This window comes from Saccopteryx bilineata, chromosome 12, assembly GCF_036850765.1.
Source record: "Saccopteryx bilineata isolate mSacBil1 chromosome 12, mSacBil1_pri_phased_curated, whole genome shotgun sequence".
NCBI classification, from domain to species: Eukaryota; Metazoa; Chordata; class Mammalia; order Chiroptera; family Emballonuridae; genus Saccopteryx; species Saccopteryx bilineata.
Window position 1 is genome coordinate 23,711,575 of NC_089501.1, and position 288,358 is coordinate 23,999,932.

Sequence of the window (288,358 nt, forward strand, 5' to 3'; positions counted from 1 at the left end):
GAAACTAGCTTCCAGCCTCCTCCGGAGAACATGGGTGAGAGAAATGAGAATCAGGTGTAGCTTTTTGTTAACTAGGCAAATAAGGTAGGGTTTGGGCCCAGCACCTCTGTCCAGATTGCAAAAATACCCTGTTTATTTATTTAGTCCCCAACAGTGTGTCAATTATATTTCACAAAAAGAAATCAATTGGCTTTGTTGGATTTATTCTGAAATCAATGGGTCTATTTCTGGAACCCTACTTTATTCTGTTTGTCTACCATTCACCAGCATCACACTGTCTGACTAACTATAATTTTGTGCTAAGTCTTAAATTATATAATGTAATTCATTAAAATATTTACATATTCTTCTTTTTAAAAATTGTTTAGTTATTCTACTTCCTTTGATATCCATTTGATTTTTATATAAATGTGAAGATCTCTTTGTCATTGTATATAAAAATCATGCTGTGATTTCAATTAGTATTATGTTAAAAAAATGTCTAGCTAAATTGCTATGAATATACATGTTTGCCTTAGTGAGTCTTCCAATCCATAAGAACAGTGTGTCCCTATATTTCCCTCATCCTTTGCTTTTTTTGTCAGTGTTTTTAATTTTCAGTATAAACATTCTACATATCCATGAGAATTGTATCTAAATATTTCAGCTGAGGTAAGCTATTTTCAATAATTTTTTTTCTAATTTTGTTTTCCAATTGTACATTGTTAATATATAGAAGTATGATTGATTTTGAGGTGCTGACTTTTATCCTGCAAAATGCTGGTTTAATTTTTGAATTTGTAGATTTTTTGAGCTTTTTTCAGGTAAACAATCATGTCACTCGTGAAAAGGAACTGATTTCTTTTCTGTGATCTGCATGCCCTTTCTTTCTTGTATTTATTTATTTATTTATTTATTTATTTATTTTTTAGTGAGCGAGAGACAGACAGACAGGAAGGGAGAGAGAACTGAGAAGCATCAATTCTTTATTGCGGCACCTTAGTTGTTCAATGATTGCTTTCTCATATGTGCCTTGACTGGGGTGCTCCAGCTGAGCCAGTGACTTCTTGCTCAAGCCAATGACTTTGGGCTCAAGTCAGCACCCTTGAGCTTCAAGCCAGTGACCTCTAGGCTCAAGTCAGCGACCATGGGGTTATGTCTATGAACCCACTCTCAAACCATCGACCCCACGCTCAAGCCTGATGAGCCTGCGCTCAAGCCGGCAACCTTGGGGTTTCGAACCAGGGTCCTCAGTGTCCCAAGCAGACCTTCTATCCACTGCGCCACCTCCTGGTCAGCATTCTTTCTTTTTTAAAAAAATTTATTTATTTATTTATTTTAGAGAGGAGAGAGAGAGAAAGAGAGGAGGAGCAGGGAGCATCAACTCCCATATGTGCCTTGACCAGACAAGTGTAGGGTTTTGAACCAGTGGCCTCAGCATTCCAGGTTGAGGCTTTACCCATTGTGCCACCACAGGTCAGGCAGCATCCTTTCTTTCTCTTTCTTGCTTACTGCACTAAAAATTCCACTAAAATTTTGAATGGAAGTGGTGAAAGTAATAAATATACTTTTCTTGTTCCCAATTACGGGAGAAAATCACTCTTTCACTATTAAGTATGATGTTAACTGTAGGGTTTTAGTAGTGCCTTTTAATCGGGTTGAGGAAGTTCATAATTATTCCTAGTTAGCTGAGAGTTTATGGGTAGTGTTTATATTTGCCAGTGCTTACTTTGCATTATTTGAAATGCTCTTACTAATTTTGTTTGTTTTTTTTGTTAATGATGTAGATTACAGCAACTGATTTTTAGATATTAAACTAGCTTTATATATTTAAGATAAACCCCATTTGTAGTAGTGCAGTATTTTATATGTTGCTGAATTTCATTTGGCAATATTTTATTGAATATTTTTGTATCATAATTCATGAGAAATATTGGTCTGTACATTTATTTGCTTTACTCTATCTGGTTTTAGTATCAGGGTAATGATGAACACAGAAAATACATTAGGAAGAGATTGCCTGTCTTCTATATTCTGGAAGAGATGTATAGAATTTTAGATATATTATTATTTTTTTTTTTTGTATTTTTCTGAAGCTGGAAATGGGGAGAGACAGTCAGACAGACTCCCACATGCGCCCGACCGGGATCCACCCGGCACGATTCTCTGCCCACCAGGGGGCGATGCTCTGCCCCTCTGGGGCGTCGCTCTGCCTCGACCAGAGCCACTCTAGCGCCTGGGGCAGAGGCCAAGGAGCCATCCCCAGCGCCCGGGTCATCTTTGCTCCAATGGAGCCTTGGCTGCGGGAGGGGAAGAGAGAGACAGAGAGGAAGGAGGGTGGGCGTGGAGAAAATGGGTGCTTCTCCTATGTGCCCTGGCAGGGAATTGAACCCAGGTCCCCCGCACGCCAGGCCGACGCTCTACCGCTGAGCCAACCGGCCAGGGCTTCTCTATTGTTTTTATGGATAATTTCTATTGCTCTATTTTTCCTCATCAATTCTATTCTGCTATTAAATTAGTCTATTGTTTTATTTTTATTATATATTTCCATTCTAAAATTTCTACTTATACATGTTTTTATATTTTTACTAATATTCTTTAAATTTTTCTTTGTTTTAAAAATGTTTACAATTGTATGTTTTAGCACTTATATAACAGCTGCTATAAAGTCTCTGTCAGAAAATTCCAGCATCTCTATTATTTCATTGTAAACATCTGTTGTTTGTATTTTCCCATGAAAGTTGGCATTTTCATCTCTCTTCATATGCTCAATAGTTTTGGATTGTATCCTGGTCATCTTGACTATTATGAGTCTCTGGACTTTATATAATGCCATGAAGAATAATTATTGATATTTTTGGTGTAGCAGGATATGTAACTGGTAAAGCTCAGTCTGTGATGTACTATTCACCTTCTGTAGGCTGTGCTTGATTGTCAGTTCGGTTTTTAAAGCCTCTGCAGGGTCTCAGTGCTGTTGGATTTGTCCCACATCTGTCCTACTTGGTACTCAGTCTGTGACCTGGGAAAGATCTACTTAAGTTCAGGTCTCAAAATCTTTGATATGCTAATATGAGCCAGATACAGGTTATACAGGGAGAAGTATGCACAGAAGTTCTTAAATCTGTGGGTGGCCTTTCTGAGCTCTGCCTTCCCCATGAATGTAGTGATAGAGCTGTGCCTATCAATTAACAGTTGAGGGACTCTCAAGTTCCTTTTAATAATTAAAGACTAAATTAAAACCTTCTTACAATGTATTCAACTGAGAATACAATATTTTTACAATAAAAAAACACAATTTTTCTAAAAACCAACTGCCATGCAGTTTATTTCTATGTGATAGCACCACCCTGTGGTCTTTAAACTTAAACTATATTCCTAGATTTAACAAACCCACGAATCAAGTTTTCTTTAGGATATTTCCGGTTTTCCTTAAAAGAAGTGGTCTGTGAAACTGCATAGTATAAAGGGTCCCTGCAGGGCGACCCTACCAGGAAGGTGCTGTGAATCACAAGCCATGTACCTCTGGGAGAAGGTGGTGCAGACTGAAGGGACGATTGTTAGCCCACACCTAGAATCTAGACTCTGTTTTCAAATTAGTTTGGTTTTTATGAACTATTTCAGACCTTTAATTCCTGTCTTTAATCATGAAAATATACTCATAAATACTAAAGTAAGCCATGTGTATCTTGTAGTAAAAAAATATTTTGACAATCAATAAGAGCATAATTTCCAATTAACCCCCAAATAATGAATGTTTTTCAGTGGATTTTTTTAAAGTTAAATTTTTCTGAATATTAAGCTCAATTACTCATAGATCTATGGACAATAATTGGTACGGAAATTATTTTAAGACATAAAACATAAAGAAAATGTTCTACGATGTTGACAGATTAAATTTAAACAAAACACCAATCGCTTATATTTTAAGTCAATGAATATTTTATAAAGTTTTAGAGACCTATCAGAGTTTATGGAATTGGCATGCAATTTCAGTTAGTTGACAATTTAATTCCTTTTACTTTAATGCTTCCCAGGGTTGAATTGTTATCTAATCTATTAAAATTGATCACACTTATTTAAAGTTATAAATACTTATTTAGTTTTGCTTCATGATGGATGGTTACTAATGTAAATATGGCAAAATTATGTAAATGATTTTTGAGAGAGTTTCTGAAAGATTTTCTATTGGTAAACATTATTTTGGCATAAGTTTTATTGTAAATATCAGGATGTTAGTTTTTTCTAAATGGTTTATTTATTACTTTAAAAATCATCATTTTTACATAGAAAAGTTTAAATATTAACAGTAGGTGTCACTCTTCTTACAATCATGAATTCTTACCAATTGCCAATGACCCTTTCTTGATGCTGTTGATCCTGATATAATGAGATACTTTTAAACCAACTGACAATTTTTGTCAAAGGATTAGATAAATTTTAGTATGTATAAAAAAGAAAATTTTATATATATATATAAGAATTTTATATATATAACAAAAATTAGCTGTCATTCATTCTTCCCCAAAGCAATAAAAAGTCAAAATGCATTTAAACTGTTTTTCAGTTGGAAAAACAATTGTTTGTATTTTGAAATAGATAAGGTATTTCATATATTGTTCTTCAAATTTTCCTAAGAATTAATATTCCAATAATAAAAATGCAAATTATTGTTGCAATAATATTACTACAGTGTGATATATCATAATTAATTCTCTTTAACAAAGTATTGACCATATTCATTCATTTCTTCACAAACTAAGTTAATTATGTAGAAAATATAGCCAGAACATTTTTTTTCCTAATGAGAGAGACGAAGGGAGAGAGATGAAAAACATCAACTTATTTGTTGCACTTTAGTTGTTCATTGATTGATTCTCTATGTGTCTTGACTGTGGAGCTCCAGCATAGTTAGTGATCCCTTGCTCAAGCCAGTGACTTTGGACTCAAACCAGTGACCATGGGGTCATATCTATGATCTCACACCCATACTGGTGAGCCCGTGCTCAAGCTTGAGGAGCCCACGCTCAAGCCAGCAACCTCTAGGTTTCAAACCTGGTACCTCAGCATCCCAGGTCAATGCTCTATCAACTGCACCACCCCTGGTCACTACCAGACTATCTTAAATGAAGGAGAAAGAGATTTTGTTTAATTGACATTTTAACTCTATCAAGGTTAATTCTTTGCACAGATATGATTTTGGAATTGGTTTTTGCAGTTGATCAGAAACAATTTTGTGGAATTTAAAACTAAGCATTTGTTGGCTAAAAGACTTTTGAATTATACAAAGTAGATACCATCTAAGTAGGATTATATAAAACATAGGTTTATTACACTTTTTTTTATCTTGTTGTTCAATTATGTTGCATACCCATCACCCAAAGTCAGATTGTCCTCTGTCACTTTCTATCTAGTTTTCTTTGTGCCCCTCCCCCTCCCCCCGTCCCTCTCCCTCTCCCCTCTCCCCCCGTAACGACCACACTCTTTTCAATGTCTCTTAGTCTCCCTTTTATGTCCCACCTACGTATGGAATAATGCAGTTCCTGGTTTTTTCTGATTTACTTATTTCACTTTGTATAATGTTATCAAGATCCCACCATTTTGCTGTAAATGATCCGATGTCATCATTTCTTATGGTTGAGTAGTATTCCATAGTGTATATGTGTATATGTGTATATGTGCCATATCTTCTGTGACGGGCTTTTTGGTAGTTTCCATGTCCTGGCCACTGTGAACAATGCTGTAATGAACAGGGGGCTGCATGTGTCTTTACATATCAATGTTTCTGAGTTTTTGGAGTATATACCCAGTAGAGGGATTGCTGGGTCATAAGGTAGTTCTATTTTCAGTTTTTTGAGGAACCACCATATTTTCTTCCATCATGGTTGTACTACTTTACATTCCCACCAACAGTGTATGAGGGTTCCTTTCTCTCCATAGCCTCTCCAACATTTGCTATTACCTGTCTTGTTAATAATAGTTAATCTAACAGGTGTGAGGTGGTATCTCATTGCAGTTTTGATTTGCAGTTCTCAAATAACTAAGAAAGCTGAGCATCTTTTCATATATCTGTTGGCCATTTGTATTTCTTCCTGGGAGAAGTGTCTGTTCATGTCCTCTTCCCATTTTTTTATTGGATTATTTGTTTGTTTGTTTGTTTGTTGTTGAGTTTTATGAGTTCTTTGTATATTTTGGATATTAGGCCCTTATCTGAGCTGTTGTTTGAAAATATCATTTCCCATTTAGTTGGCTGTCTGTTTATTTTGTTATCAGTTTCTCTTGCTGAGCAAAAACTTCTTAGTCTGATGTAGTCCTATTCATTAATTTTTGCCTTCACTTCTCTTGCCTTTGGAGTCAAATTCATAAAATGCTCTTTAAAACCCAGGTCCATGAGTTGAGTACCTATGTCTTCTTCTATGTACTTTATTGTTTCAGGTCTTATGTTTAGATCTTTGATCCATTTTGAGTTAATTTTAGTACAGGGGGAAAATCTGTAGTCCAGTTTCATTCTTTTGCATGTGGCTTTCCAGTTTTCCCAGCACCATTTATTGAAGAGGCTTTCTTTTCTCCATTGTGTGTTGTTGGCCCCTTTATCAAAAATTATTTGACTATATATATGTGGTTTTATTTCTGGGTTTTCTATTCTGTTCCATTGGTCTGAGTGTCTATTTTTCTGCCAATACCATGCTGTTTTGATTGTCGTGGCCCTATAATAGAGTTTGAAGTCAGGTATTGTAATGCCCCCAGCTTCATTCTTTTTCTTTAGGATTGCTTTGGCTATTCGGGGTTTTTTATAGTTCCATATAAATCTGATGATTGCTCTGGCTAGAACCTCTAGCACCACATTAAATAAGAGTGGAGAGAGTGGACAACCTGTCTTATACCTGATTTAAGGGGGAAAGCCTTCAGTTTTGTGCCATTTAATATGATGTTAGCTGATGGTTTATCATATATGGCCTTTATCATGTTGAGATATTTTCCTTCTATACCCATTTTGTTGACAGTCTTAAACATAAAATTGTGTTGTATTTTATCAAATGCCTTTTCTGCATCTATTGATAAGATCATGTGGTTTTTGTTTTTTTTTTTTTTTTTTTTTTTTGATATGGTGTATTACGTTAACCCTTTTACGTATGTTAAACCATCCTTGAGATACTGGGATGAATCTCACTTGATCATGATGTATTATTTTTTTAATATGTTGTTGTATTCGATTTGCTAATATTTTGTTTAGTATTTTAGCATCGGTATTCATTAGAAATATTGGTCTGTAGTTTTCTTTTTTTGTGCTATCCTTGCCTGGTTTTGGTATGAGGGTTATGTTGGCCTCATAAAGTGTGTTTGGAAGTATTGCTTCTTCTTCAATTTTTTTGGAAGACTTTAAGTAGAATAGGAACCAAGTCTTCTTTGAATGTTTGATAAAATTCACTGGTATAGCCGTCTGGTCCTGGACTTTTATTTTTGGGGAGGTTTTTAATGATTTTTTTCTATTTCTTCTCTACTAATAGGTCTGTTTAGGCTTTCTGCTTCTTCATGACTCAGTCTAGGAAGGTTATATTGTTCTAGGAATTTATCCATTTCTTCTAGATTGTTGAATTTAGTGGCATAAAGTTTTTCATAGTATTCTACAATAATTCTTTGTATATCTACGGTGTCCGTGGTGATTTCTCCTCTTTCATTTTGGATATTGTTTATATGAGTTCTTTCTCTCTTTTTTCCTTGGTAAGTCTTGCCAATGGTTTGTCAATTTTGTTGATCTTTTCAAAAAACCAACTCCTTGTTCTATTAATTTTTTGTATAGTTTTTCTGTTTTCTGTTTCATTTATTTCTGCTCTGATTTTTATTATCTCCTTTCTTCGGCTGGTTTTGGGTTGTCTTTGTTCTTCTTTTTCTAGTTCCTTAAGGTGGGAAGTTAAGTGGTTCACTTGTGCTCTCTCTTGTTTGTTCATATATGCCTGAAGTGATATGAACTTTCCTCTTATCACTGCTTTTCCTGCATCCCATAGATTCTGCTATGTCGTATTGTAATTTGCATTTGTCTGTATATATCTTTTGATCACTGCACTTATTTCTTCTTTGACCCATTCATTTTTTAAAAGTATGTTGTTTAGTTTCCACATTTTTGTGGGATTTTTTCCCTCTTTTTTGCAGTTGAATTCTAGTTTCAAGGCTTTATGATCAGAAAATATGCTTGGTACAACTTCGATTTTTCTGAATTTGCTATGTTGTTTTTGTGGCCCAACATATGGTCAATTCTTGAGAATGTTCCATGTACACTGGAGAAAAATGTATACTCAGTGACTTTGGGATGAAATGTCCTGTAGATGTCTATCATATCCAGGTGCTCTAGTGTTTTGTTTAAGGCCACTATATCTTTGTTGATTATCTGTTTGGATGACCGTTCTAGAGCCATCAGCGATGTATGGAGGTCTCCAAGTATGATTGTATTTTTATCAGTTTTTGTTTTAAGGTGAATAAGTAGCTGTCTTATATATTTTGGTGCTCCTTGGTTTGGTGCATATATATTAAAAATTGTCGCCTGACCTGTGGTGGCACAGTCGGATAAAGCGTCGACCTGAAACACTGAGGTCGCCGGTTTGAAACCTTGGGCTTGCCTGGTCAAGGCACATATGGGACTTGATGATCCCTGCTCCTCCCCTTTTTTTCTCTCTCTGTCTCTCTCTCTCACTCCTCTCTCTCTAAAAAATCAATAAATAAAATATTAAAAAAAAAAAAAAAAGAATTGTTGGCCCTGGCCGGCTGGCTCAGCGGTAGATCGTCGGCCTAGCGTGCGGAGGACCCGGGTTTGATTCCCGGCCAGGGCACATAGGAGAAGCGCCCATTTGCTTCTCCACCACCCCCCTCCTTCTTTCTCTGTCTCTCTCTTCCCCTCCCGCAGCCAAGGCTCCATTGGAGCAAAGATGACCCGGGCGCTGGGGATGGCTCCTTGGCCTCTGCTCCAGGCACTAGAGTGGCTCTGGTTGCAGCAGAATGATGCCCCGGAGGGGCAGAGCATTGCCCCCTGGTGGGCTGAGTTTCACCCCTGGTGGGTGTGCCGGGTGGATCCCAGTCGGGCGCATGCGGGAGTCTGTCTGACTGTCTCTCCCCATTTCCAGCTTAAAAAATAAAAAAGAAAAGCATTGTTATGTCTTCTTGATTCGGTGTCCCCTTAGCCATTACGAAATGGCCATTTTTGTCTCTGAGTACTTTTGCTGTCTTGTAGTCAGCATTATCAGATATGATTATTGCTACGCCTGCTTTTTTTGGATGTTATTTGTTTGGAGTATTGTTTTCCAACCTTTCACTTTGAATTTGTTTTTATCCTTGTTACTTAGATGAGTTTGTAGGCAGCATACAGTTGGATTTTCTTTTTTAATCCATTTTGCTACTCTGTGCCTTTTTATTGGTGAGTATAATCCGTTTTCATTTAGTGTAATTATTGACACTTGTGAGTTCCCTATTGCCATTTTATAGATTGCTTTCTGTTAGTTTTGTGTCTTGTTTGATTCTTCTCTTTCATTTTTCTATCTTCTGTTTTTGTTATTGGTTGCATTCCATACATCTTTCCTCTGTTGCTATCTTTTTTAAATCATGTGCTTCTGTGGTGGTTTTTTCAATGGTGGTTACCTTTAAGTAATGAAAAGGGTTCCTACCCTGTTCATTGTAGTGCACTATTTTGTGAGTACTTTTGTACTCCATCGTCCTTTGCTACTGTTAATCTCCATCCTCTCCCCCCCTTTCTTTTTGTTGTTGTCACAGTTTAAATTTGGTTTTATTGTGTTCTTCTTGGAGCTTTTACTTGTGGCTTTGTTTTTTTTTGTTGTTGTTGTTCTTTGTATCAGATTGGAGAACCCCCTTTAGTAATTCCTGGAGTGGGGGTTTTCTGATGATAAATTCCCTCATCTTTTCTGTATCTGTGAATGTTTTTATTTCTTCTTCATATTTGAAGGATAGCTTTGATGGGTATAGTATTCATGGCTGAAAGTTTCTCTCTTTCAGGACTTTAAATATTGGGGTCCACTCTCTTCTAGCTTGTAGAGTTTCTGTTGAGAAATTGGATGAAAATCTAATGGGCCTTCCTTTATATGTTGTATTCTTCTTTTCCCTGGCTGCCTTGAGAATTTTTTCTTTCCATTTGTTTGTGCCAATTTCATTATGATGTACCTTGGAGTAGGTTTGTTGGGGTTTAGAAAACTTGGAGTTCTGTTTGCTTCTTGAATTTGAGGCTTTAGTTCTTTCCACAGGCTTGGGAAGTTCTCATCTATTATTTGTTTGAGTATGTTCTCCATTCCATTTTCTCTCTCTTCTCCCTCTGATAAACCTATTATTCCTATGTTATTCTTTTTGATGGAGTCAGATAATTCCTGTAGGGCTATATCATTTTTTTAAATTTTTGAGTCTCTTTCTTCTTCTCTCTGTTGTGCCTCAAGTTGCTTGTCTTCTATTTCACTAATCCTACCTTCTATATGGCCTCTTCTATTAGCTAAGCTTGTTACTTTGTTTTTCAGCTTGTGAATTGAGTTTTTCATCTCTGTTTGATTTGTTTTTATAGTTTCAATTTCCTTGGAAATATATTCTTTGTGTTCATTGAGTTGTTTTCTGAGCTCCCTAAATTGCCTTTCTCTGTTTTCTTGTATATCTCTGAGTATTTTTAGGATTTATATTTTAAATTCTCTGTCATTTAACTCCAAGGTTTCCAATATATTAATTTTTTCTCCATAGATTTTTCCTCATCTATCTGTGTTACCTCTCTTTCATTTGTATCCATGATATTCTATTTTCTCTTCCTTGATGGCATCTGAGGGTGGTTTTGTTGATAGTATTAATGAGATTTAATAAAGAATAAAAAGTTAAAAAAATAAAAATAAAAAATCAAAAAGAGTTAGTTTTTTTTTAAAAAAATTAATAATTAAATAAAGAAAAATACAATAAAATAAAAATTAAAAAAAAGAAATTATTCTCTCCCTCCTTTTTTCCTCTCCTCTCTTCTCCCCTCTTTCTTGAGAAAATCTTGTGGTGAACTGTGAATTATATTGTAATAAATAGAACAAACAATGCCTGTAATAGAGGGCCTGATTTGGGGAGAAGTAATAAAGGGGCAAAAAAAAAAAAGGAAAAAAAAGGGGGCATGGATCCACAAAAAGCAAATAAGGAAAAAATTTGGGTCAAGAATAAAATGATTTGCTTTTAGGTGTTGGTTGACTAAGAGTTATGATGAAAGGAATAAGAGGGAAACAGGAAAATGGGGGGACAAATTATAAAATTACTATTGTATTTAGTGGAACAAGAACTAGATAAAAAGGAGAGTCAGGGATGGGAGCACTGCTAGTGACTTAAAAAGGTGAAGTAAAACCCCCCCAAAATGCTACAAACATAAGTTTGAGTCCCAGATAAGATAATTTGTTCGTTATTGAGGTTTGAATGAGAGGAGACGTAAAGGAGAAAGGAAGAAACTAATATAGAGGGAGAACAGAAAGAGAGAGAGAGAAAATAAAAGAGGGAACCACTAAAAGAAGAAAAAAGAAGAGAGAGAGAGTTAAGGGTTTTGGAGTGCAACCCTCATAGAGAGAAAGGAAGAGGAAAGAAAAGATAATGGGAGATGTAACACTTATGGGTTGTGTAGTTCAAGGAAAGGAGAGAGTAAGACTGGCAGAGAGTTAAATGACCAAATTGGAGGAGGAAAAAAAAATCAAGAATGAAGATAAGAGAAACAAACGAACAAATATAATAAAATGGGATAGGTTATAAACTGCGGATTATTCTTGATTTTGAGAGGTTATCTTCTTGCTTTTTCTTTTCTCTCCCTCTTCCTGGTCGGTGACTCTGTACCCTGGGTTCTGCCCCGTTGACACGCTCAGGTAGAGATTTGCAGTTGATAAGTCTCTATGTCGATGTCGTGTATTGTGCTTCAGTCTCATTGGCAGTCGAGGCTCATTAGCATTTATAGGCTCTGACAGTGAAAGAGTCCGTGTTCCTGGAGCCTCTCTCCTAGTCTTTCCTTCCTCAAAATTAGTAGCCTGATAATCCAGCTATAGGGTTGCTGCTGCCTCTACCTGGATAGTAAGAGGCTCAAAGAGCTGGCAACACCCCACTCTATTCCCACTCAGCACAGAGCTCTGGGTAAGGCTCAGTCAGTCAGAGTTGCTAGCATAATCAGGTGGGGCTTCCGCCCACTCAAACACCTCTGGCTTTGCCACTCTGTTCGGTAACATGGGCAGGCGCCTACTCCCGGGGCGCTTGGAGGAAACTCTCGCTCACTATCTGTGCACATACCAGGATATCAGGCCCGCCGCCTCACACTCTGAGTGAAACCCCCACCCGCACGGAAAAGTTCCAGCATCAGAATTAGTTCTCACTCCCTCCCCGTGCGCGGCTTTCCCAGGGCGCTGGGGCGGCCCGAGATCCCGCTTTTTGCCCACACAAAGGCCTCTGACTCTGCCCCTCTGTGGGATAACACGGGCTCCCACTCCTGAGGTGCTTGGAGGAATCTCTTGCCCACTCTCCATGTGTGCCAACCAGGATATCAGGCCAGCCGTCTCTAACACTCTGAGTGAAACCCCCGCCCGCACAGAAAAGTTTCAGCATTGGAATTGGCTCTCGCTCCCTCCCTGTGCGTGGCTTTTTCAGGGTTCTGGGGCAGCCTGGAGATTCCGCTTTCGGCCCACACAAAAGCCTCTGACTCTGCCTCTCTGTGGGATAACACAGGCGCCCACTCCCGGGGTTTTCGAAGGAATCTCTCACCCACTATCTGCGCGCACCGACCAGGAGATCAGGGAAAATGGCTGCCCCACTTGTCTTTCTTTGTCTGGGTTTGGCACGAGTCTTAGCTTGTATTGCCTGGGTTGCCACAGGCACAGTTTTTCCTCCTCGGCTTGGATCTCCGTGCCACAGCCTGGTTCAGCCGTTTGTGCTGCGGCCTGGATCTATTCACCCCCTTTGCCCGCCTCAGTTTCTATATTCTCAGTTCCCAGTGAAAGCAGCCCTATTTAGGTTATTGAGGAAGGCGGAGCATTTCTTACTCCCTATTTCCTTCAGGGTTTGATTATATATTTAGCCAATTTTTTGCTCGACCATACCTTCGGATGTATTGTGAAACATCTGGAGGCTCCAAGGATAGGTTTTCATGTTTCTGGTTGAAGATCTTGTTGAATTTTGGGGGAGATTTATCGGTATTGCTTCCTACCGTGCCATTACTGTGACGTCATCTCCTATTACACTTTTATATAACCATTTCATTTTGGGATGTTATTTTATTTAATGCTGCAATTCTTTCAATTTGCATAAATGTTGTCATTGTAGTAGGAAGAAAACCCCAAAAACCTCTGAGGATGACTAGCTGTGAGAACTGGCTGTGACTTCAGTGGCCAAGCTGTGTTGTGCTGGAGTGACGCCACTGAGCAGGATTGGCTTTAACAGGACTCAGATGCTTGTTGAGTCCACCCTCTGAGTGTACTGTTCAGGGTGCTGAGTGGTGCTGTAGTGTGGTCTGCAGCAGCCCTCTGTAGAATGCTCTTTGTTTGACCTGGAAGTAATATGAAGCCTTGCTGTTCCCTTCCTGGGACTCAGTACTTTTGCTTCCTCCATTGCTCTTGAACAGAAAAAGAAAAAGTTAAGTACAAAAACCTGACTGGCTAATGAAAACAAAATTTAAAACTGATTTATCAGAGTTCTGTCTCTCTTGTTCTATAGATTTCAAACATAACCAAAATTTACCCCAAATCCTAGTGCTCTTCTACAGCCCTTCCCTAACTCTTAGGATACACAGCAAAGGATAAAACAGAACAATCTATAATGAAAAGTTTGAAAGTCACTCATTTAGCTTAGTTTTAGATAATTATTGTGCCTTGTTAAAACAAATTGTAACATAATTGACTTATTTGTGGTCCTTAAAAAAATATACAAATGAGTATGACAAGAGGCAAGCCATACATTAAGACATTCTATTAAAAATAACCTTTAGCCATCATAACTTTATTCCAGATTTGAATGTTATAAACTCTCTCTTACTTTTAGAATGTAAAGAAAAGAGATTGAGTGGAGAGTTAGAAGCATTTTAAACAACTGAGTGTTGATAATTTCACCTTTTTATAAGTTCAATTTTGCTAAAAGTTAGCATTAGATTAAATATGATGCTTGATCTAATCTAAAACATGGAGAAAAAAATGACAAAAAGCAAGTTTTGGAGAAATACAGCTGCTTAGATTTACAAACTAGATGACTAGCAACATCTAGTGGTCATTTCTATAACCAACCCCTCTCTTTATTTCCATTGTTGCTTAGAATTCAGTCACATGTCAAAAGTGCAGGCAGGTATTTTGAATTAGGAAAAAATAAAATAAAACCAGAAAACAATATAAATTGAAATATAAGCATTGGTTTTAATGCACATATAGTATAAACATACAAAACATAGATTGTTATTTACAACTCCTTCTTTGGTTTATGAGCTTCAGAATTTAGTATATATATTGAGTAGTAAAGAGTAATCAGCTATTTTACTTGCTGTAAGAAGGGTTGCAACTTTGTTATACAAAGAGAGGATACAAGACTTAATTTTACCAACTCTAAAACTAAAAGTTAAATTGAGATTTTAGGACCTCCTGCCATAGATAATACTCCATTATTTTAACTTATATAATTGAGAAGGATTTTGAACAATTACTTATTTCACTCAGCTTTTTGAAGCCAAGCAATAAAAACAGCAGGTTTCAATCCTTGAATGCGTATAATCTGGCAGAAAGGGCTCATAGACAAGTTAAGAAATAATAATAGTTAGTAATTACTTGGAAGCAAGAAAAGTTTGCCTGGAGTTTTATAATTTTATAGCCAATCTATAAATAACCCAAGAGTTGAATACAGATTAAAAACTCTCAGGAAAAGAATGATTCCTACAAATATTATTTAAATGCATGAAAGGTTTTTTAAATATTGATAATATAGCCTGACCAGGCGGTGGCGCAGTGGATAGAGCGTCGGACTGGGATGCAGAGACCCAGGTTCGAGACTTTGAGGTCGCCAGCTTGAGCGTCGGCTCATCTGGTTTGAGTAAGGCTCACCAGCTAGAGCCCAAGGTTACTGGCTCGAGCAAGGGGTCACTCATTCTGCTGTAGCCCCCCGGTCAAGGCACATAAGAGAAATCAATCAATGAACAACTAAGAAGCTGCAACGAAGAATTGATGTTTCTCATCTCTCTCCCTTCCTATCTGTTTGTCCCTCTCTCTGACTCTGTCTCTGCCACACATACACACGCACACACACACACAATATATATGTAGATATAGATATAGATATAGATATAGATATAGATATAGATATAGATATAGATATAGATATAGATATAGATAGAAAGATAATATAATAGTGACTTGGTGCTGAAAATAACACCATTGCAATCTAAAAACAGAGGGCAACGGAGGATAGACACTGATGTTTACAATGCACATTTCGCGTGCCAGACACGGGGTGGTGTTTCATCTGCATGTGTTATCATATTTCATCTCATGGCAATCCTGGAAACAGATATCATTTGCCACACACAACCCCGCTACCTCATTTTATAGATGAAATAGAGTCTCACTCCTGTGATCACAGAACTAGTAAGTGACAAAGGTGAGTCTGAATTCAGTTCAATCTGACTCCAAAATTAATAATCTCAGTACTTGTCAATATTTTATACATATGTTAACTTTATACTCTGGGAAAAAAAGTTTAAAACATAATAAAAATTTTATTTATTTATTATTTACTTTAGTTTTCTTGTTTTGCAAGCCCTTTGGCTCAATGGTCACCCACTATCTTGAAAGATGCTCTACAGTTCAACTCTGACTTTGATCAATATCAGTGAGCTGTCTTTCATTTTACATATTCACTTAATTATTATGTTAGGCACTCATGCAACTAGAGAAAGCTTAAGATACAAATGTAAGTTAAAGAGAGCATATTACATTAAATTTATATAACATTAGAGATTTACTCATTTAAAAATCATGTTTTGTGTACATACAATATGTCACTGCTGATACCAGAAACTCAGTAAGAGGAAAATATATGCAAATAAGTATTCACAACACTGAAGATACATTGTTATAGTACATGTACTATAATGATAAAGGAGAGGTGGAGGGGATGGTGCCTGCTTAAATGAATCTTGCAGAATTCACAGAGATGTTTGAACTCTGCAGCTCACTAATCCGATTGAGATGGGATGAAAGATTATGTCAACTCTAAAGAGGAGTCCATGGGAAGGCAAGAAAGAGATGAAGAGGGATTTGAGGCTTATTTATTTATTTTTATTAATTGAATTTACTGGAGTGACATTGGTTAACATAATTATACAGGTTTTAGGTACCCAGTTCTATAACACATCCCTGTACACCATATTGTGTGTTCAACCCCTCCCCCATTACATTCAGGGTAAAGACCTCTCATGGTCTTTGAATAATGAGAAATACACATCATTTCTAGAATGCAGAAGAAAATCTGGTGTGATGAGAGAAAAACTGTTGACTCTTGTAAATTAACTGGTCTGCTAATGAGACATGATCAATATCTACACAGTAGTGACTGAATATAATGTTGAGGAAAAGGAATGTGTCAGATTAAATTAGTTAATGTGCAATGTTTGCACTGTGAATTTCATTAACATAGTGTAAAACTGAAACTTGAACTACTTGAACTGTATTGTTGGGGGCTGGGGTTATTTAACGGCAAATTTTGAATATTTGAAACTTGCAAGGCAAAGATGGCCTGTACACACACACACACACACACACACACACACACACCTACCACACCAAAGGTGTAGAACTGGAAATTTCAACACTGCTGATTGAAATAAAAAATTGGACAATTTGTGTAAACATTTTGATAGAGAGGGAGGGAGAGAGAGAAAGAGCGGGGAGAAATGGGAAGCATCAACTCATAGTAGTTGCTTCCTGTATGTTCCTTGACCGGGCAAGCTCAGGATTTCAAACCGGCGACCTTAATGCTGCTAGTCGATGCTTTATCCACTGCACCACCACATGTCAGGCTTGGTAGTTTCTTAACAGGTTAAACATATATCTACTTCACGACATAAACAATCCACTTTCAAAGAGAAAAAAAAGCATATATCCATAATAGTACTTGTATACAATTGTTCATAGTTTTCTTTGTGATAGCACAAAATTGGGAATAATTCAAATGTCCATCAGTAGGCAAATAGATAAATAATAAAACATCCCTCAGCAAAATTAAGAAAAAAAGAATGATATATGCAATAATATGTATAACTATAAAAATAATTACACTAAGTAAGCAAAGGCAGCTAAAAAAGTATAGACTCCATGATTCCATTTGAAAGAACTATGGAAAAATGCAAACTAATTTACAGTGATAGAAAGATGGAAAGTATTGGCAAGGCACAGGGAGGAGGGACAAAAAAAGTAAGAGAGGCAAGTAGAAAGAGAGAGAAGAAAATTTTTTGCATCATCGGTATGTTCATTATGTTGCTTAAGGTGATGGTTTTATGAGTATAAATATATAGTCAAATTTATCAAATTTTTCACTGTAATATATACAATTTATTATATGTCAACTATTACTCAGTAAAGCTGTTATAAATATAAATATAAAAATGTTTTTATTACAGTTTTCTTTGTGATTTTTTTACTGTCATTAACTTTGCATGTATTTAAAAATGATATCCCTGTATACTTGTTCATTATTAATATAAATTAATTAAAACAAAATTTGGTTACACTTAAAAAATTATTCTGAGAATTTTGATTAATAATTGACCCACTATGTTTAAAGTTATATGCCATTCTTATTGTCTGATACATTTTTAAAGATTGTTAGACTTTTTACCTTAATTATGTGGCTAATATATTAGTGTAATTTTATTGTTAAAAGTTACTAACATAGCTGCCAGCTGAGTCGCAGAAATATTTGGAAAAAAAACTGAGCTTTTTTTCCTGGTGAGTAATATTTTTAATTAACTAAGAAATAAGAATAATTCAACATATTGATTACAGTTCTAGGACTACTAATTAATACAGAATTATATATTTTTTAATTTTACTGAAATTCCTGTTAAGGATTGATTTTAATGTACTCTGCATAAATAATAATAAACAGTTGGTATCTTAAAAAGAATTGATTGAATAAAACATTTTTTTAATTTAATTTTATTTTTTTTAATTTTTTTTCTATTTTTTTAATTTATTCATTTTAGAGAGGAGAGGGAGAGACGAGAGAGAGAGAGAGAGAGAGAGAGAGAGGAGAGACAGAGAGAGAGAGAGAGAGAGAGAGAAGGGGGCAGGAGCTGGAAGCATCAACTCCCATATGTGCCTTGACCAGGCAAGCCCAGGGTTTCGAACTGGCGACCTCAGCATTTCCAGGTCGACACTTTATCCACTGCGCCACCACAGGTCAGGCAAGAACAGTGAATAAAACATTTGAAACAATATTAAAAAACAATTATTAGTAAGTTTTATATCTGAAGAAATTAGGGGAAACCATGCACTCTGCCTCCATCTTATGTTTAAACTTATATTTTGACATAATTGAGTCCAACTTTAATGTGGTCACATGTATAATTCCGAACAGAAGCATGTAGGAAAGAAGTGGTCAAAATATAGTTATTTATTCTTTCTTGTTACTGTTGCCATGTTGTAATTTGGGAGTTTATGGTCCTGGCTGCTGTTAAGGGTGAGGTATTCTTGCAAATAAAATTTTAAAAAGCAAGTTTACTTTATACAAATTGATGAGTGGTGTTCCAAAAACTATCAATTTTCAGAAGCGAATAGCCCTCAGTTTGGCAATTTCGACCCATCATTCTGTGGAGTTCTGTTAACCTTGCTCAGAAGTTGGAATGTTACAGTACCCTAGTAATGCTGTTTGGCATTTACACTGTTTAAAATTTTTCTATTCTCTTGTTCTTCTTAACGACTTTAACAGAAGAAATGCAAAGAGAAGTTAGAAATGTTGAATACTATGACATGAAATAAGAAAATGATCTAAAATCTAATATAGCCTTAGTAATACCAATTTCAACAGCAAAATCAAAATCAAGACAAGTAGATAAAATATATTCATTGTTAAAAGTGGAAATGCATTCATATGAAACAACAGGTACCAATCTTAATAATACAACATTTTCTATGTCTGAAATATTTGTCTCAAAACAAAAATCAAGCCTGACTAGGCAGTGGAGCAATGGATAGATCATCAAACTGGGATGCAGAGGACCCAGGTTTGAAACCCCGAGGTCGCCAGCTTGAGCGCAGGCTCATCTGGTTTGAGCAAGGCTCACCAGCTTGAGCCCAAGGTCACTGGCTTGAGCAAGGGGTCACTCGGTCTGCTATAGCCCCCCCCCCCCATCAAGGCACATATGAGAAAGCAATCAATGCACAACTAAGGAATCTCACCAAAGAACTGATGCTTCTCATCTCTCTCCCTTCCTGTCTGTCTGTCCCTGTCTGTCCCTTTCTGTCTCTGTCTCTGTCTCTGTCACAACAACAAAGATAACCCCAAGATTATGGATTAGGACAGTTACTTCTTCTTGTGCTGTGAAGTTTCATTTTTAAGAATAATACCTTTAGGCCCCAGCTGGTGGCTCAGCATCATCCCCACAGTGCGAGGTTGTGGGTCTCCCCTCAATCAGGGCACTTACAGGAGTCAACCAAAGACAGCATGAAGAAGTGAAACAGCAAACTGATGTCTCTCTTTCTCTCTTTCTGTCTCTCCCTTCCTCTCTCTTTAAAAATCAATAAGAAAAGGAATAATAAGTTCTAAATGATAAATAATTGTGTTATTATTTCATTTTTAATGATATTTATTTGATATTTATTTTGTTCATATTCCCTTCTTTAAGTATTTTCTAATATCAAATTACTTCAGATCAACATCTTTTTTATATTTTATCACAATATATTATCTCTTAAGAATAAATCATGCATTTATTTTTTTTAATTTTTTTAAATGTTTGTACTTATTTTTTTAAGTGAGAAGTGGGGAAACAGAGACAGACTAGCACATGTGTCCCGACTGAGATTCACCTGGTAACCCCTGTCTGAAGCTGGTACTGGACCCAACTGAGCCACTGGCTGTGGGAGGGGGAAGAGGGAAAAAAGGGAGGGGGAGAGAGAGAGAGAGAGAGAGAGAGAGAAGCAGATGGTCACAGATGGTTGCTTCTCTTGTGTGCCCTTACTGGGAACTGAACCCAGGATGTCCATACAGTGGGCCTACACTCTATCCTTTAAACCAGCTAGCCAGGTCCACACCATGCATTTAATATCATATATTTATATTTTTCAGCTGAAAACCTCTTAAACTAAAACTGGCACACAAAACCACTCACTTTTTATTATTATGGGCACTTTATCTTAAAACAGATAAATTATTATTTTAAAATATAGGAAAATCTATAATTTAAAGATTTCCCAGATTTTCAGGAATTATAATATTCCAAAATATCCAGTATTAATAATCAGTAGAGAATTTAAGAAACAATGTGCTAACAGTTTGCTTTATTCCCCATTTTAACAGTTTCTAATATACTGAGTTTAAAAAGAGTCTACCTTTACCTCTAACTTCCATGGCTAGGGGCATCAAACACAGTTTGGGATTGGGCCCGTCCATCACATTGTTCCAGGAATTTGTAAAGCCACACCAAAAATTTCACCTTCCCATGCCTGGACAACACTACATACAAAAAGGGCTGTAAGGTGTTTTGAGTATCTCTCTATATGCATGCCAAAATGAAATTATTAACTTGCTCAAATGCAAACCACAATGACAAAAATTACCAAACATATTAAAAGACAAAATATATGGTCTAATTTCTACTTTCACAAGGGAATTCTATATGTAACAAATTCTGATAAAATGAATTTATATTTCAGAGTTTCAGAATCTCAATGAGATATATATATATATGAATAGCTTTTACCATTTAATAGTTTTAATACATAAACCAGTAATCCAGATGAAGTTATCAAGCAATTATTTATATGTAATAAGAGGAGAGAGATGATATAGCCCCTTTCCTCCAACAGTATACTACTAGCGTATTTAAGGTAATGAGCATGTAATATTTTGCTATATTTCAGTACTTACCTCTAACTGAAGAAATGAGAACTCTTCAGCTACTTTCCAAGCATTGAAAGTATTCAGCACAAGTTTGAGGTTTCCTCACAAAGCACAAAAGGAAAATATGACATGGTTATGTCTAAAAGAATATAAATATCAGATGTATTAAGTACTTTGATAATACTGACCAGTGTTTAGCTTTTATTTTTGAATACTGCAAAGGATAATAATTTTCATATAATGTAGAAAGCACTTAAATCAACAAAAGAATTTGGGGCATTTAAAGGAACATGCTGGAGAAAATATATCTCTTATTTTTTATTAGTATGTGAGACAACTATAAGAAAATATTTATGAGATTATACCAATGGAAAAATGCATTCTACCAAGATAGTCGAGTTAATAAAGCAAATGCTTAATAATAGTTCATGTGATAAATTAAAGCACATCCAGGGAATTTTCATGAGTTATTTTGAGGGAGGCACACTGAATACCTACCCCTTTTTTTGGCCAAATAAAATAGTAGCTCTTCCCTTAAATCATTTTACCTTTTATTTATTGTGAATGATCTATTTCTATGTACAAAAACAGATATACCACATGTATATATGATATAAAGAATAAGAACATCTACATACTTACCTATAAGCATAAGAAAAATAAACATTATTAGGCCCTGGCCGGTTTGCTCAGTGGTAGAGCGTTGGTCTGGCGTGCAGGAGTCCCAGGCTCGATTCCCAGCCAGGGCACACAGGAGAAGCGCCCATCTGCTTCTTCACCCCTCCCCCTCTCCTTCCTATTTGTCTCTCTGTTCCCCTCCCGCAGCCAAGGCTCCATTGGAGCAAAGTTGGCCCAGGTACTGGGGATGGCTCTGTGGCCTCTGCCTCAGGTGCTAAAATGGCTCTGATTGCAACAGAGCGACGCCCCATATGGGCAGAGCATCGCCCCCTGGTAGGCGTGCCGGGTGGACCCCTGTCGGGCGCATGTGGAAATCTGTCTGACTGCCTCCCCCGTTTCCAACTTCAGAAAAATGTAAGGGGAAAAAAAAAGAAAAAAGAAAAATAAACATTATTAATACAGTTAAAGACGCTTATGCTCTCATTGCAGTCTCTCCTCAAACTTGACTCCAGGGGTCAGTACTGTTCTGAAATTTGTGCTTATCAGTTTCATGCTTTATCATATATATAAAATGAAACGCACAAGTCTCAAATGTAAAGCTAGTGATTTGATATCTACATGTATCTTCATATAAGCAAAACACAGATTAAGATACAGAGCATTCCAACTCAAATGCAGAGAGTATATTTTCTTCTATGAACATAAAACAATGTTTTGTGTTCTTACAATTAATATAAATAAAATTATACAGCATATATTATTTTTGTGTGTCTGACTCTTCCTATTCAAAATTATGGTTTTGAGATATACTCATGTTGCTTCATGTATCATCATTGCCCTCATGTTGCCATATCACTTTCTACAATTTATCTGTCTATTCTATAGCTCAGGAGCATGGATTGTTTTCAGTTTTGAGCTATCATGTGTACAGCTACTGCAGACATCTTTGTATACATCTATGTTATTGGTAGGTAAACGCACTCAATTTTGTTGGATTTACACCTAAGAGTGGAGATTGTGGATCAGAGCATAGGTACACGTTTAGCTTTAGTAGATACTGCTGTTTTGAAAGTTAATGTATTTATTTAAAATCCCACCAGCAATATTGAGTGAGTTCCGATTGCTCCACACTTTCTTCAAAACGTGTTCTTGTCATTGAAAAAACATTATTATCCATCTGGTGGATTTGTAATAGTGAACATCATTGTAGCTTCAATTGCCTTTCCTTGAAGACTGCTGTGATTTGGGGCACATTTATATATGCTCATTATCCATTTGACTATTTTTGTTTATAAAATGCTTGCTTATGTCTTTTACCTTTTCATAAAATTAGGTTTTCTGCATATTACTTAATGCTTTGTAGGAGTTATTTATAGATTCTAGATACAGTTCTTTTGCTGGATGTGTATATGGCAGATATCTTCATTCATTCTGTGAATTCTCTCTTAACATTTCTTTTTGATTCTCAGATCTTTATTTATGGACTTACTTTTTTTTTCACAAAATACAACCTTTCTATATTCTTGTACTGAGAATTCAACTGATAGTATATCCTCTCTGTTTCTGTCAATCTTAAAATTCTTTTTTTTTTTTAGTTATTCAGTTTTGTTCATGGTTCTTAAGAGGTTTCCCCCTTGCTCTTGGCTTTCATCTTCTGGCTTTTTCTTGGCAGTCTACTGTTTTCCTATTTACCACCTCATCCTTATCTTTGTATCCACCTTTTCAAATTTCACTATACTATGAGTGCTGGAAAGTTATTTTCTAAATCAATCTTTCTTCAGGTATTTTCTAAATCTGAGAATTAGTATCATTTATCAATGCTAGCCAGTTCTTAAGTAATATCTTTGAGCATTGCTTCACCTCAGCCAATGCATCATTCTCAATTTCTCCTGCTCTAATTCTAATAGATGAATATTATGCCTTCTTAAACTCATCTCAATGTCTTTTAGCATCTCTTTTATATTTTCCATTGCCTTGTCTTTCTTTGCTGCATTCTAGTAATAATTTAAAATTATCTATTGTGCTTAACTGTTTTTAATTATTATATATCTTTTTGTCTCAAAAAATGTTTTTTTTGGTACTTGTAAAGCCAGTAGCCACAGCGACCATCACACTCTTGCAGGCTCACATTTGATTCGAACAGACAGTAATGAAACAACAGAGCCAAGAACTGGTGGGCCATTAACTTTAGTCCTAGCTTGCACCCGGTGGACAAGAAATACACATAGTGGGAAAACATTTTCCTTTTTATTCAGGGCTCCCAAAACCACTGACTTATCTGAGTATTCCTAGAATCAAAGGTTTATACCTCACCAACCTTACTCACCTCTGTTCCCCATCTCCTCTCTGCCCAAACTCTGCACAAACTGGCTTCTCCTTTAGCACTCTGCCATCATGACTGCTTCTCCTCTCCTCCATGTGGCCTTTCTCTGCTTTCCTTTCTAATGTTAATCTCAGGAACTGAGAGAAAGCAAGCTTCCGGTCTGCCCCATTTTATAGTATAGAAATCAAAACCTTTAATCCAATATACAAACAAGGAAGCCTCTGATACAAAGTCATTTAGGGTGGGAAAGGCTTAGTCTGCCTGCTTACAGCCTGTCCCCCACACCCAATGCAAACTATAAGTGAGCAAACCTATATATCATATTTACAAACTTATTTGACCAACAGTACTCTTGCAAGAATAAGACAACTAGAGTGAGATTCAGTTTCAGACTATCAGTCAAATATACAATAGGCTTACCCAGCACCAAGATAACACACCTTTAATAAGAAGTAGAAACCAGACAGCAAGCATCATACAGACCATGAAAATACTGGATTCTCAGACACCCATGGTGTCTTATGTACTTAGTCACTACACTGTTCTTGTGCAATGACAAGATGTTTAAAGTGTGAGTCACATCAGCAAAGTGAAACCACAGAGGTTAGGGCTTCTCTGCTTAAGTACCTTGCTTGTCACCTAAAGTGATGTGTATTTGGGTCTCTCTTTTTTTTTTTTTTTTTTTTTTTTTTAGTTAGAGAGATAGACAGAAAGATAGGGACAGACAGACAGGTCGGGAGAGAGAAATAGGCATCAACTCATATTTGCAGCACCTTATCTGTTCCTTGATTGCTTTCTCATTTATGCCTCAACCTGGGGGCTCCAGCCAAGCCAGTGACCCCTTGCTCAAGCCACAACCTTAGGCTCAAGCCAGTGATCTTGGGCTTCAAACCAGCAACCTGTGGGCTCACACTAGCGACCATGGGGTCATGTCTCTGATTTCATGCTCAAGCTGGCAACCCCACACTCAAGCTGGTGAGCCTGTGCACAAGCCAGATGAGCCCATGCTCAAGCCGGCGACCTTGGGGTTTTGAACTTGAGTCTCTTGCATCCCAGGCTAGTGTTCTATCCACTGCACCACCACCTGGTCAGGCTGGCTCTCATTCTTTAGCACAGCTTCAGTACATTAATGATAAAATATATAATAAACAATTGTGACAGTGATACACAAAGTGTTTAGATTCACCCTTTGATAAATTATGCAACTCTTCTTAGAATAGGTCAATTTTAACTGGAGTCTTCTGGGCCAAGTCCATATCCCATTGAGTTCACTAGTTCCACAGACCCTACCAGTGGTCACGTACTCATTTCTCAAGTTCTAATGAAAATAAACATACACAGCATCTCTTAGAATCACAGAAATGATTCCTTAGTCTGTAGAGAAAGACTTATTAAGTAGAAATGGCTGAGTTGAAACTACCTTTACTTACTTCTGGCCCATGTAGAAAATATAAAACAATATCATATTCCAGGTATATTGGTAGAAATTAGTGCCACACTCAAAGATTTAAAGGAAATATATGTTAGATATAATCAATTATTAGGGAGAAGAATAAAATGAAGGGAAGGAGTAAGGAAGAACCTGGTAGTGCTGTGGTTAGGGTTTGAGGTAGTGTAGTCAGGGCAGGCATTTATATAAAATCAGAGGGAGGAGAGGGAGTAACCCGATGGGTGTATGAGCAAACATTTCTGGGTTGGGAGAAAGCAAATGTCCTGGAATGTTTGATGAACAGCAGGAAGGCCAGCATGATGTGCATGGTGAGTGAGAGGGGAAGAGGCCAGAGATGACAGAAGTAAATTATGTGGGGTCTGTAGATAATTTTAGGAATGTTGGCTTTTACTCTAACAGAAGTAGGAAGCAACTGTGGCATTTAATAATACAGTAGGTTTTAATGAGATTATTCTGGCTACTGCAATAAGAATAGATTGATTGGTAGCAAGAACAAGAATGGGGAGAATGGTTACAGGGTGACTACAACAACTCAAGAAGAGATGATTGAAGCTCAGCCCACAGTGGGAGAGGTGGAAGCAGTGAGACATGGTGAAATGGTAGAAGTACTTTGATAGTGAAATAAAAAGAACACTTTAATTCGACTAGATTCCATTTTTGTATGCAACCTATTGAGATATGCCTGGATCCTAATGTCGACTCTTCCTTGCCAAAAGTTTGACATAGTTTGCTCCTTTTAGAAGTAATTTGAGTTTTGGGGTTTTTTTGTTTGTTTTTTTTTTTTTTGTATTTTTCTGAAGTGAGAAGCAGGGAGGCAGAGAGACTCCCACATGTGTCCGACTGGAATCTACCTGGCAAGCCCACTAGGGGGCAATGTTCTGCCCATCTGGGCTGTTGTTCCATTGCAACCAGAGCCATTCTAGTGCCTGTAGTGGAGGCCATGGAGCCATCCTCAGCACCCAGGCCAACTTTGCTCCAATGGAGCCCTAGTTGTGGGAGGGGAAGAGAGAGGTATAGAGAAAGGAGAGGGGGAGGGGTGGAGAAGCAGATGGGTGCTTCTCCTGTGTGCCTTGGCCGAGAATTGAACCCAGGACATCCACATGCCGGACTGACACTCTACTGCTGAGCCAACCGGCCAGGGCATAGAAGTAATTCGTATTTGAATCCTTTAGATAAACATATAGAAATCTCAGTAATTTTGACTTTGATGTTAAAACAGATACTGTTTATATTAAAGTACTGGTTATAAGAACAACACATTTCATTTTACTTTTCCTATTTCCATCCTCTTCTCTTGACTACTTGACTAATACATGTTTAATAACTGGTGGTCTTGGCTGCTGTCTATACAGCCTGAGCATGCTGTGAAATTTGGTAATTGTGCTGAACACTTAGGTCAATGGTTTGTGGGTAGGTGAGGAGTGGACAGGATCTCTCTCCTCCTGGATTTTTTTTCACACAGGCTGCCTCTTCCTTAGCAGTGAAGAATAAATTTCACTTTTAGTTAAATAATGTTCCAATTATAAATATTTAACTAGTTGTTTTTTAATTAGTTAATTATTTAATTAGTTGTTATAGGAAGATAGTTATTCCACTGCTAAACAAGACAAGAGAACACACACACACCACTGAAATTTTTAAGATTTATTTTCAACCTCCCCAAATCTTCCATAGATGAGCACAACGTTTATTACACTTTTCAATAACAAGAGAGCAGAAAGCACAGTTTGCAGAACGGTTTATATTAAATTAGCAATGTTACATATGAACAGTCCTTGATGATTTCCAACCAAACTAATAGGTCCATTCTATGATTTTTCTACTCAAAGAATTGTACTTACTTAATGTGCAAATTTAATTGTTCTCTTATACCAAAACAATTCCAACTATACATCCATTATTATTTGAAAAAATAACTTGAGTTTGCCAAGTTTGTTGGGTTGAGAGAAGATCCTCTGTGTACTTCACTAATCAAATGTGGGGCACCAACTGAAAAGTTTTTGCTCTTAGAGGCCTAAACAAGCAAAATAATAATAATAATAATAATAATAAACCAGTGAAACCACCCCAGAAATTTTCAAAAATTGTAATTAACTAATGATAAAACCACATCAAATTGCTAAATAATCTCTAGGATATTGTAAGTCAGGGTTCATTTTCACTTATAAAAAAAAATAAAGGAAAGTAAGCTGAATCAGAACAGTCATGTGTGACTTAACAATAGGGAAATATCTGAGAAATATATAGTTAGGCTATTTCATCACTGTGTGAACATCACTGAGTGCCATCACACACACCTTGATGGTATAACATACCACACACCTGGGCTAGAAACCTGTACAGCATGTTCCTGTACCAAATACTGTAGGCAATTACAACACAATGGTATTTGTGTATTTAAACATATCTTAAACATAGAAAAATTACAGCAAAAATGCAACATAAAAGATTTTTAAAAATAGACACCTATACAGGACATTTAGCAGGAATGGAGCTTGCAGGCCTGGAGTAGCTCTGGGCGAGTCAGGGAGTGAGTGTGCGTGAATGCGAAGGCCTCGGACGTCACTGTAAACTATTGTAGACTTCATAAACATTGTCTACTTAGTCTACACTAAATTTATAAAAAATATTTTTCTTTCTTCCATAATAAATTAGCCTTAGATTACTGTAAATATTTATATTTTATATACTTTTAATATTTTTATATCTTTAATTCTTTTATAACAACAGCTTAAAAGACATGTTGTACCATGTTCAAAAATATTTTCTTTTTATTCTCATTCTACAAGCTTTTTTCTAATTTAAAAAATTTTATTTTATTTACTTTTTAAACTTCTTTGATAAAAACTAAGGCACAAACACACATGAGCTGAGGCCTATGCAGGGTCAGGATAACAGATATCACTTTCTTTCTTTCTCACATCGTGTCCTGTTGCAAAGTCTGCAGGGACAACATCACACATGGAGCTGTCATCTCTGTAACAATAATGCCCTCTTCTGGATAGCTCCTGAAGGACGGAACTCCTGCGGAACTCCTCAGGGTCTTTCTTCCTCATCCACACTCAGGTTAAGGTTGTCTGCCATCTCGTCCACAGCCTGGTTGATTTTTGCAACCTTCGTGCTACAATGCTATGATGGTTACAATGTCACTAGGCAACAGGAATTTTTCAGCTCCATTATAATCTTACGGAACCACCATTGTGTATGTGGTCCATCATTGTCCAAAACAGGTAAGAGGTGCATGACTGGGTAAACCTTGTGTAAAATATTTCTAACTGTAATTTTCTTTTTCTGTTTAAAAGTTATCTCATGATTTGTTGTTATCAGAAACTCTATGGAACTAAACTGATGAATAATTTCAATACATAAAATAATTATGAGAGAGGAGATTAACTAATAGCTTTTGTAAAGAGGATTATCTATGAACAAAGTCAAAGCTTGCCATTAAACTCCTATACAACTTTAATGAGAAAACTTCTCTCTTCATTTGTTAGATGCAAAATAAGACTGTCTCTGTATACTTACTACATAATAATGCATAAATAAAATTATTTTCCTACAATCCTAATAAACAGTTATCTAAAGGATTATCTAATGTATAATACATAAAATAATAGGGCATATTAAAAGATCTTTGGTGATATTGCAGTCATAAATTCTGGTTGTTTAGGAAACGCGGGAGAGACATGACAAAATCCCTGTGACTCACAAAGGCTTGGGGTGTTAAACCTCAAACACACTTATTTACAGGGTACTTCCAAAACAAACTAAAAATGTGAAGTAACATTTATTTTCACAACTCCACAAGAATCAGATAAGATACCTAGGCATTTTAAATCACTCCTAGATATAGTTTTTAAAGTAATTTTTAACAGGAATTATGATAACACCAGAAAAACGGCAAAAACCAATTGTGACAAAAAGTTAGTATTTGGTGAGTTATCATCTTTTTTTTTGGTACTGTTTTTACTTAGACACTGAAAGATGAAATTACTTTTTCATTGCTTAGTAGTTGTTGGTACAAATAAGAGCCACAAAAATGTGTACATTAAATAAATATGTCCTAGTAACAAAGAAACGATAAAGATTTTGACACAAGAGAATTGACTACGTCAAGACTATACATAGGTTGGTTTCCCTTATCTGTTAAAACTTTTCAAGTTGTTTTCTTCTTTGCATGGTCCAGTCAAGTTTCTTGTGAGGGCCGTCGGGAAACTTTTGTTTTTCAGCTAGAAAGCTTGGCTTAGTTTTCCATTGCACCATTTATGTTCACTACCCAATTGGCTTCAGTCACATCTTGTTATTTTTGATGTTTTTCATTTTTGAAGATTTCTATAAGTAAAGAAAAAAAATAAGAGGGGTCCATCAGAAATATGTATTGAAAATATCCAGGAAAAAACTACTTGCTTTCAAGTACTGTTTATAGGACACTCTCATGCATATATGCTGTTTGAGAAATAATTGGGCTAAAGGTAAGAAGAGTCAAAAAAAAAAAAAGTAAGCAACGTAAGCTCTTTAGTACAAGGTATTTCTATGAGATAGGAGATAAGACCTTAATTTGTAAAGTGTTTTTCAGCTTACAATGTGCTTTTATTTGCATTTTTTGTTTATCCACATAGAAATCTATTAGACAGGTAATGTCAGGTAAAAAACTGAATTCACAGTGAAGGTAAGAGAATTGCTCAGCAACCACACAGCTTGACAAACAGACTGAAGCTGATTGTGCTGCAAAATAAATAACTGCTGGCAGACCCACCACTCTGGCTGCGGCGTAATGTCTGCAGAATAGAGCCCGAACCTGCTGGCGTGCTGAAGACTACACAGGAGAAAAAGGTTACCTATAAATGTTAAACTGAAGAAAGGGCAGCAGGTCTCAAGCACAAGCTGTATGAGGTAAAGCTTCTGATTAGCATATACACACTTGACCTTAACACAACATCGCATGGATACATTGCAAATAGGAATTCTGTTTATGTTCAAGCAAGACACTTCATTCTTTTCCAGAATGGCTTTGTGGAGCCTGGTGGGGGCAAGGTGGGTTGTTAAAAACCCTAATAGCATGCGACAGCACTGTAATAGTCAAGAGGTAAAAATGAACAAGCAAACAAAAACCAGTCATCTCCTTAGTTCTTCCATACCCATCGTTAGTGATCTGCCGAGTGCTAGCCACATGGACACCTAGAGGAATACTTTGAAGCTTCTGCCTAAGTGCTCCTTAACCTATACCTTCCTCCTCCCTTCCTTCTTCCTCTCTCTCTTCTTATCTTCCTTCCCTTCTCTCCTCCTTCCTCTCTCCTTGCCTCCCTCTTCTTCTTTTGTTTCTTTCTTCTTTCTTTCTCTTCATACCTTCTTTTTTTCTCCATCCTTTTTTTTCCTCTTCTTCTCTCATATCTCCTTCCTTCCTTCCTTCCTTCCTTCTTTCCTTCCTTCCTTCCTTCCTTCCTTCCTTCCTTCCTTCCTTCCTTCCTTCCTTCCTTCCTTCTTTCCATCTTCCTTCCTTTCGTCCTTCCCTCTTTTTCTGCTAAATACTAGCTCGTATAACCTTAAGGAAGTTATCTAACCCTTATGTGCCTCATTTTCTTATCTTTAAAGAAAGAGAGGAGGCGTAAATAGTGCCTATTTTATATGATGCCTATGTGCCTATTATGACAAAGATTAGATGAGTTAATAAATGTAAAGAGTTTTATATTTTATAGTGAAAAATTATTTTATCTCACCAACTCTTAGTTATTTTTATATGTGTGAAATAGAAAGACAAAATATACAGTTTTGTGACCTCTGAGGAGCTCATCACAGACTATTTGAGAAAGCTCGAAGAAAGGAGATGTCAAAGCAGAAAGAAGCAGCATCTCTTCACACATCACGTTAATTCCCTTAACAGCCTGAACTTATTTTCTTCTGTCAATATCTCCTCCCAGAGTTAATATGGGCTAGGAGCTGAGGGCTAGAAAGAAAGTGGGGTGTCAGTAGCCTGTTGAAAGAAGGTCACCTGAATGATTCCTGCTCTCCTTGATTTTCTTCCCTCTCCTTGCCACCCACTGTCATCAGATGCCACCTTTAGAGACTTTGGTCTCCTTTCCATCACAACAGCAGTAAAACTACAGACTATAGTATAGACATTACAGATGAAATCATACAGGGATTTGGGGCAGTACACTCAGATTTTACTCCCACTTTCATCACCTACTATCTCTGCGACTTTATTTGTAAAAGAGAATAACAACAGTATTCTCCCCTCCCCCCAGTGTTGCTTTTCTTGGGGGAAGAGGAGATTGAGGGCAAATGAAATAGATATAATATAGTATAGAAAACAGAATCTGAAGCCCTAGGTATGAGTCCTTATTCTAAGATTCACTGGCTATGTGTGTCTTGAGGAACCTCTGAATTCCATTTCCTTATCAGAGAAGAAATTTTGATAGTAATAACTGAATCATAGAGTTGAAGAAATAGCAAATGAAATAATGGACCTGCAAGTGCTTTGTAAAATTTAAAGTGCTACAGAAATATTACTTGCTATTACCATCTCATATTCACATAAAACTATTACAAGCCCATAGTGTGAAAGTTCAATCTGTCATCTTGACAGTTATTAGTCTCACTCTCCCTTGTCAATAAATTGATTTAAGATAGTACATAGTTAAGCAGAAAAATGGGAAATGAAGGAGTTAGAAAAATTAGATTATCTCAGAATAAAATAATAAGATTTAAACAATCTTAGTTTTGGAGGATCTTATAAAGTGCCTCTCTCTGCCTGAACCAGACCAGTCTCCCACCCAGTGTATATAATAAGAATGCTCGAAATAACATCTGTGCTCTAGTAGCTAGTTCAAGTTGACAGAGCAGATATCACATTGAATTTAAACTGTCATTACTGCATTAACTTTCAAAAAATCACAAATGTGCAGAACTTGATTTTTCTGATTATTTAATTTTTAAAATTCAAATTGATTGAAAACAGTCCTTTGGCATTCATCAACCATTCCTTTTGAAAATGTCACAACCTTAATATAGAGATGATGTTTTTTACATTGAATTAAATGTTTACTGATTACTTTTGAATATTCACAATTACAGAAATAATAAGATTAACCAAAAGATGTGCAATCATGTGTTCTTGGTTCCTTGGAGATCTAGCTAAACACTTCGTTCATTGAGAAATAGATATAAAATGTGGTTTGGTTTTGTTTTTCTCTTTAAACGGTCTCCTTCAATATTCAAAGGTGTCCTGCGACAGTCAAAATCCACATCCATGTAAGAATAACCAGCTGTTCAACCAACAAACTCACTCTGTGTATACATAAAATGACTAATTTCCTTGATTGAGAGGATTAAAGAAAATTTCCATTTTCTTTTATTTTAAAGGAATCAAGTTTAAGTATATATAAATTTCCTAATGATCTCATAAAGCTGATGTTTCCTAAAGATTTAATTTGGACTAAGGTGAATCACACCCTGCTGGTTTCCTTATTGCTCAACAGTAACACCTGAAGTGAGCACTTTTAGGAGGTGGATCTTCTTGTATACTCATGGAAACTGTTTATTATACAGAAATTGTTTGATAGGTCTTATATGTCAATCACAGAATAGGAATCTGGGGTGCATTTTTCTACTCAAGAAATATTTATTGAGAGCCTACAGTGAACCACTCACTTTTAAATCTAAAGCTATGGCAGACTAATAAAAAAGTCTCTGCCATCATGATGCCCTTACATGGGGAAGGTGACTCATAATCAAAATAAAGAAGCAAAGCATTGGATGACATCAGGGAGGTAGGTTCAGTTAGGAAAATTACAAAATCAACTTGGAACACCGAGGTCACTGGTTCAAACCCCTAGGCTTGCCTGGCAAGGCACATACAGGAAGCAACAACTAAGAGTTGATGCTTCCTGCTCCTCCTGTATCCTTTCTCTCTCCTGTCTAGTATTTAGCAGAAAAAGAGGGAAGGAAAAAGGACTCATGACAAATAAAAATAATATACACTCAGGAAAATTACAAATTCAAATAAGATGGTTAAAAAAGGCTTCATAAAAGAAGGTAATGGTTATGGAAAGTCCTAAAAGAAGCAAAGCTGACAGCCATATTGATTTCTGGAGGGAAGATTATGACAATGAGAGAAAACAGCCTGTGTAAGCATTGAAGTTTAGTATTCCAGCTTGCTGGAAACTACCAGTGTTGTGTGGAAAAAACCTACTCAAGATACAAACTGATGTCAAGAGGAAGAGAGGGAGGCTTGCCAAAGGAGGCAAAGAAGACTTCCTGAATTTCCTTCTCACTTAGCTTTTATTAATCAGAAGCAGAACAGAGGTAACAGGATTACAAGGAAGGGTGGCCAGGTGATAAAGTGGAAGAATGACTAATGGCTATTTTGCTGACATGGGGAAAGGGCTAATTTGGTCAGTACATTTTTTTCTTTTGTTAATTAACAAGCACAGAGGAAGGGGCAATCTAGAACCTCTAGGCTAATTTTCTAAACCCTGGTTCAATGCATTCCTTTGTGTCTGCACAAAGGTCACTCACTCACACAGTTACTTGATGTTTGCATCCAACAGACATTTACTTAGGGCTTCTAACTAAAGTTATCCAATCCAAGGCATAGAAGATTCAAGGTTAGATGAGTGATCCTCAACATTGAAGATGGAGCATCTCTAGAGTTTCTGAGAAACATGTAGGAAGTCAATGTGGCTATCAGGAGAGAGAGACCATTGAAGGATTTTGAGGAAAGGGGTTAAATAACCTGAATTAGTTTATCACAGTTTTTCTGGATGTTATGTTGAAAATAAGACAGTATGAAGCAGGAGCAGAAGCTGACAGTCTAGTTAGGAAGCCAGTACAAGAGTCCAGATGAAAAATGATGATGGCTTGTACTAGGTTGATAACAGTGACCATGGTAAAATATGATCTCATTCTAGATAAGGTCAAATAAGTTTGTAAATATGATATATATGTTTGCTCGCTTACAATTTGCATGGGGTGTGGGAGACAGGCTGTAAGCTGGCAAAGTCATTATAGACTAAGGCTTAGTTTTAAGACTAAGCCTTTCCCACTCTTTTAATACTAAGATCTTTTCAACATCCTTCTAATACTAAGATCTTCTCAAAACTAAGCTTTTCCCCACACCCTTGACTGTTGCATGATGTAGGGTGGTGCACTTTTTTTTTTTAATATTTTTTACAGGGACAGAGAGAAAGTCAGATAGAGGGATAGATAAGAACAGACAGACAGGAATGGAGATGAAAAGCATCAATCATCAGTTTTTTGTTGCGACACTGTACTTGTTCATTGATTGCTTTCTCATATGTGCCATGACCGTGGGCCTTCAGCAGACTGAGTAACCCCTTGCTCGAGCCAGTGACCTTGGGTCCATGCTAGTGAGCTTTTTTGCTCAAGCCTGATGAGCCCGCACTCAAGCTGGCAACCCCGGGGTCTCGAACCTGGGTCCTTCCACATCCCAGTCCGATGCTCTATCCACTGCGCCACCGCCTGGTCAGGCGAGTGGTGCACTCTTATGAGGAATCTCATTTATGCCTCAGATAACTGGCTTTGTATCAGAGACTTCCTTATTTGTATACTGGCTTAAAGGCTTTAATTTCTGCACTATAAAATAAGGGAGACCAGGAGCTCTCTCTCTCAGATCCTGCAATCAGTATTGGAGAAGAGAAGCAGCCAAGATGGCAGAGTGCTAAAGGAGAAGCCAGTTTGTGCAGAGTTTGTGCAGAGAGAAGGAGATGAGGAACAGAGGTGATTAAAGCTGGTGAGGTATAAACCTTTGATTCTAGGAATACTGAGATGAGTCAGTGGCTTTGGGAGCCCTGAATGGAAAGGGAAGTGTTTTCTGACTGTGTGTATTCCTTGCCCACCAGGTGCAAGCTAGGATTAAAGGTAATGGACCACCAGTTCTTGGCTCCATTGTTTCATTACCATCTGTCTGAATCAAATGTGAACCTGAACGGGCCAGGCGGCTATGATGGTGGCCGTGGCTACTGGCTTTACATAGATACTGTTTGAAGATAAAGCCAATAGGACTTGTTGATGTAGTAGGTGTTATGTGTGAGAAGAAAAGAAAGATTATTCACAAGTCTTCTGCATTATTTTTAAAAGTGTAGTTTGGAGACCTCCTGTACCATAATCAACCAAAAGACATATTATAATAGATACCAGTTCCTACCTGACAACTTCTGAATCAGGCCCTCTAGAGCAGAAGTCAGCAAACTTTTATTCTAAAGGACCAAATCATAAACATTTTAAGCTTTTACATCTGGTCTCTGTCAAAACTACTCAGCTCTGAGAAAACATGAAAGCAGCCACAAACATCATTAAATGAATGAGTGCATCTGTATTCTAAAAACTTTATATAGACACTGAAATTTTAATTACATGTAATTTTCACATGTCAAAAATATTTAATTTTTTCAACCATTTAAAAAAAAACAAACATTCTTATCTCATGGGTTGTACAAAAGCAGATAATAGGACAGATTTGACCAACTTCCAGAGTTTGCAAACCCTGCTCTAGAGAGTAGATCCTAATATTTTAACATGCCTGCCTGACCTGCAGTGACACAGTAGGTAAAGCATCCACCTGGAATGCTGAAATAAAATATAAAATAAATAAATACATTTTAAAAAAGATTATTTTAACATGCATCAAGTGACTATATTTTTGTGTTCAAGGACTTAGAAAAATACTGAGATAAAATTTGGAAGTTACTGTCATCTGTTCCTTCTTGCTTTGCTTAGTTTATGGTTCAGAATAAAAATGGGCTTCTTGAATAAAACAAAAACCAGAATTGGTTTAGAAAAATGAATAAAAAAAAGATTTTTACTTGCCAATGGAAAAAAAAATGGCGAGAACAAAGAGGAAGGGAAATTAAAAATAATAATGAGATAAAAATTATTCACGAGGAAAATGAAGGAGTCAGAGGGAAGCTTAAAAGCTTATTGTTTAGTAGTAACTTTCATACTCTAAAAAATGCATTTATCACTAAAAAGGATCAGTGAGTGATTTGTACTTGACTCAAAAAATCTCAGTGACAGACTATATATGTAGTCCCTTGTTCTACCTAGTTAAGATACTGTCAGTAATCTTAAGGAAAATATTATTTGTCGTATGAAAGAACACTACCTATCGTAAGTTGTATATCATATACACAGCTCATCTCCACTTGTAGCTTCCTTTATTAGGTCTGACTTGTTGTGAGTTTATACCATGACATCTCTTCTTTTATTATTTTATCATCTAATGATTCAGTTATTCTTTCTTTTTATTGTAACCCTTCAATAATATAATAACATGAGGGGAATAAGTACAAAGTTAATTAACTTAAACCAGGGGTCGGGAAATTATGGCTCGTGAGCCAGATGTGGCTGGCTCTTTTGATGGCTGCATCTGGCTCGCAGACAAATCTTTAATAAAAATAATAATAATAACGTTAAAAATATAAAACATTCTCATGTATTACAATCCATTCATTTCCTAATGCTCATGTTTATGGCTGCGGGTGGCTGGAACCAATCACAGCTGTCCTCCGGGACAATACCAAATTTTTATTGGATAATGCGTAATGTACACGGGTCATTGTATGGCTCTCATGGAATTACATTTTAAAATATGTGGCGCTCATAGCTCTCTCAGTCAAAAAGGTTCCTGACCCCTGACTTAAAACAACTTATTAATCACAATTATGTTACTAAATCAGTGATCTTCTTGGCTTTACAATAATTGTGTTTCCTAATCTAAGTCTTTTTGACCTATTTCTACTTTGCTATCATGCTATTGCATTCTTTGTCTCAAGTTTAATTCACCAAAGTTTTATTTCTAGGAATAATTCAATTAGAAATAGATAATTTTTATTTTAGTGAAAATAATTAAAAAATTAAACTCAAAGGCAGTTTCAAGTTCTAATTGATCTATAATTATTAGCAAAGAGTTTTGGGATGTTTAATTTTATTATTTTTTATTTTTATTTATTTAGATGAGAGGAGGGGAGATAGTGAGGCAGACTCCCACATGCACCCCAACTGGGATCCAACCAGCCACCCTGCTGTTTGGGGCAAATACTCAAATCAACCAAGCTATTCACAGTGCCTGAGGCCCATGCTCAGACTAACTGAGCTATCTTCAGTGCCCAGGGTCATGCTTGGCCCAGTCGAGTCACTGGCTGTGGGAGGGGAAGAGGGAGAGAAGGTGGAGGGGGAGAGCATATGTTATGCAGACCCTCTAACAACTGAGCTACTGGCCAGGGCATTAGATTTTTTTAAAGAATTCATTGATGGCCCTTGCCAGTTGGCTCAGTGGTAGAGCATCAGCTCACCATGTGGAAGTCTTGGATTTGATTCCTGGTCAGGGCACACAGAAGAAGCGCCCATCTGCTTCTCCATCCCTCCCCCTCTTGCTTCTCTCTCTCTCTTTCTCTTCCCCTCCCCTCCTACAGCCATGGCTCGATTACAGCAAGTTGGCTCCAGGTGCTGAGGATGGCTCCATGGCCTTTGCTTCAGAAGCTAAAAAATGGCTCTGGTTACAATGGAGCAAGAGCCCCAGATGAGCAGAGAATCGGCCGTTAGTGGGCTTGCCGGGTGGATTCTGGTTGGAGCACATGTGGGAGTCTGTCTCTGCCTTCTTCCTCTCACTAAAAAAAATAAATAAAAATAAAATAATTTATTGGTGAAAAAATTGGAATGTCTTTAGTAAGCTTATGAAAGCTAAAATTGATGATAAGAAGAGTAAAAAAATGGAGATTAAGGCAAAGTTTCAAACAAGCTATCTCAGTAATCTGTCTTAATAGAACACTCCTAACTCATAAGATATATTTCTTTAAATCTCTAATAGGTTTCTTCATATAACAACATGAGACATGGTCAATATTATGCCACAGCAGTTAATCTGAAGTAAATGCTAACTAAAGGTTGTTGATTGAGCTCTGTAATAGTGTTAATTATAGTGTCTACTCTGTGCTAGTCTCGTTACACACTCTTTTGTGAGGCAAATATTGCTAGCCCCATTTTACAGACCAGCAAACGAAATCAACAGAGAAACATGACCATTCAGTTTGGGATTGGTCTGGTTGCAAAGCCTGTACATTTTCCTCTGCTCCCCACCCTCTCACAGACTGTTTCCTCAATGATTAGCCACAGATAGAGGAGAGAATGTAGTTAAAAGAGTGGATGAAAATGGACAAAAGAAGACAAAGCTTTGCCCAGAGAACTGTTTTTCCCTTTCAATATGGTACATACATGGTTTTGCTTTTATAATTAACATTCTGCTGATGAGAACTCCCGCTGGTGAAGGCTGAGGAGTCAGATTTTCCATGAAGAGCAGGAACTGCAAGAAATAAATTAATCTCTGGGGAGGATGAGGGGCAAGGCTGTCAGTACTCACACAACTGCCTAATGGGAAATGATATTTCAGAATTGTTCAAAGAATGAAGTGCCTATGGGTTTTCCTTCCAGCATATTCTTAAACATTTAAACCTTCTGAGAAGAGGGAGATAGGCTGCTATAAAATGAAGAGCAATCTTATAACATTTTACTCCAAGCTGTCAGTAGTACCAAACTGAGATAGTAGTCCCTGGAAATGTAAGAGAAATTCTACTAGTGTCTTTATTTTGTTTATATTATGAAAATGCGGTATCAATGTTGAATAGAAGAATTAAAATATACTAGGGTTTTTTTATCACTAGTTTGATATTATTCAATATTTTAAATACTTAAACAAATTTTTAAATAAACCATATTTTTAGATCTTTGGAGTATGAGTAACTATTGTGTTTAAATTCACACACTATTCAGAAAAATATCAATTGCTGAAGTGTTTCTTTATTAAAATAGAGGGACAAGAATATATTTTGTGATATCTGAAGTAACTACCACTTTGCAGCACGTATTTAGTCATTCAAAGTCTTTAATGTAGAGCCCTCACTTTGTCTAATTCTCAAAATCATCCTGATATGGACCCACCCTATGTTTTGTTTGCCATCATAGAAGTAAAATCTGGTTTAATATTAAGATTAACTTAAAATTCCATATAAAGATTTCCTTCATTTTCTGGACATCCATTCTTTATAGCTAGCTTCCACCCTGACCTCAGTAAGGCGTTTTTTTTCATGGAGCTCCTTCCTCTCATCTGTTAATTTATCACAGCCAGTGTGTTTCTAGATGTGGGAGCATTTCCATATGTCTTACTTAGAGATGGGCAACAGTTGCATCACTCGATGACATCAGAGTAAGCCATAGAATCAACACTTTTAGAATTGACAGGGCATAAAAATTACCTAGCACAACTGTTATTTTGGTGAGGAAGGTATAATTCCAAAGAGTGAGGTATCTTGTGGAAGTCTGCATGTCTAGTTTGTGCAGAGCTGGGACTAGAACTTAGGGTACCTGTGTTTCATTTTCTCACATCGGGTTTTCATGTGTCAGGTAGTCACATGAGACTACCTGACAAGTCTCAATGATGGAGGATGAACCATCGGTTTAGCTTATGTAGAAGAGCAGCTGAAGCTTCAAAAGAAAAGAGGTCCCATCAGAGACTGTTGATTAGGAGAGTGTGGAATCTGTTCAGTAGAGAACATTTATGTAGGGAAAAACCAAATGGGCATATTTTAAAAGAATAGTCTTTCTGGCAAAGATCACAGTTTATAGAGAGACACATAAGAGGGGGGAAAACAGACTCCTGTTCAGACAGGAAATCACCAGAAGCAATGAGCTACATTATAAACATATCTTCCCCACAACTAAATGACAATCCACCAATACCAAATGACCTCCCTTGGCTGAGGGAAGCCACCTGGCCCACAGTCACGCCCCTTTCTCAGAGCATCTGCATCTGATGACTGATTGATTTGGGGGCTGTAAGTGCCTGGCCCTCCCCCCAATGCAGAACCATTCTGAAGAGCCATGCCAGCTCCAGAGTGCTCACTAGGGCCAGCCAAGGTCTTTATTGTGATTTCACTATTATTTCATTTTTCCTTTTGCCCAGATCTGCTTTTGTAAGATTCTGCATTGTGTGTTGTTCATGAGAGTGCTTTTCAATAAACCTTTCACATGCAAGTTTACCCTGGGAACTGGTCATGTGACAAATTGCACAAAACAAACATTTATGCTTAGCACGTGTCACCTACCAAGAATAAATAGCACTCAAACTTTTTAAAAAGTAAAGCCCTGTGCTCTTCCTGCTGCAGAGGAAAGATGGGAAAGGAGTCCTTTAGGCCAGTGGTCCCCAACCTTTTTTGGGCCATGGACCAGTTTAATGTCAGAAAATATTTTCACAGACCGGCCTTTAGGGTGGGACGGATAAATGTATCATGTGACCGAGACAAGCGTCAAGAGTCTTAGACGGCCTGACCAGGCGGTGGCGCAGTGGATAGAGCGTCCGACTGGGATGCAGAGGACCCAGGTTCGAGACCCCGAGGTCACCAACTTGAGCGCCGGCTCATCTGGTTTGAGCAAAAAAAAAGCCCACCAGCTTGAACCCAAGGTCGCTGGCTCCAGCAAAAGGGTTACTCGGTCTGCTGAAGGCCCGCGGTCAAGGCACATATGAGAAAGCAATCAATGAACAACTAAGGTGTCGCAAAGTTCAATGAAAAACTAATGATTGATGCTTCTTATCTCTCCGTTCCTGTCTGTCTGTCCCTGTCTATCCCTCTCTCTGACTCTCTCTCTGTCTCTGTAAAAAAAAAATAAATAAATAAAATTAAAAAAAAAAAAGAGTCTTAGACGGATGTAGCAGAGGGAATCTGGTCATTTTTAAAAAATAAAACATTGTTCAGACTTGAATATAAATAAAACACAAATAATGTAAGTTATTTATTCTTTCTCTGCGGACCAGTACCAAATGGCCCACGGACCAGTACCGGTCCGCGGCCCGGGGGTTGGGGACCACTGCTTTAGGCAATTTCAGGGCTTCCTTGTCACAGACTCACGAAAGTGTTTCTTGGACTCAGAGGGATAGGTGGCTCCTCTCCAAAAGAAGATTTTTAGTCACCTCCCATGTCCATAGGATTCACAGAGGCCTTGAAAGTCCCAAGAGGATACAGATCTCAAAGTAAAAATGAAAAACTACAGACAGAAACTGAAAGACTGCCAAGAGCCTTATGAGGTGGCCAAGACCAGTGCTTGGCAGAACATACTCTTAGGAAGCCAAGTTTCCTTTGCAATCAACTCCTAAAGATGCTGAAGTTAATTATGACAGCTATGAGTCAATTAGAGTTTATCATCATGTACTATACAAACTTTAACCTATTTTATCTTTTGTAGTTTTTAAAAGAGCCTATGGTGTAGCGCTATTATTGACTGAAGTTTACAACTAAAGAGATAGAGACATTAACAAATTGCTCATGGTACCCACGTGGCGAGTGGGACAGAGAATTTCATACCAGCAGATGGAGTTCAGAAACCAAAAGTTAACCACTTAATCATCCTACTTTCAGAGAACTGTTCTTTCATTAATTTAGGAACAAAACACATGCAGACTTAGTAACAATGTTTGTAAAATAAAATATCGGCATCGCCAAGCAACCAGCAAAAATGAAGGGACCACAGTAGAAGGTAACCCACTAGGTCTGGTGAATCAGTGTCCTAGTAAAGGGGACCTGGGGCTGAGCCCGAGCTATAGTTTACTGTACTCCTGGCGGAAGCAGCATAAACTGTCATTACACAAATGTACATTCATAGTGAAACTTCTGGGTGTTTGCATTCAATTCCAAAATGAACAATTTCCTTTAGTGAATTATAACCTACACATTTGAAGTGGTTCCTTCCACTCTTCTAACTGAAAGAATAAGATCTGGGTGTCCAGAGGGAAAAAAAAAACTAGAGAAGCAGCAACTCTACTTTATTAAGGATTTTTTTTTTCCTGTAACATGTTACAATGACTCTAAACTTCTACATTCATCAGAGAGCATTTAGAAAACGACTGACATGTCTAAGTCTTAAAAAGAGGGGATTTGGCCATCTGAATTCTAAGGTGGTGACTAAATATTCAGAGATGAGTTATTCATTCCAAGTCTGACAGATATTCAGTAGAGAGCCAATGAGTCTTTTTTTTTTCCAAAAAAAGAAACATATACTATATTACATAAGATTAAAAAGTGAAGGCCCTGGCTGGTTGGCTCAATGGTAGAGCATTGGCCTGGTGTGCAGGAGTCCTGGGTTCGATTCCCGGCCAGGGCACACAAGAGAAGCACCCATCTGCTTCTCCACCCCTCCCCCTCTCATTCCTCTCTGTCTCTCTCTTCCTCTCCTGCAGCCAAGGCTTCATTGGACCAAAGTTGGCCTGGGTGCTGAGGATGGTTCTGTGGCCTCTGCCTCAGGCGCTAGAATGGCTCTGGTTGCAACAGAGCGACGCCCCAGATGGGCAGAGCATCGCCCCCTGGTGGGCATGCCAGGAGGATCCCAGTCAGGTGCATGCAGGAGTCTATCTGGCTACCTCCCCGTTTCCAACTTCAGGAAAAAAAAAATTAAAAAGTGAAGAATTACATTTCCGCTCTACTTAACTTTTGTGTTTTCACATATGGAATTGTCATACAACTCTAATTCATGATAGAGACAGATTCCCTAATTTATTGTAATTACAAATGAGAAAGCAAATGAAAATATTGCTCAGTTGAGCATCCTAAGTAATTTCTGAAAAAATGCAGGTTGAAATTACCTAAGTAAGATTTCTTTTTACTCTCTTGAATAAAGATAGGAAGTCACACTTGCCTAGAACCTCTCCTTCAATTCAAGGAGCTCTTTTTTCCTTAAACCATCACTTCCAGGCTGTGTTCCAAGCAGCCGCTGCCCTGGTCTCTAACCTACTCGGCAGCATTCATTCCGGGTGCAGAGCTGTGCTGTCAGGGGCCAGCCCAGGCAGATACACACACAGTGATAGGTCAGGCAACATGTCTTCTTGTGATTTCAACAAAGGCTTTGATCTCTGGAATTATGTTATCTAGTACTTTTTAGGAGTCATAATCTTAGGAAAAAATAGTTTCCAATAAATTAATAATGGCTTGAGACTCGACACACTGCAGTAGTTTTCACTGCAGTAGCTGTTTCTTTTATAGTCACACTTGGTTAGTATTTGAATTTTGGAGGAATTGCAATACGCATGGTTTTCAAAGCCCTTTCCCGAATTTCATTTTTATCACTCAAAGAGTCAATGAAAAGGTAATAAGAAAAACTCTATGGGATATTTTTATAGGAGTGTCAGAAGCCAGTAAGCTAACTACATGAAAGAACACCGACGGTACAGACAGAGTTTTAGCAGCAAGACTTCAGAGACGTAACATCTCTTATTTTGACTTTTACATGTCCTTGGAGGAAAAAAGAGTGCTAGCTGCAAAACCAGGTGCAGAGGGGGAAGAAACAAACCATATTCTCAAGAATAATTACAGTTGTATGTATCCGACAAACTGAGATGTAGAGTTTCAAAGATCAAGTATAATAGATACTGAGCTGCTTTGGTATGTCTAAAATATTCCCCTGGTTTACTCGTTCCAGATTTCCACAATGTAGAAGTTAGTCTTGGGTGGCTTACTTGAATGCTATCAACTTCTCCACAAGTCCAACAGCTCCTCTTTTGCTCTCAGCAGAGATGAAAAATAGCATATCACCTTCTCTGTAAACTGAGCTATCATAATTCAAGTTGCTTCTTTAATCTGAAACATCTCAAGTATATGGCCCTCTTCTCAAGCCATTAATCCTTCTTGTTAATTCTAGCAAGATTGCTTATTTATCTTTTTTTTATCTTTAGTATAAGCAATCTTAAAATAAAGTCCTTCTTTGGCCATGAAAAACTTAAGTGAGAAAAAAATCTAATAAAAAACAATGGACAGATCTATCACTAGTGTGAGCATTTAATATTATGCTGCACTTAAAACTATATTCCCATGGTATTTGCAGCCGGTCTCTGACTGAGTTAGAGAGGCCAAACAAAACAGCAGTAAGAATCTGTGCATTGTGCACTTGTCACATCGGCCGTGAGAGCAGTATCGAATGGCTTCCCCCACCTGGGGCTGCACCGGCGCCTGCAGCTGCAGGTGCCTCGCTCTTGCTTCTCTCTTTCTCCAGATCGGCCGAATCATTTGGACAACCAGCTGGTACTTTTGACTCCATGTCAGCTTGATTGGAGTGTGGTTTCTTGGATATAGCTACATGGAGACTCTGAAATGAGACAGGCCAGAGTGATTGATTTCAAAAGAAAATTATCAGCCCCAAATAAATGCTTCCCAGAGACATGACAAGGATAAAATTTATCATATGGCAAGTTATTTCTTATATCTGAAACAGAACATTCCATATGTCAAAGGGGGTTACAAATTATATTTTCATCAATATAGTTTGGTAAAATAGGTTTGGAATTTTTGTGGCAAACTAAGTGACTAGAATAAGAAGGCATCTCAGACGGAGAAAAGAATTTCCAAAGGCCATTTGTATATATTACTTTCTCCTTGTGAATCTTATAAAATATTCTTCATTTAAAACATTTTTACTCAGTTTTTATTCCTACAGTAAATAATCCTGCATTTCATTATTATATACTGCATAATTACAAACTATATAATGAAGAGATTTTATTTCTGTATTATTGTCATTTTTTACATAAAACAAATCATAACATCTGTTTAAAAATAAATCACACTTGTACCAGTATCATGCAAACTTGACAAAGCTCCTTCAGTCAATTTAATTCATCATAACAATGAATTATTAAGGCATAACATCAATCGGCCCTAAAACTCATCTCACATGTGAGAGATGTCATACAGTGTTTGATGTTGTACTGGCATATTGTATGCTTCAAAAGAATCATCAGGAACAAAAGTTAAAGACCTATGTAAGAAACTGAAGTTTCAGCATTATACTTCACACCCAAATTCAGACTGGAAGTCTTTCAGTTTCACTGTGATTATGAAATACTCAAAGATTCATGAAGTCAAAATTAGCCATTTTTGGCTATCAGCATAGCCAATTTGAATCACCAAAAGATAGCATGATGAACAACTTTAAGTTCCTCCTACAGATTGTGTATAGCATTCAATTCATTAAAAGTTTCATTAAAAGCCTTAATCAGAGACTTTAAAGCTTGGAAACAACCAACACGAAATCAGGGTCCAGCATAATTAAATGATTCACCCAAATTAACAAAATAAACAGTGCTGAATTTTGGGACTCTGCCTCCCAACTCTAATCCAGTGCACCTTATACTGTTCAATGATCCATTTGTCATATATTCATTCATCATGGTGGGTTGGCTTCCCTCTGGCCTCACATTTTTACTCTTCTCTGTATCCATGTCCTGCCTATGTAATTTTGCAGTGCCCTCCTACTCTGACTTTTGACTTAGCCATGTGACTTCTTCTGGAGCAACAGAATATTGGCACATGTACATAAACAGAGACTTGAAAACTTGCATACTTGATTTTGCTCATTCTTATCCTTCCACTATGTCAGAGAACATGCCTAGACCAGCCTGCTCGATGTTTACCAGGACAGAGAGTAGATTCAGGTTATCCCAGTCATAGAGTTGAGACAACCAAGAGCCAGAGGAACCCCAGATATTTGGGCAAACCCAGCCTAGATCAGCTGGAGGTATCTCAGGTCATCTGAACCCCCACAGCCTCATGAACCGCATAAATGTAATTGGATGTATGCCATTAACTTTTTCCTGGTGAATTGGCAGCATTGTGCGACAATAGATAATGGGTACATCAATAACTACTTATCTGTGTTATCTGAGATACTGGCTGCAGTGTGAGAATACAAATAACTGTGGTACCTTGAGATACGAACAGACCAATGTACAAATTTTTTAAAGATACGAGCTGTGACTCTGTCCATATTTTTGTTTGAGATACGAGCAAAATTTCGAGACACGAGTTGTGATTCTGGAAGCTGCCGCTAGTTGGTATGTTGGCGTACGGGTCCAGTATTGGCAGTTTGATATACGAGTTGACTGATTTATGAGATCAGTTACAGAACGAATTAAATTTATATCTCAAGGTACCACTGTATAAATATTACATAGTCTCAGGCTCTAAATTGTTCAAATAGAATTTCTTAAATTGTTTAAGCAGAGAGTTTTTTACAAGTACATCACTTGTAAATAATTCTCAAATTCCTTTTCTAATGACAAAGGATAGGATCCTGGTGGCACTTTCAGTGACCACTCAGATCAGAGTTTAATTGCTGCTATTAACTAGAACTTAAACCACTATACTTGTTTACATTTGTCATCTACATAAACATTTGTCACCCATAGCTCACAAAAACATAATCCCATCACTCACTATAATCTTTACATTTATTGTCAGCCCTGTATTACTGCAGATCTTCGGAAAGAAGCAGATTTAACCAGCTTCTAAGTACTTTCCTGATTTTGAATTAGATACCTTTGGAAAATATATTATTTCAAGTAATTAGATTAAGACTAAATTATAGTTTCTCATTACTGAGCAATGCACTAGACTAAAAAAATGATTTAGCTTCTTGCTTTTCCATACCAAATTCAATTGATAATATTAAGACATTGAGGAGAAAATGTAAGAAGTTCATGTAAATTATGTGGTATTTATAACATACCTCATACTTCAAAGGGAAAATGTTGAATTGAATAAAATCTTTAAACCTGAAACATAAAGGCTTACGGATGAAGGCTGAGGGAAGAAAATGACAGCTTGTTCTGAATGAGTCAAGTATTACAAAGGCCTGGTGCTTCTTGATGCAACCCTCTGGCAGATTGTATATTTTATAGACACGGTCCCCACATTGTGGTCTCCTCTAGTCAAGCCCTGTCCAGTTTTGCAATATTTTGTCTTCTTTACCATCACAGCTAGGCTCCTGTTTCTTGGTGTTAATGTAGAGTAGTAGATGTGTCTTAAGTTACTGAACCTGCTAGGGTCTCTCAACCTTGTTTATTTAGTCAGCCTTCCCTCCAGGTCCTTGAATCTCCAAACCAGTCCAAGATACTAATTTTCTGTTACATTAAAGCTCCCACAGCCTGACCAGGCGGTGGCGCAGTGGATAGAGAGTCAGAATGGGATGCAGAGGACCCAGGTTCAAGACCCTGAGGTCGCCAACTTGAGTGCAGGCTCATCTGGTTTGAGCAAAAGCTCACCAGCTTGGACCCAAGGTCACTGGCTCGAGCAAGGGGTTACTTGTTCTGCTGAAGGCCTGCGGTCAAGGCACGTATGAGAAAGCAATCAATGAACAACTAAGGTGTTGCAATGCGCAATGAAAAACTAATGATTGATGCTTCTCATCTCTCTCCGTTCCTGTCTGTCTGTCCCTGTCTATCCCTCTCTCTGACTCACTCTCTGTCTCTGTAAAAAAAAAAAAAAAAAAAAAAGCTCCCACAATGCTCCAGTCTTCACTGTCCAATTGGACTCCTTTAAACCCCCATTTTTCTCTCTCTCTCTCCCCCTTTTCTACCTCTTAAATTCTTCCACTGCTTTCAGATCTTTGCCTTATGGTTTGCAAATTGCACTATGTACTCAATTTTATTTCGGAATATTGTCGCTGCCTCCATAAAATTTCCTTCTTTATTAAGGACAGCACTTCTGCAAATGAAGATGGTGCTTCCTCCTCAACAACCTAGATACCCTCAGGTTGCTTATACTCCTGCCTGTAGTGCTATCCTTGCATTGTTCACTCTGTGCAAAAAATAATAATAATAAATCCCTGCTCCTTTGACATTTTTGCCATCTAGTTATGTACTATCTCCCCTCTTATTGGTATCATCTATCCACTAATCTCTAGTAACAACCCATCCTTCATAAAAATACTGGGTTATTGTTTTCCCTTTTGGCCCCATGATGTTGGATAATGTTCACATCTGCACAAACATTCCACTTAATATCCTGACTAGATCTCCTTATTGTAAATAAACTTTTCATTTCTTCACTTTAGCCTTACTCTCCCAGATTCACACCTGAAACCTGTCATAACCAGAGTCTTTTTCATTTCCCAAATCACTAAATATCTATCCCTCTCACTATATCTCCTGTCCTCAAGTTTCTTGTTTCTACTCCAGTCAAAGCTTTTATCTTCAAGAGCACTATTCTTGGACCTCACTAGGAATGGAGATCCACTGGTCCCTCCACTTTCCCTACATCCACCAGTCCTCCAGGCTCTTTCCCCTTCCTCTCTACACAGCGTCCACCCTAGTTCTAAAACGAGATGTCAGACTTTAGCTTTATGACCTCTTTATAACATTTGATGTGCCTTGTCACTCCCTTTACTGGCTCCTGGTGTCCCTCCTACCACTCTGACCACTCATTCTTAGTCTCCTCTGCTGGTTTAATCTTCACTTAAACATTGACTGGTAAGTGTTTCTCAAGGTTTTGTTATTGACTTAGTTTTAATTTTTTAACCATCCCTAGACAATTCCAACAATTATATGGCTTAATTTACCTTCTATCTGTTTATGACTCAGAAGAGGGGCCAGATTTTATGAATTAGATGAAACAGAAGCTTTTAAACATGATAAACACTCTGGACTCCAACCAACGTTAATGGCCTTAATTCTACAATCCCACTATTTCTCCTTCCTGACTTAAGTTTTGACTGTTTGCATTTACCTAAAACATTATGGCAAACTCTTCTTCCTTAATTTTACTAAGTCTTGAGTTCCTTCAAGTTTTCTCTCACTGTGTAGACTTTAGACAGCACATTTTTTTTCTAGTCTTTGAGCACCTTTTACTTGTACTGCAAAGCAGTTTTCACAAATACAATGACATAATACCTGGTTTAATGTTTAATGTCTAACTTTCTGCTTAAAAATATAAATCAACTAGAATAAGGACTATGTTTGTCCTATTTACTGTTTTCAGTCCTCATTTCAGTGTTTTAAATATAGTAGGTATCAAGTAACTACATATTAAATAAATGGAGAAATGCATAAATAAAATGTATACTTAACATTTTCTTTGGCTAGCTTATGAATGGCTACTACATATTCATATCTACATATGGTAAGAGTGATATCTAGGCACTCCTAATAGTAATTCTTATTATATAGTTGAAAAACACACATATTTTAACTTATTTTATCCATAAAAAGTACCTATTGTAAATCTTGTGTTTTAAAGCAAATTCATTATTGTAATTATTGCAAATACTGTATTTATATAATATTTCATACATTTCTTTGGTTTAAGTTAGAACAGTCCCTATATATGAGAGTTATAAATTATAGTTATGTAAGAAAAAGCAAGATCCGGAGAACTGTGTGTGTATATATAGTGGTCCCATATTCCAGAGCCACAAGATCACGGCCCAACAATAATGAAAGAAATAAAACTCTCCGTCAGGCATTGCTTCAATGATGTCAACCCTTCAACTTGAAGATCAGGTCCAGAGGAAAATGAGAGAAATAAAATGTGTGCAAGGAATAAAGAGGAACACAGATAAATGGGAGCTGGCATGCATCAAGCCTCTGTGACCACTCTATAGTTGTACTTCAAAAATAAATCCTGTTTATTTAGTGTAATTTCCACTTAACTTGTCATTAGAAGTGAGTCATTAGAATCCTGTCTCTTCGTATAAAACAACTATTAAATAATTGCTCATGTTATTCTTGGCTTGTAGTTTAATACTGCTTTTAGAGTCCCTGCTGAAAGCAATGATTCAGTTACAAGGCACTGAATATTTTTTCTCATGAACAAAGAAAGGAACAAATAAACATTACTAAAAAATAAGATGTCCATAAAATAAATTAAAAGATTTTTTCAAGTCCATCTTTCATGTCATACCTAAAGCCATGTTATTGGGTAAACATCATCATTTTCCAAACTGTTCATTGAGATTCTTATTTCATGATTATATTCACTTGTGTACCTTCTCCCCCAGGGCACATAAAGCTTGTTTTTCTTTAAAAAGCCACATAGAGCTAGCCTTGGCCAGGGGACTAAATATCACTCACATTTAAAACATGAAGTATCCCAGATAATGCACTTCACTTTATGCTTTGTAAGAAATCACTCACCCTCGGCCCTGGCCGGTTGGCTCAGCGGTAGAGCGTCGGCCTAGCGTGCGGAGGACCCGGGTTCGATTCCCGGCCAGGGCACACAGGAGAAGCGCCCATTTGCTTCTCCACCCCTCCGCCGCGCTTTCCTCTCTGTCTCTCTCTTCCCCTCCCGCAGCCAAGGCTCCATTGGAGCAAAGATGGCCCGGGCGCTGGGGATGGCTCTGTGGCCTCTACCTCAGGCGCTAGAGTGGCTCTGGTCGCAACATGGCGACGCCCAGGATGGGCAGCGCGTCGCCCCTGGTGGGCGTGCCGGGTGGATCCCGGTCGGGCGCATGCGGGAGTCTGTCTGACTGTCTCTCCCCGTTTCCAGCTTCAGAAAAAAGAAAAAAAAAAAAAAAGAAATCACTCACCCTCTTAACAGACTAAAAAAATCTACCTCCTTCTCTGCTTATATAAACAACTGCTCTTTTCTACTGCGCCTACTTTATTTTTTTTTTCATCAGAAAAGGAAATTCAAGTGATACTTTAGAAGAAATTTCAAGTGCTATTTGGGAAGACATTTTTCATTAAATTCTACTTAAATTAAGAACAACAGAAACAATAATTCAGACACTATATATTAAAATAAATAAGATGAAAATTCAACCATAATAAACATAGGTTTGCAATGCACATCAATGATCATTCCAGGAAAACATGTAGTCCTCTATGTAATCTGTCTTCTAATATGTGTGTGTGTGTTTGTGTATGTGTGTGTTTGTGTGAGTGTGTGTTTGTGGGAATGTGCAGGTATATTCTTTTTCATTTCTTACATGGTTGAATCACTATAAATATTCATAAAATTATCAAGTGGCTAAAAAAAGTTCATAACATTCTCATTGTGCATTATAAATGAAGGCGAATGTTTGTTTGGTTTTTCTTAAGAAAATATTTAAACAAGCAAGAATATAAAATATCAACGAAAGATGAGCATCCATGTAAACAGTTCTCTCTTTCAGACAGTTTTCCGATGTTTTAGGCCATTATTCATTTGTACTCAAAAACTGTCTATTCTGCACAGTATGTGTTCTTTTGTTTGTTTGTTTTTAGTGAGAGACACAGAAAGAGGGATAGACAGACAGGAAGGGGGAGAGATGAGAAATCAACTCATAGTTGCAGCACCTTCATTGTTCATTGATTGCTTCTCATATGTGACTTGACTGTGGGGCTATAGCAGACCAAGTGACCCCTTGCTCAAGCCAGCGACCTTGGTCTCAAGCTGGTGAGCCTTGCTCAAACCAGATGAGCCCATGCTCAAGCCAGCAACCTCAGGGTTTCAAACCTGGGTCCCCCCGTGTCCCAATCCTATGCTCTGTGCACTGTGCCACTGCTTGGTCAGGCAGAATGTGTTCTTTATACCAATTGAAATAACATGCTTTTAAGTTTGTTCTACCCAGTCCCAAAGACATGCTGTAGTTGACATTTATCTTGTCCTTTGCAGCTGTAAGCATTTGCAGAAAGGTAGGCCTGTGAATGGCAGGCGCTATATTATGGGCTCATGAGAGCCCATTTCCATCTCTCTCTTCTCCCAGAACTTCAGCCTGTGAACTTCCCAGTTTAGACTCCTTCCTGGCGTCACTTCCTCTCCTCAGCCAGTGCTCTTTCCCTCTTGTTTATACACACCTTCTTCTTTAAATGAGACCATGCTGGCTGGGCTCTGAGCTGTCAGTTGAGAGCTCAGCAGCACTCACAGGTGCATGCACGTGGCTTGACATTTAGACACTCTCAGGCCCAGCTGTGATTGACAGATGGGAAAATCCCTCTTTCTCCTGTCTGCTCCAAGCACAATAAGACTTCAGACATTTAAAAGAGTTAGGATTTTCTATCTGCCCTGCCCATCCCCTTCAGTTGGAGAAGAGGCAATTAATTGACCCATAGGAATAAAAGATGCCAGTGTCTGCTTCCTAAGTTGTCCTGATAAGAGATGACAACTTCCTAACCCAATTTATAAAAATACTCTACCTGCTGGACTTCCTGGGTCCCTACCCAAGAAAAAACAACTTTGTTGGAACTATGATTAGAGATCTTAACAAGCATTTTATATCAAAGCTCTTACCATGTCCTTTGGGAGAGAAATCTTTCATTTACTAATGAGAAGATCTTTTTCTTTTTTTTTCTTTTGTGACAGAGACAGAGAGCAGAAGAGATAGGGACAGACAGGAAGGGAGAGAGATGAGAAGCATCAGTTCTTTGTTGCGGCACCTTAGTTGTTCATTGATTGCTTTCTCATATGTGCCTTGACTGGGGGGCTACAGCAGACTGAGTGACCCCTTGCTCAAGCCAGCAACCTTGGGTCCAAGCTGGTGAGCCTTGCTCAAACCAGATGAGCCCGCACTCAAGCTGGCGACCTCGGGGTTTCAAACCTGGGTCTTCTGCATCCCAGTTGGGCTCTATCCACTGCGGCACTGCCTGGTCAGGCAGAGATCTTTTTTAAATTTATTTATTGATTTTAGAGAGAGAGAAACAAAGAAACAGAAACATCAACCTGTTTCTGCATGTGCCCTGACCAGGGATCAAACCAGCAAACTTTGTGCATTGGGACAATACTCTAACCAACTGAGCTATCCAACCAGGGTTATAGAGAGGACTTTTTATGTTCAAACACAAGTTTCATAAACATATTATGTATTAGATTAACAGTACTCATACATTTCAGTTGCACCTTCCTCTGTTTTTCCTATTATAACTGGGACCTAGATAATTTAACATTTAGATACCCTACCATTCTGATCTGATGTTGATTTGACTACCCTCTTGGGAAAAATTAAATTTTAGCTCCTAGATACAGGAAACATTCAATATAATCACACACTTTGTTTAATCAAAACAAGTTTAAGAATTTCGTTCCAGAGTACTCATGGTAGCGAAGCTCTTCACAGTCCTTTGTGAAGCTCTATTCAATCTGCTTTGTGCTACTCTAATCCTCAATGAATTTTGCTAAAGATGAAATGGATCCTTGAGGCAATGCTTAACCAATATATTTTTGTTTTTAAATGCAGTCAGAATAGACAATTCATCTGTACAGTTGTTATTCTTAAGAAGAAAAATGAATATTGTGGCTACCTTCAAAGATGTTAGTGCTGTCACTCCAGATAACGAACAGTATGTGAAGGTTTTGTTATTTTAAAGGTGTTGTAACAAGTTTGTCCCCTTCAAAATACCCAGACTGGTTTACTTACAGAGTTGATGTGTGAACAACGGAATAGCTCTTTGTGTAGAAATAAATCTTCTTTTACTTTATTTTGCTCTCCTGCAAATTTTAAAATTATTAATTCACATGGTTTTTGTTATAACTTCCATAGCTCCTTAGTTTAATTGGAAATTTGTAACTCTTTGACGGTGTGAGGTAATCTGTGACCAAAGGGCAGGAAAATTAATCTTTGTTTAAATTATAAAAATAGAAATTACAGTAGTGTAAGCTATATGACACATTTTCTGTTCACATTAGCTTTTGGCGAAATTAGTTTTGAATCAGTGGACATATGAATAGCATTTGAAAAATGTCCGACAGAGCAAGTCTCGCTGCAGATGGCAGATGGGAACTGCAGTGTACCATATAATAGCTCTGTACCTAGGAAAAATATTATAAATTTGTTCCTTAAAAATTACATTTAAAATAATTTTACTTTTCTGGGTATTAAAACAGCCTTTCACAGAAGTAAGTCTTTGAAAGATATCCATTCTCACAACCTGATATAAAATATTGCTGTATTATTATTTGAGCTAGAAACAATTTTAATGAGTATGATTCATCTCACTATTTCTTCAAGCATTTGTATCATGTGAAATGTTAAATGGCATTCTTGCTTCAATGTGTTGTTAAAAGTAAAAAGCTCATGCTATTATGAACAAGTAACCAACATAGGATATAGTCCTTGAAGGCTGCTTCCCCCTTCTCACTTCAACATTTCTTTGAAACCCTTTCCCATGAAGACTGCTCTTCTCACCACTTTCTGAACACCCATCCATCCATTCCCCAGTCCTCAATAAAGCATTATTCAACACTACCGCCCAACAACTTTTCTGAGTTTCTAGAGAATTAAGGCATGACCCTTTAGTCCTCTCCAGGATCCTCCCTTGCAAAGTGGGCATTGTACTATCTTCATCTCATCCTCCTCTCTTCTGTCCCTCTACCAACATGACATCAGAGGCCCTTAGTGTTTACATCTAGCTGAATATTTTTACCTACTCTTTTTTAGCCTCACGTAAGTATAGTCAGAACTGAGATCTCATTGTTCCTCAGAATTTTTTTCATTGAGATATTGTACTCCAAGAGTTTCCTCTGTGCTCACACTTAACACTGTTTTCCCTCTCAGTCTTCAATTCATTTCTGCCTGTCAGCCTCTTCCTTGCTTCACTTGTTTTCCTACTCTCAGAGTCTTTAAAACTAGCTTGTCAACAGTTTTCTCACTGAAATTATAAAATCCTCACTTTCTATTTTACTCTCTTTGACAGTCTCTAAAAATCATTCATTTTGTTTTTTTGCCTCCCAAAAGTAATTTACTTCTGGAGAAGAAGAAGGAAGAAGGAAGAAGAAGGAAGAAGAAGGAGGAAGAAGAGGAAGAGGAGGAGGAGGAGGAGGAGGAGAAAATTATTGAAGAAGTTGTTGAAGAAGAAGAAGAGAAAGAGTTTCATAAAGGAGGGAAGTTCATATCACTTCAGGCCTATATGAAAAAACAAGAGAGAGCCCAAGTGAACCACTTAACTTCACACCTTAAGGAACTGGAAAAAGAAGAACAAAGACAACCCAAAACCAGCTGAAGAAAGGAGATAATAAAAATCAGAGCAGAAATAAATAAAATAGAGAACAGAAAAACTATAGAAAAAATTAATAGAACAAGGAACTGGTTCTTTAAAAAGATCAACAAAATTGACAAACCATTGGCAAGACTTACCAAGGAAAAAAGAGAAAGAACTCATATAAACAAAATCCAAAATGAAAGAGGAGAAATCACCACGGACACCGTAGATATACAAAGAATTATTGTAGAATACTATAAAAAACTTTATGCCACTAAATTCAACAATCTAGAAAAAATGGATAAATTTCTAGAATAATACAACCTTCCTAGACTGAGTCATGAAGAAGCAGAAAGCCTAAACAGACCAATTAGTAGGGAAGAAATAGAAAAAATAATTTAAAACCTCCCCAAAAATAAAAGTCAAGGCCCAGACGGTTATACTAGCAAATTGTATCAAACATTCAAAGAAGACTTGGTTCCTATTCTCTTCAAAGTCTCCCAAAAAATTGAAGAAGAAGCAATACTTCCAAACACATTTTATGAGGCCAACATAACCCTCATACTGAAACCGGGCAAGGACAGCACAAAAAAAGAAAACTACAGACCAATATCTCTAATGAATACAGATGCTAAAATACTAAACAAAATACTAGCAAATCAAATACAACAACATATTAAAAAAATAATACATCATGATCAAGTGGGATTCATCCCAGAATCTCAAGGATGGTTCAACATACGTAAAACGGTTAACATAATACACCATATCAACAAAACAAAGAACAAAAATCACATGATCTTATCAATAGATGCAGAAAAGGCATTCAATAAAATACAACACAATTTTATGTTTAAGACTGTCAACAAAATGGGTATAGAAGGAAAATATCTCAACATGATAAAGGCCATATATGACAAGCCATCAGCTAACATCATATTAAATGACACAAAACTGAAGGCTTTCCCCCTTAAATCAGGAACAAGACAGGGTTGTCCACTCTCTCCACTCTTATTTAATGTGGTGCTAGAGGTTCTAGCCAGAGTAATCAGACAAGACAAAGAAATAAAAGGCATCCATATCGGAAAAGAAGAAGTAAAAGTATCACTTTTTGCAGATGATACAAACATCTAATGATGAAAACATTTCAATCCTATACATCAAAAACCCCAAAGAATCCACAAAAAGACTACTAGAAACAATAAGCCAATACAGTAAGGTCGCAGAATACAAAATTAACATACAAAAGTCCATAGCCTTTCTATATGCCAACAATGGAATATTAGAAAACGAACTCAAAAAAATAATCCCCTTCACAATTGTAACAAAAAAAATTAAAATACCTAGGAATAAATATAACAAAGAATGTAAAGGACTTATATAATGAAAACTACAAACCATTGTTAAGGGAAATAAAAAAAATACAATGAGATGGAAGAATATTCCTTGTTCTTGGATAGGAAGAATAAATATAATCAAGATGGCCATATTACCCAAAGCAATATACAAATTTAATGCAATTCCCATCAAAATTCCAATTACAGTTTTTAAAGAAATGGAACAAAAATCATCAGATTTATATGGTTATAGAAAACCCTGAATAGCCAAAGCAATCCTAAAGAAAAAGAATGAAGCTGGGGGCATTACAATACCTGACTTCAAACTATATTATAGAGCCACAACAATCAAAACAGCATGGTATTGGCAGAAAAATAGACACTCAGACCAATGGAACAGAATAGAAAGTCCAGAAATAAAACCACATATATACAATCAAATAATTTTTGATAAAGGGGCCAACAATACACAATGGAGAAAAGAAAGCCTCTTCAACAAATAATGCTGGGAAAACTGGAAAACCACATGCAAAAGAATGAAACTCGACTACAGTTTGTCCCCTTGTACTAAAATTAATTCAAAATGGATCAAAGACCTAAATATAAGACCTGAAACAATAAAGTACATAGATGAAGACATAGGTTCTAAACTCATGGACCTTGGATTTAAAGAGCATTTTATGAATTTGACTCCAAAGGCAAGGGAAGTGAAGGCAAAAATAAATTAATGGGACTACATCAGACTAAGAAGTTTTTGCTCAGCAAGAGAAACTGATAACAAAATAAACAGACAGCCAACTAAATGGGAAATGATGTTTTTAAACAACAGCTCAGATAAGGGTCTAATATCCAAAATATATAAAGAACTTATAAAACTCAACAAGAAACAAACAAACAATCCAATAAAAAAATGGAAGAGAACATGAACAGACACTTCTCCCAGGAAGAATTACAAATGGCCAACAGATATATGAAAAGATGTTCATCTTCATTAGTTATTAGAGAAATGCAAATCAAAACTGCAATGAGATACCACCTCACACCTGTTAGATTAGCTATTATCAACAAGACACGTAATAGCAAATGTTGGAGAGGCTGTGGAGAAAAAGGAACCCTCATTCACTGTTGGTGGGAATGTAAAGTAGTACAACCATTATGGAAGAAAGTATGGTGGTTCCTCAAAAAACTGAAAATAGAACTACCTTATGATCCAGCAATCCCTTTACTGGGTATATACCCCCAAAACTCAGAAACATTGATATGTAAAGACACATGCAGCCCCCTGTTCATTACAGCATTGTTCACAGTGGCCAAGACATGGAAACAACCAAAAAGCCCTTCAATAGAAGATTGGATAAAGAAGATGTGGCACATATACACTATGGAATACTACTCAGCCATAAGAAATGATGACATCGGATCATTTTCAATAAAATGATGGGATCTTGATAACATTATACAAAGTGATATAAGTAAATCAGAAAAAAACAGGAACTGCATTATTCTATACATAGGTGAGACATAAAAGGGAGACTGAGAGACATTGATAAGAATGTGGTGGTTATGGGGGGGAGGGAGAGGAAAAGGGGGAGGGGGAGGGGCACAAAGAAATCTAGATAGAAGGTGACAGAGGACAATCTGACTTTGGGTGATGGGTATGCAACATAATTGATTGACAAGATAACCTGGACATGTTTTCTTTGAACATATGTACCCTGATTTATTGATGTTACCCAAGTAAAATTAATTAAAAAATGAATAAATTTTTTAAAAAAAGGAGGAAGAGGACAAGGAGGAGGACATGGAGGTGGATGAGGAGGAGGAGGAGGAGAAGAAGAAGAAGAAGAAGAAGAAGAAGAAGAAGAAGAAGAAGAAGAAGAAGAAGAAGAAGAAGAAGAAGAAGAAGAAAAAGAGGAGGAGGAGGAGGAGGAGGAGGAGGAGGAGGAGGAGGAGGAGGAGGAGGAAGGGGAGGAAAGTTGCTGAAGAAGAAGAAGTTGTTGAAGAAGAAGAAGAGAAAGAAAGAGTTTTGTAATTTCCTAATTTGACTCTGACATAAATTTCATGTTGCTGGAGACAGCCAGGTCCTCAATATCACTCAGTTATTGGACAATCTCTGCTCCAGTTCTTTGTGAGGAATCCATAGAAAATATTTCAAATCTCTTTTCTAGTTCACAACTGCAACCTGGCATTTCTCAATCTTAGAAAGCTCTGTAATCACTTAATGCACTAAGACTGTGGTCATGGGAAATCAGTTCCCACAGTTATTTTATTTATTTTTCTTAGAAGTGTCCTTGATCTCTCATCTTTCCTACAAAATATCCCATCTTTTTCCCTTTCTTTGATTGTGACACTTTCCCTCCCACTTTCCCACTGACTTCCTCAATTGTTCTGCCCACTTCTGGTGCACTCCCTGAGTCTGCCTCTCCATTGCCTTATTCATTTTCATCAAACTTGAGGAAGACTCATCTGTTCTTACTGATCATTTTCCTTTCCTTCCGCAGGCTTCTTATCTGGGTATTTACTGCACTGCATCTTGTTTCTGCTTCTACCACTTGACAAAAAATATTTTCTCCAATAACTTTCTAATCATCAGTCATAAATCCCATGGCTTTTTCTCAGGCCTGGACTTCCTGAGCTTTCTGCTGCACATAATTCTGTTAACCATCTCGTCATTTTTAAAAATCATTTTCTCCAGTCTCCTGTCATGCTGTATACTCATTTTTCTTCCCTCTTTGGAATTGTCATTTGCTCATCTTTGCTGCCTTTTCTCTTTTCTACCAACCTCTAAATCAGTGATCTCTAAACTACTCTGTATCTTCTTACAATACAAACTTTAAGCATGAATCATAAATATGATACATATATATACATTAAATTACATATATATGCACTCTACTAACATATATGCATTTATGTACATTTACTAAGATTGCATGAACATTATAAAACTAACTCAGAGTAGAAACATTATAATAAAGTTAGATTAAAACATCTGAAGCAAAATTTTATTTTGGATATTAATACTCAGAAAAAAGTGGTCAAATATTTTTTATTATTTTTTATAATCTTGATGGTATACTTTGTGATACAGCAATTCACCTGTCAGCTTCATAACTTAGTTGACATATCTTGAGCTTTAATAGTTGTCACCACTAAAATATAATGCTTCACAAAGATGCATGGGTCCAAATGAAAAAAGTACATTATTAATTGCTTTAAGTCATAATACATATTTTTCAACAATGTCGACTAATTTTGCAAAGATGTTGAAACTGGCTAGAAAATTGCTTGATATCAAATAGTTTTTTTATTATTATTGATTTAAATTTGTGTTTACATAGATTCTAATGTTTCCCCAAATACATCCCTCCTCCCTCGTATTCCCTTCAACGTCTCCCTTGCCACCCTCCCCATAATGCCCTCCCCCCTTCCCTTCAGGTTTATCCCATCCTATCATCCCCTTTCCCTCTGTTCTCTTTTTCTCTGGTCCCCTTGATCTCTCCTCTGTCTCAGTTCTGTTCCTCAGTTCACATTGTTCATTGGATTCCTCAAATGAGTGAGGTTATATGATATTTTTCTTTCTCTGCCTGGCTTATTTCACTTAACATAATAGTTTCCATGTCCATCCATGTTGTCACAAAAGGTAAGATTTCCTTCTTTTTCATGGCTCCATAGTATTCCATTGTATATATGTACCACAGCTCTTTAATCCCCTCATCCACTGACAGACACTTGGGCTGTTTCCAGATCTTCGCTATTGTGAAAAATGCTGCCATAAACATGGGGGTGCATTTCTCTTTTTGAAACAGTGCTATGGTGTTCTGGGGTATATTCCTAAAAGTGGGATAGCTGGGTCAAAGGCAGTTCAATTTTTAATTTTTTGAGGAATCTCCATACTATTTTCCACAGTGGCTGCACCAGTCTGCATTCCCACCAGCAGTGCAGGAATGTTCCCTTTTCTCCACATCCTCACCAAATAGTTTTTAAAAACCAAACAAATTTTATTTAGTACTTAATTAATATTTTTACTATTTCATTTAAAACCCACTGAAATTCTTCAGAAGGTTTTATAAATGGTTAGAAATTTTGTTTCCTAGTTTTCAAAGTTAGCAAGATAAGAGGTTTTGCAGGTTGGACTACATATATTGCACTGTTTTCAGCAATAAACACCATATAACATTATAACTATTTGGTAACAATCCATTTTCAAATGTTCTATATAGAATGATTCTTTTATTATAGCTCCTTTTAATTGAAGAGCCGGCTCAAATGTGTATGTGTGTGTACCTCCAGGTTGCAGACTACTGACAGGCAGTTATCACGAATGAGGTAGACAAATTTGAACATTCAACTTTCAGTAAAATAAATATGAATACATTTTTAATTTTCAAAAAAATAATTTATCATTATTAATAAATTATTTTTTTTTGTATTTTTCCAAAATTGGAAACGGGGAGGCAGTCAGACCGACTCCTGCATGCACCTGACCGGGATCCACCCACCACGCCCACCAGGGGGTGATGCTCTGCCCATCTGGGACATCGCTGTGTTGCAACCAGAGCCATTCTAGTGCTTGAGGCAGAGGCCACAGAGCCATCCTCAGCGCCCAGGCAAACTTTGCTCCAATGGAGCCTTGGCTGCGGGAGGGGAAGAGAGAGACAGAGAGGAAGGAGAGGGGGAGGGGTGGAGAAGCAGATGGGTGCCTCTCCTGTGTGCCCTGGCCAGGAATCGAACCTAGGACTCCTGCACGCCAGGCAGATGCTCTACCACTGAGCCAACCAGCCAGGGCCCATAATTAATAAATCTTTATATGGTACAAAAGATTGCCACAGTCACTTTCCATCTCAAAAGTGTCGTGATGATTCTGCACTTTTGTTTTACATTTTTGTTTCTCTAAATTAACCATATTCAAAACATTCTGCAGAACTTTGTAAACTTCTGGCTACCATTTCTTTGCTGCAGAAACTTGCCTATAGTAATAATGGGCATATATTTCATACATAGGTTCATCTCTCTAAGCTTCCTTGAAGATAACTTTAAAAAAATTCTAGACAATACAGCTGCTGTGTCGGTAGTTGTACTTATTCATTTTATCCATAAAGTAGTGCTTTCACTAACAAAGTCATTAAAGAGTAGGATAAAGATTTCTTCAATGCATTATGTTTTTCATGGATTTTATTACTGAAACACAATCTCACCAATATAATAAAACATTTCTGTCAGAAAACAACTGAACTCTCATGTAACTTTAGAGAAACTCTCCCTCAATAGAGTCACTTGTTCATTCAAATAATGACAATAGCCAACATTTATTTTGGGCTTACTGTTTATGCCTGTTTCATGTATTAGCATATCAAAATCTGCAATTTTTTCTAAACATTTTCCAAGAGTAATTTTGGGAAAAGAAATGGTTTTCATTTGTCATCACATTACTTCTTTGTATTGTTCATTTTAGGAAGAACCAGTGTACTCAATAATATGTACTTATTTCTTTATCACTGTTAAAAAGGAATTCCAATGAATTAATTTTAGTAAACTTCAAATGCAATGAAGTTCCAGATTGAGTATAATACAATTTTAAGGAACACTGAAAAACTGTTGCTTAGCTTTAAAATATATTGTTAATCACCATGGCTACATTTTCTCAGTTGTTAATATTTCATACACAATATAAAAAATATGAAGTTTATTGGTAAAGTTTATTTTCACTTAAGAGTATTTGTAAATCTTCATTTCAATCTTAGTAATTTCAAATTTTTGGCTGACATTTTGTAGGGTATAATTCATTATCCTTTTTTCGTCATATATGGCTGATAATATTAGAAGTATAAAAGCTATCAATTCTACATTTTAAAAAAATCACTCAGTTGTCCTTTGCTTATGTCATAAATATGTACAATATTTTAATAAATTTACTTGCTAAAGCATGTAATTTTTTTTAAAAAAAGAAACAAATAATAATAAGAGCTCAACGACTTGATATAAATTGAATGCACCTATGTAACTACTACCCAAATCTGGAAATAGACTATTAATGGCGCCAGCAAATTCCTAATTTCTTTTTTTTTTTTTTTTAATAAATTTTTATTAATGGTAATGGGATGACATTAATAAATCAGGGTACATATATTCAAAGAAAACATGTTTAGGTTATTTTGTCATCAAATTATGTTGCAAACCCCTCACCCAAAGTCAGATTGTCTTCCGTCACCCTCTATCTAGTTCTCTGTGCCCCTCCCCCTCCCCCTAACTCTCTCCCTCCCTCCCTCCCATGTCCTCCCTCCCCCCCCCCACCCTTGGTAACCACCACACTCTTGTCCATGTCTCTTAGTCTCATTTTTATGTTCCACCAATGTATGGAATCATGTAGTTCTTGTTTTTTTCTAATTTGCTTATTTCACTCCTTATAATGTTATCAAGATCCCACCATTTTGCTGTAAATGATCTGATGTCATCATTTCTTATGGCTGAGTAGTATTCCATAGTGTATATGTGCCACATCTTCTTTATCCAGTCTTCTATTGAAGGGCTTTTTGGTTGTTTCCATGTCTTGGCCACTGTGAACAGTGCTGCAATGAACATGGGGGTACATGTGTCTTCACGTATCAATGTTTCTGAGGTTTTGGGGTATATACCCAGTAGAGGGATTGCTGGGTCATAAGGTAGTTCTATTTGCAGTTTTTTGAGGAACCACCATACTTTCCTCCATAATGGTTGTACTACTTTACAGTCCCACCAACAGTGAATGAGGGTTCCTTTTTCTCCACAGCCTCTCCAACATTTGCTATTACCCGTCTTGTTGATAATAGCTAATCTAACAGGAGTGAGGTGGTATCTCATTGTAGTTTTGATTTGCATTTCTCTAATAACTAATGAAGCTGAGCATCTTTTCATATATCTGTTGGCCATTTGTATCTCTTCCTGGGAGAAGTGTCTGTTCATGTCCTCTTCCCATTTTTTTATTGGATTGTTTGTTTGTTTGTTGTTGAGTTTTATGAGTTCTTTGTAAATTTTGGATATTAGGCCCTTATCTGAGCTGTCGTTTGAAAATATCAGTTCCCATATAGTTGGCTGTCTGTTTATTTTGATATCAGTTTCTCTTGCTGAGCAAAAACTTTTAATTCTGATGTAGTCCCATTCATTTATCTTTGCCTTCACTTCTCTTGCCATTGGAGTCAAGTTCATAAAATGTTCTTTAAAACCCAGGTCCATGATTTTAGTACCTATGTCTTCTTCTATGTACTTTATTGTTTCAGGTCTTATATTTAGGTCTTTGATCCATTTTGAATTAATTTTAGTACACGGGGACAGGCTGTAGTCGAGTTTCATTCTTTTGCATGTGGCTTTCCAGTTTTCCCAACACCATTTGTTGAAGAGGCTTTCTTTTCTCCATTGTGTGTTGTTGGCCCCTTTATCAAAGATTATTTGACCATATATATGTGGTTTTATTTCTGGGCTTTCTATTCTGTTCCATTGGTCTGAGTGTCTATTTTTTTGCCAATACCATGCTGTTTTGATTATCGTGGCCCTATAATATAGTTTAAAGTCAGGTATTGTAATGCCCCCAGCTTCATTCTTTTTCCTTAGGATTGTTTTGGCTATTCGGGGTTTTTTATAGTTCCATATAAATCTGGTGATTTTTTGTTCCATTTCTTTAAAAAATCTCATAGGGATTTTGATGGGAATTGCATTAAATTTGTATATTGCTTTGGGTAATATGGCCATTTTGATTATATTTATTCTTCCTATCCAAGAACAAGGAATATTTTTCCATCTCATTGTATCTTTTTTGATTTCCCTTAACAATGCTTTGTAATTTTCATTATATAGGTCCTTTACGTTCTTTGTTATGTTTATTCCTAGGTATTTTATTTTTTTTGTTGCAATCGTGAAGGGGATTATTTTTTTGAGTTTGTTTTCTAATATTTCATTGTTGGCATATAGAAAGGCTATGGACTTTTGTATGTTAATTTTGTATCCTGCGACCTTACTGTATTGGTTTATTGTTTCTAATAATCTTTTTGTGGAGTCCTTCGGGTTTTCGATGTATAGGATCATATCATCAGCAAAAAGTGATACCTTTACTTCTTCTTTTCCGATATGGATGCCTTTTATTTCTTTGTCTTGTCTGATTGCTCTGGCCAGAACTTCTAGCACCACGTTAAATAAGAGTGGAGAGAGTGGACAACCCTGTCTTGTTCCTGATTTAAGGTAGAAAGTCCTCAGTTTTATGCCGTTTAATAGGATGTTGGCTGATGGTTTATCATATATGGCCTTTATCATGTTGAGATATTTTCCTTCTATACCCATTTTGTTGAGAGTCTTAAACATAAAATTGTGTTGTATTTTATCAAAAGCCTTTTCTGCATCTATTGATAAGATCATGTGGTTTTTGTTCTTTGTTTTGTTGATATGGTGTATTACGTTAACCGTTTTGCGTATGTTGAACCATCCTTGAGATTCTGGGATGAATCCCACTTGATCATGATGTATTATTTTTTTAATATGTTGTTGTATTCGGTTTGCCAGTATTTTGTTTAGTATTTTAGCATCTGTATTCATTAGAGATATTGGTCTGTAGTTTTCTTTCTTTGTGCCATCCTTGCCAGGTTTTGGCATGAGGGTTATGTTGGCCTCATAAAATGTGTTTGGAAGTATTGCTTCTTCTTCAATTTTTTGGAAGACTTTGAGTAGAATAGGAACCAAGTCTTCTTTGAATGTTTGATAGAATTCACTAGTATAACCGTCTGGGCCTGGACTTTTATTTTTGGGGAGATTTTTAATAGTTTTTTCTATTTCCTCCCTGCTGATTGGTCTGTTTAGGCTTTCTGCTTCTTCATGACTCAGTCTAAGAAGGTTGTATTGTTCTAGGAATTTATCCATGTCTTCTAGATTGTTGTATTTGGTGGCATATAATTTTTCATAGTATTCTACAATAATTCTTTGTATTTCTATGATGTCTGTGGTGATCTCTCCTCTTTCATTTTGGATTTTATTTATTTGAGTCCTGTGTCTTTTTTCCTTGGTGAGTCTTGCCAAGGGTTTGTCAATTTTGTTGATCTTTTCAAAGAACCAGCTTTTTGTTTTATTGATTTTTTCTATAGTTTTTCTGTTCTCTATTTCATTTATTTCTGCTCTGATTTTTATTATCTCCTTTCTTCGGCTGGTTTTGGGTTGTCTTTGTTCTTCTTTTTCTAGTTCCTTAAGGTGTGAAGTTAAGTGGTTTACTTCGGCTCTCTCTTGTTTGTTCATATAGGCCTGAAGTGATATGAACTTTCCTCTTATTACTGCTTTTGCTGCATCCCAGAGATTCTGATATGCCGTATTTTCATTTTCATTTGTCTGTATATATCTTTTGATTTCTGCGCTTATTTCTTCTTTGACCCATTCATTTTTTAGAAGTATGTTGTTTAGTTTCCACATTTTTGTGGGTTTTTCCCCCTCTTTTTTGCAGTTGAATTCTAGTTTCAAGGCTTTATGATCAGAAAATATGCTTGGTACAATTTCAATTTTTCTAAATTTGCTGATATTGTCTTTGTGGCCCAACATATGGTCAATTCTTGAGAATGTTCCATGTACACTAGAGAAAAATGTATACTCTGTCGCTTTGGGATGAAGTGTCCTGTAGATGTCTATCATATCCAGGTGTTCTAGTATTTCGTTTAAGGCCACTATATCTTTATTGATTCTCTGTTTGGATGACCGATCTAGAGCCGTCAGCGGTGTATTGAGGTCTCCAAGTATGATTGTATTTTTGTTAGTTTTTGTTTTAAGGTCAATAAGTAGCTGTCTTATATATTTTGGTGCTCCTTGGTTTGGTGCATATATATTAAGGATTGTTATGTCTTCTTGATTCAACTTCCCCTTAATCATTATGAAATGACCATTTTTGTCTCTGAGTACTTTTTCTGTCTTGTAGTCAGCATTATTAGATATGAGTATTGCTACGCCTGCTTTTTTTGGGGTGTTGTTTGCTTGGAGTATTGTTTTCCAGCCTTTCACTTTGAATTTGTTTTTATCCTTGTTGCTTAGATATGTTTCTTGTAGGCAGCATATAGTTGGATTTTCTTTTTTAATCCATTCTGCTACTCTGTGTCTTTTTATTGGTAAGTTTAATCCATTTACATTTAGTGTAATTATTGACACTTGTGGGTTCCCTACTGCCATTTTATAAATTGCTTTCTGTTAGTTTTGTATCTAGTTTGATTCTTCTCTTTTGTTTTTCTATCATTTGTTTTTGTTTGTTTGTGTTCCATACTTCTTTCCTCTGTTGCTACCTTTTTTAAGTCAAGTGTTTTTGTGGTGGTTTTTTTAAGGGTGGTTACCATTAAGTAATGAAAAGGGTACCTACCATATTCATTGTAGTACCCTATCTTATAAGTATTTCTGCACTTCATCATCCTTTGCTACTGTTAATCTCCATCCTCTCCCCCCTTTTTTTCCTTTGTTGTCACAGTTTAAGTTTGGTTTTATTGTGTTCTTGGTGGAGCTGTTACTTGTGGTGTTGTTTTCTTTTGTTCTTTGAATCTGGTTGGAAAACCCCCCTTAGTATTTCCTGGAGTGGGGGCTTTCTGTTGATAAATTCTCTCATCTTTTCTGTATTTGTGAATGTTTTTATATCTCCTTCATACTTGAAGGATAGCTTTGATGGGTATAGTATTCTTGGCTGAAAGTTCCTCTCTTTCAGGGCTTTAAATATTGGGGTCCACTCTCTTCTAGCTTGTAGAGTTTCTGCTGAGAAATCTGATGATAATCTAATAGGCCTTCCTTTATATGTTGTACTCTTCTTTTCCCTGGCTGCCTTGAGAATTTTTTCTTTGTCATTGGTTTGTGTCATCTTTATTATGATGTGCCTTGGAGTGGGTTTGTTGGGGTTAAGAAAACTTGGTGTTCTGTTTGCTTCTTGAATTTGAGGCTTTAGTTCCTTGCACAGGCTTGGGAAGTTCTCGTCTATTATTTGTTTGAGTATATTCTCCATTCCATTTTCTTTCTCTTCTCCCTCTGATATACCTATTATTCTTATGTTATTATTTCTGATGGAGTCAGGCAATTCCTGTAGGGCTTTCTCGTTTTTTATTATTTTTGAGTCTCTTTCTTCTTCTCTCTGTTGTGCCTCAAGTTGTTTGTCTTCTATTTCACTAATCCTATCTTCAATCTGGGCTGTTCTGTTAGCTAAGCTTGTTACCTCGTTTTTCAGCTCGTGAATTGAGTTTTTCATTTCTGTTTGATTTGTTTTTATAGTTTCAACTTCCATGGTAATATATTCTTTGTGTTCATTGAGTTGTTTTCTGATCTCCCTATATTGCCTTTCTGTGTTTTCTTGTATATCTCTGAGTATTTTTAAGATTTCTATTTTAAATTCTCTGTCATTTAGCTCCAAGGCTTCCAATATGTTAAGTCTTTTCTCCATAGATTTTTCCACATCTATTTGTGTTACCTCTCTTTCTTTTGTATCCATAATATTCGATTTCCTCTTTCTTATCGGCATCTGAGGGTGGTCTTATTGATAGCACACAGGCGCACTCCCTCGCGGCTTGAATGAGCGTCGCTGCTGCGGTAGCTTCCTCCACACCCTCGTCTCTCAGATTCAAGTGATAACAGTCCTTTTGCTTTCAGTTTGTGTGGAACTCCGGAATGCTCCGAGGATAAATTTTTCTGTTTCTAGTTGATAAATTTGTTGTGATTTAGGGGAGAGCTGTCGGACGCGCTTCTCACGGTGCCATTTCCGTGACGTCCTAAGTTCCTAATTTCTAAACCCAGTCACATTTCCAATCCCTCCTCCCCAAAGATACCTACTATTCTAAGTTCTAGTGTCATAATTAGTTCTCCTTTGTGTTTGGAAACTTTTATACTTTGAAACATAGAATATATTCTCTTCTGTATCTGGCTTATTTTTAACCATAACTTTATAGAGTATTTCATTGTATGGATATACCAAAACCTATTTATCTACTCCACTATTGAAGAACATTTGAGTTATTTTCAACTTTTACCTATCATAAATAATTTCATCTATGAATACTCTTGTACTGTACATGTTATTTGGTGCACATACATACATGTTTCTGTTAGGTGCATTTATGTATATGTTTCTGCAGGCATGTAATTTTTGGGTCATAGAGTATGTGCATGCCCAGCTTTACCACAAGGTTTTCCAGAATATACTCTCAGAAGAAGTTATAAAGTTTCAGTTTCTTCATATTCTTGCCATGATTTGGTACTGTCAGTCCTTTTTATTTAACCATTCTAGTGATTTTATAATGTTATCTTGCTGTAGTTTTAATCTACATTTCTCAGATAACTGATGAGATAAAATAGCTTTTCAATGTTATATTGGTTATTGTAAAGTACCTCATTTGTGAAGTAACTCATCAGGTATTTGTCCATTTTCTCTTAGTGTTGTCAGTACTTTTTGCTATTGATCGGTAATGGTTCTTGATATATTCTGAATACAAGTGTTTTTTAAGCATTCCTTGCCTGTTTTTATAGATAGTCTCTGCCCTACTCTGTGGCTTGTCTTTTTAATCTCTTAGTGGTGTCTTTAGCAGTATAATCTTTAATCAACAGGTTGAGTTTTTAATGTTTTTAAGTAATTTTTAAAAATCCCTGTCCATTTTGTAAGATTTGGCTTTGTTTGAACTAGAAAATATAATTTTTAAAAACTTTGACCAGGCTCATCAGCATAGTACAATTTCCTGAAATCAAGGGTACCCAGGCAAGGTCTCAGGCTTGGCAGTTTTTGGAAGCAAAAACAAGATCCAGTGGCCAAAAATTCCCTGTGATTTGAGGTAACAGTGATCATCAACAGCTGCTAACTTTATTAAAAAAAAACAAAGAAAAAACAGACGTCATGTATGTCATAATTAAAAAAAAACCCACTTTTTATGGAGTAGTCTTTCAAATAAATCCAAGCTGAATCTATCAGGCTTCAATATTTAACTTTCAAGTCACAGGAAAACAAGTTAGAACACCTAAAAGGAAGCCTACTCACAAGCAAAACAATCCTAGAATATCTGGACAATTTGAAGACATATGAAAAAATATACGAAATTTCAGAAAATAGGCTACAGTCTCTTAAATCGTCTCATCTTCCTAAAGTTGAAGTTGGTGGTAAGTATGTAGCTAGGATGACATAGGCCTCAGAGGAGGAGAATTTCAGTCTCGACTTGACTCCAGAAGGCGCACAGGAAGCTGCAGGTTGGAGAATGTTTCTGGGAAGGGTGTGGGGGATCAGGAAGTGATGTTGCAATCTAACAACAAGGATGAGCACATGAATAATATAGATTACATAGTGTTTTCAAAATCAACACTGAGGATCACGAGAGGTGCCTCAAAAAACAAGCCAAACAACTCTGAATCTGGTGACACTGCATTCAAGAGGCCCTGTGCTGTGGACCAGAAACAGTCTGCCCTGCACATCGAGAGCCTCTGAAAGCCCTCAGGGACAGTCGTCAGGGCAGCTCCTCTGAGGGGCAGGCATTAATAGGTGATGAAGCTGTTTCTCGCATGGGCAATGCTGTGTTGTCTGCTCCAGGACATGGAGCTTGGGGACGTTTATTTAACGATGAGCAGTATTTTTACTAAGGAACTTTAAGGGAAGCAGCTAGCTAATATGTGTTTTTATTGAAGGTTTTTTGGGCACCAATCCTGCAAGCATTCATCAAACTACATACATTCATGGTTAATGAAATTATCGGTTAACCCAGTCACTTAGATCTAGACCATCTGGAAGGATTTGTTGGTAGACAGTAACACAGACCAGAGTCTCCATGTGGCCAAGCTCACCATCCATCATGGCTCACCAATAGCTCTTGGCTAATTATAGGAAAATAAAGAGAGAAGAGAAGAATGTTTAGACCAAGTGTCTTTTCCACCTATATATGAAATTCTCACTTAATAAGCCCAAATTTAGACATGTCGTTTCTCTTTTGATGTTTTCCTAATGCATGTCTAAAGTACTAGATTGAGAGGAATTTAATTTTATGATATGTAATTTGCACAGGAACTGGAGAGATCTTAAATTTATATTGAGGAAATATTGACTATGAAGTAGAGTTGACATATCCACACAGAGACACACATATACACATGCAGCTACATACATACAGAACATTTGAAATTCTGCAGAAAATGCTTTCACTCACTCACACATTACTTTAAAGAGAGAGAAATTCAATAGAAAGTAAAATTGATGATAAGGGATATTTAAGAGCTGGGTATTTATTGATATGGGCTTTATATCACCAACATCTAGCCCCAAGATCATAGAAACACTTTAAATACATTTAAGTACTTACAGAAGTACATGATCTGTCATGATCTGCCACGTTGAAACTCAGCTGACAGAGAAACTAAAGAGCCAAAGCTGACAAATCAAACTCAGGTACAAAAGGATTAAACAATATCCTCAAATGCAAACCAGACTGGAGTCTAGGCTAAAGGCTCATCGTTTTCAGACCTACATTCAGATTCCCTTTATTACTTGCCATTTTATTCATTCCTATATATTTGTCATGATCTCCTAATGTAGTCACAGCATTGTGTATTACATTCTCTTTATGGCTATCAGAGGGTTTATTCCAGTTTATGAAAACTAGAAAATGCTGAATAGAGGAAACTGAAGGACCAAATAGAATAAAAACAATATATGTGTCCTCTACTTTTTATTTCCATACATTAGCGAAAAGGTAAAACAGTAGAACAAAAACCAGAAAGGGACTTGCAAAACATAATAACAATATAGTAATTAATTAAAACACTGACCAGGTGATGTTTGATTTAAAATATCATGTCACTCTTGTTTTAAAAATCAAGTTGTAAACAAACGATGGGGAGGTTGTGACTGTATTTTGGTAGTAATTTCACATTGCCACCAGATGGCAGTCTTCCCTGGGTCTTCACAGCTACCTTACAGAGTCTACCTATTCACTGCTGACTAAACAGTGGCATTAAATCTGTGTATTCGGTTTGAATGTGGGAAATCTGCCAGGATTCTGTGGCTCCCGGATTAAATGTCTCCCATTTGAAAAGAGACTTCCATGGGCAGAGGTTTTTATTTTTTCAAGACATCCACTTATCTTCCGGACAAAGGCTATTTACATAAACTCCAGGCTTAAGTTGAGCTTCTCAGGATCGCAGTTGGCACCTTTTCTTGATGTTCAGGACTCTAAGAGGCTGGTGACTACACTAGCGAATGTTTCAGAGTATTGTATTTCTTAAAGCCGAGCCAAGTGAGAAGTATCCAAATGCCACCCTTATCTCTAGTATTCTCATCTAATCTCAGCTCCCAGAGTATTTACTTAAAACATTTTTATTTTCTTGGCAAGGAACTATGTAAATACATTCAATTTTACTTTTTTACACATATACCCTTGAGATATTTCTGGCTAAAGTGTTAGGTTTGAGAATTTCACTAACTCCATGTGCACAAATATATCATACACTAATCCCAGAATAAAAGGCTTATATCAATGATCAGTGACACTTGCATTCAGGAATTATAAGCAATTGAGAATTCATCTATTCCTTATTTATTGCTAGAAAATCTCAATGCATTTTCCAAACTATTTTTAATTTGTACTTCTAGCAAATTTATATCCTTGATATGAATCAGTATTAGTGGATTACTTTTTCAATGCGGGAATTCAAATGATACTAGATACTATCTATATTCTTTATAGAGGAAAAGCTAGGAACTTATGCACAGAGTATCTGCTCAGGGTAAAGAGTGGGATGTGGGGCAAAGGGCCTTTCCAGGCAAGGGCATGATGGTGACTCAGGGAGGCATAGCTGAGGTGGGGCCCTGTCCCTATCACTCGGCCTTTTCTTGTTGAATGGTAGTAGAACATGCCATCCCAAAATATGACTCTAGGAATTCAGCTGCTTTGGTATATTAGTTATTTTGAGCTGCAGGTACTTGAAAAACAGCAAATGCAAAGAGAGACTGTCTCTGAACTCCCCTTATCTGCCTAAAGACAGATAGTCTGAAAGGTACTTGATTGTTATAAATCTCCTCCTTGGAATTTCTTCAACCAGAAGGTTGACTCTTAAACAGGTCAGAACAGAAATCACGACACCACACTCAGACAAAACCATCACAAACTATCATACCGCCCAGCTATTCTTCTTAAGCCCCTTCATCCGATCCTTCCTAAAACCATTTACTCTCCCCTAAGAGACCTACATTCCCCACCCCTTTTCCTACTAAGACAATATTTAAGCTAAAAGTTCTAAAGCTACCCCTTTGGATTATGCATATATGCGAGTTCTACATGTTAATAAATGTTCTGTTGTATAACCTATTAATCTGTCTTTTATTACAGGGTTTCAGCCAAGAACTCATAAAGGTAAAAAAAAAAAAAAACAGATTTGTTCCCTATATAACTCACACCTAACAGAGAAAAGCACAAGCTATTGAACAAAACTACAGGCAACTTAACCCGGCCTGAGATTCTCAAACTCTCCCCTCCACCTCTTTCCACACAGTGCAGTATGCTGCAGATTTAGACAACTTAAACTATTTTTTATATGCATAATATAAGGCAAGTGTTAAAATTCAGTATAGATTTAAGTAAAAAAAAACAACAACAACAACTCATTATCTAGAACTAAATTCACATTCACAGAGAACGGGACTATAATATAGTTGCCTAATAATGCAGCCTATGTGAATACAATCATGCATAAAAAAATAAAAAATTTTCTGTGGATAAGGAATTGGAGGTCAAATTATTTAGGTAAACAATACAAGGAGAGGTTGTAGTATTGTTCATACTAGTTGAAAACAGAGAACGTTCTATCCTTTTTTAATAGTAAAGAGGCATAGGTTTTTTTCACAGAAAATTAGAGTTTTCAATTTTACTTCTCTACTTAAAATTACTCTATAACTCTCTTTCTGTAGCCCAAAGGGTAAGTTCTAGACTAAATTCTTTGGCCTTTCAGATATGCACAACCTAGCATCGGGTCTCTTCTTCTATGCTTTGCATTGTGATCCTGAGTTGCCCTGACCCTGCTAATTTTCAAGTCCACCTTGCTACAAAGTGTGTTCCTGGCAGTCCTTCTACTTGCTCACCTTTCAAATTTCCAGGGAGTCCTCAATTCATATTTGATGAATATTTAATCAATCAAATAACTCATGATCATTTTTTGACTAGCCTGTTTGTAAGAAGCCAAATGGCTGGGAAATACGTGTTCACTTTTCCCTGGCCTACCGTAGCAAATTTCCCCAAACCAGTTCATTCAAAGCAGCAGAAATCTATTCTTTAAAAGTTCTGGAGATCAGAAGTTGAAATCATATTGTCGGCAGGGCTATATTCCCTTCAAAGTCTCTGGGGGAGAAATTTTTTTGCCTCTTCCAGCTTCTGGGGGGTGCTGACATTTTCTTGGTGTTCTTGGCTCGTGGCTGCATCATTCCAATTCCTGTCTCCATCTTCACATTGCCTTTGTCTCTGTGCTTTTGTGTGTCTAAACTCCCTCACTGTCTCTCTTATAAGATATGTATAGTGGCATTTAGGGTCTACCAGTTAACCCAGATAAATTCCTCCTCTCAAGACTTAATTACATGATTGCCTCATGAGGAAATAGTCATTCTTTTGCCATATACAGCAATAGTCAAATTATCAGGTGATTGAGATGTAGACATCTTTTCAGGGCCAACATGCAGGACATCACACCTGAGAGAAAATAATTAATGAGAACGTGAAATTCAAACTAGGTTCAGTGTTCCTATTCACACAATATGTTCTTGAGTAGACCTAAAATAAACATGGACATTTCTATAGCTCTGAAAGGGAACTCTTACACAGAGTATCTAGGTAGATTGCTATTGCTATGTGAGCTCCAAATAAACCACACCTCCAGGAGAATAGGAGGATGCAGAAGGCATAAGTGATAAACAGGTAGCTCAGGACACAGACAGATCATGGCACCATGGTCCAGCGTATTGGATGGGCCAGTGCTGTGAATGTTTGGAGACAGAGATCTCAAACACATGCGGTCCAGAGAGAAGCATTTGGGAGCTAGATCCAAAATCTGTATAAAGAAGCTCAAGATAAAAAAATCAATTTTCACTTCCAAGAAACAAAGATAGCAAGGATGAACAACTGTGGGACAAAAGTAAATTAAAATTAATTCCACCTACCTCCAAGGGCAAAGAAAAAACAGAGGAACTAGCAGTGGGCAGGAAGAGGTGGCGTGTGAAACAAGGAGAGCCCGGGCAGCCTACTGAATGCTGCAAAATCTAACAAATTGTTCCAAATATATAAACGGAGATGAGGCTTTGTATGATTCTACAATCTACCACTTTTCCAATATTCTCATGCTCTAAGATTCCATTATACTAATAGTTAAAAACACAAAGTGGTTTATAAGATTATTCGCTGAAGGAAGGGCTCCCTTTCAGCTGGTGTGTGTTTGCACTGAGCAGACCAGCATCTGTTCTCAGGTAGGGCATGTTTGCAAAGGCTGAAGCTCATTCTCATCTTCTCCAGTATTGTTGCTGACCATGTGCATGGGCATGGAATCACAGGGTTGGAAAACGAGCCGTTGGAGAAGGGATCACTGGACTGTGAGGCAGACATTGTCCCCTGATTCTTCCAGAGGAAGAAATAGAAAAAATAATTAGAGTTTGGCAACAGGAAAATCATCTGTTTTCTTTCTGCTTTATGGGTTTTTCCTGAGCAGGTGGAAAGCATTTATCTCAGAGACCATCTAAAGAGGAAGGTATTAAAATGTATACATTGCCAGTAACAAAACAGTCATAGGGATGGAAAGTACAATAGGGAATATTGTAATAAGTATGTATGGTGTCAGGTGGGTACTAGACTCATTGGGTGATTATTTCATAAATTATATAGTTATATAAAACATATAACTATATAATCACTAATCATATTGTACATCTGAAAAAATATAAAATGGTATATCAGCTGTAACTGAAAATTGAAAAAAGGAATTAAAAAAACAAAAGCTATCTAAAATTATTTAAAAACCCATAAAATCAAGTACTAGAAACACGAACACCTTCAGAGTCCATGAAGCAGAAATCATGGGGGAAAAACAGACCATAATTGTGATTGACTTCAGAACTGAAGTTACCAGTTTGTGATCCCTGAATAATAAGAGTATCTTGTCAGACAAACACTATTGAAGTTTGGAAACCTCTAGCAGATTTGAACATTGATAAAAATCTTTATTGGATATAAACTTCAAACTGTTCATAGCCATAGCTCACTTATAGAAAAAAGAACAGAACAAAAATGATTAATAAAAAAGCAATTTCAGTTAAACTCATTTGCACAGCCAATCCAATTGATTCTCCCAATAGCAGCTTTTAATTGGCCTAAAATCTCCCAATGTCACTAAAATAATGACCATATGCAAGGCCAGCCTTATTTCACTGCGTTGCTATAGAAAGACATGAGAACACAGACATCTTGACTATTTTTCCTTTGTTATCTAAAAACGAAGCCAGGATGTGGTTACAAATGTGGTTGTGGGGAAGGAGAGGACTTACTATCAAAGTAAGTCCTGCGATGAACGTAGCATTAGACCTTGAGAGAGCATCTGTGAGCTACTGGGATTCCAAAGTAAAATATAAACCACTTAGTACAATACTTTTTCAAGAAAATATCAATGAGAAGTTAGGGGGCATTATTATTATTATTATATATTATAAAATAAACATATATGTTGTGTATTACCAGAAAATGTTCTAACAAAAATTAAAAATTTCTTTGCTTTTGTAATCATGTTTGAAAACAGGTACCCTTCTCTCTTCCCATTGTCATATACATAGAAAGACATTTGTACTTGTTCTCTTGCTCACACTTGAAAAGTACTTAAATCTTATAGACACCTTCTATTAGAAACCAATAAAACCCCACAAATGCTGCAGCTCTGTAAGAAATTCAGTTTTAAGTCAGAAAACATCATCCATCTTTATTTTCTTAACATGTACTTAATGTTTGTTATTATTAACGGAAACAGCAAAAGATAATGGTCCACAATACATAAATTATAAAAAAGTATATGTAAGCTTACCATTTCTTTTAAACGCTGCTCTTAAGTTTTCTAGTGCATTTTCAGTACTTTTAAGGGTCGAATAATGATCTGTGATCTATACCTCATTTAAATATAATTACCATTTTTATTTCTTTTGGTGTTTCTTCTGATCTTGAAAAAGTCTCATAGAATAACATTGTTTGCTGTTGCTTATCAAATTTTATTTGCAATATTATAGACTTAGAATCACAGAGGGAGAAATAACCTGCCAGATGTCTTATGCACTCTGCTCCATAACAAAATAAAGATGCAAAATGAAGGGAATGAGGAGAGTAAGCCAACTAAGGATAAACAGTAGTTCTAAAGTGAATTCTTAAGGCTAGAAGCACACAAAAATCTAGAGACACAGCAGAAGGTGTTCAGCTATATGTAATTTGATGTCCAGCTTCTCCAAGTCCTAAGTGACCTGTGGAAATCATTTATGATTCCTCTGCTTTTCAGTTAATCCTTTAGAAAAAAAAAACCTCATTCTCATAACAGACTTGCTTACCTAATCAATTTCTTATTTCATAAATTTGTAAAGTTAAATTATAAAGTTAATTATGAAATTGACTTAGCTTCAAAATTGACTTTCTAAATGTGAATACACCATAGGAACTTCAGTTATTTTCCTTTATTCTCAGCAACCACTTCTTTTGTCATTTTTCACTGGTGCCAGATTATTTGTTTGGGGATCAAATGTCATATTATGAAAATTATCAGGGTTCCGATGATTCCTTTTGTCTTCCATCTAGCCTGAGCAGTCTCATCCCATTATCTGGGCCAGTCAGTAACTGTTATATATTTCATATGATTCTCTGGTTGGGAAGACAAGAGAATCATAGGAAATATAGGAGAAAAAGAGAATATGGATCATTGTGGAAAAGAGTATGGTGGTTCCTAAAGAAATTAGACAGAATTACCATATGATCTAGCAATGTGTCCATTGACAGATGAATGAATAAAGAAATATAAATTATACATAGAGTGAACTATTATTCAATCTTAAAAATAGAAATGAAATTCTGACAGTCAGCAACATGGATGAAATTTGAAGACATTAGGCTTATTAAAAAAAGTCAGACACAAAATGGACAAATACTGTATGATTTCACTTCTATGAAGTACCTAAGTAGCCAAATTCATAGAAACAGAAAGTAGAATTGTAGCTGCAAGGGTCTGTCAGGAGGGGAAATATAAAGTTCATGTTCAATGGATACAAATTTTCAGCTTGAGAAGATGAAAAAGTTCCAGAGATGGATGGTGTTGATGTTTGCAGAACAATGTGAATGTACTCATGCCATTCAACTATACACCAAAAAGCTGATTAAATGGTAAATTTGCTTCATATATACAGCAGTGGGCAAAAGTAGGTTTACAATTATGACTATGCAGAATACACAGCTTATTCTTCTATCATTATTTATTAATTATTTCATTACTTTCCATACAAACAACTGGAAACCTATGTTCACCCACCCCTGTATTTTACCACAATAAAAAGAGTTAAAGAATATTTCTTCCTGAGTTCTATAAAAATCATTGAGTAAAATAATCATAATAAAAAAGCAAATTTTCTTAGAAATATTACACAACATGTGTATAGAGAAAGTGGGCTATTTATTCTCTTGATTCTTCAGCATGCCAGGTGGTTCAAAGATTAAAGGAAAGAAGTACCCTTGGGTGACGGTCTTCTCCCGACTAAAATAACTGGTATCTCAGTTCCAGTCCTGGTTTTTGCATTCGAGCCTCTTCATTTCAAGTTTATCACGTGACTGTTAATTATCTGGGCATCAAACATTTCAGATACGAAGTTTAAGCCTGAGAAAATGTCGTCACCCTGAATTTTTCTCCCTCCCAGAGCCAAATTAAATGAAAAAGTCTGTTTGACATTTAGAAATTCATGGATGCAAATGGAATGAAGGAAAGTTCATGTTAGAAATATGCTTGCAGCTTAAAAGGAGTTAAAAACAGATACCTGAAAAAATAGTAAGACCATAAAGGCAATGTTCAAGGGATGCACTATTCTGTCCTTAAATGTAATGGGGATGGAAAATAAAAGGTTTCTTAAGATAGAGTCTCTTAAGAAAGATGTACAAGTGTTTCTTAGTTGCTGTGATATTAGCTTTGTGGGTAGATGCCGAACTGAAACAAACTACAGTCACTTTATTGTGCCCAGGGTACTAGACATGTGCGATGATGATGATGATTAAGCCAATTTCTTTTATAAATCTTAGCTCAAATTTCTCAGGTTCACAGTGCAACACAAAAGCAAATCTTGTATTTAGAGTAAGTTCTGCTAAAATAATCTATAAATAGTGAAGAGCAATTCTATGTTTTTTTTCAATATTATATTATTCTAGTCATTTCTGTATTATGCTTACTGCTTATGTGTATTTCCTTAGGTAAAAGAACAACAACTTCCAACAATACAATGTTACCCTTTGAAACCTGCTTTTGGTTTAAAAAAAAAAAAACTACACAGTAAATACAAACAATTGAGATCTAGAAATAAAACCACTATTAAATCACTGAAATTGATCAACTTTTCAATATCTGATATCAGGTACAATGATCAAAGTTGTCACTGGAACAGATGGTTTATTGACTGTTTCAGGCAATTATTCTCCAATAAGTTGCAAAAGCTGCAAATGTCTTGATTGTGTTTGCCAGAATTGTCTGGTCCCTAACTCTAGCTCAGGATGTTAAAAGAGGTTGATCCTTTGAAAATTTTCAGTAGAAGCGAAGTTTCTCTTTAGTAGTCTCTTCTTGCTCAGTCTCCCTCATTCCATTCCCACATCCCCCTTAATATTCATATGTTGCGCCAGATCTTTCATATTTTATCAAATGCACAATTAAAAAGTAAGAGAGGAAAAGACTAAAAGAGAAATAAAACACAGTGGAATTTACGTTGATGGCTTTTGAGTTTTAGAGATATTAAAACAGAATGCTCTAGCTTCATAGAGCAATCAGCTAAAGTGACCAAAACAGTACCCACATTGACGTAACGTGGGAGAACTTAAATTATTTTCCAAACCTTATGGAAAATATTTTGGAAATACGTCTCAAGGACTTAAATATTACTATACCCTTGACCAATAATTCTACTGGTAGGAAAGCTGCCTAAGTAACAAATCTTAAATATAAAATATTTCATAGAGAAAAATTAGAAACACTCATTCAAATAACAATCAAAATTCTAAGAAATACAGAATAACTGTAGACACTGTGGTTAATCCATAAGGTAGATTCTGAAAGCCATTTAAAATTATGATCTATAACATATCAATATCACTATGTTATGAGAAAAACAACAATACATGCATGGCATGTTATGTAATATGTATATTTATTCTATACATCAAACTTCAAGTGCTGGTCTGTTGGATAAACATAGTATATCAGTATTTTATCTCATGGGTGGATTTGGATACAATTCTAATTCAACATACTGAGTTATGTTATTTAAAGGAAAAAATAACATTATATAGACCCATTATCTTATATTTATAAACATGAATAGAATTCTCAAAGATTGACCATACTATAAGATTTAAAAGCATAAAATGCCTAATGTTGATACATATACTTAGAACATTAAAACTATTTGTTTCAACCTGAGTTGATATCCATCAATTTCTCTCTTTCTCCACCAGTTATTCTTTTACTGCCTTCTTCTTTCAAGCAATCATATTCTATTATATATTATTAGGTTCTCTTTCTCTCTCTTACTAAAATACTCATGGTCAAGATAGCTGCTGAAGCTCCACCTATCACATTCATTGCCACGGTCAACCTTCAACCTCCCTTTGAGACATTTCTTAAATTGACATATATCATTTCATGTTCGTATTTCATTTGCCATAACTTTGTCACATAACCAACCTAGCAGCAGGGAAAGCTAAGAAAGTGTTACACTGGAAACCATACCTTGAAAATCAGGGATTCTGTATTACAAAGGAGAAGGTATAGAGGAACAATTGGAAAACAAATAACAATCTGTCACATATCTCATACTCTTCAGTAAATTCCCATGCTACTTAATGTCTGAACAAAGTAGGTGTTCAAGAAATATTTGAATAACAGTATTTTAAAATTTTAATTCAACTGATGTAAGATTATTCAGTCAGAAATTTGGGTGAATAATCTAGAAGTGTCAATTCTAGCTCTTAATATTAAACAATCAAAGTGTGCTAAAATTTTTAACAATAAGAATGCACTTCTTATTAAAATGTTATTTTAATACTACAAAATTGGAAATCATAAATAATCAATAGAAGACTGGTTATATAAATTATATTATATCCATAAAATATAATATTACATATGAAAAGTGTAGCTTTTATAGTAAATAAATTGAAAAGAGCTGATTACATATTACATTTAGCAAAGGGAAAAGAAACTGAAAGATCTATCAGAATTATTAAGGTATTTAACTAAGTACTGAATTATAGGCAAGTTTATGTTTACGCTTTTCTATCTGTTTTTCAAAATATTTTTCTATAACAGCATTTATGCACAAAAGACAACTTATAGTGGAGCCACTTTTAGGTCAGAAGAGCACAGAGGGTTTTCCAAGCAACCTGTGTTTGAAGCTGTCTGTGCAGTGGCAGCAGACAGCCAGAACCCTGCTGCTAGGAGAATCAGGCAGCCCAGAAAGTGGGGCGTGGATACTGAAACTGCCTGAGAAATGGGTTCACTATGGTGGATGACCCAAAGAGATTCTTGTATAAAAAGTTACCAAAGGTTGAAGGGCTCCATGCTATTGCTGTGTCAGACAGCGATGGAGTCTTTGTTATTAAAGTGGCCAATGGTAACACTCCGGAGCGTGCTTTGAGATGTGGTTTCTTATCTCCTTTTGTTCTTGCAACAAACCAAGGGAGTAAACTTGGACTTTTAAAAAAATAAAAATATCATCTGTTACTATAATACCTACCAAGTGGCTCAATTTAATCATTTACCTTTGGTGATGAGTTTCATAGCCAGCAGAAAGGCTAAAACAGGACTGTCAGTCTATAAAGGGAACTGGCTCCATTATTTGAAGATTTGAGACAAGTTGTAGAAGTTTCTTAATCTGACAGTGGTTTTGATATCTACCTTATCTTCATTATTATAGACGCAGTATCAATCTAGCAATCTTGAGACCACAACAATACTTGTATCCATGAACTCAGGAAAGGGCCCCCTTTCTACCTTACACTAAAGAAAGCATCTATAGATGTAATTTATGGCCAGCTTGTTATCTTTTTCTTGTATAGGTCTCATTTACTGAGATCTGGGGATACCACAGAAATGGTTCAGTCTATCACAGCTCTCATGAGTTAGCCCAGTCACCACATCTACATGAGATTCTCTTCAGCGGGTCAGAATCAAAACTGTACTCTGATCCAGCTGGACCATGAAGTGCTCTTTCTTTTTTTTTTTTTTTCTGTATTTCTCCGAAGCTGGAAACGGGGAGAGACAGTCAGACAGACTCCCGCATGCGCCCGACCGGGATCCACCCAGCACGCCCACCAGGGGGCGATGCTCTGCCCCTCCGGGGCGTCGCTCTGTCGTGACCAGAGCCACTCTAGTGCCTGGGGCAGAGGCCAAGGAGCCATCCCCAGTGCCCCGGCCATCTTTGCTCTAATGGAGCCTCGGCTGCGGGAGGGGAAGAGAGAGACAGAGAGGAAGGAGAGGGGGAGGGGTGGAGAAGCAGACGGGCGCTTCTCCTGTGTGCCCTGGCTGGGAATCGAACCCCGGGACTTCTGCACGCCAGACCGACGCTCTAACACTGAGCCAACCAGCCAGGGCCTCTTTCTTGTACATTCTGCCAGGCCTGCAGAATGAAGCAGATACTTTTATTATGAATAATAATGAGGGAATATTTTTATTTATTGTTTTATTTCTTTGCATTGTGTGTGAAGAAGATTAAATGGCTTAGTAAAAGTAATAAAATCAATATAATCACTAACTTTCCTGTGTGTATATTATTTTGCAGTATAGATGAATATTACTAATTGATTTGAATGTTCTCAGAGGGTGCTGCTGTTTAATGAAAATAATAGCTAATGGTTCTTCTCCCACTCTGCTTTCTAACCAATCAGTGTTTTCATGTTTGTCTGTTCTTTATAAAATTTAGATGTGAATCATTATTGAATTCTGTTTACAATATTCATACATAAACATGATACTACAGCCATCTTTTTCAATACATGAGTATAAATAAAATAGTATTTTTAAAAATAAAAAGAAAGAGCATAAAGCTCATAATTTATATTGAATATTCTTTATATTCTGGTCAAGAGATAATTGAGAGACACAAGGAATCTCCATCTTATTTTTTTTATTATGCAAGTTTCCCTATTTCCTCCCATTCTCTCAGACACACACACATGCATGTACAAGCACACATTCACACGAATACACACTTTCACAGAAAACAGGCTAGTTACAAATGAAAAAAAGAATAAAGAAACCTCCAAGGGAACCAAATCAACTCTCCATAAATGGAAAACGACCAGAAAAAATACCACATTATGAAGTGAGCACGTGTAAAAAAAGACTTGATGTTTCTGCTAATTTTTTCTATAATTAGCAAAACTGTGAGTTGATACTAATGGCTAACAAGATCTGCTGGTAGGACTATAGTCGTGCCTCTGTTGGGTAAATTGCATTTACTTGGATTTATTCAGTTGAAGAGTCTGCTCTACCAACACACATAATCAGATTTGAAGGCCAAATGGATGTGTTGTGAATAGTGCACCAAAATGAGAATCAAGAAATACAATTATCTTGCTAAAATCACAATCTCTCAGAAACTCAGTTTCTATTTTCACCTATAATAATATAATAATATAATAATGTACTATTTAGATGCTTTACTGAATTAAAATCTGATATTCATACCTCAAATTATTCATACCTTAAATTATTTCATGATAAAAGCAGCCCTGGAATGAAAACTAAGGGACATAAATTTCCTTTCTTAGTTCTACTCCTAACTAGACAATGTGTTAGGGGCTACCAGTATATTTGTAAACGAACGGGTAGAATAGGATGAACTCTAAGGTCTCATTCACTTTTACTTTCCATGATTTTTTTGCGTATGGCCTCTATAACAATTTCACATGCCAGAATATTGCCATTGGCAAAAATCTCCTCACATGTAAAATCCGATCCAGCCCTGAGGATAATATGCCTTGTTGAGTTTAAAGCTCATTGCAGGCTGAAAGCCATTCTTCCTTTCGCTGAAAAACACATAATTATTCAGTCTATGCATCTCACAGTGTGTGTAACTTCTTTACTCTCCATTGTTCAAAACTGACAAGAGCATAAAGATACGTGGTGATTATAAACTGCAAGGAAAGCAACTGAACTCGGGATTTATTCAAACCCCAGGACTGATGCTCTCTCTGTCAAATTAATGGAGAAGAAAAGTCTTCATGAAACTAGATATGAAGTGCTGCACAAAGAAGGTCTGAAACAGAAAGGAATGATTCCTGTTCACACACAGGCTCTATCATATTTCCAATCCTCCCTTAGGATTTTTGCTGCCTGTGCCATGCACCTTCATAGGAAGTGGCATTCCTCATGTAGCAGTAAGCTTACAGATAAGTCTGAAATAAATGCTGTGATAGGACCAGGAATAGTTCAGAGAATCTTTGAAAAGAGGTAAGATTTCAATTATGTCATCTTATTCTGTAAGACTCTGACAAAGCATTACCTAGTCATATGCCTAAATGATCCTAGACCTTACTAGATTGAAGATGAAGTTTAAACCATAAAATAAGCCTTATAATATCCTGGATGTATAAATAAACTAGAAGTTATTCGAGCATAATACATCATGAATAATTGCAGCCAGTTTCACTGACCACTGTAACACTATGTCACGAGTTTTACAGAAATAGATTTGGAGTTTTGAGTAGATCTAAGTATTTTTTAAAAAGGCAATTTGCTTGATCTCTTCTGGGACAGTAGTAAATAGTCATTTCTAATCCCTGCTCATTTTTTTTTTATGAAATAGGGGCACTACTTCCTCAAGCACTTGGAAATGCTTATGAGAAATGATCTACATAAAAAAGTGTATAATAGCTTCATTATAATCATTACTATTACAGGGTATTCGGATACTTCTGTCAGATGTCAATCAACTAACTCATTGAACCTAGATTGTAATGAAACAGCTGGCCTTACAGGAAGAGAAAATATTACTGGTGTCCTATTCTGATTCATAGCACATGTTAATCACCATTAATTGAAAAAAATGTACTTTTAACAGAGAAAACCAAGGAAATATTATGGTTTATATGTATATATCATTCTTTTGAAGTAGGCATACATTTTTTCATAGCCTTGGCCTATAAGAAAATGTATCTCTTCATATATACATTTCAAGTATTTTTTAATGTACCTCATATTGTATTTTGTATGGTAAATCTGTAAAGAACACACAAAACAACTCATTAATTATAGGCATAATTTTATTGTGTCTGATCACAGATTCTAAACCAGGATATCAATACATCATTAACATAAGAGCTGTTCTCCTAACAAATATTTGGGTTGGATTCCTGTAACTGTAGCACAAAACAAAGTCAATCCAAAACTTCTTGCTTGATTTAAAACAGGAAAAATCTGTTTGTTCTACGATTGGCTAATAACTGATACAATTTTAAGTTAATGATTGAAATTTATAGGAAAATTAAAATACGATAAAGAAGCTGCTTGATATTCATTTCACATTACTTAAATGTATTACAAAACATAGATTATATAAGCAGTCCCCAACCTACAAAGGCACTGTATTCCTACCCTTGAGTAAAGAGATTTGGAGAGTTTTTCTACAAATGCTTTCTCACCTATGTAATGCAGGCCCCAACCTACAAAGACCCTGTATTCCTACACTTGAGTAAAGAGATTTGGAGAGTTTTTCTACAAAAGCTTTCTCACCTATGTAATGCAGGCTTCTGGACATTTTCATAACAGTTGATTCAATAGAGTTAAACTTTACTACAAATAATATTTTCAAATTGCTACTTAACACAGTATTCTAGTGGTGACATGCATATGTATTTGCAGCTCAGGATGCTATGGCTAAATTATGCTGTCATAGACTCAGACACTTGCTATCTCTTCACTCTGCCATTCTTAAGATGTCAGTTCTGTTCACTGATCAATTTCTCTCATGGTCATGAGATAGCTAATGGCAGCACTCAATAAAATGCTCTGTAGTTCACACTGACTGGAAGACAAGGAAGTTTCCCCTTCACCTAGGGAATGGAATGCAATTTCCTTCCTTCAGTCTCATTGGGCAACCTTGGAGTATTTGCCCAACTCTCAGACTGATAATGATATTAGAAAAATTGTCCTACACAGATGATAAAAGAACCTTGAAGCTTGGGACAAAGGATTCAAAATGAAAGAGCTAGATTAGAAAGAAAGAGAATAGTAATGCATTCTGTATATCCATAACACAACTTTAGGAATTTTGGAAGGACAGAACTGGAGACAATAAAAGCAGTTGAGGAAAGAACAATGAATGGCAGCAACTATTCAGATTGATGAACTGTTTATAAATTATGTATTGATAGTGAATGCAATTCTTATAATATTCATGCAATATATATGTAAACTTATATTTCTAGAAATTATTGCAACTAATTAGAAAATTTTCCCAAGAAGGCAGGTTAAGGATTATTTTAAAACTCCATTTCACCCATTTTTTTAAAGGACTTCTTTTTTTTGTGTGTGTGACAGAGTCAGAGAGAGAGAGAGAGAGACAGACAGACAGACAGAAAGAGGTACAAATGGGGACAGATAGGAACAGACAAACAGGAAGGGAGAGAGATGAGAAGCATTAATTCATAGTTGTGGCATCTCAGTTGTTCACTGATTGCTTTCTCTGTGCCTTGACCAGGGGGCTACAGTAGAGCAAGTGACCCCTTGCTTAAGCCAGCTACCTTGGCCTTCAAGCCAGCAACTTTTGGATTCAAGCCAGAGACCATGGGGTCACATTTATGATTCTATGCTCAAGCCAGCGACCCCGCACTTAAGCTGGTGTACCTGGGCTTAAACTAGATGAACCCACACTCAAGCCAGCAATCTCAGGGTTTCAAACCTGGGTCCTCTGTGTCCCAGTCCATTGCTCTATCTACTGCGCCACTGACTAGTCAGGCTGAAGAACCTTCTTTAAAAAACTGTATGACAGGCTTGTTATTTTGGTAACACTTCATTGAAGAATAATTTTGCTCTCCTGGTATGTAAGGCATCTTTCCTCCAAAACAGCCAGCATCTATAAAACATATCTTTCAGGACCATACAATGATCCAAAACTGTATTTGGCATTAGTATCATCATCATGAATTAGACCCATGCAACAGAATTCAAGGGTATAGCTCATGATAACCATTGACTCCTTAAATAAAAAAGACCTAAACACTTTTCCAAATTAAATGTTATTATAAGGGACTAGTTAGTTTGGCTTCCCAATATAAGTAAGTTTTGGATCTTTACTATTACACCAATGGAGATGTCAAAGAACAAGAATTATGATGTTCCTAATAGAATGTTTCACATTTCACATTTTGATCCAAAATATACATTTGTTTCCATTGTCCTATAGAATGCTGGAAGAAACCCTCTGACATATATAATGCCATTTTTTAAAGTTTTTATTTTTTACTTTGGTATTGACAGTATAATTTTTAATTGAATATTGAACAAATATTGTCCACAAATTATAGGCAGAAAATCATCAACATTCTCATCTTACATGTCACATACTTGAGCAATCAATATTCAACACTAAACTCATCCAAATACTGCAAATGGTTCATAGTATAGAATCAGATATAACATTAAAATATTCTCCTTTTCTTTTAAAAAAGAAAGGTGTTATCAGCATATCAGCATTGTCTTTAAAAAGTAAAGGGTTTCAATTTAACCTTGTTTAACTGTCTAAAAATCTACATGCAAAAATATCAATATGCAAGCAGGTTCTCATTTGTATGATTGTGGAGGAACAACAGTATAGAGCTGCTGTCAGGTTACAATGGTAGCACACAAACATCTCGTTAATCCATAGATCAAATGCAACTATAAAATCATAGACAAATTTTACCAAACCTAAGGTTATTACTAATCAATTTCAATTTTTGCAACAGCACATAAGATGAAAACTATTATATGACATTTCCTTACAGAGTATGTCCAAGACCAAATTTAAGTGGCTCTATGTCCATTGCCTTTAATATTACTTTTGATAAGGTGATAATAAAAATAAAGAGATAATAATAATTAGTATTAAAAAATTCAGAAACACACCGGCACTTGTAAATGAAACATTTTTTTCTGACTACTCTATCAGTCAACTGCCTTCTCAATTATTTTTCACTAATTATTTTTGATTGACATGATAGCTCTTTTATTTAGCTAAAGAAATAAAGCCTAGAGTGTTGGTATATTTTCTGGTTTTTAATGTGCTACTTAATGTAATTCAAAAGTGAGTTTCATCACATTGGTTCACTGTTTACTTTTATGAGGGTATGATAATGTCACTGAACTCCAAAAAGTGACTTCTTGGCAGTCTAATTTTTATATCCTAATAGAAAACACCACTACAATTAATCTAAATTTTTTCTGCTAAGTAGAAAATATATAATAACTTTTTCCTCATTATAATGTTTCTGTCAATTTGTGGTTTTGTAGCAAAAATAAAATAAAATTATATCATAATTAAAAAATGTAACCACCTTATTTCCAAAAGGAAAAGTAGAAAATCAAAATTATCTGTACTGCAAGTTAAAAGAACACTTATTTATTCCATAGGAAAGCTTTCTACCTGAACTTTCTGTGATGACAGAAGTGTCCTGTATCTGAGTTATCCATCACACTAGCTACTAGCCACATGTGGCCTCTGAGCACTTGAAATGTGCCTAGTTGAATTAAGAAACTATATTTTTAATTTCAGCTATTTAAAATTTAAATAGCTCCACATTGCTAGTGGCCATATTAGCCATGACATATGGCATAATATGTTACTGGATTCTTCAATTATTGTCAGAGTTTCTGATGATGTATTTAAGCCTTGGGTTATACAGACTGCTCACAAAAATTAGGGGATATTTGAAAATGAATATGAAGCAATAAAAAAGAATTTGATTTTTTAAATTAAACAAGAACATCAGAAAAGCAAATGACAAGTCAAAAATAGATGTTCAATTATGCAAATGAGATGCAAAATCAACTTTTATTTCATTGGTAAAAATGCACTATACAAAAGATTGAAAGTCCTGGAGTATCAGCACATTTCCCGATTTCCTAATTTCTGTGAGCAGCTTATTCTTGAATAGACAAAAATACACTAAAAATATGATCACTTTTAAAGGAATTAATGTTTATGTACTTTATCTGTAAAGAAATCAATTCAGTCATGCAGATAATAGGTAGAGAGAAAGACAGTCAGAGACAGAGACTGTATTAGTTAATTTAAATTAGTAGTTTTGGCCCTGACCAGTTGGCTCAGTGGTAGAGCATCAGACCAGCATGTGGAAGTCCTGGGTTTGATTCCTGGTTGGGGAGCACAGGAGAAGCACCCATCTGCTTCTGCACCCTTCCCCCTCTTCTTTCTTTCCATCTCTCTCTTCCCCTCCCACAGCCAAGGCTCCTTTGGAGCAAGGTTGGCCCGGGCACTGAGGATGGCTCCATGGCCTCTGCCTCAAGCACTAGAATGGCTCCAGTTGCAATGGAGCAACACCCCAGATGGGCAAAGCATTGCCCCCTAGTTGGCATGCCAGGTGGATCCTGATCAGATGCATGTGGGAGTCTGTCTCTCTGCCTCCCTGCTTCTCACTTCAGAAACACACACGCACACACACACACACACAAATTAGTTGTTATATCAACTATTACCAATTCTTAGTGGGTTGCAACAATATAGTTTATTTTTTATTCCTGTTATATGTTTTTTTAATTTTTTCGCAGTTCAGCTATAGCTAGACTCTGGGATCAATTTAGAATGGCTACTCTTTAGGGCTTAATAATTTGGGGGTAGAGAGAAGAGAACAATGTTGGATCTATTGACTCTGAAAGCTTTTTCTCAAAAGTGATAGAAATTACATATATCACATTTCATCAGCCAAGTCAAGATATATGGGCAAACATAGATAATCATAGAGTCTTACATAAGTTTGAAATATCTGGGTTGGAGGAGATGGGCAGAAAAGCAAGGGAAATGCTTTCAAGTATCCCTTTCCCAACCTGTCGTAGTTCTTTAATTTATGAATTTGAGATTTAAGAGTTTGAGAAAGGCAAGAATCTGCCTGATTTCCATGAATAACTTATAAAGAAGCCTATTAGAGAGGAAAGGTAGAGCATTATTATTTTATTTTAACTACATGTACCAATAAAATTTCTAAGTAATTAAAGAATATTCCATTTATGTTTCTAGGTAATTAGGAATATTTCTGATCCTGAACATGTATTATATAGTGCTTTATAGTTTACAGAGTCCTTTCATATACATTTTCTCATTGGATCATCAAGATCTGTTTTGTGGTTATGACTGGATTAACTAATTAACATGATCCTAAACAAAAGTTAATTTTTTTGCATAATATAATGTTATTATTACAAATAATTTTAAAGCAAAAACAAAAAGAAAAGGCATTTCTCTTAGCTTTGTTACTCTCCCTACCTATTAAGATCCATAAAATTACCTCATATACTTGAAAATCATTGAAATGACATCATTAGAGATGGCTTCTTTTAACTTAAAGCAATTCTCTCTTTATATAGATCTTTACTAGCCAATATGTAAGTACTAAGCACATGTGGCTATTGAATGTTTCAAATATGGTTAGTTGGAATTAAGATCAGTGTAAGTGTAATAAACACACCAGATTTTTTTAAACTTTAAAAAAAAAAGAATGTAAATGGTTTCATTAATAATTTAATCTTGATTACATGTAAAATAATAAAATTAATAATATTTTGTAAACAGATAAAACATATAAAGCAAATTAATGTCATCTGTGATTTTGGGTTTTTTTTATGATTACTAGGAAATATAAAACTGCATATATGACTCACATTTGTAGCTCATATATTACTTATTGGACAGATAATTCTGAGATAAACTATAATAGATAAGTCTTATACATTCTTAAAAGCTGGTTTAATTAGATATAATTAAGGAAGGATAAATGAAAGCAAAAGTATCTATCACCAGTTTAGAAAGACACAGGAAAGTGTAACATAATCTCTACCTTAAAATTGGCTGCTGCCCTGGCCAGTTGGCTCAGCGGTAGAGCGTTGGCCTAGCGTGCTGAGGATCCGGGTTCGATTCCCGGCCAGGGCACATAGGAGAAGCGCCCATTTGCTTCTCCACTCCTCCGCCGCGCCTTCCTCTCTGTCTCTCTCTTCCCCTTCCACAGCCAAGGCTCCATTGGAGCAGAGATGGCCCCGGGCGCTGGGGATGGCTCTGTGGCCTCTGCCCCAGGCACTAGAGTGGCTCTGGTCGCAACATGGCTACACCCAGGAGGGTCGCAACATGGCGACGCCCAGGATGGGCAGAGCATCGCCCCCTGGTGGGCAGAGCGTCGCCCCCTGGTGGGCGTGCCGGGTGGATCCCGGTCGGGCGCATGCGGGAGTCTGTCTGACTGTCTCTCCCTGTTTCCAGCTTCAGAAAAATGCAAAAAAAATAAAAAAAATAAAAAAAAAAAAATTGGCTGGTAGAATCCCTTATAATTGGTTACATATACTAAGAACTGAGTCATACCTGGTATTGTATATTCTTTATATCTTTTAACACTCAAAAGCCCTGTGATGTAGGTGCTAAATGAATACTAAAGCCATTTGCTATATATTTTTCCATGGTCATTTGCCAAAAATTAGTTTGTCTTTCCCTTTTACTTAGCAGAACTCTGCAAACTTGAGGCTTTTCATTTCAGCAGCTTTCCTTTAATTTTGGGGTAGAATCATATTAAATAAATATAAAACATTAAAGAGCTAAAGTGATTATAAAATGTATGTGTGCAGAAAAATCCTGTGATCAATAGGATTAAAATATAAAATAAACTCATTTTTAAGTGTAGACAGAATGAATAGCTTTAGAGAGGGCTTAAATGGGACACTAGTTCACTAATACCTTCCCTTATCTGACCTTGTCTACTTAAGACCTTATTTATTAAAAATAATGCACCTGGTAAGGATCCAGATCAGGCCCCAAGGATGGGTGTTGCTTTCTGGTTTTCCCAAAGGCAATGGAGATCATTGGTAATCACACGGTGACTCAATAATAGCTTGTGTATTGTCTTACTTTTCACATTCTCTCATTTAATTTTTGAGAGTCTGTATTTTCTTATTTCTTACTCAAAAATTTCTAGAAGTCGTTCCAACTCTGCTTTTCCTGAAGAGATTAATATAAATGTTATTTGTTCTTTCATTTCTTCTTCACATGTTAATATAATTAGACCTCTACCCCCAACTACAGCAGAAGTTTATGCTTCACTTTGTTTTGACATCTCCATTTGTACAGGCCACCACCAGGGAAATCTCATCACTGCGCGTTCCAAAGCTTCATGTAAACTACAAGTGTCCCGTTAATCTAATCCTGTTAAAAGAGACCCTTACCATCTCAGGAGATACCCCTGAGATTTCCAAAAATTCTCAAAGTCAAGAATACTATTATATTCACATAATTTCTTTCTTAAAATACAATAAATGCAGATTAAAAAAATTTAAGTGGACTTTTACATTTAGACTTAATGGTTCTACAAACACCAAGCCCAAAATCATATATAAAGCTATTTGAGGGATAAGATTTGCTTCTTTCTTAGGTCTCTGCACTGCCTACCAACATTATCAGTTGGTATTTTCTGGGGAAAAAGTTCACAAAAAGGAACAAAGTTTTCATCATGGCATGAGTGTGACTGTAGAAGATGAGGAAGAAAGAACAATAAAGGCTCAAATTGAGACAGACTGTCAAGTAGGAAAGAATGGATGGGGAAGTCTACACTTCAGCACACTAGCTTCAAAGCATAAGCGAATCATAAATTACAAACGATTAGACCCACTGTTTGCAACATAATGAAGAGATTTTTACTGTCAAATATAAATTACTCAAACAACTTAATCAAAATTGAATTGTATTAGGTGTATTTGGGTGTTAGTTGAACATTACAATAATCCTTGAAAACACTGTAATTATTCTTAAATAAATCCTTACTGATAATCAATCCAGAGCTAGACTTTATTCAGTGGCGAATGTGGCAGCAAATAGATCAAAATTTAGCAACCAAAATTCAAAGGAACTGCTCTCATGACTTGCAATATAAGGTACATATCTGACGTTACTGTTGAATACTCTCTGTCCTTGAGAATTTAACAAACTCTTAGTCATTATCCATTGGGCCCACCATACTGCAGTCTTCTAATGATTGTTTACTTCCCAATGAAGGGCACCAGGAGTTCCCAACATGAATTTCATACATTCTATGTAGCTTTTTTTTTTTTGTCTGTTGGACGCAATAACTAGCACTGTTATTAAATGTAACATAAACTTAGAAGCACTTGGAAATTTTTGTTTTTTAAATATTTCATTTAACGATTCTTTTGGTAAAATAGATGGTTATTAGAAACAGAATTAGCCACTCTTCCATTCTACTTCCAGACAGAAAATAATTCCTTTCCTAAAATACGTTCAGTGGATCCAATATAAAAATTGGTATTTATTAATGGTTTAGAGTAGAATCCTCCCAAGTGTTTATAAATGCCACTTCCCATTTCCTCCTACAATCTCTTTCTCTCAACTATAGCACACACAGGCACACAAACATAATTTTCTCTATTTAGTTCTAAGCTAAGCTATTTAATGATTTTTCCATTCCTACGGTTATAAATTGGTGGAGGATTATGATGCTTCATTCACTTAATTAAAGAAGTGTACTTTCAGAGCAAAATAAATGTTAACTAACATTATTGGCATCCCAGGGATCTGTCTTCCATGGCTTCTAACTAGAACGCCATGCTGTGTTTCTGGATTCGTTAACAACTCCAGGCACATTTCCCTTCGCTTGCCTCTGTCATCCCAGCAAGCTGTTCCTTCTGACTTCAAAGTGTGAATATTTTCGCTTCATCATCAGTTTTGTAGTCTAAAGGGAAAGTGGGCTTACCTAAAAAAGACTGTACTTTCTAGCTAAAACACTACAATAAGGATACTAATTACTACTTTCTTTTAAAATATGTATGGCTCTTCCTCCAAAACGAAAAGGACAAGGAACTTTCTTTTGTGAAAAAAGAAAGGCAATGTGTGAAAAAGATCTTCAAACAGTATTAACTATATATTTTTTTTGTTTGGACATTGAAATTACAGATAATTTTTAGCTGAATTATTAAGATATTCAGACAATACTCAGATCAGAAATTTATCAGTCCCCAAAATATTAAAATGTTTCTAAGTAATATTTCTCACGTTAGTCATCATTTCTACAGTTACCTGCACATAGCTCTATACCTCTATACCGAATGTAAAAGTATCATTCTGTACTCATCATATTGACTTTGCTTTCCTCTAACAGGTCCTAAACCTTTTGGTAGTCTTGGTCTTACCTCTTATGGCACATAAAAAAATCTTTGCTTACGAGAAATGCACCCCCATGTTTATGGCAGCATTGTTCACAATAGCGAAGATCTGGAAACAGCCCAAGTGTCCATCAGTGGACGAGTGGATTAAAAAGCTTTGGTACATATATAGTATGGAATACTACTCAGCCATAAGAAATGATGACATCAGATAATTTACAATAACATGAATGGGCCTTGATAACATTATACGGAGTGAAATAAAAAAATTAGAAAAAACTAAGAACTATATGAATCCATACATAGATGGGACATAAAAAATGAGACTCAGAGACATGGACAAGAATGTGATAGTAATGGGGGGTGGGATGGGGGGGTTGGGAGGGGACGAAGAAGGAGAGAGAAGGGGTGGGGGAGGGGAGAGGCACAAAGAAAACCAAATAGAAGGCGATGGAGGACAATTTGACTTTGGGTGAGGGGTATGCAACATAATCAAATGTCAAAAAAATCTGGAGATGTTTTCTCTGACCATATGTCACTGCATTAAAATTAATTTTAAAAATAAATAAATAAATCTTTGCTTACCACATGGCTAATGCTAAAGAATTTTACCTTTAAACAGCACAACGTTGAGCTCAATCTAAAATGAAAATATTATAGTGTTTCAACAAATCACCAGAAAACAGCGTTCATTTCCAATTCACTTTGCAGATCCTTTTTTATTAAGTCATTCTCTGAAGTTTGGTCAACTTATGACTCAACAGGGAAATGGAAACATTAAATATTTGGGGGAGAATTATTTGATTCTTAAAGTTACACTTCAAATGAAAGGTGTAATATAGAAAGGAACAGACTAAAATAAATCTAACATTTTAATGAATCTTATTAAATTGGGTAAATCATTTGAGTTAGTGTTCCTTGGCTTTCTTCACTTGTTCTAATCAGTAATCAAAGGAGTTGTTTGGAACTTCTATGTTATTTGTATTTATTATGAATAAGTGAAAATAGGTACCAATTTTTGAGAACTTAGGTATTTGGCAATGTTTAAAGTGTTTCTACAATATCTTCTTTGATCTCCCCAGGAACTTACTAGGTAGATATCACCCCCTCATTTTACAAGGGAAGAAAGAGGCACAGAAGTAAAGTGACATGTTCAATGTCACTAAGTCCATCTCTCTGCTTCTGTCATTTAATAGACTACACTCTTCTCCTGTTAGTAAGTATTCTTGCCAACAGATTCTAATTCTTATGATCTTTTCTTACAAAATCAGCAATATCTTTCCATCTAATGTCATTATGATGGTTACATTCCCAGAAGTATTAAACTGTAAGAAGTTCTATTGCATGACTTCTAAGTGAAATCTTTCCATTTAAGTAGCTCACTAAAACGGTAGGGGAGGCTCAGTCTTTAAGAAATTCTTAAAAAAAACTTTTAAAGTTATTTTTTATTAATTTCAAAAAAGAGAGGAAGGGAGATAGAGAAAGAGAGAGAGAGAGAGAGAGAGAGAGAGAGAGAGAATCAATTTGTTGTTCCACCTATTTATGCATTTTTTGATGATTCCTGTTTTTACCCAAACTGGGTGGGGATCAAACCCTCAACTTTGGCATATCAAAACAAAGCTCCAACGACTTGAGCTACCAATCCAGGGCCTTCAAGGAATTCTTATTCTATAAGAAGTAAAACCTGTTTATTAGACCTCTCTTGATTCTGCCAGTTACAATCTATTTACTTAGCTTAAAAATGAAGTTATGCTAAATCAAGTTGATAGGACTGGATAAGTTCCAGAATTCAATGTCTATACACGTATAAATATATGCTGTTCAAACTTAAATACCTAAAGCCTTTAAATTAGTTTTTGCATAATTTTTAGGATAAAAAAATAATTAATAAACTAGAGATAAACTAAAGAATATTTGCTGACAAGAGAATCAACCTCTAGCCTTAAATGCACTTTCTTGGGGAACATGGCAAAAAATGTAGCTTTTTATAATGGTCTTATATAATTAAGCTAACATAGTACCATTGGATTTATCAGAATGTTTTTGGAGTACTGAATTATACAAGAATCACTGTTTCGATTTTTTTTATTTTTGTACTTTTCTGATGTGAGAAGTGAGGAGGCAGAGAGACGGACTCCAGCATGTGCCCGAACAGGATCCACCCAGCAAGCCCATGAGGGGGTGATGCTCTGCCCACCAGAGCTGTTGCTCGGTTGCAACCAAAGCCATTCTAGCACCTGAGGCAGAACCCATGGAGCCATCTTCAGTGCCCAGACCAACTTTGCTCCAATGGAGCCTTGGCTGTGGGAGGGGAAAAGAGAGATAGAGAGAAGGGAGAAGGGGAGGGTGGAAAAGCAGATGGGTGCTTCTCCTGTGTGCCCTGGCCAGGAATCAAACTCAGGACTACCACATGCTGGTCGAACACTCTACCACTGAGCAAGCTGGCCAGGGCCGAGGAGAATCACTGTTTGTGATCATCACATGTACTCCTGATATATGTCTGCATGACTAGTAAGCAAAATTCTAATACTAAAAACTTCCAAAAGAAGTATTATATTTTTAGAACATGTTTGAGCAGCTTTATCCCATTGTCTACCATTAAAATAAAGACACTGTTAAAAGTACTCAGAGATCTCTTAAAAAATACACTATGTATTTTTAAAAAATGATCTTCTTTCCTGTTACTGGTATGCAGCTACAAATAAAAACTTTCACTAAAAGATTTTGAAACATTTTTTAATGACAGCAGGAAGATGATGGATTTTTTCATCACATTCATGGCATCTGGTATTATCTTCCCTGCCAAGATCTATAAATGGCATAAACTGTCACTTAACTTTTTAAAAAGCAACCTAACAACCTAAATGGTTTTTATAAGAAGCCAGAGAAGCTAAATAATAATTAATGTAGCAACAACTGTACAAGACTCCAATGTTAGTGGCTTTACACTTACATGCCAGAGAAAGTTAAGATTAGCTTAAGTTCAAAGAGAAAAAATTACAACTAGCCAATCTATTTTTATTCTATATAAGCTCATGTTTTTATACATAGTAGTTTATATGAATGTCTCAGTTATCTATTCTGCATAACAAATTGCCCCTAAATTTAGTGGTTTAAAACAGCATCATTGTATGATCTCCACCACGTTATGAATCACTTAAGCCCAACTCCATGTGATGTTTTCTGGATCTGCAACGTCCAAGATAGCTTACTACATGCCTGGCACTTTGGTGAAGTTGACAGAGGACACCTCTTCTTGATATGAAGACCATGAAATAAAGAAATAAGCTATATGCCCTCACTTACCCAACATACAATATGGAGAAAGGATCAGGAGGACCCTAATAGACAATTCTACTCGAAAAAATAAAAACAGGTATAAGGAAGAAATGTAGAAGTCAATGGTCTGAAAAAAATCAGACCACCCTGAAAGCACAAGTTGCCATTCCCTTTTGCTCAGAAGGATGGGAGCATGTTGAGTAGGACTCCAATATGCTCCCTGAGGGTTGTTCTTCTTAGCTGCTGGCCTGAAGGTCTGTACCATTGACAATACCTCCTGAGTAATTTTTTTTTTAAAGTCTAAATTTGTAGTTGAATAGTGTTCTCAGCCTGCTTCCTGCTAATAGAAAGTTTGGGAGCTCAAAGCTTTTCTGTTTTGAAAGGCTGTTCCTTTCAGCTTAAGTTGGTATAATTCTTTTTAAAACATATGAATTTGTAAGGTATAAATTATAATCAAATTTATTTGATTATAAAAGAATTTTTTCTTTTATAGATGAAGTTCTTCTTTAAGATCTTTGTCAATGGAGAGATCAAAATGACAACTAGCTTAAATACGTTGTCTGCCAAATGTAAATCCAAAGTATAACCAGTTTTTTTTATCTTTTACGGCAAAACTGCCTATGCCAATGAGTTGCGTGTTAAAATATTTGTGGCAAAAGTGCTTGCATCAAAGATGTTTATTGCAAAATGTTTATAATGAAAAGAGTAGACATGGTATATTTTATCTCCACTACTCCAATTCATCTGTTAATGAACATGTAGATTGTTTTCATATCTTGCCTATCAAGAATAATGCCGTAACAAACATGGGACCTGGATAGCTCTTCTACATCTAGCTTTCAATTATTTTGGATATATACCCAGAAGTGGGATGTCTGGTAGCTCCATTTTTTATTTTTTTTAAACTACCATAGTGGTGGAACAATTTTACAGTCCCACAAGAATGTACAAGGATTCCAATTTCTTCACAACCTCAACACTTATTTAAAAAAAAAATCATTCCAATAGGTGTGTACTGAAATCTTTGTGATTTTGATTAGCATTTCCATGATGATTACTGATGCTCAGCACCTTTTCTTATACATATTGGCCATTTGTATGTCTATTTTGGAGAAATGTCTATTCAAACCCTTTGACTATTTTTTAATCAGGACATTAGTTTTAATATTGAGCTGTAGTAGAGGCTAAAGAAACAATACAGAGGATCAATGAAACCAGGAGCTGGTTCTTTGAAAAGGTAAACAAGATCGATGAACCTTTAACAAGACTCACCAAGAAAAAAAGAGAGAGGACTCAAATAAATAAAATTAGAAACGAGAGTGGAGAAATAACAACTGACACAACAGAAATACAAAATATTGTAAGAAAATACTATGAAGAACTGTACGCCAAAAAACTAGACAACCTAGATGAAATGGACAAATTCCTTGAATCATATAATCTTCCAAAAATCAATCTGGAAGAATCAGAAAACCTAAACAGACCAATTACAACAAATGAGATTGAAACAGCTATCAAAAAACTCCCAAAAAAGAAAAGTCCTGGGCCTGATGGCTTCACAAGTGAATTCTACCAAATATTCAAAGAAGAACTAACTCCTATCCTTCTCAAGCTATTTCAAAAAATTCAAAAGGAAGGAAGACTTCCAAACTCCTTTTATGAGGCAAGCATAATTCTGATTCCAAAACCAGGCAAAGACAACACAAAAAAAGAAAATTATAGGCCAATATCCCTGATGAACTTAGATGCAAAAATCCTCAATAAAATATTAGCAAACTGGATCCAGCAATATATGGAAAAAATCATACACCATGATCAAGTAGGATTTATTCTTGGGAGGCAAGGCTGGTACAATATTCGCAAATCAATCAATGTGATTCATCACATAAACAAAAGAAAGGAGAAAAACCACATGATAATTTCAATAGATGCAGAAAAAGCATTTGATAAAGTCCAGCACCCATTCATGATCAAAACTCTCAGCAAAGTGGGAATACAGGGAACATACCTCAACATGATAAAGGCCATCTATGAAAAACCCACAGCCAACATCATACTCAATGGGCAAAAATTAAAAGCAATCCCCTTAAGATCAGGAACAAGGCAGGGGTGCCCCCTTTCACCACTCTTATTCAACATAGTTCTGGAAGTCCTCGCCACAGCAATCAGACAAGAAAAAGAAATAAAAGGCATCCAAATTGGAAAAGAAGAAGTAAAACTATCATTATTTGCAGATGACATGATATTGTATATAGAAAACCCTAAAGTCTCAGTCAAAAAACTACTAGACTTGATAAAAGAATTTGGCAAGGTGGCAGGATATACAATCAATACTCAGAAATCAGAGGCATTTTTATACACTAATAATGAACTGTCAGAAAGAGAAATCAGGGAATCTATCCCCTTTACCATTGCAACCAAAAAAATAAAGTATCTAGGAATAAATCTAACCAAGGAGATTAAAGACTTGTACTCGGAAAATTATAAAACATTGATAAAAGAAATCAGGGAAGATACAAATAAGTGGAGGCATATACTGTGCTCATGGTTAGGAAGAATAAACATCATTAAAATGTTTATATTACCCAAAGCAATTTATAAATTCAATGCAATACCAATGAAAATACCAATGACTTACTTCAAAGATATAGAACACATATTCCAAAAATTTATATGGAACCAAAAAAGAACACGAATAGCCTCAGCAATCCTGAAAAGGAAGAAAAAAGCGGGAGGTATCACACTTCCAGATATCAAGTTATATTATAAGGCCATTGTACTCAAAACAGCATGGTACTGGTATAAGAACAGGCACATAGATCAATGGAACAGAACAGAGAACTCAGAAATAAACCCACAGCTCTATGGACAACTGATATTTGACAAAGGAGGTAAGACAATACAATGGAGTAAAGACAGCCTCTTCAACAAATGGTGTTGGGAAAACTGGACAGCTACCTGCAAAAAAATGAAACTAGACCACCAACTTACACCACTGACAAAAATAAACTCAAAATGGATAAAAGACTTGAATGTAAGCTGTGAAACCATAAGCATCTTAGAAGAAAACATAGGCAGTAAGCTCTCTGACATCTCTCGCAGCAACATATTTGCTGATTTGTCTCCACAGGCAAGTGAAATAAAAGACAGAATAAACAAATGGGACTTTATCAAACTAAAAAGCTTCTGCACAGCTAAAGACAATAAGAACAGAATAAAAAGACAAACTACACAATGGGAGAATATATTTGACATAGCGTCTGATAAGGGGCTAATAACTAAAATTTATAAAGAACTTGTAAAACTTAATACCAGGAAGACAAACAATCCAATCCAAAAATGGGCAAAAGAAATGAATAGACACTTCTCCAAAGAGGACACACAGATGGCCAATAGGTATATGAAAAAATGTTCAACATCACTAATGATTAGAGAAATGCAAATTAAAACCACAATGAGATATCACCTCACACCAGTCAGAATGGCTCTCATCAATAAAACAACACAGAATAAGTGCTGGCGAGGATGTGGAGAAAAGGGAACCCTCCTGCACTGCTGGTGGGAATGCAGACTGGTGCAGCCACTGTGGAAAACAGTATGGAGATTCCTCAAGAAATTAAAAATCGAACTGCCTTTTGACCCAGCTATACCACTGTTAGGAATATACCCCAAGAACAGCATAGCACTGTTTGAAAAGAAGAAATGCACCCCCATGTTTATGGCAGCATTGTTCACAATAGCAAAGATTTGGAAACAGCCCAAGTGTCCATCAGAGGACGAATGGCTTAAAAAGCTTTGGTATATATATACTATGGAATACTACTCAGCCATAAGAAATGATGACATAGGATCTTTTACAACAACATGGATGGGCCTTGATAACATTATACTGAGTGAAAGAAGTAAATCAGAAAAAAACTAAGAACTATATGTTTCCATACATAGGTGGGACATAAAGATGAGACTCAGAGACATGAACAACAGTGTTGGGGTTACAGGGTGGGGAGAGGAGAGGGAGGGTGTTAGGGGAGGGGAGGGGCACAAAGATCATGGCTTTTCAGCATTTGCCATATTCCCCCCTTAATCTACAGACAGCAAATATTTACGTATGGTGTTTCCACTATAAAGACTGCTGTCTTAGGGACAAATGCTGATAAACTATTTCAGCAGTTCCTCCTTCTTCAAAGACTTATAAGTAAACATAGAGCTCTATGTTTCATAGGACATACTCAAGCTCACTCCATGCTCCCTGGAGCTTTAGCACAAGGGAATGCCCCCCCCCTTTTTTGTGTTTTTTTTTTTTAGTATTTTTTCTTTTATTTATTTATTTTTTGTATATTTCTGAGGATGGGGATGGGGAGGCAGTCAGACAGACTCCTGCATGCGCTTGACTGGGATCCACCTGGCATGCCTACCAGGAGGAATGCTCTGCCCATCTGGGATGTTGCTCTGTTACGACCGGAGCCATTCTAGCAACTGGGGTGGGGGCCATGGGGCCATCCTTAGTGCCCAGGGTGGATTTGCTCCGATGGAGCCTTGGCTGTAGGCGGGAGGAGGGGGGCCGGGAGGAAGGAGAGGGGAGGGAGTGGAGAGGTAGATGGGCGCTTCACCTGTGTGCTCTGGCCAGGAATCGAACCCAGGAATCCTGCACACCAGGCCAATGACTCCAACGGGTCTACCATATCATGCTTTTTAATTTAAAAAAAAAATTACATTTCTTTTGAATGCTGATGAACAGGAGACACCAAATCTTTTTCGCCTGCAAACTACTACCTTCTTTATTAGATCTAGCTAATAACACTGTTCTGTCCTTTTTCCAAATAGCTCCAGATATATGGAAAAGATTTATATAGGCGGATGGGGATCCTCAAACCCCTCAGCGAGATCTTCTGAGAATGGCTCTTAAGATACCTAGAGGCAGAAAAAGCCCAATAGAGATCAGGGGGAACTACCAGCTTTTAGGATACACCCTTAAAGGCTCCAACACCCCAAAGGGGTCTCATAGGATGCCATCTGGGTCCTGCTTCAATAGTGGAAAGGAAGGTCATTGAGCTAAAGCCTGCCAGGCTTACACGCCTCTGCTGTGAGGAAACAGGGACACTGGAAGGTGGGCTTCCCCCTCGCTCCTCTAAGGGAGGGTTCAGTCTCTTCCAGCCCTGCTCCAGCCACCTATGACCTAACCTTGCCCAGAAAGCTGGGGTTTGCCACTGAAGGCTGAAGGTGCCCAGGGCCATTGGCCCCATCTACGACACTGTGGACGAGCCTAGGGTATTTCTTCCAAGAAGCAGGTAAACTGATCTCATTCGCACAAGGGCCACTTAACTATGTCTTGCCTGAATAGTCAGGTTTTTTATTCTTCCCTCAAAGATCTCTGTTGTGGGTGTTGATAGTCCTATTTTCTGCTGCTTGGCTTAATATATAGTGTTTCTTTATCCCTCCTACCTCAATGCCCCACTCACATTTCAGGTTGGGACCTACTCTTAATTTAGAGCTCTCTTTCCTCCTTTTGCCAATTTGTATTATGAATTTACCTTTGCCACCCAGCTTAGTGTATCCCAAGGTTCTCTTTACCAGCCCACAGTCACAGAGCTCCAGGGAAAAGCAACCTGGTCTCAACTCTCCAGGCAGAGGAGAACAGGAGCTCCATATCCACGCATGCTGCAAATGGCTTTTTCCAGTCTACCTGAATCATTACCAGCTAGAAGCAGCAGTCATTGGGACTTGGACATGAGCTGCAAAGTATAGAATGGTGACAACAATTCCAGTGCCATGCAGACTTTTCCTGTGGGGAACTTTCCTGGACTCCTGCTCCCTGTGACAGCTCCTAACAGACTGAACTGTGGTTGGGTTGCATTTTTCAGGGATTTGGCATGGTGATGTGGTCAACTTGGACTTGGGGAACATGTTAAGGACACTACTCATTTATGGATTCTTGCTGTATTCGCCAAGAGTTTGCTTAAAGGCTCTTAATCACTGTAAAAAAAAATAGAGGACTAGATGAAGAAGATGGGGCACATATACACCATGGTATATTATTCAGCTAGGAGAAATGGTGACATTGGATCACTTATAGCAGAATGGTGGAGTCTTGGTAGCATTGTGCGGGGTGAAATAAGCGAATCAGAAAAAAACAGGAACTGCAGGATTCCATACATTGGTGGGACATAAAGGCGAGACTAAGAGGCATGAACAGGAGTGTGGTGGCTATGGGGGGTGGGGGGAGGGAGGGAGGGAGAGGGGGAGGGGGAGGGGTACAGAGAGAACTGGATGGAGGGTGGCGGAGGACGATCTCTCTTCGGGTGATGGGTATGCAACATAACTAAATGACAAGATAACCTGGAAATGTTTTCTTTGAATGTATGTACCCTGATTTATTGATGTCACCCCATTAAAATAAAAATTTATGAGAAAAAAAAAAGAAAAAAATATTGAGCTGTAGTAATTTTTTATATATTCTGGAAATTAACTCTTTATCCAATAAGGTTTGCAAGAATTTTTTTTTTCCTTTTCCTAGGTTGCCTTTTATTCTGTTGATAAATTTCTTTGTGGTAAAGATGCTTTTTAGTTTGATATAGTTGTACTTGACTGTTTTTCTTCTCTTGCCTGTGCCTTTGGTAGCATACCCAAGACATTATTGTCAAGACCAATGTTTCAAAGCTTTTTCTACATGCTTTTTTAAAAGAGTTTTATAGTTTCAAATCTTACATTTAAGTCTTTTTTTTTTTTTTTTTTTTACTTTTTCAAAGCTGGAAACGGGGAGGCAGTCAGACAGACTCCCGCATGCGCCCGACCGGGATCCACCCGGCACGCCCACCAGGGGGCAATGCTCTGCCCATCCGGGGCGTTGCTCTGTCGCGACCAGAGTCACTCTAGCGCCTGGGGCAGAGGCCAAGGAGCCATCCCCAGTGCCCCGGCCATCTTTTTGCTCCAATGGAGCCTTGGCTGTGGGAGGGGAAGAGAGAGACAGAGAGGAAGGAGGGGGTGGTGGAGAAGCAGATGGGTGCTTCTCCTGTGTGCCCTGGCCGAGAATCGAACCCCAGACTCCTGCATGCCAGGCCGACACTCTACCACTGAGCCAACCGGCCAGGGCACATTTAAGTCTTTCATTCATTTTGAGTTAATTTTTTTGTATGGTATAAGAATTAAAATCAGAATCTCAAAGAGTTATATGCACTCTTATATTCATTGCAGTGATATTCACAATGGCCAAGATGTAGAAAAAGATAAATGCCCATTGGCGGATGAATAGATAGATAAAATATGTTATGTACATACAGCCGAATACTATTCAGCTTTGAAAAAGAATAAAATTCTGCTATATGCCAGAGCATGAAAGAACATTGAGGACATGATGCTAAATGAAATAAGCCAGTCACAGTAAGACAAACCTGAATGGCACTATTTATATGAAGTGTCTAGTCAAATTCACAAAATAATAGCTTAGAATGGTGGTTGCCAGTGACTGAAAGGAGAAGAATAATGGGAATCACTAATCAATGGCTATAAAGTTAAGTTAATCAATTAAGTATAATCAGTAAATTCTAGAGATCTGTTGTGCATTGTACCTATATCCAACAATACTATATTTTATATATAGATAAAAGTTTTTTAAAAGGGTAGATCTTTTAGGTGTGCTTATAACAATTAAACAACTTTTAAAAAGTCTCACCCTCAGAACATAGTCACTATTATACCAATTTGTGTAGTTTCTTGGAAAATCCCCCTTTATATGGCTTGTCATTACTTGACCTAACTCCACACACTTTCTATTTACTGGTACATTTATTAAAAACATTCATCTTCCTGAAGCTGTGATTTTAGTTGTTACAAACCAGATATATGGTATCAGGTTATCCCTTCCATATTCTAAATCCCTCAACTTTTCTGTTTCGTTAAAATCTGGCTATCTCCAGCATTCTTGCACATGCACATGTGTGCACCCACACAAACACACACCATACATACCATACCACCTTCTTCCTTTAGCCAGAAAGCAAAGAACTCACATATCTCTAGTCATGGAGATAAAAGACCCGAGATATCCCCAATCCCCTGGGTTTGCCAGTATGACACCCTGCTGCACTTATGTAACCATGTTTTTTTGTATGACATCATCCTTAAACTTGTAAATTTCAAACTCATCACCACCACCAGCAAAATGTTTCACTTATCTGTCTCAACAGTTCTCCAAGTACGCGTGCGTGAAGAACTCCATATTTATACACATTATTTCTGGGAGCTCTTTATTGAATGCATTATAGAAAATAAGAACATACAGAATACCTTGACAATTAATACCATTAAATGAGTGTCATTCCTCATTAGAAAAACACTGATATGACATAAACCTCATGAAGGCAAGATATCAGTATTCAATCTGAAATTTAAAGGGTCTGAGACATCACTCTACTTTAAGATAAGAAGTCAGTCTGCCTCAGTGTCAGGTAGATGATAGGTAGATAGATAGGTAGATGATAGATACATAGATGATAGATAGATAGATAGATAGATAGATAGATAGATAGATAGATAGATAGAAGATAGCCTGACAGGAATCACAAAGTTTCTAGATTAGAACCCAGTTTATTATTCGCAGACCATCTTAGCACTGGTGAGACACTGAAAGGCATCTTTGTTGAAATAATCCTGAATAAATGGTGTTGAGAGAACTGGTTAATTATCTGAGGAGAAATGAATATTTTGCACATACAAAGACTGTACCACAGACTCACAAAATAATGACACTCAGAGCTTGGTTGGCACATCGGTCCACCCTCCCCTTCACAGAGGAATGTTTTTTTTTATTTGGGGATGTAAGTATTAAATATCTATGTAAAAGGGGAAAAAGTAAAATGTTTCTTCAGCATTATTGGCATTTTCATTAAAGAAATAAATGATATTCATAACTATTGCCTTAGTCTGAACCACCATATTGTTTGAGAACACATTTACTGGCAGTAACATAGTACTAAAATATATTTTCAGATTGTAGTATCCTATTTAAAAATAAGGTTTTTTAACATTTTGTCCTTGTATCCTTTTTTGAAAAGACACAAGAAAACTTATCATGCTAGCAGATTTTTCCTACTTATCTCTGAATAGGTAATAAACTTTTATGCCTTATAAATTGTGTTCAGACAAGGTTACTTCACTCAATCCTCATTACCTTCTGCCCACTTGCCTGGAATATAACATAATATTAGAGAAATAAAATTGTTCTTATTTACTTTAATGTAGTAAAATACTTGCAAATATATTTTGAAACCAGAACAAAAATGGCTCTAATTTCTAGATCACACTTTAGAAAAGAAGCTCCGGTATCCTGAGCATTATTAATGTTAATCATTTGGGACATTCTTATAGCTAAAGTAATTCCTTTAAACCATAGTCAGATCATGTCATATCTCTGCTCCTAACTCTTTGATGGCTCCTCATCTCAGTCACAGAAAATAATCAGAGTCCTTGGCAGGGCCTATAATACCCTGCAGGGTCTTCCAGACCGGATAACAATTGTTTTTGTTCACTTCTTTTGTTTTGTTTTACCTATGTATTCTAATCAATTGATGTAGAGTTCGGTAAACAATTGAGTATGGTAGCAGATAGCTTAGAAATAAGTCTTAGAGTCCTTTAACTTTGCATTGAAACTGGATGAACTATGTATATAATCCAAATATTTTCCTCAACTGTTTTGAAAATTTATTCCCTCGTTCAACTTTCAACAAAGTCTTTCTGAGCATTGTTTGAGGCTACTTGTACACTCATTCAAAACATGGTATTCACTGTAACAGATAATCCAGGGGTAACAAAAGAGATAAGACATGTCTGCCAATATTATTAGTAGTTAAAGAAAAAATAGCACAAAAAAGCTAAGGAATTCCAAGTAAACTGTCAAAATCATTTGATTACTTGATCAAAAGTGGAAAATTCTCTATAGAGAGTGAGGGATATACAGAAACAGATTTGTTCTCGCTCAGAGGAAGATAAAACAGAAGTACAGAGATAATTTTATAGCATTAAAAAAAGTTAGTAGCAATGTTAATATACATTCCAGGTGTACTGGCTTAACATAGTCTTTGTGCACGTGGTTAGCACACAGAAATACAAAATCAGTGCAGGTCCAATGAGGAAAATTATATACAACACCTGTCTCTCCAACAGTGTGTCAGTGATATTATTTTTGTATAAAGAGAAAAAATGTGCTTGCTTCTAAACTTATGTTACTGATGTGTCTAGTCATAATATCTCTCATCTAAAGGAAAAAAACTTTATTTCAAATCATAAAATTTGTAAATAAAACAAGAAAAATTTAGCTATCTTTTAGATAAGGCATATTAATTCCCTGTGATATACTATGACTTTTAGACATGTTATTTCTTAGGATTCTGTCCTTACAACAAACCCGTTGTTTTGTTTTGCCTATGGTGAAAACAATAGACAGGGATTCAACGCAAGAAACAACAGAGCAGAAAAGTTGAGAGACATTCATATATCACCTTTCTGGGAGGCATCATTGGACCATATGCAGTGCCTGGGCTTTGCGAGCAGCAGAGCAGGGAGAAAGGCCTACCCTGACACTGGCTGCAAACCTGGGACTTTGGGCAAGCTGCCTTCACTATAAAATAGTGGTGATGACACCCATATCCCAACGTTGTGTTACAAGGTTCAAATGAGACCAAGAACACAAAACTACTATGTATTATTATTATTATAACGTCTAGGAAAGACACAACTTAAATAATTTCTAATATATTTATCAATATCCAATGTTAGGAAAATTTTAGAATCACCTTTCTGATTTGGTTTCTGGCTTTTTCCAAACGCTTCTCATTTTGAATTATTGACTGAAAATCCTATGCTGCCAATCAAATCTGAACTACGGCTTACCTCTGCAGACCACTCTTTTAAAGACTGATTACCTTCTAACCATGATTAGAGATTTAGTTTTCATAATAGGAAGTGAGAGTTACTCAGAGTGGTCTGGCAGGGCTTTACAGAACAGCTTGAATCAGGCTGACGTGTGCTTTTATTAACCATATTTCCTGTTGCTGCACAGACAATGCACAGAAATCAACTTCTGTGAGCAGCGCCAATTATAACTGAACAGGTCCACTTTCCCCCCAGCCTGGTCATGCTGTCAAATGTTTGATTAGAAAGGTCTTCTGCTTTTAGCTAAATGGCGGTAAATTTCTTTCCATTTGCAAAAGCAAGCTATTTCTACCTTTCATTTCATAGCCTCTTAGTACCTTAATTCTGGCCTCTCACAGCCAAACAGAGTCACAAATATAACACCCTTGAGATGGGAAAAACAATATTGTTATGTTTGTTTGAAAACAAATTGAATTAGCTTCAGGAAGAAACAGGCTTCCTCACTGCACAAAATCAGATGCATTGTGTGATGTAACAGAGATCAGGGACAAGTTACACACAAAGAATGGGTCTCAGTGGAGGCAACAAGGGTTGGAGTTGGTAGCCCTGGAAAGGAATCTCAAGAAGGGTGACAAATACAGGGGAACTTTAAGATGAAACAAAAAAAAAAAGGGTGAATGGGGATACTGGCTTGTGCTTGTGCATATTAAATAGAGTGACACATTCACCACATATCAGGTTTTGGTAGTGCAGGACTAAAATAGAAATGGGTGATTTGGAAAAGAGGTGTTCTTGGAACAAAACCCTCCCAGAGAGGTAAGAAAAGGAAAATTTCCTACTTGATCTAAAGGATTAAGAACACAAAACAGGCTCCATCGAATCAAGCATTACAGACAAGGAACATTCTTTGAGTGCCAAAGGCGAAGAAACTTACAGGCAATGCCCCCAGGAAGACCACATCTCCTCCAGATACATACTATGCGCTCATTTATGGATACCTCCCTCTCCTTCTCTTTAAAATTATTCAGCTACAGCAAAGCAACCAACTGCTATTTTAAGGGACTGAAACGAAGATCTTCAGTTACTTTTGACTCTTTACTGAACTATGTATAGCTACAGAATCACAGGTTGGTAAAATATTTAGGCTCAATGAAAAGTACTGATTATTTACTTTAACCTTTTTCTATAGTCAAGGATGCTAAGATTACCCCAAATAACATGGCAAATTAATAACAAGAATCATATTTTCTCTCTCTTTCTCTCTCTCTCTCTCTTTCTCTTTCTTTCCTGATTTTTTCTTTCATCCCTCCACCTTTTCCTCCCTCTCTCTCGTCTTTTCTTTCTTTGGAGAGGAAGAGGGAGAGAAAGAGAAGCATCACCTGGTTGTTCCACTTAGTTGAGCATCCACTGATTGCTTCTATTATGTGCCCTAACAGGCTTGAACCAAGACATCAGGGTGGAGCTGGCAACCCTGGATGGAACTGGTGACCTCAGCACTCCAGGATAATGCTCCATCTACTGCACCACTGGCCAGGGCAAGAATCAAAGTTTTTTAATTTTCAGATAGTAATGAAAAGATATATATCAATATTAAAATATAAGATAAGCAAGGGAAATGAAAAAAATCAAGTAAACTGAAAAACTGCTTCCAGAAACTACTTCCAAAACAGATAGGAAAAGAATAGTTTAGTAAATATATGACACTGGAAAGATGTATTAACCATTTGTTTTAAAAAACCTTTTTCCCATACAATATACCATATAAATTCCCTATGAATTAAGGTATTAAATAATAAAATACAAAATTATTTAAAATAATTATAAGTTAATCTGATTTTAAAGTTAGTCAGGTTGTCTAAGCTTAAAACTAGACAACTAAATAAGTAAATATTTGAATGTAATAAGTAATAACAATTATTATTAAAAATAAGCAACCAATAAATATGAGCTATTTCTTTTTTTTTTTTTTTTTTTGTATATTTATGAATCTGGAAACAGGGAGGTGGTCAGACAGACTCTCGCATACGCCCGACCAGGATCCACCCAGCACACCCACCAGGGGACGATGTTCTGCCCCTCTGGGGCATCGCTCTGTTGCATCCAAAGCCATTCTAGTGCCTGAGGCAGAGGCCATGGAGCCATCCCCAGCGCCCGGGCCAACTTTGCTCCAATGGAGCCTTGGCTGCGGGAGGGGAAGAGAGAGACAGAGAGGAAGGAGAGGGGGAGGGGTGGAGAAGCAGATGGGTGCTTCTTCTGTGTGTCCTGGCTGGGAATTGAACCCGGGACTCCTGCACGCCAGGCCGATGCTCTACTACTGAGCCAACCGGCCAGGGCCCATGAGCTATTTCTAGATACAATGATTTTGTGAGATAAAAACACTTGGAAAGGATTAAGAAACAAGGCATTAGAGTTAAGAAGTTTCATTTCTTATTTCTAGCTATTCTCACCAGACCCTCAACACTTCATTTTTAACCACAAGTGGATAATTCCTACTTCCTTAAAAAGTAAAAAAAAGAACAAATTGAATTGATAGTTTCAAACACTAAAGACCAAACTAATCTGCCATAGTTGTAACATCTGTATTGAGATGATACACAAACACAAAGAGTGAAAAGCAGGTATAAAGAGGGCAGGAGGAAACTTTGGAGGTGAAAGATAAATTTATGGCTTAGGCTGTGTTGAAGGTCTCATGGGTGTATAGGTCTCATGGGTGTATACTTATCACTAAACTCGTCTAGTTATATACATTAGGCTCTGGCCAGTTTGCTCATTGGATAAAGTGTCAGCCCAGCATAGGTATGTCCTGGTCAGAGCACACAAGAGAAGCAACCATCTGCTTCTTTTCCCCTCCCTCTCCTCTTTCTCTCCCTCTTACGTCCTACAGCCAACGGCTCCATTGGTTCGAGCGTTGACCCTGAGTACTGAGGATGGCCCAGTTGGTCCCAGCACATCATTCTCAAGTGCTAAAATAGCTGGGCCAATTAGAGTATTGGCCCAGACAGGGGCCACCAGGTGGATCCCGGTTGGGACACATGTGGGAGTCTGTCTCACTATCTCCCTCCCCTCCTCTTACTTAAAAAAAAGTTATATATATTAATAGGTATAGTTTTATATGTCAAAAATATAAAATTTAAAAAAAAAAGAAAATTCAGAAAAAACGGAAGAGGAAGAAAGCCAAGGAGATTACAGAGAAAATATACAGCTCACATAATTTTTGGAAATAATAAAGGAGAATATCAAAAACAATGTGAAGTTGAGGGCTTATTTGATTTTATTTGGACAATAAAAAACTTGACATTCAAAAGGATGGCTGGAGATAAATGCATTGCATATATCAATATATATACTCACATACAGAAATATGCATACATGGGTATATACATATAAAAATACCTACATGCACACACATATTTGTGAGCAAGTAATTGAGCAAGTTGACATGATAGGATATAAGTGGAAACTAACTTTATTCATGTTCTTTTATACCCCTTCAAATTTCTGTGGACTAGTAGTCGTTCTAACTCTGCAAAACGTCTTGGGGAAATTTAATAGCTTTTGGTGAACAAATAGTCCATTAAAAATCCATATTTTTATAATAGACATTTAATTCTGGGACATTTTAGTATAATAACCAAAGCTCAAAAAACTTCCCTAATTTAAGACTTCTCCCTGTCACAAGTTAAACCCTCCCAAAGCTTCTAAATCTATTACATAGAAAACATGGTTAAATTTTTAATTATTAGCTCTCTCCATCTCCTTCCTTATTCACTAAGTCCCCCTCCTCTTTTTTTACTTCTCCATCACAGGGTCTAGGGAGGAAAAAGAATAAAGAAAAAGAATACACACTCTTGGGTGGCTGATATTTCTGTGATTTGGATGGGCAGACATTAAAAGCTGACCCATTCATTCATGGAATATTTCTGAAGAATACATGGAAATCATCCCAATTGGAAATGACACTGTAATTTACTTGCCTAAGGCTAGTCACAACTATCACCTTCAGTTCCTGGACACCAGGAAGTACATTTAATGGTAACAGTTCCTTCACACCATGTCTCTGGAGAAACCATACATTTACTCTGCCATTGATAGAAGTACAGTTTACTCTCAACTTCACTTAACACAGGAGTGGGGAAAGCACAGTCCTAGTCTCTTACCTTTACACTTTGTAGACATGGGGCAAATGCCAATTTCTATATTCCTCAACCTTCCATGGCCCAATGTCAAAGCCCCCAAATGGATCATTTGATGGCCATCACATAACCTATGTAAGGGAGAAAAACCCAACTTTCTTTACCCATAGTGTTGGGGATAAGAAATTCACAGGATATGATTAACTCTCTGCAAAAGTATCTTCTTTCCTCACTTTGCTAACTTCTTAATCTTTACTGTGTTGTTGTTTTTTTCTTGACCTGAGGTGAGAATTTCCTACAGTTAAAAAATATTTGCTCCTGGCTTCCAAGTTGCAAGATTGGCTAATGCTGCTGGCACTACTGTAGGACTTTCATCTTCCAAGTCCTACATAGATTGTCTAGTAACTCACTTTAAAATGTGGAGGTTCAAGCCCTTTTCCCAGCTGCCCCTAAGGTATCTATCTGGTCCTTCGGAGAAAGTGCAGGTCATGTTGTACTGAGGCCCTCACTTCATCCAACAACTAGCAACACTCCCAGCAGCGCTGGCCCAGAACTGGCCTACACCATGGCCTCTGTCTGGTCTTGGAGCTACTCAGCCCTCATGACGATGAGGTGACAGTTTCAGAGGATAAAACCAATGCCTTCATTAAGCAGCTGCAGTAATGTTGAATCATTCTGACCAGGCAGGCCTGTTTGCAAAAGCTCTGGCTAATGTCAACATTGGGAGCCTCATCTGCAGAGTAGGGGCTGGTGGACCTTCCCCAGCAGCTAGTGCGGCACCAGCAGAGGTCCTGCCCCTCCACCACTGCTGCCCGAGCCAAGGAGAAGAAAGTGGAAGCAAAGAAACAAAAATCTGAGGAGTCTGATGATGACATGGACTTTAGTCTTTTTGACTAAACCCTCTTTTGCAACATTCAATTAAAAGCTAAACTGCTAAAAATTAAAAAAAAATTAAATGTGGAGGTTCACAAGTCAAATGTAATGATCTGTGAGACTAAACATATATGTAAATATATATGTTCATCTTTACCACACATACAGATAAACATAAAATCACACATGTATTTGGGCCTGAGTTATATGTTAATGAATAATAGAAATATATTTATACAATAAGATATGTGATAAGATTACTGGTGATTTTATTTTATTCTTTTGGGTTTTTTTTCTATTACTTTTTTAAAGATTTTATTTATTGATTTAAGAGAGGATAGAGAGACAGAGAAAGGTGGAAAGAAGAGCAGAAATTATCTATTTTAAGTGGTTGATTTTCAAATGTGCCTTGACTGGGCAAGCCCGGGGTTTTGAACCCCTGACCTCAGCATTCCAGGTCAATGCTTTATTCATTGTGTCATCAGGGGGCAGGCGTTTTTTTCTATTTCTTAAAATGGCATGCCTTATAAAACATTTAAAAATATATATTTATATATAAAGACATAATAACAAACTATAGAAATGATCCCTGAAAGTATAGTCTTTATAAAGACATAATAATGAATCTTATTTTAAAAGTGTGCTTTTAGTTCAAAAATAAAATAAAAGATCACTGAAAAATAATTAATAACCCTGTAACAGACTGTTATGTAAAGAAATACATTTTGTGATAAAGCATGAAAAAAATGAAAAAGAATTAATAAATGATATTAAACTATTTTAGAATCATAATAAAATTCAGATGAATTCAGTAATATATACTACATATATATAATATATACATATATATAATATGTATACTCACATACATCGCATATACCTATACATATATCTATTTATGTATATTAATGTGTATGTATACTATATATAGATATATAAATTCAAATTTGAAACACTTAGAACTGATGAAGATGTATTGAATTACTGGATGGGGATATATTTAAAAGCAATAAAAGTAAGCACAAATGAAAATCTTAACAGGTTTGGCTGCATAAAAATTTAATATTCCACATACAAATATTAAGAACCAGTAGTCTGGAAAACTTACTAAAAATGTGACATTTGCAGACTTTTTAAAATACATGAACTGCAACAGAATTTATTTAGAGAAAAATTAAATTAAATTAAATCTGCTTCCCCTTTGCCCTTCCTTTCTTTCTTTCTCCCCCTTCCTTTCCGTCTTCCCATAAATATTTATGGAGTGATTGTTTTATAGCAAACACACACACACACACACACACACACACACACACATTCCTAGGCCTAAAGAAACACAGAGTCTAATTAATATAATAGTTATGTAAAAGAGCCATTATGGAAGCCCAAATTAGGAGCTGGGAGTAGAAATGTAGAAGTGTCAGAAAAATTTCTTTAGAACAGGTAACAACACAGAGTAGTTTAGATAAAAGGTAAAGATTAGGCTTCTAGGTCTAATACTTACTAGTGACTCTCCTCTTTGAGCCTGAATTTCCTTGTGTATAAATTGGAAATAATAATAACACTAATATTATAGAAACACTGAAAGAATTTAATGAGAATCATTTTGTGTTTTAGAGTTTAGTAAGCCCCCAATAAATAGTTGAAAAAAATAATAACTAAATTCCATTTGGAATGATTGGGAACTCAGGAGAGAATAAAGTCTTCAAGTGGCAAATTTAATATGGCTGAATCAGAATTATAAATATGAGTTAAGGTATGAAGAAGAGTAAGTCTTGAGAAATACCTTATTTCCCATATATGAGACACACCCTTTTATGAAAAATTGGGGTCTAAAAACTGGGTGAGTCTTATACTGGTTTTAGATTATTTTACTTTAATTTTCCGCTTTTTCACGCTTGTTTTTGCACTCATTGTTGCAGATTTTTTACTTGCATTTCCCGCTTTTTCACGCTTGTTGTCTTTGCGCTGTTTTGCACTTGTTACCGGTTTGTTACGGTAGGTTATGTTTTGCCACGTTCTGCCCAGAAATAGCTCAGAAAAGATTTTGTACAGTGCTGAATTAAGTTAAAAGTGATTCAACTTGCAAAAGTGAATGGAAATTGTGCTGCTGAACGTAAGTTTGGTCCTCCTCCAACTGAGAAATCAATCCAAGACTGGCTATGGGAAGAAGAAACCCTACTGAAAACGCCATGGCATAAGAAGGCCATGAGAGACAAGTCAGTCAAAAGGCCTGATTTAGAGAGAGAATTGAAGATATAGTTTGAAGAGCAAAGGGCAATTGTAATTCCTGTATCCACAAAGATGGTTTAGCATGAGGCAAAAATTGCTGATGAAAAAGAAGTTACTGATTTCAAGGGAGGACACAATGGTGCTTCAGGTTCATGAAACAGAATGGACTGAGCATGCTTACATGCACCAGACTTGCCCAAAAGATGCCTGAAAGCTATGAGCAGAAGGTCCTTGAATTTCATCGTTTTGTCATTCAGTATTGGAAGACACATCAGTCTGAGTCGGGACAGATTACAAATACAGATGAAGTTCCCCTTCAATTTGTTATCCCAAGTAACAGAACTGTTGATAAGAAGGGGGTGAAAACTGTAACTGTGAAGACAAGTGGACATGAAAAGAGCTATCATACAGTTGTTCTGGCTTGTTGTGAGGACAGAACCAAGCGGCTCCATGCAAAACAATGCCAAAAGAAGACATTCCGCGAGGAGTGATTGTTCACGTTCATGACAAGGGTTGGATGGACCAGGATGAGAGGGAGATCTGGTTTGAGAAAGTTTGGAGAAGGAGACCAGGTGGGCTCTTATGCAAACCTTCCCTATTGGTGCTTGATCAGTTCAGGGCACACATAACAAAAAACACAAAGAAGATTGCTGCAGAGCAAAAAACAAAACTTGCCATTGTACCTGGAGGCTTGACATCCTAGCTCCAACCCCTCGATGTCAGTATTAACAAACCCTCCAAAGCTGCCATGAGAGACAAATGGAACCAATGGATGAGTCTTCTGGGGACAATTTGACACCAGCAGGAAGACTGAAGGAATCAACTATAGAAGTTTGTACCTGGGTGAAAAGACCCTGGGATAATGTCAAGATTGAGATCATTGTCAAGTCATTTAAGAAGTGTGGCATTTCAAATGCCATAGATGGAACTGAAGATGAGGCAATATATGAAGACAGTGATTCATCATCAGACACAGATAAGCACTAGCTAATGGATGGGAGTTTGACAGTGATGAGAAGTTGTATGAATTTTATGATGAATAAAACTTGAGTTCAATAAGTTTATGTAATACATGTTTTTTCAAGTTTCGGGCCCCAAAGTAATGTGCGTCTTATACATGGGGAAATACGGTCAATAAGGGCTAGATCAGGGGTCTCCAAACTTTTTACACAGGGGGCCAGTTCACTGTCCCTCAGACCATTGGAGGGCCGGACTGTAAAAAAAAACTATAAACAACTCCCTATGCACACTGCACATGTCTTATTTTAAAGTAAAAAAACAAAACGAGAACAAATACAATATTTAAAATAAAGAACAAGTAAATTTAAATCAACAAACTGACCAGTATTTCAATGGAAACTATGGGCCTGCTTTTGGCTAATAAGATGGTCAATGTCCGGTTCCATATTTGTCACTGCTAGCTGTAACAAGTGATATGATGTGCTTCCGGAGCCATGACACATGTGTCCCGCGTCACTGGAAGTAGTACTGTACGTGAGCAACACCACGCTTTGCGGCGCCGCCACATACTGTACTCCAGGAGCACAGGATGCATCTCACTGACCACCTCTCACTGATCACCAATGAAAGAGGTGCCCTTTCCAGAAGTGCAACGGGGGCCCAATAAATGGCCTCAGGGATTTATTGGGCCTAAAAAACTAATCCCGAAGGGCCATAGTTTGGGGACCACTGGGCTAGATAATAAAAAAATTTTTAAAAAGCACAACATATTTTTAGTAAGAGTTACCTAGTAATTTTATCCTTTTAGAATGATCAAGAATGTAAATAATAAATTTAAATGTAGTGTGACTAGAAATAAAAAGACTACATAAGGGATGACCTCACTAATCTATAAAAGAAATCATGAAAACCTGAAGTTGGAAGATAAATATTCAAGAGATGCTAAAGAAGTAGAATCCACAGAATTTAATGACTGATAAGTGGAAAGAGGAGAAAACAGGAAAAAAGGAAGGACTGTTTCTAGATGTCTGGTTTAGTGAATGATGGTGGCCTATGCAGAGATAACAAATAACAAAGGAGTATTAAATACGACTAATTTTTTTTACGACTAATTTTTTGAGACACTATGGTAACCCTTCAATTGTTCACTAGTATCCAGATCCCCTCTACTTCAAGGCATAAGGCAGACTTACACTTCTCACCCCAAATAAACCCAGATTAACTGTCTATGGCCAATTAAACAAATGCAGCGGACAGAGCCAGAGTGATCCTCATTAGTGCATTTTCCTCAGTTTATGGTTCTCTGCCTTTTTTTATACAATAACATAACAACAACCACTCATGTTCCAAAAGAAGCCTAGATCAATGTGGGTCCCTAGCAGAGGAGGCTACATTTTAGAGAAATTTCCTTTGACAACTTATAGAACTATAAAATTTTAAGTTACATACAAATTAAGTACATAGATGATTTCCACATTTGTGTGTGTGTGTGTGGGGGGGGTTGGGGGTTAGCAGTAGTCTGCCATGGCTTGAATTTTAATTCTTAAATTATAAATATTATCCATGGTACCGAGTCTCTTAAACTGTTGTCCATTATTTATACCAAAAGAACAATAATTCAAATTTTTTTTGGTCTTTAAATGTTACCTAATTTTGAAGAACACTAATTACCTATACAATAGGGATGATAATTTTGGACTAGGTTTTCTGGCTTTTATAAGGATTAAAATATGCATTTATGTTGCTTATTTTTAGGCTTTTGTGTATTTTTTTATTCCTTATATTTTTAAATTCCTCACAGAAGTCTATCTTTTCCCCCCATAAACCACACACTGTCCCGTTTCATCTTCTCTCACAGGATATTATTAACCATTTACAGTAGTACCCTTTACTCATGGTTTCAGTCACTTTACTGATTTTTAGTGAGAGTAGAGAGAGAAGGGGGGAGGATCAGGAAGCATCAATTCCCATATGTGCCTTGACCAGGCAAGCCCAGGTTTTCAAACCGGCGACCTCAGCATTCCAGGTCGACGTTTTATCCACTGAGCCACCACAGGTCAGGCTACATAAATAATTTTAAATCTGATGCGTGTGTGTGTGTGTGTGTGTGTGTGTGTGTGTGTGTATAAAAGAGGAGGGGAGAGAGAGAGGTTTATTTGTTGTTCTACTTATTTATGCATTCATTGGTTGATTCTAGTACGTGCCCTGGCCAGGGATTGAACCCGCAACCTTGGTATATGGGAATGATGGCCTAACCAACTAAGCTCCCTAGCCAGAGCAAGCTGGTTGTGTTTTACTTACAGAAGACTGAGAAAAGTCTGGATCATAGACCAGTGGATAGTTTATTGAACACAAAATGCCTTATAACCATGTGAAAGAGAATATGGCTAGGGGTGAGTCTAATATGAATGGAAAATGTAGATATGATCACAGTTCAGGACAGTTCCCATTCTTGGATAACAATGACCTTACATGACTTTGTGTTTTATTCTATTTCATTATATGGCAATTGCATATTTTTTGAACATTAGTTAAGATTTGGAAATCTTTTGAAAGCAACAAACTTCCATTAAGAACAAACAGTATAAAAGTTTAGTGATCTAAATAAGCATAATGTCAAATATTAAAATTACATTCTTATCTCTTACATTAGGAAAACAGGTATTTCTTGAGTTTTACATATTATGTAACTCCATAATTTCTCAATCAACCGTTTTCAACTTTTTATCCACATAAATAACAATAGATAGTAGATAGTTCTTATGGTCTTTATATACATTTATTCCATTTGGCTAACTTTCTAGTCAGTGGCCTTCTGATTTATAAGATTTCCTCTAATTTTTTTCTTTCCTCATCAGATTTAAAATGAGCTATGTAGTTGGTTCATGGTAAATGCTTCAACAAATGGCATGACTTTCAAAATAGCTGAAAGCAACTTGTTTCATTAAAACTGTAGCTTGATAATAATGTAAGGGGTAGAGGCTTTCTATCACATTATAATCATATTAAAGTTAGATTCTGGATGAAGTATAACAAAAAAAAGTTTAGTTCTATAATATGCTGGCTGAGAGTTTGCTCTTAAATAATGCATTTGGAAGAATCATTTCTACCACTGAAATTTAGAGTGTTTATGGACCCTCTGGTCTCCTAAATTCAAGGTTCATTTTCACTTACTACTCTCTTCTATTTTTAAGATAGACTTTTTTTGTTCTTGAGTTTTATACTTGGAAAATTTGAGGGGAAAAAAGTACTTATTTTTGGAAGCTTATCTGTATGCATTCTTTCATTGACACCTTATACTCATTTTCCTTCTTAATATTTACCCAGAAAATTTGGTTTGGAAAGCAAAGCATCAATGAAAACATCGCCAAAAGATTTAAAAGTAATTTTTGCCTTGCAAGAAACTGGGTAGTTGTAGTAAAATTTATTTGCTCAAATATATAGCTTATATCTTACCAATTTATTTCTAGGCAAGGTTTTTATTATGAAATAAATTCAAAACTGATAAATATGGTCATGGAAAACTCAGATAAATCAGTTTTGGAGATTACAAAGCCAGCTGGAATTCCTCTAGAATTCTCCAACTACTCTTCGTATTTCTAAAAATTTATAAAACAAAACGCAAGATAGTGATTTCAAAGAACAGAACTTGAATATCTAGTGAGCCCACATTCAACTCAATGATTCTAGGTACTAAAATTCCTACAGAGATTATTGGAAGTTGACAATTCAAGTGCCCTCATTTTATATGCACTGTGCGGTGAACATTCCAAACTGCTGATTTTTCTGGTCATTTCTAAACAGGGGATTCGAGGTTTTAGAAAGTGAAAACTGTTCTAACCTTCTTAAATGCCAGAAATCTAATGTGAAATGATTTACTCCAAATCCCATTCAATTATTTTGCCAGTCCATTTGGAAAACATATTTTTTAACTCGTATGTATATAAATATTTGCAGCTGAAAAGTAATCCTACCACTGAAAATATAATCATCTCGGAGTTGATGGCATTTTAATTCTTGACTCCAAGGATGGGAGAGGGAGGAGAGAAACAGTATTAACTAAGGTTTTTTATCAGCCCTTCCTCACTCTTCGGGTGAGAACATTGTCAGTTGGTTGAAAGTTTAAAGAGAGCTAAAATTTTGGTTTATTCAAGCATTTCCAAATAGGGGTGTATGTACTTAAATAATTACACTATGAAAACAGTGTTCTTTGGACATAAACTCTCTAAAAAGAATATATATTTTGTTAGTAGTTTGATAACTTGTTCATTTTTTGGTTGAAATTCCCTTAAAGTCAGGCAACGTTTTCTAATACCTTCCTCTCACCAATTCTTTTTTATTTAAAATTTATTTGAACCATTCTTCAGCTATCTAGCTAGAAATATTAATGTACTGCAAGTCATGCCTAGAGTGAAACTTCAGAAGTTATGATTATTCTCTTACCTCCAGAAGCACAGAAAGAATTTATATTCTATACTTCCTAATGGGCACAGATTTCTACCTGCAAGTTTTCAGTTGAAACTCTGGTTTGTCTAATTTTCAACTCAGCATTTCATTATTCACCTTTTGCTCTTTCTTCCTTCTTTTTTTTCTCTTCTTGCTACTCGGCTGTTAACTGGCTGATGGCAACTAGCCTATAAACCTTAAGGCAACACAAAAACGATGCACGGAACTGTATGTCTTGCTCTAAGAACAGCTCAACTATCTGTTAAAATTGTATTTCACAGTTGACTTTCCTCAATATATATATTTTTTTATCATAAGTTCCCTTAATTTTCTTATTAATCAGATATAAGATCCCAATTTTTAGAGTATGTCCACATTTCACCTTCAAGACTTTGGTGCTTGAAAATTGCTAGAACATTAATTTTCCCTATTTATAGGGAAATACAACTTCTCTGTTAGAGCAAAAGCATACACCAAGAGTGGGTAGATATCAGCCTGCAGAAGTGTAAAAGGTGGTTGTATATTCAAATGCTTTAATGTCTTTATACCACACCAAGTTAACAAAAATATAAACAAATCACACCATTTTTGTGTATGTCTAAATTCTATAGAAGGCAAATGAATGCATAGAATACTATTCTCAAGCACTGATTTTCAAATGGTGTGCTGCAAGAATTTTTAAAACATGCAATACTTGACTATTTAGTCTGGGGCACTGACCTCTTTCCCTTTAGATTGTCAAATAAAAAAAAAAGACAACAGCCACACAATATCCATCAAGTATGAATGAATCAAAATTATACCTAATTTCTTTTGTCAGATCAGAAAAAAGAAAATTACTTTTTTGGTGTGCCACAGAATTATAGTAATTAGTTTACGTATGCCATGAGATAAAAAAAAAAAAAAAGGTTGAATATCGCTGGTCTACAGATCTAAATTCAGCCCAGGATATGGGGTTTCTTTAACACTTTTCAGCCTCTCTATCACACTAGATCTGAAGAAAGTCTTAGCACCCAGCAGCAGCTGTTGGTTAAGATGTTCTCTCTGCAGCTCCCAGAAACTACTGCTTTCCTTCTGCCTTTTTCAGCCCTCATTCCAATTCTGGTACAGGGTTTGTTTTCTGCTCAATTCATAGTACCTTGCCATTACTGCCTCCCTTGCTTTTGGCCTTAATGTTTCCTATGGGTGTTCTTGTCCAACAGAAATCTAGAAATTCTGGCAGCCAAGAGGACACCTGGGCATTAAACAGCCAAACAGTGTTAGTGAAATGCAAGATTTCTGGTCCCAGTTGCAGTCTCTGAAGGAGTGGGATATCTCATCTTTCAACCAAAGGTTTGTTTTTCTATCTGGTTATAGGCTCTTTCATCAGAAGTTACATTTCTCCTGTGTGGTACTCAGAAGTCAAAGCCATATATATCTCCGACAGGCAAAAACTCCAGTGAGTATATGTTCTTTCAAACTCTCTGAAACTACTTCTGACACAGAAACTAAGCTTTGAAGGAGGAGAATTTACCCCATCAGATTCCTACTTAGGACATAATTTTAGGCCCAGCCTCATTTATTTAGTATATTGTTTTCATCTGATTAAGAATTAGAATGTACAGATCTTAAAGATACTATTTCTACATTGTCGTAAGCCTAAAATTTTTTGTAGGGTCACTTGGTATATTTTCATCCATTTGTTTATGACCCCATATATTATTCTACCATTTCATTATCATATTTGTGAAGCAAAGAGTAAAACTCTTCAGTGTAAAACATCATAGGCCTTGAGACGTGCTGTCATCTCTGTTGATAACTGTCTCTGCCCTCAGCTGTCCCTGCTCATATCCGCATTACAATTCTCAAAATTCTACCACAATCGATGTTCTCTTAATTTGGTATTACTAAAACTAGAGAAAAGTTGACAGTCTTACCTTGGGAAACCAAGATGTCTATTTAACCTACCTCGTTCCCATAACCTGTCTTTGCATATTTTTAATTTTTAAATATTTTAGATAAACTCATAGGGTTTATAACTATTCATAGTCCAGGTTAATTTGGCTGATACTGAGTACATTTAGTTTCTTACTCTTAGACAGCCCATACATCTGCCCTGTTATTTAACAGTGAAAAAAATGATCTAGCCAAGTTAGTGATTCTCTGGGAAGGCAAAAGGAAACTTCTACAATGAAGCATCTGATACTCTTCTCTGAAAATGTAAAAAAATATTTTAATTAGTTAAATGAGTTTGAATATTTAAACTCTGGATAACCCTTACAAATTGTTCTTTGAGTTTAAAGTAATATTTTACCTATAGTCCAAAATCTTAGGGGCTCATTTTCGATGGCAGCTTCCTAAATTTAGATATTAAGAAAATGTTTTATCCAATCATTTCAAAAGTATACATAGAAAAGCTTTAATGGAGATATCAGAAGAAATATAAAATAAATATATGGAAGAATGACATCGTGATAAGAAATGGTTGGAAGACTTTTCAAGTAGATTATGCAGAAACTGACATATAAACAAAGTTTCTGTTTATATTCCAAAAATTATCCACTAAGCAGATTTCTCTTTTTTATTTTGTTTCTGAGCAAGAGAGAGAGAGAGAGAGAGAAAGGGAGACAGACAGACAGACAGAAAGGGAGAGAGATAAGAAGCATCAACTCATAGTTGTGGCACCTTAGTTGTTCATTCATTGCTTTCTCATGAGTGCCTTGACCAGGGGGGTCTAGCTGAGCCAGTGACCCCTTGCTCAAGCCAGCAACCTTGAGCTTCAAGTCAATGACCTTGGGCTTCAAGCTAACAACCTTTGGGTTCAAACCAGTGACCATGGGGTCATGTTTATAATCCCATCCTCAAGCCGGCTACCCCACGCTCAAACTGGTGAGCCTGCACTCTAGCCAGCAGCATTGGGGTGTCCAACCTGGGTCCTCAGTGACCCAAGCCAATGCTCTATCCACTGCACCACCACCTGGTTAGGCAGCAGATTCCTATCTTCATGGTCCAAAAATAAAATTGTTGAAAATGAGGTCAGTAGATATAAACACAAATAAAGTATATTAGCCTTGACATTTTAAAAGTGAATTCAAGGAAAATATAGTTCTTTGTCTACCTATACTAGATTTGATGACACTAATCATCACTAATCATAAAGAATCATAGAACCTTCTCAACTGACTGCTAAACTTTCAACCAAGCAGAAATCTCTAGACAACATCAATGAACTCCTAATTTCTGCTATATCCATTTTGGGGACAGATGTGTTCCACAAATTACATGAAAATTGTCTGCCCTTGACTCTCAACCAATTTTGTAATGAAAAAGAAGAATGTACTCTTTGTTACAGAGTAGCTCTTTAAATGTATAAAATAAATAATATCTAGTACCAAGTCATTCAGATGAAGGTATTTCCTGAAACTTTTAACATCTTAACAAATGTTTAACATTGTAGAGAAACTTCAGTTAATCAATATTCTTTGGAAGTGGGACTCAGAACCAAACACAAGGATCCAGGTAGGGTCTGAGCAGTAAAAGAGCAGTCTTGTGAGACTGAGCCCAAATTAACCGGGGGGATCTGATGCTATCTCCAAGTAGATATTATCAGAATTAAGTTATAGGCTACCCAGCTTGTGTCACAGAATTGGTTGGCGTAGAAAAATTCTCACACATCTGGTGTTAAAAGTGCTGTGAGTATAGTAGTAGTGTGAGAATAAAGAAGAATCATAGGAGTAAGGCTAAAGATTTTTCCAAAACCATTGTCTAGACATAACATTGTTGTGCTTATGAGTTTCTCCCTTAATAAAACACATTATTTTCACCTGACATTTGTCAAAGGCATTTTAAAAAATGTTAATGTATTTTTCTATGAATGCTTTTTTAGTGTAGGATTTTTGATTCTTTCCTTTCTGACTGGAATGACATCAAGTATTATTTGAGACAACCAGTCCTCATTCTTTTCCTCACCAATCTTGACTCTCATTGGGGCTTCCAATGAGTTGATTGAACCAGAAGATGGACACGTAATCCAAAGTCTCTCTCTTTTTAAATTGGAATCAAACAAAGATATTATATTCTTGCCTAGTGTGAAACAATGAGGTGTAGAAACTTTCAGCAGAGTGCCTCGTATGAATAAAGTTAGCCCGTGAAAACAAAGCAATTTGTGATGAAAAGTAAGGTATACTCTGGCTACATTTGAGATCGTGCTTCCAAATATCCCTGGAGCTTAGCTGTACCCTTAGGTTCTTCATGGATATATGATATAATACATTTATTAAAAAGAAAAGAATAAAATCCACTTTGACAACAAAACAAGTTCTAAAATATAGATTTTTTAATCTAAAGTTTTTATTTATACCTCCCTCCCAACATTATGTCCTATATTAACTTCCTACTGTTACTGTAACTTAGTGCCTTCAACAATACAAATTTATTATCATAGGGTTCTGTAAATCAGAAATCTGACATGAGTCTCATTGTCTCTAAGCAAGAAGGTTTCTTTGTCTTCCTAGCTTCTAGACACCATCTAAATCCTTGGCTCAAGGCTCCTCTCCTCCATCTTCAAAGTCAGCAATGCTGCATTTCTCTGGATTATTTTGTAGTCACTTCTCTCCAATCCTGACCTCAACTGGGAAAAGTTCTTTTAAGAATTTTTGCAATTAAATTGGACCTACTGGGATAATCCAAGGAAATCTCATTTTATGGTCCTTAATTTTAAGCCTATATGAAAAGTATTTTTTGCCATTCAATGTAACATATTCACAGGTTCTTAAATTTTGGGGATGGGACTCCTTGGGAGTAAGGAGCATTGTTCTGCTTAAACCTAAAAAACAAACCAGCATTGATTCCATCTCTCACATTGTTCAATTAAGTAATAAAAATATATTCCACTGAGGCAGCCGGATACATTTCACATTAACAGAAGCATGGTAACATTATTTGGGAACAGTTGTTTAATTCACAATGACTCCTTCCAAGTTGTTTTTTTCTGGAAAGAAAATTTTGGCTGGTTTATCTTCTTCTGAAGATGAGTTTGAAGATTCTTACTGGATTTTTCTTCCTAGCATACAATCAGGATGCAAACTCTGAGATGTAGAATTAAAAGTAGTTCCATACCCACAGACGTGAAGCCTGAGGCAGCTATCATTCCCGACTATAGAGAGTAAACACAGCGTCTCTCTTTGTTTCACTAATGGCTTTGTTTCCCCAAGCTGCTAGCACAACATCTGCCAGGCCAGAACGCACTCTTCCCACACACCACAGCACCACTGCCGGCCAGATAAACGACCCGCGCTGCACTGCGTAAGGGCAAGTGCTTTCCAGGCTCTCAGCAGGCAGTTTGCAAAAGGCAAAAACTCCCAACAGAAATGAAGCTGCAATCCTTCCTCTTCCAAAAATCTTTTGAGTAGTTATGGAGTTGCTGATTTTGTGATGAACTCATATTGTCGGCGATTTCATTGATTTTGTTTTCCAATATAACTGTTAACGATTACAATTCTCAGATAGGCAGAATGTGGGCAGATGCTCCTATGCTCACACATAGTTCTGCCAAGATATTTTTACATCTTTCTGCACTTAAAACAAAATGAAGACATGTGTTATAGATGCGTGCTACTGGTAAACCCCCAGCAGAAGAGAGTGTTTTGTATACTCATTTCCTGGATGAAGTATTATAACAACTCTACTTAGAAAAAAATGATCAGCGCTTTCAAAATATAAGAGATTTGCTTCTGAGGCACCTTAGAAAACATTTCTAATTACTAAAACCCAATGAAACGGCAATTTGGGTCAGCATATCCAAATGTCAACCCTGCTATTTCTAATTCAATATATACTTCTTGTCACATTTACTAGTTAAGCATCAAAATACAAAATGCTGCAACAGCTTATGCTCTGTTGATATTCATTCATCTACTGTGCATCAGAAAGGCTCATTTCAAATATGGCATGAAAGAAAGAAAAGTAAGCAAAAAACAAACTCAGAAGAGACTTGAAATAAATTGCCTCAAGAAAAACACTCAAGAAGGAAAACTGCAAAATTAGAGCCTTACCTTGGGAGACTTAGGTAGACCCGCTGTCCTTTCTTCTGCTAAGTTGAGCAGAGCTAGCTTTGCTTTTTCCACTGAGGGATGTTTGGGAGGGCGAGGTGGGGGGTTCAAGAAAGAGCTTTCATATCTTCTCATCATGTAATACTGTTCTTCAGTGATCTCTTCAATCAGAGTCCTGACTAGAAATGATCCTGTATCCTGAAACACATTATTAACTAACTGAACAGTCATATTCCAGCGGCTGACTGAAATTTCCCAGCATTCTGTGGGGTTGGCAAGATCACTTATGAGTAGATAAGTGTCTGTGATAGCTTCCTCCAACTGCAGTCCTGGTGTAGCAGCCAAAATGTCTTCTTCAATGCAAAGATCTCTCACAGATACCTTCACATTGAAGGGCAAGTGGAACTGCGCACAAAGCTCAGAGATCTGGTACTGTTTCTTGTCATGAATCACCTCCACGAAGCCTCCTTCCATGTACAAAGGGAGTAGGGCTGCCTCATAAGATGTTTTGAGGATTTTTTCACAGGCCAGGACATTCACCACTTTTCTGATTCCCTCACAGAAGACTTCAGTCGTCCGTGAGTGATGCACTAAAAACTGGTCCCCAACAGCTATGGATGACAACTCCTCGTGAGGGAGATGAAAGGCTTTGGTGGCCACCACGTGGAGAGGTTCCTTTTCACTCTTCGCTATCTGGAGGTCATAAACTGTTGGGAACTCCCGAGGTCGCCGCTTGAATTTGCCTTTATAGCTAGTGGGGATTAAAAAGTGTCTTTTAGGAAAACTGCTTCTGATTTCTGAAGCTAAGATCCTTGATGCCTGGTACTTTTTGTGAATCACAATGGTTTTCCCAGGCTGTAAAATGTTTCTGGGTAGCAGGTTCCCTGGAGATGCTTCTATGACTTCTGCCACTATGGGGAACTCTTTACTGGTCATTTCAGAGAGATCTTGTGTAGACAACAGCTGAAGAAACCAATTGGCATCATAACTGTCAGTAATGTCTTTGACTTCAACGTCTAAACTGGGGAGGATTCGGACTATATCCTTTTGGACTGAAAAAAAAAAGTATGACATTTTGCACATCAAAACGTTTCCGTGAGGTCTTATCAGAATCCCTCCAGGTGCCATAGATAAATATAATTTTTTAAAAACTCAGATATTCATGATATAACATTTCTTATATGTGACTTTTCATTTTACAAATTTTAAAATGAAATCGATCATATATAAAACCAATATCCATAAACCTGTTACTCAGCTTAAAAATAGACATTAACCAGACCTTGGAGCCTTTGAATCTCACTAAAAGCACATCCTCCCTATTGCAACCAAAAGGTAACAATTTCTCTGATTCTAGTATTAATTATTCTTCATTTTTCTTTGTAATTTTTTTCACACATAACATACATAAATATATGTGCATGTGGGTTGATATCTTTATGTGTGAATTTTCCTTCCAAAGGTTTATTATATTATTACCTCATGCTCTTGAGGGCCATAAAATATATATAATAGAAGAAAGTTTTGGTACTTCAAATAAGACCCTTCCTGCATAAGGCACAAGACATATATTCTTTAAATAAAATTTTATCATGTGTAGTATAGACACATTTGGAAATCATGGGATATAGATACTTAAGATTAATATGCTGCTAACAAGAATTAAGGGCTATTTCAAAATGAATATGAAGTGATAAGATATCCCCTAATTTTTGTGAGCATTATGTATGGAAACGGATACCAATAGGCAATCATTTTATTTATGTCTTTTTCTGTTGGTGCTACACTAACACCTGGATTGAAAAGGGTGGCACAAGATGGTCAGAGACAGAGGAGCCACTCAGTAGCCCTAGGTATATTTGCAGGGGGCTTACTCATGTATTCTGTGCCTGATGTGTCACAGGGGACTGATGAATCTCTATATTCTTTCCTAGAGCCTACTATCTCCAAAGTCTTTATTTGAGACTATGGAGACACTTAAAATATTGTCCTGAAATTACCTGCTCCTCAAGTACTACCTCATATAGCAGTCTTAAAATGGTCTTGCATTAAAAATGAGATTACATATTATTATTAATAGAATTTTATAATGAGTCATATTTTGACATCTTTCTAACACTCAATGTTTTACACTGTTTACCATTGTGTCCCAATATCTCCAGGCATCCTTCTGTCAATATTCTTTCTTCCTTGTATGCTTTTGAAAATCAATAATTTGGAAGATTTAGAAGATAAAACTTCCTTTTATGAAACTTTATCTATATTGTTATTTTTCATATTATTAACTATTTATACAATATCTGAAAATTATAATTTTATACTTTCTGTCATATTACTTGTACATTCTGTGTTCAGAGTTCCTGAAGACACACATGGAAAAGTATTATTTCTTCAACTACAAAAAAAGAAAAAAGAAAAAATCAAAGCTTATCTATAGGCTGAAGGTTGGTAGAAATAGTACAAAAAAAATTCTTCAAGATAAAAAGAGGTAGGGGCTAAAAGAACACTTCTTAAATTTATAATTTATTTTTATAAGGTTTAGCATACCCAGATTTTTAAGATTGTTGAAACAGGCTTCCTTGAAACCCAACGTAATTCTAGAAATTCTAAAATCTCAGTTATTTAGATGAAAATGAACCAGGTTTAAGAGTTGTAGAGATAGCAATAGACAGGCTTACATCATTTCTCAGTCAAGGGAACAGCTAGACATTGGTAGAATGGATATTGTTAAGCAATTTCTGAGAGTCCCAAATTGATCCATCAGAAAATAGGCACCTTAATGCGAACTGGAGCCTGATCTATACTTGGGCACAAAGTGGGTAGGGAGGGCAAGGAATTTTCTTAATAACTGAGGAGGACTTTTTGCTGCCAGAGGAAGCTTCCAGGCCAGGCTGACCTTTGTTAAGTTTTTGTTTGTTTGTTTGTTTGTTTGCAATTTCTGACCTATCTTCAATATTTCCATGCCAAATTTACTAGAGATATGCTATCCTATCTCATCCTACTTAATATATCAATAGCACTTCACAGAGTAGATTTGATTAGCTCCTCTTTGCTATTATTCCCTCAGTTATTTCTTTATCTTATTTAAGATTCTTCTCAGTTTCTTTTCTGGTTTCTTCTCTCTACACACCACCCACTTTTCCCACCCCCTCACATACGTGTGTCTTGGTTCTCTTCCTTTCTCTATCTTCACTGACTCCCACTATAATCTTAAGTTTCATGCCTGTAAGTACCATCTGTATGCTCATGATTTCCCAAAGTATATTTCTAGCCAAATATTTTCTGCATTCCAGATACCTACTTAGGATTTCTACTTGGATATCTAATAGATGTCTCAAAATTAACATGCCCAAGCTGAAATTCAGATCTTTCCAACCAAACCTTAGTTAATATGTAGCTTATTCTATCTCAGTTATTGAGGACTTCATTTTCTTTATTTAGCCGGAGATCTCAGAAACGTCTTTGGATTTTCTCTTTTTCTAATACCTACCATGTAAGCTTCATTATCTCTTGCCAGTTTTATTGCAATGGTTTCCTAACCAGTTTTCTTACAGTCAAATCAGTATAAGTCAGCCAAAGATTTTTTTTCATATTAAATTAATCATGTCGCTGTTAATAAACCCACAAATCCTTTTCATTCAGAATAACTCAATACTCTTTTCACAGTCCTAGGTACCACTTGGATCTCTTGTGCCTCAACATTGCCTCACTCTAGCTTACTGCTGCCTCCACATTTTTTTGTTTGTTTGTTTTTTAATTTGTATTTTTAAAATTTTTTCAAGACTTTATTCATTTTAGAGAGAGAGAGAGAGAGAGAAGGAGGGAGGAGCAGAAACATCAACTCCCATATGTGCCTTGACTAGGCAAGCCCAGGGTTTTGAACTGGCGATCTCAGCATTCCAGGTCGACGCTTTATCCACTATACCACCACAGGTCAGGCTGCCTCCCTGTTTTTAATTAGGTCTTTGTCTGCATGTCCTGTTTCCTCTGCTTGCTACATCTTTCAGCTAGATATATTTATGGCTACCACCTCTAGTTATGCTTCAAGTCTGCTTAACTATCATCTTCTCAATGCGACTTGCTCAGTAAGTACTTGCCATATTCTGAATGTTTGTGTCCCCTTGAAACCTAATCCCCAAAGGATGGTATTAGGAGGAAGAAATTCTGGGAGATGAGAAGGTCATGAGATTAGTGCCCTTATTAAAGAGACCCCAGAGAGCTCCCTCAATCATTCTCCCTGTGAGAACACAATGAGAAGATAGCTGTCACTGAAACAGGAAGCAGACCCTCATCAGACACCAAATCTGCCAGCATCTTGACCTTGAATTTCCCAGCCCTCAGGACAATAAGAAATAAATTTCTGTTGTGTATAAGCCACCCAGTCTATGATATATTGTTCTAGCCAATAAGTGAACTAAGAAAATACTATAATTAAAATTGTAACTATCTATCACTTATCTTCTCTGTTTCTTTATTTTCCATGTCACCCTTCACCTTCAATAATTCCATATAATTTATTTATTATAACCATTGTTTGTTTGTTTCCCTAGCCTGGAATATATGCTCCTTAGGGACAGGAGTCTTTGATTGTTTTGTCAATGTATCTACATGTTTAGAATGTGCCTGGCACACAGCAGGTATTAAATAATTTGAATGAATTAAAATAATTTCAAGAACAATGTCCTTGATTGAGTATTAAAAAAGTGATCTGGTTTACATGTGGTGTTCAATGTAAAATTTAATTGGAAAGAAAATAGTTTCTACTGCTAAAACTTCTGCTATATATCACAGAAGGTATTATATATTCATTTAAAACTTGTCCATTTAGGTTGTATTTTATCTTAATGGCTGACTAACTACAGTAAATAATTTATTGTTTGGTTTCTACAAAGTAATTATCTAGACATTTTAGAAAATAATAATCATGGTGCATATGCCTCAAGAGGAGATTCAGTACAGGGAAATAGAACATGCAATGAAAATCAACAACTCTTCTGAGGTCAATCAGAGAATTGAAGTCAGAGGGAAAACCATCACTCCTAAAACTAGAGAAGTAGGTGAATACAGAGAGTTACAGCTTAATGGGAGCAAAAATCACTGCTGGAGCAACAACTGGAAGAACATTTTTAGAGTAATTGACTAATTGTTGGAGACTAAGCATGGACAAGCTTGAAAGATAAAATTTCTGGATGGCCAGGTTTAGCAGGCAGTCTGTGGGTTATGAATGAGATAGATTCTATAGGTTGGTTCTTTAGTTGAAATTGTATATAGGTTAGGACAAGTACATTTACCTATTAAATGCAACTTAGAAAGATGTGTGTCTTAACATAGTATTTATTTTTACCTTTATTTGCATATAAATACTTAAACATTTCCAATCCTACAGAACCTATCTTGTTCATAATCTGGGGACTGCCTATACATTCAATAGCACACCAGGTTTTCAAGATAAAGATCAAAGAAAAATTCTTCATGTTTTAGGAAGTGTGAGGGAAAAAGTGACCATTTTGAAATATATTCAGAGAATTTAGTTCTTTCTAAAAAGTAAAATAACTTATCACAGCTTAACTAACTTGGGTTTTTACCAGAGTCTAACCAACATGGGCCAGGGAATTACCCAACTCAGGTCACCTCTCTTCTTCACCATGAGGTAAGGGAAATACCCAGCTCCAACCTCCATTCTCCACTATCCATTCTGTCTGGCTAAGGGGGCGTGAGAAGGAGAAGTGAGAAGTACTTGTGAAGGTTAAAAACTAAAAACACAAGGCTACCAGAAGACTGAGACCTATTTATATGGTCTATCCTCCCCCATACCTTATTGCTCATATCAATAGGACATTTATATAATAATAATGATTACAACCTTTAAAAATGGTATTTATGATTCTATTTAAGAAGCAGTATCCAGGAAAGCCAACAGAGGAGGCAAAAAACAAGGGTACTAAATTAAATTTTAGCTTCTGCCACCAACAGCTATAGCAAACTGTAAACAGCCTATCTCCTAGCAGGTAAACATAAAATTTCACACCAAAGGTCTATTTATATCAGTTTCTTTTACCCAATAGATCATGTCTAGTTTTCAATAAAAAAATTACAAGGTATGTTAAAAGGCAAACAGCATAGTTTGAAGAGACAAAGCAAACATCAAAATTAGACTCAGATATGGCAAAGATTTTGGAATTATCAGACTGAGAATTTATTTTCTTTTCTTTTTTTTAATTTTAATTTTAGAAAATTAAATTTAATGGAGTGACATTGATTAATAAGAGTACACAAGTTTTAGGTAAACATTTCTATAGCATTTGAACTGTTGATTATGTTGCATACCCATCCCCGATATCAGATCATTTTCCATCATTGTATATTTGTTCCTCTTTATTCCCCTCTCCCCACCTCAGACTAAGAATATAAAACATGATTAATATCCTATGGGCACTAGTGAAACAGAAAACATAAGAAATGATGGGTAATGTAAACAGAGAGATGAGAACTCAAAGAAATAATCAAAAAGAAATTCTAGAGACTAAAACCACTGTTAACAGTAATGAAGAATGATTTAGATGTGTTCATACTGGACACAACAAAGGAAGAAAATCAGTGGTTTTGAAGATATATCAATAGAAATTTCCCAAAAAGAAAGGAAAGAAAAATGAATTAAAAATTGAACAGAATATGTGAAACATGTGAAACAATTACAAAAGGTATAACATACATAAACCTGAAAGAAATGAGAATGCCTGAAGGAAAAGAAGAGAGAAAAGAACAGAAGCAATATTTGAGGTAATAGTTCCTAAACATTTTCCAAAATTAATGAAGCATAGAGAATAACAAACAGAATAAATAACAAAAAATCAACATCTAAGCATATCATATTCAAACTACAGAAAAACAAAGAAAAGAGAAAACTTGAAGAAGTCAGAAGAAAAAAGAATCTTGCTGAACTAAGAATAAAAATTACATTGGATTTCTCTCCATAAACCATGAAAACAAAAAGACAGTGTGTACAATATTTAAAGTATTAAAAGAAAAAAAACACATCAACTGAGAATTATGTATCCAAAGTGATTATCCTACAAAAGTCAAGATGGCAAAATATGCCACCCCAAAATGTGCCGCTTTTGCATAAGGATTATTTTGAACTAAAGATACTTGAAAACATCAAATGCAAGAAAGACATTCTGATCTCCTCTTTTTTTCTGGGAACAGGAGACAAAATCTTCCATGTTAAAGATTACTTCTGGTAAACGTTTCCCTTACCAGCAGTAAAGAAACTAGGGGAAGTAAAATATTCTATACAAATAAATGTTCCCCTTACCAGAAGTAAAGAAATTAGAGGAAGTAAAATATTCTATACAAATAAACTTTGTTAAAATAATTCTTACCTTCCTTTAACCTCCTCACATAGTTTAGTTACTTCTTCATAATTGTCTCTGTTTGTTTAACTCTATCTAAAAGCATGTAGATCTCACCATTTTGGGGGGTCTTTATTTTCTGATAAGGATTCCCGTGTCACATAAAACTTAGGTAAATCTGTCATGTAAAATATACATATCTACATAAAGAGAAGAAGAGTGTTAAAGAAGGAATAAATGAAGGCAAATAAAATATTTAATTTCTCCTATTCTTAATTGGCATAACTGATAACAGTTTGTTCAAAATAATAATAGAATAATATACTGGGTAATTATAGCTCATAAATAATGAAAAGAATGACAATAATGTTATTCGGAGAAGGAGAGAGGAGTTGAGAATACTCTGTCATAATGTATCTGCACTACTCAGGAAGTGGTATAATATTGTTTGAACGTGGACTTAGATTACAAATGAAGATTGCCAATTCTACTGAAACCACTAAAAGTATTTTTAAGTATAATTGATATGATGAGAGAAGAGAAAATTGAATCACATAAAAGGAATAATGGAGGTGGGGTGCTGAAAAAGAGTGAAAGAAATAATAAATCTAGTTTGGGAATGGAGATAAAGACGTAAAAACCAGTATAGTTAATGATTAACATGTAATCCAGGCTTGGGATTTCAAATGAGAAGACGGGGTCTGGACAGAAGATCCCCTGAAATTAAGATTATAAGTATGGGTCAACTCCTTGCATACCAGGCAGAGGATGAATAACACTTTCAGGAGGATATCAAAATATTTGAGATTAAGATTAACCAATTTAAATTAAGAATATGACAGATTAATTTGACAGCACAATGGAAGAAAAGCCAAAATCAGAGTATTTGCTTTTGTGTGTGTGTCTACTACCTGCAATGAAGCCCATAGGTACCCAATGTACTGACAATTCAATCTGCCTGATTATTTTGCATCAACTTCAAATGTTTTTTATTCTGCTCTCATGTCTGTTAATACAGTAGAACAAAATCCTTCTTAGTTGTTTTATACTATTCTCTTTACTCTTTCAAGTTTTAAGTTCTCCATAGCCAGAAGTTAAAATAAAAATTTATATTTGTTCAAAATTACCTAGAATTTTGAAATTATATCCTAAATTATAAAACTGGAGGAGGATTAACAAATTTTCATGACAAATTTGATTATTATCTAAACATATGTCAAGACAAAGAAAAATAAATCAACACTGTTTCTTATAAAAAAAAACCTTGTCATGCTTATAAAACTATGCTAAAAATCAAGAGAGGAGAAAAACACGATAAAAGTTTTATAATCTTTTGTCAATTTGTCAGCTTTATAATACCACTGCTTATATGTATTTCAGTATACATAATTCTAGTCATGTGTATGTGTGTGTGTTACATATTCTTTAAACAAATATTTGTTATTTTATAATTGGAAAATATAATTTTCTGTCCACTCACCCACCCCAGCAAAACAAACAACAATAAAAGCAATCTATAGAGCGTAAGCTAAATTAGAAAAATTCCCCAAAAGTTATATTGACTTCAAAATGAGCAAGAGATAAGAAGGTAACAATTCAAAGCACTGGAGACATTCCTCAATGTGTTTATTACAAATTTTCAAGTTTTTGGCTAATCTGAAGTAAAAATAATATATACTCATGCAAACTTCAACTTCCCAAATATTCTTTCTGGGAGATCATGAATTGTTCTTGCTTGGGTATGTTTATTGGTAATTTGTGAGGAGCCACTGAGCCACTTCACTCACAGGTGTAAGGTACCAAAAACTACAGAATTAATATTAATATTTTAAGAGGCTTGAAATTATTAATTTGGGTTAAGGTGTGCAGAGAAATTGGGAGAATAGTCTCTGTACTGTGTGATTGGCATAACCAGGATGGCCCTTGGCATTATATTGTAAATGCAAAGGGGAGGAAAACATGGATCCCCAGACATTCCACCACACCTGTGGGGAAAGGGGTGAATGGCTAGCCAGGTGCAGGAAGAGAAAAGCCAAAATAAACCTTTTCTTATAACTATGAGCCATTTGCGGGCATTTGTCCCCACGGAAACTACCTCTCCTATGTAAATGTATGTGGTTAATACATGTGACTCTGGACAGAGAGATGGCGGATGAACACTAGAAAATATAGGAATGCCTTTTAATATGTAAAGAGACATCTTTCTACCAATGTGTTGATTTGTAAATTTTGTTTTCTCCAAAAGGATGTATGGCTTGCAAATTGAACATGGTCCTAACATGTTAAAGGACATATTACTATAACCAATAGTGGTAAAAGGCTCCTAATTACAATTTTTGCTTCTGTATTTACAAAACTATAAAAACTAGGTAAAACAAAGGGCCAGCGCGCCTCCCTCAGATTTCTGTTGGAGTTGCCGCCGCTTGGCCAAGCTAGACAATAAAGCTTTGGTGTGTAATCGACGGACCTTGTTCGTGTCTTCAATGTTTCGGGTCCCTCCCAATTAGGCTTAACAATTTGAAAGGGAGCTCTTGTGAAAAAAAAAAAATGTCCATTCCATTTTTTTCAAAAAGGCTGCACAGGTTTGCTCTTTATGTTGCTGAGTCATTTCACTAAACTCTGTCTGCCTATTCTCTTAGGGAAAGCCCCTGAAAAGTCGTGGCTGATGTTCATCATAATGTGGTACTTTTCTGCATTTCCCACTGCAACAACTCTTTTAGCTACCTGTGAATTTGGGGAACCACATTAAATATTATTTTTTAAAAAGTAAAGATTTACCATTAAGCTTGAACAATGTTGGGTAATGCATGTTTCCTTGGAGAATTAATTTTAATTCTAGAATATACTCAATCTCAATTCAGCATACGGGGACCTGTCTTTTATAATTGGACCTGACTTTGTAGTGTAGGGCTGGAATTCTACTGAGTCAATCCTATTTGAATGTTGAAGGCAAAGTTTGTTTTTTGGGATTTTTTTTTGGTTGTTTTGTGTGTGTGTGTGAAAGAGACAGAGAGAGACAAAGAGAGGGACAGATAGAGACAGACAGACAGGAAGGGAGAGAAATGAGAAGCATCAACTCTTTGTTGCGGCACCATAGTTGTTCATTGATTGCTTTCTCACATGTGCCTTACCCCCGGGGGCTACTGCAGACCCAGTGACCCCTTGGTCAATCCAGAGATCTTGGGCTCAAGCTGGTGAGCCTTGCTCAAACCAGATGAGCCCGCATTCCAGCCGGTAACCTTGGAGGGTCCTCCACACCCCTGTCTGACGCTCTATCCACTGCGCAACCACCTGGTCAGGAAAAGGCAAAGTGTTTTTATCTAAACAAGTTTGGTAAATTTTAGGCCTGCAGTTCCTCTCAATTTATAGTTCTGCCTAAATAATTCTTTAACAACAATAATAATTCATATATTTGCTGAAATTTTGCTAAGAATAATTTGTTTGCTATTTAGTTTTCAAAACTATACTTAGTTCTCTCAAAAGTGCATTCATAAATTTCATCTCCAGTTCTCAAATATTCAGTAAATTGTTTTGTTTACATTTGCATCACATTATACCCTTTATGGTGCTTCTTAGATGCACTAATAATTTTTTAGTGCTGTCTTATTCTAGACTTTTAAATTAAAATTTACTTTATAGTTCATCCATTTGGTCTCAGTTTTCTTTATGACTTTTCTGTCCTTTTTTAATTTAATTAATTTCATTACAACTTAAGAGAAGCTATACTGTGATTTTCCATTTTATTAGATGGTTCTCTTCTGGTTCTACTACTGCTTGTATTTAGAAATAGAGAAAGTGCCTTTTGGATTACTCTCTAATATTTGTAGCAGAAAGAAAATCATGACCCTCATTAAGAAATTAAGATTAATTTAAAATGAATATACTGACTTTGATATGGGTTTATTTGTAATACTGCTATGTCTTACATTTTCACTTGGTTTATAAATACTAAATAAAGTGAATAGCTATTTCTTATACTGGATGATACATGTCAACATCTTTTCCCTAATGACATTTGTAATGGTTAATTTTATGTGTCAACTTGACTGGGCTATTGTACCCAGTTACTTAACTGGAGTAATCAGGTGTTGCTGTGAAAGTATTTTGTAGGTATGGCTAAAACCTAAATTAGTTGACTTTAAGTAAATGGTGTTACTCTCAATAATGTGGCTGAGCCTCATCGAATCAATCAGTCGAAGGCATCAAGAGCAAAAGTGAGGTTCCCCAGAGAAGAAATTCTGCCTCAAGACTGCAGCATCGCACTGTGGTTTTAATTTGTATTTCTTTGACAATTAGTGAAGTTGAGCATTTTTTCATATGTCTATTGGCCATCTGTATATCCTCTTGGGAGAATATATTTCAGGTCCTTTGCCCTTTTTGTGTGTGTGTGACAGAGACAGAGAGAGAGAGACCGAGAGAGGAACAGGTAGGGACAAACAAGAAGGAAGAGAGGTAAAAAGCATAAATTCTTTATTGCGGCACCTTAGTTGTTCATTGATTACTTTCTCATATGTGTTTGACTGGGGAGCTACAGCAGATTGTGGGACCCCTTGCTCAAGCCAGTGACCTTGGGTCCAAGCCGGTAAGCTTTGCTCAAACCAGATGAGCCTGCGCTCAAGCCGGTGACCTCGGGGTTTTGAACTTGGGTCCTCTTTGTCCCAGTCCGATGCTCTATCCACTGAGCCACAGCCTTGTCAGGCTTTTTTGCCCATTTTTTTAATTGGATGGTTTTTTAGGTGTTGAATTTTATAAATTCTTTTATAAATTTTGGATTCTAATCCCTTATCAAATGTCTTGGTGAGTATGTTCTCTCATTCAGTGGGTTGTCTTTTCATTTTGTTGATGTCTTTTCACTTTGTTGTGCAAAAACTTTTTAGTTTAATGTGGACCTATTTGTTTATTTTTTTTCTCTTATTTCTCTGGCCTGAGGAAATATATATGAAAAAATATTGCACCTCACACTTGTCAGGATGGCTATCATCAGTAAATCAACAAACAAGTGATGGTGAGTGTATGGAAAAAAGGAAAGCCTCACGTCCTGTTGGTAGGAATACAGATTGGTGCAGCCACTGTGGAAAGCAGTATGGAGTTATCTCAGAAAATTAAAAATGGAACTGCCTTTGGACCCAACAATGCCACTTCTGGGCATTTATCCTAAGAATATCAAAACACTCACTAATTCAAAAGAATATATGCACCCCTATGTTCATTTAAGCATTATTTATAATAGCCAAGATTTGGAAATAGTCCCCAAATGTCCATCAGTAAATATGTAGATAAAAAAGTATGGTACACTTATACAAGTGGAATGGTATGAGGCCATAAAAAGAAGGCACCGTTACCTTTTGCAACAGCATGGATGGACCTAAAGAGCATTATACTAAATGAAATAAGCTAGTCAGAGAAAGACAGGTACCATATGATTTTGTTTATATGTGGAATCTAATTAACAAAATGAACTAACCAGCAAAGTAGGAACAGCCTCAGATACAGAGAGAAGGCTGACAGCTATCGGGGCAGGGGGGATGGTAAGGTAAGAGTGTGGAAAAATAGAGCAGACAAGGACAAAAAAAAAATAACCTCACGGACATGGACAACAGTGTGGTGATTGCCAGGGCAGAGGAAAGAGGTGGAGAAAGATATAGAGGGGTAAACGGCGGTGGACTGAAGGAAGACTTGACTTGGGAGTTGCACACACATATGGTGTACAGAGATGTGTTGTAGAATTGGGCACCTGAACGTGCGTAATTATGTTCACCACTGGCACTACAATAAATGCAATTAAAAAATGAAAAAGGAAGACCTCAGCTCAACTTCTGCTTGAGTTTCCAGCCTTCCCGCCTGTCCTATAGATGTAAAATACACTGGCCACCTAATTGCATGAGCTAAGTCATTAATAAATTAATTAAAATATAATTAACTATATGTACTGTTTCTGTGGAGAACATTGGCTGATAAAACATTAATTGTTGGTAGTGTAAGAATAAACAAATCCATATAGATAGTAAAAACTGTACTTTCTTCTACTTGCTTTTGATATTTTTATTAGCAATAAGATAACTGCCTAAAGGAAGAAAATAAAGTGAAAACTGAAAAGAGTATCTACTGCCCTGACCGGGTTGGCTCAGCGGTAGAGCGTTGGCCTAGCGTGCGGAGGACCCGGGTTCGATTCCCGGCCAGGGCACACAGGAGAAGCGCCCATTTGCTTCTCCACCCCTCCGCCGTGCTTTCCTCTCTGTCTCTCTCTTCCCCTCCCGCAGCCAAGGCTCCATTGGAGCAAAGATGGCCCAGGCTCTGGGGATGGCTCTGTGGCCTCTGCCCCAGGCGCTACAGTGGTTCTGGTCGCAACATGGCGACGCCCAGGATGGGCAGAGCATCGCCCCCTGGTGGGCAGAGCGTCGCCCCTGGTGGATCTCGGTCGGGCGCATGCAGGAGTCTGTCTGACTGTCTCTCCCTGTTTCCAGCTTCAGAAAAATGAAAAGAAAAAAAAAGAAAAGAAAAGAGTATCTACTGTTCTAAATATCATGTTAAGTAACAGCACCTTCATAGACACATAAGGAAAAGAATCACTATAAAAATTGAACCTGAATATATTAGGCGGAACACTTGAATCTATGTAAACACAAATTAAAATCAATTTAAAAATTGAACCTGTGATATGAATATAGATAATATTAATTTTTGTGCCACAAAGTGAATATTTATTCTCCTTAGATAATAAATTCATTTTTATAATTCCAATCTGGATAGGATAATTAAGAAAACCATTTGTTACCTAAGAACTTTGTACTGTGCAATATTATATACAGAAGCAATTATTTGAGTTGTTTCATTCATTCGTGTATTTTTGACTTATTGAACATTGAAAATTTACTTTATCTCAAGCACTGATAAGATAAAAATAAATATATAAGAAATTGATTAGTATTTTTTTAAATGACTGAAAATTATGTTTCATTAAAATTGTTTATAAATTACACTTATCATTTATCAATAATGACAACCAACCCTCTTAGGATTATACTAGGTGCAGGTAAAACTCTGGGCTAGAACTATCTAAACAGAAAGTGAGGTTTATAGGTGAAATACCGTATTTTTTGCTCCATAAGACACACCAGACTATAAGACATGCCTAGGGTTTTAAAGAATAAAATAAAAAAGTATATATTCTGAACCAAATGGTGTGTTAAAATATTTAATAAAATACCATATTTTTAGCTCCATAAGATGCACAGGCAATTTCCCCTTCACTTTTGGGTGGGGGAAATAGTATGTCTTATAGAGTGAAAAATACGGTATGTTGACTTCCAAAAATAAGTAAGTAAGTAAAGACTGAGATAGGGAAAAAAGGTACAAAGAATCTAAAAGATTTCTGCAATCCTTAAAGTAAGTGAAAATGAAACTCAGATGAAAAAATGGTAAATGATTTGGCAGAACAGATAAAGGAAAGCCTACATGCCTAAAAACTTTTGTGAAAAGTCAGATTCTTAGCCCCAAAGAAGGCCCCTTATGTCTATGAATGCTAAGTGAAATAAGCCAGTTAGAGAAAGACAGGACCATATGATTTTGTTTATATGAAGAATCTACAGTTCGAAACCCAGCACTTGTCTGGTCAAGGCACGTATGGAAGTTGATACTTCCTGCTCCTCCCTCCTTTCACTCTCTCTCTCTCTCTCTCTCTCTCTCCTCTCTAAAATGAATAAATAAAAAAAATAAAATAAATAGAAAAAAGATTGCCTATTCTTAAAAAAAAAGAGAAAGAATCTAATGACAAAATGAACTAACAAGCACAGCGGATACAGACTCACACACAGGGAGCAAGCTGACAGCAGTTGAGGCGGAGGGTGGCTGGGTGAGTGAGGGTGGTGCCTTACCTCTACACACTGGAGGCATAAGGCTCCTCTGACGTGGAAGAGGAGCCAGGTGCAAAAACAAGGAAAGTGAATGTTTGGAAAGTGTTTAAGCCAGGCTCCACCTCTAATCTGGGGAAGATAAGTGACCACCCTTCCACCTCTTTCTCTGCAGGAAACAGGTAGAGGGTCCCAGAGTCTGAAAACCAGGCATAGGGGGACAGGAGAGAACCACGGCGTCTAAAGCAAAGGAGGTAAGTCTAAGTCTGCGGGGAAACGGTGGACCCTCAGCCACCTCTCACTCAACTACAGCAGTTTCACCATCTCCAGAAGATAGCACGAAGATTCTTCTCAGGTAGAACTGAGTACATCCAGGAGTAAAGACTCACAGAACCCGAGTTTGGGGGAAATGTGCTGATAAAAAATTTGGCAAAATGAAGTCTAAAATTCATAAACAAAGAGCTTGTATATAAATAGTGCCTCACCTGTTTATTAAAAAGTGCCTCACATGCAAATATGAAAAAGAATGACAGGCCAACACTATTTCTTAACAAAAAGCCCAAAAGAGGCAGATAAAATGGAAGGAGCCTTGGAAAACTCTAGAAAAATTGTAAAATAGTCTCAGATAAAATATTGCTTCTTTAAAAGAAGAACATAGTAACATTTTTAAAATTATGTAGGAAATAACTCTTGGAAATTAAAAATATGATAGCTAAAATTAAAAATTCATTAAAACAGTTAGAAATGTAGTTAAAGAATTTTCCCCGAAGGTAAACCAAAGACAAGGGAACATAAAATAGGGAAGAAAAATGTCTTAGAACAGCGTGAGAGCTGCAACGTGAGCTCAGGAGTTACAGAACGAGAGATGAGGAAAAGTGGTTAAAAGGAAGTTGTCAAAGAAATCTCAGAAATGAAGGGCTGAATTTCCAATACTAAAAATGTCATCCCAGTGAAAGAACAGCCGACTCCCTGCAAAGTGCGGTGCTCTGAAACTTCAGGAGACCGCAGAGAACCTCTGTGGAGGGCAGAACATGTGGAAGGCCAACAGTGGAAGGCAGAACATGGGGGAGGGAAACTTTCAAAATCCTGGGAAGAAACTATATCAACCTGGAATTCTATAAGTAGCCAAACTATCAATCTTATGAGAGTAGAGAAGAATGATTTTTCAAATATTCAGGTCCTCTAATTAACAAATTAATATTCTCGGCACTTATCTAAGGAAGCAAGTGGGGCATGGGTTCCTGCAAACGGAAAGAAATCCAAGATAGCGGTTATTTTATTTCAGAAATTGCTACTAGACCCAGAAGCAAGTCCAAGGGGAACTACCAAAAAGGATTGAAAATGTACGTCTCAGGACAGCACTGTTACGGACTTGGACTGTGTCCCCCAATATTCATATTTTGAAACCCTAAAAACCCTCCCCTCCAATATGATGGTACTAGGAGGTTGAGCCTTTAGGAGGTGATTTAAATTACATAAATCATAAGAGTGAAGTCCTCACAAATGGGATTAGTGACCTTAGAAGATTTAAGAGAACTTGCTTCCTCTCTCTGCTCTCCACCATGAGAGGCAACATTGAGAAATCAGGAGTGTGCAACCTGGAAGAGGTTCTAGAACTCAACCTTGAGGGGTCCTGCTCTCAGACTTTCAGGCCTCCAGAGCTGGGAGAAATAAAATCCTGTTGTTAATAATCCATCCAGTCTGTTATAGCTGCTTGAGCTAATTTAGACAAGCCCTAATTGCAGTAGGTCTAGAGAGCAACAAATTCAAAACAGAGCACAAGAATGAGTGGCTTGAGAAGGAATACTTGCAGGGAAAAAAAGAAAAGAAAAAGTAGATTTTACAATCTTACAATTTGGAAAATTGCAGTGAAAGGCTTTTTTTTTTTTTTTTTTAACAGAGATGTTAAAGAATACTTTCATAATTAGGAGAGGACTAAAGAAAAACAAGCTTAAAATAAAAAGGTCATTATTACTGAAAACCAAAAATTTAAATAAAATAGAATTATAGTCATTAATCACCACTTAATTCAGCAGCAAATTGTCACAATAAAGAAAATAATCTACCATATACTGAGAGAATGGGGTAAGAGAAGAGAAAGTAGAAATATAAGATAATTAAATCATGCCTGACCTGTGGTGGTGCAGTGGATAAAGGGTCGACCTGGAACACTGAGGTCACTGGTTCGAAACCCTGGGCTTGCCTGGTCAAGGCACATATGGGAGTTGATGTTTCCTGCTCCTTCCCCTTCTCTCTCTCTCTCTCTCTCTCTCTCATCTCTCTAAAATTTAATAAATAAAATGTAAAAAAAAATTTAAAAATCTTTATCACCATATGAGGTAGTAGTTAGTTACTATCTAAAGTTGATGACTTGAAAAATAGAAAAATCTCTGTATTATTTGGAAATGTAAATGCAAATACCAGCAAGCAGGGATGGAAAGTTTTAAGAAGTCACATTGGAATAGCATAATATGTGGGAAATTAGGGAATGATCAAAGGCATAAAATTTGCTGATAACTTTGTTATTTTTTTTAACACTATTTGACTTCTTTTGACTTAGATAAAGATTGGGTTTGTTTTTAAAAATAAAAAGAGAGAGAGATACTCAAAATACTAAAAGATCAATTTTTTTGCTACAAATTTATTACTTAATAAATAATATTCATATAGAGCTTTTCTGATGTCAGTTTTCTGCTTCTGTGATTTTAGTCTTCTGCTTATAAGTGAATTAATAATATATTTAAGCAAAAACTGTATCCCCAAACTTTGGAAGGCACTGTTTTTCTTCTGAAAGAAAATGCAGTTTTTCAATTCTTAAAATTCTAGCTGAGAAAAAAATAAATATCAATCTTTACTTCAAAACATAACACTATTAAAAATTTTATTTCTTATTTTTTCATTAAGTGAAAGGCAGGGAGGCAGAGAAATACTCCGGCGTGTGCTCCCACCGGAATTCATATGGCAGGCCCCTACAGGGCAATGTTATGTCCACTGGAGATACTGCTCTGTTGCTCAGTAACCAAGCTATTTGAGTGCCTGAGGCCATGGCTGTGGGAGAGGGAGAGAGCGAGAAGGAAGGAGTAGGGGGAGAGGTGGAGAAGCAGATAGTCATTTCTTCTGTGTGCCCTGATTAGGAACCTGAGGCAAGGCCATGGAGCCATCTTCAGTAAACTGGGCCAACTTGCTCAAACCATTCAAGCCATGGCTGCAGGAGCGGGGGGGGGGGGGGGGGGGGGAGGGGGGAGCAGAGAGGGGGAGCAGGAGGGGTGGAGAAGCAGAAAGTCACTTCTCCTGTGTGCCCTGACTAGGAATCAAACCCAGGACTTCCACACACTGAGCAGATGCTCTACTGATCAGCCAACTGGCCAGGGCCCCATTAAAAAGTTTTAATGGGGCCCTGGCCGGTTAGCTCAGTGGTAGAGCGTTGGTCTGGCATGCAGGAGTCCCGGGTTTGATTCCCGGCCAGAGCACACAGGAGAAAAGCGCCCATCTACTTCTCCACCCCTCCTCCTCTCCTTCCTCTCTGTCTCTCTCTTCCCCTCCCGCAGCCAAGGCTCCATTGAAGCAAAGTTTGCCCGGGCGTGCTGGGGATGGCTCCATGGCCTCTGCCTCAGGTGCTAGAATGACTCTGATTGCAGCAGAGCTACGCCCCAGATGGGCAGAGCATCACCCCCTGGTGAGCATGCTGGGTGGATCCCAGTTTGGCACATGCAGGAGTCTGTCTGACTGCCTCCCCATTTCCAACTTCAGACAAATACAAAAAAAAAAAGTTTTAATGAAAAAGACCTCTGTTTTTTTTTGAAGCAAACTAAATAGCTGATTTAACTTTTTATTTGCAAATATTATGCATCCCATTTCTTATGCTAATATGAATTTTATCTCCCTGTAAAAGGCACAAATAGGTTTCTTATGATTTAAATGAGACCAATAATTAGAGATCTGGGACAATTATTTATACCTATTTTCTAAAAAGATATATATTTTTGAAAAAAATATTAAATGTATGTGAAAATTAGGGTGGGGTTTCAGGACTGTAATGAGGATTACGACCAAGAATTTCCAGGAACAAATATTTCATTTATTTATTTATTTTTTTACAGAGACAGAGAATGAGTCAGAGAGAGGAATAGACAGGGACAGACAGACAGGAATGGAGAGAGATGAGAAGCATCAATCATTAGTTTTTCATTGCGCATTGCAACACCTTAGTTGTTCATTGATTGCTTTCTCATACGTGCCTTGACCGTGGGCCTTCAGCAGACCAAGTAACCCCTTGCTCGAGCCAGCGACCTTGGGTCCAAGCTGGTGAGCTTTGCTCAAACCAGATGAGTCTGCACTCAAGCTGGCGACCTCAGGGTCTCGAACCTGGGTCCTTCTGCATCCCAGTCCGACGCGCTATCCACTGCGCCACCTCCTGGTCAGGCACAAATATTTCATTTAAACACTTTTTTTTTTTTTTGGAGCCTAAATTTTTATAATACTGTATTTAAAATTAACCCCAAATGTAGATTATCTTTTATTCTCTTTCTCTATTTACTATCTATATTCTTTTCCTATCAAATTAATATTTTGTAGCTTCCTGTAATTCTCAATATTTTTTATATCTTGCATTTTACTTAAAGTTTCATGGAAACTTGCTACCCCTACCTCAGATCTATTCTTTCTTATGTCACTTTAGAAAGGAAAAACTCCAGCCAAGAGGGATCTGAACCATGTCTGACCCTCAAGGCCATCAGAAAGCAATTTAGTAATATGTCCTTGACTTCACAGCAAGTTTGAATCTTCACTTTAAGAAAGAATAATGTAAAACAAGACTATGATCAATTTTTAAAATAGTCTACACTATATGTAGAAGAAAAGTGCCTACAACAAGATTTGTAAGAGCTAAGCATTTTGTGCTGGACACCCATCGTCTATTTCTAGGAAATATTCTGCAGTCAGTAAACATGCAAAGCAGTCTCATAGATAACCTGTCCTGAAATTGTAATACAATAGGAACTAATGTTTTAAATAAACCTTAAGAATTTAAGGATCCAAAATAATTAAAATCAAAATTCAATTAAATATCATTAAAGAAGGGAACTTGGACAATACCATTTTAGAGGGATCTTGTTTTAGCCAAAGGATTTCTTCTGGGATCTTCTGGGATCTAAGTTTATCTAAACAATTCTGTTTAAATCCCTTGCTCTTCTATCGGTGTTTAAATTTAACAAACTGCACCACCATCCAGCCAGTAGATCAAACCAGAAACCCAGAAATCTTGATGTCAAGTTGATGTTTTTCCCCTTTTAATAGTGGTTCATATTCTCCTTGTTGTATTTCTTAAATACTGTACCTGTTAGAACCAACTACTTTTCTCTGTACCTTTAAATCACTATTGTATTAATCCCCAGCACTCAGCTGCAAACCAAATGGATTTAATATACTCCTCTGACCCTGCTACTCCCAGCCAGAAAACCTTTACTCATTTGCCATTTAAACAAATGTTAATCATTAGCACACATTTCAAAACCCCCCATGACTTATTCCACTCCCTCACTGTGTGATCTGGTACTTGTCTCAGCCTGCGTTCCCCTCTATTTCTTTTTTTTTTTTTTTTTTTTTTTTTGTATTTTTTCAAATGGGGAGAGACAGTCAGACAGACTCCCGCATGCGCCCGACCAGGATCTACCTGGCACGCCCACCAGGGGGTGATGCTCTGCCCTTCTGGGGCGTTGCTCTGCTGCGACCAGAGCCACTCTAGCTCCTGGGGCAGAGGCCAAGGAGCCATCCCCAGCGCCCGGGCTATCTTTGCTCCAGTGGAGCCTCCGCTGCGGGAGGGGAAGAGAGAGACAGAGAGGAAGGAGAGGGGGAGGGGTGGAGAAGCAGATGGGCGCTTCTCCTGTGTGCCCTGGCCGGGAATCAAACCCAGGACCTCTGCACGCCAGGCCGACGCTCTACCACTGAGCCAACTGGCCAGGGCCTCCCCTCTGTTTCTTCACACCACTTGTACTACATCTCCAAGCACTTGCTCACCGGCTCTACCACCAGCGGCTAGCACTTCCTACAAAGTTGTCCCTACCTTGTTTACCTATCTCCTAGTCATTCTTCAGGTCTTTGTTTAAATGTATTTTCTCAGAGAAGCCTCTCTTGATCCTAACTGAATCCATTAAAGGTAACCATTTTATTCAAATGCTTAGGCACTGTGTTGGCCTCCATTTGCAGATGTGCGATAAAGATGCCAATGGTTTTAGATAATTTTAAAATGAGAAAATGCTTGCATTATTTATGTATATTGAGGAAATTTATTAATTTTAAGATGACTAACAAAGCACTAAAGCAGGGGTCCTCAAACTTTTTACACAGAGGGCCAGTTCACTGTCCCTCAGACTATTGGAGGGCCAGATTATAAAAAAAACTATGAACAAATCCCTATGCACACTGCACATACCTTATTTTAAAGTATAAAAACAAAACGGGAACAAATACAATATTTAAAATAAAGAACAAGTAAATTTAAATCAACAAACTGATCAGTATTTCAATGGGAACTATGGGCTTGCTTTTGGCTAATGAGATGGTCAATGTCTGGTTTCATATTTGTCTAGTGGTAACAAGTGATATGACGCACTTCCGGAGCCATGAGCGGATATCCTGCGTCACCGGAAGTAGTACTGTATGTGAGTGATGCCACGCTTTGTAGCGCCGCCACATACAGTACTCCAGGAGCACAGGCTCCTCTCACTGACTACCAATGAAAGAGGTGCCCCTTCCAGAAGTGCAAGTGCGGTGGGGGCCAGAAAAATGGCCTCAGGGGGCCGCATGCAACCCACGGGCCATAGTTTGGGGATCCCTACACTAAAGTGAGATTTAAAATTTTTGTGACCTCATTTTTTTTTTTTTGGTCAAATTAAAAGACATAATCATGCCTTGGCCTCAATCTTTCAGAGTATTAAAAAATAATCACTACTGCCTGACCAGGCCGTGGCGCAGTGGATAGAGTGTCGGACTGGGATGCAGAAGACCCAGGTTCGAGACCCCAAGGTCGCCAGCTTGAGTGCAGGCTCATCTGGTTTGAGGTCGTTGGCTTCAGCAAGGGGTTGCTCAGAATGCTGAAGGACTGCGGTCAAGGCACATGTAAGAAAGCAATCAATGAACAACTAAGGTGTTGCAACGCGCAATGAAAAACTAATGATTGATGCTTCTCATCTCTCTTCGTTTCTGTCTGTCTGTCCCTGTCTATCCCTCTCTCTGACTCACTCTCTGTCTCTGTAAAAAATAAAAATAAATAAATAAAAATTAAAAAAAAAAAAGTTCAAAAACCACCTAGTGAGAAAATGTGTGGTATGCTCTAACTACAGTGAAAGCTCCTTTAAAAAAATAAAAAATAAAAATTAAAAATAAATAATAATCACTACTTAGTGTAATTCCTTACATATACATAGACCTTTGATTCAAGTAAATTAACCAATTTCTGGTTAAATTATTTATGTGTAGCAAAAACACAACATGTAGTTCTAACACCTACCCAAACTTTCACATCAACCTTTTTTTATAATTCTGTAAGTGATTAATAATATTAATGGGAACAGGGATATATAGAATTTGAGAGAGGGATATACTTTGACCAAATATTTTTACATACTACTTTATGTTCTCAAGTGTATTACATAAAGTGCCTGAATTGAACCTTATTTCATTTGCAATACAACTATAAGACAAAGGGATATGATCATCCTTTCTTCATAAACACAGTTTTAATGGCTCACCAAAGCCACACCACCTATTCAGTTATTGATCCTGACTTAGACCTCAGGACTTTTTTTTTTTTTTTTTTTTAATATATGTGTCATTTTATTTTAATTTTTTAAATATTTTTTTATTTATTCATTTTAGAGAGGAAGGGGGGAGAGAGAAAGAGAGAGAGAGAGAGAGAGAGAGGAGAGAGAGGAGAGAGAGGAGAGAGAGGCAGGGGGGAGGAGTTGGAAGCATCAACTCCCATATGTGCCTTGACCAGGCAAGCCCAGGGTTTCGAACCGGCGACCTCAGCATTTCCAGGTCGACGCTTTATCCACTGCGCCACCACAGGTCAGGCCAGACCTCAGGACTTTTGACTTCAAGTTCAGAACTCTTTACTCTAGACTTACCCTGATTATGTACTTAATCTTGAAATTTTAAAATATTAATTTGTTTAGTGCAACAATGCTGTCTCTTGCTATTCCTATTTAAAAATGCAAATAATCCTCAGAAGAATACATAAAGAAAGCACACCTATGAGTAAATTAATTTGTCACATCGTTTTCCTTAAGTCATAGGGACTTCCAGTTAGTAGGAAAGATTACCAGTGATGGTGACTGAAGAAAAAGGTTGTCACAAAAATAGAAGTGAGGGACATATTAAGGAAACCATTTTTATTGCTTTTTTGACTACCCTCATTCAAAAAAGCCTCTTTCTAACCAAATATAGCTTTTTTCTGACCATATTGAACTAGCAGTGATAAAAAAGATTGAGTATTTTAATGTCTATGAGACACAGCACCTTACATTTAGATAGCAGCACATAATTTACAATATATGGTTATTCAATTTGATCCTTGCAACAAATAATGTGCTTTGCTTATTTGTAGACAAGAATCTAACTCTCAGAGAGCTTAATGGACGAGTCCAATTCTTCACTCTGAAGTCTTTCTCTTTCCCAAACCCCACGATACTTCTGCTCATAGAGCATTATTTTCAGTGAATACTTACATTTCATCACACCTTGAATTTCATAAACAGGCTTGAGTATCAAAGCACCATAAAAACCTTTAGGGAAAGGATTCATTAAGTCCCATTTATTTGAAAAATCTGTAAGTTTCACAGTTCGTGTTCTGTTCTTGGGTATCTTCCATTCAACAATCTCTTTTAGAGTATAAATATGTTCATCTTCGCACTCATAGAATTCTCCTTCTTGTGACAAAGGCAAAGTAAATGAATGATTTTGTTGATTCCTTACCACTCCACAGTTCACCATTATTTCTCCATTGATTTCTTCAACTGAGTTGAGCATGATTTGCTCACCCTGCTTTATGATGAAGTTCTCTAGTTTTATATCCTTCTGATGATAGAAGCAAGGATGCCCTAGTCTACTTGGTCCAATAGGGATGGTCCTTGTAATTTCTTCCATAGAAAGGTATGGAGTTTTATCAGCCACAATCTTAAAAAGACCTAAAAACAAAATTGTGTGAATTAAAAAAAGTTCTTACAATGAATAAAGATCATAGCTAGAGAATGATAAGACAAGTATAATGCAGCTTTTTTTTTTTTACCATCTTAACCATCTTTATGTATACAGTTCAGTAGAGTTAAGTGTGTACACATTATGCTCCTTTCCTTTTTTAAAATATTTTTTAAATTTTAATTTGTGTTTATAGATTCTTGTGTCCCCCCGAATGCATCCCCTCTCCCCCGAGTTCCCCTCAAGATTTCCCTTGCCCCCTGCCCTCAACCCCCTCCCGGCTTCCCTCCAGGATTTGTTTTTCTGATCTCTATAACGCTGTGTTATGTGTATACAATTTCACCAATCTCTTTCCCTTCTCTGATCCCATCCTATCATCCTTTTTCCTTCTGTCCACTTTCCCTCTGGACCCTTTGATCCCACCTCTGCCTCTATTCCATTCCTCAGTTCATATTGTTTATTGGATTTCTCAAATGATTGAGGTCATATGATATTTTTCTTTCTCTGCTTGGCTTATTTCACTTTACATAATAGTGTCCAGGTCCATCCATGTTGTCGCAAAAGGTAAGATTTCCTTCTTTTTCATGGCCCTATAGTATTCCATTGTGTATATGTACCACTGCTTTTTAATTCACTCATCCACTCTCAGATACTTGGGCCATTTCCAGATCTTGGCTATTATAAACAATGCTGCCTTTTAAATGTAATATATCTTTTTTTAAAAAGATTATATATACTTCTTTGAATCATAGATTCTTCTAGGAAAAATTTTAATGTATTGTCTATAGAATACTTGATTATCAGACCTAGGTAGCATAAATGGAGACCAGAAAAAAATATTTTGAGAGAGAAAAGGCCCTGTTCTTGGAAATGGGAAACCTGAAAGAGATACTGACTGTGTGATGTTGAGGAAGTATTTAATCTTTCAAGATCACATTTTTAAACTTTTATTTCTCAAAGGAGAGGATTGGATTAGGTCAATGCTCCCATAACTATATCTCTAGACACACCAAAACGAGATATTCTAGAAGAAAACTGTTTCATGAGTAAATTAATAATAACAAAAGAAATATTTCTGAGAGTGGCGATGATTGTATAACATTGTGATTGTACTTAAAGGCACTGACCTGTATACTTTAATATGGTAAATTTGATGCTATGTATATTTTACCACAATAAAAATAACTTACATATTTCTAATTAATTTAAGATGTCTCAGAAACTTTAGATGCACTGTGACTCACTTAAGGGGAATATAACTTGCAAAATTTTAAATATTTATTTGATTAAAAAACTCTTGGTAAAACGTACACTAATGAGTCACAACATAAGACACCATGATATATTAGTTCTCCACATAACTCCCCTTGGAAAATGCCAGCTTAGATAATACTGGATTGAATAGTCTTGAGTACATATTATTCTTTCTTTTCATCACTTCCCTAATTTTGTCATAGTTCCACTATTAGAAATCATTTTTTTCTAATACTATCAGAATAGTCACTAATACAATAAATTTTTACTAATTAAGGTACATCTTTTTATGCTTGTCTAAGTGTTTTAAGTTTAATTCTTAGCTTTAAATTATTTTGTATTTATTATTGGCACATTTGCTTTGTAGCACTTTCAAAAATGTATTTATTGCATACATTTTATTAATTTCAGAGAAAATAAGAAAAAATTACATAATTGCTCTCTAAGCCCTAAAGTACATTAATTATAATATTATATATTAGCATGTACAAAGGAGATAATGTATTTTTCAAAAACTTAATAGAATGATTTAGCTTGGAAAAGTCATTTATTAGTTTTATGTAACATGTACATTTTAGTCAAATTTATCTGTAAATCAAATCTTTATTAACCAAGTTATAGTGTCCTTTATGTATACTTTCATTTACTGAAAAGATTTATGGTTAGTTATTTTTGTAGTTGATTTTTGCTCAAAGTTTGATATAAACTTCCTGAAAAAGTGTGGGTGATGCAATCCTGTCGGGAATGGGTAAGGAAGGTAGCATGTACAATTTGTCCAGGGAACCTTTAGAAATTAAATAGTGTTTATCCACTGCTGGTGTACTTGAAAACTGTGAGGCAAAGAAACATTTACTTTGAAGAAATTTATTTTATTATGTCTTTTATCAAGGAAAATCTAATAAAATAGTATTCTTGAATTCTCCACAGTAAATGAATTTGTGTGAGTGTGTGCACATGTGTGTGCCTGCAACATTTAATCTCATTTGTCTGTGCGTGAAGATTTATTTCTAAGAGTCTACAATCATCATCAGGGTATAGAAAATTCAGCAGTTTTTGTGAAATATGTTTTTAAAAATAGCTACCTTGAATCTAATAAATAGTAGAGACACAGAATTTGTTGTTTTTTCTATTCTAGCTGTATTGATGACATAAGTCACAGAAAGTTATTTTAGTATCTTCTTTCTCGGGGAATTGGGTTCACAAAGTAATAACAGACCTAAAATGTTATAAGGTATAAAAAACCTGAAACCCTAAGGGCCATCATTATTTGAAGTTAATCATACAATTCAGAGCTGTGTTGTTGGATGTCTCTATGGCAAGAAAAATCTATATATAAGTCTCGTGTTTTCCCTTAGAAAATGATTAAGTACACAGTTTAGCATACTAGGTGGCAGAGTACAGAAAAAAATTAACTGATTTCTTCATATATTATCATAGCCAATCTAAAAGTCTGTTCTTATTAACAGCCACATAATTTTGTATAAAGTAGGGCAAGCTATATGATGTCATAAAGGAACTTCAATTTCACATTAAACTAACGTACCATAGGCCTCATTAGGCTTAAATTAGACCAATACTTACTTCATCTTTTTCACAAAGAGTATAGTAATTCTTCACTGAGAAAAATATGATTTATTATTCTTCCAAAGTAAAACAAAACACATTTCAGGAGCTGAGTGATCACTAGAGTGATTATAAAATAAGCCAATATGTAATCTTAATAAAGTAAGTTAAAAAACAGAAAATAGATTCTGTTTCCAAATTTGAATTTCACCTATTAAAATGGATATTATCACTTTTAAATTAGAAGAAATTGTTCACAAAGCATGCCACTTAAGAAACAAAAGTTATAAGAAACTGCAATAAATTGATCTGTTGAAAGTGATTCAATAAGTGAATTTATGCTGTAAGATCTTGACTCTAAATCTTAGATTTTTAGGGAGTTTATATCTTTAACTAATTCTTACAGGTCTGTAAACAATGTTGATAATAATGGTAACAAAATTTGTTTAGAAATCCATAAGTTTGAATGTTTTTTATTTGCATCATTTATCCTCACAATAATCATTTAAGGACTGTAAAACAAATATTATTACTGAGTTATATGAAAGTGGTCCGGTCTTCATAGTCAAGGCTCTAGAGCAGGGGTCCCCAAACTTTTTACACAGGGGGCCAGTTCACTGTCCCTCAGACCGTTGGAGGGCCGGACTATAAAAAAAACTATGAACAAATCCCTATGCACACTGCACATATCTTATTTTAAAGTAAAAAAACAAAACGGGAACAAATACAATATTTAAAATAAAAAACAAGTAAACTTAAATCAAGAAACTGACCAGTATTTCAATGGGAACTATGGGCCTGCTTTTGGCTAATGAGATGGTCAATGTGCTCCTTTCATTGACCACCAATGAAAGAGGTGCCCCTTCCGGAAGTGCAGCGGGGGCCGAATAAATGGCCTCAGGGGGCCGCATGTGGCCCTCGGGGCCGTAGTTTGGGGACCTCTGCTCTAGAGTCTAGAATCTCATGTAAGACTCTTAAGCTCTTTCCACTACGCTATGCTGCCACCCTATCACAAAGACAGTGCTATTGAAAACATGTTTATTGCAGTTCACAAAATAAGTATTTGTATCTCTAGAGCTACTCCTCCATTTGAATGGATAGGCCTTCTAGACCCTGTGGTATGAGAAGAGCAAGAATAAATGTCCTAGTATACTGTAAAGGATTTGCGCTCATTAGATTTTTTTCTACTTTTCTCTTTCTAGCTCATTAATTCCCATCCAAATAAGGAGCAATTTTTAAAATTAAATATTCCAACTATATATCACAATATTATTTAACATACACAGCATGAGATAACTGTGAAAAGTTTACATATTTCTTTCCTAGTCTTTAGCTTGTTTTCCCAATTCCAACCAATATATTCCCACCATCTTTGAAAGAAGGAGTGTTATGGAGAACTTTACCTACTAATTCTCACCTTTCTCTCATATCATTAATACTAGAATTATTAAAATATTAGCAACTTATGTGCTAGAAATTCACATGTAAGATATAATTTAATTTTCAAGATAGCAGTGAGCCTGACCAGGTGGTGGCGCAGTGGATAGAGCGTCGGACTGGGATGCGGAAGGACCCAGGTTCGAGACCCCGAGGTCGCCAGCTTGAGCACGGGCTCATCTGGCTTGAGCAAAGAGCTCGCCAGCTTGGACCCAAGGTCACTGGCTCCAGCAGGGGGTTACTCAGTCTTGCTGAAGGCCCGCGGTCAAGGCACATGTGAGAAAGCAATCAATGAACAACTAAGAAGTCGCAACGCGCAATGAGAAACTGATGATTGATGCTTCTCATCTCTCTCTGTTCCTGTCTGTCTGTCCCTGTCTATCTCTGCCTCTGTAAAAAAAAAAAAAAAAAAAAAAAAAAAGATAGCAGTGAAAGGTTGCTACAGATAAAACACAAATGTTTGACAGATAAGCATATGAACATTTGAAAAGATGCCATAAGTTCTCTGTCATCACATAGATCATAAAAGAGTATGTCTTTTTTTCTCTAAACTTTAAGGGCTTAATCATAGAGTTACACATTTCAACCTTTTACTAGTATCTGAAATCATAAATGGTTTGTCTAGCCTTTTTAAAATTTTAGCTAACAGAGATGGTTTCAAGGTGGGTGTCTACCCTGCCTTCAGATGCAGGAAGATTTAGAACATTTTGTATCTAACAACATAAGAAAGTGGACAACACTGATATTTATGATATTGATGGGCACTAGCTTTATCTGTTGATATGTCAGATGGCCACATGCTGTAGATAGAGGTGAGGCCTCTGATGGGCCCTGGGGACTACACAGGTGAAAAGGTTGACAGTGCTGCGTACACCACCAGTTCATGTATTGAATACTTCCGAAGGGCTGCAGGTTACCTGGCCCTACTTAAGTGGGTTTCTAAAGTATATTGTCACAGTTGAGGAACCCTCACAAAATGAATAAATGACTTGAAATACTTCTTGCAAGAAATCATGTATTAAAATTAAAACTAATTAAACACAAGAACAAAAAAATGAAGAGTTGACATTTCTACACCCACTCAGGCTTTTCTTCAGCCATACTGTGAGGTAAAATAATGACACTCTAGTCTAATAAAGAAATTAAAGTGGCTGAAATTTCTTTAACACAAATTTATCAAAATACGGCTTCATATTTACTATCATAAAAAAAACCTGCCTTTGAGATATAGGTAAAGATATGTCAAGCACACACACACACACAATTTTTTTAAAAATTTTTATTTATTCATTTTAGAGAGGATAGGGAGAGACAGAGAGAGAGAGATAGAGAGAGAGAGAGAGAGAGAGAGAGAGAGAGAGGAGGGGAGGAGCTGGAAGCATCAACTCCCACAACTCTCATATGTGCCTTGACCAGGCAAGCCCAGGGTTTTGAACCGGCGACCTCAGCATTTCCAGGTTGACGCTTTATCCACTGCACCACCACAGGTCAGGCATACACAATTTTTAATTAATACACATATATTTGAGATTCATGCTTGAAAATTTCTAATGCACTGAGCTATGTTACAAATATCTGGAGATAAGTCAACCTGTTATATATTTCTGATAATGTGTCTTATCTCTTTGTCAATAAAGTAAAATCTGTCTCACTTATTTTTGCTAGTACATGCTTTGGGCTCTTAAAACACAGCACTGTTTGTTCTGCAATCAAATTTCTAAAGAGCCGTGTTTTTTATACTTGCACATATAGATTTCTCATTTCATATGCTTCTTCGGCTTTTCTATCATTTTGTTACATTCTCAAGACAATACTTAGGTCAGCATATCCTACAAAATCTTCTTTAAGACTACATCAAATCCAACACTGGCACTAGAAATTCTAGCTCAAGCATCTCTGTTCAACTTCAGATAGAAATGGAGTACATAAAATAACCTATCCAAAGTAAACTTCTCAAAATCCTTGAGCAAAAGCTATATAATAATATGTAACAAAAACATATTATACCATTCAAACAACGAAGAAAATTCTCCAGATTTCTCAGAGTTGATTATAGGATTATTGAACAACATAAACTAATGAGTGATTCCAACAATCTTTATAGACCTTTCTCCAGGAGCAGAAACAAAAAATGTAGGCGAAGTCAAAATTCTTAAGAAAATTTTGCATAGTACTTTACGTGACGGGAGAAGACACATCAAAGATGGTAACCACGGTTTTTAAATGTTAGATGAGACAAAGTGAGGCTGTAGAATTTCTATGCTTAAATGTCTTTATATTTATTATGGAGTTGAAATTGTCCATAATAGCTATTAAGGATTTCTGAAAGTTCTTTTACCTGGAGGTAAAAAGAATAAATCATAAAGCCTACCAATTTATATTTAACTGAGTTAATTATTATATTAAAAAAGGACCCCTTTTCTTAAATGACATTTAAACTCCACAAAAGGAGTGATGTTTCAGTATCTAATATATTTGGGATGTTTAATAAATAAGTTATACTAATAATTTTAGTTCTTGAAATCAAATGATATAACTTGGTATTGCTGTCTAAATTGCTGTTATAATTGTAGCTTATTAGTAGTCATACATACTTATTCATGGGCAAGCTTTCTCCCTTCCAAGCAGTAAGAATGAGTAATAAACCTAGGATGAGGAAAGAGAATGTGAGAAATTCCTTTTTCCCTAAATCTTGCCTGGAACACAACCCCCCAGGGTCTTCAGTTCGGCAGAGCACTACCCCTTGTGTTACGGGAAGACCGGAAGAAGCATGAGGTTTAGGAAGAACCCCTATAAGCTTTAGTCACCCCAAATCTCTCATTAGGCTTTGTTAGGAAGATCTTCAAAACACCACAGATTTAATACTCCTGGTCTTGGTGACTTTGGGCAAAATTGTCAGGGCCAGAGACATACAACTATCCCAACAATAAAGTAAAGGGGTTAAAAGTATGAGGTATTGATTCAGACAACTTGGGTTTCATTCTGGCCTCAGCCCTTTTCTCACTGTGTAAACCTGAGAACTTAAACTCTTAGGGCTACATTTTCCTTTTGTGTAAAATGGAAAAAAAATTATATCATCTCTTTTATAAAACCAATGTGATGATTATAAATGAGTTAATAAATGCAACATGTATGGGAAACACTTAATATGTAATATACACAAAAGAGAAAAAAGCAAAAAAACCCAATAATAGTGATTATTATTTCTCCTCTTTTTTTTCTTTTAAACTCAGGAATTCTAAGCCATTGCAAAATGGTTATAAAGTCAGAGAGATTAATACCTATAAAGGCAATGAGGACAAACAAGATATTCCATCCTGGATCAAATTAGTTAAGACAAACTATATAAAATACACAGTTCAGCATCTGACACAGATTGAGCAAAAAATTCCAGCAACAGTCTTCCACAGATCTTGGCAAAGGATCTGAATATGGAAACGAGTCTCAGGTGACCTCTTTAGGTGGACTGCCTGTGGGAAAACATTGCCAGCTTGCTTTGAAAAATTTGTCTGACCCCATGCTTCGATAAATTGCTTAGAATTTAACCACCATAAGTTTATGCCCATAATGAGCAGTTTATAGGGAGATGTAAACACTTTTAAGATGTAAATATTGTGCTGCTTGTAGTTATTCACAAGGTATGCATTATACACAGTTGCCAAAGTTTCCTGGAACAAAAGATACAGCAAAATACCAAGGCATTTTTTAAAAATGTGTTTTATTCATGGCTCTGGAAGCTAGTGGTAGCCAACTGAAGGAGGAGTCTACCCTCCCTCTATTTTAATCATCTTAATTTTGCTAATGGAATGTTAGTGGGAAGAGTTTGGGAGCCATGTGGTGCTGATTGCATTGTTCACTATTGATGCTGCCTGCAAATTAAATGTACCTAAGTAGCCACCTGTTTATGCTTACGATTATGTAAAGCCCCATATGTTTCTCTCTGTACACATGGGAGGTAAATATTGAAAAAATTATTCTGGTGTGAAGGGTGAAAACAGCAGCAATTCTTCTAAAACTGTCACATATGCTGCAGTGTTTCCCTTAATGTTGTGCTTTGTCTGACATATTTGCTGATTTTCACCATGCATTGTTCAAAAAAATCTGTTACACATAGTTATACAAAACAATTAAAAATCGGTTTACATTATATTCAAAGAAGGAGGAGATGTAATTTTTCAATGTAGTTGTAACTTTTAAATCAACTTTAGAGCTTATGATTTAAATAGATTTTGACTTGCAGGCTAAAGAAAACTTTTTTTTTTTTTTTGCTAAATTCACCAGCCTATAAAAAGGGACATTTTTATCCTAAAGATACCCTTTTGATTCCGTATTACTAGGCAGGCAACAAAAAACTTGAATAACATGAATTTTTAAATCCCACCAATAACTAGCAGCTCTTTAAACTGGCTAGGCCACCATATATGCCTGCTGGATTGGCTTTGGAAAGCAGGTTGCTGATCTCCGTACAGAACTAACCTGGTCGAGTACTCCCGAGCAGTTTCAAGATGATGAAATGCCTTAGCACGCTGGAGACGTGACACATATAACACTGCTTCAGACTATTCAGACTGGCCCAGACAGTAGTTTGCAGGAAAGACCAGAGACACTGAACTTGATGTTGTTGATTACTTTAGATATTGAAGGTGAAAGGATGGGAGTTTTATGTGGTTTGATTAAGAGAGGTTTAAATATCAACTGTCTGGCAGCCTAGATATGACACTTCCTGACTTTCCAAAAAAGTATTGAGAAAAGTACACAGACTATAATAGAAAAAGATGAACATCTTCCACACCACCAAAAATTAGTAATAGACCAACTGCTTCCCAAAGCCAGATTTTACTTCATAATAAGGAAGACAGCTAAAATGAGAACATTGGAGGCTTAGCAATGCAAGGTCTCATGAAATGGAGGCGTCACTCTATATTTTCCAGACATAATAAGAATAAAAATAAAAGTAATTAAAGTCAGTGAACACTTTTTATAGGACAAAATTTGTGTTAAGCACTTAATTCATTCATTTCACTTATTTACTTCTGGGAAGAATTTTACAAGTAATATTTATATTTTTCCAACTTTATTATACAGAAAATAATAGGCTAACGCACTAACATACATCAAAGAGGTCAACCAGACTTTTTAAAATATTGATATTTTTTTCACTCTTGATATATACATACATAGATATATATAGAGACGTTCTAACAACATTAAAAGTATACCAAACTGATTCATTTGAATTCTGTTTCACTTAATATTAAACCATGATTAAACCTCATGTTTTAAAATATTTTTCACAAATCTGATTTTTAATGGCTATATGATATGTTCTAAGAGATATATTATAATTTATTTTTTCCTTACTATTGGGCACTTAAATTTATTATATTATTTTGTTAGTAGATATAATTCTAATGCGGTTATTTCCTTATAGCTTATTCTAATAAGTGGAACTCCTAAGTTAAAGGCTCTTTTCTCAGACAATTGCTGGTTCCAGGAGGTACGGCCAAAATACAATTCCTAACATCAATTGTTATCTCTGCACACGCACAAAAGAAATATATACTCGCCAACTGACAGGAAGATGGAGCTTGAAATATATCAAATTTATATACCCTTCAATTAAGTTTGAGAGTGATCACTTAAAAATACCTTTCTAAATATTATTATCATAACTGTAAAAGCTTTGCTAATAAATACATAGAAAAGTGGTCACTATTGTTTTGATTTACATTGAGTCCAAACTAATTTCTGTATAGTTACAAGCCATCTGAATTTCTTTTATCTTTTATTCATTTACCAGTTAGTGTTCTCCTAAACTATTTGATTTTTTTTCACATTTTACTGTGCTCTACTATTTTTTAAATTGTGTCATTTTGCTGTTAAACTTTTCTGCCTGTTTTTACTTTTCTGATATAAAGTTCCATTTTATGCAATTGAATATACAGATTTTTTTTATGCTCTGATAGTTATTTTATAAATACAAACATAAAAGTTTTCCTAAAATGTAATTTTTTTGTTGTTGTTGTATTTTTCTGAAGCTGGAAACGGGGAGAGACAGTCAGACAGACTCCCGCATGCGCCCGACCGGGATCCCCGGGCCATCTTTGCTCCAGTGGAGCCTTGGCTGTGGGAGGGGAAGAGAGAGACAGAGAGGAAGGAGAGGGGGAGAGGTGGAGAAGCAGATGGGCGCTTCTCCTGTGTGCCCTGGCCAGGAATCGAACCCGGGACTTCTGCACGCCAGGCCGATGCTCTACCACTGAGCCAACTGGCCAGGGCCTAAAAATGTAAATTTTTAATCTACTTCAAATTTCCTTTGCTAGTGATGTAAGATTGATGATTAAAATTCATCTACTGCTTTCTCAATTGATAATTACACTACATTAATTCACCAAATAATTTTTTCTTCAACCCCGGATGTATAGTACTGGTTTTATCAAGTAGAAAGTAATAGTGCATATTAAGTCTGTTTCAGAACTATATACAAAGGTTTCAGGGACACTAGAGTCAAATTCAAAGCATTGCTCTCATGCTCCTGTAACAACTAGTACCACAGTTATTCACTTATTGACATAGTTTTTGATTTTCAGTAATATTAGTATAATTTATTATAACTTTGTGATAGGCTTTAATAGTTACAGGACAAGTACTTTCTTACTGTTTTGTGTTTTAAACATTTGCTTGAATATTTTCACTTCTTTATTCTTACAAATGAACTTTAGAATTACTTTCTCAAGAGCCAACAAAATGTCTCTTCCTTTCTATCTGGCCCAGCTGTCAGGTAAGTCAAGATGTGTCCTTAGGAGTAGATCCAGGAATTAGGAGGAAGAAGCAGTTAGATGTAGTGAACTTCCTTCTCACGGTGCACCGCTGGCAGTACCACCAGCTCTCTGTGCTCCACAGGACCATGTCTCCCCATCCCTCCCTTCCCCATCCCTCCCTTCCCCCCGCCACCCCCCGGGCCAAATTAAGCATGTAGGTTAGGATAAAAGGCCAAGGAAGGTTGTGTCCCATATTGGAATTATGGGCAATGTAGTGGCTGAAAATGTCTTGTTTCTCACTGTGCAACCTTCAGCATGCCTGTCCATCATGGTGTTAACCATTTAAAGTTTGCTGGAAGCCTTCAGTTTGTTGCCAAGGAGCGAGCTGGATGTCACTTGCGGCTCTGAGAGTCCTGAATTCTTACTGGGTTAGTGAAGATTCCATGTACAAATTCTTTGAGATTATCCTCATTGATCCATTCCCTAAGGTAACCAGAGGGAATCCAGACACCCAGTGGATCACCAAAGCAGTCCACAAGCACGCGGAGATGCAGACCACAGAGCCGTGGCGTTGGAAAGAGCCAGGACTTCTACCACATTATTGGTGGTTCTCGCAGCACGGAGCACAGAGAAGGCGCAGTACCTTCCAGCTCCACCATTACCACTAATATAAGTCATGCTTGTGAAATTCTTCCTAATATACAATTTAGGACAGCCAAAAAAACAAAAAAGCCAATATAATAATTATCATTAATAATATGTGAGTTAGGGTTATCATTGTGTTTATCTTATAAATTCATGTACACTTGATATATACAATGTATTCCATTTTCTGATTTAAGCACATAAAATGCATTTTTATTTATTTTTAATAAGTAAGCTTTTATAAATTTTTAAATAAGAAAAGTGGTTAAATTTTTATAGTATTTATCATATTGTATGTAAAGATATTAAGCGTAGTTGTTTCATGCTTTTCCATTGCTATTTTAAAATATGTTACCTTTGTATATTCTAAACAGTTACAAGTGAAAAGTTATGACTATATATATATATTTGTGTATAAATATATATTGGTTTATATTCATATTTTATGTATATATTCTTTACATATTTAGTTAAACCTATTCATTTTTTATATATCTTCATCCTGTCCTCTTACTGAATTCACTAATTAAGTCTAACAAATTTAAATTTTTTGTTTTATTTGATTCCATTGTTTTTTCAGGATGTTCTTACAGAGAATATTGATTATCAACTCATTTTTAAAAGTCTTCCAATTCTTTTATTACTGGCCATATTTAAAATTATAGAATGATATTAAATAAGAGTGAAGACAAACACCCACATGAGAACGATACTTCCTTTGTCTGACTCACTGCGCCTTACTACTTGGCGCCCTTACCTGACAGCAGAGCACTGCCCACGGTGAGACCTCCCACCACCCTCTGTGTCAGGACCCGCCCTTTTCTAAGATTCTGAAGGTTTTTAAAATCATGTTGCTGAAGAAAGCTGAGACAAGATTATTAAAAATTATTGAATTACATACTTTAAAAGACTGAATATTATGCTATGTAAATTATATCTCAATAAATCTGTTATTTTTTTTCATTGGAGAGGGGAGAGATGGACAGTAAGTAATAGCAGTTAGATTGGCCTTCTCATTAGTTATTGGTGAGAACGCACATTGACAGAGTGTTTATGAAAAGGTGATTTGGCAATATGCTTTGAAAGCTTTAAAATCATTTTTTACTTCTGAAGTCATAATTTTATGTATGTGAAATTATTATAATGAGAGGTACAGACAAAACTTCAGTTAAAGCTGCTCATGATAGCTTAAACTGCATAAATAATCATATTCAGGATAGACTTAATGCAATCTGATATACGCATATGAGGGACTATTATATAGAAATAAAATTGTTTTGTGAATAATATTTAATAATATAGGAAATCCTGAGAAATAAGTTTGTTTTCTATCATATTAAAATGTCTATTTGTGTGTGGGTGTACAATGTACTAGAAAACAATGGAAAAAAATGTAACAAATATTAGTGCCAGATAGCTCTGGTGATGCGATTAGAGAAAGCTTTCATTTACAGTACTTCTCTGCATTATCCTCCATTTCCCATTTTTCTACAAGTGTATGTGGAATCTGTAAAACTGAGAAAAATCAATACATCTTACAACTTTTAAAAAATAGTTTCCTTTGTCCACCCTAAAACCTGCATGAGTATGTTTTTAGTAGCATTATTTATAGTTGCCAAAATTTAGAAGTAACCAAGATGTTCTTCAGTAGGTGAACAAATAAACTGTGGTACATCCAGACAACAAAATATAATTCGGTGCCAAAAAAGAAATGAGCTGTCAAGCTATGAAAAGACATGGGAACCTTCAATTTATATTATTAAATAAAAGAAGCCAATCTAAAAAAAAAAAAAAAGCTACATACTTAATAAGTCCAACTATAGTTTGGAAAAGGCAAAACTATGGAAACAATCAAAAGATTTGCCAGGAGCTGTGGAGAAAAAGGAGGAACAGGCAGAGCACAGAGGATTTTTAGGTCATTGAAAATACTCTGTATGGTACTACAATGGAGATACACATCATTATACAATTATCTAAACCCATAGAATGCATAACACTGAGAGTGAACCAATGTAAATCACAAATTTTGGTTAGGATGTATCAGTGCAGGTTCATCAGATGCATCAAAGTCTACCATTCTGGTGGGGGATTTGATAAGGAGGGAGGCTATGCGGGAGATCTCTGTACTTTTCACTAAATTTTACTGTGAACCTACAAAAGCTCTTAAAAGATAAAGTCTATTAAAAATAACTGTAGTTCCAATGGCAGAACGTCTAAATCATTAATATATGACTATTGATAAATATACCAATGTACTTTTCCAATGTCCGGGTAAGAGAATCAAAGAGCTAAAGATCTCAGTAGAGGCCCTGGCCGGTTGGCTCAGCGGTAGAGCGTCGGCCTGGCGTGCGGGGGACCCGGGTTCGATTCCCGGCCAGGGCACATAGGAGAAGCGCCCACTTGCTTCTCCACCCCCCACCCCTTCCTCTCTGCCTCTCTCTTCCCCTCCCTCAGCCAAGGCTCCATTGGAGCAAAGATGGCCCGGGCGCTGGGGATGGCTCCTTGGCCTCTGCCCCAGGCGCTGGAGTGGCTCTGGTCGCAGCAGAGCGGTGCCCTGGAGGGGCAGAGCATCGCCCCCTGGTGGGCAGAGCATTTTCCCTGGTGGGTGTGCCAGGTGGATCCCAGTGGGCGCATGCGGGAGTCTGTCTGACTGTCTCTCCCCATTTACAGCTTCAGAAAAATACAAAAAAAAAAAAAAGATCTCAGTAGACAGTTTTTAAAGGAAAGTTTGGTTGCACCATGGTGATACTGTTGATTAGACACCATAAAGAACGCTAGAGGAGTTGTGCATGTAGGAAAGGGGGATGGTAAGAGCAAAATGTGATTAAATAGATTTTTAGAAGATGTGCATAAAATATTATTACTATGAAAACTTAGAGAATAGTGCCAGTTCTGGAGAAGCTTATTTTAAAATGATCTTTCTAACAGAATTTTGGTCTGAAGCTAAAATGTACTTACTTGAGTGAAAAGACCATTTTAACTTAACCCCACAAAGTGTGTTTTTTTCCAGATAATATACATTTTAGTTATCCAAAGACCGAGGACTTAGAGATACAATCTGATCATGTACTAAAGAGCAGGAAAAAAAAAAGGCAAAAACAAAAATTCTGAAAATTCATGTAAAGGCCTGAACTTTTTGTGCACTTAAATTGTTTCACAGTTTTTTGCCTAGTTATATCTAGAATATCCTTTTTTGTCTGAGAAAATACTTTGTATAATAAACATCGCTGAATTGATTTCTCCTAAGTGAGCACAGTGGGGAAGAGATGCCTTTAGAGAAGTTGACCCAGAAAACGTGGAAAAACAGCCCATGATTCCTTGAATAGCAAATTATCCAAAAGGCAAGGAGCCTATTTAGGGCCTCTCTGAATCATATCTTCTTAATACCCACATGGAAAAATAGGAGCAAATTCTGCCGTCTATTTTGCTTCTCTTTTTATTTTTTAAAGTCCTACAAAAAGCAGGAGTTAAAAATGTTATTCACTATAAAGCTACTAAATATTTTAAAAATATTTTTTGCATAACAATTTTCCTATTAGGTAATTTCTAAAAGAAATTTAGAAGCTGATATTTTAATCAGCTTCTGAAAAAAAAAAAAAAGATAAAATCATTAAATCATTAACCATAAAAGATTTAGTCTTTCAATGGTAGATGAAATATATAATGAATGTAATACTATGTTTCCTTTCAATTAAGTATATAGCTTCTCAAATAAAAGAATGACGAAATTCATTTTGAAAAAATGTTAATGTGTTAGTTATTTTGGTACCTACACAAGGGAGCAGATTTTATTCATTATTAGCTTAATTTTTGTTGTTGGTTATACTTTTAAAGCATCAAGTATACTTTTATACTTGATATTTATCACATTTTTATTTTTCTTGTATTTTTTATATTTTTAATTAAAATATTTTTGAAAAGAGTCTTACTGTTAAGAGAAATAAGCATATTGGTAGATAATTCTTCATGACATTTCTACATGATTCAGTATTTGGAGATAACAGATTTGTTTTCTAACCAGTGTAGAAATGATAGAGAATATCTCCCTCCTAGTAGACATTCTAAAACTGTAAAATCTTTCTTCTCTGCAAAAAAAAAAAATTTTTTTTCTTAAAGACAATGTTTTCCTCTAAGACAAAGGTTAGCATGTTTGCCAGCAGCCCCTTACACATTTGAAATTTCCTGAACTCATTGTTCCTACTGGCCGTGCTCTGTATCACCCTGGTCCCACTAAGGCATGAAGCTCAAGTTGTCTGTTACGCCATCAGAAATAACCTGTGATAAATAGTTCTAGCTACTTAAGGATGGCTTGATCTCCTGACAGATAAAAACCATCTAATCATTTCTCTGGTCAAAATTAATTTAAGTAGACAGTACTTCCTGAAACTTGGGTTTAAAGCATGATTTAAGTTCATTAAGTATAGGAAGGGAAATTTATATTAAGCAAATTGAGCATCTAAAATGTGGCCAATTGAAATTGGCATAGCTGGTGGTGAGATGTGCTGTAAATGGAAAACATATGCCACATTTTAAAGTCTTTTTATCTAAAAATTTCTATTTCCTGTTGTTTTAGAAATGGCATTAGTTTAGAACTTTTCTTCCCCAGTATTACAATGCTACTACATATAATGAAAAAAAAATTAGAAAGGCTGACACATAATCATGGAATCTGTGGATCTTCATTGGAATACTGATTTTGACTGACAATGAACCATCTCGTTCCTTTTCTGTGATTAAACAGGAAGTGCACCAGAGCACGGCCCCTGGGACTGTACAGTGTAGGTCAGTGTTGGTGCTTCCCAATACAGCACCACTACAGGAGGCATTGTGCTGAGCATCTGAAATGTGGCCAATTTAAATTGGCATAGCTGGTGGTGAGATGTGCTGTAAATGGAAAACATATGCCACATTTTAAAGTCTTAGCATGAGAAGAATGTAAACTATCTCAGTAAGTTTTATACTGATTAGATGTTTAAAAGATTTTTTAGATATGTTTTAAATAAAATATATTATTAAAATTAATTTTACATTTTTTTTTAACTTTTAAAAATATCTATTCTACTGAGCCAACAAAATATGCCCCAGTGATTCTGCCTCCTGACGGTCACATGTTTGTGCAGTCCCTTCCCAGAGTGCATGAGCATTGCCTGTGTGATCAAAAGAATACAGTTGTCCATGGCTTAATGACAAGCATACCTTCTGAGAAGTGCATCATCAGGTGATTTCCTCATTATAAGAACATCACAGAGTGCACTAACACAAACCCTGATAGTATAGCCTGCTACACACCCAGGCTATATGGTAGGGTCTGTTTCTCCTAGGCTACAAATTTGCACAGCATATTACTGTATTAAATACTGTATGTAATTGTAACATAATGGTAATTGTGTATCTAAACTTATCCTAAATATAGAAAAGGTACAGTAAAAATACAGTATAAAAGACAAAAAATGGTTCACTCATAAAGGGCCTTTTTACCATGAATGGAGCTTCCAGGCTGAAAGTTGCTCGAGTGATTCAGTGAGTGACGAGAGACTGTGAAGGCCGAGGACGGGACTGGGCACTATTGCAGACTCTGTAAGCCCTGTATATACACTTAGGCTGTGTTAAATTTATTAAAAAAATATTTTTCTTTCTTCACTAATAAATGAACCTTAGCTTACTATCACTTTTTAAATTTTATAAACTTTTAACTTTTTTTTTACTCTTTGAGTCTTTTATAATAACACAGCTTAAACTACAAACACCCTGTCTAAATGACAAAAATTAATTTTCTTTGTATCTTTATTCTATAAGATTTTCTATTTATTTATTTTTAATTTTTTGTTGAAAACGAAGGCAAAAACACACAGATTAGCCCAGACCTCCACAGGGTCAGGGTCATCAATATCATTGTCTTCTACCTCCACCTCTTGTCCCATCAGAAAGTCTTCAGGGGTGATACCATGCATGGAGCTGTCATCTCCTGTTATAACAATGTTTCTTTCTGGAACACCTGCAGAGGGACTTGCCTGAAGTGTCCCTCTTTTCAGAAATATGCCCATGGTGGTCTGCTTTGTTTGTTTCTTTTGTTATATATTTACTTATAAACAGATAATGTACTATAACCATTCCTGTTTATTAATTAAAACTTTTAGGCATTGGTTTCCATGTTTTCAAACTTTTTAAGGAACCTGTTGAGGTTTGCTATCGCTTTTGCTAATCCCTTCATTGAAAATTTCCTTCAGGGCTCTTCTTTTACTTCTGAATTTTTATTTTCTTTTTCTTCTTTTTGTCATACTTTCCCAATCTGTGTCCAACAACTCCTCAAGAACCACCCTCAAAGCTCCTCAATGTTATCCTATCCACACCCAGATTAAATTTGTCTTCTTAATCCCAGTTTTATTGATTTTTGCATCCTCCTCATCCTGTGCTAATCCTTTGACATTCTGGACAAACCTCTTGACTGTTTTCTTCCAGATGCCATTCATATAATCCCAGGTGATACCACCCAATGCCCAAGAAAGGTTTCTAATGTAGTCATAAGTGTGGTAATCCTTCTAGGCTTGTATCAGTGCCTCCTCAGTGGGTTCCCCAGTCACAGCAAACATTCTCCTCACAAAGTAGGCCTTAAAAGCTGTGTCAAAGAGGTGGCATTTGGAAGGAGAAATACCATTTTGATATTGGAATAAAGGTCACCAATAAAAGGATACTGTCCGAGAGCATTATCAACAATGAGAAAAAGGTACAAAAGGTCTATTTTTACAGATAGTACTTCTCCATTTTGTTGGAATAGCAATTCAGGAAGACATCTTGGAAGAGAAGCTGGGTCACCTGTGACTTCTTATTGTTCCTGCAGTACAATGCAGAGTGTGCTGTTTGATACACTTGAAAACCCTGGGATCTCACTATGTCAGATCACAAAGGGTTCAATTTGTAGCCTGCAACATTACCCTCAAGCAAGACTGTTATGCTGTCTTTAAAAGCCTAGAAACCTGGCATTGACTTGGCCTCTTATGAGTGAAAGATGGTTCAAGCATTCACTTCAGAATAGGGAGTTTTTCTCTATATTGACTATTTGCTCTGCCAGGTGACTTTTCTCCATATCTGCTTATTTAGAGCTTCCTAAACATATTCAGCTGCCTTCACATTATTAGCACTTGTGGACTTACCACATACTTTTCTAGTATGTAATAAATAATGATTCTTTAATCATTTAAACCTCTCAGAGCTAAATTCAACATGATAATCAGGTCCAAACTTTTCTTCCAACATCACAAACAAATGTTTTGTTTTGGCTATGATCATCATGCTGCTGTGAGGGACACATTTCTGTGTCTGATCTTCAATCCAGATCATCAGAAGTTTCCATTTGCTGGAGCTGCATACATAAATTCTATGCGCTACTCTTTTATATTGCTGTCAGTGCAGTAGGTTTGTTTGTACCAGCATCACCATAGACACATGAGTAATGCATTACTCTACTGCATCACTAGGTGATAGGAATTTTCCAGTTCCATTATAATCTTATGCAACCACTCTCATTTATGTGGACCATTACTGACCTGTAATATCACTATGCTGTATATGACTAGATGGCAGAAGAAATGGCATGTCACTTCTGAGATTATGTTATAAAAGACTATGGTTTACATCTTGGGCTTGTTCAGATCACTCACTCATGGAACCTTATTGAGTGGACAATGGGCTAAGGAACTGAAGCCACTGGACCAGCACATAAATAAATTTTGATGAATGAACATGAATGTACAGTCTTACATTATAATTCTTTCATACCGTGCTAGTGTAGACTAAATGTAACCACTTATTGTGTGATCTTGGGCAAGTTATTTGGTCACTCTATAACTCTGTTTACTCATAAAATGTAAATTCAATTAGTAATATATGTGTGAGTGTGTTTAGCACAATATTATATGAGAAAGTGTTTAGAACAGTGTCTGTCTTCTCATGAGGATTCTCATTTGAGTATACAGTATGGGAAAGTAGTGTATAGGGTAGTAAAGATTGTGTCATCTCTAAGCTATATTATCACATTTCTTACATGGGTCTTATTCCAGCAATTAATTCCTACACAGTAATAAAGTTTATACAGCATGATCTAAAAATTCAAATAAAAAATATTTTCAATCTAGCCTAGTAATTTTAATGTTGGTTTTAAAGACTCAACCAGAGCCTCCTTGAATGTATGCTTTAGAAACATGTAAACTTGGTGGCACAGTGGATAGAGCGTTGGCCTGGGACACAGAGGACTCGGGTTCTAAAACCCCAGTTTGCCAGCTTGAGCACAGACTTATCCAGCCTCAGCAAGAGCTCAGCAGCCTGAGTTCAGGGATGATGGTTTGAGTAGGAACTTGACATGACCCCATAGGTGCTGGATTGAGCCCAAGGTCACTTGCTTGAGCAAGGGGTCACTGGCTCAGCTGTAGACCTCTGGTCAAGGCACGAGTGAGAAAGCAATCAGTGAACAACTAAGGTGCTGCAATGAAGAATTGATGCTTCTCATCTCTCTCCCTTCCTGTGTGTCCGTCCCTCTCTCTGTCCCTGTCTCTCTTACTAAAAACAAACAAACAAAAAATGTAAACTTGATGTTTTGGGGGAAATCTGTTCATCAGAAAATATATTAAAATATTTTTTTATGAATTATTTCTCATTTCTACTAAGAATACATTTTAAAATAATATTATAACACTTCTAAGAGAATTAAATCTTTCCAGGAAGTAATCCAGAAATTTAGAATTTTAAAGTAACTGAAACATTAAATTACATGATTTCTCGATCTATGGGGATAATGTAATTAACTACCACATATCAGAATATATTTTTGTTGTGTTTGGCAAGAATAGCATGTTTTCTAGCTCATAAAAAGGCTCAATGAAAAGGGCTGTTTCTATAAGAACAAATTGTGCTTCTAAAGCAGTATGTTTATTTCTATAACAAACTGATTGCCTTTTTTTTTTAACAGACATTTTCTTGAGATGACAAAATAAAGACATATGAAAACATAACATTAATATAAAATGCATCTAGTGGTACATATTGCAAGTTTAATTCACCAATCACATTCTAATAAAAAATCAATTTCTAGTTTGTGCCTGAAAATGTCCTTGTCAAATTCCTGCAAAGATTTCTTTTCTTGAAAGTTCCCATTTATTGAAGCTACGTCTATAAAGTTACATTTACTGGCAAAGGCTGGGAATCTCTGCAGTAGAGCATCTTTATTTACAAAGGAATCATTATGGGTACCCTTGCCAAGGTTATAGACATCTTTATCAAAACTTTTTCATTTCCAAGAGAAATTAAGGATCTGTGTTAATATACTTTAAATACAGAAGGGTGGGTGATGTTAGCAAAAATGGTAGAATAAAAATCTTTGAAATTTTTCTCCTCTATTAAAAGAATAAAAAATTAGTAAAAGTTGTATTTCAGAATTAATTTTTTCAGAATTCTGAAAATTAACCCAAGTATTACAGCAATCTGGAAACATTTATTGAAGAAAACTTGGCCAAATTTTTTAAGAACAGCAAACTTTGTGGCATTTGAACTTGTACTTCCACTCTTCCCACTCTCTTCAACTCTCAGTATCCATGAAAACCAACAGCCAACAATAATGTAAAACAGGCAGCCTCGCAGTCACAGGAGGGAGCAGAAAGCAGTTGGAGTTCCTTTAAAACTCATTCTCACAGAACTGTCATTATCTGACATGTCTGGAAGATTCAACTTGCAACACTGTCTATATGTAATTTTATATTGAGCTCACTCAGTGGGAAAAGACTTTTCCTAGAGCATTTGTCAAAAACAACGAGAGGCAATTATTTAACTGTTTTGACTGCCTCCAATGTTGCAAAAACAATTGGGAAAAAACAATAGGATAACCAAACAGTGTAAAAGGAAAAGCAGAGGGATGAAATGTCCCTAAGGACATTGTGAAGTTCCAACCTATTACTGGGAATCTAGAAACCACAGACATATAAGGAACTATACACATGCCCAGAACTCTGCATATTCAGGAAAGATTGACAAGGTCCCAAGCTCTCAATTCTGGCTTACATTTAAGCTCTACAAGAGGAGGAAAAAAAAAAAAAACTAAGCAAGAGTTCTTTTAATTTTTATTTTTAACGGCCCCACTGAATATAGAAAATATGCCCCCAAATGAACACAGAACTTCTCAAAAATACTTAGACACTTCTTGTTTCCAGTTGTTTAAGGAAATCTCGGTCTATAAATTAATTATCCACTAAACCAGCTGAGCAATCTTCAGTAGCCATACATGACAAGAATGCAGACATTATAAATTTAGATCAGTCACTTAATAACTAGTAATAACAGTCCCTGAAGAATAATAATTAGATTTCTAGTGTTAACACATTATATTGTTTAAAACATCCAGTTTTCAACAACAAATTAAGAGCTAGGCAAAGTAAAAAAATATATATATGGCCAATATACAATGTAAAAAAGAGAATCAAAAAAGACTGTCCCTGCCTGACCTGTGGTGGCGCAGTGGGATAAAGCGTCGACCTGGAACACTGAGGTTGCTGGTTCGAAACCTTGGGCTTGCCTGGTCAAGGCACATATGGGAGTTGATGCTTCCTGCTCCTCCCCCTTCTCTCTGTCTCTCTCTTTCTCTCTCACTCCTCTCTCTCCAAAAATCAATAAATAAAATATAAAAAAAAAATCTTAAAAATAAAAAGACTGTCCCTGAGGAAGTCCAAGCACTGGACTCCTAGAGAAAGAATTTAGATCAGCTCTTTTAAATATATGTTTTCAAAGAATTAAAAAAAAACTATGTCTACAGAACTAAAAGAAAGTGTAAAATTAAAGTGTTACCAAATAAAAAATATAAATGAAATTTGAAAACAGGTCAATTTAACTTATCCAGTCTGAGAAACAGGAAAAAAAAAAGTATAAAGAAAAATTATCAATATCAAAGACCTATGAAACACCATATAGCATCTCAACCTATGAATAATGAGTGTGCCAAAAGAAGAAGAAAGAGAAGAGAAAGATAGAGAATGAATATTTGAAGAAATAATTGCAAAAAACTTCCAAAACTTTATGAAAAAAATAACACACACATTTAAGAAATTAACCATATTACAGGTAGCATAAACTCAGAGATTCATGCCTGGACACATCATTATCAAACAGTTAATAATCAAAGACAAATTGGGAGTTCAAAAAGGATTAAAAAAGAAAAGACTCATCATGGTACAAGAATTTCTCAACAAGATTAAAAGCTAATTTCTACTCAGAAACCATGGAGATAGAAACCACTGGGATAATACTTTTCAAGTATTGTATAAAATGGACTAGTCACCAAAAATTCTCTATCTAGAAAAATATCCTTTGAAAATGAAGGAGAAAATTAAAAATTTCCCCAAAAAACAGAAACTGAGAGAATCTGTCACAATCAAATCTGCCCTACAAAAAATACTGAAGGGAGCTCTTTGGGCTGAAAGGACATACGACAGTAACTCTGACCTATGTGAAGAAATAAAGAGTACCAGAAAAGGTAACTATGGAGGTAAATACAAAAGTTTAAATGTCCATTTTTGTTTCAAATCTTCTTTTTCTTTATCTTACTTGAAAGATAAATACATAAAGAATAATTATAAATCTGTGTTGATGGGCACACAATGCATAAAGATGTAATTTTTATGATAATAAAAATTATCAAAATAGGGGGATGATGTTACAGAGAAGCCAAATGTTATATGGTATTGAAATTCAATTAATTATTTATAATAATCTAAACTCAATTGTTATAAATTAAAACATTAATTGTAATCTCCAGGTAACCACTGGGGAAAAAACCTCTAAAATTTACATATATGTATTTTAAACACATTAAACATTTTTGTTTCTGTCTTGGCATTTAAGGAGTTTGGAAGTTATTGCTTCATCAAAGATAAAAAGGGTATTGCATAAAAGTTAAAGGGTCACTACTTCAAGAAAATATAATAATCTTTAATGTATATGTATCTACCCACTTCAAGCAACAACTAATAGAACTACAGGGAGAAATATTTAAGTCCAGTACCATAATTGAATATTTTAATGGCCTGCTATTAGAAAGGTTAGATCCAACAGTCAGAAAACAGGAAGGGTATATAGTTGAACTCAATAGCACCATTATTCAGTATATATAATAGACATCTATAGACTATCCAACAACAGCAAATTATACATACTTCTCCAGCCCACACTGAATATTTATCAAGATAGATTACATCCTAGTACGTAAAAAACACCTTAAATAATTTAAAAGAATAGAAATTATATAATGTTTGCTCTCAGACTGCAATAAAATTAAACTAAAACTCAATTACAGAAAAATAACTGGAAAATCCCCAAATACATGAAAAGTAAACCAAGATGTTTGCAGTCAAAGAAGAAATCTCAAGAAAAGTTTTTAAATAGTTTTAACTAAATGAGAATAAAAATACAACATAAAAATTTGTGGAATAAGAAGAGAATTGTACTTAGGGAAAATTGAACTGAATGCATACTTCAGAAAAGGAGTAATACCTAAAATCAATCATCTAAGTTTTCATATTATAAAACTAAAAAAAGAGCAAATTAAATAAAAAGAAAGTAGAAGAAAAGAAAAATTACAATAGAAATGGATGAAATTAAAAAATAGTAAATCAGTAAAGAGTATCAACAAAACCAAAGTTTGCTTTTGGCAAGACCAATAACATAGATCAGCCTCTAGCCAGACTAAATAGAAAAGAGAAAGAGAGAGAACACAAATTACTAATAACAGAAGTTAAAGAGAAGACATTGCTATGGATCCCATGAGTATTAAAAAGATAAGGGAATATTTCAAACAACTCTATGTTTTAAATTTGATATCCTAGATAAAAAAAAAAGACTAATTTCTCAAAACACACAAAGAGTTGAAATTCACACAAAAATAGACAATTTGAATGGCCTTTATCTACTAATGAAGTTGACTTAATAATTAATAAACTTATAAAAAAACAAAACAAAACACTAAGCCCCGATGGGTTCACTGTTAATTTCTACGCAACATTTAGAAAAGAAATTACACCAATTTTATATGGTATCTTTTAGAAGACAGAAATAAAGAGAATACTTAGTATTCTCATTCTATGAGACCAGCATTATTCTAGTACAAAACATAGGCAAAGATATTACAAGTAAACAACAAGAAAACAAACAAAACTACAGACCAATGTCTCTCATAAATTAGATGCAAAATCCTCAACAAAATATTAATAAATTGAATCTAAAAATGAAAAAAAATTATGTACTACAATCAAGTGGTAGTTATCACATTATACAAGGACAGCTGAACATTTCAAAGTTAATTAATATAATCCATCACGTTAACAGGTTAAAAGAAAAATCAAATTATCATATCGAAATATGCAGAAAAAGCATTTGATAAAACTCAACATCCATTCATGATCAAAAAAACAAATTCTCTCAGCAAATTAGGAATAGAGAAGAACTCCCTCAATTCAATAAAAATATCTATAAGAAACTTACAGCTAACACCATATTTCATAGTGAGAAGCTAAAAGCTTTCCTACTAAGATCAGGAACAAGGCTAAGATGTGCCCTCTCATCACTCCTTCAACAACACACTAAAAATTCTACTTAATGAGATAAAATAGAATAAGATAAAATAAGTAAGATTAAAAAAGGAAAGTAAAATTATATTGATTGAGAAGAACATAATAAATTGTTCAGTGATAATATGATTGTCTTGAAAAATTAACTACAAAACTAGATCTAACAAGTATAGCAGGATTTCAGAATATAAGATTAATGTACAAAAGTCAATCACCATATATACTAGCAATGAGCAAGTGGAATTTGAAATTAAAAACACAGTTTCATTTACATTAGCACTCCTAAAATAAAATAGGTATTAGTCTAACAATATATGTGCAAGATCTTTCTGAAAAATATTACAAAACTCTGATGAATAAAAATTAATGAATGAAAAAATAATAAAGAGATATTCCATGTATATGGATAGGAAGACTCAATATTGTTATGATGTCAGTTCTTCACAACTGCTTCTAAAGATTCAATGCAATGCCAAACAAAATCTCAGTAAATTAATTTATGAATATTTTAAATTTTTATTTTATTAATTTTAGAGGGAGAAAGGGAGAGGGAAAGAGAAAGACAGGAACATTGATCCATCCCTTTATGTCCCCTGACCAGGGATTAAACTGGCAACCTCTGCACTTGGGGACAATGTGCTAACTAACCGAGCTATCCAGGCAGGGCTAGTTTATGGATATTGACGAACTGATTCTATAGTTTATATACAAGGTGGGGAAAAAGTAACTTTCTAGTTGTTTATATGGAAAATAATAAAATAAGTAATACATAATAATGCAAGAATAAACTCTGTGATTTATGTATTCACAGCTGTAAACCTACACTTACCCCACCCTGAATAGAGAGAAAAGACTCAGACTAACCAACACAATGTTGAAGGAGAAGAACAAAGTCAGAGAAACTGAAACTATTCAATATCAAGACTTACTATAAATCTGTACTAATCAGGGCAGTGTAGTATTAGTGAAAGAATAAACAAATAGATCAATGGAGCAGGACGAAGAGCCCAGAAATAGATTTGTATACATATAGTCAACTGATCTTTAAAGGAACAAACACAATGCAATGGAACAAGGACAGTATTTTCAACAAATGGTGCTGGAACAGATGGACAACCACATGAGAAAAGGGGGGGGGGCATTTAGAGCCAGACCTTAACACACTTCACAAAAAGTGACTCAAAATGGATTACAGACTTAAATGTAAAATATGTCTATAAGTCTCCTAGAAGATAACATAGCAAAAAATATAATAGATGCCTTTGGGTTTAAAATGACTTTTTTTGTGTGTTTACAATAACTTTTTAGATATGACTCTAAAGGCAAAAATCTATTAGAGAAATGATTGATAAAAAGTACTTTATTAGCCTGACCAGGTGGTGGCACAGAGCATCGAAATGGGACGCTGAGGATCCAGGTTCAAACCCCAACATTGCCAACTTAAGTATGGGCTCCTCTGGTATAAGCAAGGCTCACCAGCTTGACTGTAAGGTCACTGGCTTGAGCAAGTGGTCACTTGGTTTGCTGTAGCCCCTCGGTCAAGGCACATCTGAGAAAGTAATCAATGAAAAACTGATGCGCCACAAGGAAGAATTGATGATTCTCATCTCTCTCCCTTCCTGTCTGTCTGTTCCTGTCTGTCCCTCTTTCTGTCTCTGTCACAAAAAATAAATTAATTAAATTAAATAAAAAAATTTTTTTTAAATACTTTATTAAAAAAAATTTTTTTTGCCTGAACTATGGTGGCACAGTGGATAAAGTTTTGACCTAGAATGCAGAGGTCAATGGTTCAAAATCATTGGCTTGCCCAGTCAGGGCACATATGAAAGATGATGCTTTCTGTTCATCTCCCCTTCTCTCTCTCTCTCTCTCTCTCTCTCTCTCTTTCTCCTCACTAAAATAAATTTTAAAAAAAATTTTTTATATATTTTGCTCAGTGACTAATACAATCAAGAGAATGAGAAGTCAATTCAGACTGGTAGAAAATATTTATAAGACATATCTGAGAAAGAACTTGGATCCAAAATATACAAAGAATTCTTACAATTCAATAAGAAGAAAACAAACAGCCTAATTTAAAAGTGAGCAAAAGACCTGAACAAACACCTCATCAAAGAAGATATACACATGACAAATAGGCATAAATATGCTCTACAATATCTATCATTAAGGACTTGAAAATTAAAACAATAAAGAGATAGCATAGATGTATGCATATCAGAATGATCAAAATTCAAAACACCGACAACACAAAATGCTGGTGGAGCACCAGGAACTCTCATTAATTGTTGGTGGGAATGAAAAATCATACAGATACTTTGGAGGTCAATTTGACAGTTTTTAAAAACCAGACCCTGGCTGTTTGGCTCAGTGGTAGAGTGTTGGCCTGGAATGTGGGTCTCCCCGGTTCGATTCCCCATCAGGGCACACAGTCAAAGCGACCATCTTCTCCACCTCTCCCCCTCCCCTTCTCTCTATTTTTCTCTCTCCTTCCCTCCCTCATCCATGGCTCGATAGGTTTGAGTGCATCATCCCTGGGCACAGAGGTTGGCTCTATGGAGCCCCCACTTCAAGAGCTTAAAATAACTCGATTGCAAGCATGGCCCCAGCTGGGCAGAGCATCAGCCCCACACAGGGGGTTGCCGGGTGGACCCCAATCAGGGTGTATGCAGGAGTCTGTGTCTCCATCTCCCCTACTCTCACTTGGAAAAGAAGAAGAAGAAAAAATACCTTTACCATGTGCTCCAGTGATCATACTCCTTAGTATTTATCCAAACAAATTGAAAACTAGTATCCACACAAAACCCTGCATATGAATGTTTACGGCAGCTTTATTGATGATTATCTAACCATAGAAGCAATCAAGTTGTTTTTCAGTGGGTGAATGGCTAAATTAACAGTGGTACATCCAGATAATAAAATACTATTCATTGCTAAAAAAGAAGTCAGCTATAAACCATAAAAAGACATTATGAAATTTTGACATAAGAAAGCTGTTCATGTTTAAGGTCAAATTAGAAATCAGAGGAGTGACGTCACGGAAATGGCGCCGTGAGCAGCGCGTCCGACAGCTCTCCCCTAAATCACAACAAATTTATCAACTAGAAACAGAAAAATTTATCCTCGGAGCATTCCGGAGTTCCACACAAACTGAAAGCAAAAGGACTGTTATCACTTGAATCTGAGAGACGAGGGTGTGGAGGAAGCTACCACAGCGACGCTCACTCAAGCCGCCAGGGAGTGCGCCTGCGGTGAGTCAGCCCATATACTTGGGAACCGCAAGCCGCCGCGAGCCGCCGACCGCGAGCTGCCGCGAACCCCCGAGAACCCCCGCGAACCGCCACCGGCACCGCGAGCGGCCGCCACGACCCGCCGCGCGCGCGCCCGGTCCGGTTGAGCACTGCTGACGTTCCCAGCGGCCCGCACACTGCGAGTGGGGGTCGCCGGCCACCGGTGCCCGGAGCGCCACATTCGCGCGCGTGCCTTGGGCATTCCACGCGCCCAGGGAGCCCTACTGGCCCGCACACCCAGGGGGCTCCATTATCCTGCGCCTGGTGCGGTCCAGCTGCCAGCGGCGGGGCGAGCGGGAGAGGCTTGGGAGATTCTCTCCGTGGGCGGGGCACCTCACCCAGCCATTCAAGCTAACAATCAAGCGTTGGGGGAGGGGCGCGCGCAGGCAGCCTAAAACACCTTCAGAAACACAGCTGCGACCCAATCACTGAAATTAGCTTAACCCATAAAATCTGTGCACCCTCGGTTCTAATTGATAAGATCTCTCTCAGTTCAGCGATCCAAGACAAGAGGCGTGATATTTTTTAGTGCCTCTCGCTAAAGGGGCGGGGGCAACTTCTGATTGATAGAGCCTCCATATTCAGGGATAAACGCTAACAAGAAGGACTTGGCAGATAATAAGGTCTATACTACACTAGTCATAAGCAGAGACTAGTGCCTCTTCTTCCCTGCAAAAACAGACTACAAAGTGTGGAAAGCCTGGGTTGAGAGGTCCAACTAAATGCTAGGCGCTGAACAGTCACCTTGACAACAATTGACTCCCACCCCCGCCTGATTACACTGGAGGCCCTGACTGTCAGAGCCTTTCCCAAAGCCTTGCACTGAGTGGGGATAGACTGGGGATTTCCCAGCTCTTTGAGCCTCTTACTCCCCAGGCAGAAGCAGTTGCAGCCTTATAGCTGGATCACCAGGCTGCTAATTCAGAAAGGGGGGACTAGGAGAGAGAATCCAGGAAAGCAAACTCTCTCATCGTTGGACCCTGCAAACGCCAACAAGCCTTTACTTCCAGCAAGACTAAAGCCAATTATATGACATAGCCATAGAATCCCATCAACTGCAAATCCCTACCTAAGAGTGACACAGGGGCAGAGCCTGGGGTACAGAGTCACCGACTAGGAAGAGGGAGAGAAAAGAAAAAGGAAGAAGTTAACCTCTCAAAATCAAGAAAAACCCACAGACTTTACAACTTGATCCACTAATTTTTTTTTGTTGTTGTTGTTGTTGTCTGTTTCTTCTATCTTTTTGCCTTTATTTCCTCCACCTCAGTCCTTCTATTCTCTTCCCATCTTATGCTTCCCCTTTCTTGAACTACACTACCCATGAGTGTTGCATTTTATTTTTCTTCTTCATCCTCACCCTCCTTTAAGGTTATACTCCAAAACACTTAACTCTCACTCTCTCTTCTTTTGTTTTTTTTTGGTCTTGCTTTATTTTGTTTTTTTCTCCTCCTATTTTATTTCTTCCTTCGTTTTTCTCTTTTTCTTATTTTTTCCTTTCTATTCGTTTTTTCTTTTCTCATTTTACTTTCCTCCCATATAATCCTCAATCACGAACAAATTAGTTAATTTGGGACTCAAGGCTTTTTTTTGGATTTATTTCTCTTTTTTGCTTTTGTTTTTATTTTTTTTTCTCTTGTTTGTTTATTTTTGTGGCATTTTGGGTCCTCCCAACCCAAGGTCTCCATTGTATTTAGTCTTCGCTCCACTTAATACAACAGATTTTTACTTATTCTTTTTATTTTTCTTCTTTATTATTCTTTTTTGGTCCTTTTTTCTGGTTCCCTCTTATCCCTCTCATTATATCTCTTAGTTGACCATCACTTACAAGCAAATCATCTTATGCTTGTCTAAGATTTTCTTCCTTTTTTTTTTTTTTTTTTTTTTTTTTTTTTGCATTTAGTAGGTCCCTACTCCCTTTTTTTGCCCTTTGAACTCTTCACCCCAAATCAGGCCCTCCATTATAGGCATGATATTTCCCTGAGGAGGGGAGAGGAGGAAAAGAGAAGAGAGAAAAAAAGGGGGAAATAATAAATTATTACTGTTTTTTTTTGTGGGGTGTTTAACCCTTTTTTTTTTTTTTCTTTTTACTCTTTATTAATTCTAATTAGTGCTATCAATAAGACTACCCTCAGATGCCGATAAGAAAGAGGAAATCGAATATTATGGATACAAAAGAAAGAGAGGTAACACAAATAGATGTGGAAAAATCTATGGAGAAAAGACTTAACATATTGGAAGCCTTGGAGCTAAATGACAGAGAATTTAAAATAGAAATGTTAAAAATACTCAGAGATATACAAGAAAACACAGAAAGGCAATATAGGGAGATCAGAAAACAACTCAATGAACACAAAGAATATATTACCAAGGAAATTGAAACTATAAAAACAAATCAAACAGAAATGAAAAACTCAATTCACGAGCTGAAAAACGAGGTAACAAGCTTAGCTAACAGAACAGCCCAGATTGAAGATAGGATTAGTGAAATAGAAGACAAACAACTTGAGGCACAACAGAGAGAAGAAGAAAGAGACTCAAAAATAATAAAAAATGAGAAAGCCCTACAGGAATTGTCTGACTCCATCAGAAAGAATAACATAAGAATAATAGGTATATCAGAGGGAGAAGAGAAAGAAAATGGAATGGAGAATATACTCAAACAAATAATAGACGAGAACTTCCCAAGCCTGTGGAAGGAACTAAAGCCTCAAATTCAAGAAGCAAACAGAACACCAAGTTTTCTTAACCCCAACAAACCCACTCCAAGGCACATCATAATAAAGATGACACAAACCAATGACAAAGAAAAAATTCTCAAGGCAGCCAGGGAAAAGAAGAGTACAACCTATAAAGGAAGGCCTATTAGATTATCATCAGATTTCTCAGCAGAAACTCTACAAGCTAGAAGAGAGTGGACCCCAATATTTAAAGCCCTGAAAGAGAGGAACTTTCAGCCAAGAATACTATACCCATCAAAGCTATCCTTCAAGTATGAAGGAGATATAAAAACATTCACAAATACAGAAAAGATGAGAGAATTTATCAACAGAAAGCCCCCACTCCAGGAAATACTAAGGGGGGTTTTCCAACCAGATTCAAAGAACAAAAGAAAACAACACCACAAGTAACAGCTCCACCAAGAACACAATAAAACCAAACTTAAACTGTGACAACAAAGGAAAAAAAGGGGGGAGAGGATGGAGATTAACAGTAGCAAAGGACGATGAAGTGCAGAAATACTTATAAGATAGGGTACTACAATGAATATGGTAGGTACCCTTTTCATTACTTAATGGTAACCACCCTTAAAAAAACCACCACAAAAACACTTGACTTAAAAAAGGTAGCAACAGAGGAAAGAAGTATGGAACACAAACAAACAAAAACAAATGATAGAAAAACAAAAGAGAAGAATCAAACTAGATACAAAACTAACAGAAAGCAATTTATAAAATGGCAGTAGGGAACCCACAAGTATCAATAATTACACTAAATGTAAATGGATTAAACTTACCAATAAAAAGACACAGAGTAGCAGAATGGATTAAAAAAGAAAATCCAACTATATGCTGCCTACAAGAAACACATCTAAGCAACAAGGATAAAAACAAATTCAAAGTGAAAGGCTGGAAAACAATACTCCAAGCAAACAACACCCAAAAAAAAGCAGGTGTAGCAATACTCATATCTAATAATGCTGACTACAAGACAGAAAAAGTACTCAGAGACAAAAATGGTCATTTCATAATGATTAAGGGGAAGTTGAATCAAGAAGACATAACAATCCTTAATATATATGCACCAAACCAAGGAGCACCAAAATATATAAGACAGCTACTTATTGACCTTAAAACAAAAACTAACAAAAATACAATCATACTTGGAGACCTCAATACACCGCTGACGGCTCTAGATCGGTCATCCAAACAGAGAATCAATAAAGATATAGTGGCCTTAAACGAAATACTAGAACACCTGGATATGATAGACATCTACAGGACACTTCATCCCAAAGCGACAGAGTATACATTTTTCTCTAGTGTACATGGAACATTCTCAAGAATTGACCATATGTTGGGCCACAAAGACAATATCAGCAAATTTAGAAAAATTGAAATTGTACCAAGCATATTTTCTGATCATAAAGCCTTGAAACTAGAATTCAACTGCAAAAAAGAGGGGGAAAAACCCACAAAAATGTGGAAACTAAACAACATACTTCTAAAAAATGAATGGGTCAAAGAAGAAATAAGTGCAGAAATCAAAAGATATATACAGACAAATGAAAATGAAAATACGACATATCAGAATCTCTGGGACGCAGCAAAAGCAGTAATAAGAGGAAAGTTCATATCACTTCAGGCCTATATGAACAAACAAGAGAGAGCCGAAGTAAACCACTTAACTTCACACCTTAAGGAACTAGAAAAAGAAGAACAAAGACAACCCAAAACCAGCCGAAGAAAGGAGATAATAAAAATCAGAGCAGAAATAAATGAAATAGAGAACAGAAAAACTATAGAAAAAATCAATAAAACAAGGAGCTGGTTCTTTGAAAAGATCAACAAAATTGACAAACCCTTAGCAAGACTCACCAAGGAAAAAAGACACAGGACTCAAATAAATAAAATCCAAAATGAAAGAGGAGAGATCACCACAGACATCATAGAAATACAAAGAATTATTGTAGAATACTATGAAAAATTATATGCCACCAAATACAACAATCTAGAAGAAATGGATAAATTCCTAGAACAATACAACCTTCCTAGACTGAGTCATGAAGAAGCAGAAAGCCTAAACAGACCAATCAGCAGGGAGGAAATAGAAAAAACTATTAAAAACCTCCCCAAAAATAAAAGTCCAGGCCCAGACGGTTATACTAGTGAATTCTATCAAACATTCAAAGAAGACTTGGTTCCTATTCTACTCAAAGTCTTCCAAAAAATTGAAGAAGAAGCAATACTTCCAAACACATTTTATGAAGCCAACATAACCCTCATACCAAAACCTGGCAAGGATGGCACAAAGAAAGAAAACTACAGACCAATATCTCTAATGAATACAGATGCTAAAATACTAAACAAAATACTGGCAAACCGAATACAACAACATATTAAAAAAATAATACATCATGATCAAGTGGGATTCATCCCAGAATCTCAAGGATGGTTCAACATACGCAAAACGGTTAATGTAATACACCATATCAACAAAACAAAGAACAAAAACCACATGATCTTATCAATAGATGCAGAAAAGGCTTTTGATAAAACACAACACAATTTTATGTTTAAGACTCTCAACAAAATGGGTATAGAAGGAAAATATCTCAACATGATAAAGGCCATATATGATAAACCATCAGCCAACATCCTATTAAACGGCATAAAACTGAGGACTTTCTATCTTAAATCAGGAACAAGACAGGGTTGTCCACTCTCTCCACTCTTATTCAACGTGGTGCTAGAAGTTCTGGCCAGAGCAATCAGACAAGACAAAGAAATAAAAGGCATCCATATCGGAAAAGAAGAAGTAAAGCTATCACTTTTTGCTGATGATATGATCCTATACATCGAAAACCCGAAGGACTCCACAAAAAGATTATTAGAAACAATAAACCAATACAGTAAGGTCGCAGGATACAAAATTAACATACAAAAGTCCATAGCCTTTCTATATGCCAACAATGAAATATTAGAAAATGAACTCAAAAAAATAATCCCCTTCACGATTGCAACAAAAAAAATAAAATACCTAGGAATAAACATAAAGAACGTAAAGGACCTATATAATGAAAATTACAAAGCATTGTTAAGGGAAATCGAAAAAGATACAATGAGATGGAAAAATATTCCTTGTTCCTGGATAGGAAGAATAAATATAATCAAAATGGCCATATTACCCAAAGCAATATACAAATTTAATGCAATTCCCATCAAAATCCCTATGAGATTTTTTAAAGAACTGGAACAAAAAAATCATCAGATTTATATGGAACTATAAAAAACCCCGAATAGCCAAAACAATCCTAAGGAAAAAGAATGAAGCTGGGGGCATTACAATACCTGACTTTAAACTATATTATAGGGCCACGATAATCAAAACAGCATGGTATTGGCAAAAAAATAGACACTCAGACCAATGGAACAGAATAGAAAGCCCAGAAATAAAACCACATATATATGGTCAAATAATCTTTGATAAAGGGGCCAACAACACACAATGGAGAAAAGAAAGCCTCTTCAACAAATGGTGTTGGGAAAACTGGAAAGCCACATGCAAAAGAATGAAACTCGACTACAGCCTGTCCCCGTGTACTAAAATTAATTCAAAATGGATCAAAGACCTAAATATAAGACCTGAAACAATAAAGTACATAGAAGAAGACATAGGTACTAAAATCATGGACCTGGGTTTTAAAGAACATTTTATGAACTTGACTCCAATGGCAAGAGAAGTGAAGGCAAAGATAAATGAATGGGACTACATCAGAATTAAAAGTTTTTGCTCAGCAAGAGAAATTGATATCAAAATAAACAGACAGCCAACTATATGGGAACTGATATTTTCAAACAACAGCTCAGATAAGGGCCTAATATCCAAAATTTACAAAGAACTCATAAAACTCAACAACAAACAAACAAACAATCCAATAAAAAAATGGGAAGAGGACATGAACAGACACTTCTCCCAGGAAGAGATACAAATGGCCAACAGATATATGAAAAGATGCTCAGCTTCATTAGTTATTAGAGAAATGCAAATCAAAACTACAATGAGATACCACCTCACTCCTGTTAGATTAGCTATTATCAACAAGACGGGTAATAGCAAATGTTGGAGAGGCTGTGGAGAAAAAGGAACCCTCATTCACTGTTGGTGGGACTGTAAAGTAGTACAACCATTATGGAGGAAAGTATGGTGGTTCCTCAAAAAACTGCAAATAGAACTACCTTATGACCCAGCAATCCCTCTACTGGGTATATACCCCAAAACCTCAGAAACATTGATACGTGAAGACACATGTAGCCCCATGTTCATTGCAGCACTGTTCACAGTGGCCAAGACATGGAAACAACCAAAAAGCCCTTCAATAGAAGACTGGATAAAGAAGATGTGGCACATATACACTATGGAATACTACTCAGCCATAAGAAATGATGACATCAGATCATTTACAGCAAAATGGTGGGATCTTTTTTTTTTTGTTTGTTTATTTATTTATTTATTTATTTATTTATTTATTACTGAGACAGAGAGAGAGTCAGAGAGAGGGATAGATAGGGACAGACAGACAGGAATGGAGAGAGATGAGAAGCATCAATCATCAGTTTTTCATTGTGACACCTTAGTTGTTCATTGATTGCTTTCTCACATGTGCCTTGACCATGGTCCTTCAGCAGACTGAGTAACCCCTTGCTCGAGCCAGTGACCTTGGGTTCAAGCTGGTGAGCTTTTTGCTCAAACCAGATGAGCCTGTGCTCAAGCTGGCGACCTCAGGGTCTTGAACCTGGGTCCTCTGCATCCCAGTCCGACGATCTATCCACTGCGCCACCGCCTGATCAGGCAAAATGGTGGGATCTTGATAACATTATAAGGAGTGAAATAAGCAAATCAGAAAAAAACAAGAACTACATGATTCCATACATTGGTGGAACATAAAAATGAGACTAAGAGACATGGACAAGAGTGTGGTGGTTACCAAGGGTGGGGGGGGAGGGAGGACATGGGAGGGAGGGAGGGAGAGAGTTAGGGGGAGGGGGAGGGGCACAGAGAACTAGATAGAGGGTGACGGAGGACAATCTGACTTTGGGCGAGGGGTGTGCAACATAATTTGATGACAAAATAACCTAGACATGTTTTCTTTGAATATATGTACCCTGATTTATTAATGTCATCCCATTACCATTAATAAAAATTTATTTAAAAAAAAAATTAGAAATCAGTAAAAAATAAATTTGGGGAAAATTCCCCAATAAAAGATACTTAAAAATATATATTGTGCCTGACTAGGTGGTGGCGCAGTGGATAGAGCATCGGACTGGGATGCAGAGGACCCAGGTTCGAGACCCTGAGGTCACCAGCTTGAGCGCGGGCTCATATGGTTTGAGCAAAAGCCCACCAGCTCGAACCCAAGGTCGCTGGCTCCAGCAAGGGGTTACTCGGCCTGCTGAAGGCCCACAGTCAAGGCACATTTGAGAAAGCAATCAATGAACAACTAAGGTGTTGCAACGCGCAATGAAAAACTAATGATTGATGCTTCTCATCTCTCTCCGTTCCTGTCTGTCTGTCCCTGTCTATCCCTCTCTCTGACTCACTCTCTGTCTCTGTAAAAAATAAATAAATAAAAATTAAAAAAAAAAAAAAAATATATATATATTGAACTCTTTGAGTTTAAAATCTAACTGGAAATTGAAACTAAAAATTTTGAGTAGAGGAAAAAGAGAGTTTTCTTTTGAAATTTATAAAAAAAAAACACATTAGTGGCCTTGTGCTGATATAGACAAATTACTTCTAATTTTGGAATTGTTTTATCATGATCTAGGAGGAGTTTTGTTTTTTTTAAAGAGAAACTATACCCTAATCATCACCAAATATTTTTACCCTCTAATTTTAATCCTAATTCTTACAATAAAACTAGCTTTGCCTATATGTTTTTCAAATTGTTGCTCAGTTGAAGCAAGATGATTATGTAAACTGAAAGCTCAAAGGGATATTGTAAGTAGCAATTTCTCAAGTTAAAGTATTAGTCAAAAGCTAAGTGTTTTAACTACTATAATAAAACATGCTCCTTCTACCAGAAGATTCTAGTTATTTTGATTTGCTAAATATTTATTTTATACATCTTCTAAACACTGCAGGGATTATAGCAATAATTGAGATTCAGATTCAGTCCTCAGCAAACTTGTGATCTATTCAGCAGATGGTGCTCATAAGACAAGCACACAAATAACTTCAATTACATGCAAAACGTAGTAAATGCAATGATTAAGGCATGAAAGCCTATAGTGATTCAAAAGGAGAGTTGATACATCCACTTAGAGTACTTAGGAAAAATTTTATTTAAAACAATGGTTCTCAACCTTGAATGCTCATTAGTATCACCTTGGGAACTATAGGAAACCTTCATGACCAGACTTTATTCCAGACCAAATAAATTAATGTATCTCTGGCAAGTGGCCTGCAAATCAAGATTATTTTTAAGGTTTCTGGGCGATTCTAATATGCAGTCAACTTTGAGAGTCATTGATATAAAAGATGAGGTAAAGAAGAAACAATTAGAATTACATAATGAGATAAATTTCAATCGAAAGGCGTGGAATATTGGAGCACTGAAAGAATGCTCTCCTCATATAGTTAACATATTTTTATTCCCCAAATCTCAACTCAGGTACAATATTTTGTAAAAAGCTTTGCTTGACTTCACCAATGATAATAATAATGTTAATAATGGTAATAAAAGCTGATTTATTTTAAAGCCCTTGTTTAAGTATCATTCTAAGGACTTTAAATATACTTCAATGTTTAATCTTCCCAACAACACAAGGAGATGTATAGATAGCGCTATTGTTCTCATTTTACATGAAAGGAGGAGAAATAACCTGGCAAATTTACACAACTAAGAGTGGCAGAACTGGGATTCAAATATAGTAACACAGAAATCCATGTTTTTAAACATGACTAACTGGAGTTAGATGGTTCTTATCAAGACTCTCATAGAACCCATGCATACTTCAATCATACCATAAGTCACATTATACTATCAATGTTTAATGGATTTTTGTCTTCCACTAATCATTCACTTAATAAACAATTATTGAGCACATTCTCTGTGCCATATAATGTACTTGTTACTAGAAATACAAAGTCCTTACTTTACAATTTATCTGTGAAGAAATTTTAGTTTAGAGCAGAGATCACTGAATTACAATTCACAGGCCAAATTCTGATGGCCACCTGTTTTTATCAATATATTGTTAATGAATCATGCTCACTGGATTATTATCTACAGCTTCCTTTACATTCAACATCAGAATGGAGTAGTTGTGATGAAGACCATTTGGCAGCAAAGTCTAAAATTTATTATCTGGTCCTTTATTGGAAAGGTCTGCCAACCCCTGGTCTAGAGACTAATACAACTAAGAATATCATGAATGAATGAAATAAGGCACATGCAAAGGTGCCCAACATACTATGGGGTGATAAAAGAGATACCTAGGTTAGGTTTGAGGGTCAGCGAAAGTTTTCTGTAAGACATAGCTGGGCTAATTTTGTAAGGCAGAGTACCATTAACTAGACAAAGAAAATCAGCCAGACTTGTCAGTGAGATTCGGCAGGGAAGTTGTTTAGTGGTGATCCAAGGAGCTAGAATAATGGCAATAGGAATAAAGAGGGTCTATAGGTTTACCATATTAATATATATATTAATTAGTTCTATATAACTTATGAAAATATATGTTTGATTTCTTTACTTTAGGTAACATAGTTAGTGGTGCTTATAGTTGGGACGCACTAAATAGTTGTTTACAGAAAATATTAAGTCCTAAGTAAAGGAAGTTTATTTTAAAATGAAAGAAAATATTTGCCTGTATTAGTCCTTAAAATCATTGAACTATAAGCATTATGATTCTTTCACCCACTGCCCTAGAGTGAAAAACTACCACTTTTTCATTGTTTTCCATAGTATAGATGCATATATCTATTAACAATGCAGTTTTACAAATGAGAAATGGTTGCAATATACTGTACCTGGAAAATTCATAGGCAATTCAAATGGTTGTGGAGATTCATGACCTTCAGTGTGCTCACAAATTTCAGCTATGATCTTCTTAATATTGAGACCAGTAATTTTAATTACTTCTCCTGTTGACAAACAGCATTCATTTCCAAACATTTCATAAATAGAACCTGAAAAAAGAAGAGTGAATACAGTTCTTAGAGAAGAATTAAATCATGAAGAACAACATAGGAGTCAAAAGCTTCATTTTAAGTGGTTTTATTCAGTTCCTCTGTTAGCTGCCTACTAAATAGGAATTTAATCAAGCTTGGCAAACGTACAGCACGTACCAGGAAAAATATTAGATTTTCACTTCATCCACTGGGCAAGGTAGAAACAATCTTATTTTTATTATTATTATAAATTGAATTTATGGTTTCCTCAGCACCTTTAGCTCATCTTTCCAAGGTCACACTACAAGCATATCTTTCTCTATTGGGATTTATGATCTATTTTTGCAGGGTCACAGAATTAAGCTTATATGAGTCAACAATGATCTAAGTAAGCACTGAAAACAAGGTTGTAATACAATCCAAGATCCAAAGACAAAGGGTCTGAGCTCCTGGGCTTTACATCAAGAGCATCATATCTGTTGCTTGACCCGGTTCTCTTCATCATTGTGAATATAAGACTTTTGTCCGTTTTATTTCCTGATTTTTGACAAGCCTGAAACTCTCTTCATATCTTTATGGCAATAGAGGGCAGACCAACTCAGATAAACTGAAAAGCTTCATTTTAATTCAGGACTTCATTCTCCTTCTGAACTTCCTAAACTCTCCACTCATTTATATTTCTCTTCTATCTCCTGATGGATGGAGAGCAAGCAGTGAGATGCCAGAAGATGAGCAACAGGAAAGAGCAAGAAAAAAGGCAAAAATTTCTGGGTAATTTACCCCCAGTAAAAAGGGAACAACCCAAAAAAACTACATATCTGGTATATTATCCATTTATAGTTAAGCAGTAAATAAACTAAAGGTTGATGTTAGTAAAATTAGAAAATTATTATAGAGTTTAACATATCATTTTTTTCTGTACCTCCAATATAATTTATATCATCTTAAGCACAGTAAAAAGTGAACAATATAAACACAAGATTTTAGGTTCGTTTTTGTTTTCTGAATTTTTCTCTATTGAACCTTCTCCTCTCGGAACCTTGCTGGACATATAGCTGCCACCTAAAACATTATTGTAGCATTAACAGGTATAACAGTTGTTAAGACTGACATCTATTCTAGCTTTCAGGAACTCTGCTATTGCATCAAAATCTCAAGAGATCAGAGGGAACTCCCAAATTAAAATAATTTGAGAAGGTTCTAACAAAGGGGCAATCTGCACAGAGACACAATCAGTTCTAGGCAACACAAGAAAAGAAATACTCTGATCTCACTCTTCTCCCTCTATTTGATTCTCTGCCGGGGGACTTCACTGGCTGAATTCAGTCAGAAGCCAGAGGACAAGGGAGAGGCTGATGCCCTCACAGAAGTCACCTCCTGAGCAAAGAGTGAAAATGAAAATCCAGCACATCACACTTACTGTTCATTTTTTAAGAAGGACCATTTTTGCAGACAGGTTAGTGTATCTGCTCCTCCAGTTTTAGTGTGTGTGTGTGTGTGTGTGTGTGTGTGTGTGTATTTTTTGTGTGTGTATTTTTCTGAAGTTGGAAATGGGGAGGCAGTCAGACAGACTCCCGTATGCGCCCAACTGGGACCCACCCAGCACGCCCACCAGGGGGCGATGCTCTGCCCATCTGGGGCGTTGCTCTGTTGCAACCAGAGCCATTCTAGCGCCTGAGGCAGAGGCCACAGAGCCATCCTCAGCGCCCGGGCCAACTTTGTTCCAATGGAGCCTTGGCTGCAGGAGGGGAAGAGAGAGACAGAGAAGAAGGAGAGGGGGAGGGGTGGAGAAGCAGATGGGCGCTTCTCCTGTGTGCCCTGGCTGGGAATTGAACCCGGAACTCCTGCACACCAGGCCGACACTCTACCACTGAGCCAACCGGCCAGGGCCAAGTGTATATTTTTGTAACTCCCTTATTTTCTCATACTCTTCCCTTAATGATGTGTTCATACTTTTCATTAACTTCAATACATAGTGTTATCAGCCATCACAAATCCTTTGTAGAACAAATTAGGATATTAAAAAAATAATAATAAATCCGTAATGACATTTTTCTCTAACAAACTCAGAATAGTTCATTTCTATGATCCTTTTCCAGCAATTAATTACATACTAGCATTTTATATCTTCAGTGTTATCTCATCCTCTAGTTAACTTTTTATGACTTTAGTTTTTATTACTCCCAATTCAATTTTAAGCTTTATGAAATAAAATGTTGCCTTCTATTATTACATAACTAGAACATATTTACTTCCTTTCTTCATTTATTTAACAATATTTAATTAAAACCTACTATGTGTCAGGCATTGTGATTGACAGCAAGCATCTAAGACAAAATACATAACCTTCCCGCCAACCCCCCACAGAAGCACTGTCTTGAAGGGCAGAGCCAAGTAAGCAGATATTGCAAAAGATTATGAGAGAGCTACAATTTAGGAAATATGGGGCATTGTAGGAGGATATTAGAGAAATTTAATTAAGAAATTACATGGGAAAGAGATTAGGGAAGGATTCCTGGAGGAGATGACAGCTGAGGTGTTTTAAAGGAGGTATCACAAGATATCAGGACAGGCAGAGGAAATAGTATTTGAAATTGTACTGAGATCTGATACTTCCTGGAAATATAAAGTAGCTTGTTATGTCTCATATATACAGTAAGAGAAGTGTGAGAAAGAGACTAGAAAAGTAGAGGTAGTCTAGATCATGCAGCATGTTTATGAAATTAAACAAAAAGACCACTAAAAATCTGAAGCAACCCAAAAGTCAAAAGAATCTACATTTTTAGTTATCAGCATCTAAGAGTTAATTAATACCAATTATTGAGCGGACATATGTGTCTGAGTGGGAGCTTGTTAGAATCTTGGCCAGACCCTAAACCTGTTGATTCAGAACCTGCATTTTTAGCAAAACCCCAGATGATTCATAAGCACATTAACATTTGGAAAGCATTGTTCAAGGCAACAAATGTATAACTAAAACAGTTTCCGTTCTGAGAACATTGTAGAACTAACCAGAGAAAGGAGAATGTCGCTTGCAGAAGAAGCATTCAGTGCCACTGAGGTAAAGTATGTTGAAAATGGAAACAAAAAACGGAAAGATTTTAAATAAGAAAGTGATATAACTTTTCTTTGTCACACAGAACATAATGTAACCTATTCCATTTTAGCTGAAGTCGATTAGGCTTAATTTCAATGCAATGAATGTCCAATCGTAGATGTAATGTATATCAAACTGACTAATCTGGAATACCATTCTTTTCCAAGGCTTTGTTGAAATTTAAAATTAAAAGGTGAATTTATGTAAGATTACATGACAATTAATAGAGAATAAAAGCCTGAGAATTCTATGAAGAGAAAATTCTGTTTTAGTCAACATGCAAAAACTTCTGACTCTTCATGTCTCTTTCAAAACATGTTTCTCCTTTAGAAAAAAATGTCACTTCTTTTCAGTCCTAAGAGGAATAGAACCTGAAAATACTAATCTTTTACTTTTATCTTTTTTTGTAATTTCAAGTTTTCTCTAACCAAGAAAGCTGTTAATTTACTTTCAATAAAGAGAATGTTTGCAACACCCAACACTAGAAAGTTATGTTCATGATAGGTGACAAGAACATACCTGAAACTTGGAGTCTTGTACCATATTGTCAGTACAATGTTTCTTAAAATATACTTTTTTCTAAGTAAAAATATTAAACAGCTAATTTTTAAAAATAGACAACTTTTATAATCTCAGAACAAATACCAATAATATGTGTAAATGCCTTTTAAAAATTTGCTGAGCCTGACCGGGTGGTGGCACAGTGGATAGAGCGTCGGACTGGGATGTGGAGGACCCAGGTTCGAGACCTCAAGGTTGCCAGCTTGAGCACGGGCTCATCTGGTTTGAGCAAAGCTCACCAGTTTGGACCCAAGGTTGCTGGCTCGAGCAAAGGGTTACTCGATCTGCTGAAGACCAGCGGTCAAGGTACATATGAGAGAGCTATCAATGAGCAACTAAGGTGTCACAATGAAAAACTGATGATTGATGCTTCTTATCTCTCTCCATTCCTGTGTGTCTGTCCTTATCATCCCTCTCTCTGACTCTCTCTCTCTCTGTCTCTGTAAAAAAATAAAAATAAAATAAAAATTTGCTGATATATGTCTGAACTAAGTGTTTGTGTATATGTAGATACAGATACTGAAATTGTTCTTAGTTCATTTTAACAAGACAGGTAATTTGAATATGCAAATCTATTAAATCTTTACAGACTGATTCTTCCCAAGTCAGAGCATATGTATTCAGGATAATGCCAAACATCAGAGAAAGCTGGAACAAAGCAGCCTGTTTTCAATGATCAAACATCGCCCCTGAAGGCTGTAATGAAAGATCCATGTGCCTTTGAAATCACCTTCTCTAATGCCACTCTGCTCAATAGAAATGACACATTAATATCCTTTCATGAGCTCATTCCTTATTTGACAATTCATATAAGAAATGCTATGATCACATCAGAAGAGCAAAAACTATTGGTTCAATAGATTTTCTTCCATTTCCGCTACAAAGTTAATTATGTATGGCAACCAGGAAAGAGGAAACACATCATTTAGAAGGTTTTTTTCCCCTATTTTCAAAATTCACCCATTCTATCAATCCTAAAGCTTCAGCTCATTTTCCTGGTCTTCTTCAAGGCCCTCCTTAATTCCCTCACCTAAGTTAGAATCAATTCTCTACTCTGCTCTAATACAACTTTGTATGTATCTCCATTATAGACCCAATGTTATTATTATCACAGCTTGCTACTAGTGTGTTATTTTCTGAGTATGATATTATTTATTTCAGAATTTATTATGAGATCACAGAAAAGAGATATCTCTTAACTCTATCCACACTTGTCCTCACATACACACTGCTAGCAGCACAGGTTTTGTCACTCAGTAGATTCTTAGTGAAGGTTATCTCTTAGCTGTACTGTAAAATGACCATTATTCTGAATATGGTAGCATAGTAGTTCTTCTACATGAGTAGTTTAAAGCATGGCCTACCCAAAGCTGTGGCATGGGTTATATCTTCATTGTGTTTGTTTAATATCAAATGTACAAGTAGCTGGCCACCCTGGGAATTACCTAGACAAGGAACATTAGGGTAGATGATTCTATAATGTGAATCTCTTCTCATGTTTGCCACTTTACTACTATGTTTACCATTTTTATATTGCTGGACTGGAGGGTGAAATAAAATAATGAAATGATCTGAGATAAATTTGAAGGAGTTTAGAAATTACATTTCTAAAGTTTGCTAGATATTATATTACAGTGTATATAAAACCACATCAGGCCCTGGCCAGTTGGCTCAGCGGTAGAGCGTCGACCTGGCGTGCGGGGCACCCGGGTTCGATTACCAGCCAGGGCACATAGGAAAAGCGCCCATTTGCTTCTCCACCCCTCACCCCCTCCTTCCTCTCTGTCTCTCTCTTCCCCTCCCAGAGCCAAGGCTCCATTGGAGCAAAGATGGCCCGGTCGCTGGGGATGGCTCCTTGGCCTCTGCCCCAGGCGCTAGAGTGGCTCTGGTCACCGCAGAGCGACGCCCGGAGGGGCAGAGCATCGTCCCCTGGTGGGCAGAGCGTCGCCCCTGGTGGGCGTGCAGGGTGGATCCCGGTCGGGCGCATGCGGGAGTCTGTCTGACTGTCTCTCCCCATTTCCAGCTTCAGAAAAATACAAAAAAAAACAAACAAAAAAACCCACATCAGATTGGGGTTACCAGCAGAGATTATCTTTACTCCTCATAAACAGGTAGATTATTCTTTAGAATGTAGTGGGGAAAAAAGCATAAAACAACAAGCTTGCAGCTTTACTAGAGGTAGATTCAAACTCAGATACTGGATATACCACAGAGAGGTATATCGGAAATTGATAGGAAATTATCTTTCAAGGTTATAGAGACTCTTACTCTGCCTTCAAAATATCAATATAAAAACAGCAAAGCATTGGCATTAGGCAGTAAGAAATGTGTCCACACTAAAAAGAACTAAGGTATAATCTCTTTTACTTATAAAAAATACAGGGTTCTTCTTGTAAATTGGGGATATGAATGTTTTCCAGAAAGTCAAGCTTAAAGACAGATGTACTACAGACAGCAGTGAATGTTGATTAAGTCTTTAAAAAGTCTGAATATGAGCAAGCAACGAGAGCTGCAACGAATTGAAAAGGCTGAAGCCGGACAGCCAATAAAGCAGATCAAAATAGCAGTGAGACCAGAAACTAAAAGATGCCTAACTTTCACTCTGAGTGAAGTGCATGTCATGTAAATAAGTTTTAGTGGTCGAGGAAGATTCAAAGTTTTATATACCTTTATATATCAACTAAACACAATGTTTGTTTAAAGGAAGAATCAAGTTAGTAAATTAAATCACACTGTGCTAAGAGGGTTTGCAAGTTGGTGTTATGATAGGAGTCATCATTGTGACTCTTTGTGTTAACAATTAACGGAGCAAATGGATGTGGCATGTGGGTTGATGAAATGAATATCCCTCCTACACATCTATAAATTATTTCCTTATGAAGGTGGAACACATCAGTGGTTCTGCATCTCCTGACACTATTATTGACCAAATATTCTCCACGTTTCATTCGAATTTTAACCATCAAAATGCCATCATAAATAATAATATAATGTCTTATATGAACAATGTCACATTGGAAGTTTAGTTTATTGCTTTAGGAAGGATGTGATTTCTAGTAATTTTTTTTATACTTTAATATACTTGCTTATATTTTATATCTTAAATGTTAAATAAGGATACTACAGACCTCTATAGCCATTAAAAATAGTAAACCTGTTCTCTACATCCATTTAATGACTATAAATACACTGGTTGAATTGATTATACAGAGGTTCTAATGCACTATAATGTGTTCATCCAGTGTATAAAAAATAAAGCATCGCCATATTATAAATTTTCTCCATGTTGATTAGAATTAAACACTCATTAACTAGTCTGCTTATGAAATATAGTTTAGAAATTGAGAGTAAAGGTTTAAAAACCTTTGTAGGAATTCTGAAGTTACTTTATGCCCACTGAATTAAATAATACAAATATGCTTGTATTTATAGGTCTTTATTTTTACATTTTTATAACAATTTATTTGTAGTGCATTTTACTAATGTACCAGTCCATGATAGATTGTGAAAAAAAAAAAATTGAATGTTCACCACAGATAGTTTGAGAAGCACTTCCCTAAAGCATTAATTACAAATGAATGACCATAGTCAGTGCAAGGAACCAGAATCTAGTTTAAGGCAGTTAGAGAGAGTATAATTTGAACATACTGAAAAAAGAAAGTTATAACTTAATACACAAAGTCTTAATCAGTATTATTAACTCATCTATCTCAGTGTCACCAGAAGCCTGGGTGCCGTGGCTAAAAGACAAGAATTTTAATCAACTTGACAGTAATACTTCTAATTGCAAATTACTATTACATTGGCATTCTCATTTGTACATTATGTTCTTCTGAGTTTTATAAGGCAGTGCTTGAGCCTAATTGACCCCTGATGCTTTGAATTGTTAGACCTACACAAGCTAAAGTGCAAAGCCACAAGCGGGTAAAATCCCCTAGGAAATAAATCCCATGAGTTCTATCTACCTAGTGTGTCAAGTATTGTCCATGACAGAGACAGCAAATATCTAGAGTGTGTTCTACCATTTTTCCCTCCCATCACTAATCATCCAATGCACATTTTCAGCTGAATCCATATGAGGCCTAATAATCCTCCTCAACATAAATTTTCAGGTGACTATCCATCAATTGAAGAGGGCATGCCAGGTATAAATTATTCTCAGCCCAGTCCTATACTGTAACTTATCTTGCATTCTTTATGCCCCTTTGGATGATACTTATTTTTAAAGATTTTAAGCCTCATATTGGGCTAGTTTACTCCCAAAGGCTTAGTTAAAGAAACCTGGCAGAATACAGATTTCCTCAATCCATTCCTTTTTTTTTCCAGGGCAGCTATCTAAATTGTGGCATAAAACATCTTACTTGATAACAAAAACAACTTTTCTTTAATAATTTTAATGGCGTGACATTTTTTCCTTTTTTAATAATTTTAATTGGGTGACATTGATTTTTATAATTTTAATGGGTGACATTGATCAATCAGATCAACAACTTTCTCTATGCGGATGACAGCTTACAGAGTTTTAGTTTCACTTACAACTCTAAGCAAAGTGTCACTAATTATAATAATATATTGAATCACTGAATCTTAATGTCAGACAGGAGCTTAAACATCATCTTAGCCCACTAACATATTACATTGTCTGAGTCTCTACACAATATCTCCACCAAATAGTTGTCCAAACTATATTTGAACACTTTCACTAATGTGATTTCAGTTATTTTAAAGTAACCTATTCTACCTTTGGGCAATTCTGACTTAACAGCTTTGCCTATTGTTACATATAGTATATATTTGTTTCCAGTAGGTCATACCCACTAGAACTGTTTTTAGCCCTTGGAATCATACTGAAAACAACTATTTAATTTTTCCAATAGCAACCTTAAAATGTTTGAGGACAGCTGTCAACAGTTGTACTTTATAACAAATCAATCTGTGAAACAACTGAAGTATGATCAGGATCACTGCTTATAACCTATGTTACCTATTAAACTACTTGAAGTACAACATTCACATTCATGGATGTGAACGGCATCCTTGGATGTGTGCAACATGGTAAGATGTGTGCCCTTAAGTATTCCAGGGGAGGCTTAATAGAGCCTGTCAAAGGAAGTTTCCTGACATGAAACTGAAAATCTTTGTGTGAGAAAAACAGCAGCTATTTCATCCTAGCAATATTTGGCTTTGCCAACCAATGAATCAAAGTAATTCTTTTAGTATAAAAAATAAAGATGTCTTAAAGCTGAGTAGAAAATTTAAGAAAATAATATCTCACATTAGCTGGACTCTTCCTCTGCATTCCTTCCACAATTAATGGGAAGACATGAAGATTATTTCCCCAGGAAAGGTGAGAGATTTAGTCATTGTTTAGTGCTAAAGACTTAAAGAATTTTTTGAATACTTGGGAAATAGTAATCATGAAAAGAAAAAAATTATTGAAAGGGGAAAATTATTTTTTCACACTTGCCATAATTATTTTATGTGATTGTAATAATCAAATGAGGAAAGATGATTATATAGTAGACTGTAGACATGACTCTGCATAACATAGAATTTTTGCCTTGCTGCAACGAAGATTAGGATTTGTTTTTAAGTGCAAAGATGAAAAAATCCAATATTCTAGTTTTTACTTCAAAAATTGGCTCTTTGTGACACATCAGAAGAAAAAAATGTTTGGACATCAAAGTTTCTTGATTTACAAGATCCGTTTCATATTGAAAGAAATCAAAGCTAGGTCCTAAGGATGAAGGTCATAGAATTTATACTTTAAAGTCAGTTTGTAAAGAGAATAGAAGAATTTCAGGGTATCTTCTGTGTGACTAGCAGGAAAGGAAAGAGGTAAGTTTAAATAGGAGTCATCTTGGAGAAGATTAATTGGATGGATTTGGAGAAATCATGTGGAGAGGTACAGAAAATGTTATAAATAGCCAACCCAGCATCCTCTACGTTCAGCTTCAGGAAGCTTGGACTGCAGTCCATGACAAATGACCATTTTAATATGCACTAAATGTGAAAAAAAAAAAGCCAAGCTCAGTTTCTCAGTCTCTCACTTCTGTCTGTTGAAGGGCTCCTTCAATAGCTGCTGAATGTCCAGCAAAAATGATGTCTAACCACATGCATCAGAGGTCCCCAGGTCTACCCTCAGGTTTGTCGACTTACTAGAAGGACTCACAGAACTCAGACAGCCATTTTACTCACACTTATAGTTGATTATAGAGAAATAATACAGATTAAAATCATCAAAGGAGAAAGGTATGTAAGGCAGAGTTCAGGAGACAAGTTTCCATTTGTCCTCTCCCAGTGGAGTCACATGGACAGAGCTTAATTCTCCTGGCAACAGCAGCTAATAGCATACAAACTATTTCCAAACAGGAAAGCTCACCCGAGTTTGGTGTCCACGGTCTTCAGTTCAGATCAGTCACATAGATATGTAAAGCCCGTATCACTGACCTTAACTACTCAATATTCATATGCTGCCTTAGAGGTCAAACTAACATAGCATAGCCCAGGAACCTAGTCAAACCCGAATTGACATTGACTGTAAGTCACATTGTTAACAATCTATTTGAGTAGCCCAAGTTTCAAAGTAAGAAAAGACTCTTATCAGGCAGATATTCCAAAGAACCAGTATAAGACCAGTCCTTACTTTAAAATGTGCAGAGTTGGGACATCCAAAGTCTGCGGAGTTAACCCTTTCCTATTGTACACGCCACGTTTTAAGACTATGTTAAAGCTTGTCAAGAATAGGCTGTCCAAGACTTGTAAAGAGAAAAAATGCATAATAAGGATCCTTTAAGTAGAGAGCTGGATATCACCAAATAGACCGTTAGGGAATTTGATTTTATAGATGTATGCAGCTATTAATTATATTGACTTACAAAAATTGATGAGAATGTGAATACTTATTTTTAATGCAAATAATTATTTTTCTTTTTTTTTTTTCTTTTTTTTCATTTTTCTGAAGCTGGAAACGGGGAGAGACAGTCAGACAGACTCCCGCATGCGCCCGACCGGGATCCACCCGGCACGCCCACCAGGGGTGATGCTCTGCCCACCAGGGGGCGATAATCTGCCCATCCTGGGAGTCACCATGTTGCGACCAGAGCCACTCTAGCGCCTGAGGCAGAGGCCACAGAGCCATCCCCAGCGCCCGGGCCATCTTTGCTCCAATGGAGCCTCGGCTGCGGGAGGGGAAGAGAGAGACAGAGAGGAAAGCGCGGCGGAGGGGTGGAGAAGCAAATGGGCGCTTCTCCTGTGTGCCCTGGCCGGTAATCGAACCCGGGTCCTGCGCACGCTAGGCCGACGCTCTACCGCTGAGCCAACCGGCCAGGGCAATAATTATTTCTCATTGAAATAATAGTAGATTATCTAGTACATATACAACTGACCTATAAGATAACCCTAAATATCACATATTTGAGAATGATAATCAGGTTTAGATATCAGAAAATTCATTTCAGCATTTCCGGATGTATTTTTGCATACATGTGTGCGTATTTGAACTGGTTTTAATATTGCACTGGTTCTATCATTTAATGAGTCAAAATTTTCCCATGTTTATTTTATGTTTATAGGTGTGATATTTTTAACTCTATGAAAAACTGTATTAATACTTTATCAATCTCACATTATGTGCACAACATTTGTATTCTCTTTCCAGTATACCTAGTTATTTGTAATGGTGGGAACTTTTTTTCCAGAATTGCATTGAAATTTGATAAGAAAGTGTTCAATATCCACATTTGGGTGGAAATGCTCAATGTTGAAACTTACCTCCCTTACATTTGTGATATAATTTGCTTGATTTATACTGTACCATTTTCTTCCTTTTTTTGATCCTGCTTTCTTTTTTCTTGTTTTCTGATTTAGTGATGAATTAAAAAAAAAAAAACTACCTAGTAAAGGGAGAAGATTAAAGACCTATTTATCTTTAAAATATATTAAGTCCACTCAAGTCCTTTTATAAAGTGAAATATTCATTTAAGGTACCTGCCCAAATGCCTACAGTTTTATTCAGTAAATAAAAATTATAAAATAAACACTGATAAACATTATTTTATAGTTATGTGGCTCCGTAGCATAATATATTTTTGCAGATCAGATTATCTCTTTTTTTGTATAAGGCATTTCTCATCAAAACAAGTCTGCAACAAATATAGTTTCAACATAATTTACTTAATAAATGATAAATGTTTTTTAAACTCTATGTACAAAAGAGTCAGACTGAGAAACTGCAAAATACAATAAAATCCTAAAGTACATTCTAAATATTAAACTGCCTTCTGTGAAAGAGCTTATTCTCCCCCTATTTCTACAAAGTTTTGAAAACATTGAGGAAAGTTTTATACAAAATTGAGCTGACAGTTATAACAGTTATAGAAATTTTATTTTTCACTTTTTAACATTAGTTTCTATCATCCCTGAGCTCTAAACAATTCAGAGCACAATACTGGAAACTATCTACATAGACAAAACAAAAGAAAAACCTAACCAAATAAACAAACAAAAATCAGAGTCTCTTTTCTTTGAGAAGTTTGCATTCTAGGTGCTGGAGTGGAAGCTACACAAGATGGTAAAGAACAAAGATAAGTAAACTAATAGACACTAATGCCAAGCACAAGGAATTGTAGCTAAGCCTACTAAAGTTTTCTGATCTTTTATAGATCCATTGATAATCAAGAAAAAATTATGTTCTTTGCTATAAAAAAGGAAATTTAACAGCTACTTTCTAAAGACTGTTCTTTCATTTGGGTGCTGGGGTATGAGGTACTAAAGAGTTCTTTTAGTTATATAAGTCATTGTTGTTCTTGGGAAAACATAGAGACAACCATTGGCTTGAATGCAGCTGTCCTTAGAAAAGCAATTTCTGCGTTATATTAATTGGTATGTTTGAGTCACAACTCTCTATTTTGAGAAACAAAATAATTAGTGGTTGTGAACCCATCGCAAGAACCTCAATTCAGCTGCAGAAACAAATACCAAAACAACAATTGTTTAAATAAGAAATATGTTTATTTCTCCCTCAAATAACAATTCAGTGGTAGCTTGTTGTCTATGTGGAATCTTTATTGCATCCAGCTTTTTCTATGTAGCTATCTGGCTTCTTCAACATCTTATGTTCTAAGATGGCTGGTTCCAACTCCTATCACCATGTCTAAATTTCAGCTAGTAAGAAAGAGAGATAGAGAAGAGGAAAAAACTTTCCTTTTGTTGTAGTGGCATGTAATAGATTTCTCACTTCAAATTCTTTTACATCCCATTGCCCAAACCTTCATCAAATGGTCACATTAAGCTTTAAGAGAGCTATGCAATAACATTTTTAGTTGGGCAGCTGTGCTCACAGCTGGAACTCATGTTACTACTGTAGAAGAGAACAGATATAGTTAGAAGAACATCTAACAGTTGTTGATCCAAAAGGTGAGAAAAATATATGTGTATTTCCTAATTTAAATTAGGCTACACTAAGGTAAAAATAGAAATCTTACATTGTCTTATTGGGAGAAATATATCTATTTTTATTTGAAACACCAAAGAAAGATCTGTTGCTAAGGTTGAGACTGCAGGATAGAATTTCAGGGCTGATCTTTATCTCTGCTGACGAGATACAACTGCACACTCTCACACATACATGGACACACACTTCCTCCCTGCACTCATTCCTAGGTATTTACCAAAGTAAAAAACACAGATAAGAATACCTTCTCTACAGTTAGGTTCAAATCTAGGATCTATATTTAATAATGTGTGACCTCAGGCAATAACTTCATCTGTGTAATAGTAATAGTGCCTGAATTTCTATATCTTTGAAATAAACAGAGTAATACTACCTTAAATAGTTATTTTGAGGATCAAAGAAGATAATCAAATTTTAAGTGAATAGCCAAGAACCTGGCATATATTTAAGATTTAATAAATATTACCATCATTGGTGACATCATTATTATTTTATATGATGTTGCTTAAGACTAAATAGTTCTGTCAAATGTTATATTGTTGTAAGCTGGTATAATTTTATGGTCAAGATAAAAGGTGTTTCTTCTTATAGATGGGGGAGGGGTTTCCCTGAATAAAATATTAAATATTTTTTTGTCAGTTACCCTAAGAAAGAGATGATTATGGAAGAAAAAATAGGACTTGAGAAGATAAACTTGAAATAAAAATAAATATTCATTCAAGTTTTTTTTTCAGCTTATACCAATGAACCTTGGTATGCCACATAATGGGTTATAAGCATATCAATGTATTGAATGCATTCCTTGCAGTGATTAGCTCAGATGAGTCTGGGAAAACTACTGTCTTTGTCTAGTGACCTCTGGCTTCAAATTTCCATGTTTACCCTATGTGTCATACAAATATTTCTATTGTGTATTTGTGTCTAACAATTTAAGGAGTTAGGAAGAATGGTTCAGGAACAATCTTAATGGAAAAGATAAGCTCCTTTCTTTCACATGAAGGATAGCTGAGAAATAACTTAGAAAGAAGTCTTGAAAGACACTTTATTGGTTTGTTTATTGACTTATTCATTTTTTATCTATTCAACCAATTAACAGAATATATGCTTTGGCCAAACAAAAAAATGAGAAATGTTACTAACATAATTAAATGGTGAGAAAACATGTGGTCCTACCTTCAAGATTTTTTTATATTAAAACAAAAGGTATTAATAAAAAATATTATACCAATATGTGACTAAAAGATAATAATTACTGAAAAGAAAGTTGCATGATATTAGGAGGAGTCCTGGTCTTCATGTCTCCATGGATAGTAAATTTATACTATCTTTAATTATTAAACTGTTCAACAAATACTAAATGAATGCAAATCTATGTATCTCAAGCTCATAGTAAAGTCTTATTAAAAGGCTTCCGTTGCAACCTCTGTTTCTGGAAAGATGGAGTCGACATTTATTTTCTTAACCTCATTTATCCCAGACTTGCAGCTGAAGAAGCTGGCAACCAAGAAATGCCAGTGGGTACAAATAAAAATTTTTTTTTAAGATTCAACAATTTTGTTTTCTCTTGCAAAAGAAATGGGAAAGGAACAGTTTAGAACAGACTATTTTTGACAATAATTGTTCTACTCAAGCCAAACACCACAGAAAAAATTTTGGTTCCACAACCACCCACACCAGGAAAGGTTGAGTAGAGATTTTAGAATCCCACCCTTGATGTATATAATAAGAGATTCACCCACCCTTTGCTGGGGTGGCATCAGAAAAGGCAGAGTTGAGGTGACACTTGCAACTTTGTAAACCAGTAATGTCACCCAATATAGTAAAATAGGTATCCGGTTCATTACAAGAACTATTAAGAAAATTAATCAAAAATACAAAATACACGCACACGCAAATCTCCAGGTCCTGACTCTTTATCTGGAAATATCTTTCAAAATTCTAAGAGAGTATTTTCACCAATTCTATACTATCCCTTCCAGAAAAGAGAAGAATGAGTACATACCAATTTATGTAGCTAGTGTTACCACTATACCAAACCCAGATGAACATTACAAAAAAGAAAGCTAGGGGCCAGTATCCTTCATCAATATAAACAAAAAAATTCTTCACAAATATTAGAAAAAGAATCCAGCAGTATATAAATATAATTATATATTAAGCCTAAGTGTGATTAATTCTTGTGAGGGTTGGTTCAAAATTCAAAAAGCAAACAATGTAATCTTCTATATTAGCAGACTAAAGAAGAAAAAATATATAACCATATAAACATGCATAGAAGTCATTTGAAAAATAAAAAAAACCTTAATAATATTATTAATAATAATAATAATTCTGAAAAACAGGCAACTTCCTCAAATTGCTAAAGAGAATCTATAAAAAAAAACTACAGGTAACATTATACTTAATGATTAGAGGTCAAATGCTCTCTCCCTAAGATCAAGAAAAAGTCAAGTTGTCTTCTTTAACCACTCATATTCAGCATAGTCTATTTGCAAATGACATGACTATCTACATAGAAAATCCTAAGAAACTGACAAAAATGTTCTAGAAACTATTATGTGAATTCACTAAAGTCATAGAATATAAGATAACATACAACAGTCAATGTGTTCTTATAACAATTCTTATAGCAATGAACATGTAAACCTAAAATTAAACATATAATTTACAATAACTTAAAAAATGAAATATTTAGTTGTAAATCTAACAAAACACATAGAGAACGTGTACATTAAAAAGTAAAAAAAAAAAAGACTTGATGCAAGAAATCAAAGATCTTTTACAAATGGAGAGACATACTGTGTTCATGGATTGGAACACTCCTCATAATAAATATTTCAATTATCCCCAAATTGATATACAGGTTAATGCTATTCATATTAAAATTTCAACAAGATTTTTTTTTGTATAGATAGATAAGATTTTTCTAAAATGTCTAAGGAAAAGCAAAACACTAGAAAGGTAAAACAATTTTTAAAAAGAATCAAGTGAACAACCTATACTACTCAAGTTCAAGATTTATTACATAAGTACAATAATCATCACTGTGGTACTGGCAGGGGCATCAACATGTACATCAATGCAACAAAATAAAGTAGTACCTAACAAAAGCCCCACTTAAATAAGTCCATTTGATTTTTGTCAAAGTTGCAGAAGTAATTCAGTAGAAGAAAGATGGTCTCTTCAACAAATGGTGCTGGAGCAATTGGATATCCAAAGACTAAATAAAAACTAAATAAACAACCTATCACTAAACCTCATACCATATACATACAAATGTTGACTCAAAATGAATTTTCTCAATTCTCAAATGAATCGTCTCAAGTCTGACTCGTGTAAATGTAAAACACAAAATCTTAAGAAAAATAGTGAAAATTATTTAGGAACTAGAGCTAGGCAAAACTTTTATAGAATTGATACCAAAAATATAATCCATAAAAGGAAAACTTGATAAATTGGACTTCATCAAAACTAAACACTTTTGCTCTGTAAAAGCCAGTGAGAATGGTTGGAAAGACAAGCTACAGATTGGAAGATGTATAAATTAAAACCACAGTGAGGTATCACTACATACCTGTCAAAATAGCCAAAATAAAAATAGTAACAACACCAAATGCTGGTGAGGATGAAGAGAAACTGGATCATTTGTACATTGCTCGTAAGAACGTAAAATGGCAGAGCCACTTGGAAACACTGCTTGGAAGTTGCATAAAAAATAATTACCACTAATTCACTGTTGGGCATTTACCCCAGAGAAATAAAAATAAAAGTTATTTTTACACAAAAGCTTGTTTACAAGTGTTTATAACAGATCTATTTGTAATAGCAATAAACCAGAAACAATAAAGTATCCTTTAATACGTGAGTAGATACACAAATCACAGTACAACCATACTATAAAATACCACTCAGGAATGAATCATCAGAGAATTATCCTGAGTAAAAAAAAAAAAAAAAAATTAAGAAGCCAATCTGAAAAGGTTACATATTGTGTGATTTTCTCTATATAACATTATGAAAATAATTAAAATGCTGAACAGATTAATGGTTGAATCTGATTAAAGACGGGGAGGGAGATGAGTAGGAAGGAAGGAAATATTGTTATAAAAGGACAACATGAGAAACAAATGATAGCAATGTCTGTGTCCTGACTGTACCACTGTCAATATCCTGGCTGCTATAGTGTACCATAGTTTTGTTCCATGTAAAGATGGAGGCAAATTGGGTGAAGGCCACATGGGGTCTCTATATTATTGCTTACAATGATGTATCTGCAATCATCTAGAAATAGTTTAATTTAAATAAATCAGCGTGCATAAGTGTGTGTGAGCACACACGTACTGCAGTGCAACTTTTCACACTAATGACAGACTGAGAAAGTCTGACTCAAACACAGCAACACCTGTGGATAAGGTAAAGTACTAGAGACATCCTGAGGAAACTTTATAACCCCAAACTTGCAGTAAGTCCTTAGCAGCTATGACAGCAGAGATAGAGACAGTGGGTTATACTGATATAGGAGACATAAGCATATTCCTAACTTTGGGACTCACAGAAAACCCCAGAACAACGTTGTCCAATGGAACTTTATGCAATGATTGATATATTACAATTTGAAGTGCCCAACACCGCAGCTAACAGCCACATGAAGCTAATGAGCATCTGAAATGTAACTAATGTAACTGAGGAACTCAATTTTCAAATTTATTCACTTCAATTAATTTAAATTTTAATAGCCACATAAGGGTAGTGGCTAGTGTATTGAACAGCACTCATTTTCTTTACTAAAAGGAAAAATGGAAGCTTCATTGAGAGCCTGAGTTTTGCTATTCAATGTGCTTCAGAGCTTTGGTAATTTGAGCATCCTTGTATCACCTTTATTGTCCTCATGCTAATGAAGCCGGCAACAAACCACTTAAAGTATAATCTCTTACATATGTAGTAGTTGATGTGTGATTGTGGCCAAACAAGGTCAATCTAGATGGTTATTAATATTGATGAAAAGAGTATTCAGAAAGTACAAACATCACCTTTCAAATTTAAACAAATTAACATGTATTAAAGGATTCTCTGATATCAAGTGTCTTTCCAAAATAATTTGATCATAAAACAAAAAGTCAGTGGTTAGAGAGAATTTAAGGAAAGTAGACTCAAATTTAAAGTACATACTATAGAGCTGTTGTTCTAAGAAAGTTGTAAGAACAGCTTACAGAGTAACGTAAAACGCTGGGAGAACTCAGGTGTGTTTGCCAAGAGCTACAAGGAGTATGTAGTAAAAAGAGCCTGAGTAGGATGGTGGCCCCAAACACTGAAATGGCCCTATCGGAACTGGTGAAAGAATAGCAGAGACTCACCCAAAGATGGCTTACTTGTATGTAGAAATATCAGAGAGAAAACACCAACCTCAGTTCATGATATGTTGTGTCTAATGTGAAATGGTCATCCTTAAGCAAAATTGCCCTATACAGTTCCTGTTAAACAATCATTTGCCAACAGGCTACCCTGAAATTAATTGGGAACAATTAAAAATTAAGATTCTTGGGCTACAGTCCAGAAATTCTAAATCAGATCCACAGGGGTACAATCCAAGGGTAGTATTTCTTTTAAAGTTCCTTAGTAGGTTCCAAAGTTTACTTAGGTTTGAGAACTACGGTTACAAATCACTTAATAGGTAGTAGAAAGTCAGGATTATATAAGTCAACCAGGGAAATCATACAAATTTAGAATTAAACTATAAAAGTAAATACAAAACAATACAAAAGAAACTCTACAGATAAATCGGCTCCACTAAAAGTGAGAAAAATAGAGCATTGGGACACATGTGAAGATAAATGTTTAATATTATTACAACGTACATGTAATTTTACCTAAACTATGTCAGCAGAGATAGTGAGATATACATAAGTAGATTGTTCAATTGTTTAAACATACAGCCCTGGGAAAGAGATGATAAAAATGCCAAATGTGCAGTGCACTAATCAAAAATATAAACCCAGAATAACTAGATAAGATATAAAAGATTCTTTAGAAATCTATAAACTCTTAAAACAACTGCCACAGTGTCATCTACATTTATTTCCTATTCATACAAAAGGTTTTTTATTACAATAGTGGATATCAGTGAGACTTTTTCATTGGGGAACTGAGTGGTGTTCAAAATACATTGATTAAGTCCAAATACAATATTGGCTCTCCTGTTTTTGCAAAGTATAAGAAGCTGGTGAGTCCAATATAAACTGTACTCTTCACAGTCCCCCTTCAGCTACTGATTCAAAGTTTGTCTTCTAACTTGAAAGGTAACTGGATCCTGCTAATGGAATATTGTTGCAGAAGTCTGTAATAAAACTTTCATGCAAGGCACTGTCAGAGCATCTAAAAAGACAAATCGCTGAGACTATATCAAGCTGATACACAGGATATCTGTTATTATGTCTGCTTGCAAATTAATGTTTTTATATATGGCAAAATTTGATCTAAGATTTTCTTTCATTGTATGAGACTATGTACTTCCAGAGATTGAAGGCTATCAAAGGTACCAAAAAGAAACTAATAATGGTGAATGATTTAATCAGTTTTGGTCATTTTGCAACAAAAGTTATTTTCTCCAGAGAGTTTGGAATGATTTTTCTTAAGCTACTCTTAATAAATAGGATGAAATTAATATTCATCAACGGGGGCAGGGTTTAGGGGAAAGGAAACTGGATCGGTAGGGCTGGTAGGGAAAAGGGTTCTGCCTCCTCGGGGAGGGGGTGGGGAGGGAGGGGAGGGGGGGGGACGGGGGGAGAGGGGGGAGTGAAAGTGGTGGCATTTGCCACCTTACCGTTCGCTACTGGCCTGTCAAAATGGGCTGCCGCCTCCGTTTCCGAGTTTCTTTGGGTTGGTTTTCCAGGATTTACCACCTGCCCTCTCTAGTCCCATCATGGGTGGCTTATTCTGACAACAGCCCCACCCCTCCCCCTCCCCACTGCACCGGCATTAATCTTCAATCCTCCTGGAGTGGCCCTGATTTATACTTGACCCCGGGGCCCACTTCTTCTTGTACTGCCGCGAAGTGTAGCCCAGTCACCAGGGTCCCAGTGACCTCGTTCTCCTGATTTTTTAAAGAATGCAATGGGTGTATAGTTTATCTAGAATATTTTTTTAAATGCCACCTTTAAGATTACCCTGTTAAATAATTGTTCTTTCTTTGAATGAAAAACATTGGGTTGTAATTTCTACATCTCCCTAATCTTCATTTATTTTTTACCACACACAGCACATAACGGGCATCACAGGGACTCAAACACTTGACTCAAAGTTGAACATCTGTCATGTATCCAATCTCATTTACCCAATGTACAAAAGAGAATGGAAGGAAGGGTCAGCTTGTGTCTAATCGAAGACAAGCTTACATTTTCATTCTTGTCAAGATTTTATAAACTTTTTGAGCATTCTATATTGATGCTGATTTTTTTAAAATTATTTTTTGTATTTTTCTGAAGCTGGAAATGGGGAGGCAGTCAAGTCAGACAGACTCCCGCATGTGCCCGACAGGGATCCACCTGGCATGCCCACCAGGGGGCAATGCTCTGCCCATCCTGGGCGTCACTCTGTCACAACCAGAGCCATTCTAGCGCCTGAGGCAGAGGCCACAGAGCCATCCTCAGCGCCCGGGCAAACTTTGGTCCAATGGAGCCTCGGCTGCGGGAGGGGAAGAGAGAGAGAGGAAGGAGAGGGGAAAGGGTGGAGAAGCAAATGGACGCTTCTCCTGTGTGCCCTGGCGGGGAATCGAACCTGGAACTTCTGCACAAACCGGCCAGGGCGATGCTGATTTTTAAAAATTACTATAATAAATGCATACTCCTTATTTACATAAGAATATATTTAAATTAGTAACTATGTTGCTAATGTTTAAAATCATAGTGGTCTCTGTTCATGAACAGTTAATTCAAAAGTAACATGATTTGATTTTAGGGGTTCTGAAAAAAGTTGTTTTAAATATACTTTAAGCTTTTTCTAATGACAATAGAGAAGTAAAAAAATGTTCTTTGGTCTGTGGTTAGAATTCACACATCATTTCTGTGGCAGGTGTTCTTTCCTTGGCTGACACAATTGCTGACTCATTAAAACCAGCCCTTCTAATGTACAGTAAAACTCTTGAGATCTAATTTCCCTTTATACAAACCAGAAAAATGGGAGAGCTAATTTCATTACAATAACTAGAAGAAAACTTGCCTCAATTTTTAATAAGTTATTTTTCTTTAAAATATTATAACAACAAAATCTTGTCTGACTGTCCCTTGCCATGTACAAAATATTATTTCACGTAAAAAAGGTATATTTCATGTAAGTACATTTCATCTCACAACTTTTGCTAGAATCTTAGTTTTAAAAATATGCAATGATTCCAAATAGTAACTGAGTAAAACAAAGTAGATGTCCCAAAAATGTGATGTTATTAAATTAGAGAGCTTAAATATTGCATCAAAGATAGACATTTCTTAGGCCCTGGCCGGTTGGCTCAGCGGTAGAGCGTCGGCTTGGTGTGCGGGGGACCCGGGTTTGATTCCCGGCCAGGGCACATGGGAGAAGCGCCCATTTGCTTCTCTACCCCCTCCCCCTCCTTCCTCTCTGTCTCTCTCTTCCCCTCCCGCAGCCAAGGCTCCATTGGAGCAAAGATGGCCTGGGCGCTGGGGATGGCTCCTTGGCCTCTGCCCCAGGCGCTAGAGTGGCTCTGGTCGCGGCAAAGCAACGCCCCGGAGGGGCAGAGCATCGCCCCCTGGTGGGCAGAGCGCCGCCCCTGGTGGGTGTGCAGGGTGGATCCCAGTCAGGCGCATGCAGGAGTCTGTCTGACTGTCTCTCCCCGTTTCCAGCTTCAGAAAAATACAAAAAAAAAAAAAAAGACATTTCTTAAAATAATTTTTGTACCTTTTTACACAGTATTTGAAGGTATTTTTATTCCCATTTTCAGTACTTACTCATTAGTCATTTAGTAGTGCCTAACAAAATGTATCAATATCATATCATAATATACAAAACCATATACTACTACAATTAAGGCAAAAGCTTTAATTTTCTTTTTCTTTAGTAAGTGTTGTTCAATGTTAAATAAATGACTAATAATTTATACCTACTAAAATGAATTTAGGTAATTAAAATCTCTAACCAAAATGCCCATTTCACAGCATTGGATAAATCTAGCAGCCAATAAAAAATATGTTTTATTTAATCTCATGTTCAGTCTTTTCTTTATACATATAAAATGAAAAGGTATGTGAATAATCTATATTTATATGACGATATGTAAAAATAATATGTATGCCACACTCCACTTTTCAAATTTGTGTTGCATAGTCAAGTTTGGTACTTAACAATAAATTAGTTAGCAAATTTTAAGTGTAAGTATTCTGCTATAGATGTCATTAATGTACTCCATTGTACAAAAATGTCTGCATTTTAGAACAGCTCCACTTCAGTAAATAACACAAAAAATTTCTGGCAGTTATTTTTTTCTACAGTTTTTAAAAATAATGTAGCTGAAATTATTCTTAGTTGAGCTTCTTTTGCTTGTTCTTAAAATAAAGCCTTCTTGAGCTAAATGTTAGGGAACCTATTGCATTCAAGCACACACACAAACGATGCACTAAACTTATGAAATTTTTTTGTTTTTAAAATTCAAATATTTTGCTTCTTATTTCTAAAAACACAATGTTTAATTATATTGAAAAGGTAACATTGATCTGTAGTATATGGCCTAAAGGCATTCTAGGAGCCAAATTATACATTAGCTGAAGTAAATTTAACATCATTTCAAACAAGTTTATGTCTTACAAACGTAGCCACAAATGTCACTTTTGCATATTACCAAATCAATGATTCCAATATATATTTTTTGAATGAAAATATACATTTAAGTATTCCAAATTTTATTCTGATAGTCATTTTAATGTCTAATCATATGGTACTGACACAAACCGAGCAAATTTAAATTTATTAAAGAAAACATCAATTTTAAATTTAGGATATAACAAGTTGTATTTCATTTTAAAGCTTCGATATAAAACGATTTCAATTTTTAACATCTGTGAATTTAGGTTGTCCTGAATCTCAATCTGTAAAGTTCAACAGAATATGTTGTAAACATGTAGAAATATTCTATTATAGAGAGTTAATGTTTGTCTTTAATAAATCTTTATAAATATATGTTCATGTAGAAAAATACTGCTGTTCTGGTGTTTTTAGCTGAAATTTCTTTTTAAAAAAATGTGATGGGCCATATTTCAATAGACTTTTACATAATTTTATACCTCTTGAGTCTATATGAACCAATATTAATATTGTAAATACATCTTAAAAAGTAAAAAAATGTTTCATTTTTCTGAATATTTAAAGCCTATGAAATATGAGTAAATATATGTTTAATTCAATGCTATAATTATCAAATTTGCCCTGATTTTAATATCATGCTACTAATTAAATTAAGCCTCAAGAAAATTAAATTCAATTAGCCGTAAAGTAATTATGTTGGCATTAAAATAGGCATAATTTGTTGCCATATAAACTCTCATAGATACATCAAATCCATAAAAGTCATGTTCATATAATACATAATTCACTAAGCATCATTATTTAATATATTTATTCAACCAGCTTTAAAGTTAATACTTCAATGTCATACTTATGAAATTGCAATTATAATCAGTAATAAGTTATTAAAATACAATAAAAATTTGTAAGTAGTAGTAATTTCTTGTCCATGTTTACTTTAGCAACCATTTGTGTAGTCAAATTGCCAGTAGTAAATTGTTATAATATTTCTTAAAAACATTAGTGGTTCTATAATGATATGATTTACCATAGAATTTCAAAAACTCTTCAGGTGAGCAGAGTAAGAATAAGTTTTATTATAAATTTTATCCCTGGAGCATATATAGGTGATATGCAAATTGGTGACTTTAAAAATAGAAATAATAATAATCTCACAAGATATTGCCAGGAATTAAATTTCTTTACAAATATAATGATAAATAATTTAAATACAATTAAATGTATATATATATGAATATTAAATTTGTATTAAAAAAGGCATATATAAAGTAGCTTAATTGTGTTATATATTCACAAAAATTTATCTATAGATATGTGAATATATAAAATACATTTTTATATGTATTATAATATATTCTCACATACCTAAATTTATATACAAAAGGCATGACACAGTGCCTGACCCACAATAAGCCTTCAATATATAGGGCAATAATCATAATTAACAATCTACCATCAATTATATGCTAAAAGTAAATATTTATCCTTGACACTTTCACAACCTATTACTCTCTGTCATTTCTTTGCATCAACAAACTATCCCATTTTCTCCTGCTTCTTCTCAAACAGAGACATTTTTTTGAGAGGTTTCTCCTCTACCCTTATCTTCCATGTTGCTGTGTTTTGAGATCCTTGTATTTCTCCTCACATGTACTATAAGGCAATTGATAAAATAAGACTTATTTCACCCACTTACAAATATGTAATGTTAAATGTGACAAGTTTATTACTCCTTTTACTTCAGAAGTACATTTTTGGTGGTCTAATGCTCATTTGCATCTGAATGTCCTATAGGAGCTTCAAACTCACTGGAATATAACTGAATTGTACTTCTATTGCCGGTTCAAAACCCTGGGCTTGCCTGGTCAAGGCACATATGGGAGTTGATGCTTTTTGCTCCTCCCCCCCTTTTCTCTCTCTCTCTCTCTCTCTCTCTCTCTCTCTCTCTCCCCTCTCTATAATGAATAAAAATAAATAAAAATCTTTAAAGCAGGGTTGGGGGGGTGTCCTTGTAGTAACTCTTTCAAATAATATTTTTTATCATCTACTACGTTTACTTAGTCTAGAAACTTCAAATCTATGATCATCTCCTCCCTCTTGCTAGTTGTTTCTCAGAAACTGCAAAGTTTAGAAGATTCTATCTAAAAGACCATAGATTCTGCCTCTTCCCTTATATTAATAGCTGCTATTAGCTGCTTACTGTTTGATTCAAATCCATCTGCTGGATCTCTGCTAGAACCTAATTTATTCATCTGAGCTGATTTTTTTTTTTTTTGCCTTAAACATCTCAGAAATTCTTTGGCTTTATTAAATAATTTTTAAATTTATTAATTTTACAGTGAGAGGAAAGAGGAAAGAAGGAGAGGGAGACAGAAAGAGAGAGAGAGTGAGAGAGAGAGTGTGTGTGTGTGAGAGAGAGAGAGAGAGAGAAAGACACAGAGACATTGGTTTGTTGTTCCACTTTTTATGCATTCTTGGTTGATTTTTGTATGTGCCCTGCCCTGGGATCGAACCCACAGTCTTGGCATATCGACACAATGCTCTAACCAACAACTATCAGGCAAAAACTTCTTATTTTTAAATTATTAACCCATAAACACATTTTACCTTTATAACTGGAAAAGCACATTATAAAATAATATCCTTTTATAGATTCTTATTAATTACAGACTAAATTTAATATCCTTATAGTTCAGAAGCCACATAAAATGTGACCACAATTTGCCTAATTACCTACTATTCCCTGAGCTGTTCTTGGACATGTATTTTAATTTTTCAAACATATATAACCTTCTAAATACTTCTCTCTTATTCTAAAATTTTCTTATCTACCTGCTAATCTTCTAAATAGTCTGCAAGGCCCAGCAAAATAACATCTCTACCTCTTGCTAAGCTTCCTCTGACTTGAGTGGTCAGTTGTGCTCTTCTCAGTGTTCTCGAAACAGTTTATGTCTATTAAAGAACCTTTAACATTATATCTTTTTTTTTTTTCTGAAGCTGGAAACGGGGAGGCAGTCAGATAGACTCCTGCATGCGCCCGACCGGGATCCACCTGGCACGCCCACCAGGGGGCGATGCTCTGCCCATCTGGGGCGTTGCTCTGTTGCAACCAGAGCCATTCTAGCGCCTGAGGCAGAGGCCATGGAGCCATCCTCAGCGCCCAGGCCAACTTTGCTCCAGTGGAGCCTTAGCTGCAGGAGGGGAAGAGAGAGACAGAGAGGAAGGAGAGGGGGAGGGGTGGAGAAGCAGATGGGCGCTTCTCCTGTGTGCTCTGGCCGGGAATCGAACCCGGGACTTCCGCACACCAGGCCGACGCTCTACCACTTAGCCAACCGGCCAGGGCCTAACATTATATCTTATATAATGACTTTTAAAAAATCTATCTCCTTTTGTTATCTTATAGAATACTTAAGGGCAAGAATTACACTTTATTTTTTTAAAGGGAGAAAGAAATAGGGAAGAAATGAGGAGAGTTAGATATAGAATTTCATGGAATAATTTCTATGATTCTTATATATTTTGGCAGGAAAATGAAATATAATATTTAACATATTCAAACCACGGTACTTAAAAATCTTACCTTTCAGTAGGGGAAATTCATGATGGTATTTAAAAACTGATATAAGATAAACTTTGAGGATTATACTGATGGCTCATTTAGGCAAAACTATACTCTGACTTCTGTAAAATAGGTGTGGTTTTATCAGCATTTTTTTCTTGATAAATAGTTAAAAGAAATGGCTCATGGTATCTACATACATAGTGAAGAGAAAAACCTATCATTGTTTTAGTTGTTCTTGCTAATTTAGATTAATATCTTAAGTTTCACATTCTTTTAAAAGTAAAACTTTTTGAATGTCCAAGAGGACCATATATGGTTCTCTACCATTTCCTCACTGTTATCATTTCTGATCACTCTCACCCTCCTTCCAACCCACTGGTTTCTCACTCTCATTTTGATAAACATTTTGATAAAGTTGCTCTCTCAGTTTGGAAAGCCATTGATCCACATATGTGTGTGGTTAACGCACTCACCTCTCTCAACTAGGAAGTCTGTTCTGAGTTGCCCCCAGCATGCTTAGAAACTGTAAAAAGTTGGTTAATTTTTTCATTACTTGGATTTAAGACTTTAGAAAATTCTGGCTAACTCAAATAAAAATTAGATCTATAGATAAGAGATAAAACTTTTTCAAAGAAAACTGGGAAGTGAAGTTTTAACTCTATGGGCTGGGGAATTCAAACTCTGCACATTTCAAAAAAAGGACTAGCCTGGATAGTCTCCTGAGAGAGAACATCTAAACCCTTGGAATAACCTGCCAGATTACAGTGTTATCATATATCTGAGAGCCTGGGCCACACCACGTAGTTTATGCCAGGGGTCCCCAAATTACGGCCCGTGGGCCGCATGTGGCCCCCTGAGGCCATTTATCCAGCCTCCACCACACTTCCAGAAGGGGCACCTCTTTCATTTGTGGTCAATGAGAGGAGCATAGTTCCCATTGAAATACTGGTCAGTTTATTGATTTAAATTTACTTGTTCTTTATTTTAAATATTGTATTTGTTCCCATTTTGTTTTTTTACTTTAAAATAAGATATGTGCAGTGTGCATAGGAATTTGTTCATAGTTTTTTTTATAGTCCGGCCCTCCAACGGTGAACTGAGGGACGGTGAACTGGCCCCCTGTGTAAAAAGTTTGGGGATCCCTGGTTTATGCTAACAATGTGATTGAGGGTGAATACCTGTTTTATGTTCACCTGATGGTCATGAATCACAGTGTATCACCTGAACTCGTGAAAGGGCTGGAGACTCAATAGCTAAGGTCAGCTACACAAATATTCAAAAACTATATCATTGTTCCAATAAAAATTGTAGACCCAAAGGGATGAGTGAGTTTCCCTAACTGGAAATACTCTGTCCGTGTTGTGATGCATCATTGCCAGAGGACTTAAGCACTACCCATATATCTCCACTGGGAGAGAATAACTTGCAGCATATGCTTATTTCTTATGGGCTCTGCCATATCCCTTTGTTGAGTTTATTCCATATCCTTTCTCTGTAATAAACCGTAACCGTAAGTAAAACAGCTTTTCTGAATGCTGTATTTCCTCAAAATCATCAAAACTGGGGGTGATCTGGGACACCCTCATTTTAAACATAGGAGAAAATTTTTGTGAACCTGATAACATACATAAGTACAAAAGAAAAAGATTGGTATATTGAATTTCACAATAATTTAAAACATTTTGCTTTAAAAGACTATATTAAGAAATTGAAAAGCCAAGCCACAGAAGGGAAGAAGATATTTGCAATTGTATATCCGGGAAAAAAATGTGTAAATCAAGTATCAGAATACAGAATGTAGAAATACTTTTTATAACTCAATAACAATAAGATGAATAAAGATGGGCCAATGGTTTGAAGAGACTTTTGTCTAAAAGACAAATAAATTGCTAATAAGAACAGGAAAAAATGCTCAACATCATTTGTTATTAAAGAAGTGCAAATTAAATCTACAATGAGATACCAATGGCCATAATATAAAAGATTGACAATACCAAGTTTTGGTCAGGATTTAGAGAAACTGGAGTCCTAATGTATTGTAAGTAGAAATGTAAAATGGTACATTATTCATATCTTTAAAGGGGAAATCATACAAGTGTTTTTTAACTGATCTTAAATAAAATATAGGATATCTATATAATAAAATACTTTTTGCAATAAAAAGGAACAAAATTCTTACACAAGCTCTCTGCCCATCACCACTTATCACCCCTGTACTTTCCTGCACCTCCTGTCCCACCCCTGCAAACTCCACACTGCTGTTTTGGGTTCATGAGGTATTTTTTTCCTCCTTTTTCTTCTCTATCCCTCCATCCCCCATACCAAACACTCCCCCCCAACAATTATCAGCCTGCACTCTATGTATGAATCAGTTTCTATTTTGCTTGTTAGTTCATTTTCTTTATTAGATTCCACATAGGAGTGATCTCATATGATACTTACTCTGATTGGCTTATTTCACTTAGCATAATGACCTGCATGACTATCTCTTCTGTCACAAAAAGTGAGATTTCCTTCATTTTCATGGATGCATATTATTCCATAATGTATATATACCATAGCTTTTTAATCCACTCATCCACTGATGGACACCAGGGCTGTTTCTAGATTTTGGCTATTGTGAACAATGCTGCCAATAAACATGGGGGTGCATATCTTCTTTTGAATCAGTGATTTGGTATCCTTAGGATATATTCCTAAAAGCAGGATAGCTAGGTCCAAAGGCAGTTCCATTTTTAACTTTTTGAGATAACTTCATACTGCTTTTCACAGTGACTATATACCAATCTGCATTTCCACCAATAGAGCACAAGGGATCCCTTTTTTCCACATTGTCACCAGCATTTGTTGTTTGTTGATTTATTGACGGTAGCCATTCTGACAGGTGTGTGGTGATATTTCAGTATGGTTTTAATTTGCATTTCTCTGATGATTAACGACATTGAGTATGTTCTCATATGTCTATTGGCAATCTGTATGTCATCTTTGGAGAAGTGTTTATTCAGATCCTTTGCCCATTTTTAAATTGGATTGTTTGTTTTTTTGGTGTTAAGTTTTTAAAGTTCTTTATAAATTTGGATATTAACTTCTTATCAGCTGTATCAGTGAATTTTTTCCCATTCCGTAGGTTTTCTTTTCATTTTGTTGATGACTCTCTTAGCAGTACAAAATCTTTTTAGTTTGATATAGCCCCATTTATTTATATTTTCTCTCATTTCCCTTGTCTGAGAAAATATACCTGAAAAAATATTGCTTTGATATATGTCCAAGACTTTACCACCTTGCTTTCTCCTAGGATTTTTATAATTTTTTGTCTAATATTTAAGTCTTTAATCCATTTTGAGTTTATTCTTCTGTATAGCGGTTCTTATAAAATTTAAACTGCTTTAAATGCTCTTGCTCACTCCTTAGACCTCTTCTCATAGACTCTTTTCTCTGCTTTCTTCTGTATGTATGAGGTACAGGGACATTTTTCTCTTTCTCAAACAGACTAAATTCCTTCTAGTCTCTAGATGTTCGCACTAGTTGTTTATTTCCCAGATCTTATCTTGGCTGACTACTCTCCAACATTCAGGTCTTTGTTCATAAATTATCTCTGTAGTGACCTGGCCAGGTGGTGGTGCAGTGGATACAGCGACGAACTGGGATGTGGAAGGACCCAGGTTCGAGACCCCCAAGGTCACCAGCTTGGACCCAAGGTCGCTGGCTCGATCAAGTTGTCACTAGGTCTGTTGAAGGCCTGCGGTCAAGGCACATACGAGAAAGCAATCAATGAACAACTAAGGTGTTGCAACAAAAAACTAATGATTGATGCTTCTCATCTCTCCATTCCTGTCTGTCTATCCCTCTCTCGGACTCTCTTTCTGTCTCTGTAAAAAAAAAAAAAAAAAAAAAAAAATCTCTGTAGTGTAGTTTTTCTTGATCAGCTTATCTCTCAGGCCCCTTCATGTTCCCTCTGTACCAAATTATGTATTACTTTGGCCTTCGAAGCCTAGGCAATCTGTACTTCCCCACCAGCCTTGTCTCCCACCACTTTCCCCCTCAACTGCAAAGCTTCATCCCCTCTTGCCTCCTCCCTGTCTCTTAATTAGATGAAGTACAACTGCTATACAATTTGCACTTGTTCTGTCCTCAGCAGGAATGCTCTTCTTGCAGATATGTTCAGTGCTCATTTCCTCAGTTTATTCTGGTCCCTAATCACCCTATCAAAAGGTCATCTCTTCCTTCTGCCTTGCTTTACTGCCTTGCTTAGTAAAACAAGCAAGTTCTTCATGACACTTATATATATTTGAAATCTGTCATTTGTGTTTTGTTTGTTCTATCTACTGGAATACAAGCTCCAATAGAGTACCGGCTTTGCTTTCTTTCCCCACTGTAATTTTAACCCCTTGAATACTGCTTGATAGTGTACTTTATATAAGCTATTGTACTTTATATAAGCTATTCCATGCTGAGATTCACTTGATGCTGCTCTGAGCGTTCTCGCATAATCATTATTTTTCTTTTTAGTAATTATATTTTAAGTTAATTTCTAGAGGTTAGATGTATATGCACATGTTTTATATTGAGGCATATTGCTCCCCAGTTGATACCTAGAGAGTCTGTAACAGTTTGTATATCCAACAATTGTGCTTCTCCTCATTTTAATATGTTCATGACATTGGGTTTTGTGAATCTTTTGTAATCTGTGACTTAAAAAGTGATTACTTATTATTAGAAAATTTAAAAAACATTTAATATGAGTCTGGCATAAAAATGGCCTTTATATATATATATATAGTCTAATTTTAAAAATTTACAAGCATTTTTATTTATTGTTATTTAGTGATTCTTTATACACTTAGATATTTAATTCTGTCTGTTGTATATATTGTGACAATTCTCCCATATTGCAGTTTGACTTTCATCCACATTAATTTTAGGCTTTTTAAAAAAATAAGGTAGTTTTTATTTTATAAGTTTAATATTTTCACTCTTTAAAGTACCTAGTTGAATATTTTTCTATGTTTTTTTTAGTACTTTTATTGTTAATATTTTAACTTTTAATATTTTTTTCTCCAAATTTAGTTTATGATGGAGTATGTAGCAGTAGTAGAACTTTAATTAGTTTTAATTTTTTAGGAATGGTTTCTCAGTTTTCTACATAATATGTCAACATTATTAGAATCATAATAATAAAACTTAAGATTTATGGCGAGATTTCAATAGGTCAGTTATTTTGCTAAATATTTTATATACAATAGTTCAATTAACCTTAACATCAACCTTCGTGTTTATGGTGAAATCTGTTTTTCTGGAGAGGGACAAAGCAGATTTTGAATGTTGTAAGTTGACCATGGAATCATCCCTCATTTTTAACAACCAGGAAGCAAGGATCTGAGTTTATAACCCCAGTCCTATGCTTCATATCAACAGGACAATTTAATAACTGCTTGGGCAACATGTTATTGATGCTAGGCTTCCTATATCACTGTACTTATAAACTGGGGGCACTCAATCTAGTATCACAGAACTTTAAATGCCTTCATTTTCTCGAGTTCCCTCAAAGCTCCTTTCCCCAAAACCCTCTGTCATGAGATCATCACCACAGGATGGGCAAAACCTGGATCCGCTGCCTGCACTGATACAAAAAGCAAAAAGAAGATGAAGAATTGTGATAAGGTGCCAAAGAACTGTAAAACTTAGTATTGGCAATGCCATTTTAAAGAGGAAAAGTCAGGCTTCTTGCCCCCTCCTTTCTTTAGAGAATGGAGGGAGAAGAATGTGGGAGCTTCCTGGCTTACAAGGACAACTGGGTCATCTAGTCATAGTTTAACTATAGTTCTCTGAAAGAATAAAGGTTATCTGAAGAACTTTCTTTCTTCTTCAATGGGATCCTTTTGGGAAACAATGTTTACATATCCTACACTGATTTTAGCTCTTACTCCCCTCCTGGAGTCCTGAGAGTAACATATACCTCTAGACCAGTGGTAGTCAACCTGGTCCCTACCGCCCACACTAGTGGGCATTCCAGCTTTCATGGCGGGCAGTAGTGGAGCAACCAAAGTATAAATAAAAAGATAGATTTAACTATAATAAGTTGTTTTATAAAGATTTATTTTGCCAAACTTAGCAAAAATCCAACATAAAGTACTTGGTAAGTAATTATTATTATATACTTTAACTTGCTGTAACTCTGCTTTATAAATTCTATAAAGTAAATTAATTCCCTACTTTATAAATCACCATTACTGTGGAACTGGTGGGTGGTTAAAAATTTTACTACTAACAGAGATACAAAAGTGGGCGGTAGGTACAAAAAGGTTGACTACCCCTGCTCTAGACAAAGAGATGGGGGGTAGACACTAAAAGATTTATAATGTCTTTGATATGTAAAATGACATTTTTTATCATTACTGTGTTGATATGTAAAATGACATTTTTTCGCTATTGTGTTACCTTATAAGTTTTAATATGTAGAAATATTTTTTCCTTTCAATAGATCCTATAGAATAAATGAATGTTGCAAACTTGTTAGTAATTAACTATTGTGTCAAGCTCCCTCAACCTGTATGTGATCATGTCTATATAACCAGCCTCAGAGCTATATTTGTGGTGATGCAATTTGGGTCAGCTATACCCCATATACGTCATATGTAGCCAGCTTATTAATAAATCTCTTCCTAAAAATTCTTATATATCCTGCCTTGGTGTCTCTACGTAACCCACAGAATTAAGGTACACTACTTTATAACAGAATATCTTTTCTTATACATTAAGCAAGACCCAAAAATTTTTTAAATAAATGCTTTGAAAAAGATGCTCCAAGAGAAAACCAGATTAATAATATATCATATTGTCTAATAACCTAGAACTTAGTGAAAAAATTACAAAGGAAAAAGGATGATAATAATAGAGTAAGAGGATCTAATCCTCAATAACATAAGCACATGCAACAAGAACCTCAAAAGTACGATCAAACAAAACACAAAAATGAGGAGTGAACCAGATAAGTGAATAAATCCTGAAAGATGATTTTTAAATAACACTAACAGAAACTGATAGGTAAAGCAGACAAAAAATAAATAACTAAACAGTGAGAGCAAGATCTGAACAAATAATTGAAAACTCAAGCGATTTGGTATATATAGAAAGATATACCAAACAACAAAATATATGCCTTTTTTTTAAAGCACATATTAAATATTTTCATTTAGGATACAGTTCATGACATGAAACAAAGACCTCAACCAATTAGAAAGAAACAATACAATACAGACTACTGTTCTCTAACAACACACAATAAAATGATCAAATAAAGCAAAAAAAAAAAAATAGCTGAAGAAAATTCCATGTTATCAATACATAAATAAAATAAATAACCATTGGGTTGAAAAATAATAAATTCTATTTGAACTGAGTAATAGAAAAAAATATTACATAGCAAAATTTATGGGAAATAGTTAAAATATATTTAGAGGGAAAATACAGTTTTTACACATTTATCATAATCAACAAATGTTTTTTAATTGCTGTCCTATTTAACCTACAAGTTAAAAATAAGAGAAAGAGAGGAAATAGAGAATCATAATGGGATAGTAAAGATCAAATAAGAAATCAATGAAAGAAACAAAACAAGAAATAATAACAAAATCAAATTCTGATTTCCCTCCAAACCATTTCAGGTTTAGTTATTCTTCCAGGAGAATTCTACAAAATTATAAAGAAGAGATTAAAAATTACTTTCTTACTTCTTTTTATGGGCATACTACCTCAGAAAGTTAAAAACAACAAAATCTATATAGTTAATTTTAGGAAGTTAGTGTTATCTAACAGATAAGTGTATTATCTCATTTCAATTATGATTAAATACAAAATTTTAAATATATCAAACTTCTAAATTGTACTGTAAAAATATATATAATGTAAAATAAGCCTTCAACTAAAAAAAATTTTTTTTTTAATTTTTTTTTTTTTTTGTATTTTTCTGAAGCTGGAAACGGGGAGAGACAGTCAGACAGACACCCGCATGCGCCCGACCGGGATCCACCCTGCACGCCCACCAGGGGGCGATGCTCTGCCCCTCCGGGGCGTCGCTCTGTAGCGACCAGAGCCATTCTAGCGCCTGGGGCAGAGGCCAAGGAGCCATCCCCAGCGCCCAGGCCATCTTTGCTCCAATGGAGCCTTGGCTGTGGGAGGGGAAGAGAGAGACAGAGAAGAAGGAGGGGGGGTGGAGAAGCAAATGGGCGCTTCTCCTATGTGCCTGGCCGGGAATCGAACCCGGGTCCCCCGCACGCCAGGCCGACACTCTACCGCTGAGCCAACCAGCCAGGGCCAAAAAAAAAAAAAAAAATCTTTAAAAATAATTTACTCTCACAGACTAAGAAAACCAAAGCACATTATTAGCTTAATCAATGATGAACAATTATTAAGTTTGATAGCTGTATAGTAAAAAACATCTAGAAAGCAAAGAATAGATTGGAATTTCATTGATTTAGGGTAGGCTAAATACCGATTTTAGAAATTTATATTTAATGGAGACATTTTAGATGCATTTATCTTTACAATTAGGAATAAGATGAGGATTCTTGTAATTGCTTAACATAGTACTTGAGGTCATGGGTTATAATACAAACGTAAGAAAAAACAAACTGTTGTAAAATATAGTGAGGAAAAGACACAATTCTTGATATATTCTAATGACATCGATACGTAGTTGGGAAAACTAATGAAACCAAAAGGATAAGTAATTCGAATGAATAGGAGTTCATCAATACTGCTGTTATTTACTTGCATTTCCCACTTCAGTGATAACAAGTTAGAAAAGAAAGAGAAATATGATTATCAGTCAATATAGCAATATATATACACATACATATATGTAGCTGTGTGCATTCTAGGAACTTGTCTAGGATACACAAGACCTCTAAGGAAACAGTTTAGTAAATTCTACATTATCTACAGATGAGTTTTTTTGTGTGTATGGTTTTTTTTTGTTGTTTTTTTTTTTTTTTCATTTTTCTGAAGCTGGAAACAGGGAGAGACAGTCAGACAGACTCCCACATGCGCCCGACCAGGATCCACCCGGCACGCCCACCATGGGGCGAAGCTCTGCCCACCAGGGGGCGATGCTCTGCCCCTCCAGGGCGTCGTCATGTTGCGACCAGAGTCACTCTAGTGCCTGAGGCAGAGGCCACAGAGCCATCCCCAGTGCCCGGGCCATCTTTGCTCCAATGGAGCCTTAGCTGCGGGAGGGGAAGAGAGAGACAGAGAGGAAAGCGCGGCGGAGGGGTGGAGAAGCAAATGGGCGCTTCTCCTGTGTGCCCTGGCCGGGAATCGAACCCGGGTCCTCCACACGCTAGGCCGACGCTCTACCGCTGAGCCAACTGGCCAGGGCTGTGTGTATGTTTTTTAAAGAGATAAATTATCCATGGATGAGAAGACTATTATTTAATAAATGAAAGTCATAATTAAATTTAAAGATGAATTATTGAAATTTTCTGGGGTTGTGAATGAGAAGCTTCTTTATCATTTTTTGTATTCAAAATTATTTTAAAAGCACTAGTCAGATCTTTTACTGAAGAAAAACAAAAAGTACAATTATTGAAAACAATAATATCCACCAATATTCACAGAAAACATGAATGTATACAAAACAAATTCAAAATAACCTAAAAATATATTCTTAGAATTCAACAAGCATGATAAAAAATACAAAAGCTTAAAAAGATACCATTTAAAATGAAATTTAAAAAATAATTCATAATGAATCAGAAAAATATGTGCAAGAACTCCATAAAGAAGATAATAGAAGGAAAAAGATACATATAACTGAATGGCTACACAAAGTTCATGGATCAGAAGACAATTTAAAATGCTGCCAATTCTTTCCAAACCAGCACACTGTTAATCAGAATGCCAAGTGAACTTTTGTAGAAGTTGATAATTCTAAAATGTGTATAAAAAATTCAAGCTGCCAAACTTGAAGAGAAGTAATAAATTAGGAAAACTTATTCTATAGTAGAGAATTAGCAGTTCTCCATTTTGGCTGCATGTCACAATCATCAGGGAGATTTTAAAAACCTCATGGTAATAATGCCTTATATTCTACATAATTAAATTCTTATGATTGGAGGAGAGAGCCAGGTATCTATATTTTTAATACTTCCCCTATATTTCTAACGTGCAACCAACTTTGAGAACTATAGCTTTCTAGCATATTATTATATATAAGTTTTACATTATATCGGTACATTAATAAAGACAGGATATAATTGATATAAGGATAGTGATTATATGAATGGGACAGAATAGAGGCTGTGGTAAGAGACATAGACATTTATAGACACTGTTTCTGGCAAATATAACACAGTAAGAGAAAAGAAAAAGGGCAGTTTTTCAACAAAAATCAATGTAACAATTGGCTCCACAGAAAAAAGAAATAAACATTGATCTCAACCTCAAGCCATATTAAAAAATAAAATAAAAGGTTAGTTCTAGGTAGATTGCAGATCTTGAGAGTAAGCAATAAGCAAATAGAATCTCTAAAAGACAATATAAGAAAATATCTTCAAAAATAAACAAATGGGACTACAGCAAACTAAAAAGTTTTGGCACAAAAAAGAAAACCATCAATAAAACAAAAAGACAACCTACTGAATGTAAGAATATTCTCCAATAATACATTTGATAAAGGGTTAATATCTGAGATTTATTATAATAAAGACTTCATACAACTCAAGAAAAACACACAATTCAATTAAAAAAATGGGCAGAAGGCTTGAGTAGACACTTCTACAAAAAAGGACAGATGGCCAACAGGCATATGAAAAGATGATCAATGTCACTAATCACCAGAGAAATGCAAATTAAAACCACAATGAGATATCACCTCACACCTTTTAGAATGGCTATCATCAATAAATCAACAAACAGCAAATGCTGGTGAGGATATGAAGAAAAGAAAACCTTTGTGCACTTTTGGTGGGAATGCAGATTGGTGCAGCCATTATGAAAAAGTTTGGAGGATTCTCAAAGAATTTAAAATGAATTGGCTCATGACACAGCAATTTCAGTTCTGGGAATATAGCTTAAAAAAAACCCAAAAGCTAATTTGAAAGATTATATGCACCCTTATGTTCACTACATCATTGTTTACAATAGCTAAGTTACAGAAACAACCGAAGTGTCCATCAACAGACGAGTGGATAACAAAGTGGTCATATAAATATACAATGAAACATTACTTGGCCATAACAAAAGAATGAAATCTTACCATTTGTAACAACATGAATGGGCCTAGCGGATATTATGCTACGTGAAAAAAGTCAGAGAAAGACAAATGCCATATGATTTCACTTATATGAGGAATACGAAGAGCGAAATAAATAAACAAACAAAAGAGAAACACGTTCATAGATACAAAGATCAGGCTTATGGTTGCAGATGGGACTCGGGATGGGGGACTGGTTGAAAAGGTAAAGGGATTGAGAAGTACAAACTGGTAGTCACACAATTGTTATGGGGATATAAAGTACAGCATAGAGAATATAGTCAATAATATTGACTACTGGGGGGCACTAGTATGTAACGTATAGGATTGTTTAACCACTATGCTGTATACCTGGAAGTAATGCAAAATAATATTGGATGTAAACTATAATTTTAAAAAAGAAATTAAAAACCCTGAAAAAAAGAGCACATCTTCATGAACTTAAGATAAAGTAAAATTTATTTGACAACATATCAAAAAATAAATTATAAACTGACTATACTACCATTAAAATTAAAACTTCCAAGACATCATTTTAAATAAAGAAACATTAAGTTATAGACTGAGATGGATATTCACAACACAGGTAACTGACAAAGGATTAGGAATCCCAATATGCACATATTTTGCCCAATCAGTAAAAAAGTTTATAAAATCCAGTGGTGAAAGGAGCAAGACACATAAGCAATGTTTTCCTAAAACAGCATCTTTAAAAGGCCAGTAAACACGAAAAGGTGCTTAATCTCATTAGTCACCACAGAAATATAAACTATACTCTAGAATAACTAAAATTATGAAGACTGATAACATCAAGGGTCACTAGAGACATAGATTAATTGAAACTCTCATATACTGCTGGTGAGAATGTAAATTTGTATACTACTAGGGAAACTGGTTTCTCATTATTCTCCAAGGCTGAAAATACAAATACCATATGATATGACAATTTCACTTACTTATACACCCACGTGAATACATATACATGTGAACACACTTGTGCAAAAATGTTCATGATGACATTACTGGTAACAACTCAAAACTGAGAATAATTCAAAGGTCCATTAACAGCAGAATGAATAAATAAATCGTGGTATTCAATGGAATATTATACATACTGGAAGAAATGAACTATATGGAACATCATGAATTAAGTTTTAAAAGATAATGTTGAGTACATATGCCAATCAGGAAAGGATATATGCTATAATTTTCCATGCATATAAAGTTTATAAATGGACAAAAGTCATAATAATGACTATCTTTGGAGAAGGTGATAGATAATGATTGAGAAAAGGTACAGATGAATACTTGTAAATTTTATTCTTGACCAGGGTGGTGGTTACATAAATGTGCTTACTTTGTAAAAATGTACCTAAGTAAACACATATTTCTCTTAATTAAAGTATATCGTAGTAAAATGTTAAACAATGAAGAGGGAGACATAATATGTTCTTTTGTAAGATTCTATCTTCCCAAATTAATCTACAAAATCAATATAATCCAACACAAATTTTAGTTGAATTTCTTAAGAAACAAATTGATTTCTTTAAAACATTTGAAAAGTCTATGAATAGCTAAGTGAACTCAGAAAAAATGAGCAAAAACAGGGATTGGTCTATATATGAACTACATATTAACACATTTCAAATCCATAGTTACAAAAATAGAGTGATTTTGGTGTAATTGCAAGAAAAGCAGACTAATGGAAAAGAAGTGATATTTCAGAGGCAACATAATCCAGATGCAAGTTTAAATATAACTTAAAAGTAGTGACACAAATCAATGGAGAAAGAATGGCTAGTTAGTAAATAGTAGTAAGAAATCAGGTTTATTATATGGAAAAAAAAGTAAAACGGGACCCTCTGCACCTCAGAGCAAAGTGTCCTCCAAGTGGATTAAAGACTAGATATAAGATATAAAACAGAAAAATTGATATAAAATTACATTTAAAAAAATCTTTGTAAACTAGACATGAAGTTAGATTTTCTATGCAAAGCTTCCACAGCACAAACGATGAGACAAAAAAGTGATTTGGGGCTGACTTATGAAAATGAGTTATGTTTCATAATGCTACATATATGGAAAAATAACATTTTATTTTAAATAATCAGTTTACAAATGAATTAAACAAAAGTCAATATTAAGCTGATGATAGTTTGCACCAATAGGTGTGTGTGTTACATCTGACATTTGTCAATCTTTGTTTTATTTTATATCTAAAACATTCTTTTGTCTATGAACAGAAAAGATTTGCCTACGAATATTTGTTATTTTTCCAGTAGTTTTCCTTTATCTAATTTTATTACTGCCTCGATTTTACCACTATTATGAGCAGAAACATATTTGCCTAGAAAATGTCTCTTTTTCTTGCATGAGTGTAAACTACTGCTTAAAGAATCTAGGGAATGCAGAATCTCTAGGCTTTAACATTCTTTTGCTGAATTAACATAGTAAGCTACAACAGAACACATTAACTTATTAATCATAACCTGAACTGAAGTCTGACTTTTCAATGTAAATTCTTAAAAATTATCTTGTGATTAGAAAACATTAATTTCTATAACTTGAAATAAGAATGTCATTATTGAAAGAATTAGGAGTTCGTCCCCTACAGAAAGAGTGCAAGAAGTGCTGGCATAGGCAACACTGAGAAGCGGTTAGAAGTTTGGTGAATTATTCTTTCTAAACACTGTCCTTTTAATAGTTACTTCTGTTTTAGAAAAACTAAATTTTAGTTTTCATATTCTAGAAACATAAATGTAGATAACTTAACTTTTTCCTCTTGCATTATGACCAATTTCCAAGAAAAGGCAGAAATAATTCACCATTCACATTGAGCTACTATATTTGGAGGCCTATGGAAAGTTCAAGAAACTTCACTCAATTCCTTTCCCCTATTCACCCCAGCATCCTAGCTGGTTTCTCTCTCCTTCAACACTTTTGAGTCTTGACCACTGGCTAGTAAATTACATTATAACCTTTCCTTTAACAGAACTCATATATATTCTATTAAAATTTCTTCCAATTCCCAAGAGTACAAACTTTATAAGCACTTCTAGCCAGCGAAAAGATAGGAAAATGCTTACCTTCTATGTAGATGCCTGACTGAATTTCTAGGACCCTGGGGAGGGTCCTGAGGTCAAGGGAATGGACGAATTCTTCCAGTGACAATGCCATTGCTCTGGCTTGGGTCTTGTGCAGAACTGGTACTTACAGAAGCGTGTGGCTTCTAGGTGTCACTTGCCTGCACTTGCAGGCCCTGCTCATAATTCCTCCCTCAGACAGGCAGGGATGTCACACTAGAGCCCAGCTGACGTGAAGTGGTTCTACATGGGGAGCTCAGTGAGAAAGGAGGGAGGAGGCAGGGGACAAAAGGTGTTAGAGCTCTTTTTGTTCTAGTTGTGGCTTCATTTCCTTCTGACAGTGAAGTAGAACAGGATGGGGGTGGGGTGAGCATGTCTGAATAGACTTTGCCCAAAAAATGAGGTTTGATAAGTAGCTAGTTGTTTGTTGGTCCAGGTGTGCATCTACAGACTGGGGTCAGAGTTGCTCGTTGACCAGAAAAGAGCAGGAATGCAAGACTAAAGTCTAAAATTAAACAAGGGACCATGTTAATTCTTTATTTTTTTAGTTTATTTCTATAGGTTGGCTTTGTGCCTTATTTGCATATTCAGTGCTTTTATTTTAAATTTGGTTCCGAAAGTGTTTTGTGTCAGCAATTTTCAGAAATCTGATACTCTTGAGAGAGAGGATCGAAACCACTTTTTATTCTTCCACATTAAAATTTTTGCTGAATCTTAAAGGAGAGTGGGGTAAGGCTGCGATATGCAAAGTGATACAGTAAATTAATACTGTTGACCGAGGGCGCACCACTAAGACTCTAGACCCAAGTGTGTGGGTAAAACAGAAGAAAAAGTTTATTACACTCGCGAGCGGGCTCAAGGCAAGGAGGTAGCCAAGAGCCCCGAACTTCAGCAAGCAAGTTTTATACATTATTTCAGGGAGGGGAAGAGACACCCAGGAATTCAGGAGTCATGAGATAGGGAAGTTGCAATGGCTCTCAGGGTGATTGCCCCAGGTGCTTGCGGAAGAGCAAACACCTATGATTACATCGGGGCGAGGCGGGCCAGTTCCTGTTCTGCAAGCCAAGATTAGCCAAGCAAAGGTCAGATGGAATTTTCTATTTTTACTGTTACAATACAATAAGTTAATATGACTTTTCTAATCTCCGCACTATAGTGAAAGTATCTGAATATGTCATTAGCAGACCCGAGGCTTCCTGCGTTTAGCTCTGCTTTTGATTTACATGTTACTTGAGCCTCATCTTTGCTGTTCCTTATTTGTCTCATTTATTTGATGAATAAAATGCAGAAGAAGTCAAATAAATTTTACAATTTCTTTTCAGGCTAGAATTCTACAGTTCTGATCCTGTGGTCCAAATTTAGGGTGGATAATTCCCAAAGTCAAAAGAAGCAAGAGAAACCATATAAAAACAAATCTTAAAAATACTTTCTCCCTTCTTTGTATTTAGCCGAAACAACATATTAGAGCAAGTATACACATTCAAGGTGATGTTTTCTAAGTCTCTTTAAGGATAAATAAAGGAAGACTGGTTGGTATAGATACAAGTGAAAGGTGCTAAGAAGTTGCATCTAGACAGGCTCCCTGTCTAGAAGCTTTTTAGCTTTACGTTGCAGAGAACAAGGCCCAGTAGAACTAGAAAATAGGTCAGGGCTCATCTTAGCTCCACCATATCCATCACATAGATAACCTAGCAATGAAATACTGCCTTATTTTGACATAGAGCTTATGAAACTCTTTCAGCTCTTATTAATATAGTTGATATTTGCAATAACCAGCCTGGATTCATTTCTTTCTTTACAAGACTAGAATTTATAGGGTCATGTCATTTGTTTTTTCACCAGTAGCTTCTACTTCCTCCCTTGCAATTTTTTTTTTTTTTTTGTCCAAAAATCTCTCAAACTTGATCATTCTGCTTTCAGCATCTCTCTTTCCAAGCTTAGGCTCCTTAATCAAGTGCAAACATCACGTCTCACATGGTTGAATATATGAAGAAGGCTGTTATGCACTGCTCCTTAAAAATCATACATCTGTTAGAATTGATGCCACAACAAATTTTATTTCTTATCTAATCCAAACTTGACTTTACTTGATCTATTTTTTTAGTATTGCCACATCAACTTTCTCTCCTTCTAGCTAAGAAGTCATTTTAAATATCACCAATCTTTTACAATTATCTATGTTACTCATCTTCTGATCTTTCAACAGATGATCCTCCCTGTCTATTACAATCTGTTTCTCTTATATTCCCAGTCTTAGTTAATGACACCAGCATTCTCTTAGTTTCTGAAGCCAGAAGGCTGCATCATGGGATATGCCATCTCTAGCCTCCAAATCCCACGTGCACTATGGACACTATGGATGGCAATACCCCATATCCCTCACTCTGTTCTTGCTTTGTAACACCACCGTTACTACTTTAGTCCAGATCATAATCACTTCTGATACTATAGGCAAAGAAATACTGTTAACACCAAGATGAAATTGACAAACAGGAATTCGGGAAGGGCACTTGAACCTCCAGGTGGTAAAATGAATAAAGTTCAATTGAAACAGCAGATTACAGGTACAGTAATAGATTAACAAAAACTCAGAAACAAACTAGAGGATAAATAATCACTTACTATATGAAAAATGTGAAATTCCAAAGCAGTAGGAAAGAATATTTTAGTCAATAAATTGGACCAATGCTCCCACAAAGAACAACGTGAAAAGTGGATAATTTGTTTTTTCTTTCTGTTTAAAGGCATGGTAGAACCATCAAGACAGCCGGGACTTGAGAGGCCAATACCTTGAAAGGTGGAAAAACACAGTGAAGGAACCAAATATTCAGCACTTCTCCCCTAAAGGCATCTGTGGATTAGGAATTGGCACCAAGAGAGAAGCTGAAAAGCAGAGCAAAAGTGATGGTTAGGGTAGGGGAGAAGTCAAGTTGGGTTTTTTTGCAGTTTCACATAGCTAGAGAGACAAAAATTGAAATTTTGGGCTATGAAGCATCCAGAAAAACTCAGAGAGATGAGTTGTTTAACACTGTTTTCCCCCTTCAGGGTTTTGCCCATTGTAAAGCAGCATGGGATTGATTGTATGAGACATCAGTTAGGAAATGATCAGTAGGAAGTTGAAGAAGCCAAGTGCTTTCCAGCAGTCTCACATTGCTAGGAAGACAGGGCCTGTCAATGAGGAAGAGGGGGGTTTCATAAATGTCCCTTGCCTTCAGCTGCGGCCTCAAAAGGCTCTTCTCAAGAGAAAATATTGACTATAAATAGAACAGCCTTTCTCAGACTACAATTAGCTCAAGCCCTGACTATATTAAGGTGATCTGCTCTCCATTTTAGCTGTCAGACAAAAGCAATAGTAAATCCTACCAATGAGGAAAAGCAACCAGAACCTCTACAAGAGTTTAAAGACAACATCTAGAATTTAATAATTAAAATGAACCTTAGATATAGACTTATTAGGCATGATATTTAAAATAATTTTTTTTGATTAACATGTTCAAAAGTAGAAGAATTTTTAGAGGAAACCTGCTGTTTATAAAAGTATCAATAAAAATTCTTGAGTTAAAAAATACAATTGAAAATATAACTCAAGGTATATATCCAAAGAAAACATAAAACCCTAATTTGAAATAATATATGCACCCTTATGTTCATTGTAGCATTATTTACAATAGCCAAGCTACAGGAGCAACACCAGTGCCCATGAATAGGTAAGTGGATAAAAAAGCTGCGGTACAGCCTGACCTGTGGTGGCGCAGTGGATAAAGCATCAACCTGGAAACGCTGAGGTCGCCGGTTCGAAGCCCTGGGTTTGCCTGGTCAGGGCACATGTGGGAGTTGATGCTTCCTGCTCCTCCCCCCTTCTCTCTCTCTCTCTCTCTCTCTCTCTCTCTCTCCTCTCTATAATGAATAAATAAAATCTTTAAGAAAAAAAATATTAAAAAAAAAAAAAAAAGCTGCGGTACATATATACAATGAAATCTTACCATTTGTGGCAAGGTGGATGGACCTAGAGAGTATTATGCTAAGTGAAATAAACCAGACAGAGAAAGACAAATACTGTATGACATCACTTATATGTAGAATCTAAAGAACAAAATAAAGAGATAAACAAAATAGAAAAGGCATTATAGATACAGAGAACAGACTGATGAATGCCAGATGTCTGGGGCGTTGGGGGTGGGTGAAAACAGATGACGGGATTAAAAAATACTAATTGGCAGTTACAAGATAGGCATGAGAATGTAAAGTACAGCATAGGAAATATAGTAATTAATATTTTAATAACTTTGTATGGTGCCCATTGGGTACTGGAAATATCAAGGGAAACATTTTGTGAATTATATGATTATCTAATCACTATGCTATACAACTGAAACTAATACACAATAATATTGAACGTAAACTGTAATTTAGAAATCTTTAATAAAAAACATTAAGAAAAAATAAAACTACTGAAATTAAAGAGTTTACTAATTGGATTTAACAGCTAATTTGAACATAAAGTAAGAGAAGACTACAGAACTTGAAATAGGAGAGTGGAAAATATCTACTCTCTGTTTACAGAGATAAAAAGAATTCAGCAATAGGAAAATAATACAAAGGCATTTCAGCCATAGTGAAATATGATCTTTGCTGATATGTACATTGAGTTCCAACACACAAAAAAGAAAGAAAATAAAGGTAGAAGCAATATTTCAAGAGATAATGGTTGAAGAGTGTTCAAAATTAAAAAAGACATCAATCCATAGTTTAACAATTGCCAATAAAACCAATAAGAGTAAGTATAAAGAAAAGCATACCAAAGAACATCATACTAAAACTCAAAAAGCAAAGTCAAAGAGAATATTTTAAATGCAATCTAAGAAAAAGAATCACTATTTTCAAAGGATGAAAATAAGACTACTGTATAGGTGACCTATTAACAAAAAACAGTAAAGCCAGAACACAATGGACTAGCATCATTAAAATGCTGAATACTGATTCAAAATTGTACATTCAGAAAAAATATCAATATAATTAAAAGTAACTACACTTTTTCAAACCAACAAAAACTAAGAAAATTTGTCATCATTAGCCCTGCACTAAATTCAAAAGGGTGGTTTTTTTAGGCCAAAGGAAAGTAATCCCAAACAGAAAGGCAAAAATATAGAAAGGGATGAGGAAGGTAAATTTATGAGTTAATTGAACAAATATTCATTGTACAAAACAATAATTGCAGGCTTAAGAATTTTAAAATATACATGAATTATATATAGATCAAACATTATATAATTATGTTATAACAATGCAAAAGAAAAAGCAAGTAAATAAATGAAAATGTTCTATGCTTCTTTCCTTCAGAGAAACTATAAAAGTAACTTTAGCATTAGACTGAAATAAATAAAAATGCATTTTATAGTTTCTAGGCAAACCACTAAATATAGTAAAGAAAATAATAAAGTTTACTTTGTTAAAATTTTATTTATTTATTTATTTATTTATTCAATTTAGAGAGGAGAGAGAGTTAGAGTGAGAGAGAGAGAAAGGGGGGAGGAGCAGGAAGCATCAACTCCCATATATGCCTTGACCAGGCAAGCCCAGGGTTTGTTTTTTTTTGAACTGGTGACCTCAGCATTCCAGGTCAACACTTTATCCACTGCGCCACAACCGGTCAGGCAAAGTTTATTTTTGATTAATGAAAAAGGTAAGGAAAGAAAAAAAAGCTAGCAAAGAGTAGGATGGTACAAACAGAAAAATATATTTTTTTCAATTAATTTAAGTAGGTATATGAGTAAATTTTAAATAATTTAATAGCTCAATAGACTAATATTGGAAATTTGCAAAAAAAAAATCATGTTGCTTTTTAAAAAGATATACCTTAATTATAAATACATAGAAAATCTAAAAGAATAAAAAAAGCTACATCAAGAGAATGTTAAGCCTGATCAGGCGGTGGTACAGTGGATTGAGCATCGGACTGGGATGTGGAGGACCCAGGTTCGAGACCCCAAGGTCGCCAGCTTGAGCACGGGCTCATCTGGTTTGAGCAAAGCTCACAAGCTTGGACCCAAGGTCACTGGCTTGAGCAAGGGGTTACTTGGTCTGCTGAAGGCCCACGGTCAAGGCACATATGAGAAAGCAATCAATGAACAACTAAGGTGTCGCAACGAAAAACTGATGATTGATGCTTCTCATCTCTCCGTTATGTCTGTCTGTACCTATCTATGCCTCTCTCTGACTCTCTCTCTGTCTCTGTAAAAAAAAAAAAAAAGAAAGAAAGAAAGAAAGAAAGAAAGAAAGAAAGAAAGAAAGAAAGAAAAGAAAACATTAAGCAAAAGAAAGCTCATGAAACTACACCAATAGCAGATAAAGTTGATTTAAAGACAAGAAGTATTATCAGAGATAAAAAAAAAAAAAGTTATATTTAGTCCCTGGCGGATTGGCTCAGTGGTAGAGCATCGGCCTGGCATGTAGAAGTCCCAGGATGGATTCCGGTCGGGGCAGACAGTAGAAGTACCCATCTGCTTCTCCACCCCTCCCCCTCTCCTTCCTCTCTGTCTCTCTCTTCCCCTCCAGCAGCCAAGGCTCCATTGGAGCAAAGTTGGCCTGGGCGCTGAGGACAGCACAATGGCCACCACCTCAGGTGCTAGAATGGCTCCAGTTGCAACAGAGCAATGCCTCAGATGGGTAGAGCATCGCCCCCTGGTGGGCATGCCGGGTGGATCCCAGTTGAGCACATGCGGGATTCTGTCTGACTGCCTCCCCGCTTCTAACTTTGGAAAAATGCAAAAAAAATTTTTTAAAGGTTATATTTAATAATGAAAAGTGATCAATTTAAAAGAAAGATATGACAACTTTAAATCTGTATGCACCCAAGTACAGAGTTTCAAAGTATCTAAAGAAAAATCTACCAGATGGAAAGAAGACAGAGATTTCACTTTCAAAGTAAGAAATATTTACACATATACTCAATAGCTGATAGAACCACCAAATGTTTAATTCATAAAAGCCTATACTGTTGAGCATACAGTATTTAGTCACTCAATATACTACAAACTAATATGATTTATCTTACAATGAATTTGATCTAGTAATTTTACATTTAAACATAATCAGATACACACAAAGATATATCTAGACTTTTAATTGAAGCATTTATTGTCTTTAATGGCAAAGAGAGAAAAGGAATACGAAGTACAAGAGTGGAGATTATTTACATCAGTTACCAACATGATTCTATACTTTGCTGCCCCTAAAAAGCATGTTGTCAAAGAAAAAAACTGTTGATATTAAACATGTTAACAATATAATGTTAAAAAAAATTGAGAATAGCAAAGAAGCATCATAAAAAACAAAATCTAGACTAGTATAAAATTTTATTTTATTTTTTTCAAAGTTTTATTTATGGGGGGGCATAAAAAGTACCAATTTTTAGTTGATTTATTTTAGTTTATGTTTATTGTTTGCTGCTGTTTATTGTATATGCCTTGGCCAGGCAAGCCCACGGTTTTGAACTGGCTAACTCAGCATTTCAGGTCTATACTTTATCCACTGGGTCACCACAAGCCAGGCCAAAATTTTATATTTTTAATGTACTTGAATATATTTTATTTTTAAAAATAAAAGATCAAAAGTCAATGGAATATTTTTTTCTCTTGAACAAATAAGATCACTTTTTCAATTATTGCAATTGCTAGACCCTCTTTGCACTGTTTTCACTCAAACCACAAATTATGCTATTTCTCTTTATTATAGCTTGTGGCTAATTTTTATTTTTTATCTTACCTTCATGTTCATGCTCTTGCTCTTTCCTTTGAAATATTATCTTTATTTGACTTCCCTAAATTTTTATTGTATTTTTCTATGTTCTTCTCATTCAAATTTACAACCTCCTTTTCTACTACCTTGAAATATTGCTGTGTTCTCACATTTGTCTTGGGTATTTATTCAGAGACAATTTCTATCTTAAGAGTAATGTAAATGGGCCTGACCAGCCAGTGGCGCAGTGGATAGAGTATCGGACTGGGATGCGGAGGACCCAGGTTCAAGACCCAGAGGTCGCCAGCTTGAGCGCAGGCTCATCTGGTTTGAGCAAAAAGCCCACCAGTGTGGACCCAAAGTCGCTGGCTTGAGTAAGGGGTTACTTGGTCTGCTGAAGGCCCGCGGTCAAGGCACATATGAGAAAGCAATCAATGAACAACTAAGGTGTCGCAACGAAAAACTGATAATTGATGCTTCTCATCTCTCTCTGTTCCTGTCTGTCTGTTCCTATCTATCCCTCTCTCTGACTCTCTCTCTCTCTCTGTCTCTGTAAAAAATAAAACTAAATTAAATATTTTTTAAAAAGAGTAATATAAATGGTCATATAAAGCTCTGAAAATGTTGAGTTCCAGGAACAAGTTTGTTGCATTGCAGCCAGTTGTTAGGAAAGAATATAAACCCAACCATGCTGGTTTTTAAATTTTCAAGAACAAAATTTAAAATGATGTTTGTCTTGTAAAAACACCTTTATATTTTTTGTAACTAATTCTTTTGGGAAACTTGTCATTTTTATGTGAAGTATAATGGTCACAAAATGTAAAAATTCAGTAAATTTACTAAAAATATAGATCTTTAATAAATGGTTGCAACTTAATCTCAGAAAAAGAAAAACTGCTGGCCAAAAATAAATCAATCAAAGGGCAGTGCATTATGATCTCTGACCTGTACCTGTGTGGTGATACCTTCTAAAAATCCGTTTCTCTGGCCCAACTCTTTTCTGAGATCCAGATTTGTATGAAATCTGTTGTATACTTTTCAAACCTTAAATTCAACCTGTCCCAAATTCAATATTCATTTCTTCTGTTTTTCTCACTCCTACCCCCACACATACACATATCTATCCTCTCTCCCTATAGTCTGCATCTCAGCAAATATCATCACCTTCCACTCAACTTTCCAAGCCAGAATTCTGGCTCTTACTAGTGACCTGTTTCCTCTGCCAGCTCCTGTGCCAAACGATCAATCCCTGAGGAAATCCAGGTCTGTTGCTGAGACAGTCTCTTCTTCCTCTCCACAAGCCTACTGCATCTATATAATGAGGGCCACTGCAATCTCTTGCCTACACTACAGTAAATATTCTTAAGCTATCAAATTTTTAAAACCTCCCTTCTCACTGTGAGGCCTGAGTTACCTGTCTAAAGTATGAATATGACCAAGTCATTCCCCTTATTGAAATTCTATAGCAGTTCATTCTTAGTGGTTATTATCAGCAGCCTTTCATTGCAATAAATGAACTGAAGTGACAGGAATTCAACTCAAATAGTCTACTTCACGTAACCTTTGGCCCAAATTGACCCTTTCATTAGCCTGACATCTTTAGCATGATATTTTATTCTTTCTTTTAGGAAAAGGGAAAATAAGTACTTGAGACTGAAAGGTTTTGTTTTCAGGTAAGCCTCACCAAATTGCTAAAGGGATTTCTCTTAGAAAGATGAATTTCACATTATTAAAATATTTCAAACATGCTTCACAAATTTCTGTTGAGAAAAAATCTCTGTGCTTGCTTCTCAATGCTTTTATTAAAGAACTATGGTGGATCTGCCATTAACATACCACAAGGGAGATGATAGAGTTATAGTTAGTGTCATTTTTCCCAGTAATCTCTGCCTTAATACAATCACTATTGGGGAAAAAAAAGAAGAAGAAAAAAAGAAACAGAAAAGAGTTAAAAACAAGCTTTGCAAAGATGTTCATTTCTTCGCCAATCTTTACATAGCTACACTTTCTTAAAAATTAAACAGAACTAACTAGCTGAACATAAAAAATAAATAAAAACAAACAAGCAAAACAAATAAAATTATATAAACACAAAGCAGGAATTTAAAACCAATATTTTATAATATCTAAATATATATAATATTTCTTTCAATGAAGACTAAATTTAGAGATTATTTTGATTGGCATCTAAATCTCTTCACTTTCTAAACCTTTCTCCTCATTGTTTATTCCTGAAAAAAAATTAGGCTTTACCTGGAAAATATAAATTACTCCCTAATTTTGGCTTTACTAAAATATGGAAATTTTTATTTCAAGTCACTGATGAGATTGAAGCAATTCTAGCTACTGGATAAACTGATTCTGGAGAATCATATAATATGTATTATCAGAGCTTCAGGCTCAGCTTTCCTCTAATGGGTTACATTTCAGTGAGATCATACTATTGTGGCAACCCTCAGCAGCTACACTCTTGGCCCCACAGATTCAAGTGCAATGGAAAGAGACTACCTCCTCATTATACCAGGAAAAGTCTTAAAATAATCTCTGAGTGATTCAACCTAGATCTCATGTCCATCTCTCAAACAATCACTGATATGGAGTAAATGGAATAGACTACTTACCCAGGTCAGGTTCATGTGCTCTATTTTTTAAGCTGTTTTCCCAGTTGAATCAGAAAAATAGGATTGGGAGAGGAGAGGTTGCAAAGGAAAATCAGTGTACTATAACCCAAAAAAGGAGAAAGCAGTGTTTTATAGGCAAAATTATATATATATATGTGTGTGTTATAAATAAGTGTTTATAGAGTGGCATAGTCCCTATTTACCTTGATCACCTCACTCTTCCATTTCCAACTGCAGATATAATTATAGGAATAATTATATAAGAATAAGTCTGAATTATTTGGTTGGATTTGCAGAGGTCAAACCTGTGGATGCAGAGGGCAAACTGCATATAGAATTGATAAGATGCTACAAACAGGATAGGATCCAGGGCTGCAGTATCCAGAATATATGGGCACTGTACCTAGTCTTTCACATTAACTCCTAAATCAGCTGCTCAAAGAAGCACTTACAACTCAGAATGACCATTGTTTAACATACTGTTGATCTATCTGCCTAGCCTTGCTTCATAATTTCCTTCCTCTTCAAACAATCAGCAAAGATGATCCCTTGGCCATATCTGTATTACAATATGACTTTGTGGACCATAGTTAATTGAAGCGGGACCAACACTAGAGAGAGGCTGGGCCAATTGAATTCTCTTCCCTCAAAATTTAGAATTTGAACTAAAAGACATGCTCAAAATTAGAAATTAACTATCTTCAAAAGAAGAACTTTTAAAAAGCCAGTCATACCTGAAACAATTAAGTGCATAGAAGAAGACATAGGTACTAAACTCATGGACCTGGGTTTTAAAGAGCATTTTATGAATTTGACTCCAGGACGTCACGGAAATGTCACCGTGAGCAGCGCGTCCGACAGATCTCCCCTAAATCACAACAAATTTATCAACTAGAAACAGAAAAATTTATCCTCGGAGCATTCCGGAGTTCCACACAAACTGAAAGCGAAAGGACTGTTATCACTTGAATCTGAGAGACGAGGGTGTGGAAGAAGCTACAGCGACGTTCATTCAAGCCGCGAGGGAGTGCACCTGTGGTGAGTCAGCTCACACTCGGGAGCCGCGAGCAGCCGCAGGCGCGCGCCCAGTATGGTTGCAGAGCGAGCACCGCCCACACTCCGGAGCGCGAGCAGCCACCGGCGTGCCCGGTCCGGTTGCAGAGCGAGCATCGCCCACACTCGGGAGCAGCGAGCAGCTGCCGGCGCGCCCGGTCCGGTTGCAGAGCGAGCACTGCTAACGTTCCCAGCGGCCCGCGCACTGCGAGTGAGAGTCGCCAGCCACCGGTGCCCGGAGCACCCCATTCGCGCGCGTGCCCTGGGCATTCCACACACCCAGAGCGCCCTACTGGCCCACACACCCAGGGTGCCCCATTATCCTGCGCCTGGTGCGATCCAGATCCAGCCGCCAGCGGCAGGGCGAACGGGAGAGGCACCAGGGTGGTCTTCTACTTGGGAGATTCTCTCCGTGGGCGGGGCACCTCACCCAGCCATTCAAGCTAACAATCAAGCGTTGGGGGAGGGGCGCGCGCAGGCAGCCTAAAATACCTTCGGAAGCACAGCTGCGACCCAATCACTGAAATTAGCTTAACCCATGAAATCTGCGCACCCTTGGTTCTAATTGATAAGATCTCTCTCAGTTCAGCGACCCAAGACAAGAGGCGTGATATTTTTTAGTGCCTCTTGCTAAAGGGGCGGGGGCAACTTCTGATTGATAGAGCCTCCATTTTCAGGGATAAACGCTAACAAGAGGGACTTGGCAGATAATAAGGTCTATACTACACTAGTCGCAAGCAGAGACTAGTGCCTCTTCTTCCCTGCAAAAACAGGCTACAAAGTGTGGAAAGCCTGGGTTGAGAGGTCCAACTGAATGCTAGGCACTGAACAGTCACCTTGACAACAATTGACTCCCACCCCCACCTGATTACACTGGAGGCCCTGACTGCCAGAGCCTTTCCCAAAGCCTTGCACTGAATGGGGATAGAGTGGGGATTTCCCAGCTCTTTGAGCCTCTTACTCCCCAGGCAGAAGCAGTTGCAGCCTTATAGCTGGATCACCAGGCTGCTAATTCAGGAAGGGGGGACTAGGAGAGAGAATCCAGGAAAGCAAACTCTCTCATCGTTGGACCCTGCAAACGCCAACAAGCCTTGACTACCAGCAAGACTAAAGCCAATTATATGACATTGCCATAGAATCCCATCAACTGCAAATCCCTACCTAAGTGTGGCACAGGGGCAGAGCCTGGGGTACAGAGTCACTGACCAGGAAGAGGGAGAGAAAAGAAAAAGGAAGAAGTTAACCTCTCAAAATCAAGAAAAATCCACAGACTTTACAACTTATTCCACTAATTTTTTTTTGTTGTTGTTTGTTTCTTCTATCTTATTGCCTTTATTTCCTCCACCTCGGTCCTTCTATTCTCTGCCCATTTTATGCTTCCCTTTTCTTGAACTACACTACCCATAACTGTTACATTTTATTTCTCTTCTTCATCCTCACCCTCCTTTAAGGTTATACTCCAAAACACTTAACTCTCACTCTCTCCTCTTTTGTTTTTTTTTTTGATTTGCTTTATTTTGTTTTTTTCTCTTCCTTTTTTATTTCTTCCTTCGTTTTTCTCTTTTTCTTATTTTTTCCTTTCTATTTGTTTTTTCTTTTCTCATTTTACTTTCCTCCCATTTAATCCTCAATCACGAACAAATTAGTTAATTTGGGACTCAAGGCTTTTTTTGGCTTTATTTTTCTTTTTTGCTTTTGTTTTTGTTTTTTTCTTGTTTGTTTATTTTTGTGGCATTTTGGGTCCTCCCAACCCAAGGTCTCCATTGTATTTAGTCTTCGCTCCACTTAATACAACAGATTTTTACTTATTATTTTTATTTTTTCTTCTTTATTATTCTTTTTTTTTGGTCCTTTTTTCTGGTTCCCTCTTAGCCCTCTCATTATATCTCTTAGTTGAACATCACTTACAAGCAAATCATCTTATGCTTGTCTAAAATTTTCTTCCTTTTTTTTTTTTTTTTTTTGCATTTAGTAGGTCCCTACTCCCTTTTTTGCCCCTTGAACTCTTCACCCCAAATCAGGCCCTCCATTATAGGCACGATATTTCCCTGAGGAGGGGAGAGGAGGGAAAGAGAAGAAAGAAAAAAAGGGGGAAATAATAAATTATTACTGTTTTTTTTTTGTGGGGTGTTTTACCTTTTTTTTTTTTTTTTTTACTTTTTACTCTTTATTAATTCTAATTAGTGCTATCAACAAGACCACCCTCAGATGCCAATAAGAAAGAGAAAATCGAATATTATGGATACAAAAGAAAGAGAGGTAACACAAATAGATGTGGAAAAATCTATGGAGAAAAGACTTAACATATTGGAAGCCTTGGAGCTAAATGACAGAGAATTTAAACTAGAAATCTTAAAAATACTCAGAGATATACAAGAAAACACAGAAAGGCAATATAGGGAGATCAGAAAACAACTCAATGAACACAAAGAATATATTACCAAGGAAATTGAAATTATTAAAACAAATCAAACAGAAATGAAAAACTCAATTCACGAGCTGAAAAACGAGGTAACAAGCTTAGCTAACAGAACAGCCCAGATTGAGGATAGGATTAGTGAAATAGAAGACAAACAACTTGAGGCACAACAGAGAGAAGAAGAAAGAGACTCAAAAATAATAAAAAACGAGAAAGCCCTACAGGAATTGTCTGACCCCATCAGAAAGAATAACATAAGAATAATAGGTATATCAGAGGGAGAAGAGAAAGAAAATGGAATGGAGAATATACTCAAACAAATAATAGACGAGAACTTCCCAAGCCTGTGGAAAGAACTAAAGCCTCGAATTCAAGAAGCAAACAGAACACCGAGTTTTCTTAACCCCAACAAACCCACTCCAAGGCACATCATAATAAAGATGACACAAACCAATGACAAAGAAAAAATTCTCAAGGCAGCCAGGGAAAAGAAGGGTACAACATATAAAGGAAGGCCTATTAGATTATCATCAGATTTCTCAGCAGAAACTCTACAAGCTAGAAGAGAGTGGACCCCAATATTTAAAGCCCTAAAAGAGAGGAACTTTCAGCCAAGAATACTATACCCATCAAAGCTATCCTTCAAATATGAAGGAGAAATAAAAACATTCACAAATACAGAAAAGATGAGAGAATTTATCAACAGAAAGCCCCCACTCCAGGAAATACTAAAGGGGGTTTTCCAACCAGATTCAAAGAACAAAAGAAAACAACACCACAAGTAACAGCTCCACCAAGAACACAATAAAACCAAACTTAAACTGTGACAACAAAGGAAAAAAAGGGGGGAGAGGATGGAGATTAACAGTAGCAAAGGACGATGAAGTGCAGAAATACTTATAAGATAGGGTACTACAATGAATATGGTAGGTACCCTTTTCATTACTTAATGGTAACCACCCTTGAAAAAACCACCACAAAAACACTTGACTTAAAAAAGGTAGCAACAGAGGAAAGAAGTATGGAACACAAACAAACAAAAACAAATGATAGAAAAACAAAAGAGAAGAATCAAACTAGATACAAAACTAACAGAAAGCAATTTATAAAATGGCAGTAGGGAACCCACAAGTGTCAATAATTACACTAAATGTAAATGGATTAAACTTACCAATAAAAAGACACAGAGTAGCAGAATGGATTAAAAAAGAAAATCCAACTATATGCTGCCTACAAGAAACACATCTAAGCAACAAGGATAAAAACAAATTCAAAGTGAAAGGCTGGAAAACAATACTCCAAGCAAACAACACCCAAAAAAAAGCAGGCGTAGCAATACTCATATCTAATAATGCTGACTACAAGACAGAAAAAGTACTCAGAGACAAAAATGGTCATTTCATAATGATTAAGGGGAAGTTGAATCAAGAAGACATAACAATCCTTAATATATATGCACCAAACCAAGGAGCACCAAAATATATAAGACAGCTACTTATTGACCTTAAAACAAAAACTAACAAAAATACAATCATATTTGTAGACCTCAATACACCGCTGACGGCTCTAGATCGGTCATCCAAACAGAGAATCAATAAAGATATAGTGGCCTTAAACGAAATACTAGAACACCTGGATATGATAGACATCTATAGGACACTTCATCCCAAAGCGACAGAGTATACATTTTTCTCTAGTGTACATGGAACATTCTCAAGAATTGACCATATGTTGGGCCACAAAGACAATATCAGCAAATTTAAAAAAATTGAAATTGTACCAAGCATATTTTCTGATCATAAAGCCTTGAAACTAGAATTCAACTGTAAAAAAGAGGGGGAAAAACCCACAAAAATGTGGAAACTAAACAACATACTTCTAAAAAATGAATGGGTCAAAGAAGAAATAAGCGCAGAAATCAAAAGATATATACAGACAAATGAAAATGAAAATACGACATATCAGAATCTCTGGGATGCAGCAAAAGCAGTAATAAGAGGAAAGTTCATATCACTTCAGGCCTATATGAACAAACAAGAGAGAGCCAAAGTAAACCACTTAACTTCACACCTTAAGGAACTAGAAAAAGAAGAACAAAGACAACCCAAAACCAGCCGAAGAAAGGAGATAATAAAAATCAGAGCAGAAATAAATGAAATAGAGAACAGAAAAACTATAGAAAAAATCAATAAAACAAGGAGCTGGTTCTTTGAAAAGATCAACAAAATTGACAAACCCTTGGCAAGACTCACCAAGGAAAAAAGACACAGGACTCAAATAAATAAAATCCAAAATGAAAGAGGAGAGATCACCACAGACATCATAGAAATACAAAGAATTATTGTAGAATACTATGAAAAATTATATGCCACCAAATACAACAATCTAGAAGAAATGGATAAATTCCTAGAACAATACAACCTTCCTAGACTGAGTCATGAAGAAGCAGAAAGCCTAAACAGACCAATCAGCAGGGAGGAAATAGAAAAAACTATTAAAAATCTCCCCAAAAATAAAAGTCCAGGCCCAGACGGTTATACTAGTGAATTCTATCAAACATTCAAAGAAGACTTGGTTCCTATTCTACTCAAAGTCTTCCAAAAAATTGAAGAAGAAGCAATACTTCCAAACACATTTTATGAGGCCAACATAACCCTCATACCAAAACCTGGCAAGGATGGCACAAAGAAAGAAAACTACAGACCAATATCTCTAATGAATACAGATGCTAAAATACTAAACAAAATACTGGCAAACCGAATACAACAACATATTAAAAAAATAATACATCATGATCAAGTGGGATTCATCCCAGAATCTCAAGGATGGTTCAACATACGCAAAACGGTTAACGTAATACACCATATCAACAAAACAAAGAACAAAAACCACATGATCTTATCAATAGATGCAGAAAAGGCTTTTGATAAAATACAACACAATTTTATGTTTAAGACTCTCAACAAAATGGGTATAGAAGGAAAATATCTCAACATGATAAAGGCCATATATGATAAACCATCAGCCAACATCCTATTAAACGGCATAAAACTGAGGACTTTCTACCTTAATCCAGGAACAAGACAGGGTTGTCCACTCTCTCCACTCTTATTTAACGTGGTGCTAGAAGTTCTGGCCAGAGCAATCAGACAAGACAAAGAAATAAAAGGCATCCATATTGGAAAAGAAGAAGTAAAGGTATCACTTTTTGCTGATGATATGATCCTATACATCGAAAACCCGAAGGACTCCACAAAAAGATTATTAGAAACAATAAACCGAGATGACGTCAGAATAATGGCGGGGTAGGAAGCGATACCGATAAATCTCCCCCAAAACTCAACAAGATCTTCAACCAGAAACAGAAAAACCTATACTTGGAGCTTCCAGATGCTTCGCAATACACCCAAAGGTATGATTGAGTGAAAAATTGGCTAAATATATAACCAAACCCCGAAGGAAAAAGGGAGTAAGAAATGCTCCGCCTTCCTCACTAACCTAAACAGGGCGGCTTTCTCTGGTAACTGTGAATATAGAAACTGAGGCGGGCAAAGGGGGTGAATAGATCCAGGCCGCCGCGGCACAAACGGCCGAACCAGGCTGTGGCACACAGATCCAAGCCGAGGAAAATCTGATCCTGTGGCAACCCGGGCAATACAAGCTAACACTCGCGCCAAACCCAAACAAAGAAAGACAAGCGGAGCGGCCATTTTACCCGGTCTCCTGGTCGGTGCGCAGTTAGTGGGCGAGAATTTCTTCCTAGGCCCCGAGAGTGGGTGCCCGTGTTGCCCCACGGAGAGGCAGGGTCAGAGGCCTTTCTGTGGGCCGAGGACAGAGTCTCTGGGCAGCCCCAGCACCCTGGGAAAGCCACGCACGGGAGGGAGTCAGAACTACTTCCAACGGTGGAGATTTTCCGTGCTGGTGAGGGTTTCACTCAGAGGGAACCGCGGCCGGCCTCATATCCTGGTGTGCGCGCGCAGATAAGGAGTGAGCGATTCCTCCGAGTGCCTCGGCAGTGCGCGCCCGTGTTATCGCACAGAGGGGCACAGTCAGGGGCCTTTGTGTGGGCCAAAGCGGAATCTCGAGCCGCCCCAGCGCCTTGCAAAAGCTGCGCACGGGGACGGAGCGAGACTCAATTCCAACGCTGCAACTTTTCCCTGCGGTTGGGGGTTTCACTCAGAGCGTGAGACTGCTGGCTGGATATCCTGGTCGCAGACAGTGAGTGAGAGTTTCCTCCAAGCGCCCCCCAGAAGTGGGCGCCCGCTTGTGTTACCGGACAGAGTGGCAGAGCCAGTGGTCTTTGAGTGGGCGGAAAGCCCGCCTGATTATGCTAGCAGCTCTGACTGACTGAGCCTTACCCAGAGCCCTGTGCTGAGTGGAAATAGAGTGGGGAGTTGCCAGCTCTTTGAGCCTCTTACTATCCAGGCAGAGGCAGCAGCAACCCCATAGCTGAATTATCAGGCTACTAACTGAGGAAGGAAAGACTAGGAGAAAGGCTCCAGGAACACGGACTCTCTCACTGTCGGAGCCTATAAATGCTAATGAGCCTCGACTCCCACGAGACTAAAGCACAATACATGACATTGCCATAGAGACTTATCAACTGCAAGCCTCTACCTGAGCGTGCCAAAGGGGCAGAACCCGGGGTACAGAGTCACCGACCAGGAAGAGGGAGAGAAAAGAAAAAGCAAGAAGATAACCTCTCAAAATCAAGAATAATCTGCAGACTTTATAACCTATCACATTTTATTATATTTGTTCGTTTGTTTCTCTTATCTTCATTCTTGATACTTTTTTTTCTTCCTCCAATTTGGCCGATTAACTCTCTACTGGTCTTACTCTCTCCTCTCCTTGAACTACACTACCCATAAGTGTTACATCTCCCATTATCTTTTCTCTTCTCTTCCTTTCTCTCTATGAGGGTTGCACTCCAAAACCCTTAACTCTCTCTCTCTCTCTCCTTTCTTTTTTCTTCTTTTAGTGGTTCCCTCTTTTTTTTCTCTCTCTCTCTTTCTTTTCTCCCTCTATATTAGTTTCTTCCTTTCTCCTTTACATCTCTCATTCAAACCTCAATAACAAACAAATTATCTTATCTGGGACTCAAACCTATGTTTGTGGCATTTTGGGGGGTTTTTACTTCACCTTTTTAACTCACTAGCAGTGCTCCCATCCCTGGCTCTCCATATTATCTAGTTCTTGTTCCACTAAATACAATAGTAAGTTTTTAATTTGTCCCCCCATTTTTCCGTTTTCCTCTTATTCCTCTCATTATAACTCTTAGACAACCAACACCTAAAAGCAAATCATTTTATTCTTGACCCAAATTTTTTCCTTATTTGCTTTTTGTGGGTCCATACGCTCTTTTTTTTTTCTTTTTTCTTTTTTTTTTTCTTTTTTTCTTTTTTTCTTTTTTGCCCCTTTATTACTTTTCCCCAATTCAGGCCCTCCATCACAGGCATTGTTTGTTATAACTCACATTCCACCACAAGATTTTCTCAAGAAAGAGGGGAGAGGAGAGGAGAGGAAAAAAGAAGGGGGGGAATAATTTCCTTTTTTTAAAAATTTTTATTTTATTTTATTTTTCTTTATTTCATTATTAATTTTTTTTTAAAAAAAACAACTCTTTTCGATTTTTTATTTTTTTTTATTTTTTTAACTTTTTGTTCTTTATCAAATCTCATTAATACTATCAACAAAACCACCCTCAGATGCCATTAAGGAAGAGAAAATCGAATATCATGGATACAAAAGAAAGAGAGGTAACACAGCTAGATGAGGAAAAATCTATGGAGAAAAAATTTAATATATTGGAAACCTTGGAGCTAAATGACAGAGAATTCAAGATAGAAATCCTAAAAATCCTCCGAGATATACAAGAAAACACAGAAAGGCAATATAGGGAGCTCAGAAAACAACTCAATGAACACAAAGAATATATGTCCAAGGAAATTGAAACTATAAAAACAAATCAAACAGAGATGAAAAACTCAATTCACGAGCTGAAAAACGAAGTAACAAGCTTAGCTAATAGAACAGGTCAGATAGAAGAGAGGATTAGTGAAATAGAAGACAAGCAACTTGAGGCACAACAGAGAGAAGAAGAAAGAGACTCAAAAATTAAAAAAAATGAGATAGCCCTACAAGAATTATCTGACTCCATCAAAAAGAATAACATAAGAATAATAGGTATATCAGAGGGAGAAGAGAGAGAAAATGGAATGGAGAACATACTCAAACAAATAATAGATGAGAACTTCCCAAGCCTGTGGAAAGAACTAAAGCCTCAAGTTCAAGAAGCAAACAGAACTCCAAGTTTTCTTAACCCAAACAAACCTACTCCAAGGCATATCATAATGAATTTGACACAAACCAACAGCAAAGAAAAAATTCTCAAGGCAGCCAGGGAAAAGAAGAATACAACATATAAAGGAAGGCCCATTAGATTATCATCAGATTTCTTAGCAGAAACTCTACAAGCTAGAAGAGAGTGGACCCCAATATTTAAAGTCCTGAAAGAGAGGAACTTTCAGCCACAAATACTATACCCATCAAAGCTATCCTTCAAATACGAAGGAGAAATAAAAACATTCACAGATACAGAAAAGATGAGGGAATTTATCATCAGAAAACCCCCACTCCAGGAATTACTAAAGGGGGTTCTCCAATCAGATACAAAGAACAAAAAAAAACAGAGCCACAAGTAAAAGCTCCAAGAAGAACACAATAAAACCAAATTTAAACTGTGACAACAACAAAAAGAAAGAGGGGGAGAAGATGGAGATTAACAGTAGCAAAGGACGATGGAGTGCAAAAGTACTCACAAAATAGTTCGCTACAATGAACAGGGTAGGGACCCTTTTCATTACTCAAAGGTAACCACCATTGAAAAAACCACCACAGAAGCACATGAGATAAAAAAGATAGCAACAGAGGAAAGATGTATGGAATACAACCAAATAAAAACAAAAGATAGAAAAACGAAAGAGAAGGATCAAACAAGACACAAAACTAACAGAAAGCAAGATATAAAATGGCAATAGGGAACTCACAAGTATCAATAATTACACTAAATGTAAACAGATTAAACTCACCAATAAAAAGGCACAGAGTAGCAGAATGGATTAAAAAAGAAAATCCAACTGTATGCTGCCTACAGGAAACTCATCTAAGTAACAAGGATAAAAACAAATTCAAAGTGAAAGGCTGGAAAACAATACTCCAAGCAAATAACATCCAAAAAAAAGCAGGTGTAGCAATACTCATATCGGATAATGCTGACTACAAGACAGGAAAAGTACTCAGAGACAAAAATGGCCATTTCATAATGGCTAAGGGGACACTGAATCAAGAAGACATAACAATTCTTAATATATATGCACCAAACCAAGGAGCACCAAAATATATAAGACAGCTACTTATTGATCTTAAAACAAAAACTGACAAAAATACAATCATACTTGGAGACCTTAATACACCGCTGACGGCTCTAGATCGGTCATCCAAACAGAGAATCAACAAAGACATAGTGGCCTTAAACAAAACACTAGAGCACCTGGATATGATAGACATCTACAGGACATTTCATCCCAAAGTGACTGAGTATACATTTTTCTCCAGTGTACATGGATCATTCTCAAGAACTGACCATATGTTGGGCCACAAAAACAACATCAGCAAATTCAGAAAAATTGAAGTTGTACCAAGCATATTTTCTGATCATAAAGCCTTGAAACTAGAATTCAACTGCAAAAAAGAGGAAAAAAATCCCACAAAAATGTGGAAACTAAACAACATACTTTTAAAAAATGAATGGGTCAAAGAAGAAATAAGTGCAGAGATCAAAAGATATATACAGACTAATGAAAATGACAATACGACATATCAGAATCTATGGGATGCAGCAAAAGCAGTGATAAGAGGGAAGTTCATATCGCTTCAGGCATATATGAACAAACAAGAGAGAGCCCAAGTGAACCACTTAACTTCACACCTTAAGGAACTAGAAAAAGAAGAACAAAGACAACCCAAAACCAGCCGAAGAAAGGAAATAATAAAAATCAGAGCAGAAATAAATAAATTAGAGAACAGAAAAACTATAGAAAAAATTAATAGAACAAGGAGCTGGTTCTTTGAAAAGATCAACAAAATTGACAAACCCTTGGCAAGACTTACCAAGGAAAAAAGAGAAAGAACTCATATAAACAAAATCCAAAATGAAAGAGGAGAAATCACCACGGACACTGTAGATATACAAAGAATTATTGTAGAATACTATGAAAAACTTTATGCCACTAAATTCAACAACCTAGAAGAAATGGATAAATTCCTAGAAAAATACAACCTTCCTAGACTGAGTCAAGAAGAAGCAGAAAGCCTAAACAGACCTATCAGTAGAGAAGAAATAGAAAAAACCATTAAAAACCTCCCCAAAAATAAAAGTCCAGGCCCTGACGGCTATACCAGCGAATTTTATCAAACATTCAAAGAAGACTTGGTTCCTATTCTACTCAAAGTCTTCCAAAAAATCGAAGAAGAAGCAATACTTCCAAACACATTTTATGAGGCCAACATAACCCTCATTCCAAAACCAGGCAAGGATGGCACAAAAAAAGAAAACTACAGACCAATATCTCTAATGAATACAGATGCTAAAATACTAAACAAAATACTGGCAAATCGAACACAACAACATATTAAAAAAATAATACATCATGATCAAGTGGGATTCATCCCAGAATCTCAAGGATGATTCAACATACGTAAAACGGTTAATGTAATACACCATATCAACAAAACAAAGAACAGAAACCACATGATCTTATCAATAGATGCAGAAAAGGCTTTCGATAAAATACAACACAATTTTATGTTTAAGACTCTCAACAAAATGGGTATAGAAGGAAAATATCTCAACATTATAAAGGCCATATATGATAAACCATCAGCTAACATCATATTAAATGGCACTAAACTGAAGGCTTTCCCCCTTAAATCAGGAACAAGACAGGGTTGTCCACTCTCTCCACTCTTATTTAATGTGGTACTAGAGGTTCTCGCCACAGCAATCAGACAAGACAAAGAAATAAAAGGCATCCATATCGGAAAAGAAGAAGTAAAGGTATCACTTTTTGCAGATGATATGATCCTATATATCGAAAACCCCAAAGAATCCACAAAAAGACTACTAGAAACAATAAGCCAATACAGTAAGGTCGCAGGATACAAAATTAACATACAGAAGTCAATAGCCTTTCTATATGCCAACAATGAAACAACTGAGAAGGAACTCAAAAGAATAATCCCCTTCACGATTGCAACAAAAAAAATAAAATACTTAGGAATAAACATAACAAAGAATGTAAAGGACTTATATAATGAAAACTATAAACCATTGTTAAGGGAAATCGAAAAAGATATAATGAGATGGAAGAATATACCTTGTTCTTGGCTAGGAAGAATAAATATAATCAAGATGGCTATATTACCCAAAGCAATATACAAATTTAATGCAATTCCCATCAAACTTCCAATGACGTTTTTTAAAGAAATAGAGCAAAAAATCATCAGATTTATATGGAACTATAAAAAACCCCGAATAGCCAAAGCAATCCTAAAGAAAAAGAATGAAGCTGGGGGCATAACAATACCTGACTTCAAACTCTATTATAGGGCCACGACAATCAAAACAGCATGGTATTGGCAGAAAAATAGACACTCAGACCAATGGAACAGAATAGAAAGTCCAGAAATAAAACCACATATATATAGTCAAATAATTTTTGATAAAGGGGCCAACAACACACAATGGAGAAAAGAATGCCTCTTCAATAAATGGTGCTGGGAAAACTGGAAAGCCACATGCAAAAGAATGAAACTGGACTACAGTCTCTCTCCCTGTACAAAAATTAACTCAAAATGGATCAAAGATCTAAACATAAGACCTGAAACAATTAAGTACATAGAAGAAGACATAGGTACTCAACTCATGGACCTGGGTTTTAAAGAGCATTTTATGAATTTGACTCCAATGGCAAGAGAAGTGAAGGCAAAAATTAATGAATGGGACTACATCAGACTAAGAAGTTTTTGCTCAGCAAGAGAAACTGATAACAAAATAAACAGAAAGCCAACTAAATGGGAAATGATATTTTCAAACAACAGCTCAGATAAGGGTCTAATATCCAAAATATACAAAGAACTCATAAAACTCAACAACAAACAAACAAACAATCCAATAAAAAAATGGGAAGAGGATATGAATAGACACTTCTCCCAGGAAGAAATACAAATGGCCAACAGATATATGAAAAGATGCTCATCTTCTTTAGCTATTAGAGAAATGCAAATCAAAACGGCAATGAGATACCACCTCACACCTGTTCGATTAGCTGTTATTAGCAAGTCAGGTAATAGCAAATGTTGGAGAGGCTGTGGAGAAAAAGGAACCCTCATACACTGTTGGTGGGAATGTAAAGTAGTACAACCATTATGGAAGAAAGTATGGTGGTTCCTCAAAAAACTGCAAATAGAACTACCTTATGACCCAGCAATCCCTCTACTGGGTATATATCCCCAAAACTCAGAAACATTGATACGTAAAGACACATGCAGCCCCATGTTTATTGCAGCATTGTTCACAGTGGCCAGGACATGGAAACAACCAAAAAGCCCATCAACAGATGACTGGATAAAGAAGATGTGGTACATATACACTATGGAATACTACTCAGCCATAAGAAATGATGACATCGGAACATTTACAGCAAAATGGTGGGATCTTGATAACATGATACGAAGCGAAATAAGTAAATCAGAAAAAACCAGGAACTGTATTATTCCATACGTAGGTGGGACATAATACTGAAACTAAGAGACATTGACAAGAGTTTGGTGGTTACGGGGGGGGAGGGGGGAATGGGAGAGGGATAGGGGGTGGGGAGGGGCACAAAGAAAACAAGATAGAAGGTGACAGAGGACAATCTGACTTTGGGTGGTGGGTATGCAACATAATTGAACGACAAGATAACCTGGACTTGTTATCTTTGAATATATGTATCCTGATTTATTGATGTCACCCCATTAAAAAAATAAAATTATAAAAAAAAAAAAAGAAACAATAAACCAATACAGTAAGGTCGCAGGATACAAAATTAACATACAAAAGTCCATAGCCTTTCTATATGCCAACAATGAAATATTAGAAAACGAACTCAAAAAAATAATCCCCTTCAGGATTGCAACAAAAAAAATAAAATACCTAGGAATAAACATAACAAAGAATGTAAAGGACCTATATAATGAAAATTACAAAGCATTGTTAAGGGAAATTGAAAAAGATACAATGAGATGGAAAAATATTCCTTGTTCTTGGATAGGAAGAATAAATATAATCAAAATGGCCATATTACCCAAAGCAATATACAAATTTAATGCAATTCCCATCAAAATCCCTATGAGATTTTTTAAAGAAATGGAACAAAAAATCATCAGATTTATATGGAACTATAAAAAACCCCGAATAGCCAAAACAATCCTAAGGAAAAAGAATGAAGCTGGGGGCATTACAATACCTGACTTTAAACTATATTATAGGGCCACGATAATCAAAACAGCATGGTATTGGCAGAAAAATAGACACTCAGACCAATGGAACAGAATAGAAAGCCCAGAAATAAAACCACATATATATGGTCAAATAATCTTTGATAAAGGGGCCAACAACATACAATGGAGAAAAGAAAGCCTCTTCAACAAATGGTGTTGGGAAAACTGGAAAGCCACATGCAAAAGAATGAAACTGGACTATAGCCTGTCCCCGTGTACTAAAATTAATTCAAAATGGATCAAAGACCTAAATATAAGACCTGAAATAATAAAGTACATAGAAGAAGACATAGGTACTAAAATCATGGACCTGGGTTTTATCTTTTTTTTTTTTTTTTTTTTTTTTTTTTTTTCATTTTTCTGAAGCTGGAAACAGGGAGAGACAGTCAGACAGACTCCCGCATGCGCCCGACCGGGATCCACCCGGCACGCCCACCATGGGGCGAGGCTCTGCCCACCAGGGGGCGATGCTCTGCCCATCCTGGGCATCGCCATGTTGCGACTAGAGCCACTCTAGCGCCTGAGGCAGAGGCCACAGAGCCATCCCCAGCGCCCGGGCCATGTTTGCTCCAGTGGAGCCTTGGCTGCGGGAGGGGAAGAGAGAGACAGAGAGGAAAGTGCGGCGGAGGGGTGGAGAAGCAAATGGGCGCTTCTCCTGTGTGCCCTGGCCGGGAATCGAACCCGGGTCCTCCGCACGCTAGGCCGATGCTCTACCGCTGAGCCAACCGGCCAGGGCCGGACCTGGGTTTTAAAGAACATTTTATGAACTTGACTCCAATGGCAAGAGAAGTGAAAGCAAAGATAAATGAATGGGACTACAGCAGAATAAAAAGTTTTTGCTCAGCAAGAGAAACTGATATAAAAATAAACAGACAGCCAACTAAATGGGAAATGATATTTTCAAACAACAGCTCAGATAAGGGCCTAATATCCAAAATTTACAAAGAACTCATAAAACTCAACAACAAACAAACAAACAATCCCATAAAAAAATGGGAAGAGGACATGAACAGACACTTCTCCCAGGAAGAGATACAAATGGCCAACAGATATATGAAAACATGCTCAGCTTCATTAGTTATTAGAGAAATGCGAATCAAAACTACAATGAGATACCACCTCACCCCTGTTAGATTAGCTATTATCAACAAGACGGGTAATAGCAAATGTTGGAGAGGCTGTGGAGAAAAAGGAACCCTCATTCACTGTTGGTGGGACTGTAAAGTAGTACAACCATTATGGAGGAAAGTATGGTGGTTCCTCAAAAAACTGCAAATAGAACTACCTTATGACCCAGCAATCCCTCTACTGGGTATATACCCCAAAACCTCAGTAACATTGATACGTGAAGACACATGTAGCCCCATGTTCATTGCAGCACTGTTCACAGTGGCCAAGACATGGAAACAACCAAAAAGCCCTTCAATAGAAGACTGGATAAAGAAGATGTGGCACATATACACTATGGAATACTACTCAGCCATAAGAAATGATGACATCAGATCATTTACAGCAAAATGGTGGGATCTTGATAACATTATAAGGAGTGAAATAAGTAAATCAGAAGAAAACAAGAACTACATGATTCCATACATTGGTGGAACATAAAAATGAGACTAAGAGACATGGACAAGAGTGTGGTGGTTACCAGGGGTGGGGGGAGGGAGGACATGGGAGGGAGGGAGGGAGAGAGTTAGGGGGAGGGGGAGGGGCACAGAGAACTAGATAGAGGGTGGCGGAGGACAATCTGACTTTGGGCGAGGTGTACGCAACATAATTTAATGACAAAATAACCTAGACATGTTTTCTTTGAATATATGTACCCTGATTTATTAATGTCATCCCATTACCATTAATAAAAATTTATTTAAAAAATAAATAAATAAAAATAAAAAAAAATAAAAAGAATTTGACTCCAATGGCAAGAGAAGTGAAGGCAAAAATTAATGAATGGGACTACATCAGACTAAGAAGTTTTTGCTCAGCAAGAGAAACTGATAACAAAATAAACAGGCAGCCAACTAAATGGGAAATGATATTTTCAAACAACAGCTCAGATAAGGGCCTAATATCCAAAATTTACAAAGAACTCATAAAACTCAACAACAAACAAACAAACAATCCCATAAAAAAATGGGAAGAGGACATGAACAGACACTTCTCCCAGGAAGAAGTACAAATGGCCAACAGATATATGAAAAGATGCTCATCTTTGTTAGTTATTAGAGAAATACAAATCAAAACTGCATTGATACCCCCTCTCACCTGTTAGATTAGCTATTATTAACAAGACAGGTAATAACAAATGTTGGAGAGGCTGTGGAGGAAAAGGAACCCTCATACACTGTTGGTGAGAATGTAAAGTAGTACAACCATTATGGAGGAAAGTATGGTGGTTCCTCAAAAAACTGAAAATAGAATTACCTTATGACCCAGCAATCCCTCTACTGGGTATATACCCCAAAAACTCAGAAACATTGATACATAAAGACACATGCAGCCCCATGTTCATTGCAGCATTGTTCACAGTGGCCAGGATATGGAAACAACCAAAAAGCCCGTCAATAGATGACTGGATAAAGAAGATGTGGCACATATACACTATGGAATACTACTCAGCCATAAGAAATGATAACATCGGATCATTTACAGCAAAATGGTGGGATCTTGATAACATTATACAAAGTGAAATAAGTAAAACAGAAAAAACCAGGAACTGCATTATTCCATATGTAGGTGGGACATAAAAGTGAAACTAAAAGACATTAATAAGAGTGTGGTGGTTACGGGGGGAGGACGGAGAGGGAGAGGGAAAGGGGGAGGGGGAGGGGCACAAAGAAAACTAGATAGAAGGTGACAGAGGACAATCTGACTTTGGGTGATGGGTATGCAACATAAGTGAACGACAAGATAACCTAGAGTTTTTATCTTTGAATATATGTATCCTGATTTATTGATGTTGCCCCATTAAAAATAAAATTATTAAAAAAAAAAAGCCAGTCATAAACCCTTGCTTCTAAGACCAAGTTTTCTTGGTTTCTACATTCCAAAGGCCTAATGCAGGGGTCCCCAAACTTTTTACACAAGGGGCCTGTTCACTGTCCCTCAGACCATTGGAGGGCCGGACTATAAAAAAAAACTATGAACAAATCCCTATGCACACTGCACATATCTTATTTTAAACGGGAACAAATACCATATTTAAAATAAAGAACAAGTAAATTTAATTCAACAAACTGACCAGTATTTCAATGGGAACAATGGGCCTGCTTTTGGCTAATGAGATGGTCAATGTGCTCCTCTCACTGACAACCAATGAAAGAGGTGCCCCTTCTGGAAGTGTGGCCCACAGGCTGTAGTTTGGGGACCCCTGGCCTAATGGGTAAACGTTTCCTTGGATTATAGATATAAGATATTATAATATGTTTCTAATAAATGTTTCATTTCTACTTAAATTAGTATGAGTCAGCTTATTTCATTGGTGTCTGAGAGAACCCTAATCACTACACTGTCTAGTTAAGGTTTCCATTTCAAGATTCAGGTTTTAAGATTATTCACGGCTGCACTAACTTTAGAAGCCATTTTCTTGGATAGACGCTAATTCCAGTATAAAGAGTGCCTCGTAGTTAACCCCAAACTGGCACATAAGGTTCCAAAGCTGACTCTCACCATTAAAATAAATAAGCCCATGTATAACACATGCCCTATGAATAGCATTTAACACTAATGAAACAGAAGGATTATTAGCCTGATTCTGCAGGAAACAGTAATATTTTTAGAGAAATTTTTATCTAGTCTAAGTGTCTGGATTTGGCTACTAGAAAGGAGAAAGCACTGAGAGTGCCAATGATAACTGTACCCCCTGGAAACCTTATGCAAGAAAGATTATCCTGCAAAGAGCTGTACCATGGATCAGAGGCTGATGCTAATGATCATCATATACACAATATGGGCATTGGGACAGCCCAGGTCTTCCCTTCCTCTCTTGCAGGGAGTCATGAAGGGCCTTTCACACCCACCAGCCAAAAAGAACAATGTGAATATAAACCTTGTAAATATAAATATAAACCCTGAGTCTTCAGAATGCTCCATTTGTGAACCTGGTGTGTACATACATGGGGAGGAAATCTTCAATCTTAATGTGGTTAAACCCAGATTGGACCTGCCTCAGTATTTCCTGCTGTGTTAGCTGAAAGTAACAGCAATCAATTCCAGTGAGATTCATCCGAGGAGTCAATTATTATAAGGTTTCAGACCTGTGCAAAGGCAAGCTTGCACCTGGGGATCAGGTAAAAACTAGAACTACAAATCAAAAAGACATCTGAAACTTAAAGTGTTCTCTCATCATCTTTCATTTTTATTTTCTCTGCAAGCCTTATAGAGTCTAAGTAACTTTTTCCCATTCACTCAGCTGGTTTCTAATAGAGGTGGAACTGAAATCCAAAGCTTTTGACTTCTGGTTTTGAGCAATTTCTACTTTTCTTTACTCACTGCCTCAAGAGCAAGTGAAATTGGCTATTCCAATCTAATTTCTGCCATTTACTAATTGGTAAATTGCACCAAATGAGTACACATTAAATGAGGTTGATGAGCAGTTGCATCAAGGCCCAGATATTTCCCACTCCCTCTGTCTGCTTCATTTCCAAAATAGTGTAGTAGATGGAGTCATTGACCATGATGTCACTTCGTTCTGATTCTGCACCACACTAGGCAGACCCTAATAAAGTCATTTAAACTCTTCAGATCTCAGCTTTCTCATCTTTAAAATAAGATAGTATTTTTCTCAACCACAGAGCAATGCTGTGAGAGAGAAATGAGATATTGCACATTCACGACGCCCAGAGTGCACCAGGCCACAGTAAAGCTTTCGATGGTACCCGAGCTACCAGCTTCACTGTTTCCATGTCAGTCCTCCAACCAGCTCTGTTATCCCATCTCCTGTTCTATACACAAATCTCACACCCTTGAGCACTCTCAAAGTCAGAATAATGATAAAAACAATATTTTAGCATTTGTTGTGGAGGTGGAGGTGAGGTAAACAGATGAACTGACATTCACTGATGACCCAACCCAAGTGTCAAAGTCAGTTTCCCAAGGAGAAAGGCCAGTATTTCTGGGCAGCTGTCAAACCTTGATTTTCCCAGGTGCAACAGCACCTGATAAATTAACCTGTGGCATTTGCCAAAGCCAACCTCTGCCAAAAAAAAAAAAAAATCTCTCTTGTTCTGGCATGCTGAATAAGAGATAGGGAGGCATTAAACATTTACTGAGCCATTTTGAGAGAGCCTTAGATAACAGGAAGTGTTTTGAGATTTATTTGGTTTACTTTAAGTACACATAAGACAGTAGGAGATACACAGGGACTGTCCCTGAGATTTTTTTTCTTTTCTATAAGTTTCCTCTGTAACTTTTAAACTATAATTTATTTTTAAAGAGATACCATAGCTTTCTGGGTGCCATTTAAAATTTATATAAATGGGGTTTTTTTGTCCAAATAAGCCCTATTAAAAGAAAAGGAAACTGAATTCATTCAGATACTTTTGCAAAAGATTGATTTTCTCAAGGGAGAGTGTATGTATCTTATTTCTTTAATTCTTTTTGAAGTTCTGCCTATCAACTGACATTTTCCTACAGAAGGGAAGCAAAACAGTCTGGTTTTCCTGACAGCAAAGAGCTATAATAATACTAGAATGAAAACTGGTCTGTCATTTTTCTTATCTGTTCTAATGTCTGAGTTATTGGCACTCAAAAATGATATAAGCTACACTCTAGTGAAAACAGTTGTTAAGAATGTATTAAACTGGCCTGACCTGTGGTGGTGCAGTGGATAAAGCGTCGACCTGGAAATGCTGAGGTCGCTGGTTCAAAACCCTGGGCTTGCCTGGTCAAGGCACATATGGGAGTTGATGCTTCCAGCTCCTCCCCCCTTCTCTCTCTCTGTCTCTCTCTCTGTCTCTCTCTCTCTGTCTCTCCCTCTCCTCTCTAAAATGAATAAATAAAAATAAATAAATAAAAAATTAAAAAAAAAAAAGAATGTATTAAACTGAAAATTAAAAGTCAACTTTCTCTAGTTTTGAACATAAGTATCTTCATTAACTCTAAGTAACCAGTAAAATGAGTTATACAAAATTAGAGCAAAATATTGTCATATTTGCTTTATTTGTCTACTACTTTTCTACTATTCTCTGAAGCCCACCACCTGCTGTCTGGCTGTTAAGAGCAAGGTTTCTCAGCAATGAGTTCACATCAACACTTGCACTAAGCCCAAGTCACCAGCCCCCAATATCTTTTTTATCTTAGCGTAGTTTTTCTTTAGAAGCTGTGGTTTCCTCCTTGCCATTGAACTTTGTTCAGGTGCTCCTAAACTGGGTCTTCCTTCAAAAGCAGTGATCTCTTTTGAAGAGTGGTGGTGGTTACAGCACATTAGGAATGTACTCAGCATGCCACGTTGTGAACTGCACACCTCAAAATAGTTTACATTAGTATGTTGGATATATTTGATCATACACAAATAAGTCTTCAACTTAACTTTTATTTCTAGATAGGCTTGCTTCTCAGAGGGCCCTGACCTTCTATTAACAGGTCCACTGTTTCTATATGATTGTAATACCAAATACTAAAGCATTTCATATAATTTACAAGTATACAAAATAAAACTGTGTATTTATATTCTTTCCTTTCTCCTTCAAGAGAGGGAATATAACTTCTCTGCCCTTGAATCATTGTGGGCTTGTAACTCCCTTAAAACCAATGGAATGTAACAGATATAATGCTGTATAAATTGTGCGGCTAGATGATGACAGTCAATTCATCTTTTTTCTTGCTTGCTCAAACTCTCACGTTGACTTCCTCAACTACCCTGAGGTCACCACACTATAGGAAACCAGCGGTGGGCTTCAAATAATTTAACAACCAGTTCTCTGCCCTAATGACCATTTTAAGTGTAAAAAAAGATATACTGAAAGGTAATTTATTATTTCATTCATTTAATACTTAAATAAGAACAATAAAGGAGGTACACAAAACTAGATTATGTTGTAAGAAAGTTTTAAAATATTAATGGAAAATATTAAATAATACCTGACAAAAAACAATAAAACTGTTATTTAAGATATTTCTATATTGTTTCTTGATTGGCGTCCTCACTTGCAATTTTTTTCACCTATGGACGAAATAAACATTACTGTAGGCACTTAGAATATGCTCCTGCACAAATGAACTGAACATTTAAAAGGACTAAGCAATGAAGATCTGTGATTTCTGCATTGGGTGGCTTCCCAGGTGCCCTCCTTAGAGAGAAGTGCTATTTTACAAATGCCCGAGTACAAGTGCCATTTTAACTACCGGTTTGCCAAACTCAACAAAAAATTAGGTATTGATCCTGCCAAACCAGGGTAAACCAGCTGATTTCCACCACTGAAGAAAGCCAAAACAAATCTACATACAGAGACCAATGGAGAAGCCTTAGGACTACAGGGAGAGAGAGATGTGGCCCTTAGCTCCTCCAACTTCAGTCACTAGATAGTAACTGACTGTAAATGCATGAGATTCTAAGTCAAGCCCTTCTCAAATTCCAGACTCACCAAAACCATGAGAGATAATAAAATTGTCAATTTTGATCCGTAAGTTTTAATGCAATAAGAGAGAAATAGAACAGAATTGGTACCTAAAAGGGGGTGCCATAATAAGGAAAGCAGATTCTTTGGTGTAGTGACAGAGTTGAGTGAAGCTGTCATTTGGGGTAACTTGGAAAGGAGGAATTGTATTCAATGAACTTAGTGATCTAGCCAAGGAGACTTCTAGGCCAGTATTGAGAGTGCTGCCTGGTTTCTACTTGGTGCCTGTTATAAAATGAAAGAAGAGATGAAACAGAAAAACCAAATTATTCAGATTCTGAGTTGAATTTGGGAGTATACAAGTCATCCAAAAATGTTCTTTTTAGCTAGCAAAAGCCTCTCAAAATAAAAAAAAACAGTCTCAGGCCAAGGATCAAATCTAGAATGTGACTATAGAGTTATCAGAAAGATCTAAGGAAGTGCCTCATGGTATCCTTATAAAAAGGCTTTGAAAGACCTTAACAAAAGGGTTTTGAGAATCTTAAGGCCATTATTCCTCAGCAGCCTCACAGGCAAACCCAAGTTAGAAATGAGATTATTTTAAAGAGATCTGTTGTTGTGGCTTTTGTCTAACAAGGCAGACTAGAAATTAATACACAGGAAGCCAGTAGAATTTGCAAAGAATTGTATTGAAGAACACTGAAAGTTAAGAGATCTTTGAGCTTTTTAATTTCCAGAGGCAGAAATGAGATAAAACTAATCAAATGCATGTTTCCTACCATAGTCCTAAAATCAGTCATTCTTCAAAACTCCTAGTTTCTTTTATGAAAGGATGTTACTAGAAACCAAGACGTAAGTACTAGATGTGTTCATTGTTACTGGGGTGTCAGTGCTTCTAGGCCTTCTCAGCTGACAAAGCCAAGAAATACATGTATGTGTTATATTCCATATATTTAATATATATACATATATTTATAAATATTTCTACATATATAATTATAAATATGTATTTATATTAAGCTAAACGAGTTTATAATGATGTCTTAAATGCTACTCTATTATTATTTACTTAATTGTTTCCCATGAGAGTATAGGTCAAAAGTCTTATAAACCTATGGTCAAGGTAAAAAAATTTCAAACCAGTAGAGAATTCTTAAGATATTTTAACTGAGCCAAACTGATGGTATGGCTGGAAGCAAGATCTCAAATGCTACAAAGAATGATAGTTTTGCAGTTTCTTTTATACTTTGGAAATGATGAATGTAAGGAAGATTATATGAAAATGGAAGAAAGAAAGACAGGGAAATTTCTATGACTGGGTTATAGGATAGTTAAGATTATGTGATCTCTTGAGGTTGGTTACACTCGAATTACAATTACAAGGGTTCTGAAGAAGAGACATTTTTAAGGTGTGTTAACGTCGATGGATAAAAACAAGAAAACTTATTTAAAGCAGATAATCTTTTATTGGGAAGCTATAGACCTGTGGTATGACTGCTCACCATGCCTTGCCTGTTAGAAGTTTAATCGGATCACCCTGTGAGGTTACTTTCAGTTAGATTTATCACAGAGCCACTTTTTCTTTCTGTCCAGTTGAAAGATATATACTGGTATGGAACTATAAGTAAATCGATGACTGATTTTAGGACTGAGGCAAGAAATATATAAGATGAGATGAGCTTGTAGTCTTCTGCAGTGTCAGAAAGAAAGTACTCAAAAACACAAAACAAGCACACTCAGGTATACAAACATACTCTCTTTTTTTTAAACTTTTTTTTTTCTTTACAGAGACAGAGAGAGAGATAGACATGGACAGACAGGCAGGGACGGAGAGATGGGAAGCATCAATCATTAGTTTTTCGTTGCATGTTGCAATACCTTAGTTGTTCATTGATTGCTTTCTCATATATGCCTTGACCACGGGCCTTCAGCAGACCAAGTAACCCCTTGCTAGAGCCAGCGACCTTGGGCTCAAGCTGGTGAGCTTTAGCTCAAACCAGATGAGCCTGCGCTCAAGCTGGCAACCTCAGGGTCTCAAACCTCGGTCTTTCGCATCCCAGTCCGACGCTCTATCCACTGCGCCACTGCCTGCTCAGGCCATACTCTCTTTTAATATGGGGTATGTCAAAGGGACACAGAAGCTAAATGAAATCTCAGTGGTCAAATCTGGAAACAATTTAAAGATCATATATATAATATAGTATGAAATATAACCCAAAATAGAAAGTAAATATTGAGAGTTCATATGAATATTAGAAAATTATTAAATCAATGGATGAAAATATGAATATCCTATGCAGAAGAATTTCAAATAACTTTTATAGATATTCTCTTTCAAGGAGGTAGAGCATAACTCTTCATGCTTTAATGACTTCCTTCCAAAGAAGAGAGTTTGGAAAGAGATAAAAGGTTAACTTTACAAGTAAAAAAACTTACAAACATTACTTTAGGTAATAAGAGTCAACATCAATACTAAGTCATGTTGATAGTATGTACCATTGATATGATGTAATGCAAATAGCACTTTATTTTCAGAGGTTGGTTTTTTTTTTTCTCTAAAAAACCCACAACTCTAGTGTAATAATGAGAAAATCAGACAAATCATAACTGAGGGGCATTAAAAAAAAACCTGACCAGTACCCCTGAAAACTGTCAAGGTCATTAAAAACAAGGCAAGTCTGAGATTTTGCCAGGATGAAGATGAGCTGGGAGAGAGATAAGTAAATGTAACATGGTTTCCTGAGTAAGATCCTGGCATGAAAAGTACATTAGGAAATAACAAGAAAATCTGAATAAAATATAGAGTTTAGTTAATAATAGTGTTTCAATATTGGTTAAATTACAAGTATGCATCATAAAGTAAAATGTTAGTAACAGAGGAAATTGAGCATAAATGAGACTTCTTTGTATGATCTTTGTAATTTTTCTATACATTTAAAACTATAGTTTATGTATCCTAAAAAAAAAGTTTATTTAGAAAAAAGAAATTATGGAAGGAATTAAACCATCCTCGGATCATCATGGAGTTGTTACACCAATCCTGGATTCTCTATTGCTGAATTTTTTTTTTTTTTTGTATTTTTCTGAAGCTAGAAAATGGGAGAGACAGACGGACTCCTGCATGTGCCAGACCGGGATCCACTCGGCAAGCCCACCAGGGGGTGACACTATGCCCACCAGGGGGCGATGCTCTGCCCCTCCGGGGTGTCGCTCTGTTGCGACCAGAGCCACTCCAGCACCTGGGGCAGAGGCCAAGGAGCCATCCCCAGCGCCTGGGCCATCTTTGCTCCAATGGAGCCTCCTTGTGGGAGGGGAAGAGAGAGACAGAGAGGAAGGAGAGGGGTAGGGGTGGAGAAGCAGATGGGCACCTCTCCTGTGTGCCCTGGCCGGGAATCCAACCCGGGACTTCTGCATGCCAGGCTGACACTCTACCACTGAGCCAACCGGCCAGGGCCTGAATTTATTACATAAAGAATATTTCCATGTTGTTAAATTATTCTTGATAAATGTTCCAATCCTCCCCGGGAAAGCACAGCAATAATAAGTGGGCACACTGGGTCTCAGAGAGGTCAGAGAATGGTAGCACTGAGAAAAGAAAGGACTGAGTTCTTTTAGAAGTAGGACCATTTTCTTATGATACTGTTGTCAAAATTGTGTGAACAATCACTTTCTTAAACTGAATTGTTCTCTTTCCACAGTTGAAGAAACACCTCTTAATTATATGAGGTTGTATTATTGCAGGGGGGAGAATATTAAGAAAACACGGTGGGTAGAATCTAGAGATAACCTGACGTAGCAAATGGAGTTTGAAAGAGACAAGAGGGAAAAAGAACAATGTTGATAGAGCATTTGGGAGGAATTCTTAAGATTTGGTGTGGAGGTAGAAGAATTGGACATAAAAGGTCATATTAGCATAGTCAAGAATTCCTGGGGTACAGCCACTATGGAAAAGTCCAGTGGTTCCTCAAAACATTAAAAAATAGAGTTACCATATGACCCATTAATCCCCCTTCTGAGTATCTACCAGAAAAACTGAAAGACATGTGCAAAGATAGATGCATCCATTATGTTCATTGCAGCACTATTTATGGTGGCCAAGACAGGGAGACAACCAAAGTGTTCCTCAATAGAAGATCAGATAAAGAAGATGTGGTACATATAGATATATAGAATACTACTCAGCCATAAGGAAAGATGAAATATTGCCATTTGCAACAAAATGGATGGACCTTGGGAATATTAAGCTAAGTGAAATAAGTCAGAAAAAGTTAAGAACGATGTGACTTCACTCATATGTGGGATATAAAGCAAAACTCATCGACACAGAAAATAGTATGGTGATTACTAGAGGTAAGCGGGTACAGTGGAGGTGAAGGGTAAGAGGGCTGGTGACAGAGGATGGTTTGACTTGGCTCGTGGGCACACAATGCAATGTACGGTTCATGTAGTATTGACATGTTCACTTGAAACTTACATGATCCTCTTAGCCAATGTCTCCCCAATAAATTTAATTAAAGAGAAAAGAATCCCTGGAATTAGCTGTGATCCTCAGAGAATCATTTCCGTTTGACAGCCCCTACCATCTGCAAGGCAAAGGAGGTGATGAATCTGCCAGCCTCTTGTTGGTCTTTGAAGATTTTGTGCATCCGAGCAGGAGTCACAAAAGCCCATTTCCTAAATGAAAGTCTTATAAGATTTCACAAAGTTCCTGGGCCCCTCTCGTTAACTGTTTTGGTGGTTTAAAGAGACTGTTCAAGATCAAGGATGCCTCATCCACTTCATTAATTAAATAGGCAAAGAGGAATTGGATTTCGGTTAGAAAGGCAGATACTTGTATTTGAGAGGAAGCAAAACCAACAAAATAGAAACACAGTGATCTCAGAAATAGGAAAACAGAATGTGGTAACCAAGTAAAGCCCATAACCCCAGCAGTGAGAAAACGTTAAAGCAGAAGGAAGATTGCTTTTATGAAGGAACACCCCAAAACAAATCACTGCAAAGAGGATTCAATATCTGTTTTCTTCCGGTTTTATCTCATCGTCTAGAAGCCCCATAAGGTCATAGTTACTTCATTAAAAAGGGCAAGAGAATATGTTGGTGCAATTGCTGTCTTCAATTTTGACAGCCTAAGAATGCAAAGGCTTCTACAGACACACATTGCGTTTTACTTCCTTTCTTAGAAAACCCCATGTCTCATTTCATAAATTAAAAACATGGCATGATATATGTAATTGTAATTTCTTCCTCGGCCTATGCAAAGTTCAATCTGAAACAATTTCAGAGTGTTTCATTTTAATGAGGGAAATGTGTATTCAGTTCCTATAAAAATCCAAAGCTCCATTCTGAATGCAGTTGACATTCTCCAGCACATCATTTAAATTTCTCCTAGTAATTTTCTGCCTTCTGTGAGACAGGGATATAACACTGCCTCAAGGCATTTTGCATATTTTGTTGATTTTAACATTTAAAGTCCTGGTGGTTTTTACTCTCTCATTACGTCCCTTTTCATATCCCATAATTCCCTCTACTCCTCTCTTGGAAGTAGCAAGAAAGTTGAAATGATTTGTGTGAGTTTAGGAAGCAATTTCTCTGAGATAGAGACTGATGAGAGTTTGAGACAGAAACACTGATAAAGATATCAGGAATCAAGGGAGGTTTTTCTGGCTATGATGGCTATGAGGATAATATAATTGAATTCTTCCATCTGCTATGTAGAAGTCCTCAAAATAAAATGAAAGTAGAAGACTAGAATTATATACTTTTAGCATTTAGGGAAACAAAAAATAAATTTATAAAACCATCATGCTATTTGAAATTTCTTATGCAAAAGAATAGCAAAAATGTGGGGGTAAATGACAAAACACTCCAAGACTCTTTCAAAAAAGACTTCTCTTTAGAAAAGAAGAATCTAAAGAATTAGGTGGTGAAGGAACACTTGAATAAAAACAAGAGAATAAGCTAATCTGATCAAAAGGCAATGACACTATGTCTGTTAACATTTTCCAATACCTCCATTCCAATGTACGTATTAAAATAGAAAGGGTCTTCCTATTATCTACTTGTTACATATACACATATATATTTTACTTATGTATTTTGCACCAAAATATCTAGACTATGACACACATATTACCAGGTATTTTTAAACTTTAAATAATAATAAGCTTTGTAAGTATTTTCTTTTTAATCTTCACCCTTCATTTCTTTTCATCCTTGCTTTCTATGGCCAAGTTCTTTTTTATTTATCCTTGCATTGACCAAGGCATCAAACACTTATTGAGAAACTAGAAAGCCTGGCGGTCATATGAAATGACCGCTGTTCTAGATATTATAAATTGTAATTAAAATGATTTGTGCAAAGGTGTCTGCTAATTCAAACTGAATTACCCAGGGCAGGTGGCGAGGATGCCCCTTTGCTTAGTGCCCCATGGGGTTTCCCCCTTCTACTTGCTTAAAGTAGAGTGCAATGAAGGAAACCACTGGTGGTACATTTCTTAAGAGCCACCGCTAGCTCAATAAATAAAGGTGATTTAAATATGTTTTAATCCTTTTTGCATTTCGGTCAGCATTACTCTGTCGTTTTTTTGCATTTCTCTCCTGCCTTTGTTCAAGGGACTCATTTTGTCGAGACAGGCTTTTTTGTCTTGCATCTGAGGCAAGCCTTGTTTCTCTATGTTCATCAGTCTCATTTTGCCGAGAAAGATGCATTTGCTCTGTGACTGAAGCAAGCCTTGTCTTTCTCTGCTCACTGGTTTCTTTTTGTCGAGAAAGCTGTTTTTGTGCAGCTTTAGCTCCTTTTCTCTCTTCTTCAGTGCTGTATTTTCTAGGAGGCATTCTTAAAAGAAATTATGTTAAGACGTAGTTTTTATGTAAAACAGATGATTGCCAATGCAAACAAATGTTCACCTTCCCCCTGACCCTGGCTCAATTTGCGTTCAGCCGTGGCAACTTCACCCCATTGGCTAGTACAGTTACACAAACAACCAATAAGCTATCGGCGACAAACAGACACTTAAGCCGCATATAATAAAGATTTCTTTGGCCACAAATCTTTTGATACTTTTCAAATTGAAAGATGGAGACCATTTCTTCCTCCTTTGGAATTTAGATGGGCTTTAAAACTGCTCTGGCCAATTAAAATAGTCAATCAGAATTAATATCGTTCCATATTTGATCCATGCCTTAAGAGACTAGAAGCTTCTACTTCCTATTTCTTGAAATGCTTGTCCTGGGGGGATTTGATTATTGTGCAAGAAGTTTAATGCCTTTGAGTTGACTATGGTATAAAAAAGCCCAGGCTAGCAATATGAAGAAGCCATGTGGAGAGAGATGACCAACTAGCCCTAGAAACTGGTATTCAAGTCAAATAGCTTTATGATGACTCCAGCCACAGGCCATCAGACTGCAACCATATGAGTGACCTTAAGAAACAACCAACCAGCTGAGCTTGTCAATACCCAGAAGATATATATATATATATATTATATTTTTAAAATATATATATATTAGATATATATATAATCTTAAAATATATTTATATTTTAAGAAACTAAGTTTAAGTATAGATTATTACATAGGATTAAATAACTGAACAATAATACTCAACACTGAGTGCTGGGAAGATGCCATGAAAGTAATACATAAACATCCAAAAAAAGTAGAAAACAGTTTTAATTAACATTATGAGAAGTAGTTAAATAGCAACTAAATCTGTAGGAAGATAGATGAATAAGGGATTAATTATGGGTAGGATCAGTTTTCATAAAAGGTTCTTTGCTGAAGTAAGAAAGATGAGTTGGACTGTGTGAATAACTTAAATTCTCTGACCCTCGGCCCTAGCCGGTTGGCTCAGTGGTAGAGCGTCGGCCTGGTGTGCGGGGGTCCCGGGTTCGATTCCCAGCCAGGGCACACAGGAGAAGCGCCCATCTGCTTCTCCACCCCTCCCCCTCTCCTTCCTCTCTGTCTCTCTCTTCCCCTCCCGCAGCAAGGCTCTATTGGAGCAAAGATGGCCCGGGCGCTGGGGATAGCTCCTTGGCCTCTGCCCCAGGCGCTAGAGTGGCTCTGGTCACAACAGAGCGATGCCCCGGAGGGGCAGAGCATCGCCCCCTGGTGGGCAGAGCGTCACCCCCTGGTGGGCGTGCCGGGTGGATCCCGGTCGGGCACATGCGGGAGTCTGTCTGACTGTCTCTCCCCGTTTCCAGCTTCAAAAAAAAAAAATTCTCTGACCCTCAGTTTCCTTATCTATAAATCTTATAAAAATTAATAGGTTATTTATGTAAAATAATGAAAATATGGTCTGGTCTATAGTAAAAGATCAAAATATATTAGCTGCTATTATTATGATGATGATGATTATCAGCAGCTGTAGCAATGCCAAACACCTCCTTCCCAAGATGTAACTGGAAAGACCAATAACTCCAAGTTAGTTCTGCTGGCTGTTGGTGGAAGAGCAATCCATAGTTACACTTCTGCCTTTCATACTAATGTTCATTTGAGCACCTTCGATCTTCAACAGCCATGAAGTACTTTGTGTTGCTGCAAGTCACACTAGCAAGAAAACATATGACATAATGTTTAAGAGTAGGTTCATATCTTGTTTCAAACATATACTGGCTGTGTGACTTTTCTGTGCATCAGTTGTTTCATTTTCAAAACTAAATTTAATTATTCATCTACCTCAAGAATTTGTAGCGAAGATGAAATGGGAAAATACATGTAAAGTCCTTAGCATATAGTGTTGGATAAATGCTAGTTATTATTGTTATTCTTATTATTACCACTGGCAAGTAAAAATAATATAGTTTGTACTATATGCTAGTCATTTTTATATATTATTAATAGTCTTAATAATTGTTTATTATAATTATTACCACTTCTATGTGAAAAAACTGAGATTCAGAGACAAATTCCTTCTGTCACCTAGCAAAAAACCGACAAAGTCAGACTTTCATTTACATCTGGCTGATTAAAAACTCATTCCTTTCCTGTGTGATTTTATTTTTGAAAATATAATATTTATTATAAAGAGCAATTAACACAAATTCTTACTTTATTAGGGTTTCCAGATTTAAAAAGTAAAAATAAAAAATACTCCTTGATTATCTGAAATTCAAATTTAACTAAGTGTCTTGTAATTATCTGGCAACCCAGAGTTTTTATATCTTTTTAGTTGTTAAACCTGAAAGCATTTTTGTCTTTTTTCTAACCATTGAAAATTAGAGTTCTTCCCTTTTGCTACTTATGTCTTTATGTGTTAGATGAAATTCAGTGGATACAAGGAACATATTCTTGTATTCAGTATCTCCCACCCTTAGCCTCACAGATTATTACCCAAACAGATCAAAAGTGCTCCTTGCAGAAAGGAACTTTGTGTCACTAATACTTTTTGTCTCCCAACATTATCTATAACATATATGAGCACTTAAAAAAATGCTTGTGGAATTAGAACAGCAGTTAAAGTTTCTTAGGAGTCTTTAAGAGGGAAGATTTGTATATATGTTGGGAAAATGTTCAGCAGATGACGTGTGCAACAAATAGGAAGCAGGAAAAACTCTGAGTAGTTTCCGGTAACTTAGAAATTAGGCCCTGGCCGGTTGGCTCAGTGGTAGAATGTCGGTCTGGCCTGCCGGAAGTCCCGGGTTCGATCCCGGCCAGGGCACACAGGAGAGGCGCCCATCTGCTTCTCCACCCCTCCCCCTCTCCTTCCTCTCTGTCTCTCTCTTCCCCTCCCGCAGCTGAGGCTCCACTGGAGCAAAAGATGGCCCCGGGCACTGGGGATGGCTCCTTGGCCTCTGCCCCAGGCACTAGAGTGGCTCTGGTCGCGACAGAGCGACGCCCCTGATGGGCAGAGCATCGCCCCCTGGTGGGCATGCCGGGTGGATCCCGGTCGGGCGCCTGCAGGAGTCTGTCTGACTGCCTGTCTCCCTGTTTCCAGCTTCAGAAAAATACAAAAAAAAAAAAAAAAAAAAAAGAAATTAAACAATTTCTTCTACAACCAGAAAAGTTTTCAAGTCTACTTATCCAAGCCTTAGGTAAATATTGTGACTACTCACTTATTCATGCAGAAGCTCTAAGATAGAATCAAATGATACTAGCATATCTAGACTGTTAAATACTATGGACCAAAGTTTTAATCAAAGCTGCCTTATAACAGAAATGTATCTTCAGTACTATCATTATGTCACATATTTGGACACTGCATCATCCTCAGTATTGCACCTAGTGAGAATGTCACAAAACTAAGGAAACTGTTAAGAGAGGTTAGAGAAGCTCTAAGGTTTAGTCACAAGGAGGGACAATGGAATCCCTAAAGTACTGGAAAATCACAACGAGACAGAAGCAGTAGGATGGAATGAGAAAAAGGACAAAATAAAGTTTTTGATCTGTGAGCTGAAAAGCTGTAAGGAGAGCTGATTGAGAACAAACTCCGGAGAAATAAATGCACCTAAGAAACCACAGCTGTGACAGCCCTGGCTAGCTCTTGCGGGGCGAGTTCTTAACACTGTCTGTGGAGAGGAGGGCTTATTTCATCTGCCCTGGCTGTAAGTCCGTGTTTAGCAGCCGTCAGAGTCACAGGAGAAGTGGAGTAATCCAGCCACTCTCTGTGCATTTCACCATTAAGTGATGGTACTTATTTACTGTGGACAATTCTTCTGCCTTAAATGATATTGTAATATTTACTTAACATCTCAGTGACTATTTTCTCATCAGTAAAACAAAGTTAAAAACCTGTACTATGTCTGTTGTACAAAGTAAGGTTAAATAACAACATAATAAATGCATACTGTTAATATTACTTATTTTTCACTGTAGAGAGTATATTTTGCAGGATAGTGCTTTATCATAATAAAAGAAGCTATAATGTTGGGAGTTCAAAAGTGTTTTGACCTTGAATGTCTCTGACACCATTCTGAGAGAGCAAGAGCAGATGAAGGCCCATCTCTCCTAGGCAGTAGGAGAAAATGCTCAATTCTTTCAGCTTTCTCCTATAATTGTGACACTAATTCTCAGGCCTAATGGTCCAGCAGAGTGCCAGAGCACCTAAAAAAACAACAATATGGGAGTTGCAGCTAATTCTTCCAACCTTAGGGCATGCACTGAGGGCTCTGGGAGTGAGCAGAACTGGCAATCCTGGCCAATGCTATCAATAAATACACAGGGATCCCTGGACACATTAGGGGAATAGGGAGTCCCTGACAAGGGCACTTATCTATTTGATCTTAACCCTTTAGGCCACCACCTCAAAATACGATACCTCTCACGCAAAAGACAGGCACACTATAGAAAATACAATAACTCCCTGTTGTTCACGGGGAGTACATCCCAAGACCACTTGAATGCCTGAAACCTGGAAAAATATTGAATTCTATATATATTATGGGTTTTTTCCTATAAATAATATCTATAATAAAATTTAATTTAGAAATTAGGTACAGAATGAGATTAAGAACAATAAGGACCAAGAAAACAATATAACAATATACTATGATAAAAGGTATGAGAATATTCTCTCTCAAAATATTTTATATTACTATACAATGGTACCTTGAGATACAAATTTAATTTGTTCTGTAACCGAGCTTATAAATCAGTTAATTCGTATATTAGACTGCCGATACTGGACCCATGCGCCAACATGCCAACTAGCAGCAGCTTCCCAAATCACGACTCGTATCTCGGAATTTTGCCCGGATCTCGAATAAAAATACGACTGAGTTGCAGCTCGTATCTTAAAAAAAATTTGTATGTTGGTATCTCAAGGTACCACTGTAATTACTTTCTTACTTAAAGGAAGTACTTTAAGGTTTCCTCTTTGGTATATATGAATGACCAGCCTCATGACTGTAGCACTTTGGGACATCATTAAATAAACTCAGATACATGCGACCTGAGCACAAGCACCGGATGCCACAATGGTCGCTGTGCTAATCAAAATGGAGGCCGCTAGGGGACTAACAGGTGCGTGGGGAGCACGTAGAGCAGGTAGAGCGTAGTTTTGCCTCACAGGGAAATGATTCATGTTCATAGGGGGACGGAGGAGACTACTCATGAGATTTCATTACTACACAGAATGACATGCAGTTTATAAATTTATGAATTGTTTATTTCTGGAAAATTCCGTTTAATTTTTATTTTTTATTTTTTAGGAACATTAATCGGTTCCTGTATGTGCCCTGTCCAGGGATTGAATCCACAATCTCTATGTTTCAAGGTGATGCTCTAACCAACAGATCTATCGGGCCAGAGATTAATATTTTCAAACCATGGTTAATCGGTGGGTTACTGAAACCTCGGAGAAGAAAACTGCAAATAATGGGGAGCTACTATTGTAGCATCAACTTTTTATTTTTCTGTAAGAAGCACAGGTACTTTGGGTGAAGGTAAAAATGATGTGCATTGCTGGGACAGGGAGGAGGACAATATATATTTGCCTATAGATCACTAATATGAATGCCTCCTCTATTTTCCATTTTGATCAGGGAAAAGAACACAATTCCTGCATTTCCTTTCTCAGCACCTGATCCATTTTATCTTCCATCTTAGAAGCTAAAAATAGATTATTTTAATTTCTTTATTCATGCAGTATAGCAGATTTTAAATTGTTAGTACTTCCTGGATATGGCTGGGGTGAAAATTTTGATGACTGCAGTGTGTGACATTTGATTTGTTTTTAAATTATAGAATGTTTTATAACCTTTGAGTAGACTGTATGGATTTAAAATCCAGTATTTGAAAAAATGCAAAATTAGAAGAACAAAAATGAATTCCATATTTGATTTTTCAACATTTTTCTTCCCAATGGTTTTTCTTATTCTTGTTTGCTGACTCGCTTTTTTTTTTTTTTTTTTTTTTTTTTTTAGTATTTCAACCCCAAGGCAACTAACTCTTAATGGCTTTTATTTTAAACCCATATTCTCCTGTATAAAGCGCATTTACAGCTGTTTATTTTTTTCTTTACTTCTATCATTTTCCAGCGCAAATACAGTACTTGCAGTTCATAAAATGATAGTATGCACTGCTCTTTTCAACACTTCCAGAAACACATTTAGTAGTATGTTTGTGGATGGCAAAATGATGTCAACACATTTATCCATCTGCCTTTCTACTAAATTGTAGATCAATGCAGGGTGTTTGATGTATACTGTGGATTCAAAGTGCTGTCCTCAACACTTCTGAAAATGGCTTACACAGAAAGCTATAAGTGTGATTCATGATGCCTTATTTAGAACTGGAAATCTACAAATCTCAGAATAGCTGATTTCATATTGATTCTCCTATGGAAGAGGGATACTCTTTGGAGATTATGTTGGCTAGAATTTTTTTCTAAAGGAATAAACAAAGCAACATGGTAAAAACCTTTCTCCTTCAGAGAAAGCCCTTGCAAGTTTCCTAGCAACAAACAAGCAAGAGGTCATCAATCAGGAGTTCTCTTTCTACTTCTGTCTATGATGTGTGTGCATAGATAGATGTAACATTTTGAAGGCCTTGGGGAACTGCTGAAGCACAAGGAACTTGAGGATCCACATTCTTTTGCTACCATGTTAGCAGTCCCAATCGTCCTTAGGACACCATGCTGCAAGAAAGGACAAACTAGACCACTTGTAGAATTCAGAGAGACCCGACACTACAGTACAGGAAGAGAGAGGTCCCAGATTACATGAAAGGTCAGTACCCAGTTCTTCCAGCTTCCGCTGTTCCAGCTGCCCCTCACCTCCGACTGCAACTTCATGGAATACCCTGAGCTAAGTAAGACCTTCTAAAAATTTTACTCACAGAAACTGTGAGAGATAATAATAACATCATGATTGTTGTTTAAAGGCACATGCGCGCACACACACACACACGCACAGGCGCACACACACACACACACACACACACACACACATACAGGAAAATGGAAAGCAGATACTTTCCATAGAGCACTTGTCAATTTTTGGAGAACTATGGGAGGCCAAAATCAGGACAGAGGCCAAAAATCAGGACCCAGGGTACTTTTTTTTTTTATTTTATATTTTATTTTATTTTTTTATTTATTCATTTTAGAGAGGAGAGGGAGAGAGAGAGAGAGAGAGAGAGAGAGAGAGAGAGAGAGAGAAGGGGGGAGGAGCTGGAAGCATCAACTCCCATATGTGCCTTGACCAGGCAAGCCCAGGGTTTCGAACTGGCGACCTCAGCATTTCCAGGTTGACGCTTTATCCACTGCGCCACCACAGGTCAGGCAGGACCCAGGGTACTTGAAAAGAGGCAGAGAACTTCTGAAAATACTAAGGTGAAACAGGGATAAAACTTGGAACTCAAGACTGCTGAGCAGCCAATATTTATAATTAATAGGTGGGTTATAAATTTTATCAGCTGCTTTTTCCATATCACACCCCTCAAAAAAGGCTAAATTGCAAAAGACTGATATTGGCAATATTGGTGAGCGAGTGGAGTCACTCAAACTCAGACGCTGCTCGGGAGACTTTGAAGTGTTACAGCCTCTTTGCTAATCTGTTTGGTGCTCATACTTATAGATGGCAAACGTGTATATTCCACTCCTAGATATGTACTTAGATAGCTAGATATACACTTAGCAGAAATTACTATGTACTATTACTATGAAAGACTTGTACACTAGTGCATAGCAGCACTGTACTAATGCAGAAACACGGGAACAAATCTGCCTGAGCTGTGGTGGCAGAGAATAGAGCATTGACCTGGAATGCTGAGGTGGCCTGTTCAAAACCCTCGGCTTGTCTGGTCAAGGCACTTACGAGAAGCAACTGCTATAAATAGAGGCTTCTCACTCCAACCCCCTCTCCTTCTCTTTTTCTCTCTCTCTCTCTTTCTCTTTCCTCTCTCTAAAATAAATAAAATCGTTTAAAAATTGGGAAGAATCCAACTGTTCATCACAATAGAATGGACAAATAAATGATGTTATAGTTATGCAATGCACAACTATTTACTAATGAGGATGACTGTACTACTTCTACATGCACTAGCACAGCTTCACCTTACAAACATTGTCTTCATTAAAATAAAGCCTGGCACAAAAAAATTTTTCTTCTGCTTGATTTCATTTATATAAAGCTTAAAAACAGACAAAACTAACCTAAGCTGTGAGAAGCTAAGATAATGGTTACTGTGAGAGGGATAGTGACTGGAAGTGATGAGCAGGGTTCTAGGATACTGACAATTTCTATTTCTTGATTATGTTGCTGGTTATGTGGGTATTTTCTCTTGCTGAAAATTTGTCGAGCTGTATACTTCAGATCTGTGCATTACTGTATGTAAGCTATACTTCAATAATGATTTTTTTTTTTTTTGTATTTTTCTGAAGCTGGAAATGGGGAGAGACAGTCAGACAGACTCCCGCATGCACCCGACCGGGATCCACCCGGCACGCCCACCAGGGGGCGACGCTCTGCCCACCAGAGGGCGATGCTCTGCCGTGACCAGAGCCACTCTAGCGCCTGGGGCAGAGGCCAAGCAGCCATCCCCAGCACCCGGGCTATCTTTGCTCCAATGGAGCCTTGGCTGCGGGAGGGGAAGAGAGAGACAGAGAGGAAGGAGGGGGGTGTGGAGAAGCAGATGGGCGCTTCTCCTGTGTGCCCTGGCCGGGAATCGAACCCGGGACCCCTTGCATGCCAGGTTGACACTCTACCACTGAGCCAACCGGCCAGGGCCTAATAATGAATTATTTTTTAAAAAATAAGATCTTGCCCTTATACTTTCATGGGTTTTACCTTGGGAAACCCTGATTTTTATTAGGAAGAGCTAAGAAATACCCCATCCTGGCTCTGGGAGAGCAATAAGTGTTTTGAAATGAATGTAAAGAATTTTCCATAACAAAGGCCTCCTCTCCAGGGGTGAAGACTTTATTCTCCTTACTAGACTCCAGCTAAACATAACCTACCTATCTCACCTGAGGGAGAAATGAAAGCAAAGAAACACTAATCAAAGTCAAAACACCTATGAAAGACACAGGCCCACTAAATGACTGAGATTTAGTCATAAAATTACAGATCACTTTCCCTCTCCCACACCTACTACTATGTTAACAAGTCTCTAGTATAATAATAGATTACAGCTGAAAGAGCTGCAATGTGCAGATTCTATCTAAGAACTTCTTAAGGAAGTTCCCAAAATAACGAGGAGATGAGAATGAGGACACTAGAAGAATCAAAAACCAATGGCGGCCCTGGCCGGTTGGCTCAGTGGTAGAGCGTCGGCCTGGCGTGCAGAAGTCCCGGGTTCAATTCCCGGCCAGGGCACACAGGAGAAGCGCTCATCTGCTTCTCCACCCCTCCCCCTCTCCTTCCTCTCTGTCTCTCTCTTTCCCTCCCACAAGGAGGCTCCATTGGAGCAAAGATGGCCCAGGCGCTGGGGATGGCTCCTTGGCCTCTGCCCCATACGCTAGAGTGGCTCTGGTCGTGGCAGAGCGACGCCCCGGAGGGGCAGAGCATCGCCCCCTGGTGGGCAGAGCGTCGCCCCCTGGTGGGCGTGCCGGGTGGATCTCGGTCGGGCGCATGCCAGGATCTCGGGAGTCTGTCTGACTGTCTCTACCCGTTTCCAGCTTCAGAAAAATACAAAAAAAAAAAAAACCCCAAACAAACAAACATAAAAAACCAATGGCACTAACTTCTATGACAAGAATTAGACACAGCCCAACCACTAGTCAGATTAACTTAGAACCACATATAAAGGTCTGTTTATCTCAGTTCCTATTACTGCATGTCTGACTTTCAACAAAAGAATCACAAGGCATACTAAAAGGCAAACAAGGGGAACATCTCCAGGCTGGAGATATATATATATATATATATATATATTTTTTTTTAGAAATAGTATAAACTATGTCCTGAAAAACTAAATCAATGCACTTGGCTTATGGTAATTTTTTTCATTGCATACAGACTTAGTTATCTGTTTGAGTTATAATATATACCAAACTTTTGGACATTGTAATACTGAATATAATTAACACATTCTCTGCTAACATGATGAATAGTATTCTCTACCTCAGATTTTTTGCTTAAATGTCACCTCATCAGTGAGTTCTTCCATCATTTAAAATAGCAGCACTTCTCTGAACTTTTACGCCATTCTCTCTGTTTATTTCTTTCTCTTCATATCACTGATCTTTGACCTGTTATAGCTATTACTCGATTATTTATTATTTGTCTCCCCCCACTAAAATATAAGCTTCATAAGAGCTGTCTGTTTTATTCATTACTCCTTCCAAAGTGCCTACCACAGTTAAATGAATAAATATACATTCCATCAACATTGGCTTTTGGTTAAATTAACATATCAAATTATATGATAACATTGATTGAATTTTTACTATGTACTAAGAACTAAACCACACAGCTGTGAGGATTATATGGATTACCTTATTTAATTTTCACAACTGTGTATGTGAGTGTTATTGTGTTCTCACTTGTGCAAATGAGAACATGAAAGAACAAAGAGATTAAGCAAATTACCCAACATTCTCCACAGATAAATTGGATTTTTTTTTATATAAGAATTTTAACTAAATTACCAATATTAAAATCCATAAATGAAAGGAACCCACTCAGTCTAAAAAGAGCCAATATGCACCTCTTTGTCGGACATTTTAGAAGGTATAGCAAACAATTCTACCATTGTCCATGTCAAAGTATATAAAGGTAAGACTAAAAATTTGGTAAGGGTGTTTTAGATATAAAGTAGTTATCTTTTTATTTATTTATTTAACTTATTTTATTTTATCCTTAGCAATAAAGGCAAACAGATAGACAAGACAGAGAGAGAGACGAGAAGCATTAACTTGTAGTGCAGCACGTTAGTTGTTCATCAATTGCTTTCTTGTACATGCCTTAACCAAGGGGCTTCAGCTGAGCCAGTGACCCCTTGCTCGAGCCATCAACCTTGAGCTCAAGCCAGCAACATTTGGGCTTAAGCCAGAAACAATGAGGTCATGTCTATGATCCCATGCTCAAGCCAGCCACCCTTTAATCAAGCTAGTGAGCCCGTGCTTAAACTGGTAAACTCAGGGTTTCAAACCTGGGTCCTCATAATCCCAGGTCGATGCTCTATTCACTGCACCACTACCTGGTCAGGCAGTAATAGTTATCTTTTTAGATATTGGTTACTAGACTGAAGGAATGAGCTGTGGCTTTTCTCATCTTCCTTCCTCCTTCCTTCATCCCTTATCACCTCAGAGCTACACTGCCTAAGAAAATAATACAGAGATGATGATCTCACTCCTGCACTTAATCAGAAACCCCCAGACCCTTTCTAATTTACTGCAGCCACACGTGGTGAATTGAAAGAATTTTTAATAGCTTAACCTATGTCCTTTGGAGTTTGGGAACATACATTAACATGGAATCAGATATCTGACTTTCACCTGTATAATGTTGAAGTTAAATTGGTCACAGAAGCAGTTCGGCCATGCACGGCCATCACTCCCAAGAGTCTGCCATGACAGAGCTTAGATGAATCCATGTTGAAGATCCCCAGTCATGCAGGTGGTGTGTGGGGCAGAGAGAGCTTACAGTGCGACTGTAAGTTAAACCTACCAGGTGTAGGACATGATTTGGGTATGGCCAGAGAGCTACCAGAGAGAGCATCATTGGTATTATGAAACCACATAGTGCAATGCAGAAGTCTCCACAAGTTCTCCAGAGAATAAACTGTAGCACAAGTGGCCTTGAGTATCTGTCCCAGAGCAGGCATTGACAGCCTATCAGTGGTAGCCAACGGAAGATAAAATTGCAGGACCAAAGGTGTAAAAAATAAATAAATAAAAAGTTTACACCTTGATTTTAATCTCTTCTCTCCTTCAATGTACTGCTTTATATTTCTTTGTCAGGTAAGAGGGAGGGAGATTGAATTAACAGGCCTTCCATAAATGCAAGACCACAACTCTCAGATCAGTTTGAGTTGGGATAGGGAAGAGAGGTGCTTTTAACTTAAGATTTAGGTTTTGTTGTGGTCTATTCTAGAACTTATAACACATGCACTTCTTTTAATATAAAATTTTCAGAAAGCTATGACATTATCAAGGGATGATGAAGGCAAATTAAAATTAGACAGATTGAAAGCAACTGTGAAGAAAAGTTAAACTTTTCTTCTGGCACACTACAAACAAGTTACAATGAGGTGGTCATACTAGGTATAGCCGTAATATATCAGAAAATAAAAAAGTAAAAGAAAATATAAAGTAATTTTTGTGATCTCTAAAAACAGTGAAATATGGCAAAGGCTGGACTAGGAATACACTTTTATTTTGGTAGCAAAGGACTAGGCCTGTAGTGTTAGTCCTGGCATTAATGGGTTATTTTTGACACAGATTTTATATTTTTCTCTCAACTATTGGCATATGTCCAATAGCCATAAGTGGAATCTAAAATATGCTGTAAAGACCAGTAGAGTGGCATATCCAGTTGGTTTGTTGTATAAGATGATCAAGATTATGCATAAAGGAATAGTAAATAATTTCCTAGATAACAAAATAATAACCATAATTACTGAGTAAATTATGCCAGTCACTAAAAAAAGAACTTACTTACCTCATTTAATCCTTACAATCAACTATCAAGGTAAGTTTATTATTACTCTCATATATTTTACGTATGGGGAAACTGAGTCACAGAATAAGAAACTAATAGGTGGCAGATACTACTTGAACCCAAGCAGCTGGATTCAGTCTGTGTCTCCATTACTATTTATGTAAAAAGAATTTATCAAGTGGTCAAATGGAACTAGTCAAAAATTTCTAAAAAGTAGTTAGGAAATGATAAAAGAGTTGTTTCCCCATGTTTCCATAAAACCCAAGAACTCTTATTACCAGAGGTGTCAGTTTTGAAAAATTTCCTTGGCCAAAGTTGATTATAACATTATTATAAAATTCTCAGTACTTGTCTCTTTGGGTCTTCAAACCCAGTATGGTGGACATGGATTTCTTTAAATTTAAATTTAGCCAGAGGGAAAATATTAATCATTCAAAGTGTACTGGCCCCAAAGGCTTAGTTTTTCTGTATTTTTTTTTAATCTTTACATACACTTCTTGTAATACAAATATTACAAGATTATAGACAGGGTGGAGAAAAAGTAGGTTTATAGTTATTCCTACAAAAAATAGTTCAATAATTAATAAATAGTAATACAAGAATAAACTCTGTGTTTTGCATACCTACAACCATAGGCCTACTTTTGCCCTATCCTGTATTTCTGTATATTTTTAAAAGACTAAATATATATTGGTTTCATACATTAGATTCAACACTCTTGTTGAAGTAAATGTTAAGTGTTCAGAACCAAGGCATTTATTCCCTGAGCTACCAAGAGTATTTCTACCAATGCCTCCCAATTGAGCTGATTTCCAGGAATTTTTCTTGGCAGAATGAAGAAGCCTCAGCTAATATTAAAACACTTTCTTAACTACTGAATGTAATGAGTAGTCAAAGGTGTGGTATAAAGTTCTTGATCTCCTTGGTTGAATGGAGACAATGCTGAAGAGCTCTCCCAGTTTCAGAAACCTCCATAGGATTAGGTGAGGCCTGTGTTGCAACTCATAACGGTTCAATTTCATCCTCTACCCTACTGGCATTTCTTCCCTCACTTGTGTTATTCCCCAGTAAAGGAACATTTCAATAAACCTGCATGCAAATCCCAGAATCTTAGAGTCTATTTATTGGGGAATTCAACCTAAGGAAGTTGGTACTGGGAAGTTGATACTAGGAGTTCACAAAACTTAGAAATGTGATTTTGGAGATAGATGCTACCACTAGCCATGAGGCAATAAGGACGCAGCACAATTTTTAGAATTTTGACCAGTGGTGGACTGGGATGAATACTGGTGAAATGGAATGTAGTGGTGTGTGCAATATCTTGGGATTTTGAGAAATTTGGAAATAATAAGAATGACGGAATGAGATTATTATTGATGGAACAATGGACACATTGAAAAAAAGCAGTGAAAAGCTGAAGGTGGTTAATAACCAACATAGGACAGAGTAGGAAAATCGGTGACTTTCCCTGACACCATATGTTCTTATTTCCTACAGCTAGTAAACAGAAAACCTGAGGATTAGACCTAGGGCTTAGTTAGAAGAGAACCTGCTCCAGAACATGTTGAATTCTTAACGCTGGCAGGTCTGATATGCCAACATCAGGGCACTGAGTAAGAAAGAGTAGGACTCTGAGACTTGAATGCGGACATCTGGGAAAATGTACTAAGAGATCCTAAATAACCAAAATTATTTGAATCCGGTACTTCAGAAATATCTCATTCTTTTTTATGATTATCATTCTCCCTTTCTTGAAGAGAAAGCATAGGTTTCTGCCTTAAGGACAACAGATTCCTAGTTTAAGATATAACCTCATTTTCTCTTCTGGCTATGAGAAAAACAGCTAGCATTGGGTCACAATATAACCAGGTCAAAAAGTATTAGGCCTGCTAGGAGAAGAAAGCCACTAGATACTAAAGGCAAGGAAGGTATTAGGCAACATATACGCAAGGGAGTTGTGAGAGAACATATGAGACTGGATCTTGAGAGTATAAAAAGGGGGATGGAATACAAACTTGGATAAGGATATTTTTATCAGTATAGGGCCACTATAAGTCACAATGGGATTTAGTAGAGTGGCAAGAACTTGGGAGATGGTGGGTGCTATTACACTGCTAGACGGGATCTAAAATGCTTGGAAAAGTGATGACCCATATTGAGTCAAGTGGAAATACCCAAACTCTCAGAACAAGTGGTAAAGAAAAGAATCAAAGGGTTAAAAAAATTGACATACTAGAGTTGATAGTCTACATAAATCCAAGAAAATAACCATATGACCATGTCTGATTGGAGGTCTCAGAGGACACTCTATTTACTAAAGAATGTGCCTGAGTGAAGGGCAATGGCATTTTAAGAGTTTACCAGCAGTTATCCTCTGTAGACTAGAGCTAATAACAGAATATGTTGGAGTAGAAAGAGGCCTAGCATACGGAGAGCTATAAGCTAGTTAATAAAACAGGGTGTTACCAAAGCAAGATAAATGGACAGTCTGTAAGGGTGTTCAGTCTATGCAACTAAAATGAATCAATGGTTCACTCTCAGAAGGCCACTCTCATAACAACTTATGATTCACTACTCAGTTTCCAGATATGAGCTAGTTGTTAGATCCGGGAACCCACTGACTGTAGGAGAGGCTGGTTAAGAGTCAACCAGCAGAAAGAATGCTGTATCATGATGACAGGAATATGTATAATAATTTCCCAGTCCTTTCCCAAAGGGAATTATGACATTTGTTACTATATAGTGTGTTGGTCATATAAGTTTTTAAATATGATATATGTTTGCTCGCTTATAGTTTGCATTGGGTGTGGGGGACACGCTGTAAGCAGGCAGGGTGGTTATAGCCTAAGGCAGGGGTCGGGAAACTATGGCTCACGAGCCAGATGTGACTCTTTTGATGGCTGCATCAGGCTCGCAGACAAATCTTTAATAAAAAAAATAATAACATTAAAAATATAAAACATTCTCATATATTACAATCCATTCATTTCTTACCACTCATGTTCATGGTTGGGGGTGGCTGGAGCCAATCACAGCTGTCCTCCAGGACAACACCAAATTTTTATTGGATAATGTGTAATGTACATGGGTCGTTGTATGGCTCACACAAAATTACATTTTAAAATATGTGGTGGTCATGGCTCTCTCAGCCAAAAAGGTTCCCGACCCCTGGCCTAAGGCTTAGTTTTAAGACTAAGCTTTTCCCCACACCCTTGACTGATTGCATGATGTGGGGTGGTGCACTCTCATGAGGAATCCCATTATGCCTCAGATAAGTGACTTTGTATCAGAGACTTCTTTGTTTGTAGATTGGATTAAAGGTTTTGATTTCTACACTATAAAGTGGGGCAGACCAGGAGCTTGCTTTCTCGGTTCCTGGGATTAGCATTAGAGGAGAGAGCAGAGAAAGGAGAGCAGAGAAAGGCCACGTGGAGGAGGCCAGGAGAAGCAGCCAAAATGGTGGAGTTCTGAGGGAGAAGCCAGTTTGTGTAGAGAGAGGGAGATGGGGAACAGAAGTGAGTAAATCTGGTGAGCTTTCCCTTTGATTCTAGGAAACTTGGATAAATCAGTAGCTTTGTGAGCACTGAATGAGTGGGTTTTGGAGCCCAGTGCGTGTTTTACTTGCCTGCCAGGTGCAAGCTAGAATTAAAGGTAATGGCCCACCAGTTATTGGCTCTGTTGTTTCATTTCTGTCTGTCCGAATTCAATGCAAACCTACATGGGCCAGGCAGCTGTGATGGTGGCCGTGGCTACTGGCTTTACATATTGAAAAAGGTGAAATGCTCAAACATTTAAAAGATTATTGGAAACATCTTCTTTTTTATCCCAACTAGGTTGGTGGCTAATGAGTATTAGGTGATAAAGGAGTTTCAGTCCAAATTCAATTCACAGTGAGCTCCATAAGTCTATGGACACACCAAGTAGCCATTTCTCTAGTCTTCAAATGCCTAATTCAAATGAATATCTTGTGATTTGACAGAATCTCTACTTTGGTTCCTTGATCTGTGAAGTAAGGTCTATTGTAGAGAGAAACTAAGGAGAATCATCTGAAACTTCCTAATGAGATGTAAGTTAAAAAAAACAGGACTGACCAAATCTGTGAGAATAAAAAAATTGGGTTGTGTAGTTTAAATGAATAAATTATATAATATGTTAACTATATCTCAATAAAACTGTTAAAAATAGCTCTGGCTGGGTGGCTCACTGCATAAAGCATTAACCTGTCATGCCAGAGGTCATGGGTTTAACCCCCAGTC

The 288,358-nt window shown here is 36.4% G+C and overlaps 1 protein-coding gene and 3 pseudogenes across 1 annotated transcript; 2 read left to right on the forward strand and 2 right to left on the reverse strand.

Moving 5' to 3' along the window:
* Window positions 1–27,105: 27,105 nt before the first annotated feature.
* THEMIS (thymocyte selection associated) lies at window positions 27,106–231,823 on the reverse strand. Its single transcript, XM_066248424.1, has 6 exons — window positions 231,575–231,823; window positions 190,616–190,774; window positions 150,847–151,305; window positions 126,922–127,970; window positions 44,426–44,579; window positions 27,106–29,771 (listed from the first exon to the last, which is right to left on the reverse strand). Exons 1-6 carry the CDS (start codon window positions 231,663–231,665, stop codon window positions 29,740–29,742), a joined length of 1,944 nt encoding a protein of 647 aa, XP_066104521.1. The 5' UTR covers window positions 231,666–231,823; the 3' UTR covers window positions 27,106–29,739.
* On the forward strand, window positions 81,240–81,611 carry LOC136316425 (ragulator complex protein LAMTOR3 pseudogene; annotated as a pseudogene).
* On the reverse strand, window positions 113,797–113,859 carry LOC136316564 (small nucleolar RNA U3; annotated as a pseudogene).
* Window positions 155,128–162,995, forward strand: LOC136316415 (large ribosomal subunit protein eL15-like; annotated as a pseudogene).
* Window positions 231,824–288,358: the final 56,535 nt, after the last annotated feature.

Bases quoted from the DNA above. Each gene is read 5' to 3' on its own strand.
- THEMIS (XM_066248424.1), bottom strand. From the start codon at position 231,665: ATGGCATTGTCACTGGAAGAATTCGTCCATTCCCTTGACCTCAGGACC. The intron at 127,971-150,846 runs GTAAGTATTCAC...TTTTTTTTTCAG, and splicing joins AATTCAAGGTGTGATGAAAT to TCCAAAAGGATATAGTCCGA. The intron at 44,580-126,921 runs GTAAGGCTCTAA...GTCTCATTTCAG, and splicing joins GTCTACCTAAGTCTCCCAAG to AGTCTCCATGTAGCTATATC.